General features: G+C 44.2%; 1 protein-coding gene and 1 non-coding gene across 2 annotated transcripts; one reads left to right on the top strand and one right to left on the bottom strand.

Moving 5' to 3' along the window:
- Positions 1-4,001: 4,001 nt before the first annotated feature.
- On the bottom strand, positions 4,002-4,076 carry Trnas-cga (transfer RNA serine (anticodon CGA)). The gene has a single exon. It is a non-coding gene; the product is annotated as a tRNA-Ser (tRNA).
- Positions 4,077-89,013: 84,937 nt separating this feature from the next.
- LOC126095510 (G-box-binding factor-like) lies at positions 89,014-241,295 on the top strand. Its single transcript, XM_049910296.1, has 3 exons — positions 89,014-89,140; positions 100,796-101,182; positions 239,822-241,295. The coding sequence occupies exons 1-3, from the start codon at positions 89,014-89,016 to the stop codon at positions 240,064-240,066; spliced, it is 759 nt and encodes a 252-aa protein (XP_049766253.1). The 3' UTR covers positions 240,067-241,295.
- Positions 241,296-288,358: the final 47,063 nt, after the last annotated feature.

Below are 288,358 nucleotides of genomic sequence, written 5' to 3'. Positions count from 1 at the left end.
TCGAACTTATAACAAGCATGCTGCTTTCATCGATAAACTACTTTTGCATTTGTCAATAACAACAGAAAAACTCTTGCCTTTGATCATGATGAACATTTTATTGAGTATAAAATAACATCAATGATTTTATATAAACTGCACTTGCATCAAAAGTAATTTCTTTGGTTGTATAAAAGCGAAGAAGTTACGCGATCAACTAACTTTTGTTACTTATAAAATGCAATTTATATTCTGTAAGGATGCAAAACATGCAATATACTACACTGAATTATGTACGGTTCTAACTGTGTGAAAAGAGAGAGAGAGAGAGAGAGAGAGAGAGAGAGAGAGAGGAGGCCGTGGGGGGGGGGAGGGGGAGAGAGGCCATCGGCTCTTAGTTTCTCTCGTAAACATTCATTTTTCTTTCGCTATCAATGCTAACAATACTACCGCAAATCCTACCATTTACTATGTACTCAACTCTATGCAGCTCTGTGAGAAACATTTTCATGTAGTCTGTCTGGAAGAGTTAACACAACTCACCGCAGTATATCGTTTGAAATCTCCCGAATGCACTTACGAATTCGATCTTTTAGCTCGTCGCGAGCTGGTTGGGCATTGCTCATAGGCTTTCTGTTCAAGCTGGCCTCACGAAAGATAGTCAGGTCGGGCGAACGAGCAGGCCAGTTGGATGTCTCCAAAGCGAAAGATGACTCTGCCTGGCAATGTTTTATCCAGGACTCCCATAGAAAGACGTACGTTATGGGTTCTTGCTCCATCATGCTGACTTCATGACGCAGAAATGTTTGTATCATGGCTATGTAACGCTCAGAATTTACTGTTACAGTATGGTCCTCATTTTAAAATGAAACACGAACGTATAATGCACTCGGAGGAAACGGCACACCATCTTGTCGCTTGTGCGCTGTTCACTGGACATTCTAGCATTTCACACGGAGGGTGTGCAGCCCAGAAGCGACAGTTCTGTTCGTTTATGTAACCAGAGAAGTGGAAATGCTCCTCAACTAACATCAGTAACCTGTTCAAAATGTCCTCTTCAACTTTCAGAAGCTCCAAGAACTCAGTACAAAATTGAGGTCTCATCTTCTTGGTCTTTTCATTAAGCTTATGAACGCTTTGTACGCATGGTAGTGAAGATCGTCGTGCAGGATACAGCTGATGGCGGACGCTGATGACCATGATGTTGAGCGCCCCCCACAGACCACCACCATCATCATCACCATCATCATCATCATCATCATCATCATCATCATCTGCTATTAGCCAACGCAAGTTCGACAGATTTCCACGAACCGCACCGTTGAGGTCTACGCAGGATGGCGTCCGTACACGTTTCACGGTGTGTGGTACTGAACGAGGACAGCCAGCATCTTCACTTTCCTGCTCAGTTCCATCTCGACACACACAGCAACAGATTGCTGCGACTAGGAGCATCAAGTCGATCAAATCTGCGTCGAAAATTGCGTCGTGCTGCTGTGACGGACTCTGTCTTCACAAACCACTCTTCCTCCGCGGTGTTCCACAGACCTGCGTTCCACCTCAGAGCCACACTCCAGAGAACAGTGCCTAATATGATGCTTCATATCACAGTGTCGCATGGTGGATGTCCTGCGACTGCAAGTTTAATAACCTGCAGTTGTTTTCGGAGCTGGCCGGCTCTGAGCACTATGGGACTCCACTGCTGAGGTCATTAGTCCCCTAGAACTTAGAACTAGTTAAACCTAACTAACCTAAGGACATCACAAACATCCATGCCCGAGGCAGGATTCGAACCTGCGACCGTAGCGGTCGTGCGGTTCCAGACTGCAGCGCCTTTAACCGCATTTTCGGAGCTCTCTGTAGCTTTTTAAAATCTTCTCCGATAGGTGAGTGTGTGGCGAAATAGCTCAGTAATCGTAAAGTCCCTGGTTCGAATGTCACTGGTACCATCGATTTTTTACTTGTATTTAAAACTGCATTTTTATCGACAAATATAAATGTTAATTAACAAATATTGGTGCATAATTTTTAATAAAAATGACATTCATCTAGTTGCAATAACAGATAGTATAAAAAAGGAAGTATGTCGAATAAATTAAAAATTGCAACACAAACGCGGAATATCAACTAAAAAACAGCTTTCTTTTATTTCTACCGATTGAATAGCATCATTCGTGTAATTGTTTCATTTAAAACCACAGCTTTTCCCTAGTATATATCAAATTTTAATTTCCTTTCATACGACCGCTAGTAAAAAATAAAGGTATTATTTTTATTAAAAAGTTGTATGTCAATACTTCTAAATTAACGTTTCCGTTTTTTATGGATATGGAATTAAAATAAAAGTAAAAAAGCAGGTACCACTAGCCAGATTCGAATCAGGATTTTTTTTTTCTTTTTTCAGACTTAGATATCTTTTTCTCCTGTGTACAAGCGCCTTACCTGTACGGTGCGAGCGAGTCCTTCTGTCGCCGTGAGTCACACGATAACAGCAGCGAGAACCACTGTCGAAATACTCCCAATAACCAACGACAGTACATGGCTGGCTGCCAGAGATTCACTGTAAAATCTTTAATGAAAACTACTCCCTTGTAAATAATTTAAGGACCGGCTTCATAGATTAAATCATGACGTTAAATTTGCAACGTAGACAGGACCTAACATTGTTCGGCTACGAATAAAGAAATGGTTCAAATGACTCTGAGCACTATGGGACATAACATCTGAGGTCATCAGTCCCTTAGAACATAGAACTACTTAAACCTAACTAACCTAAGGACATCACACACATCCATGCCCGAGGCAGGATTCGAACCTGCGACCGTAGCGGTCGTGCGGTTCCAGACTGAAGCGCCTAGAACCGCTCGGCCACACTGGCCGGCGGCTACGAATAAATAGGACATACAACCTATAATGGGCTGGCTAGATTGTGAGCTTCCATGTAATGGCTAACCAGCTACGTTCGGCCTACAGTCGTCTTTTTCGAATAATTTTTGACTGAGTGTTCCAGCCAATTGGTTTGGGCGGATACTTCTTGACGGTTCTCATAGTTTCAAAAAAATTTCTTAGACACGTTTGACGAATCGTGGATCCATGCTTTCTGTTTACCTGCCGAATCGCTAAATGCTCATTTCTTCGTAGACAAGGAATATACGATCCTGTCCATGTTACAAGTTTAATATCATGATTTAACAAGTAACTAATTTGCTCTACAGTGAAATGGAAAAAGTAATGGGATAGAGGTATACATATATACAAATGGCGGTAGAATCGTGTACACAAGGTATAAAGGGACAGTGCATTAGCGGAGCTGCCATGTACTCACGTGAGCCATGTGAAAAAGTTCCGGCGTGACCGCACGACGGGAATTAACAGACTTTGAACGCGGAATAGTAGGTGGAGTTAGGTGCCGCGGACATTCCATCTCAGAAATCGTTAGGGGATTCAGTATTCCGACATCAACACTGCCAAGAGTGTGCAGAGAATACCAAATTTCAGGTATTACCTCTCACCACGTACAACGCAGTGGCCGACGGCCTTCACTTAAATACCGAGAGCAGCGGCATTTCCGCTGAGTTGTCAGTGCTAACAGACAAGCAACATTGCGTGAAATAACCGTAAAAATCAATGTGGGACAAACTACAAATGCATCCATTACGACAGTGCGGCGAAATTTCTCGTTAATGGGCTAAGGCAGCAGATGACCGACGCGAGTGCCTTTGCTAATAGCACGACACAGCCTGCAGTGCGTTTCCTGGGCTTGTGGCTTTATCGATGGACCCTCGACGACTGGAAAACAGTGGCCTGGTCGGAAATTTCACGATTTCAGTTGGTAAGAGAGGATGGTAGGGTCTGAGTGCGGCGCGGACCAGACGAAGCCGTGGACCTAAGTTTTCAACATGGCACTTTGCAAGCTGGTGGTGGCTCGGTAATCGTTTGGGCTATATTTACATGGAATGGCTGTGTCGTCTGGTAGTATTCGGCTACTTGGAGACTGAAACTTCCAGGCAGATTAAAACTATGTGCCGGACCGAGACTCGAACTCGGGACCTTTGCCTTTCGCGGGCAAGTGCTCTACCAACTGAGCTATCCAAGCACGACTCACGCCCCGTCCTCACAGGTACTGCTAGAAGTCAACTTGCCCGCGAAAGGCAAAGGTCGCGAGTTCGAGTCTCGGTCCGGCACACAGTTTTAATCTGCCAGGAAGTTTCATATCAGCGCACACTCTGCTGCAGAGTGAAAATCTCATACTTGGAGACTGTTTGCAGCAATTCATGGGCTTCATGCCCCCAAACAACGATAGACTTCTTATGGATGTCAATGTGCCATGTCACCCTGCCACAGATGTTTGCGACTGGTTTGGAGAACGTTCTGGGCAATTGGAGCGAATGATTTGGCCACCCAGATTCCCCGAAATGAATACCATCGGAACATTTATGGGACATAATCGACAGGTCAGTCTGTGCACAAAATACTGCACCGGCAACAGTTTCGCAATTATGGACAGGTATAGAGGCAGCTTGGCTCAATAATTCTGCAGAGGACTTCGGACGACTTGTCGAGTCCATGCCACGTCGAGTTACTGCACTACGCTTGGTAAAAGGAGGACCGACTGGACACATGGAGGTGTCCCATGCGTTTTGAACATCAGGATATTTTTCATGATTGATTGTGTCTATTTGTAGCGAATGCTGCTTTCTAATTTAAGAAATGTAACCTAAAGATGTGGCTTCTAAGCTACGAAATAGTTCGTTAAATATACTACAGGGTTATTACAAATGATTGAAGCGATTTCACAGCTCTACAATAACTTTATTATTTGAGATATTTTCACAATGCTTTGCACACACATACAGAAACTCAAAAAAAAATTTTTAGGCATTCACAAATGTTCGATATGTGCCCCTTTACTGATTCGGCAGACATCAAGCCGATAATCAAGTTCCTCCCACACTCGGCGCAGCATGTCCCCATCAATGAGTTCGAAAGCATCGTTGATGCGAGCTCGCAGTTCTGGCACGTTTCTTGGTAGAGGAGGTTTAAACACTGAATCTTTCACATAACCCCACAGAAAGAAATCGTATGGGGTTAAGTCGGGAGAGCGTGGAGGCCATGACATGAATTGCTGATCATGGTCTCCACCACGACCGATCCATCGGTTTTCCAATCTCCTGTTTAAGAAATGCCGAACATCATGATGGAAGTGCGGTGGAGCACCATCCTGTTGAAAGATGAAGTCGGTGCTGTCGGTCTCCAGTTGTGGCATGAGCCAATTTTCCGCGGGCTACGCGTGAAACTTGCCCGCACGCGTTCAACCGTTTCTTCGCTCACTGCAGGCCGACCCGTTGATTTCCCCTTACAGAGGCATCCAGAAGCTTTAAACTGCGCATACCATCGCCGAATGGAGTTAGCAGTTGGTGGATCTTTGTTGAACTTCGTCCTGATGTGTCGTTGCACTGTTATGACTGACTGATGTGAGTGCATTTCAAGCACGACATACGCTTTCTCGGCTCCTGTCGCCATTTTGTCTCACTGCGCTCTCGAGCGCTCTGGCGGCAGAAACCTGAAGTACGGCTTCAGCCTAACAAAACTTTATGAGTTTTTCTACGTATCTGTAGTGTGTCGTGACCATATGTCAGTGAATGGAGCTACAGTGAATTTATGAAATCGCTTCAATCATTTGTAATAGCCCTGTATTTACAAGAGCAGAAAAATGGTTCAAATGGCTCTAAGCACTATGGGACTTAACATCTCAGGTCATCAGTCCCCTAGAACTTATAACTACTTAAACCTAACTAACCTAAGGACATCACACACATCCATGCCCGAGGCAGGATTCGGACCTGAGACCGCATCAGCAGCAGCAGCGCGGTTCCGGACTAAAGCGCCTAGAAACCGCTCGTCCACAGCGGCCGGCTACAAGAGCAGTCAGGCGGTTATCATTCCAGATGTCTGCTACGGGCTGCGGTTGTCCCTCACACAAGACAGTGTGTCGCCGGAAAATGTCTGATCTCGTGCTGTTGGCTGTGGCAGCAGCGCGTCGATATCAGTGTGGCGATTGCTGCAGCTCTCCCCGGCCGCCCCCGCAACCCGCCACCGCCCCCCGCTGCCGCCCCAGCGGCTCCGGCAGCTGGGCCGTGCGCTGCCCTGCCAGTGGCGGTAATCTTAATTAGTGGCAGCGCGGCATCGCTCAGATGCCGTAATTGCGAGGGAGGGATTTCCGGCACGTGGTCGACCCACCGCCCACCTGGCGCTGCCAGCTCGGCCGCCGACCGCCGCGTTCTGAACCTCACATCGCCAGCGGCAGATTTCCGTCGCTCCACAGTGTCGCATCGTATTCAAAGAGACGCATTTCAGAATACAGCCTTTCAAGTAAATATCCCTCCGCACTTCTGTTTCATTATTTATCAGTCTTCTCACTGGTTTGATATTGCCCGCCACATCTTCTGCACTGGCCTTTTCCTCTACTAGTAGGATTTACACTTATGACTATAATTATTTGTTGCATATATTCCACTGACTGTCAGTCTCCAAGTTTTTTGGCGTTTACGACTGACTATACATTCACGAAAACACTTGCTTGTTTATGTTGCCACACCCTCTAGAGGTGGCGGATTTTAATCAATAATTAGACTAATTAAAGTGTGGAAAGCATCTGAGGCCACATATTTGAATTTATAAATATACGTTGAACGTTATTATTAATTTCATATTTGATGGGAGGACTAGCGGCAGATACGAAATAACTAGTGATGGTACGTGGGTGCAGCTACGGTGTTTGTCCACATTTTTTGCGCATCGTTGTATCACTTCATTAAGAAGTTAGTAATTCACACGAACGTGGAGTTTTCCGTTAAAAATAAGCCCTTGTGGACACTTGAAAGGCGAGCCGGTCATGGATACACTAGAGAGACGGTTTGAGCCGTTATACCCAACGTATCAGAGCAACCTCCCCAAAATTAAGATGAAGACATGTTCCTACTGAAGCTGTAACTTCATGTAATATTTTTGTTTGCCCCTTGCCTTCTTTTACCTGGCCTTATCCTGCCTCTTCACGAGATCGGCACCTTTTCTGGATTTCGCAGTGTTAGTGGTAGAGTGTGGCCAGTTGCCTTCTCTTTTGTCACTCCTTCCGCCCCGGCATGGAATTTATGACGCCCATCTGTCTGCGTCGAGTGTTATCCCATGTGAAATTGGGAGAACTTCTTGATATGTTTGCGAATCGTGGGTAACTACCCCAGTAATCACTCGAATTTGTGAAACCGCCTAGAAACCACATCCAAGGTGACTGGTACACCGACCCTTGGCGTTAATCCGCCAGGCTGATTCCAACCGAGGCAGGCGCGTCTCCCTGAATCCAGGAAGCGGCGTGTTAGCGCAAGCGGTTAGTACACGTTTTAGCTACCTTAATGTGACAATGTGACCACCCCCTATTTGCAACGTCAACGGGCAATTACCACTCACAGGCAGCAGTGGAGGTTAGATAAGACGTGTGTGTGTGTGGGGAGAGGGGGGGCTTCATATCACTGCCGGTACCTTCCAAAACCTCACTGATTCTCTTCTTTCACGTGTCACAACGGCCCTTGCTGCAGCCGGCCGGTGTGGCCGAGTGGTTCTAGGCGCTTCAATCTGGAACCGGCGGACCGCTACGGTCGCAGGTTCGAATTCTGCCTCGGGCATGGTGGTGTGTGATGTCCTTAGGTTAGTTAGGTTTAAGTAGTTCTAAGTTCTAGGGGACTGATGACCTCAGATGTTAAGTCCCATAGTGCTCAGCGCCATTTGAACCATTGAACCCTTGCTGCAGGCGGTGGTTATTCATGCTTCTGACAGATGTTCTCCTTAATGTGACTGGACGGAGTGTTTTTATTTGCTATTAACCAGTTTCAACCTCACTATCAATCATCATAAGCATACTGTTCGTACATTACGCTTTACATGTAAATGCTTACTGATAAGAGTGAGATTGAAACTGGCCAGTAATAAACAAAAATACAAAAAAATCTCAGCGTCAGCGGAAACGCCTTCATTTAACCAATGTTTTAATATTTGTTGGCTGTGAATGCAGTAATGTAAAAACGACAGAACTCGGATAGGTTGGCTGTAAGAAGCAGCACCTCTCTAGGCTGTCTATTGTTTTCTTTGAGTGTCGAAGTTTTGACCAGCAACCAACACTAGCGGTCGATCTCATTTTGCTGGTTGATCTTCTACTGGCAATACGCGTTCCCGCTGTTAGTAAGCCAGCCTCCGGGACATGTGGACGTGCAGTTTAGATACCATTTGGTAGTAGTTTACCTGATTGCCTGAGTTCGAGGAAGGCTGCCGGATACATTGAACAAACCAATTTACAATCTTATTGCTCCCTAGCTACTACGTAGTGACCGAACGATGTCTGCTGCTCCCTTAACTAATAATTATTTGTAGTGACACTACTTTTTCCGCTCATTTTAGCTCTTTCTAATTTATTAACAGCTTTCCCGTAAGTATTTGTAGGTTTCTGTGGAACAACGTCTGTTAATTTGAGCATTTAAACAGATCTATGCTGTCCTCTCATGTCTTCCGTTCTAAACAACGGTCAACACAGGGACCTGTAATAGTGAATGTGCTAGTTTCAAGCCACGCCAGTGAACATACGCTCTCTTCTCATTTGTGTCTTAGCACTCGTCCTGTCGTTCGGCCCTTTTCTGCGGAGAACCTCGTTTATTACCGATCCATTTAATTTTCGGCATTCTTCTGAAACAGCAAATCTCATACACTTTGATTTCCTCTTTTTTGAATGTTGCGCAGTCCATTATTAACTTTCAAAAATGCTGTGTTCTAGACTTACATTCACAGTACTTTCTTCCTCGTATTAATTCCTTTGTTTGGCACTAGTAGTCTTCTTTTAGTGAGGAATGCTCTCTTTCTCTGCGCTGGTCTGCTTCTTATATCCTCCGTGCATCGACCGTCATGTAAAGTAGAACTTGGTGGACGATGCAAGGAGTATGTAAGAAGCACTACTTTACTTCCTTCGGCTAAGACGTGGCCCCTAATTTTGATGTTAATTGTATCAGAAATATCATTTCTGCTACTCCTTATCGTTTTTGTCTTTCCCCACTGCACTGTCTGTCCATATTCTCCCCCCCCCCCCCCTCCCCCCCGTTCGGTTGTTCATACCATTTACCAGTTCATATAATTCTTCGTTACTTTCACTGAAGAAAACAATGCACTCACGTTATTTCCAGTCTTCCATATCGTTCAGTACCGAAAATAGTACGCAAAACTAAAGACCAAAAAGATTCAAACTAGGCGGAATGAATTACTTCGCGAAAAGCCAAGAGCGTTGTTACGTGCTAGGTAGTCACCATGAAGACGAGGGCTATTTTTCAGCTTTCTAAACGGCCGAAAACTGAGTGTGAGTATGAGAAATGGAATGTGCACCGATATTGCGTGAATGTATTGATTATTTTTCATTTGTGTACATCATGGCGATCGGCACATTTGACGCAACAGTGTTACCATCTTTCTTACCTCGTTTCAGAACACGATGTTTCTGTCGAATGGGAACAATTATAAGGTATCAGAAACACAAGAAAACAGCACAGGAGGTATCAAATATAGAGAGGAATGTGACTGGTCAGGGAACGAGCGAGACATAACAGGGGATATTTTGCCGAAGGAGGAGGAGGAGATTAGTGTTTAACGTCCCGTCGACAACGAGGTCATTAGAGACGGAGCGCAAGCTCGGGTGAGGGAAGGATGGGGAAGGAAATCGGCCGTGCCCTTTCAAAGGAACCATCCCGGCATTTGCCTGAGGCGATTTAGGGAAATCACGGAAAACCTAAATCAGGATGGCCGGAGACGGGATTGAACCGTCGTCCTCCCGAATGCGAGTCCAGTGTGCTAACCACTGCGCCACCTCGCTCGGTATTTTGCCGAAGTGTTGGAAGGTACAACGGAAGTAGATAGCGATGAGGAAAACTGAGGTAGTGTAGAGCATTTCACATGTGTACTGATACGCTTTTGGAAGGAAGGAATACACCAACTGGGATGAACCGAAAGGAAGCTACGCCGCTGATGACTGGGGTACATTTAGCACTACGTCGATGATAACACCGTAAATACAGCATTATACAGGGTGCATTGCACAGGGTGTTCCAAAAACTATTCGATCAGATTAACACAGCAGGCAGAAAAAATAAAACTTCCTGGCAGATTAAGACTATGTGCCCGACCGAGACTCGAACTCGAGACCTTTGCCTTTCGCGGGCAAGTGCTCTACCATCTGAGCTACCGAAGCACGACTCACGCCCGGTCTCACAGCTTTACTTCTGCCAGTATCTCGTCTCCTACCTTCCAAACTGGCAGAAGTAAAGCTGTGAGACCGGGCGTGAGTCGTGCTTCGATAGCTCAGATGGTATAGCACTTGCCCGCGAAAGGCAAAAGTCCCGAGTTCTAGTCTCGGTCGGGCACACAGTTTTAATCCGCCAGGAAGTTTCATATCAGCGCACACTCCGCTGCAGAGTGAAAATCTCATTCTGTAGAAAAAATAAAACCAAATTTTTTCGGTAACGAGCATATGGCCTCTGAAGTCAATCTGCAATGTTAGAGAACATTTTGTTAGTGATGTTGCTAAGCTGTTTTGTCGGTGTCACTAACTGTAGATGGTTATTGACTTTCAAAACAGCTCTGGGCAGTGTAGCCAGAAGTGCTGAATGATGTACCACTGAATGTTAGACAAAGGATGTACTTTAAGCACGATGAGGCGCCAGCCCGTTTCAGAATTTCTGCGAGGAATCGTCTGAGAGCCACCTTTGGGAATCGGTGTTTCGGCCGATGTTACCCTGTGTCGTGGTCCGCCAGGTCCCCTGACCTCATACAATTGGATTTCTTCCTCCGGGAGCACATGAAGCAGCTAGTGTATGAAACAATTGTGGAAATACAAGAAGACCTCGTCGCTAGAATCGCTTTCGCTCTGGTACCATTGCGGACATGCCAGAAATCTTCGAACGGACACGACAATCAATGTACTGCGTGTATACAGTCCAATGGTCGCATATTCAAGCAGTTCCTGTGAATACCACAGCTGTTATTAGCATGCTAAACTACCTTCCGTGCTAATCGTCCCTAGCATCAGATACTGCAGTCGGGGACCATCTGTACCATTACTAAATACAGTTATTTTTATGCTCTCTACCTTCTGTATTAATTTGAAGAAGTAGTTTCGTAACGCCATGTATAGCCCGGGCTAGTGAATTATTATAAAACAAGCATCTAAAATTTCTATTACATCTGTCAGAATCACACATTGGCCTCTAAGCTTGCTAGTTCTTCCACGAGATGTGTTCGAGTCAGAGAAGACTGATGCTCACCTACCCAGACTCCGTTTCTTTTTCCAGAGAATACTTTTCACAGCTAATAATTACAAGAAATTTCAGGAAAGTGACAGTACCTAGGTAGCATGCTTCTTATCAGAAATTCACAACAAATTTCTGGTGGGACTTAATACCACAGTAAACAGGAATTAACCATTGCGTAATATATAACTCTTCGTTTTTTCACTGCACTACTCTTTAGCTGACCTGCATTAGACGATGTGATGAAATGAGAACTTTGGACCCATCTGGGCTCTTTTACAAAATTTTAAATTTGCCGCTACTTTCTGTCTGTAAAGGAAGTTAACTCTTGCTCAAAAATTGTACGCATACCTAATACAAAGAAGGAATAGGGAGGTGTTTGCACCGAAAATAGTTTCATACACATTCACACGAGGTGCCGCCTCTGGAAATAGGAAGAATGACCTACGCTTTACTCCTTTTACAGAAATAAAAGCAATTCCAGCGGGCATAAATCTGACGTCACAGCGAGCAGTGTAGCTGCCGCTCTGGTGGAGGACGCCGCTGGTGTTGGCACAACTGGAACCGCCCAGCACTGCCAACTTGGACGCGTCATTAATCTTCACGCTATCGGCTCCGATCTCGGGGCTTCATAAATTTTTGTCTTGGACCAGCGCCCGCTGTATCTCCAAGTCTTCTGTTCCTTTTCTCAGCTAAGTGGAACATTTGCCGTCGCGAGGAGATCCTTGAAATGCTGCCACACAAATATTTGGCAAGCCGTGCTCCTGTAGCCAACCGTTAGAACTACAGTTTGAAGCATTTTATGTTACAACTAAAGTCTTTTTACGTGACACCATGAGCTGCGAATAAACAAATATTTGTTTACTATGAGTTAATTATCATTGGACAACATAAAAGATGTTACTGCCGTTCTTCAGGTACACTGTTGTTTTTATTGCGTTTATTTATGTTGCATTTATTTAGGACTAGTACCGAGATCGCACCCCTTCGGTCCTCTGGAATCATGCTGGTTCAGATCAGTCAAACTGGAACCTGGCATCATCATGGATCACAAGCCATTAAGGGCCACTGTCGTTAAAGGTAAAATGCACTTTTACACTCTACCAACATTAGTACCCCGTCCATTTCCATATCCGCTGCTGTTACGTGGAATGTACTCTGGATACTGATGAGTAGCAACTAATACGAAATGAACATTTTGTAAAGATTAGTCAAGTGTATGAATTATTTTGCCCTTTTAACGATCGTTACGCACAATGGCGTATTATAAATTGATTATTAATAACGAAGTCACAGCAGTAATGATGTCATATAGACTTCAATGACCATTTCTACGTTGTCTGGTGATAATGACGAGATAGACGGAAACTGGTAGCAAATAATAGTGTGTTCAATATCACAAGTAACTATATTTAAATATCTACGATCTGTGCGGCGTCACCAACACAGTAATGCGTTTTAACAACATTTGGCGCTGTTTTAAAGATTGCTATTCATTATTTATTAATGAGTTGTGATATTCGATGGGCTGCGTCCTAACGAAAATAGAAAACAAGGGGTCTGTTTAACCTTCAGCCAACGTGAGCTACTAGTAACTGAAAGGTTATGGATTCTGCTTCTGTTACGTGCTTGGATATTGAGACGTTTATCCTCCGTTTGTTTAATGCCACATGTTCTCTTATGGAAACGACGACGACTGATACTGATTCAATTATCAAAGTGAGTTCGCCTCCACGCCATCTTATCGTTAAATTTCTATTTTAGTTTTACCGGCGATCAAATGAAAACTGAATCGTCAAGACCTTCAGATAGAAAGGGAAAAATAAAATTCTGGCCACCGCTTGTGTGATACTTGTGATATCAATATTCGCAAGTCTCATACTTCTTAAATAATGAACCATTTACATTTTGAGGGTTGCGTGGTAAATCATCCTGACACGTTCAAATCATTTACGCACAAAAGTTTTATGTGGAAAAAAATATATCGGCGCCCATGTTCCAATTCTACCGATATGAACTACCGGCCACTTTCAAACTGAGACGAATAGTGAGACATGAAAATACGGCACTTGACAATAGAATGAAAACGTCTTTAAAATACTAATTTCCCCTCCAAATAGTTTTATGTGTCTCTTTAAATTCAGTTTTGTTGAAGTGAACGTATTTAGGTAATGTGTGTAAATTAAAAAATTATAAATGATTATCGTCGTTTTATTGACCGCTTTCATTGAGGTATCTTTCCATCTTTCTCATCTAGTCAAAAGCCTAAATTTCCTCTGCACTCAGATCAGTAGCGTCTGCATGTGTATGGGGGGCGCAAGTGATGGGCTCAAGGATGATATGATTTCAAATGATAGAGTATGGAGGAAGGATGCAGTAGTTACCGAGATAAAAAAATGTTAGTATGGGATAAGAAAAGATGCAGGACAGCATGAAACCAGCAGAGAGACTAAAAACTGCAGAGAAGTGCCTCTAAACCCAGAACATTGGTGATGAAAGCTCAGAAGAAAATTTTGAGGATATTGTCGTGTGGAGATCCATAGAAATAGATGACTTATTGGGACAACTTACTGGAAAAAAACAGAGTAAGATAGAGGTGACATGGTCGTTTGGAACTGAAGAACAAAACTGAAGAGAAGTTAAAATACAGGCAAGGAGTTAGGTAAGCATTTCTTTTAATTAAAAAGTTCGAGAAGACGCGCGTGACCATAAAAGGAAAATGAAATGCGCAGATGTACGGAGTACTTGGTTAAAAAGAAGCTTTTGGCAGCATTACTGAAAACATCAATGTGAATGTCTCAAGGAAACAGTAGAATGACCTATAGTATTACAATATAAACAGAGTTCTTTGCATAAATGTAGTGTACGTTACATAATGTAAAACAAATTAGGCTGGTACTGCAGTTTTGTGTACTTAGCAAACATCTTCAGTGAAAGGCTCTTGCATTCAAAGTACGACCAATTTAAGGCGACACAAGTCGGCTTTCGATCCTTCAAACACTAAAAATCGTTCGTTTTAAAGATGCTCTATGGACCGAGAAGGATGGTTCATTCAAATGGAAAAATTTTCTGTCGTTCCAAACGCCATGTTATAGTCATTCCACCGAGATCTCGTCATCGCCTAAGTCGCAGGCAATGACTTCAATACCTGAACGACATCTTCCGCGAATAAACTGGGAACCGTTTGGCGCATAGCAGCTGTTGATGTTACCACGCTTGACTGGCGTCATTAGCATTTCATTGACGCCAGTAAACATAGATATGTATTGCAACAATTCTGATTAGCATTTACAGCACGGAGAGACGGTGTTTTGCTGCTAAGAGCCGTTCTTGCGCGCCCATCAGAATACCGGTTTCGCCCCACTACATGAGGCAGGCCTGTGATTGTTATCCAACGTAGCCAACAAATACATTTAGTCACAACTCGAAGGCTGTCCACAGAGATTTTTCCAATCCGTACGATGATTACTGTTTTTCAATAATTAATCACAGTCTACCTGCATATGGTTACTAATCTCCGATCTAAAAAGCTCTTCATCCTACAATATAGCTGGTTGCTCCAATCTGCCTCTCTACTCCTTCCCGACGCAAATCAGTGCCTATCAAACTGCTGTAACACACGCTGGGACAAACACTCAGTGTACGTTATTAGCGTTACATGACAGAGTATATGTATTCCATTCGAAGTTATTAAAATACACTGTTTCACCAGACGATTTGCTGCTTCATCAACTGCTTCAGTATAACCAGGAAGAAACTTGTCATTGCAGCTTCAAATTAAGTTCGACTGATACTAAGCCCTATCACAGTAATAAACTCTGTAGGAAAATCACTGATAAGTAATTCTTATACGTAAATCCAACATATAAACAAGAAATTTTGTAATCAACTATTACGAAATCATTTAAAGATCTATTCTTTCTAAGCATGTATGAAAACACATACGAGTACAACGTGACTCAGCTGCACCTATCTACGGGTTTCATGCAACCTGCAACTCCTTCAAAAGCTGCCTGTGACATTTCCATATTCTTTCGCTCGCTATACGCAAATTTTAGTCCTATAGAAACAACGAACAGCACCTTTGTGTAGAAAATGTAATATAGTTAAATTTGGTACTGGGATACGTTTTAGCTGGAGACTACGTTTTCAGAGTTATTCATGAAGAACGCATTTGAGGATTGCTTTTGTATGTTTTTTTTAATAAGTCTATAATGAAGGCATCTAGCAAAAACATATCCTCGCTAAAAAAAATTAACTACATTAAATTTCCTACAAAACGTTCTTGTTCATTTTGTCTGGAAGGGTTCTGGTGGGGGTGCGCTGCGTCTGCGAAGAAGACAGCATGTCAGCGTTTGGAGTCCTTATGAAGTATGCACTACAGCGGACGTCGAACGAACTTGGAGACGCATATCAAGGTCGTAACAAGTTAGGAAAGCACACATTTATACGGGGGAGCTTACGGAACTTAGACAGGAAATTACCAAGGAAGGATTTGCAGCAATCATTTACTATTGGGTACATCAAAGTTATTTTATTGCCCTTTACCGTTTCGGAGGTATTCAGGCTTCTCTATGAAAGATGGTAATACCGAACGTTGATGAATCGAATTTCTCGGGAACTTGTTGTAAATTCTGTCGAAAAAAAGTAGACACATCGAAGAAATCCGATGCATTTTTGTACAATCGATAAATGGAAACAATTGTCATTACACGTCGTCCCACAGACACTCTATAGTTGGAAGTTATCCGCTATGTAACACTGCGTCTTCAACTCTTTCGTCGATTTTCCAGACAGCTGTTTTGTCATTTAGCTCTTCGCGAAATATTTCCTGTATTAAAAATGCATAGTAACGACGGTACATAAATCAGTCCTAAAAGTGAGTTCAAAGAAGCACAAGTGTTTTATTTTTACCGCAGTAAAGTTACAAGGCCGTTCGGCGTAATTTAAAAAAAAAAGTAAATACAGCAAAATATTTGGAGATTCCATCTCCCACGCTGTCGACAATCGTGAAGCAGAAAGATAATGTCGCTGAAAACGTATCGTACGGTGGGAGGAAGCGGACCAGGCAAGGTGAGTTCCTGCTTCTTGAAGAATGTTTATTGAAACTGCTCTGCCAAGGTAGAGGACAATACGCACCTTTAGGAGGTTATATGTTTAAAAAACCAAAAAGTATCCACTCACTGTTGTCTGCGTGCTGAAGAGTTCGCTGCTAGTTACGCGTGACTCACCTTTTTTTTTGCCACCGAAATTTGTAACCATGGCAATCGTTTTTTGTAAGAAAGAAGAAAGCCTCAAGGCAAATGGTTCCTGGATTCCCGTGCTGCAACGGCCGTTAGGGGGCGAACTACACTCCTGGAAATTGAAATAAGAACACCGTGAATTCATTGTCCCAGGAAGGGGAAACTTCATTGACACATTCCTGGGGTCAGATACATCACATGATCACACTGACAGAACCACAGGCACATAGACACAGGCAACAGAGCATGCACAATGTCGGCACTAGTACAGTGTATATCCACCTTTCGCAGCAATGCAGGCTGCTATTCTCCCATGGAGACGATCGTAGAGATGCTGGACGTAGTCCTGTGTAACGGCTTGCCATGCCATTTCCACCTGGCGCCTCAGTTGGACCAGCGTTCGTGCTGGACGTGCAGACCGCGTGAGACGACGCTTCATCCAGTCCCAAACATGCTCAATGGGGGACAGATCCGGAGATCTTGCTGGCCAGGGTAGTTGACTTACACCTTCTAGAGCACGTTGGGTGGCACGGGATACATGCGGACGTGGATTGTCCTGTTGGAACAGCAAGTTCCCTTGCCGGTCTAGGAATGGTAGAACGATGGGTTCGATGACGGTTTGGATGTACCATGCACTATTCAGTGTCCCCTCGACGATCACCAGTGGTGTACGGCCAGTGTAGGAGATCGCTCCCCACACCATGATGCCGGGTGTTGGCCCTGTGTGCCTCGGTCGTATGCAGTCCTGATTGTGGCGCTCACCTGCACGGCGCCAAACACGCATACGACCATCATTGGCACCAAGGTAGAAGCGACTCTCATCGCTGAAGACGACACGTCTCCATTCGTCCCTCCATTCACGCCTGTCGCGACACCACTGGAGGCGGGCTGCACGATGTTGGGGCGTGAGCGGAAGACGGCCTAACGGTGTGCGGGACCGTAGCCCAGCTTCATGGAGACGGTTGCGAATGGTCCTCGCCGATACCCCAGGAGCAACAGTGTCCCTAATTTGCTGGGAAGTGGCGGTGCGGTCCCCTACGGCACTGCGTAGGATCCTACGGTCTTGGCGTGCATCCGTGCGTCGCTGCGGTCCGGTCCCAGGTCGACGGGCACGTGCACCTTCCGCCGACCACTGGCGACAACATCGATGTACTGTGGAGACCTCATGCCCCACGTGTTGAGCAATTCGGCGGCACGTCCACCCGGCCTCCCGCATGCCCACTATACGCCCTCGCTCAAAGTCCGTCAACTGCACATACGGTTCACGTCCACGCTGTCGCGGCATGCTACCAGTGTTAAAGACTGCGATGGAGCTCCGTATGCCACGGCAAACTGGCTGACACTGACGGCGGCGGTGCACAAATGCTGCGCAGCTAGCGCCATTCGACGGCCAACACCGCGGTTCCTGGTGTGTCCGCTGTGCCGTGCGTGTGATCATTGCTTGTACAGCCCTCTCGCAGTGTCCGGAGCAAGTATGGTGGGTCTGACACACCGGTGTCAATGTGTTCTTTTTTCCATTTCCAGGAGTGTAGAACGATGTTAACCAGGAAAGGCCCTCAGACGTTAGCGAGACTGATTTTCCGGTCGCGGGTTCGACTGCAGTCCGCCATCAGCAATGGAGGGCGAGTCTTCGACTACGCGAGCCATTTGTGTTGGTGAAACCCTAAGAAAATCATCAAACAAACCTCGGGCGAAGATCCCAAGGCCAAAGCCAACTGGGTACGCGTATTACAACATTACCGACAGATACATTCTTTGGACATGCATTTTTTTTAAATTTTATATGCACGGCGTAAACAATGGCTAATTACAATGTACCACAGCATTGTCGAGAAAGTTGAGACGAACAATTTGGTATGGGGACACTTGTCTACGAAGCCATCAAACAGCCTCAAACATTAAGCTACACAGTATGCGAAACGCGCCAGATTTTGTCTAAAATCGTCATTGAATTTCAAAAACACTTGTTCTTTCATTAACAAAATATAAAATTGTCGGTTTGTAAACTTTAACTCACATTTTTGTGAATTTTAACAGCACAAAATTAACAATTAAGTAGTTTTCCTCCTCACCCCTCCTTACCACGAGGCGACTGTGCTTGTAAGGTTTAAATTTAGATCTAATTACAAACATAATTAGTTTTTACGTAACTTGTTCAAGAGTCCCTTATTTTCATCACTCTCACAGGGAAGGTTAACTTACTAATGTTTACAAAAGCCGGAGCATCAGATATACGAGAGATGTTAAAATTCTTTTTCCCGGCTTGACGGCCCACAAGGGCCTTGCATCAAGTTCTTAGTCTCGGATTCCTCTGCATACTGTGGTAGGTTGTAAACAGCAGTCTTTCACACTCTTATTTACCCAGATGAAGACAACTTTTTAACGGCTAGTTCATAATCATTTACATGTGTACTTCTCAATAAAAAGGGTGGTTCAACGGCCTCTACCTACGGGTTTCATGCAACCCGCAACGTTTTCTAATACCACACATACACGAAGTTCATATTCTCTCCCTTGCTACGCTCTAACTATTGGTCATTCAAGTACAGCCCTCGACTTGCTGTGCACAACGGGAAACAGAGGTGTGCGGAAACCGCTGATGTTGCTGGATGCGGAGTGTTGTTTTGTCGCAGTGCGCATTTCATGGTGCAAGAAATCTAATATCTATTCCGCAGCATGGTTTTCTGCGCTGGACAGCGTAAGCGATTGCGTTTCTGGATAAAGGCCGCAGCCATCCTTTCCTCCCGCAGCTCACAAATAGTGGTACAGTCTTCTTATCTTTTCTCAAGCTAACGAATTCCATTGAAAATTGATGTAGATGCTTAGGAATGAATTCTTGTCGTCTTGTACTCCTTCACTTTACGTATCAGGGTATGTAATGATCTTGAGAACTGGGTAAGACTAACTGCGCATGTAAAGAAATGTAAGAGGCAAGGAATGGAGGAGAAGAATGGTTAATGTGTTGTTCCTATGACCCCACCATCGACTGGACGTTAAGCCGTAATCTTCCTCGCTTCTTCGACCAACAACGCCAGCCCCTTTTGGCATGGGTTGGCAGCACAGTAGAACCTTAGGTCGCGCACAGCTGCCTACAGATCAGGGGCACAGTAGCAAGAGTTCGTATAGAGCAGAGTATCTGGCGCTGTTCCCGCAGTCTGTTCATTAGTAACTCGTGGAAGGAACGCTCTTGGCTTGCATTTACTCACGGGCACCGTCATATAGGCATCATACGTGATTCATCTCTACGTTACTAGGATCTAAGGAGCTGCTACTTTTTTTTTTAAACCGGAAGTATGAATTTTTTAATAAACGTTTGAGATACGATGCACGCTTCCTTAAATTCATTCGCAACGTTCTCGTAATAAAATACAACTTTATATTCTACCTAATTTTCTATTCATTGAAGTAAATTCGATGCTGAAAAACTTATAGCGTTTACTTGTAGAGTGCTGCAAATAATCGTCAGTACCCGGCAGTGATAATGAATACCTTAAAGTAGGGTATGTTTTCCGGAAACTGTAGTTTATTTATGACACGCTACAGGCTCTCGGTAATGCATATCCCACTCGTAGGTGAAAAGAAATCGCTCTGAAAGTATAGAGTTCGGGATCCAAAGCGTTATTTAAACTGAAGCCTCCATGCCCGTTTATTAGGTCTTGTGATGTCTCTATTTCGATACTCTTTAATTATGCTGCACGATAAACTTGGTGTTTGCACCACAACACTGGTCTCATCATATTTCGTTTCATGATTATGTTCGAGGTAGTGCTCAGCAACAGATGATTTTCTGGGTTGTTTTACTCGGGTGTGTCACTGCGTTCCTTGCAATATCTCCTCGACTGTTCTGAAAGACTCCCCAAATTGAGACATGCCACATTCGCATGGAATGGGATGCACACCCGGCTTTCGGAGACCTATACCGTCTTTAACGTTACAAAGACCGGTTTTTATCTTGGATGAAGCGAGCGAAGTTCACTGAATGCCATGTTTCCCTAAGAGTTTACCGATCTTTACGGATATTGGGGCAGCACAAGGCAGATAAGCCATTTTTGTCTTCTCATTCTCGGTCAACGTGTCAACCACTTTCTTGATGTGGCTGCATCACCCGTTGAGTTTAATACTCCGAGTCCCAATCAATTTGAAACACCAGTCGTAGTTGTCGTAATTCTCTGGCGAGGCTCTCCTTGCCTGAAAGTTTTCGAGCACTCTAGTTTTAGCACCAAATGTCTTTGGGAGACAGGGAGGATTTTCGGGTCACAGTGTTTATGAAAACACACTACCTTTATTTCCACACCTCGAGAAATTGCCAACTGCCACAAAGAAATTCGGTGCTAAAGACTCTGGTCCATAGAGCGTGAATACATTCAGACAAGGAGCGAACAGTCGTTCGTTACATTGAGACGACGCTCGAAGTGATTCGTTAATTTGTCAATTTTTTGTATAGTATTAACTGTAGAACGATGCTCTAAACAATACTAAGAATGTCGGCCATGCTGTTATGGAATATCTGTATTACTAAATCGCTATCCCGGAACCAAATACCAGCTGCATGTTGCTTATCTAATGGATTCCATGAGCAACAAAATATTTTCATTATTTTCAATTTCATAATTTAAAATGCTACCGTGAGGAGACGAACTTGCTAACACTAATTCTGTCAGTCTTCCAAATGCATGTAATAAAAGGAATCCTAGAGCTCATATCCCTCAGGAGGACATCAAATAATTGTGTCAAACATATAAAGCCGAATAACTGTATGCACTAGGGCCAACCGAGCGAGGTGGCGCAGTGGTTAGCACACTGGACTCGCATTCGGGAGGACGACGGTTCAATCCCGTCTCCAGCCATCCTGATTTAGGTTTTCCGTGATTTCCCTAAATCGTTTCAGGCAAATGCCGGGATGGTTCCTTTCAAAGGGCACGGCCGATTTCCTTCCCCATCCTTCCCTAACCCGAGCTAGCGCTCCGTCTCTAATGACCTCGCTGTCGACGGGACGTTAAACAACACTGACCTGTATGCACTAGGGCCAGAGATGGACTAACGCGTTACTGACTTGCTTAATCTGTGAAGTTCTTTCTCTTGAATAAATCATCAAATTGTTTCTGAAAATGTAATCATTTGTTTGTCTGTACATCTGTATCACATCTAAAGATTTCGGCCCCGTTCATATAATTCCTCCGTGATACGTCGTGGTTTTATTTTTATTTTTTCTCCTCTTCTTAGAGGATATTTAGAAATGGTTTGAAAATTATTTAAAGACTGAATTTATTGTCGGTATTCATATAAAAGTAAACTATTGGCTTTCTACACTTTTGATTCGTGCTAAATAAGCTAAAAGAAATAAAAACATAAATAACAATTTTTGAATATGTTGAAGACAGGTTACGATCTTAAAAGAAAGCGCTGCACTCTCATCAAAAACGTTGTTGAAAGGAATATTTAAGGGATGAGAGAGGGGGAGAACAAATATATTCTCTTGGATTTTAAGGTGTGACCGTAGAACAGAATTCTTCTGGTTGTATCTACGGAAAAAGGAAAAATTTTTCCTAAATAGAGCAATAAAATTATTTGCTGTGCATACCAGAGATATTTTCTCACTTACACTTCATTCATTTTAGCAGATCATAACAATGATACTTTTTTAAGAAAAAATGTTGTAATAGTCAGAGAATTTTGCTCGGATAAAATTTAAAACAATCTTTGCGTAAAACGCATACCTTCCTTCCAAACTAAGGCTTTCCATCATTACCAGGAAAGTTTAAAATGGAAGCAAAAAACATAAGAAATCGAAGATCCATGCCTTATTGAGTACCTCTAGCAACTTAGTTTCTGCTGTGAACATGTGAGATGTTTCCACCCAGTCAAGCAATGGACTGAAGAAAACGAGAATCGTTCAGCAGGCACCGAGTAGCTTCCCTTGCACACGGTATAACCTCCACTTAGAATGTCCAAATATAACTCCAGAACAGAGCCACATCGATAGTCAATAACATTACGAAACATACCTCGGAATAGAAAATAACAGCCTTGTAGTGGGAAAGCGAGCGTGCGCAAGTTCGCACGCAACGGCCAGATTGTGTGCACTTGTTGGACACTGCGCCAAAGGCGCCAGCTTGTTGACGGAACTTCCGAGTCCCGTCCTTCAAACTCCGAAATTAAATTTTTTTAACATCCCTTTGCCTCGACGAACTTTGTCGCGGAAGGAAAGGTCATCACTATCTCATTAGTTAAATTCTGGCGGAGCGGACGAGACTTCTTCTGTGGGCCGAGCGCCAGCTGCCGCGTTTTGAAATTCAGATGAAAGGCTTAGCCCTGCCCGCAGCTATCACTGCGAGGCGCGGCGGTCGCGTGTTCTCCAGAGAGCGCTCAAGGTGGCCGCCAAAGGGCGAACCGCGCGAGACAGAAATCACAGCGTGATGCTAGCCTGCAGCAGTAGGTAATAGAGTAGCCATTGTGATGCACAATCCTGCACATAGAGGTATCTACACCTGCGTGCCTACTGTGAAGTGCATGCCAGTAAGTACTCCCCACTGTACCTCGTGTTAAGTTCCCTTTCCGTTCCAACGGCGTCTGAAGTTCGGGAGAATGATTGCTTAACGGGAGGGGGGGGGGGGGACGAAAATTCTATTTTTGGGAAAAAATGTTGTCTTTCAGCATCTTTCGGATATGTTCGAAAGAACAGACACCACTTTGATTCAGCAGCCATATATACCGGGTGATCAAAAAGTCAGTACAAATTTGAAAACTGAATAAATCACGGAATAATGTAGTTAGAGAGGTTCAATATGTCCACCATCATTCCTCAGCAATAGCTGCAGTCGAGGAATAATGTTGTGAACAGCACTGTAAAGCACGTCCGGAGCTATGGTGAGGCATTGGCGTCGGATGTTGTCTTTCAGCATCCCTATAGATGTCGGTTGATCACGATACACTTGCGACTTCAGGTAACCCCAAAGCCAATAATCGCACAGACTGAGGTCTGAGGACCCAGGAGGCCAAGCATGACGAAAGTGGCGGCTGAGCACACGATCATCACCAAACGACGCGCGCAAGAAATCTTTCACGCGTCTATAAATACTTTTTTTTGTTCTAATAAAACCCCGTGTCATTGCGAGCATGTGTGTCAATTTTTACCTCTCTATCTACATTATGCCGTGGTTTATTAAGTTTTCAAATTTATACTGACTTTTTGATCACCCGGTATATAAGGCAAGACGGCCATTGGTCTCTTCAGTGCAGATGCACACCATGCTCGAACTTTTGCGGGAATCGGTGAAATGGCGCGAGTAATGAGGATGATGAGCAAGGGGCACTACATTAGCAGTGTGTGGATAAGTTGAGAATTTGGGTGTGCCTGGAGGCGTGTTGGCTCGCTACTATAGTCCGAGCAGTTGCAATGGCCATTCTGCCCGGGTAGCTTAGTGGCCACAGCATCTGCCTACTAAGCAAGGGACCGTGTTCGAATCCCTGTTCGGCACAAATTGTCGACTTTCCCCATTGATTTTTCAATCAGTTGCCGCCCGCAGCCAATGTCTGTATTTCCTTTGTGTCGTAATATTTTTCTCTGACGTTGGCGGCGCGCAGCAGCCACCTTCGAGTAGCACGACAATAAAGATACAATTTTGATAAGAAATCTGCAGAAGTGTATCAAAAATAATCATCGGATTTTAAAAAAATCATAACTATTATACACTCCTGGAAATTGAAATAAGAACACCGTGAATTCATTGTCCCAGGAAGGGGAAATTTTATTGACACATTCCTGGGGTCAGATACATCACATGATCACACTGACAGAACCACAGGCACATAGACACAGGCAACAGAGCATGCACAATGTCGGCACTAGTACAGTGTATATCCACCTTTCGCAGCAATGCAGGCTGCTATTCTCCCATGGAGACGATCGTAGAGATGCTGGATGTAGTCCTGTGGAACGGCTTGCCATGCCATTTCCACCTGGCGCCTCAGTTGGACCAGCGTTCGTGCTGGACGTGCAGACCGCGTGAGACGACGCTTCATCCAGTCCCAAACATGCTCAATGGGGGACAGATCCGGAGATCTTGCTGGCCAGGTTAGTTGACTTACACCTTCTAGAGCACGTTGGGTGGCACGGGATACATGCGGACGTGCATTGTCCTGTTGGAACAGCAAGTTTCCTTGCCGGTCTAGGAATGGTAGAATGATGGGTTCGATGACAGTTTGGATGTACCATGCACTATTCAATGTCCCCTCGACGATCACCAGTGGTGTACGGCCAGTGTCGGAGATCGCTCCCCACACCATGATGCCGGGTGTTGGCCCTGTGTGCCTCGGTCGTATGCAGTCCTGATTGTGGCGCTCACCTGCACGGCGTCAAACACGCATACGACCATCATTGGCACCAAGGCAGAAGCGACTCTCATCGCTGAAGACGACACGTCTCCATTCGTCCCTCCATTCACGCCTGTCGCGACACCACTGGAGGCGGGCTGCACGATGTTGGGGCGTGAGCGGAAGACGGCCTAACGGTGTGCGGGACCGTAGCCCAGCTTCATGGAGACGGTTGCGAATGGTCCTCGCCGATACCCCAGGAGCAACAGTGTCCCTAATTTGCTGGGAAGTGGCGGTGCGGTCGCCTACGGCACTGCGTAGGATCCTACGGACTTGGCGTGCATCCGTGCGTCGCTGCGGTCCGGTCCCAGGTCGACGGGCACGTGCACCTTCCGCCGACCACTGGCGACAACATCGATGTACTGTGGAGACCTCACGCCCCACGTGTTGAGCAATTCGGCGGTACGTCCTCCCGGCCTCCCGCATGCCCACTATACGCCCTCGCTCAAAGTCCGTCAACTGCACATACGGTTCACGTCCACGCTGCCGCGGCATGCTACCAGTGTTAAAGACTGCGATGGACCTCCGTATGCCACGACAAACTGGCTGACACTGACGGCGGCGGTGCACAAATGCTGCGCAGCTAGCGCCATTCGACGGCCAACACCGCGGTTCCTGGTGTGTCCGCTGTGCCGTGCGTGTGATCATTGCTTGTACAGCCCTCTCGCAGTGTCCGGAGCAAGTATGGTGGGTCTGACACACCGGTGTCAATGTGTTCTTTTTTCCATTTCCAAGAGTGTATTATCTGAGATCTGTGCGTGAACAAAATTCTGTTGGAAAGAGCAAACTCTCTAGTTTTAGATGGTTCTAGTTAGGTAGGAGCAGTGTGTGCTCAATTCAGTTCTAGTAAAAATGGTGTCGGGACAACAGAAAGCGTTTTCGGTTCTACATTTTGCGTAGTGCGGACGGGTCAGCCATAACTGTTCAGCGTGACTTTGGCGCTACGTATGGTGTGGGTCCTCCTACGGCACAGAGCATTAGACGACGGCATGAACAATTCCGAGAAACAGGTTGTTTGTGTAAAGGCAAATCGCCGGGCCGTCCCCGAGTGTCGAACGCATCCGCTATAGTTTCATAAGGGCTCCGTAGAGGTCCGTTCGCCGTGCAGGTCAACAGCTCAACGTGCCTCCGATGTCCGCCTGGCGTGTGTTGCGTTGACGTTTACACATGAAACAATTAAAAATTCAGCTATTGCAAGCTCTTCGTGAAAGTTAACAACAACGTGAGGAGTTTTGTAATTTCGTTCTTGGCAAAATGGAGGATTTAAGTTTTCTTCCACGCTTAGTGTTTAGCGACGAGGCAACATTCCATTTAAATGGATAGCTGAACCGTCATAATGTGAGAATATGGGGTACGCAACAACTACATGAAGTTGTACAACATCAGAGGGACTCTCAAAAATTTAATGTGTTTTGTGCATTTTCACAGGAAAAGGTGTATGGTCCATTTTTCTTTGCCGAGAACACTGTTACATAAAACACATATCTCGATATGCTTGAGAATTTTGTTTTCCCACAGTTGGAGACTGATTCGAACGACTTAATTTACCAACAGGATGGGGCACCGCAACACTGGCGTCTGGATGTGCGGTAATTGCTAAATAAAAGGATTACTGAACGATGGATCGGTCGCACTGGACCAAATCAATCAGCCTTACATTACTGGCTCCAGGGTCGCCAAACCTGACTATATGTGATTATTTCTTGGGAGGGTTTATAAAAGACTCATTTTTTGTGCCTCTGTTACTAGCAACAGTGAATGAACTGAAACATTGCATAATACCAGCTGTGGAAGTTGTAACTCAATACATGCTCGCTGTAGTGTGGGAACAATCTGAATATGGCATTGATATATGACTGGCATCTCAGTGGGGGGGGGGGGGGGCACATTGAACACCTATGAAAAGGTATGGAAAAAAACGTTTTGAGCTTGTATCTGTTTATTAGTTCCAGAAATGTAGACATACCAAATCGGATGATTCTTTTTGATACACTCTGCATATCAGAGCCTCAGCCAGACGATGATCTAAAACCGAAAACCGGTAATCATAATTAAAAGCAATAAAAAGGTAATGCAATGAGAACTACTTTTTTATGAAAATGCAATGACGAGTACTTTTTATGAAAAGGCTGGAACCAGAAATCTGAATTTTTTTTAAAATTCCGATCTTGATTGTTTTTGAATGCAATAAGGAAATATTAATCTCCGTAACGATGTCCAAAATTGTCAAATACTTCCTGAAGGAATACGTCATCAACTTCTGCACCTTTGTCTCTGAGTCTCTGGATCCGTACACTACCGATATTACTTAGGCAGAAGGAGGATACGTCTATCAGTCTGCACCGAAACCTGCGTGAAGGAATGATTACGTTAAAAGCCGCGAAACATTAATTTAGCGAGGATAAGCGGCGGTGCGCGTCATTAAGATGGTTTCCAAGTATCAATCACAGGTCGTTGGCGGCCGCTATCGCCTCGGGCTACGGCCCAGACAAACTGCGGCGGCCTTATAACGACGATTAATGCGGGAAATTTCAGCGGGCGACCTCCGCCCTGCCGTTCTCTCCATTAATTTTCGCCAGCGGACTCCGATCGTATCTGCCCGCCAGCGCGTTCCATTAAGCGAAGAGCAGAAGAAGACCGCTGGCGACTTCTTCTCTGTTGACTAGAAGTGCAGGATTAACGGTAATCCGGAAGAGTAGACAAGTCGAAGATACGGACTAGTAGTCGACTCCTACATTTTCTAGGAAGACAACAATTCTTAGAGTGGGCTCATTGAACACGGCAACTTCACTGTAGAGTGACAAGCCGGAATATAAAAAGCTAAAATAACGAATTTTGAACGAGTCGTGAGATTGCAGATCTGCGTAGCGGGTTACCAAGATACTATCGCGGTCAGTATGTGGTAGCATTTGTGGCTCTTGGATCCATTACGTTATTCGTACAGATACACCTGAGGTGGGTGAGGCTTTAAAAGCAGACGTATGTCGTCACCACGTAGTATGAAGCAAGCACTTCAAATGTTGCAAAGATGATGCAGAACTCGCGGTAAATCGCTCCTGTAGAGACTGCTTGGGTTCAGACTGACCGCTGTGGTGGAAGCTAGAGGGGATAACCGTCTCGTCGGGGTTCAAACGGCTCTGAGCACTATGGGACTTAACATCTATGGTCATCAGTCCCCTAGAACTTAGAACTACTTAAACCTAACCAACCTAAGGACATCACACAACACCCAGCCATCACGAGGCAGAGAAAATCCCTGACCCCGCCGGGAATCGAACCCGGGAACTCGGGCATGGGAAGCGAGAACGCTACCGCACGACCACGAGCTGCGGACTCTTGTCGGGGTGTCAAGTCGCCAATGTTCATTTATCAACAGTAACTAAAAAAATCTTCAGATACCAATAAATTCCCGATTCTTTAAAGAATTGAAATACCACGTATAAAAGAGTTCCGAACATACGATTGCTTTACAAATGAGTTCACTTTAAGCACGTTTAAGAAAGTGCCGCGCGAAGTGGCCGCGCGATTAGAGGCACTGTGTCACTGACTGCGTGGCCACTCCCGTCGGTCGGAGGATCGAGTCCTCCCTCGGGCATGTTTGCGTGTGTTGTTCTTAGCATAAGTTAGTTTAATTAGTGTGTAAGTCTAGGGACCGATGACCTCAGCAGTATGGTCCATTAGAAATTCACACACATTTGAACAATTAGGAAAGTTTTGAAATTATGCTTATAGTTAGTCGGGAGTCGCTAAGTGCTCTCATTCTGAAACACTAGATGAATATAATATGGATAATTTGCACTCCAATCAATAAAAAAAAAGAAAAAGAAAAAAGAACAGAAGGGCTAGTTTGTCACGCATCTCAGTGATTCTGACGTTCTATCTCCTGAACTATATGTCGTACAAAAATTTAATTTTGAAGGCACTTTCAGTAAAATATACAGATGCTGTCTGCAAACGGCTTTGCTAATAGAGTTAGTAGTAAAGTAGTAATAAATTAAAACGTCGTGACTGATGCTGACATTTGACAGCTTGAACAGCGAAAATAAAGTAAGCGATAAACATTTATTCTTTCATTATTTTATGGGAGGTGGCAGAGAAAAATGTTTAGTAAAGGTTTCAAGCAATGTGTGAATTTGTTTGAAGTTGATAAGTGCTCTAATTCTGAAATACTGGATGGATATAATCTCTCCTTGCTGTATGAGGGTGCGAAATAACAATGAATAATAAGAAAAAGTGATGTCATAAGTTTTATGTTTTCTCTCCGTGTGTTATTGGTTGGATAGCTTGGTGACGTGTGCTCCTGCACGTCAGCTTCTTCTTCTTCTTCTTCTTCTTTCTTCCTCATCGCTTCTCCCAAATGTACCGAGGTCCGTCCTATTGGCTGGCTCTCTCCATTTCGGGTGATCCAGTGTTTGGTCGAGATGAAGACCGCTATCTTGATGTCTATCGCCTTTATAAACTTCGGCATCTCATTAGGTCGTTTACCATAGACTTCCAACGAAAACACATTTACGATCATCTTCGGAGGAAAATCTGCCTTTTTTTTTATTGTTACTAGATCTGCTCAAAGTTTGTGTCCAAGTAGCCACAACGGTTTCCCTCACTTTCTCAACGACATGTGCCACTTGTCATTGTCATGTCAGATGTCCACCGAAGCATTTTGGTTTCCATCGCAGCAGGTTGTTGCTCTCCTTCTTCTGTGGCAGACCTACATTCTGCGCCGTGCAAGACAAATGAGCGGATTCTAGAGTGGTATATGTTCAACCTGAGTCGGTAAGGTATCTTTCCATCATAAAGCATTGCCAGCCATTTAAGACATGCAATGCGAACGCGGTTAGTGATTTCGGGAGCGAGTAGCCCTCGGCTTCGATTGTCTTTGGTAGATCTGTACAACTGATCTTGGTTATGTCCGTGTTATTGACATGAGCTGACGGGCTATCAATCTTCTTGACATTGAGGCGTAATTCGGAATGTTAAAGCGTTTCTCCTGTGCTTGAACTTGTCACTGAAGGTCGTTCTCGTCTTCAGTGCCCAGTGCAACATCATCACCATAAGACAATGTCCAAGGTGCTAATTACTGAAAGACTTGTGACGCGTGTCCATTAATATGAAGAAGGGGAGTGGAGAAAGCACTGATCCCTGAGGTACACTCGCTGGAACTGGAAGTCACCTGATACCGCAGCAGCAGATAGTACTCTCTGACCTGTGCTAGACCAGCTGTACCCATTCACTTAGATCTTCAGGTGCGTCGTGTTCTCGGAGGACAAACCATATAGAATCACATGGTAGTCGATGAAAGGCCTTTTCCAGGTCCGTGAAAGAGATGTAGAGATGGTTTGATTTATCACATAATATTCAAAATTAGGCAGCAGCGCAAAATACACACTACTGGCCATTAGAATTGCTACACCAAGAAGAAATGCAGATGATAAACGGGTATTCATTGGAGAAATATATTATACTAGAACTGTCATGTGATTGCATTTTCGCGCAATTTCGGTGCATAGATCCTTAGAAATGAGTATGCAGAACAACCACCTCCGGCCGTAATAACGGCCTTGATACGCCTGGGCATTGAGTCAAACAGAGCTTGGATGGCGTGTACAGGTACAGCTGCCCACGCAGCTTCAACACGATACCACAGTTCATCAAGAGTAGTGACTGGCGTATTGTGACGAGCCAGTTGCTCGGCCACCATTGACCAGACGCTTTCAACTGGTGAGAGATCTGGAGAATGTACTGGCCAGGGCAGCAGTCGAACATTTTCTGTATCCAGAAAGGCCCGTACAGGACCTGCAACATACGGTCGTGCATTATCCTGTGAAATGTAGGGTTTCGCAGGGATCGAATGAAGGGTAGAGCCACGGGTCGTAACACATCTGAAATGTAACGTCCACTGTTCAAAATGCCGTCAATGCGAACAAGAGGTGACCAAGACGTGTAACCAATGGCACTCCATATCATCACGCCGGATGAGACGTCAGTATGGCGATGACGAATACACGCTTCCCATGTGCGTTCACCGGGATGTCGCCAAACACGGATGCGACCATCATGATGCTGTAAACAGAACCTTGATTCATCCGAAAAAATGACATTTTGGCATTCGTGCACCCAGGTTCGTCGTTGAGTACAACATCGCAGGCGCTCCTGTCCGTGATGCAGCGTCAAGGGTAACCGCAGCCGTGGTCTCCAAGCTGATAGTCCATGCTGCTGCAAACGTCGTCGAACTGTTAGTGCAGATGGTTGTTGTCTTGCAAACGTCCCCATCTGTTGACTCAGGGATCGAGACGTGGCTGCACAATCCGTTACAGCCATGCGGATAAGATGCCTATCATCTCGACTGCTAGAGATACGAGGCCGTTGGGGTCCAACACGGCGCTCCGTATTACCCTCCTGAACCCACCGATTCCATATTCTACTAACAGTCATTGGATCTCGACCGATGCGAGCAGCAATGTCGTGATACGATAAACCGCAATCGCGATAGGCTACAATCCGACCTTTATCAAAGTCGGAAACGTGATGGTATGCATTCCTCCTCCTTACATGAGGCATTACAACAACGTTTCACCAGGCAACGCCGGTCAACTGCTGTTTGTGTATGAGAAATCGGTTGGGAACTTTCCTCATTTCAGCACGTTGTAGGTGTTGCCACCGGCGCCAACCTTGTGTGAATACTCTGAAAAGCTACTCATTTGCATATCATAGCATCTTCTTCCTGTCGGTTAAGTTTCGCGTCTGTAGCACGTCATCTTCGTGGTGTAGCAATTTTAATGGCCAGTAGTATATATATATATATATATATATATATATATATATTCCTGTGGTGTTTGGGAACGGATGTAGTTCGTGATGCCACCGCTGGGAGAGCGGCACGGCGCGGTGTGGCGCTGCGCGGCGAGGCCGTCCTAATGGAGCCATAGTCGCTCGGTTGGCGGCCCGGAGGCTGCTCGCAAATTGGCGAACACGGCCTGGCCCACCGTAAACGTTTACGACGGGCGTCGCCGGCGCAGGAAGCCTTTGAGGCACTCCAGAACACCGTAACTATAACGATCGTCTTGCGGCCGGCCCGCGCAAGTTAGGCGCGCTCGGCCGCCGCTCCGGCCGGCTACGTCACGGCCGACGGGCCCTGGCGCGACTTGGGCCGCCGTCGCGTCGCCAACTTACCCGGCGGCGCCAGGCGTCTCTGCATAAAAGTGCTCGAACCTGTTCCTAGCTCCACTCAACTTGACCAGCCGAAACAAAACTCAGCCAGAAGGAGCATTCGACAATGTAAAATGACACAAGCTACTCGAGCTTCTCTGGAAGACAGGGTAAGCTATAGGGAAAGACCTGTGATATACAAACAGCACAAGAAAGGCTAATATGCCCCTGTTTTAAAAGACTGACTTAAAATTGGAGTACCAGATGCTTCATTCTTTCTTCTTCAGCGCCATTAAAATGTTCGTTCTCTATTTAACATCCAACCTCTCGCTCCAACAAGCTCCCCTACCTGTAGCTCGCTCACACCCAGTAGTTCATCGCTGCAAGTCGCTCAAACCCTTCCCCTCCCACTCGTCCATTATCACTCATTCAGTCCATCATTATCTCTTTGTGTTTGACTGTGACTGTCTTTTGTATCACAGCCACAGTCTCCTTCGTTCTGTACTTACTGCTACTGTCTCATCAGTTTCTTCCCATTGCTTCTGTCTCTTCTCGCTATCACTGTCACTCTGTCCCTCGTTGTCATTGTCATAGACTCTGTCTCTCACTACCACTGGCTCTCACCCACTTCCACATTCACCTTCTCTATATTCCTCTCCCACAGGCATTGTCTCATTCTCTCTTTTTCTAATGCAATTCTGTCACTTTAAAATATGTTCCACTGCACTGCCTCTCTCTGCCTCTCTCTCTATCTCTCTCTCTCTCTCTCTCTCTCTCTCTCTCTCTCACACACACACACACACACACACACACACACACACACACACACTGTTATTGTTTCCTTTGCTCTTTATACACCACAGCTCTGTCTACTATCTTCCAGTAGTCATTGCTTTCACGTCTCTTTCTCACTGCTACAGTATTCTTCTCTCTCATCACTAATTTTGTTATCATGCCCAAATTTTTAAAGATGCCGAGGAAGCTAGAATAAAGCAGCTAAAGGACTGACTCAAAAATGGTGTTTTAAAACAGCAGGATATTAGCTTTTATGTGCTGCGACAGGACGATTTTCCGCTGAGTCTCTCCACCTCCCTGCTGCAGCTGGCCGTGTCACTCACATGAAAAGAACTTACAGTAAAATTTTGTTAGTTTATTTTTGTGAAACTGAAATAACGCGATACTAATTTTACGCCTCAGACTGGACTTCAAGTTCACGGACTTTTTGCATGTGCTTTAGTAGAAAAACACGGGGTTGACAGTACTCTTCTAATGATAATGGAGACACTTTGCAGCGTATTTCTCCGCGTTACGTCACTGTATAATATGTTTTCGCCTCACACCGGATATTAAGTGTGTATTTTACGCCTAAAAGTAGCCTACGGTAACTTTGAACCTCTGTATTTCTGAAACGGATAAAGATAACAAGAAAATTTTTCGAGGTTGTTTGAGATCGAGGTCTTGGGGATATATCGTACAAATTTCATCATTTTTTGTACATAGCGGTCTTGGGATCCGCGGCTCCGTTTTGGTTCCCAAAAGCCATGGTTCTCGTGTTTTCTCGGGAACTGCACGAGAAGTAAACGATGCCCCCACAAACTCCACCACGTATAAAGTAAAAACAATCAATCGATTCGCTCCATTTGCCTACGCTGAGGGAAGTGTATAGTATTCAAAATTTGACCCTGTATTTTATCACAGTCACTTTGAGACGATCCTTCTGCTGGGTATCAAATGGTCCCTAGCAAAATGGCTATCCAAAAGACTTGCCCCTACCTTTCTATCAATATCGGTACCCGAGGTATGAGCCGTGGAAAAATTCAGTTTTTTATGCGCGGCGTTGTGGAACTTATAAGGCAGCACATGCAGTCGCATGGCGTACCGATATGTACAAGTATCAGAAGGGGACAATAAGAATCGAAGACTAAGAACGAACTGCTCGGATTAGAAGGGTATAAGACAGAGCTGTAGTTTTTCGACTGTGCTGTTCGAAGAATCGCTGACGGAGATATAAGTAAGTTTGTTTCAAGAGTGGAACTGAAACTCAGAGTGAAGAGATACCAATGATAACACTCGCTGATGACATTGCTAACGTCAGTGAAAGTGAGGCAAAAAGAAAAGGTCCGCGTTATGGCCCTGATGGGTCAATCGAGACCGGTTGAACGCCATGTCATCCTCAGCTGTTCTTCCGGACGTTGTCGGCTCTCTCGACCCTGGAGCCGCTACTTCTCAGTCACGTAGATCCTCTACAGGCATCACGAAGGTCAGTGCCCTCCCACCAAGGGAAAAACCATGGAAGTACCAGGAATCAAACTCAGGTCCTCCGTCATAGCAACCAAACACTCTCACCACTGAGCTATTGAGGGGGATAGTGAAAGTAAGGAAGTCCTCTTAAATAGATTAAATACTCCAATGAGCACGCTCAGTGGAATGAGATTGAACAAAAGAAAGACCAGAGTAATGAGTAGCAGAAAAACAGGGTGAACCAAAAGTATTTGCACAATTATCAATAGTTTATTTTACAAAAAACTGTAGAACTTACACATTTGTGACTTGTGATAAATTAAAGAATGGACCACTAAATTTCTGTAACGATTTCTCTAAACTTGCATATGCGCACTGTTTTTTGCTCGTAGAATGTTTAATCGATGTTCTATTTCACGCCGTATGTTTGACAAAATTTCTTGAGTAATACCCTCGAGAGCATCTGTTTTCCTCCGGAAAGTATTCGAATCAGGTACCTGTGTAGCGTAAATATTGTCATTCACGTAATCCCACAAAGAGAAATGTAAAGTCGTTATGTTCGGTGATCTTCCAGGCCAGGCAGTGGGACAACCAAGCCCAGTTCACCTGTCAGGGAATGTTTCATTAAGAAAATTTCTAATACATAATATCCTACGCGGTGGCGCAGTATCTTGTTGGGAAACCACATCAGGCTGCAACTCTCTTAGTTGCCGTTCCGTAAATTGTTCCAGCATATCCAGATACATGTTACCTGTTACTGATTTTTCAACAAAAAGAAAGGGACAATGACTCATTTGCTCATTAAACCGCACCACATATTTATTTTAAGGAAATCCCTAACGTGATATAAGCCAATGTGTGGAGTTTCCGAAGCGCGCATCCTCATACTGTGCTTGTTAACTTTACCTGATGTGTAGAAAGCAGCGTCATCTGAAAAACAAAATCACTGAAGAACATTACTGCTAGTGTCGGTTCGTGCCGATATCACAGTCGCAAATGCTGCTCGACAGGTTCCATCATTTTGTTAGAACGCGTGTCTCGTATGGACCTTCCGTGTGTACAGGTGCAGTCTATTGTCTAGAATTCTTAGCACTGTGGTCCTAGGAATCCCTAATTCACGAGCTGTGCTTCGAGTAGATTTGGAAGAGCTTCGTATGAATGCCTTTGGTACAGCTCAGTTACTCCGTTCACTGACCTAAGGTCGCCCTATACGCGGAAGATCCAACACTCTGCCTGTTAAATCTTCATGTAACACGCAACGATATCCCTTCTATCGGGTGCTTCTCTTCTTTATTGCCTTCCAAAATTTCGCTGCACGGCTGTGCAAGGTAAGTGAAGTAACTGAAGATTTTGTCTCGTGATACCACACAACACACTGTGCCTTCTCCTCTCGTGACGTCATATTACATATACATACAGCTCCAATAACTACGTTTGTCTCTTTCTCTACCAAACTTTGTTTGTTATACGTTCGTCAGAAACTTTGCAGACATTCAGATTCCCCAAAAACTTAAATAATTGACACTCTAGCAGACACATTTAGAACAGAGAAAATTCCTTTCACATTTAGTTGAAGTAGAAACTCCCGGTCCTTGTCCAACAAACACAATTAGTCCTTCCCATTTCTGACAAGAAATGACAAAAATTCGGGTAGCAGGATGACTAGTGACACCAGACTAAGTCAGATCGCACTTAGCATAGTCAAAAAAGCAACAGATCGTCGCCCATAACCAAAGAACAAATAACAGGATATATATCTAATGGCATGAATATTGTGAAACGGCCATAAGCCACCCACTATTTTTAACAGGCAACTTTCCAATGAATATTTGTCAACATTTTGGCATATGGTGTCAAGCCACACAATTACATGCACTTCCTAGCTCACAATCAACGCTCTGTGGCCTCAAAATTTAATATACATAAATACAACTCCTTAAACTAAACTAAACCAATTATAAGAAAATGACCCCACACAAGATAAGCAATACATCAAATATAGTTAGCCTTGCGTTGATTCACTTTGTTATGCCGCACGTAAATTCAGAAATCCCACAAACTCCGCAATTCCTATTCCACACCTCATTACAGCACACAGTCTCTCCTTTACTCCAGCCAGTTGTCCGTTGTAGTGACGAAAAGCACGATGAATATTGAACCACAGCAGCACTGCTGTGTACCCCGATGAACACATCCTCTCCACTCGGAGGTCAAAACTCAAGACTAAAAGACATAGCAGCCGTCACTTTTCCGTTACCGAATGAAATTTTCACTGAGCCCGTTGGCAGCATGCTGCCATCTTGACCTGCCTACTTGGGTATGCAGAAAGCTGTAATACAGACAACAAGAACGATACAAACATGTAATTATATGTCCCACACTTACGTGCACATTAGTGTGGAATCATTACCCAAAAAAAAAAAAAAAAATTCACTAAGCGCCCGAGGAATGTTCATTAAAATTTTTAAGTTTTATTTTCTTCACCCATTACCACTTCTTTATTTTCCTAGTATTCCGGTTCTCTTTCTTTTGGATTATGAAATGTTATTACTTTTTTCTGTCCTTCACAGAATCATTGAAAAAATCGCTTATGCACCGTCAGATGTGAGCAGAAGTAATATATTTACATATAGCAATAATTGTGTGTAATATCTCTCCTGCAAAAAAATCAATGGCAATGTCTGTTTACAGTTTTTCATTGCCCGTAGAAGTTTTCGTTTTATAGCACAATTAGGTTAACATGACGAGGAAAATGCATGTACGTGTAATGTTATGATAACTCGGCACTCAAATGGAATTCCTGCTTTGCTTTTGCGCCATCTCTATTATCATACTGGCAGAAATGTACGTAGATGAAGTGAGGTCTTTTTCTGTAAATGTACGTGATCCTTATTACTGAAACGTTAGTGTTTACATTTTATCGCATAACCGCTCTCTACTAATGCTATGACGAATAATACCTGATTCGATATTTTCCTCCATCTGCAATGTAGTTCTGTGGACGCTCGCGTGATGTAAAAGCTAACCCTGCAAGCCGCGCAATATTCCACATTCCGGTTTCAGAAAACGAGCACGATATTTGCCATCGCCGCTTCGATGACGATAAGCAGCGGATCGTCTACAGATAGCTGCTTTATTAAAACCGCAGATATTTAATTCCGAGCGTTGTTGACCAGATCATGCAAAACTCACTCGCTCGTCGCCGCTATCGGTACAAAAATGAAGAAAAAGTTTTCTGTATTGAATCTCGATAGTATCGAATCGCCTGGAACGTTGCACTGTAAGTATAGTACTACAGCTTAGGGGCGTTGTGGCGAACGTGCGGCTTCAACTTTACCATCGCATTTTGTTTCTAGATTTTTTTTTATTATTTCGTTTTGCCTGACAGCTCAAACAAAATTGTTGATACTGGGTGCCACTGGCCTTACTTTCGAACTACGCATTATCTTTATTTCGTACTAGTCTTTTACCCACGGCTTCGCATACGTGTAGGGCACATACGTTTTTCACATCCCCATCTGCACATCCGTCTCCTCCTCCCCTAACCCTCTATCCATCTCATCCTCCTCCCTGTCTTTCCATCTCATTCTTCCCATCTCTCTTCATCCGTCGCCTTGTCCCCCGTCTTTTTTTCTCTCTTCCCCCCTTTCTCTTTCCAACTCCTCATTCCCCTATATCTCTGTACATAACGCTCTACCTCTCTCAGTCACCATCTCCAACCCCTATCCCTCTGCTCAACCATTCTCATCTACATGTATAGGCTCTGGAAGGCATTTCAATATAACCTGCACAACAGCTATGTTGTGCAAGGCAGCCTAGATGTCAACCATTACCAACCCTTTTCACTCCAGTCCGTATTGGAGCTAGGTGGTTCTTATCTCAACATTACTAAATTCCTGGCAATAAGTAGTAAGTGTAACAAATTTGGTTGGCTCAAATGGCTCTGAACACTATGGGACTTAACATTTGAGGTCATCAGTCCCCTAGAACCCAGAACTACTTAAACCTAACTAACCTAAGGACATCACACACATCCATGCCCGAGGCAGGATTCGAATCTGTGACCGTAGCGGTCGCGCGGGCGGTTCCAGACTGTCGCGCCTAGAACCGCTCGGCCACCCAGGCCGGCCAAATTTGGTTGAAATCGATTCAGTGGTTTAGAAGAAGATTTGGAAAAAACACACATCCACTTTTTTGTGTGTGTATGGTAAAAAGTTTTACCCTCTTTTGACAATGGTTTTATTCTTCCAGAATGAATTTTAACCCTGCTGCGGACTGTGTACTGATTTAAAAATTTGTGGATGATTAAAACTGTATATCAGACCATGTCTCGAAATCAGATCCTTCACCTTCAACAGGCAGATGGTGTACCAATTTAGCTATACAAACATGAGTTTTACCCACGAAAGACAAAGGTTCCATGCTTAGGATCTAGTGTGGCAAACCTTGTATAACATGTTACACTTAATTATTTCAGGTGTCTTTAGTGATTATCGAGTTTCCATTTGGTTGCTTGTTTGTGTGTGTGTGTGTGTGTGTGTGTGTGTGTGTGTGTGTGTGTGTGTGTGTGTGCGCGCGCGTGTGTGCGTGTGTTTGTGTTTGTATTTTCAAGCGTGCTCTCAAACGATTTTCACACGCTCATTACAATAATTTCCTGAAAAATCACATAACGACGATTCGTCAAACATACAGTAAGTGTAAAAGAACATAATTATATAATATGTACGATCTATTTTAGATTGATCACAACATTCAGTACCCATCTGCAAGCAAACTGTGAATTAAGACAGCGATGACAACACTTTCTGATGTTTATTATCATTGCTGGTTAACAATGGACTCTACCGGTTCAGTGCACATTAATATTTGCATCTTCTCGATATTAAACAAATCTGTATTGATAACCACAGGAAGTTTTACGGTAAGAAAGAATTAATTTATGAATTATTCTGTAGCAGCGGTATACGCATGAAATTTATTCTTCCTGGTTCTCATTTTCATTAATGTGAATGTCTCTACAACCAGGTGGTCGATTTGTATACCAGAGTGCTTCATCAGCCATGTTCCTTGCCTTCCCCGTCCTTCGAACTCATTTGCCCCATTAAAGTCGGACATATAAACTAAATTTCTTTCACACAGGACTTGAAATCCGAACGTAACCGACCGACCGCCGTGTCATCCTCATCCCACAGGCGTCACTGGATGCTGATATGGAGGGGCATGTGGTCAGCACACCGCTCTCCCAGCCGTTGTCAGTTTTCGTGACCGGAGCCGCTTCCTACCCATCAAGTAGCTCCTTAATGGTCTCACAAGGGCTGAGTGCATCCCGCTTTCCAACCGCGTTAGACAGACTGGACGGTCACCCATCCAAGTGCTAGCCAAACCCGATAGCGCTTAACGTTTGTGATCTAACGGGAACCGTTGTTATCACTGCGCTAGGGTTGTTAGTACGGACGTATAGCTCAACGTAAACTCTAAACCATGTTGCAACTCAACACGTATTCCTCTATGGGCCACCAAAACAAGAAACAGTCTGCAATCATTTTGTAATTCGTTATTTGTCTGCATAAGTGGTTTCCAGACGGTGGTATGTCTTCTGCTCTTGGTATGCAAGGTCATTTAAGATGGTACACGTAAAAGGGAATAAACATGTACTGATATACGTTACTACTTCCAACTGAAGCATGTAGATGTTCTTTCATCAGAATCTAAATTTGAGAACTGACTAACTACTGAATTTTAATTATGATTAATCATCAAAGTTTATTTGTTTCTGATTTTTTTACTCTAATTTACTACACTCCATATTCAGTTTATTACTCTCCTCCAAAACTGTTTTATTTTATTTGTAATATAACAGTTTAATAAATATTTTAAATGTAATTCCTCTCTTCCTCACTGAAAATTTTTGTCATGACCGTCTTAATTTAATTTCAAATTATTTTTTGCAGTCAAGTACCACATGCGAGCGTCAACGGCTCTGTAAGAAAGTGCTTCCGTGAAACCTTACAGCTTGTGTATTACACATCTACCATACATAGTAACTGATCAGCACAACGAAATCCCATATGCGTGTTGTTAGCACCGAACAAGATAGCAAAAATCGTAGCACCCGCCCCCCCCCCCCCCAAAAAAAAAAAATCTTTCTTCAACCCTGCAGCAGTCGTTGCGCTATCTTCCTCGCAACCCACCTCCCCAACTCAGGGTTAGTTAAAAATAAGCAAGCTATAGCTATATGCCCAAATTTCTAAAAATGTGAAGTGATACACAATGACAAAAAGTCTGGAAACCTCTGCTCCACGGTGTTAACTCTTGCTTAGTTATTTCTTTACAATGATAAATGCTGTAAAACGTACTGGAGTATAACATGACTGCCAATTATTAATATCCTCAGAATAAGAAAGATTATATGTTGTGTGATTTGGAATTACGCTCTGTTATTAAGAAATGATGAAACATGTTTAAACTTAATATGAACACACCAAGCGAATATGTAAACATAAATATATTGAAAAACAATGTAATTTGCTAAGCAATAAATAAAAAAATCCTCTCAGGACCTATCAGCCGATTTTCCGGCAGAATTTTCACCCCTGTTCTGCGAAAGACAGTCTTGAACATCAACGGCGGTTTCTTAATTTCAGTGCGCTATAACCAGTATAGAATGAAAAGTACTGGAATTCTCTTGGTGCTACCTTTCTTACCGCTTTCTCGTCTCATATGGCACAAGTTCCCTTCTGTTCCGTTGATGGGAGATGAAACAGAAAAGAGAAAAGACCGAAAATTAAATTCGTTCCTCAACTTGAGATTCCTAAGAGTGGGTTATCGGCAATTATTAGGTTTTATTTTCTCGCGTTTGTGTTTTAATGGGCAGCGCGCCACACGACGTTGCTCCATTAATTACTATAGTCGAAGTCGTCTTCGCAGTGGAACTTCTTACGTAAATCCAATCTTGATAATAAAAGAACGCTTAGCACCAGCCCAAAGCGTTACGCTAGGATTTCACTTACAGAAGTTCTCCGCGAAGTAGGAACTAAGAAATTGCACAGAGAGGTAAATGCCGATCTGCGTCTGCCCCAGAGTTTCGTCCGAAAAGTTCCGCTAGCACGAGACAAAGTGAATTAAGTGCGGCAAAGACCTATAATTCCCCAGCAGGAACTTTACACTGCTTCGAATTCTTAAATTTTGCACGACCTATTGAACCGATGTTATTCTGTTCTGTGATTCAAACTGCTCTTGTATAACCCTTGTATGAGAATGCAGTCTGACCAAACTATTCTCGTAATTACCGTGATAGCTATGGATGAAACCTGTATACCATCACGGTCACCAGGACAAGAGGAAATACTAGAAAACTATTACTAATTTGTGTCATTTTTTCGTTTCAGTTAAAGTGCATGAATAACACGCTGTTGACGGTTACTGTTTCAGTCTCTCTCAAATGTAGTATTGGCGCCACATATGTGCAAAACAGCGTTGAAATTCATTCTGTGTAGCAGACTGCGATGCATTTATTTCCTCCCATTGCTAGACATACACATCCTCTAAACTTATTCACACGTTAGTCTTCTATTAGAGGCATCAAATGGTTCAAATGGCTCTGAGCACTATGGGACTTAACTTCTAAGGTTACAAGTCCCCTAGAACTTAGAACTACTTAAACCTAACTAACCTAAGGACATCACACACATCCATGCCCGAGGCAGGAGTCTAACCTGCGACCGTAGCGGTCGCGCGGTTCCAGACTGTAGCGCCTAGAACCGCTCGACCACCCCGATGATGCCATCTAACTAAAAATGGTCCCCAATGCTCGATGCTTTCTTAATCCAGCGCAGAACTTCCTAGATTTATCGAACATCGATCCCATAGGCTATACGCCCCTCAAATGAAAAAGCTTAAAGATTTTTTCTCTAAAGTAAAGAGAAAATACATGCAAATGAAATGGGAAGATACGATACTACGAGAAGAATTTGTCACAGCACTGAAAGACCCAAGTCGAAACATGATACCTGGAGTCGACGACGTTCGCTGGGAAATATTTACATTCTTAGGAGAACATACCGCGAAAAAATGTTCCTCATGACATGCAAGAATCCAAGAATAAAACTAACATACTGAAAATTGCGTCGCATTGCTGAAAGCTAGGCCCACCTTCTCATCCATTATGTTACGGAGATTTATATATGTGCAAATACCCATCTCCTTGGTACCTGAAAGCTGCTAATGGAATACCACCGTACGGTTCCTATAAATATAGCAAATATACAGCCTAACGTGATCTTTATCAACTGGATTTGCTGCCTTGCAGTAGCTGTGTTTGCAGTTACATTTTTGGACGTAAGCCCACGAGAAAGACAGGCCGTGGCCTGAGTGGCCGAGCTGTTCTAGGCGCTTCAGTCTGGAGCCGCGCGATCGCTACGGTGGCAGGTTCGAATCCTGCCTCGGGCATGGATGTGTGTAATGTCCTTAGGTTAGTTAGGTTTAACTAGTTCTAAGTCTAGGGGACTGATGACCTCAGATGTTAAGTCCCATAATGCTCAGAGCCAAAGACAGGCCGTCCGCCGCAGCGCTTCATACTACACGTCTTTAACAGTACCAGCAGCTGTTTCCGGCAGGGAGCGAATAACTATTTCAGGCTACTTCAATCATTTTTAACAGCGCATTTGAATACATGCAAGCTCTCGATACCACATGACAGTGTTAAGACATACTAATTTCCCGTGGGCCCTGCACACAGCCGAGCATACGCCAAGTGTGTCGTACAAGCCCACCAGTGTGACGTCATACATTCGTTGCGGGGCCCGTATTTCTCGTGATTCCCGATTTTGATCTTCTCACAAGAACACTTGTCCTGCTGAAGACGACAACAAGCATGAAGATATGTAGGTGGTCCGCAATAATGTTCAGATAGTGCATAGCTTACATGATGTCTTTGACTGCTGCCATGGGTCAACTGTATGTCCGCTGTAGCATTATGCTGCCCCACACCAGCATATGTCTGTGGCGTGGTGCATTTTTCCACCTGTACTTTCTCGATCGCCCTTGTTTCCCTTTCCAGCTCACATGTTCTGTCTTCGTTTACAGCCGCATTTCAACTACGTGTAGGAGCTGCTCGTCACATTTTCGTACATGTTCCTGCACCACGTGTGGCAACAAACATGAAATCCTTCGTCAATGATTTTACATAGTTGCTGTTCCAAGAACCAATGGTAATTTTTTTTCTGTAAAAAGTTTCCTTTGTCATCTTTATCGGTGTTTTCTACTTATCATCTCATGTAGCACCTTACGCTACACCCTGAATATATATAACTCCCATCTTATTTAAAAACTTCTCTTCTAATTTTCACAGTTCCTTCATATATCCACCGTCTATCATTGTCGTCTTTACGTTTTAACATTCATATCATGTTGTTCCCGCCGCTCTTCAATTATTCCAACCTGCTGCTGATTATCTTCTCATCTTCAGTTAATAACACTTTACCATCACAAGATCTTATGTACCTGACCATCCTTTCATTTACTGCGAGTCCACCCACATCTTGGACACAGTTCTTTACCATTTCTTCTAAATAAGTGTTGTACTAGTTTTCAATAGGACTTATTGACTAGAATGTGTATTACTAAACGACTACCCTCAGTACCAGAACCTGGCGTTGCAAGTTGCCTACCTAACTGCCTTCCTAACGGCTTCCTGGGGACAAGAAAAAAATCGATTTACTATATTTCGCGTATTTATTCTCAAAATTTAAAAATAAACGCTGTCATAATTTACTAATTAAGAGTTATAATATTATTTTAAAAGTTCGGCACAAGAACACAAATATTACAATTAGAACCCGTGTGTTTCTCTTTGGTTGTCGTAACTTATGACCCGCAAATACCCGGGCTTTATTCATCCAAAATTTAAGAACGAGAGCACTTAGAGAGTTCCAGTAAACTTTACACATAATTTCAAACCTTTACGAAACTTTTTCTCGCTGATATTCCACACAAAATGACGAAAGGAATGATGTTTATCTTTTACTACATTTTTGTTGCTTATGCAGTAAAACTTGAGCATCAGACATGACGTTTCAATTTATTAATTCTTTACTGCCTATTCTATTCGCAACAGAGTTTGCAAATGGTATCCACATATAACACTGAATGTACCGGAGAAATTATACCATTTTACGACTCGTAGTTCAGGAGATATTACGTTATAGACATTTAAATGCGTTAAGAACTACCTTCTGGTTAAAAGTGCTCGCAATGGAACGTCAACATCAAGCATGACAGTCCAATTTATTACTTCTGTACTACCAACACACTTTTCCGACAGCATCCACATACATCACGGAATGCGCCTACAAAATTACATATACCATTTTACGACTCGTAGTTCAGGAGATATTACGTTATAGACATTTAAATGCGTTAAGAACTACCTTCTGGTTAAAAGTGCACGCAATGGAACTTCAACATCAAGCATGACAGTCCAATTTATTACTTCTGTACTACCAACACACTTTTCCGACAGCATCCACATACATCACGGAATGCGCCTACAAAATTACATGATTGTACGACACACATTTCAGGAGATATGTCATAGACATTGAGATGCGTGAAAAATGAGCTTTTGCTTAAAAAGGGAGCGAAACTATCAGCTCTATATTCATCAAGTATTTCATAATTAGAGCACTCAGTGACTTCGAACAAACTTTAATCATAGTTTCAAGCTTTTTCTAAACTTTTTATTGCTTACACGCTTAATTTGTAAAGCAGTCAGACTTTTGAAGCTGTTTTATGCATGGGAGGTCAGTTCTTTAGGAATAGTGGTTTACTGGTGAAACCTAATGAACAAACACTTGGAACTGAGAGCAAAACGAAGATAGAAATGTTACTGACTAAAGACGTCAAAGAAGCCGCTAAAAACAGAAATTATCTGCCACTTCATTTTTCGTCGTTAATGTATGTTTTTGACCACAATGGAAGTGTCTGCTGTCCCCAACCAGTACGTTACAAGGGAATTAATCAATGCCGTACGCTTCCAACAGCTCAGTTCAGATGCAGATATTTCATAAGCGCAGGATAATCCGATTTATTAAGAGTGGCACAATATTGCTTTGGCTGCTCTATCGTTATGCTAAGGTAGTGTGGCGCAGGGGTTTCTGTGTCTACAAAGACTATACACATATACTACAAACAACAAAAGAAACTAACTGTGTAACTCCATTTTTGTGGTAATTAAAACTTCATGACTAGTCTTCATACTCTTATTTGGAAAGTGTTAATATTTGTTTATCAGGAGCCGACATATATTCACCCTTAAGCAATTTGTTCTGCCAAACGAAATGAAGCAATGTAATATTCCGTTGCAAGTTTACCACGCGCCTCTGCCGCCACGAGGCGAGCAGGGTTGCCGATTTGCGACATCTGCTGCAGTGGCTGCTGCCGCCTCAGATTCAGCCAATGGGAGCCGGGGACCCATAAACCGCCCCCGCGGGCGCCACACCGCGCCTCTGCGTTAATGCCCCCGCCTTGCCACCCCACACGCCCACCCCCACCCCTGCCTACCACGTTCCATACAGCGCGCGTCCCTCAGGAAGCTGTTGCATCAATTATGATAATCTGGAATGGAAGATGGAGGATGATTACGGTTAACTAACGCAACGCCAATTGCGGCGCCCGCAATAATGAATCACTCTATCTATCTGCGTGCTGAATCAACTCTGCGCGCTGCCTGCGGCGGCAACAGCAGCGGCGGCGACGGTGCTGCCACCCGCTCCACTTTCCGCAGGCAATAATTCACTTTCTTGCCGCGGCGCGGAGCCAGTGGCGCGCGCGACGTTGCCGGCAACAGCAGCAGTGGCAGGTCCCGTGGTCTGGCGAACTGCAGCTGGCGGCTGTGGTTATTACGGTTTACGGTTCGTCGATATTGGGGTCGTTGAGGCGGCGTCGCAATTCGTGAAGTTCGAGCGCTCCTCCATAACCTGCAACATGCTTTCAGAGGCGACCTACAGTTAGGTCGTAACCGTCGCCAAATAACAACATGAAACACCGACCCTTCACTCAAATCTAGCGCCGCTCCACTCCTCCCTCTTCCTGCTGCCATCTCTCTGCATCCCTACGCCTTGTTTCCATCCACACACACTCTGCAAGCCGCTGTATAGTGCTTGGCGGAGGGAACATTGCACCAATATTGTCGAGTGTCTTTCCTATGCCATCCACGCATTGGGAGAGGGAAAAACGATTGCCTGTAACACTCCGTACTTGCCACATTCTCTCATATCTTATTCTTGTGACAGAGGGAGGTGGCGTAGTGGTAAGCGCACTGATCTAACATTCGGGAGGAAGATTGTTAAAAACCCCACCTAATCATCCAGAATCAGGTTTTCCATGATTTCCCTAAATCGCTTAAGCCAAAAAGTGGGATGGTTACTTTGAAAGGACGCGACATATTTCTTTTTCGACAAGAAACGCATCCAGTCACCCTGTGTCGCTAACACTGGAAAACTCAGATTAGCATGTTGGAGGAAAATACTTTTTTAAAAGTTTTATTTCATTTCCATTGCCGGGTTCGGTCATATTATGCCCTCCCTCATGTACTTAGCGCTACGTACGTGCTGCGTAGATTGCTTACTTCTGTAATCATATGCGAATGGTGGTTTTGTAGTCGAAAGTGGTACAATTGCACTGCGTAGCCGGATCACATGCATCTCTTAAGACTTCGAGCACGTTGACCGAGATGTGGTCTTACTTCTGAGTACGAGGAAAAGCAATCTGTTTCACTGTGTACACTTACATAATTACTCTGCTACTAACACTTAAGTGTTTGGCAAAGGGTCAACTGTCACTTTTCGCACCAAGAAGATGTCTTTTTTAAAATTATTTTGCAATTTGTTCTGATGTTATGATTGTTTTACTAGACAGTAAACGACAGTTCCATCTGAAAACGTTCTAAGAGGGCTAAGCAGATTGTCTCCTAAATCTTTTTTCTATGTTATGAAGAGCAGAGGGCCTGTAACACTTCTTTGGGGAATGCTAAATCCGGTTTCACTAGGTGACTTTTGTAACGTAGTATATGTTCCAAATATTTACTACAGTTGAACTCAATGATATGAGTCTATAACGCAGCAAATTACTTTCTTCCTTGTGTAGTGGTGTGTCCTGTAAACTTTGCAGTCTTTGGTGCGGATCCCCGTTGAACGAACTGTTGAGTAAGCAATTTGCTTCATTACAGTAGGGACGTCTACTTCCAAATTATGCTGGGAGCTGTTCCCGTTCCGAATTGTGGAACATTTACTGCATCTTCTTTGTTGAAAGAATTTCGGGAAACTATATTTCGTAATTGCACTTTAGTGTGCTGTCGTCAATAGCGTTACCATTCCTGTCACGTAGTGAAAGTATAGATTGTGTCTTGCCACTGGTATCGTACTCTCTTCGGATTTTTTGTAAGATTTCGAGACAGCATCTGTACTGATCCGCGTAATCAAGTATGAAATAATTTGATAAATTAGGAAAACAGGTTTGGTCTTTAAATAAAACCTAAATTTTGTGCACACATGCTACTGTAATATTAATTTAATGACTACGAAGCAATGTTGTTTAGATTTTGTACCGTACTTACATACAGCGTCATTTCTTGAAAATAATCGGTCGGAAACAGTTGCTTTGCTGTCTTCAATCGTAATAACTATTGAACAAAACGAACAATTTTAGTCATACAGTACAAGTTTCTTTTTCCTCAAAGCGATCCGGATGAGTGGTGTTCCGGATAGTTGGAGTGTGGATAACTCGAATTCTAGTGTACTTATAATATACGCCACTATTGTTGCCAGTGAGTTTGAGAGAGGAAGGTTGTTTCATTAGTTTTTAGTAATTACTTTTCTGATTTTCAGTCGTCTGATGTAAGGAAAATCATTAACATTATTTTAGTTATCTCGTCTATACGTAGAGCAATACTTTCTTTACAATTTTAGTCTTTAAATAACATATTTTCGTTTCAAATTTTAACAGATCAGAATTACGGGGACCTTTGATCAATAGTAGATTATTATACTAAGCCTGTTTGACGGAATCTGCGATTCTAATTTTTATGAGCTGCGTTTTAAATAAAACTGTAAGTCTGGGGCAAAAAAGTGGACCGATAATTTAAATTTCGCTCTTTTCCAAGTTTGTTTATATACATTGAAACACTATTTTGACCTTTGATTTAGGAAAATCAGTTACTCTACAAATAGTTATTAGTTATTCCACAAATTTCATTTGTGTCATTTGACCATAATTCGCATATATTACGCATTTGGCAATATTTCGGTCACGAAATTTTCTTATTTTATTATGCATTAAACTGTCACAATTTTGCAAAATCGAAATGAATTTTTCATGAAAAACTTTCATGTGAAAGAAAGTACAAAATGTATATTATTTTGGCAGAATGTAACAGATTGGTAAATGAGGAAACACTGATCTCGCCCACAGTCGAGAACTGATTTTTTTGCTTTTGTAGCCCTGCCGCCACTCAGTATCCTGTCTCCTGGGTCACTGTAAATGTTACATAAAATTTCACAATTGTGTGTCATGAGACATTTTCTATCGCAACCGTTCACTCATGTACGCAGGAAAATATGTACAGAAGTAATTTTTTTCAATTACCAGCTCTGAACAATATAGAAATGCACTTTGCAATATATTGCTTATGGTACCCGCCAAAAGTTAGTCTTTGTTTCGAGTTCGAGTAGGACAGTTTTGTCTAGTGCAGCATAGTAAGTCTGTCTTTATGCTGTGGACACAGCGTGCACCACGTACATCTTTTGTATTGGAAACTGTAGCCAGTATTGAAAATGGATTCGAAATTTATAAAAATTTATTACTTGAAGGTAGTGATTAATATCACACCTCTGTATGCTCGTAAGAAGATTCTCTTTAGTAGTCTCCACAAATATGATGCAAGAGTTCCATTATTTGCCACGTGTGTATGGGAAATATCATGAAAATTTGAGCATCTTCACTTGTACTTAAAAACGTGGTCCATTACATCATGCCCTGGTCAGAAAGAATACCACAAGTTCGGGGCCACAATTTTACTGACGAAACAAGGTGGGCATTAAAAATTTTTTGTCCTTTGAAGTAACCATTTTAGAATAATTTTTCTCCACAGTCTTTCCCGTTATGTACAACTGTGAATTTACGTAGCTATTTATCTAGCTGAAGAAATGCAATTCTTTATAATCAAACTACCTAAAAAGGACTTTTAATCGTAGTCATAGAAAATGTAAGTCATTGTTGTTCCTTTCGATTTGATAGTTTTGTATGTGAACCACTGATGCCGACATGGCGTTTGATCGGGAAATGTGACCTTCGACTTGGTGGAGAAATTGTCCACCGTGGCCAGTTTATTTATAATCTCTTTACTCCAAACACATAGTTACTTTCACATATCACGCATAATACTACGGACTCACTTGTAAATCCTTATATATGCAAAGCTATCAATGCAAATTCCATCCCTTTGTGAAGATTTTCAATTAATTAATTGCATCAATTGTTCTGTAGTATTCGGCGTCGTAGGAAAAAAATGGTTCAAATGGCTCTGACCACTATGGGACTTAACATCTATGGTCATCAGTCCCCTAGAACTTAGAACTACGTAAACCTAACTAACCTAAGGACATCATACAACACCCAGTCATCACGAAGCAGAGAAAATCCCTGACCCCGCCGGGAATCGAACCCGGGAACCCGGGCGTGGGAAGCGAGAACGCTACCGCACGACCACGAGCTGCGAACAGGCGTCGTAGGAAAATCTGATTGAAAACAGTCTGCTGCAACCACTTGATACTTTCTCAGATATTAGGGCATCAATATGTCTTGAAGTTATGCCCAGAAATCAGAGCAAGAAATATGTAATTCTGTTACGATGGAAAATACGATTGAGACGGCGAAGAACGATAACTGCAGCAGCAAAACAATTTAAAGTTTCATTAATAAACTCAAAAGCAGAAATCTAGGCAAAAAACACAATTTCAGTATTGCCAAAAAGATTATGGGAAGCTTAAGGAGTGCGTGCAATGAAAAACATGAACAAGGAATCCTTAAATATATTTCTGAAATGAAAACGGGGTTTTATGGATTTACGGAGAATTTCCTATGGAGATTAGAATTTTAGTTGCTAGAGGAGAATGTAACACCACAACATTACATACTAATAATCTACGCCAAAAACTTGCAAGCACTGGCAGCATTACCTCCTCAGTTACGAAAGAGTGGCCACGAAGTAAATCTTCGGAGATGTCATTAAACCCGCCCAAAGATGTAAACAACCATGCATGAGCCGCGCCTTTTAAGACGGAGGGGGTCCGGCAGCCGATAATTCTGTCATTCCACCAAAAAGAAGGTACACGGCTCGTGTTGCCTGTAGCTCAACCATGCCTAGACGGCCAATACCGCGGTTTGATCGCGTCCGCATTCTTACTTTATGCCAGGAAGGGCTCTCAACAAGGGAATTGTCCAGGCGTCTCGGAGTGAACCAAAGCGATGTTATTTGGATATGGAGTAGACACAGAGAGACAGGAACTGTCGATGATATGCCTCGCTCAGGCCGCCCAAGGGTTACTACTGCAGTGAATGACCGCTACCTACGGATTTTGGCTCGGAGGAACCCTGACAGCAATGTTACCATGTTGGATAATGCTTTTCGTGCAGCCACAGGTCGCCGTGTTACGATTCAGATTGTGGGCCCTAGGCTGCATGATGCGCAACGTTACTCCAACAACATACCGAATTGACCGCTCAGGGTTGGCATCAAGTTCTGTTCACCGATGAGTGTCGCATATGCTTTGATCCAGACAATCGTCGGAGACGTGTTTGGAACGCCTTAGACCCAATGTACAGCGAGCGCATAAAGGTGGAGTTTCCCTGGTGTTTTGGGTTGGCATTATGTGGGGCCAACGTTGGTGATCATGGAAGGCGCCGTAACGGCTGTACGATACGTGAATGCAATCCTTCGACCGATAGTACAACCATATCAGCAGCATTTTCGCGACGACAATTCGCGCCCCCACCGTGCACATCTTGTGAATGACTTCCTTCAGGATAAGGACATCGCTCGATTAGAGTGGCCAACATGTTCCCCAACATCAGCCCTATCGAACATGCCTGAGAAAACGTCGGGCGTGGATGTGTGTGATGTCCTTAGGTTAGTTAGATTTAAGTAGTTCTATGTTCTAGGGGACTGATGACCACAGATGTTTAGTCCCATAGTGCTCAGAGCCATTTGAACCATTTTTTTAGATTGAAAACGGCTGTTTATAGACGACGTGACCCACCAACCACTATGAGGGATCTACGCCGAATCGCCGTTGAGGAGTGGGACAAACTGGGCGAATAGTGCCTTGATGAACTTGTGGGTAGTATGGCATCACGAATACAGGCACGCATCAATGCAAGAGAACGTGCTACTGGGTATCAGAGGTACCGGTGTGTACAGCAGTCTGAACCACCACCTCTGAAGGTCTCGCTGTATGGTGGTACAACATGCAATGTGTAGTTTTCATGAGCAATAAAAAGAGCGGAAAATGATGTTTATGTTGATCTCTATTCTCTCGCCGACCGGTGTGACCGAGCGGTGCTAGGCGCTTCAGTCTGGAACCGCGCGACAGCTACGGTCGCAGGTTCGAATCCTGCCTCGGGCTTGGATGTGTGTGATCTCCTTAGGTTAGTTACGTTTAAGTAGTTCTGGGTTCTAGGAGACTGATGACCTCAAATTTTAATTCCCATAGTGCTCAGAGCCATTTGAACCACTGTTCTCTCCTTAGCCACTTTACCCACTTTTGTCTACATTGGGGGATCTATTTTCCCTCTCATTAATTTATTTGTTGTGACTCTCAGTTGATGTCCACGCAATGAAACCGAATATAGGTTTGTGTTTCCAGCTTCGTTTTCCATGTAACTTTCTTATTTAACGATTTCATCCACTAAAACTTTCGATTCACTTGGTGCGATTTTCGGTTTTACTCACTTTCACTCTCAAGCCTCCCAGTCGTTTCCCTGTTGCAGCGCTTCATAAACCCTACGACGGGAGCAGGCCGAAGCACGGAGAGCGTAAGGCCGCACGCAACGTCACCCGAGCGTTCGGCGCGGCTGCGGCAATCTATCAAATTAGCCAGTAATTTGCTGCAAACATAATTATCGGGACGCGCCGTGGCACGCCCCGTTTTGCCAGGTGCATTCATAACTGGGGGAGGGGTGGGAGGGGCGTGCATGCGCGGATCCGGCCCACCGCCCCATTGATGTCGATCCATATCTCTGTATCGCCAGACCTCCCAGTTATCCCACCTGCCCTGTGTCCGACGTGGAGCTCGCCTAGCTGCCTCTGCACTCGCACCTAACTACTGCCGGATTTACATTGCAACACCTACTACGATTCCCTCAGAGCTCTATGTAATGAGAATACTAAAATGCTGTGAAACAGCGTGGATGTTCTCTTGTGAGAAAGTCTCCTACGTTACTGAATTCCTCTTTCTTTGGTCATAACGTTCCTTTTTTGCATTTTACAATCTCCTATTTTTGTGCTCGTGGCCTTTAAATGGAATTCTGTGTGTTATACAAAAGATTTTTAATGTTCTATTCAATCATATTTAGAACGTCGGATCTGAGGGATACCTGTGCACCAGATCAAAATCTATTGCAGACCCAGCCGCGAATTCGATTTGTGAGCCGTGAACTGGAACGATTGCTATAGCTGTCTCACCTGGCTACACACATCCCCCACCACCGCGCCACAATGTCAGAGCATAAGAGTGGGGAAGTGGGAGAAACTGCTAATGGACCACATTTAAACGGCAATGCAGTCGCACAGCATAGTACTTGGTTCTATATTTCACAAATTCTCAACAACACAGGTCGCAAACGAAACAAGTTTTCACTATTACGGCATGCTGAAGACATACTTTTATCTAGTACAAGCTGTTGGCATACGAACAGATGCACACTTTCATACATCGTTACATAATTCAGTTTCGTGATCGAAAAAGGTTTTTCACACATAAGTTGCTCGACGAAGTATTCTAGCACTTTTGCAACCTCATTGTGGAGACGTGGAAACTCTGCCTGAGCAAACTGATATAAACGTCCTGGACAGTTTTAACATAAAAGGATTTGTCTTTAAAATGGCAATTACGCTGCAGATCAATCAGTTATATCTACACATGCACAGGTACGCAAACAGTTCTGAAAAAAGCTCGAAAACAGATGTAAAATTATCAGTCTTCGAGAGTTATAGGAAACTATCCTTGAAGTTACTTCAGAGCCGTAATGAACTATTCAAAATTCGTGTTTTCTTTAAAATCAATGAGATTAGGGAAATGTATCGTATTTTTTCGTCAGAATTATCCCTTCAGCAATATAATTTTCGTTTTGAATTCATCCCCATCAAATCAGAAATAAGTTGTATCTCATCTTGCAATGTCTTGCTGTGGGCAGTGTGCAGTCAAATTCACTTAAAACTAAAAGCGGAAATCCATTCTGCATGTTCTTATTTTAGTTCCCGCACTCGTTTTCCCTTCACAGCTTCAATAATAGCGGATTTTAAATCGAAAAATCGTTCCAGGAATGCCTCTTGACTTAACGAACGTGCTTCGCAGTAATACGACCATGTTAAGCCTCCATACTCTTCGTTTAATTCCATCAAAGCCTTTTGCAGCTGATAGTGGAATAATGCATGCGACTTCATAAAATTTATTTTTCATACCATCAACTTAATCACGTTCTACATGCCTTCTAATTTAGCACAAAGTGCTTATGATGTACAGGACAATTAATCCAATCTGTCGAGCTCGGTATTTTTTTCCTCTCATCGTCAACTAAAATTTTTAACTCTTTCTGCGTGGTACTGTAATGTCGTTTCATTACACATTTGCAGTACCCGTCGATTATGCGACTGCATAACAGATACTGAGAATTCTCATTCGTTTCTTCTGTGATTCCCATTCAGTTTTAAAGGCTTGGGCGATAGTTCGCTAGACTTCCCCTTTTTTGTGCAAACAGCCACTGGACTTGTGAACGTACTTAATGCCATAAACAAATTGTGAAGTGTAAACAGCGCTGACAACACGGTTCTGCCGAATCGCAGAGAGTTGTGGCACCGAAAAATGCCACACCGCAGTACTAAATGCAATGTCGCGTTGTATCTAATACTTCCGATATGAACCGAACAAAGCAGAGACAGGCTGTGTCTTTGGCCACACTTGGCCGTTGCGTATAATTCGCGTGCGTTTTGGTACACCGCGGTCTCTCCTGTTATAAAATCACTGGACAATACAGGGTAGACAATGAGTCACTTATAACTAGCAATCCTTAGTCCATGTTTTGCCTAGCAAAGTGGTAGTCAGTTGTGAACATGACGAGTGTGTAGTATCCGAAATGGTTCAAATGGTTCTGAGCACTATGGGGCTTAACAGCTATGGTCATCAGTCCCCTAGAACTTAGAACTCCTTAAACCTAATTAACCTAAGGACATCACACACATCCATGCCCGAGGCAGGATTCGAACCTGCGACCGTAGCAGCAGCACGGTTCCGGACTGAAGCGCCTAGAACCGCTCGGCTACAGTGGCCGGCCGACTAAATCTCAAATCAAAGTGTCTCAGGAGTATGGAATAGTGAGAACAAGCCCACTAAGGATTCAGACAAAAGCCTGAAATTGCGAACGTACAATTTACTTCCAGGCCTAAATGGAGATGATTCCGACAAAACGGGCATAATTGTATGTACTGGAATTGTGCGATTCCAGATGTTGCGATAGAGACAGACTTAAACTCTCCTGGCGTGAGTGTATGAAGAGGAATTTTCAGTTTGGCTAATCGTGCATAACATTTTTAACAGTTTTGTCGTTTCTGTAAGTTATCTGGATATGTTTCGAGAATTATCGTTAGAACTGGGAAATAGTCCACATCTTGAACATCTGGGAGCGGTTAAGGAAAAGTTAATAGGTAATAAGATGGTCTCCTCTCGCATTATGGACTTGTTCTGAGAAGCTTTCTAAATGAAGACTTTGATGAAAGTATTCGCAAATGGCCTCCACGATGCTGGAGTACCACATCCATGGATTTTTCACTCTGGGATATACTAAAAAATGAGGTTTATTCAATTAAGATTCGTGATGTTGAGCATTTGAAGGAACGAATCCAATCTGAATTGGAAAACCTACAGAGCCAGATGATTTCCGACAGCATTTGTAAATCAGGGTTGAAAAGATGCAGTGTTGGCTTAGAAAAGCGTGGAAGCCATTTTAAGCATCTTTTGTAAGTTGACTGAACTCTACATGTATTTCTGCCTTGATAAAAAATTTACATTTTCATTTGTTCAGTATTATTGCACTAAACGCATTTTTGATAACTGACTTTTGATCCATGCTGTATGTTAGTCACACTCTTGTAAAAGAGAACACTGGCCCCTTTGGAACTCTGTAGGTCGTGCTGAAGTTCTACTGCGAGTTCGTTCACCCTCCATCACTGACATAAACCAGGGCGGTGTAGTTGTGTTTATGTGCCAGAGACGAGTGTCACGCCTTCTCATTGACAACCGGTTTCAAACCGACAGGAATTTCTGTTCTCAGTCAGTCTATATCATAACCAGTTTCCGATCGATCCATGCGAATGCAGCTCCATGGAATGGGCGTTTCAAGTTGTGTATCTCACAAAAGGCCATTGCTCCTAGTGGGACGTAATGTTGGACGTCTCCAATGAGCCAAACAACGAAGCAGCAGGACAGTAGCGGACTGAAGGCGTCTAGCGTGGTTCGACGGGCCGCGGTTTTGCCTCTTCTAAAAAAAAAAAAAAAAAAAAAAAAAAAATGCGAAGTTTCGAGTGTACTGTCGGTTAATGAGGCGTTTGCGCCGTAGTCCGTAGCGGGAGTAGTTCAGATGTGGCCTATTCCTGTCACTGTGAACATGAAGTAGAATGTGCACTTCAACATTCTCGTTGACCAGTTGTCACCTTTCTTCTAGATCTGCATGATGTGCATACTGTCGTCTTGCAAGATGACAACAACCATTCCCACAGTTCTCATGTACACGTTGGTACACTGCTCACAAAAACTCAAGGATAAGGTAGATAAAGTCTCATAACAGTTTACTACTCGGTGGAAATGAATGAAAACAAATGAGCAAGTTGCCAGAAGTCTCCCAGTATTCCACAGAAAGTTGGACGTCAAATGGCGTGCGGTCAGCGTCACAGTAGAATCAAATGGGACTGGCTGCGCAACACAAGACATTGACGAAGTGTGAAAACGTCGTGTGTGTCAGTCGTAGAGCAGCTACTGTGCACTGTGTTAGTGATCTTCATAAACTGGAGTTGGCCATTGTAGCCTAGGAGTATGATGTGGCATACGACGTTGTTTCCCACGCATCAGGAACGTTCCCAGCCACCGGCTCCCCTGCACAAACGTGTCGCCCACTGTCAACTGCAGCAGCGGATGAGCGCTACGTTGTGCAACAAGCGAGAAGGGAGTCACTCAAGCACCGGCTGGAACTGAAACATAGTTAACATGGCTGCAAGGCATGTAAAGTCACACTCCACCACGATACGGTGAGTACATCTACGTCTACGTGATTACTATGCTGTTCACAATGAAGTGCCTGGCAGAGGGTTCAGGCATGCGGGAAAAGTGAGCAATTAAATTTTCCTGTGCGAGCCCCGATTTCTCTTATTTTGTCGTGATGATAATTTCTCCCTATGTAGGGGTGTGCTAGCTGAATGTTTTCGCAATCGGAGCAGAAAACTGGTGATTGGAATTTCATGAGAAGATCCCCTCGCAACGAAAAACGCCTTTGTTTTAATAATTGCCACTCCAATTCAGTATAATTTCTGTGTCACTATCTACGCTATTTCGCGATAATACAAAACGAGCTGCCGGGGGACTCCATGTGGATGATCTCTTTGCCTGACGACCAGTACTTTGTGGTCCACTGTTACCCGCATATCGGCTGCACTGTTTGAGAATGTAATGCCGAAACTGGTAGCACACAGAAGTTCATAAAATAAAATAATTTTCTACAATACATACGACTGTTGGTAAATTATTGCATCAAGAAGTTCATGCCAGCCGTCGTCCCACGATCCATAATGGATCAACGAAGATTAGTAATAATCGTGATCCGCCCTATCTGGGGATCCGTATAAATCGCGGCGACTTCAATGTAATTGTTGAATTTGAATAAAAGAGTAATTTCTGTTCGTTTCACTGCGTATTTCTTTCAGTTACTTTCTGTTCTATGCTGTAGTCGTTCTTTCTGTGTGTGGTCTAAGTTTCATCGAGCTATGTATCTTGGCAGTGACACACCGTGCGGAAGTTACTTTCGGCCGCAAGTTTCACACAGCAGCGTAGTTTGACAAATAGAAGGGCACCACCCTATTGTACCTCGGCTGGCCGATTAAATCAGTAGACCTTACTCCTACAGAAAATATCTCGAGTCGACACAGCTAAGAAACTTAGTCATCAGTATTCCCACAATTTGGTAGCATGATATAATCGTAAATGAAGGGCTTCACTGCCATACGTGAAGAAACTTGTGGCTTCTCTTCTTCATCGAGTTGTGGCGATTCTCAAGGCCAGAGACGGTGATACGCGGAATTAGTGTGGTATGTCCAGGAGTTGAGTAATTTGCTATCAGAATATTGACGCAAACGTTGTTTCTTCCATTATGATAACATTGATCAGGGTTTACCGAAAAACAGTTATGAGCAACACACCTCCCCCCTTGTTTTCCCAGCGCGTCTAGGAATTTTAGTGATCAGAGGACAAGGGGAAAATTTAAACATCTGGTGCTCTTCTGTCAGACAACACCATACGGTGCTGCAGTTCTGGAACCTCCCTCGCAAGACGTACCTGGTTGAGACTGCACACGCTCCACAAGCGGAGCAACCTCGTTTCCGCCTAACCGTGTTTCATTTCCATTTGCGAGGAATTCCGTCCCTATTTGGTGCGACGTCGAGACTGCGCGCGACACGGCCGTAAAGCACGCTGGTCCGGGGCGGCAGCGTACAAAGAGAGATGAAACACTACCTGCGACATTACGGCGCTGCCCGAGATAAATTCTGGACGTGAAGGAACGGAAACAAATACTGGCGGGCATATTAAATTCCTGCGAGGCGCTGCAGACGCTGCTAATGTGTTCTTGATGAGGCGGGCACCACCTGGTCGGCGACGCACCCACCTCGCCGCGGCTTGCTGCTGCGTGGCGCCGCGGCGATGGCGGATGCGCTCGCACCTGTATAAGAGCCGCTGCTTCTTTCTCGTGCTGCCGTCACCAGCGGTACGTCGTCTTACGTCATTCGTACTGTGCCACGCGGACATATCTCAGACTAAAGTGCGAGTAGCAACTGCAAAAAGGATACCAAATAATGAAATTTTACTTACTTTACTCTGGCAGCAACAACGGCTCTAACCTTTGGTATGCTGCCAGGCCACTACCACTGAATTGGTCACTTGCCAGAGATTGAAGAGAAATCTGGGGGCTGTTATAAAGAATGGGAAGGTCGTTCTTTAAGGAATTGAAGGACCGTACTGCAGGGGACATGAGTGCCTCAATATAAAGGACTGGAGGGTTGTACTATTGATGAGTGGAGGACCAAATATAGAGGACTGGAGGGATGTACTATAAAGGAGGACTATTGACGAGTGAAGGGCGAAAACGCCGAGGACTGGAGGGTCATCCTATAGACGACTGGAGAGACGTATTGCAGAGAACTTGGAGGCTGTCTTATAGAGGAGTGGAGAGATATCCTGTAGATGACTCGAAAGCTATCCTATAGAGGACTGGAGGACCATGCTATAGAGGTCTGGATGGCTGTACTAGTGTGGCTGTACTATAGAGGAGTGGAGTTGTGTGCTGTAGGGGTTTGGATGGCCATGCTGTAGATACATGGAAGGGCGTACTATAAAGGACTGGAGAGCCCTGCTATAGCGGACTATAGGGATAGTGGCGTGCTATAGACGTGTGGATGGCCATACTATAACCGACTGGATGTACGAACTATAGAGGGCTGGAGGAACCTACTGCAGAGGACTGGAGGACCGTCCTATGGAGGACTGGAGGGAGATACTATAGAAGACTGGAGAGCCATCATGTAGAGGGCTGGAAGGCAGTCTTGTAGAGGATTGGAGGGCTGTCCCTTACAGGACTGGAGGGCAGTACTGTAGAGGAGTCTAGGGATGTATTATATACTGGAGGGACATACAACGGAGTATTGGAAGGCTGTCCTATGGAGGACTGGATGGACTTACTATAGAGGACTGGAGGGTCATAACATAGAGGCCAGGTGGGTCGTATTGCAGTGGACTGTAGGGCGAAACTATAGAGAAGTGGAGTAGCGTGCTATTATGGTTTGGATGGCCGTGCTGTAGTTTGAATGACCATGCTGCAGACACCTGGAAGGATGTACTACAGGACTGGAGAGCAATACGATGCACAATAGGACTGGCGTGCTATAGAGGACTGGAGAGCATTGCTATAGAAGTCTAGTGTGCCGCACTACAAACGGCAGGATTGCTGTGTTACAGGGGCTTGAGGACTGTACTGTAGAGAACTGTTGGGCACACACAGTTGTATAACACGACAGTAACTATCTTGGCAGTGAGATTATCTTTATACCATTTTTTGTCAATCCTAGTGAAAGATTTGAGATACATGATGACACAATGGGTGGGTTTTCGTGTAATTACAAGGAGAAGAATAGTTTTCACTGATACTCAGCCTACATTGTTTTGTTACGAAAAATTGTGTTTGAAACATGAGCTTTTCATACTTGTCTCACGTTAACCGTTTCAAAGCATCTGTCCGAAACACATTCCACACATTTTAATGCAAGCTGCCTAATCGCGCAGCTCTGACTGATGCACTCTCGCTAGGACCCCACGGCATCACATATCCTGTCAAACCATCAGCATGGCGATCAGGCAGATCATCCGCGCACCGGAGAGGCGTAAATCAAACGCAGGGTACGAGTGTGTTTCCACGAGGAGAAGCCCAGCGAGTTGATGTCCATTGTTATGAGCAGATTAGACGCAGCACGCCTGTCGATCACACCAGCTACGCCTCCATTGAATAATCGCATTGCCTCCGGCTGATTCGGTAATACTGGTTTAAATTACGTACTGAGTGTTGGATGACTTTCCACTGCGAACACCACTCTAATAATTTCTGTTGATTTCGGTGTGGGTATTTGTCAGACACTCTGCTACACAAAAGGGCTAATAACGTGAAACCTAAGACGCAGAAATAAATAATCGGTTAAACAAGTGGCAAAAAGTGAGCCTTTTCCATGATACTCTCTGGATTTCAGGTCATGTCTGACGGGGTACCATTTCTTATGTATGATGGAACACAACAGCTTCTATTAAGAAAGGTCCTTCGTAAAGATGTCAGTATCCAAGTTACCGATGTTCAGTGGACTATTATCACGAAACAGTAGGGTTCAGGCATTTTGCTGGTATGTACGTTTCTTCTTATTTATATGTCAGTACTGTCCTACTCTCAATCCTATCCCTTCTCAGCAATTTTCTCCTCTTCCTTTACGTAACATCCCATACATCTCATAACTGAAAAGAGCGATGTAACGCGATCGATGGTCATACTAGAGACATTGCCCAACACATCTGTCTAGAGCTTCATCGGATTCCCACAGAGGTTTCCATTCCGCGCCAAATCTGACCTTACTTTCCGAATACGCCTCATAAATGTGCGTTCCATAACCACAATAATTGATCAAAGTCTTGAAGTGTTCTATTGTACATGATACTTATATCACAACTTATACCAAAGTACCAGGATGGAGCATTTCACTATTTTGATTTAATTATTGCAGCTGTCAAATGAAGAGTTAAATATGCTTTTATGGTCTGAGGCTTGTCAGATTCTGATCGACTGACAAAATAACGATATGAAAAGCTGTGAATTGCCTGATCCAGTTCTCAACAGTCATTAAAGACATTCAACAAACTCTACTCAAAATATTTTTAGAATTTAGTTTCCTAGTATTTTATTATCCCCCTTTATAAATTATAAATCAAAGAAAATTTGTAATTAAATTGCATGATATTTTGCTATGTCTCTTTTACAATTATAAATCAAAGTAATTCTCTAATTTAGTTTCTTAGTGTTTTGCTATCATCGTTTCTCTCTATTTTTTAAGAGATCATCTTGATGAGGACTTGCATGGACGTCCTCAAGAGTTTAACGAATAGGGGACAATATTCCAAAAATGCCATTTTTAATATAACTGATTTGTGGTCTATGAGAACATGTTGTGCCAAAAAATATATTTGTTGGGAAGTACACAAAGCTGAGTGTATCTTAAAGTTTGATAATAGTCCAGCCATAGTTTTTGGAGGTAGATTATTGTTAAACCTCAAAGGTAAGCACATTTTATCAGTACATCCAATTTACATATTAATATATAATTAATAAGAATTTAGATCTAGGACACCTTCGAAAATAACAATCCAATTGCTATGTACAACCAACTCTTAACGGCGTAGAACTGAATCAGAATTGTCCTCGTCTCCCTCGTTAGGCACAATACTGTGTAGCTAAAGCAACTGGACTGCAGAAGTCATAAGTGATAACTCTAAGGTTGGTTGTTTCGCTGGGTTGTAAGCATATGTTTTAAGAAGGTTCAACCACCTCTCGACGTTGCTATTTCACCATTTTTCTTCCCAGCGCAGAAATTGGTGTTTCTTCTGTATTCGGGCCCACATAATAAAATCTACGACCATGTTCTTCATACTCTGCTGGAATCGCTCTATCGTGTAAAACTGAATGGAGTCTTGGCAAGCCCTCAGTGACCTAATGAAAATCTAGTGTTGACATCAACAGTTCCAGCAGGCAAAGGGACTGCTCTTGTAGGGACTGGAGAGGGGTGCTGGGCTGGTATACTGTAGCCGAATTTGTACTGTGCTGGGTATCGCAAGTGTTTCTTTCTGTAGCTCTTTAAAGACTGTACAAGGAAGCGACAGATAAAAATCGGGTACTCTATTTCAACAATTTTATGTAAAGGTTCACATCACTCACGAATGTAAAACAACACCAGAACCGTCGCTCTGACAAGAAACCAGTATAAGTTCTCATGAACAACCTGGCAACCAAACAACATACTGCGTACTAAAGACGCAGAGTTTCCCCCAGGAATCGGCAATGGTAAATCTGCGGTCGAGCAGAAGCAAAGGCAATCATTTCTACAAATATCTGCGAGTTTTGAACTGATAAAAAGTCTACTACAGAACCAGGTGGAGACAAGTGCCCTCCCCCACCCCCCCAAACTCTCCCTACCCCTTCTTATGGACGATCAAATTGTGACTTAAAGAGGGTGGAGCAGGGTACAAATTTTTTTAGCCTAATTTTTTTAACAGCTTAAAATGTTCCATAGAAAGTCTATTTTTAAGATAAAGTGTGCCATAAAAATTAAAAACGTTATTTACTGTATGGGGATCTTGCGCTTCCGAGCGCTCAAATGCAACTGATGTAATGCTGTAATAGTTACCGACGGAATACGGCTCCCAACAGTTTCGAGTAGTATCACAGAGGACATTATTATCAATTAAAATACTATTCTCGATAAGATTTCTCTACATATGACGAGTCGTTTACGACAATCAATCTGAAAGCACGTGCTCGTCCTGTGTCTGCTTAACCTGCCACTTAGCTTCTTTTTTATACAAAGTGAGTGCTTGAAAATGACGAACAAACGTGTTTACACGGATAAAAAATGTTCCAAAAGTAATCCAAATTGTGCAAAAAACGCTACGGTTGGTAAATGGATGCCAGTTAATCGACATAAATTCGTAAAAATGAGAGTGTTCCGACATCGGCGAAAAAGAAAGTCGACTGTACGGTGCCGATTAAAGATTTGTTCAATTTCAGTGTTACAAAACACAGATTCAAACTTTAAACGCTTGTTTTTTTTCGAAACAACATTCTTCAAGTTTGCCTGAAGTATAACTCATGAAATATAAGTGCAATTATTTTATACCTTCTTGCAACTTGTGAGTCGGCGTTTTTTCTACTGTAGTGCGTAGGACATATTTTAATATCGATTTACGGAGCACGTATTAATAACGTCTTTTTGTTTAAATATTCCTATGTTTCAAAGCAGATTTGTTAAAAAAAATTCTATGCTGAAAATTGTGGCGTTCAGCGCCCCCACCAATCACCTCGCACTCCGCGAAGTTCTTTCATCGATGTCTTATAGTGCCCTCTGTGAGCAAGCTTCCTACTTACAAATATAATAATACTATTTTAAGGGGGTACAATAAAGGTTTAAAGTACGTTTTGTATATTCTTTGTTTTTTATTGAAAAAGAAAATCATGAATATCGCTTCCAAAATCGAGCGCACCCTGGTCTGTCCCCTTAACTGTTCCGTTGCGACGAGCTTCACCTGCCAGTAACCAGAAACAGTACGACTGAAGTCAGCTTGGCAGGACATCCTGCCGATAGAAACGGATGGCGGACGGCAGGAAAACGACGATTCATACCGAACAGCGTCCGTGACTGCAACTCCATAAATATCGACTGTGTCCTCAGAGACGAACAAACGAACAGAAGTTCAGGAATAAGCAATTCCGCTGGAAACCCTCCCCCGTCACCCCCCTCCCTCGGTGCCCGCTACCCCCTACCACCCCCACCCTCTCCTCGACCTGTATTTCCATCCACGCCCGACACACCTCGCATGATTTATGCGGCTGCAGCGCGGCGAGAACAAAAGCAGTTTGCACGACCGACATTCCACCCCCGCTGACGCTCAGCATCGCTTCCGCCCCCAGTAGCGCGATTGGTGACGGAGATTCGTTCCGCGGATGTCAGCCGAGGTGCAGCTTTTTTTTTTATTTCCGTCTCTTTTTTTCCTCCCCCACTTGGGAAGAGGGAGGGCCCTAACTGCTTTATTGAGCACCCTCCAGGGGAGGTGCTCTCCCCCTGCCCAGAACTCTCGGGTTTATGGCCGGCTGCCGGTGCTGAACCACATTCTGCATCCATACCGCTGTTCGCCCTGGGTCTCTGAGTAGCTAAGACTACATCGGTTTAGCGGACTACAGTCACCTAGCTGTAAGAATCTAGAAGAAAAAATTGTGTTCAAGTTAAGAACGCTCATTCAGCAATTTTTTAAATATTACAGTACGAAATCATTTCATTAATCAGATGAGAATCGCAGTAATATAATAATAATAGTAACAATAATAGTACAAATCTTCGGAGTGGACGCCACTTCGGTGACTTGCGTGACCCTCATGTATGTCCAGTGTCGTCTGCTGTTATCGTATGGCGTCGAAACATGGTAGATATGCTAATGCATTAATGCGAAACCGATGTACGCTGGAAAAAATTATTTCCAATTTTAGCCACCAGGTGCAAATTTGGTGCTGTTCAACATCTCGTAGACGTCTCCGGTGCTCGTTTTGGACAAATTGTGTACACAGCGGTTAATAATAAATTTAAAATTATGCCTTTATCACTAGTTTGATCTTTCCTGCTCACGTCCAGTTCGGTATTCATGACACATGGAAACATTCACATACGTTTTCTTCCGGTCACAGAGCCAGATTTGTGTCTGGTGTCCATAGCTTGAACTAATTTTTTTCATCATAAATCGGATCCGCATTAACGTATTAGCGCATGTACCAAGTTTCGCTGCCATACGATAATTACAGCCCTTGGTGGACACCTGCGAGTACCTGAACTTTAATTGAAACCACGTGGTACCTCCGAGGTTCAGCAGACGACTCTGCAAAAGCTACAAGACGTGCAGAAAACAGGCAGACATCATTGGGTCCAACATCTCTCCATATACTCTGTCTGGGCACCGTCTATAACACAGCAAAAATCAATCGTGTAGAAGAGAACTCTCGAGCAGTTCATTTAAGTTGCTGCTGCTGCTACGACTGCAGGCCACTTCGGAAAACTGTTCATCGCATTGCTTCTATGAATTCACGACCTAAATCAATGAAACGATACATGCCATATGACACGCATATCTAAATGTTCTGACACCTATGCTTGCTATTGGAGCTTTCTGCAATATTCTGAATCGAAACTTAAGAGAGGTGCTATGACCACTGATTTGTCTCATTTTTCTGAATGTCTTTTAGTTTTAGATTTCACGCAAAAATTTTCTGAAATCCCGGAGGTACTTAGGAGGAAAACCAATGGATTTACAACACTCCCTCGGAGTATGTGCAAAGTTACTTGTATGTCTGAAGATTCCTTTCCATGCTATGGTGTGTTCTGTTGGCTACAGACTATGAAATTCAGTGACACAGCTGGTCTGATATTCAGCACGCTCGTATACGCTTCATTAGGCTGCACTGCGGAACTGTATCGAACGCCTTCTGGAAGTCAAGCAGCGCGGCCGGAACCAGGGCTCAGGAATCCACTGGTTTCTCGGTCTCGTGCTGGGTGGAAACAAGACAGTGTTTCGGTACGAGCTCGCGGCCGCAGTGGTCCCGGCGAGCTAATGGATCGCAGGAGCGCCCCGACCAGCTGGGTGCGCAGCGCCGGGCTAGCCAGACAAGCGCGCGATCGGCCGGCAGCGCACTTAAATCAGAGAGAGGGCCCAGTTTATAGAGGCGCGCCGGCTGCACGGCCTCTTCCAATTACGCTAATGGACTCGCTGCCGGGCTGGGGGCTCGCGGCGAACACCTCTAGGCGCTTCGCGGCTGGACGTGCAGCAGAGACCGCTCCGGAGGGTACTTCGGGTATCATTAGTCACCACTAGAGCTGTAAAACTACAGTAGGCTACCGTAGACTCTCGTAAATCTACGGTAGTTTACCTAGTAGCTTTCGTCACTTAAGGTCGTACCTATCATTAAGTGTGTTGCATACCTATCGGGGGCGATACCTCGTAACGATCGCTTTCTTTACGTATGCGATCAATGAATTATTATACTAGATTCCCCTAAAAACCGGAAACGGTGAACAGACAAGAAACTGAGTGAGGATATACACTGAAGCGCCAAAGAAACTGGTATACAGAGATATGTAAACAGGTAGAATACAGCGCTGCACTCGGAAACAAAGAAAACAAGTATCTGGCGCAGTTGTTAGATCGGTTACTGCTGCTACAACGTCAGGTTATCAAGATTTAAGTGACTTTGAGCGTGGCGTTATAGGCGGCGCACGAACGATAGGACACTGCCTCTTTCAGGTAGTGCTGAAGTGGGGATTTTCCCGTACGACTATTTCACGAGTGTACCGTATCAGGAATACGGCAAAACATCAAATCTCCGACATTGCTGCGGCCGGGAAAAGATCCTGCAAGAAAGGGACCAGTGACGACTGAAGAGAATCGTTCAACGTCACAGAAGTGAAACCCTTCCGTAAACTGCTGCAGATTTCAATGCTGGGCCATCAGAAAGTGTCCGCATGCGAACCATTCAACGAAACATATCGATATGGGCTTTCGGAGCCGAAGGTCCATTCGTGTAGCCTTGATGACTGCACGACACAAAGCCTTACGCCTCGCCGGAACCGTCAACACCGACATTGGACTGTTGATAAGTGGAATCATGTTGCCTGGTCGGGCGAGTCTCGTTTCACATTGTATCGAGTGGATGACCGTGTACGGGTATGGAGACAACCTCATAAATCCATGGACTCTGCATGTCAGCAGGAGGATGTTCAGGCCAGTGAAGGCTTTGTAATGCTTGGAGCGTATGCAGTTTGAGTGATATGGGAACCCTGATACGTCTAGATACGACTATGACAGATGACACGTACGTAAGAATCCTGTCCGATCACGTGCATCCATTCATGTCCACTTGCATTCCAAAGAACGTGGGCAGTTCCAGCAGGACAATGCGGCACTGCATACTCCAGGAACACTCTTCTGAGATTAAACACTTCCGCTGGCCACCAAACTCCCCGGACATAAACATTGTTGAGCATATCTCGGGTTACAACGTGCTGCTCAGGAGAGATCTCCACCCCCTTGTACTCTTACGGATTTATGGACAGCCCTGCAGGATTCACGGTGTCAGTTCCCTCCAGCACTACTTCAGAAATTAGTCATGTGCATGCCACGTCATTTTCCGGCACTTCTGTGTGCTCGCGGGGGCTCTTCACGATATGAGGCAAGCGTACCAGTTTCTTTTGCTCTTCAGTGTACAAAGAGCCAGGTAACCTACAGAACATTTTTGTTCTGCATAGCTCGTAAAACTAAATAGATATTTATTTTTCTAGTAATTTCGTCAGTAGATGACATTATGAGGGTTCCGTGGTTCTCTTACCAAGTCCAGGCACGTTAATGTGAGCGCGGCCTATATTCGACGTCAACATGCAGTAACCATTTACAGAGAGCGGGTGGCAACACCAGCAGGGTGCTTAACTTACTGAACGTCCCTCGTAGCTCTAGGTTCTTTGTAAACCTCTCGAATTTGTAATTAATGCTGTAATATCACAGCACCCTTCTTGGCGCTTCCCTGTTCTTTACCAGGTAGTGTAATATCTGCGCTATTTTCCATGTTTGATTCCGTGTCGTAATAGTGCCGAGATGTTATACAGTAGATATTTGATATCACTTTACGGCTGCACCTGACGGCTTTTCATTTATTGCGATTGGTTTAGCGCCAGTCCTTCCGCTCACACATCAGTGGACTGAGCTGATGCTACGTATCATTTGCATATAACTACTTATTGTCAGTATGCATACTTCATGTTTCGGTTCATTGAGGTCATTACTTGAGTACTGGAACTTAAGTAAAAATTGACGTCTGGTATAATCCGTGTCGCGATTGAAGTCTTCGGACTCTCGCTGTGAGCTGATGGGTGGCAGCACAGTGGTTGCGATGCGGCGCTAATGGGCAGAAACAGACTGACACCTGACATCATCTAGGCGGCGCCTATTAGCGGTCCGCTGACGTAGCGCCAGCTCCTGCGGTTCGCGGCCACTGCCGACGCGCGCACGCGTCCGCCCGACTGCAGCACGTATCGTGTATCCTGTTAAAGCCATACATACAGACTCCGGGAGATCGTATTCCCCGGCCGGTCCCTCGGGAGCCATCCCGCGCCCCTAATGGCCGTTCGGGGACCGCGGGCGATATATATCGCGAAAGAAGCGCCGGCAACGGAAGGCAGGGGAGGGAGATCTCGCACAGGTTCAGCACACTCGCCGAGGCTTACGGGGAGCCGCCGCCGCCGCCGCCGCCGGGTTCGAAGGGGTGGGTGCAGTCGGCTGGGGGGGGGAGGGGGAGAGACGAGTCGCGGGGGATTCCCCGAGGCGAAAGTCAGGGGCCGCCAGCCACCAGTCAAAGAGCGGGAGGGAATATGGATAAAGTCAGGCTGCAGGAGCTGCCAAGCGCTGCTCGCTTCTACCCTGGAATGCATAAAACAGAAATCCTCCTCGCGCCATCACTTCTGGCCCAAAGTGGACCCTCCGTCAGATGGGCGTACGGCGATCTTGTTGTAGTGTCGCTTGCAGCGGGCATGGACTGCCGATGAGATGTTATGTGATGCTTCATCGACAACACTACTTCTACAATTTATTGCTCTTTCTGCTCCCTAACAGTCAGGGATGGACGTGACAGGAAGATATCCGAGCCACCGTGTCAAGTACACATGAAACACGCCAGTTATTCATTCAGATTGTAAGGAAGTTGCGACTGCTGAATGAAATTAGTCTGCTATAAAATCTTCAAGTGGAGGAACGCTACAGCGCTGAGTATGTTCGGAAAACGAGTACAGTGCAAGCTACCTCTCTTTTAGTGTGTGCAAGTGTTATCTGACTCTGAATATTATTATTAAATACACTTACCTCGATTATTGGAACGGTTTCAATGCCGGCCCATTCCTGCCAATACTAACATAGCCTTCATAAGTCTCTCTCTCTCTCTCTCTCTCTCTCTCTCTCTCTACACACACACACACACACACACACACACACACACTCAAAATAATCACATACATCCAGATCCACACGATAAACAGTTTGACCAGTGAGAGGCGTGGTCGAGTGGAAATCTAAAGAAAGGATCCCACACACGCAAGCATTTATGTACAGCGTGGGCAAATTAAATGTCGCCTGGAAAATATTTCACGCACGCACGCTCCTACGTCTTCCGCTCTAGGTTGTCTGTCTTAAGATGCGTTTGGTTGTCTGTCTTAAGATGCGTGAAATATTTTCCAGGCGATCTTTTAGTTTGCCCACCCTGTACAAGATAAATTTATTCATGCTTCTCCCTCACACATGATGTTAACGACTGTTTGATGTGACACACCCCAATATTCGTATAAGGCACTAGTTAACTAAAAAAAATTATTTCTCACCATAAATACGTCTTGCTTTTCCATATCAGTAGCTCATCTACTATAACACTTTTAAATATGAAATATGAATCGTGAAGAGAGGAAGAAACCTGTCTACTGATGACTAATTTTACCTTTTACACGACTGCAGAAAAATAACTGGAAACATTTACTTCAAAAAATATCTGGGAGTATTCTTATGGAGCGATTTAAAATCGAGTTACCACATAAAATTAAAAGCATGTGAGTGAGGTGCCAGATTGAAATTCATTAGAACAATCCTTAGAAAATGCAGACCATCAAGGGAGGAGTAGTAGCAGTATGGTACTCTGCCTTACGGCAGGTTTTGTCATGAGTTAAGCCTCTTCCACTTTTGTCTGTCCACAGCCAGTCTGTTCATTTCTGAATATTTGTCTGCTCTGATATTTTCCAGCATATGATATTTTATTTTTCCTCTTCCCCCTTTTCCCTCCACCATTCCTTCTATTCCTTCCCTCAATAAACAGTCCCACCTCACACAAGATCCAATCCAGTTCCGTTTTCACTTTCTGATGACTTTCTGCATGTTTTTTTCTTCTCCAACTCTTCTTAATACTACTTCATTCCCTACTCGGTCTTCCCGTTTCACTTTTTCCATTCTTCTCCATATCCACATCTCTAGTGCCTCCAATCTTCCTTCCTCAGTGTCCAGTGCAACGCTCCTTATGCAACATCTGGCAAGTCTTTTCCTCAGATCTTTGTTTAGTGATCCGCAAAGTGATTTCTGTTTCCTCTTGAATCTTTCTTTTGCCATTGCAATTCTTTTCCTAATTCCTGTCGAGCAATACATATCATCCATTTTTACACTTCCCAAGTAATTGAAGTTATTCACTTGCTCTATACCGCACGACCGCTACGGTCGCAGGTTCGAGTCCTGCCTCGGGCATGGATGTGTTTGATGTCCGTAGTTTAGTTGGGTGTAAGTATTTCTAAGTTCTAGGGGACTGATGACCTCAGAAGTTAAGTCCCATAGCGCTCAGAGCCATTTGAACCATTTGAACTTGCTCTATTTCTTCTCCCACTATTTTCATACGGCATTTTCTCCTCTTTCCTCCAGTTACATTCTCCGACCCCTAAACAAACTCCTCTCCTTCCATCAAAACTTCCATTAATAATTTCCTCCAGATAGATATTGAACAGTGTTGGTGATAAACAACAACCCTGTTTTTACAAAAAAAACCTTGTTTTTACAAAACATTCGTTCGAGCAATACTTGAATATTGCTCGAGACCGGTATAGGATTGATAGAGGAAACAGAGAACATCCAAAGAAAAGCAGCACGTTTCGTTACAGTTTCGTTTAGTAATCGCGAAAGCGTCACGAAGATGCTCAGCCAACTCCGACGGCAGACGCTGAAAGATAGGTGTTCTGCATCAATGAGAGGCTTACTGTTCGAACTAGTAGTACGTACATTCAGCCAATATATTGCTTCCTCCTACTTACAGCTCTCGAAAGGACCATTAAGATAAAATAGGGATTGTTGGTTGGTTTGGGGGAAGAGATCAAACTACGAGGTCATCGGTCTCATCGGATTGGGGAAGGACGGGGAAGGAATTCGGACGTGCCCTTTGAAAGGAACCATCCCGGCATTTGCCTGGAGCGATTTAGGGAAATCACGGAAAACCTAAACCAGGATGGCCGGACGCGGGATTGAACCGTCGTCCTCCCGGATAAAATAGAGAGATTTAAGACCACATGGAGGGTTCCTGGCACTCGATCTTCGTGCGAACCATACTCGTCTGGAACAGGATAAGGGAGAAATGACAGTGGTACACAAATTATCGACTCCCGCACTCTGTAAGGTTGCTTGAGGAGTACAGATGTAGGTGGACCTCTTGCGTAGCTGGTACCAGGACGTCTGGGCCCTCCAAAGAGTTACATTACTGTAATTTTGCACTGCCCAAAGATCTAAATCTCAGAGCCAACATACATGCTCCAAGCAACAGACCCATGATTCTCTGCCCAGGCGACGCAAGGTGAGACAGACATTTCACAAAAGAGAAATAGCGCAAGTACGTCAACGTGGACACTCAAACGCTGATGTCACTGCACCAGTGAAATTATCTTCCAGTAAACTAGCTACACAACCCCATCAGCTACGATTTCTAAAAGTTTCACTAATTTTCCTCGAAGATCAAATCATTTCATCGATAATAAGGTGTACATTTCAGGCGAAAAGATTACTGGCCGCGCGGGATTAGCAGAGCGGTGTAGGGCGCTGGAGCCATGGACTGTGCGGCTGGTCCTGGTGGAGGTTAGAGTCCTCCCTCGGGCATGGGTGTGTGTGTGTGTGTGTGTGTGTGTGTGTGTGTGTGTGTGTGTCGTTAGGATAATTTAGGTTAAGTAGTTTGTAAGCTAGTCCACTCTCGTGGTCTCGCGGTAGCGTTCTCGCTTCCCGAGCGTGGGGTCCCGGGTTCGATTCCCGGCGGGGTCAGGGATTTTTCCTGCCTCGAGATGACTGGGTGTTGTTGTTGTGTCTTCATCATCATCATTCATCCCCATTACGGTCGGAGGAAGGCCACGGCAAACCACCTCCATTAGGACCTTGCCTTGTAAGGCGGTGCGGGTCTCCCGCATCGTTCCCCTACGCTCTGTAAAGAAGCATGGGACTTCATTTCCATTTTTTTTTCCAGTGTGTAAGCTTAGGGACTGATGACCTTAGCAGTTAAGTCCCATAAGATTTCACATACAATTGAACATTTTTGAAAGATTACTGTTTAGTGTATAGTCGACGACAAGATCTTTAGAGACCCAGCAATAGTTCACATTGGCAAAGAATGAGGTAGGAAATGGCACATGTCCGTTTCAAGGGAACCATCCCGGAAGTGCCCTCAAGCGTTTTCGAGAAACCACATAAAACCCAAACCTTTCTGGCCGGACAGAGATTTATAGTACCTTCCTGCCGGATGCGAGTCCAATGTCATACAGTTGCGCCCATTCGATCGTTCCCAGTAGAAAAGTAGGAGCACGTGAATTTTACGTATTTTATGCGGTTTGTGTGAGAACTGCATGCACAAATTTCCTGAGCCTAGTGAAGCCTAAAGTGGTAGAAGCTGATTGTATAAATTTTTTATTTATTGTCTCACTATCTACTTAGAGGTTTTCTCATTTTCAGGTGGTTGCCCTCTTAACAGTGTCGTAATAGACCTTAAAACATCACTTTGTGTTGCGGATACTAACCTGTCGCAACAAGGGAATACGTCTTGTATGTAGTTGATTAATACAGAAAACCTTGGTAAAAAATAGAATATAAACATAACACATCTTTCGGTATTTAGTCACTACTGCTTTTATAATTATATTTATAGCTCCATATTGTAGCTAAAACAGCGCGTAGTAAACACAAATAAGAAACCTTCGGCTCTTAATTAACGCAAGTTTTGTACTCTTTTTTTTTATCTCCACCATCTATTTTGCGTGTCGAATCCAACATTTCCCTTCTATAAACATCAGTCAGTGTGGTCGTTGTATCAGATTAACGACCGATAAGCCAATGCGTGGACTCCTTCAGGTGTTACTCACCTTCCTGTCTCGAGAAAAAGCACACCGAGCAGGTTTTTGATTCCACCACACGTCGAAATTATGACGTAGAAAGAAACGCCGTCGTAGGAGGAAAAACAGCGTTTGCATAGGCTTCTTCATCATGCAGTGTGCACGTCGAGCTGCCCGCAGAGTCTTTGTAATTTAGTCCAGTACCTTGTCACTGTTGAAACATTTCGCTCTATGTGTGGGAGGTAACGCAGCTGCCGTTCTCTTTGGACTTGAGCCGCTCGTAGCGTGCAGCCGTCTTATTTGTCTGTCATACGGAATTATTTTCGTGGAACGACCAAGCTGAAAAGTTATGCGTTCTATACTGCTAGGTTCTTATCACGCCAACGCCTCATTACACCACCCTTTTCCGCACAAAATTTGTATTACGTTACTCATATATGGTAGATCACGTATGAGAACTACATTTTGGGAAAGTATTCCAATCTAATTTACATAATGTCGTACGGTAATATGGCAGAGTCGCGAGATCTATGCGAATTACATATACACGGCTTTAGCACACACCTCTATAATTCTGGTAGTTGTCTCTTCAGTAAAGAATCAAATATTGCTCTCTGTTTATTTGTTGCTGCCATTAATATACATCTATCGTAAAATGCCACAACGTCCCAAAAGCAACGGAAGTCACTGCCGTTCGCGAGCGTCATAGTTACCTGCACATGCCGAACAAGCCATCGACTTTACTCCATAAAGATATCTGATCGAAAGAAACCGGACATCCCTGTGAAATCCGTAAATGACCACTAGATATCATGGCATGCTGACTGGGCAGTATAATAGGAGGCTGGGAGTGTTGTATTGTCAGTAGAGAAGCAGTAATGTAGAATGAGTAGTTCAGGGGAGCTCAGTAAGTAACAGATCCATCAGGGACATTTCAAACATTCTCAGCCTGACTACATCGACAATTTGCCGTGTGACTGTAAAGTGGAAACGTGAAGGAACAACCATAGTTGAACGAAGGCCAGGCATACCTCATGGACTAACGCACAACGACCGTCGAGCGTTACAGAAGGTGGTTGTAATAACTCACACTAAATCTGCGGAACAAATAGCTCGTGAGTTCGAAAGTGCTACCACTAGCCCAGCTAGCAAGATCTCTGTGCACAGAGAGTTAAAGAGGAAGGGGAACAATGGTCGAGCGGCTTTGCATAACCCACGCATTTCTGCAATCGGCGCTGTGAGACGCTTGAGGCTATGTAAAGAGCGGGGCCACTGGATTGTTGACGGCTAAAAACGTGCGATTTGAGGTGATGAGTCACGCTATACCTTGTGGCAAATCGATGAAGTGTTCGGGTTTACGAGTGCTTGGTGAACGTTACTTGCCATCTTGTGTAGTGCCTCTAGTGGATACAGAGGAAGTGGTGTTACAGTATCGGGGTCTTTATCGTGGCTCCTTATTGTGCCTTGAGAAAGGTTAAATCCTGAAGGATATGAACACACCATTGTGTGCTGCGTTGAGTAGAGGAACTGTTGGGTGACAGTGATTGTTTGTTTGTGTCAGCATTACAATGCACCCTGTCATAAATGAGCATCTAAAAGGCATCTGTAGACAGTTGTACTCCTGAAATGGAGTACCCTGCCGAGAGACCCAATCTGAATCCAATGGAACTTCTTTGGAATGAATAATAACACTGACTTCGCTCCAGACCCCAGAATCCGATATCAATACGTACTCAGGTTTCGGCTCTTGAGGGAGAATGGCCTGTCGTTCTTCTACAGATATTCAGACACCCCATTGAAGGTATCCCCAGCAGAGTTCAAGCAGGCGAAAGGTGAACGCACTCCAAATTTATGACCACTGATAGAGGAAGTCTGAAAGAACAAACAGTCCTCTTTGCAGAACTACGTTTCTAGCATTTGTAGACTTAGAGAAAGCTTTTGACAATGTTGACTGGAATACTCTCTTTCAAATTCTAAAGGTGGCAGGGGTAAAATACAGGGAGCGAAAGGCTATTTACAATTTGTACAGAAACCAGATGGCAGTTATAAGAGTCGAGGGACATGAAAGGGAAGCACTGGTTGGGAAGGGAGTGAGACAGGGTTTTAGCCTCTCCCCGATGTTATTCAATCTGTATATTGAGCAAGCAGTAATGGAAACAAAAGAAAAATTTGGAGTAGGTATTAAAATCCAGGGAGAAGAAATAAAAACTTCGAGGTTCGCCGATGACATTGTAATTCTGTTAGAGACAGCAAAGGACTTGGAAGAGCAGTTGAATGGAATGGACAGTGCCTTTAAAGGAGGATATAAGATGAACATCAACAAAAGCAAAACAAGGATAATGGAATGTAGTCGAATTAAGTCGGGTGATGCTGAGGGAATTAGATTAGGAAATTAGACACTTAAAGTAGTAAAGGAGTTTTGCTATTTGGGGAGGAAAATAACTGATGATGGTCGAAGTAGAGAGGATATAAAATGTAGACTGGCAATGGCAAGGAAAGCGTTTCTGAAGAAGAGAAATTTGTTAACATCGAGTTAAGATTTAAGTGTCAGGAAGTCGTTTCTGAAAGTATTTGTATGGAGTGTAGCCATGTATGGAAGTGAAACATGGACAATAAATACGAGTAGTTTGGACAAGATGAGAATAGAAGCTTTCGAAATGTGGTGCTACAGAAGAATGTTGAAGATTAGGTGGGTAGATCACTTAACTAATGAGGAGGTATTGAATAGGATTGGGGAGAAGTTTGTGGCACAACTTGACTAGAGGAAGGGATCGGTTGGTAGGACATGTCCTGAGGCATCAAGGGATCACAAATTTAGCATTGGAGGACAGCGTGGAGTGTAAAAATCGTAGAGGGAGACCAAGAGATGAATACACTAAGCAGATTCAGAAGGATATAGGTTGCAGTAGGTACTGGGAGATGAAGAAGCTTGCACAAGATAGATTAGCATGGGGAGCTGCATCAAACCAGTCTCAGGACTGAAGACCACAACAACAACAACAACAATAGTGGAACTATGAAAGAACAAACAGTCGTCTTTGCAGAACTGGGTTTTTATTTTTTACTTATCCTCAAATGAGATGTTTAGCCTTGTACAAGACTCTTTAGAGTGACTGGAAAAATATGTTGATAAGCACAAAGGTTGCCGCGTATACAGAAGTCCCAATAAGAAACAGCAGTGATCAGAATTGGAAAAAAAAAGAAACGAAAATTGTGCGGTGTCCATGAAAAAGAGCATCAGAACAAGTATGAGTAAGTATTTTATCATGCAAACCATTATATATTGAAAAACGTTCTGTTAGTAATAGGTGTCGGGACGCTTTGTCCAGATAAGGTATAAATAGACACTTACATAAACAACAATAGTTTTGTCTGGGACACCCTGTCCCTGCATTAATTGAAAATAGTACTATCCTCCCTACTCTACGCCCCCCCCCCTCCTTCGTATCCTCTGTTTTCTGTCCAAGGTTTTCGGGAGGATTCCCCTGGTGGTAGGTTAAGTGCTAGAGCTGCAAAACCGCCTCTCAAATATTCCCCATAGGGACCGCTTCTGTACCACTACCAGCTCCTCTGATATTCCTCTGGGAAAAGTGTCTCTACACAGGATCTGAACTTGAACGTACCGCTCTGTCCTTAGCGGCAATGAATGAAAAATAGAATAAAAACTTGGCAGAGCAGTCCGAAGCGGAACTATTAGCGATATTTGTTATTATGTACTGGGAGAATGAGGACCACGGATCCATCCCAACGTCACAGCCGACGGAACGGTGACAACATGAAGTGTTGTGCGGAGAAGACTACATGAATTTTTTACACACAGGATGTCCTAAATTTCTGTTGTCAAAATTAAGTAGATGATAAGAGGATCGTATTCACTCTTGCACACAGTATTTACTCTATATGCAGACAGCAGCAACACTCTGTTATTCAAGCTTCACAAAAGTTCTCCAACGTACAGTACACTCCTGGAGGAGAAACAGTGGCGGAAGTATAGCTGTGAGTGCGTGCTTGTGTAAAAATGGTTCAAATGGCTCTAAGCACTATGGGACTTAACATCTGAGGACATCAGTCCCCTAGAACTTAGAACTACTTAAACCTAACTAACCTAAGGACATCACACACATCCATGCCCGAGGCAGGATTCGAACCTTCGACCGTAGCGGTCACGCGGTTCCAGACTGAAGCGCCTAGAACCGCTCGGCCACAACGACCGGCGTGCCTGTATAGCTCAGTCGCTAGACTATTTTCACCTGAAAGGCAAAGGTCCCTGATTCGATTCCCGATTCGACATACAGTTTCAATACGCCTTTTAATATGTCGGGAAGTTTCATGTCAGCGCACATTCCGCTACACAGTGGCAATTCAGTCTGGAAATACCGATACAGTTCACAGCTTATTTACTTTGCCGTCCTCTAAAATCCTTATCATTGAAGTGACGTTAAATTCTAGTTCATCGTTAGCATCCTCACGAGTGAGTGAATGTACGCGTCGCTGCTCCTGGCTATCACCACCTGTATTGATTTTACTTCTGCTGCATTGAACCAAGACATCAATCGTGTGCATTTCAGAGACGTTCTTAGCGCGAACACAAAACATGAAACACAGTCGTGCAAAACCAATTTCTCTGCTCCGTGGTAAGTATCCTGCAGCACGCCTTTCATTAAATTCTGTAATTATTCGAGTTTTCCGCCATTCCCTGGTTTTCCTCAGCTTTGCGAAAACCAACGTACTTACCACTGGGGCCTCTAAAACAGAGATTCCCACTATCGCGAAAGCAGGTGCAGCTAAGTACCTCACTGCTCCGTAAAGACTGCTGCTGGCGTCTCTACGTCAGAGCTCGCCTGGCCCGCATGCGAGCGGCGATTAACTTTGCAGCAGGTGGGCCCGCCTCCGATTCGTTACGGGATTAAGTATTGATACTCAAACACGGGGCACGATTAAACTTGGATCTCAGCGCCGCTCTGGGCGGACTGAGGCAGGTGGACTCTTGTCACCGGACGGGGGTGGGAGGACTGCCTCAAATGTTTCCCCAGTCGCCGTGTCTGCTCTGGTTGCACCGGACACGTCACCACCCCGCGGACTTCTACCGCGTTCTCTACTGTAGCGGCCCAGTGATCAAAATTTAATACTGAGGTCTGTCTCCTGAGTACCGAAAGCTACCGCTCCTAGATGATTCTCGCATTTGTACATTCTGACCCCCCACCCGCACCCTCACCCTCATAAGAACTACTTAAAGACAACTTTCGAAAATTAGTATTGAAAGTTATTCCAAACCACTCAACAGCTGTGTTTATTGATCTGATGTAATTACATTTTTCTGTAGCCGTATTGAGTCTCAAGTTTATCTTCGATGAGGATAGAAAGTGAAGTAATGAAATAAAATTTGTGACAAGGCCGGGATTTGAACCCAGGTCTTCTACTTACTAGGCATATGACTTAGCTACTACGCTGCTGGTCATTACAATTTCTACACCACGAAGATGACGTGCTAGAGACACGAAATTTAACCGACAGGAAGAAGATGCTGTGATATGCAAATGATTATCTTTTCAGATCATTCACACAAGGTTGGCGCCGGTGGCGACACCTACAATGTGCTGACATGACGAAAGTTTCCAACCGATTTCTCATACAACAAACAGCAGTTGACCGGCGTTGCCTGGCGAAACGTTGTTGTGATGCCTTGTGTAAGGAGGAAAAATGCATACCATCACGTTTCCGACTTTGACAAAGGTCTGATTGTAGCCTATCGCGATTGCGGTTTATCGTATCGCGACATTGCTGCTCGCATTGGTCGAGATCCAATGACTGTTAGCAGAATATGGAATCGGTGGATTCAGGAGGGTAATACGGAACGCCATGCTGGATCCCAATGGCCTCGTATCACTAGCAGTCGAGATGACAGGCATCTTATCCGCATGGCTTGTAACGGAGTAGCGGATCGTGCAGGCACGTCTCGATCCGCGAATCAGCAGATGGGGACGTTTGGAGACAACAACCATCTGCACGAACAGTTCGACGACGTTTGCAGCAGCAAGGACTATCAGCTCGGAGACCATGGCTGCGGTTACCCTTGATCACAGACAGGAGCACCTGCGACGGTGTACTCAACGACGAACCTGGGTGCACGAATGGCAAAACGTCATTTTTTCGGATGAATCCAGGTTCTGTTTACAGCATCATGATGGTCGCATCCTTCTTTGGCGACATCGCGGTGAACGCAAGTTGGAATCGTGTATTCGTCATCGCCATACTGGCGTATCACGCGGCCTGATGGTATGGGGTGCCATTGTTTACGCGTCTCGGTCATCTCTTGTTCGCTTTAACGACACTTTGAACAGTGGACGTTGCATTTCAGATGTGTTACGACCCGTGGCTCTACCCTTCAAATGGTTCAAATGGCTCTGAGCACTATGGGACTTAACATCTGTGGTCATCAGTCCCCTAGAACTTAGAACTACTTAAACCTAACTAACCTAAGGACATCACACACATCCATGCCCGAGGCAGGATTCGAACCTGCGACCGTAGCAGTCGCGCGGTTCCGGATTGCGCGCCTAGATCCGCTAGACCACCGCGGCCGGCCTCTACCCTTCACTCGATCCCTGTGAAACCCTACATTTCAGTAGGATAATGCACGACCGCATGTTGCAGGTCCTGTACGGGCGTTTCTGGATACAGAAAGTGTTCCACTGCTGCCCTGGGCAGCACATTCTCCAGATCTCTCACCAATTGAAAACTTCTGGTCAATGGTGGCCGGGCAACTGGCTCGTCACAATGCGCCAGTCACTACTCTTGATGAACTTATGGTATCGTGTTGAAGCTGCATGGGCTGCTGTACCTGTACACGCCATCCAAGCTCTGTTTGACTCACTGCCCAGGCGTTATTACGGCCATAGGTGGTTGTTCTGGGTACTGATTTCTCAGTATCTATGCACTCAAATTTCGTGAAAATGTAATCACATGTCAGTTCTAGTATAATATATTTGTCCAATGAATACCCGTTTATCATCTGCATTTCTTCTTGGTGTAGCAATTTTAATGCCCAGTAGTGTACTTAGTGAGCACAGTGGTCTAGGGTATTCCGTGCAGCGGTGTTAGCCACAATTACAAAGCAATGTAGTGGATAACACATCAGTCTAGCAAACGAGAGACCTGGGTTCAAGTTCTGACATTGTCATAAATTTTAATTCATTACTTTGGCATCTATCCTTACCGAAGATAAAGTTGATACTCGTTATGCCTCCTGGAAAATTTAATTACATCAGATCAATATATCACCTACGCAAGAGGCACATGTAGGATTTCCCCAATACGAACTAAGATGGGTTGCTATTTTAATTTCGGATGGCCTCGGCAATACTGATGATTTAAGAAGGGGAAAATCAAGATGGCTGAGGTGTGAATTGAAGTTTGTGTTAGGGAGAGCACTGGAGCAGCCTTTGCAGCTGTGTTAGCCGCAATCCGACGCTGTTGTAGAGCGTAACAAATCTGTCTATTAAGGAGGAGGCCTAGATTATTTCGGCTTATATCTTTATCGAAGTTAAAACAGCGTTTATATTGGATTTAGAAAAAGTTCCTCTATGTTAAGCTTGAACTTGAAAGTGAGTGGGGCAGTTAATCATCTTCATTACTTTTTAATAAAAGTTTTGTCAACTTTGTTCGTTTGTTGACTATCATTGTAGATTCTCCTCATTCTTCCTTGGTAGTCTCAGTGTTTGATTCCTTTCTGCAATGGCTACAAATAGGTCTCCAGGTTTTCTGTCTCCATACATTCATCTATATTAGGAATAATGTTTTTTTTCTCTCTGTCTGTCCGTGTGAACATGCTAATCTCTTAAACTACTAGACGGATTGAGATGGGGTTTCACAGATGACTTTAGCGTAGCTTGGGGCAAAGTGCAGGCTTTATTTTATCAAAATCGGATTACGAAAAAATAAATATATTGTGGTTTACGGTTTTATCTGAAACAGCCGTCTATGTCTCTTTCTACGAACACGCTGATCTCCAAAACATCAAAGAATCAATAGATGGAACTGTTAGTTTTCTTTTTTTTTTTTTTACGCAGTCACGTGTATTTCTGGAAGTTTACTTGAGTGACCGAATTAAGGGCCCCAATTGCATCTTCAAGAATGATAACTAACAGCGAATTTACTTGGTAGGATATACGCGTTTACTGAGTTTGATTTCTGTACTGAAAACTTAACGAGATTGCTTCGCTTATTTTGAAGGGTTTTCTACATATTCTTTGCTAGGAAACACAAATTTGCTTCATGATTTGTGGGCCTACCCATCACATTCCGACTTAGTTTGGTTTACGAATAAAAATACCTAGAAAATCGTTAACTTTTCCTGAATACACCAGAACTGTTAAAAGACTAAAAAATAAGCTGTTTCAAGAATCCAGTGAAGCTATGAGGTGAGAGTTACTGCGGTTCGAGAACATCAGTGTTTACTTCGCCCTTTGGAAACTGCTTCCGAAAGCGAGGCATGACATCACTACGATCTAGAACGCCATACATTATCTGTCTCCCCAGAATTTCCGATATAGTTTTAAAGGTGTACAGCTCCAAGTGAGCGTATGTTATGCCATAACCATAAACAAAGCACAGGCCAGACGATGCATGGTGCAAGTCTGGACCTTAGTTTCAGATGCTTTTTGCACGGCCAACTTTACGTAGCTTTCTACCACGACAGCGAAGCAAAGAAGCTATTCAATCATCTCTCAAATCATACTGCTTCCAACGTTGTGGGCACAGAGGCTTTAAAGCCAAAAGTACATTTCACGCCAACAAATTATTGGCCATAGCAATAAATAAATACCCAGGCAACGCCAGGGTTTGCAGCTAGTTAAACAATCAGTCGCTGTAGAATTGTGTATTCTCTTCAAAGCACATTTATTAACATAATGCACATTCAATAGAGTAATCTCTCAATATTTTAGCTCATTCCTTCTAATTCGCTACTGAAACTGGGACCTGCAAGCCACGAGAGCGATTTACACCCGCCAAAAATCTTTATGCTTGAATATAAGTAAAATAATGCTTTGCTATCTAAAATTTATGAAATTTTCATAGAAATGTCGTAAATATCGTGGTATAGAAGTACAATTATACACGCATCGGCTAATAGAACACATGATGAAATAAGAGGTATACTGCCCTGTTTCATTACAATGTGTAATCGAGAACTGTTGGAAAAAGTTCCCAGTCTATAGGAATATGGCCACCACAACTCACTACGTTGTACTACCAACTCTACACATCTCCACCGTAGAAAGCTGTGTAACTATCAGTCCTTCAGCTGATAATGGCTGCGACTACTGACTTATTGCTGTAGGTGTAGTCAGAAGCACTGACAGCAGCTATACTTCCTCTTTCTCTGTTAGCTCACTATGGTCTCGTGACGTGTCTTCTATTTAGGTGCGTCCGAAAATTTATGTGATTGGTCTCAGAAAATAAAGGAAAGAAGAGTTTCAAACAAGGTACCTCCACTGTCGTACAAAATAATGAGACAAGCTGAAAAAATGAATTATAATTTCTACCACAGCTGGGACTAGAACCTAGGTCTTCCTGCTTATTAGGCACAGTAGTTCAGCGTGTTCCGTCAGAGGGCTGCGTGCTCTCTGTAATAAAAAAACGGAGTCAAGGAATTAACGATCAACTTGAACGGATGTCTTGTGACATCCCCCCCAGACCAAATGCAACGAACTACATCGAAAAAAAAAACCTAGTGCACAAGAAGACCCGGGTTCAAATCCCAGAAGAGGCACAAATTTTAAATCATTTCTTCAGCTTCTATCATTATCGTACATAAAGATGAGACTCAAATGTCTCGACGAAAATTTAATTATGTTACTTTAAAACAATCGCCATTAACTACGGCACACTTCTGAGATCGGTGGGAAAGCTATTTGAAACTGTCGGCAAATGAACCTTGCGGAATCGTTCGAAATACGGTGGTCACCCATTGTTGAATACCTGCAACATCTGCGTGCACAGCTTTTTCACTCGATGCAGTGTGACTGTTTTTCAGAAACCTCCTTATTTTTTTTTACACCTCAAGTTAACGTTGAATGCTTATGCTCTGCAGATTTTGAGCATGACCACGGTGCTTCGAGCGATTCGACAAGAAGAGTTTGCTGACAGTTTCCAACAGCTTTACAAGCAATGTCAGAAGTCTGTTGTAGCTAATGGGTGTTTTGTTTGTAGCTTTTGTTTCCTTTATTTTATGAAACGATTCTCCAAACTTCTGAGACGCACCTTAAAATGTTTATTGATAGATCAGCAAAAAAATTAGAGAGTTATTCATAAGTATCTCTGGGGTTCTAGAAGACGACTGCATGAAAACTACCAGACCAACAGAAAAATGATACGTGTCAAAGGCTAGAACATCTCTCAGAGTTTCGACTGGTAGTGCGCACTATGGTGTAGTTGCACAAGGGATCAGGCGTGTCAGAACATGCAGACCAGGGGTTCCCAAACGTATCGTCTGACGGAGCATCTTATTTATTTTTAAGGTTAATAATATTTTAGAAAATAAGAAAAATGTGATTTATTCAGTGACTAAAATCGTATTTAGGAGGGATATTTGGAAAGTAGCGTCCGCTCGGTCGCAAAATCGAAACCTCAGTGAAAATGAGATGAAGCTTTGCAGAGATGTGTTGGGCTGTATCTTCCAGCAGGAGCTTCGATCGCGTTTTCGCCCTTGTTAGTTCTGAGCGCACGGTTAACCCGTAGAGATATCTAGAAAATAGTGTCTCCCACCAACTATGAGTGCCTGCTAAGAGATGTCGCCCGATTTCGCGCAGTCCACATAACGTAACTGTCATACATTGCCCTTCTTCATGTTATTCTCGACCGCACACTATAGAGACAAAGAAGACGCTCCAGCAGAGTTTACGATAGGATGCCTGGACTTGGCTCCCCTCTGAGTTTCATCTCTACTCTCTGGCTATGAAGACAACATTTTGGTACAGACAACGAGCTGTTGACCAGCTCACAGAACAGGCGAAAAGCACAGGCGGCTGCCTTCTACGAAGAAGATGTTGGAAATTTGGCAAAACGCTACGATAAATGTCTAAGTCGTAACGGCGATTATGAAGAGAAGCAGCTGCAATATTTAGCTAAATGTTGCAAATAAAACATTTTTTATTTTCACAGAGTTTGCCATTTCATGACCGTTTGGACTTTAATGAACGAATAGGCTTCGTAATAACACAGGTACCATAACAAAATTTTAAAAAAAAGTGTCGTCAAAATGTTGAAACAAACGGCATGTCATTAATAGTTTTTCGCAGAGCACTTATTCACTTCACGTGGAACACCAGTGTTCTGCGAAACGCAGTTTGGGAAACGTTGATGTAGACAAATCATCTGTTCTGTATTGTCGCATCGAATTAGCTTGCGCCTGCAAATGGACAACCCAATGAACAGATTTACAAAGCGAGCTGCTGTCACGCCTTCCCACGCAATTTGTGTCAGCGAATTCAGTGAATGGCAAGCATGTATTGACGTTTGCCATATCACAAACGTTGCTCATATTGATCGTCTGTAATATGAGTTAAAAACTTGGAGCGACGCTGTAGCCAGGTATGTTGTCTGTTCTCCGTATTTTCGGTAGTTTTCACACATTCGGCTTCTGAAATCGCGGAGGTGCTTATCACTAATCCCGTATTTATTTGGTTGGTGGATAAGATCGTAGCTTGTTTTCCGTAAGTTTAATAAATACAACAGGTACAGATAACAGAGACTTTAGCCATCAATAATATATTCTTCTTCCATGTTTACGCAGTCTGCCAACGCTGGGATAACATTTCCATTCCGCGATTGTAGAAATCGCTTGGTTTTGAGCCGAAGAACTCGTCGAGCCATGTTCGGAGCCCAGTTTCATTCAGAAAGGAAGTACCTTGAAGATTGTTTGATAGAGGGCGGAGTAGGTGAAAAATCTGAGGGCACAAGATCAGGCGAATAAGGTGGGTCCGGAATGACTGCGGCGGGCGTTGTCCTGGAATAGTATCACTTCACGCAGTCTTGTCTGCAAGACGCCTCAGTGTCAGCAGTGATGGGTACACCTCGGCGAAGCAATCCGTAGAACACCAGACAGTCGCTGTTCCATCAGATGCAAGACATTGTCTTTTGTGATTGAGCGCAGGTCTTTGTTTGAGGAGCTGTTACTTTGTTTAGTCTCAACCGTTCCTTTCTTTTCCTTATTTCAGCATAAAAACACCATTTCTCATCGCCACTAACGGTACAGTATAGGAATCGTTGGTACTGTTTACGAACCAATTGATGACGAGCAAGCGGAGTTGGATATTTGGCCACCCGCTGATTTTTGTGGCACTGGCTTAGAGCATGTGGATCCAAATTCCAGATTTTTTTAACCTTCTCCGTTGCATGCAAATTCGCACGATGGTGGAATGATCACAGTTCATATCTTTCGCCAATCCTCGAATACGCTGACGTGGATTATTCTGGGTTAATGCGCTTAAGCGATATTAATCAGACCTCGAAGTTAGTGAACGTGGAAAGTCACTAATGTCGAAACGATCCTCCTTAAAAGAAGAAAACCATTTTCTTTCCTTTCTCCGTCTGTCCACATTATCCCCACACACGGCGCAAATGTTTCTGGCTGCCTCCGCTGCTTTCACCCCTCTGCTGAACTCAAACAGAAGAATATATCGGAGATGTTCAGATTTCTGAACTTGGCATACCATTTTCTAGCGTCCACATTTCCAATCAGTATCTCATAATGACAAAATTACCATAAGTAAACTTTGACAGCAACAGTGAACCACAAATAAGAAATGACAATCGATAAATGAAGCCATAGCTATCGGAATATCAATATGCAAAACAATAACGCTACGCATTTATGAACCATGTAGTGGCTACGTAAGTAATAATGTTCAGTAACGAAAATAACGTGTGACAGATATTTTGTACCGGGTATGTAATTTGTAGACTTAGAGAATGCTTTTGACAACATTGACTGGAATACTCTCCTTCAAATTCTGAAGGTGGCAGGGGTAACATACAGGAAGCGAATGGCTATTTACAATTTCTACAGAAACCAGATGGCAGTTATAAGAGTCGAGGGACATGAAAGGGAAGCACTGGTTGGGAAGGGAGTGAGACAGGGTTGTAGCCTATCCCTGATGTTATTCAATCTGTATATTGAGCAAGTAGTAAAGGAAACAAAAGAAAAATTCGGAGTAGGAATTAAAATTCATGGAGAAGAAATAAAAAATTTGAGGTTCGCCGACGACATTGTAATTCTGTCAGAGACAGCAAAGGACCTGGAAGAGCAGCTGAACGGAATGGACAATGTCTTTAAAGGAGGATATAAGATGAACATCAACAAAAGCAAAACGAGGATAATGGAATGTAGTCGAATTAAATCGGGTGATGCTGCGGGAATTAGATTAGAAAATGAGACACTTAAAGTAGTAAATGAGTTTTGCTATTTGGGGGGCAAAATAACTGATGATGGTCGAAGTAGAGAGAATTAAAAATGTAGACTGGCAATGGCAAGGAATGCGTTTCTGAAGAAGAGAAATTTGTTAACATCGAGTATAGATTCAAGTGTCAGGAAGTCGTTTATGAAAGTTCTAAAATGGTTCAAATGGCTCTGAGCACTATGGGACTTAACATCTTAGGTCATCAGTCCCCTAGAACTTAGAACTACTTAAACCTAACTAACCTAAGGACATCACACACATCCATGCCCGAGGCAGGATTCGAACCTGCGATCGTAGCAGTCCCGCGGTTCCGAACTGCAGCGCCTAGAACCGCACGGCCACCGCGGCCAGCGTTTATGAAAGTATTTTTATGGAGTGTACCCATGTATGGAAGTGAAACGTGGACGATAAATAGTTTAGACAAGAAGAGAATAGAAGCTTTCGAAATGTGGTGCTACAGAAAAATGCTGAAGATTTCTAACATTCTGCGTGGTTTCTGCGACTTCTAAGTCGTGTCTCCCTACCACTTTCGCGCAACGACGTTCTGAGCGTTTTTTTTTCTTTTTTTAAGGGGAATTGACTAGTTTGAACCTGGGACCTGTTGCTAGTAAGGAGACGCCAGACCACACATGACATGTAGAGTTCAGAAGAGTTCAGTGAGACTAGCGATGATATAACCAAATACGTAATGATTTCAGCGTCAGATCCACTGCACTCCCAGTAAAAGAATCTTAATACTATCTAAATTTAGTGGAAGGGGTTCAAGGCTTTCCTATTTTTAGTTAGCTGGTAAAATAACGTCTAAAAAGCAGTTAAGTTTACCATTAGAATTTTTATTCTACTTACAGAACATTGTTTATAAATTGCACTATTGATAAAAGGAATATTTTAATACAGGATGATAAAAACCAACTGCGTTCAACAAAAATGTGAACGAATATTCCCTGAGTGGGTTTTCAAGTTCTACAATGGATCAAAGGATGACCTATGCCATGTCACATCTATAATCTAGGATTAAATTAAGTTTCACAAGAGAGAAAACTATCAAAATGGTCTACAGTGACCCTCAATTATCTTTAATTACTTATCTAACTTGTCGTAAATTACAGTGGCTGATGTGGCTTCTCAATAATTGTATAACAGAAAAATCATTGCGTTTCAGATTTTAACTTACGTAGCAGATGTGAATATCATGAGCTTTAATTGACGATCGACACTAGTATTACCTAAAAAGGGGATGTAACAGATGATACTTCTGCAGTTCCGAGTGAAGCCTTATGCGCTCAAAAATGCGGCATCGCGCGCGTTCATTATCTTGTCGGTGTTCGTCAGGGGGCGGCGGGCGGCACAGCTCCACGCACCTCGCCGTCTCGGAAGCAACTCTCTCCTAACTTCTCCTTACTGCAATTTACCGAAGTTGGTTTAAAAAAAACTATCTGGCTGTGTTTTCATCGGACCAATCAGGGTGTCAATGTTAACCTTAAGCTCCGCCTACAAAAATTCTGTCTATCCAACGAGAAATGTTATACTTTTCGTGGTGGGGCAATGTTTTTAACGTTTGCAACGTAACAGAGACGCGAAACAGTCTCACGCTAAAACTTGCAGCTGGTGTGGCCCTTTTAATGTTATCGTAAGATCTATACTGTTCTTCTGGAGGGATCTATCTTTTAACGTGGGCTGGGGGGTGGTCCTGGTGGTTGGTTGCCTACGTGGGTGTCCGTCCCTTATCGTAGGGCCTTCTAGCTTAACACGGTTCTGCTCTCGGCTTCTGTTCTCGTTTCTTCCCTCGGAACTGGGTCTGTTTCACGGTGGGAAGGTATGACATGCATTTAGGCGTTCTTGTGTTAGTCTGTGGTATTCCATTTGCTCACTCGTTGATCGTATTACTTTGGTTAATTTAATGTCAGGATTTATTCGGAGCTATGTGACATACTGCCGGATTTGCTTATCATGTCAGGGTTTTCTTGGAAGTTGTTGGATTTGCCTGACACCTTACAGATTAGGTGGGTAGATCACATGAGGAGGTATTGAATAGAATTGGAGAGAAGAGAAATTTGTGGCATAACTTGACTAGAAGAAGGGATCGGTTTGTAGGGTATATTCTGAGGCATCAAGGGATCACCAATTTAGTATTGGAGGGCAGTGCGGAGGGTAAAAATCGTAGAGGGAGACCATGAGATGAATACACTAAACAGATTCAGAAGGATGTAGGCTGCAGTAGGTACTGGGAGATGAAGAAGCTTGTACAGGATAGAGTAGCATGGAGAGCTGCTTCAAACCAGTCTCTGGTCTGAAGACCACACACACACACATGTATCTCTACAGTAACGAAAACATACGATACGGAATTTAGTCGTTAATTTTACGGCGGTAATACTATGGCGGTCAGGGCTTCGTAACCAGTCGCATTTCCCCTCGCTGTGCCCGTAAACAGAATGCTCCCGAGCGGTGTCGTGGATCGAGAAGCTGCTGGTGAGGTCCCTCCGCGCCGCGGACGCCCGTGCGGGTCGCAGCAGTCCCGCAGCGTGGCGCAGCACGTGCGCCACACGTGTGCCACGGCTGGTGCGCGCTGCAGATTAATTAAACGTGCGCCGGCAGCCGCGGCCGCAGCCGCGTTACGGTAATTGCCGCAAAGTACTGCGCAGGCGGCCTCCCGCCTGCAGATTACGCTGCGGTGCGGCCGGCTCCGGTACTGCGCCGCCCCTGTGTCCACGTGAACCGCGATGCGCGTGGTCGCCGCTGTTTGCGTACGCCGGGCTGCGAGTTCGCTGCTCGTCGTCAGCTCGTTAAGGGCCGTTCCACAGCGCCCTCTTAGCTGCCGTGCCCAAACTGCGACTCTTGTTACTGCCACTGCACTTGCTGTATGTTTTCATATTCTCGTCACCGTTAAATAAACTAGCCGGACAAAATGCCAAGTGGAGAAATCGGAACATTTCCGACATACTCTTCTGTTTGAGTTCAGTAGATGTGTGACAGCAGCGGAGGCACCCAAAAACGTTTACGCCGTGTGTGGGAATAATGCGGATAGACAGCGACGATGGGGTGTACTACGGATTGCATCCCCGAGGTCTAACCATCACTGCTGACATTTATTGTCAACATCTGAGACGTCTTGCAGACAAGACTGCGTGAAGTGATGCTATTCCACGATAACGTCCACCCGCATTCTGCAAGACTGACAAGAAGCACTATACAAGAATTGAGTTGGGAAGTCATTTTCAGGACCCACCTTGGTCACCTGATCTTGTGCCCTCAGATTTTTCACCTCCTCCACTCTCTATCGAACAACCTTCAAGGAACTTCCTTTCTGGATGAAATCATCACAAGCATCATTTAGTACCGTGTAATGCCGCCCCTGGACTTGGTAAGCACTAGGATTCGATTACGAAGTGAGTCCACAAGCTTGTGCAGGAACGTCGCTGTGAGGTTAACCCATTCGCTGACGATCTGGTGGTACTGCATCAACATCTTGCGGAGATGCTCATGTTGGTGTTTCACCCGCTGTTCCAGGTTTTCTGTGGCGTTCAAATCAGGTGATTTTGCAGACCAGTTCAGTTGTAATAGGGTGGAAGAGTGTTCAGAAAACGAGTCACATATACACACATTCCTCCTGCCCGATGACCCCTGTTGTTGTAGTTTTCAAAAATAGGGGTATCAATAGCATACTCATCATCCAGATATTGAGTGAAAGGCAACGCCTGATCAATCAGGATGTGTAAATAATTGTCCTCGTTCATGTTAGTGTTCACGTATCAACATTTCCCCATTATTAAATTTATAAAAAAACTGTAGATTTAAACATTTATTTAAAAATAGGTATACAACAACCGACATGTATTCCAATTCAACGTTGTGGTCAAAATTTCAAAGCATTCGGTCAAAAAGTTACGGAAATTTTCTATTAGGAACACTTACAGTATCTATACGGGATGAACATTAATCTCTCTCTTCTCAGCGATGACAGGCCCTCTGACCACGCGCTCCATCAGCGAGCTGCTTCCACCTCCTTCTATCTCTCGCAGCCTCTCTCCACCCTGCGGAAATTCCTAATGCTGTGATGTCCTTCTCTGTGTCATCTTTCCACCTTGTACGAGGTCGGCCCAATGCTCTTGTTGCTGGACAGTTCCTTCAAATGCTTTCTCGGTGTTTCTGTTGTTTTCCATTCTAGCCCCATGTCCAGCCTACTGCAGTCTCCTACTTTTCAATTTCTGGATGATAGTGGGTTGCTTCATTAACTGGTAAATTTCATTATTCTTTCGAATTCTCTATACGCCATTCTCCAACACAGGTCCCCAGATTTTTCTCATTAATTTTCTTTCGAAAACATTCAGTTTTTCTCTTTCATTCTTTGTCACCGTCCAGCTTTCTGAACCGTACAGTACTATGGGGCAGACGATAGTGTTGTATATCTTCAACTTTGTGGCGATTGACAACGCTTTACTTTTGAGTGGGTTGCTTAGTGAGTGCAGACATCTTGACCCTGAGGCTAGTCTTTCATTTATATCCATTTTTATGATATTTGTACTGTTGAAACGTGATCCAAAGTATTTAAACTGGAGAAATTCTCTGATATAATAATGTAGAACGAAACAATCAACACCACAGATATACTCGAGCGAGTCAAAAAGCAATGCGCCAGATTCTGACTTAACAAGCTAATTCACGACGGAATCACAGAACATCTTCTATATACAACCTGATCGTACAACGTTCATGTTTCCCAAGTCCAACTACTATTTTCCTCACGGCATCACTCTAGAAGCCATATCAGACTTACCTCACAAGATGCCTGTAGATTATGAAGAAGTCAACGAGACCATCCGTAGATCAAAGCTTCCCACACGGACCAAGGATGATTTAACAACTTGATATACCAAATAACTGATCAAGCTATCGTGTACAGATAATGTCCATAGAATGAGACTAAAATATCACATGGGCGAAATTTCTAGTTCAAATGGTTCAAATGGCTCTGAGCACTATGCGACTTAACTTCTGAGGTCATCAGTCACCTATAACTTAGAACTAATTAAACCTAACTAACCTAAGGACATCACACACATCCATACCCGAGGCAGGATTCGAACCTGCGACCATAACGGTCGCTCGGCTTCAGAATGTAGCGCCTAGAATCGCACGGCCATTCCGGCCGGCAAATTTCTAGTATATCAACGATAACAAAGATAAAAAAAAACGCCAAAACATCAGGCAACTAATCTCACATGATACATGAAATGCATTCGCAGTTGCGAACATGGACAATCGTCAGCCGTATAATAGAATGACGACAATGAAAATTTGTGCCGGACCGGCAATCGAACCCGGATTTCCCGTTTCGAGCGGTCGCCTTACCATTAAGCTACCCGAGTTGTAGACACATTTTTGACGATATATGGAAATTTGGCGTGGTCCACGAGAAGGACGGCCGTGGCGCGTAAGTCGTAGCACGTGGCACTGTAGGTCTTACGAGTGCCAGCAGCCGTCTCAGGAGGGAATGAGTAACTATTTCATATACTTTTAATAATTCTTGACTGTGTGTTCAAATACTTCAAATACATACAAGCTATCGATAACACACGTCAGTATTAAGACCTTTATTGAATACGTTGTCAGTGAATCATTGATTTCCCATGATCCCTGCACGGACCCCAGCGTTCGCGCGGTGTGGCGGTTAAGCCTACTAGTGTGACGTCACAAGTTCGTTGCAGGGCCCGTATATCTCTGAAGTTTGGGTCTGACCGTGAAATGTGTTCGGGTACCATAATGGTGAGACGACAGCTCGCGATAAGTGGAAAATCCGGGTTCGCGTCCCAGTTCAGTAGAAATTTTCATTGTCGTCATTCCTTTATACAACTGATGGTGGTCCATATTCGCAGGTGCAAATACATTCCATGTACATCCTAACGGCTGCAGTGGCCACAGTGCCCAAATGAACATTCCATCATACTTATTAACGACACAGGCACCGTAAGATCGTGTATAATTGCACCCGAGGTTTTTTCGATCGGGAGGTTTTTCCCTCAGCCGTAATGAGAAACTCCAGAATTTAGAGGGACGGAGATAAAATAAGAACATGTCACTGCCACTCGTTTACAACAAAACCCATTAAAATTAAATAGGCACCGAAACTCTCCTAAATAAATTGTGACATCACAGAACAAACTACAACTACTGTCTGAAAAGGACTATGCTTTCCTGCAGCTCACCTTGTCCCTCAGAGGGCAAATAAAACATAAAGATTTAAGAAAATGAAATTAATTGTGGAAGTCCCCTTGTGTAATTTCTCTCACAATCCTATCTGGGAGTAAGAACCAGTAATTGCAACTTCAAAAAGAGAATGTTCGTTGAGAAAACGCAAACACCTCTACTATAATTAAACTATTAATCCAAAGTTAACGATTCATTCTTCCGTTTATGTTATTTTTAAATAATTCTCATCGTCTCGGATAAAGATACATTTCGGCCAAAAATTGAAACATTTAAACCGATATTTAGCACACCATGTCACGTTTGATTTCGAAGGAGCCGTATTTGAAAACTAAATTATTGGAACTCAAGCCCTCCTGTTAGGAACCCTGTTCTTATTATATGCCAAAATACGTTATGACACCTATGAGCTATAATCATTCAGTAATTTTATTAAGTACTTGTTTTTCGGAATGTTAGGTTCGGTAGGATCTTCTTTAAATTATTGTATAGCAAGCCAAAGCTAGTTTCGTCTCGACTGTGCTCATTATTATAGAGGCACAAACAGAAACACGGTACATGTTTATTATTAACCTTACTCCCATGTTACAGTTTTGAGCTTTTTCAGAATTCAAAGTTTATCTTGCTGTTGATGACAGCACAAAGTTTCTGGACTTTCGCTGGCCGGCCTGAGTGGCCGAGCGGTTCTAGGCGCTACAGTCTGGAACCGCGCGACCGCAACGATCGCAGGTTCGAATCCTGCCTCGGGCATGGGTGTGTGTGTGATGTGCTTAGGTTAGTTAGGTTTAAGTAGTTCTAAGTTCTAGGGGACTGATGACCACAGCAGTTAAGTCCCATAGTGCTCAGAGCCATTTGAACCATTTTTGAGTATCGCTGATCATTAAAACGAATACTTACTTGTATAATCTAAATTCTAAATCTAAATAATAATCTACATTATTCGTATAATCTAAATTCCCATAATTCAGAATTCATATCATGCAGTTTTTCAGCTCACGGCATTGTGATTATCTGAAATTCACTCACTGCCTGAATATCATATTCTGTTCGCTTTCTTTTATTTCGTGTTTAATTTAAGCTGGAATTCATTTCTGCATCTAACAGAGTTGTCTGCATGTTTTATTCTTAAAAACTATTTGCAATGCCTGATTTATAAAGATGCGAGCTCTTGACAACGCATCAGCGATTAGCGCAGACTGCAGAATGATACGCACTTTGTAACGAGGGAAGGCGAAAAACGTTGAGCATACTCTTACGCACAACCAAGAGACGAGTGCAGCGCTTGCGATATTGTTAGTTTTCAGGTTTCAATTAGTAGCTGATGGCGCAGGCAGCGGCCGACCGTCGCCCCACTGCTATCGTAGCCAACCATTCAATTCGCGAAATGAGTTTCCCTGTGTCAGACTGCATTCTGCAAATTGAGGTGGACCGCCACCGCAATTCTGACTATTCTGCATATAGTACGGTCTAGTTAGCATACACAGAGTGAAGCGATATGCAACACTATACCTACTGGCCTCAATAGATTTCCGTTCCGCGACCGATGAGCACAGCTACACCTGACCGTGTTTTCCGCGAGCGAACTCTATCGCGCAACCCGTCCTAGAATACACGCTCTGTGCTAATACGAAAGTGACAACAGGAGAACGACTAACAGGATCAGTTGCCAAAACATAGTAGTGCTCTGTTTTGTTCCCTTGTTGTGATTAGAATTCCGTGTTCTCGCAGCTACGGTCTACGTTAAAATGTGTTTTTATGCAAATCGACTGTAGTATTTGCCTACATCCCTGGAGAAGAAAAACACTGACTTCAGAGAAGAGCCTCAGCTTGGAGGCAACCCATCTTCGTCACCAGGTTGCCGGTCGTGTACTTCAGAGATTGCCCTTGTCAGGAGCAGATTAAACAAGCTCGCCTCTAGCGGTAGCATACAACAGAAGATGACCTGTGGACCAAGGGCGGACTTCATGGTTTGGCAGTTTGGTAACGATGTATAGTGGTACACGAGCATGTGCATTCATACATTCACGGAACAAGTATTGGTAGGATAAGACTTTCGCGTACTGAAAAAAGAAAAACAAATGCTTCAATGTCTTCTTCAATTCATCTCATAGAATATTACAGTCAAATTAAATTCCAGATTTGGTCATATAATTGTTCTGGCGCCACATAGGGGAAAAAAATATTACATGAATTATGTGCTAGTCTAACGATTTGTAGTGAGATGCAAAAATACTTAATAGGAATTCGTCCGAAGCAAAGATAGTACAAGCCGTGAACAAAGGTTACAGTTTACCTCTCTAAATGTTTTTACGCTGTTTTATTGTACAGTAAGTAACCATTTAGGGTATCAGTTTTTTGTACGTGTGCAATGAATGTAGACTTATTGAGGTCTCTCTTGCGCATATCTATTCTACAGTAATTCAGATGTTGGTTACCTACATTCATATTCATGTTGCGGTACGTCATGATGGTCAGACGACTGAAACAGCTTGTATAAACAAAGTATTTTATCAGCTGCTCAAGGCGTTAATATATGACATTTTTCAAATAGTCTCTGTCCCTTCCCCTTAAATACCTTATGATTTCCGGAAAGAGACCATTAATTCCCACAAGAACAATCGCTTCTGGTATTGCACCGTTTAGTCGCAATGATAGTTCACGATTTCCTTTTGGTAAAAGAAGAACCGTCATGGTTCGCTGAGGCCACAGTATTTTAATCGCAGAGCGGGAAAAAGAGTAAAATATCAAAGTAGAAATGATCGCCTCCTCAAGAAATAAGATTTTCTCAAATGCCATGTGGTGCAATTCAACACAAAAGGCAGTCACGGAATTACGAATTCACCATTCGAGTTGCCATGATTGCACAATAATGTACCGAACTGGGAGGAGGAGAGATAAAGACCGACCTTGACTCAATCCCAGGCCCTTAAATATCGGTAGTTTGTTTTGGGAAGTTTCCCACATTCATCTTATTGAATGCTCGCCTGCAATTTTACCGAAATAACTTTAAAAATGTTGCTTTCCAAACATTTTGCATTAATTTTCAACTATGCCAGTCAGCTTTAGAAAACAGAAGGCTTGAAAATAATGCAATAAAATCCATTCACATGATCAGATATGAAATTGTGTAGTCAAACAGGATTCTAACTAGTGTCAGTTGAACAAGTGTTTTTAAAGTTTATTTCTTGTGTCGTCACTTTGAGAAGTATTAATAGTGGCATTTTTTCTGGGTATTTTTGGGAATAATCAACAGTTGTTTCTGAAGTACTCTGATGTTAGAAACGAAATTTTAAAATTTGACCCCTTCATGCATAAATTTGTGCGGACACTCATGATAACATCGTCGACGTGCTAAAGAAAAGATGATTGAACTGGTTTGGCCACATAGTAAGAGTGGCAGAGAATAGACTGCTTAATACAGCATTCTCTGAAGTGAAAGATGTAGAAGAGGAGCAGGAATACCCAGGATTAGACAGAGACTCAAAACCGGGATGATAGCTGGAATGAACGTATATTTAGAATGGACAGGCAACGCACTCGACAGAAAGAAGAGTCTTACAGAACTGGGCTGTGGTCGATAATTCTCTTGCCACATTAAAGTAGAAGTAACTAATCCATAACAATGTTAGGGTTAACTGAAAGAAATCTAATTTAAATAAAACGTGGAAGTCTTCATTTTATAGATTTGCTGTTGTGTCTATGGTTTGCTGTGCAGTGACTCCGGCAAACCGTGCTAACTGCTACGTAAAAATTAAGGTATGTAACTTCGTAATACAGCCTCTGTTGATACATATTGCAGCGTAATATATCAATGATATACTTCAATATGTGCATTATAAATTGCTTATATAAAATTAGAACTACATCTAATTTCTAATTACACTTGTAATGCTTCCTGATACTATCAGATACAGATGCGTACTTCCAGAGTAGACGCAGATGATTTGCTCCAGTTAACCATGTCGTCCATCACTGCTTCCCTAGCGCATCTACATTACCTAATGATATCTAATACCTGATTTCTAATAACATAATAATAATCTGAATTTTTCATTTTATTAATCCCAATTACAAATGTAGCACTGCAGTGGGACATTGTTTTCATATCCTGATTGTTAACTCAGAATATTTTGATCAAGTGTCACACGTCTGAGTGTCGCATCATGGTATCACGTGCAACCCGTGAGCTACCCTGCACCGGCCCGTCGCTCTCCAAATATCCTATACCTTGCTGTGATACTACATAAAATTATTTTTCAGGCGACTAACGATTTTCAGATCGAAAGATTGATATAACAGTTTGTTTGCTGGGGCATGCGTGGAATGTCAGGCCAGAGGAGGACACACTGTTTACCCACATCCCTTAAACGCCTCAAGAGATTTCTGTTAACCATTCAAACTGTTTAGTAAATTATCGTACTTTACCTCTTTTTTGGGGTGTTCAGCTGGCTTATCGATAACTACTTTTACAGGACATGACTACACTCTTTCATCTGTTCTTTACGTCTTATACATACTCACCGAATCGTTCAGTGTTCTCGTATGAGTGATCCGTCGTCTCGTGTTGTCTCTCCACGTTTCCTTGATCTTAGACTCTACTTATATTCCTTCTTGTCTGCCCCTGTCTTATTTCCTTTCGCCTTTCTTCTTGCGACGTTCTTTGGTTTTCATCTCAAGAATTTCCAAGTCTCCCTGACACAATGTTAACTTCTGCAATGACACCATCAGACTTACTTCGTTCAACACATCACACAGTGTCCATTTCCTGATTCAGTCACGTATGCTTTAGCCTCTTAACAAGCACTTTAGAACGAAAAAAAATTTCGCTACCTGAAAGAAAAAAATTGAAGCACCTAGAAGGGAAGGACGAAACGAAATGAATATTCCCGGGCTGAGAGGGTATGTATGTTATTTCAGTGAGTATAAAATCGGGTCGAACTTACAAAGACCATGGCAGTACGAGTCCCCTTATCATTGTGACATTAGATCCCCTCTAGCCTGGACTTAGGCACTGATCCGGTTGGGAGGGTTTCGTGAAGCCGCTCTATCCTCTACTGAGGCATGCTGGCCCTCAACAACTGTAACTCGTCCCTTTCTTTTCACTTGCTGCTTACTTGTACCGACCCACCGCCTGCTTGCTTACGGTGGGTCATTTATTGCCTCTTGGCTGCTATGACTGGCGTATGGGACTCGAGTGGATCTGAATAGCAGTTCCACCCGACGCTCACATCTAATCATACACCGTTGCCGGTGTCCCGCCACGTAGCAGTGCACTTATTGTTCATTTTGTATTTTGTTGTTAGCTCGATATCCTGAATGTCGGCACTGGGACAACTTGCTGGCCATGGTAATTACTCTAAATCACGCAGACAGTTAGTAAAGTGGCACAACATGTGTGGATCAGCATTGTCCTGTTGAAAAATGACATCACCATACCGTCACATCAGGGTTAACACATGAGCACGCTAGATGTCCATGACGTACGGTACTCCGTCACATTCCCTCAATCACTACCAGCCATGAATTGAATTCATATTCGATGACTCCCCACACCATTATGCAACATCTCTGCACCTCTCCAAAATATAGGAAGAATGTGAGCTCATCCAGGTCTCCCGTGGTAGTCCAGAACCACGATTCATCACTGAACACAATGAGACGCCATTTATCAACAGTCCATACTTCCCAGTCATGGCGGCATTCTAAAAATAGCCGTTTCTGTTTCTGTTTTGATGTTAACAGCAGTATGCGCAATGGACGTTAATTCCCTGGTCTGGGTGCTTCTAACCTCCGACCAACGGTGTGATATGACACAACGTTGCAGGGAGTCCATTACTTGTTCTCAGATGGCAGACGCAGATATGAAGGAGCTACAGTGTGCTTGGTACACACTACGGCCATCTTCTCTTGTGCTGGTCGGACGTGGTCGAACAGAAGCTTCGCAGGAGGTATACCCGCCATCATATTCTCACGCATTCCAACATCGAGCCACAGTGGCATCCAGATTCCCTACAAATCGAATATACTACGATTCAACCAATCGGCACTAATGGGGACCCACAATGACGCCCATTTCAAACACTGTCATACGCTGATAACGATGTCTCACACGAGTACGTGGTATCACCGTGTCCTTCACTGTGCTCATTCTACACCTAGCGGTGTTCATGCGCTTCATGTACCGTAACAGGCTTGGTGACAACACTAATCATGAACAACGCTGATGCACTCTGGGGTCCTTTCTATCTGTCATAGAGAAATGCAACTGTTATCATTTACATACATACCGATGGTGTCCACTATACGACTCGGGTGGGCAACCGGCGGTCCACGGATCGGCTCTGGCCCGCGATTGGTTTCAACCCCGCCCGTGAAAGAAATCCATGGGACAGAGAATGAGGCTCTCGTGATGTACTCTGCTTGGAAGCATTTTGGACAGTTCCGCTGACGCGCGGCTCGTCTCTAGTTTGCTTACTGTCCACATGCACACAAGATAATTTCACCGGCGCTGGATTTGAACACAAAGAGAAACACATTTCCAGTCTGAGCGCGAAGTTATAGCCTATATGCGTATGGAGACTGCTGGAAACAGCTCACTACCTCGAAGGGCTGCGAGAAGAAGTATTTTAGCCCGAGGATCACTGGATCAGTGCTGGCGACATACACGCTATTTTCTGTACTGCTTACTGCCTACGTCTGTGCTACACATCGATAGATCGCAAACGTGGTAGCATAGATTTCTGCCGTTGGTTGACTTGTAAACTTCTGAGCAGGTTGTTTCTTAATTTCGTGCGAGTGTTCGCGTGCATCTGTATTGGGATTATTTGCAACATGTCTGACTCTAAGAAGAGAAAAGTACATTTTCTATATCGCCAATTCCAGGAGAAATGTTCTTTGCCATGTGGAAAGACAAGTACGTTTGCTGGCGGAGTAGGGGATCACTATCTGTTGTGAAGGAATATATTATGAAAAGTCACTTTCCTACACAATACGTTTTTCAAAAAACTTACAGGACAACTGAGAAACGACGAAATTAAAATATTACTCTCCAATTCCGATAATCAACTGTAGCGTAGGCCACGCAATCGTTACGAATTTATGAGGATTTTTGTTTGCAATTAAAACGTACGAGTGCGATAAGGCAGTGTTTTCATTACCGCTCGGCAGGGGCGCTGCTAGGAAGGCACTCCTATCGGTTCTTCACAAGGTTCATAGCTGTAACCATTTAAGATTAAATCCTATTTCACTTTGTTCTCAGTAGTTCTTGATTTCCGGGTCAACATAAAATGACTGTACACTCAAAAATGCGTGTTTTGAGGCATAATTTGTTGGTGTTATGTCTCGGGAAAGGAGTGCCATTCATACAGTTACGTTAACACATAAATACTGACATCAGACGTTATAATTTCGATTTTAAACGCCAGGAGCGCTGCTGCCATGCCACTTGACGAGGTAGCCGTGAGATTAAGTTATGTGCATCAGGCCTGCTGGCCACCGAAGTCCGCCAATGCCTGGTGTACGAAGTTACATTTATGTCACATCAGATCTTCTTGGTGCTTCCATTTTTTGGTAATGTAATGGCGCGTGACGAGGGCCTCACGTCGGGCAGACCGCTCACCTGGTACAAGTCTTTCGAGTTGACGCCACTTCGGCGACTTGCGCGTCGATGGGGATGAAATGATGATGATTCGGACAACACAACAGCCAGTCCCTGAGCGAAGAAAATCTCCGACCCAGCCGGGAATCGAACCCGGGGCCTTAGGACTGACAGTCTGTCGCGCTGACCACTCAGATACCGGGGGCGGACCATTTTTTGGTGAGGCGGCGAATATATAAAAAGTGTCCCTGTGGAACGTATGTTTCCAAAACTAATAAAAGAAATTGCCTCACTTGCATACATGCGGAGCAAGTTTCGAATAGCTGTCCACATTCCAAGGTTCCCTCGATCCATTCCCAACAGTTGCGCTCCGTGTAGACTCGAGACTAAAACGCTGGCCACTTTGTCCACAGGGAAGGGCCGGCTGTACCCGGCGTACAGCCTGAGCGGCTCGGAAGGCGAGCCGGGCGCGGCGTCGGTGGCGGCGCCGGACTACCGCTCGCTGCGGCACCCCGCCCACCACCACCGCGAGCGCGACCGCGACCGCGACCTCCACCACCACCAGCTGTACGGGCACTCCGTCCAGCCGCAGTACCAGCACCAGCTGCAGCACCTGCACCACCAGCAGCAGCAGCAGTACGCGCAGATACAGGCCGGCGGCGGCGCGGCGGCCGGCGGCGGCGGGGGCGGTGGGGGCGGCGGCCTCTCGGACACGCCCACCTCCGAGAATGCGTCCGACGCTACGCTGACCGACTCCGAGCTCGCCCTCGCGCGCGACTCCACGCTTCTCGTCCACAACGGTCAGTGTCGCTGCGCCGCTCGCCCCTGGCTGCTTATACTTAACTGCAGTACACGGCAGCTTGGTGGCGATTATTGTACCAGGTGATCAAACAGTCAGCACAAATTTGAAAACTGAATAAATCACGGAATAATGTAGATAGAGAGGCACAAATTGACATATATGCTTGGAATGATATGGAGCTTTATTAGAACCAAAAAAAAAGAAAAGTTCAAAAATGTCCGACAGATGGCGCTTCATGTGATCAGAATAGCAATAATTAGCATAACAAAGTAAGACAAAGCAAAGATGATGTTCTTTACAGGAAATGCTCAATATGTCCACCATCATTCCTCAACAATAGCTGTAATCGAGGAATAATGTTGTGAACAGCACTGTAAAGCATGTCGGGAGTTATGGTGAGGCATTGGCGTCGGATGTTGTCTTTCAGCATCCCTAGAGATGTCGGTCGATCGCAATACACTTGAGACTTCAGGTAACCCCAAAGCCAATAATCGCACGGACTGAGGTCTGGGGACCTGGGAGGCCAAGCATGACGAAAGTGGCGGCTGAGCACACGATCATCACCAAACGACGCGCGCAAGAGATCTTTCACGTGTCTAACAATAAGGGGTGGAGCGCCATTCTGCATAAACATCGTACGTTCCAGGAGGTGTTTATCAGCCAGGCTGGGGATGATGCGATTCTGTAACATATCGGCGTACCTCTCACCCGTCATGGTAGCAGTTACTGACGTTTTGCTGTCCAGCGCCAGCTGTCGGACAGTTTGTGAACTTTTTTTTGTTCTAATAAAACCCCATGTCATTCCAAGTATGTATATCAATTTTTACCTCTCTCTCTACATTATTCCGTGGTTTATTAAGTTTTCAAATTTATACTGACTTTTTGATCACCCTGTACATTTCTGAACTGCGTAAGTTTGTTACGATAAATCTCTCCTTCCTGATGAGCATTGCAGCCTACATAAATTCAAGAAAAGTAAAGTGACTTCATCGAAAACAAGCATGTGTACGTGCCTTTTCACTTCTTATTGTAAAGTAACCATTATCTGCAGATAAGAGCGAATCTTACTTTATTTTCAGTTTTGCTATTTCACATACGTGAACTGAATGTACCTGCTCTGCAGTAAGGAGCGAGCGGTAGGTTCCTACGCTGGCTAGCAGAGCCAGATGGCCATCTGGCGCTTGAGCAAGTGGGATGAGGTGCTGATACAGAAATCGCTCGTGACGTCAGCAAAGAGATACGTACGGAAAGCACATGTATTCCGGCACGAATCAAGTAATTGTTATTAATAATTACTTGCTAACGAGAGTTGCCTTTTGCTACTCATGCTTTAGGAGGAGTCTCCAGGTCATAAATACCATCTTTCAGTAATTTTACGACGCCAGGAAACGTTGATATTATTAAATAAATGAATAACTTCGGCAGAACCGAAGGTGTACGAGAGCTGCTCGGAAAGTAAGGTCCGATCGACAGAGAAAATAATTTTTTTTTTATTTGCAACAGTTATCACACCTTCCAGCTACTTCTCTAAATAGTTGGCTTTCCGACTTAGACATTTGTCGTGGCATTGTACAGACTTTCCAGTACCCTCGTCGCAGAAAGCAGCCGCCTGTGCTTTCCTCTAATTCTCTACGCTGGTCTGCCATCCGTTGTTTATTCCAAAATGTTGTCTCCGTAGGCAGCGGTTCCTGTGAGCAGAGATGAACAACGGAGGGAACCAATTAAGGGCTATATTGTGGGTGATCAGGCACTTCCCATCGGAAACGTATCAGGAGCATCTTCATTGCCCCTGCAGAATGCGGCTGAAAATTGTCTTGAAGAAAGAAACGCATGACATTTGTGTTATGTGGGCAAAATCTCTCATCAGACCCACATACTTGGCGGGAGACACTGTTTCTTTTTTTTCTTCTTCTTCTTCTTTTTAGGCATTTCATTTCTACATGATCACTTTGCGCTACGAACTGAAAAGAGCGACGAGAAGCGATCGACGCACAATAAAGACACCGCCAAACACATCTGTGCAAAGTTCCATCGAATTTTCACAGTGCTTTCTATTTGGCGCCTAATCGGATCTTACTTTCCGAATACGCCTCTTACCGTCTTATACGAACTATACCGATTGCACGCCCAAGTTACAGACTGTGCTCCATAATCGAAAGTCGTCGATAGGACGCCTTTCGATCTAGTCTTGCGACAGACGATACTCTTGTATAGTTATTAGTTAGCTTATAATCAGTTAGCTTATAATCAGTGCAAACAAGTTCATTTTACGGTGTTTCTTAAATAAACGCACGGCAACATTCCGTGTAAAAATCATTTGCACAGAAGAAGACAGTAGTATTGCACTTTCAGAAGGCGACGGCGCTGCTACGGCCCTGCAAGGGAACAGAAAATTACGATAGCATTTTCACATACCAGGTAGGAAGGATTTCTACTCGGCGACTCACTATGTCAGCTCAGGAACGGACTGGCTTAAAAATAGCAAAACGCGGGTGGTAAAGCGTGGCCAGTTACACTGTACACCCCCTGTGCAGCCATCTACGGACTCACCGGCTAAACTGAGACATTTCTGGAGGTTTAGTACGAGTGGGGGATTCTTGCATCATTCCGTGATTGTGTCCATTGAGGATCCTAATGATGTTACGTGTCCCCACAGGAGACAGAACTGGTCAAAACTTGAAGAGAAGCTCGTATGATTATACAGGGTGGTCAGAAACAGTCTGGAAGACATATAAGAGTGTTTCAGGGTAGACTGCGCTGAGAAATAATTGCTACGAAAAAACTCGCACGCTGCATCGTTTCCGGGTTAATTAGCGTTGAAGTTGGCCAGTCAGGCTGTTGCTCGCGCACATTCATGCGGCCTACCAGATAGAGTTAGTGTCAGCTGTGTTCATAGCGTAGATGATAGCGCGCAAGGTTGCTCTGTCCTTGGTTCGGGTTCGGTCCTTACTATTGCCCCATGTCCAGTTTTTGTACCACTGTCTTGTTCAGTTTGCCGACGTCATTCTGGCGAGCCGCTTGAGTTTGCACGCCTGGTAGGCAATCTTCAATGATAATTAACTCGAAAAAACGGTTCAACGCATCGAATTTTCTTCTTAACAGTTATTTGTTAGCACAACCTACTCTTCAGCGCCTTACAAGCTTTTCAGACGGTTACTGACCGCCCTGTATATTGGGAAACAATTACGAACTGAGATAAGAGCCGTTTCAATTGCTACGAGTGATGTGTAGCACATTGGTGTGCAAAGCTTATAGACGAAAGTAGCTTTCGCATGATCTGTCACCGTCAAGTAACACAGCTCGATGAAACTTTGACCGTACATAGAAATGCTACAGTACACTACAGAACGTGACTGGACGAAATACGTACTAAGACGAACAGAAATGACAATTTTATTCGAAAAATAATTACATCACGATTCATTATTGTCACCTGGACATTACCAACGGCGGGATATGATTCTAAACAGCGTGTATGCTCACTACTGACGGCAGTCCATGCTCTGCAACGTGCGTCCATTTTGCCCATAAGGTTGGTAGGCTATTCTTGTAGTAGGGCATTCCATTCCTTCATCAACGCGATCGACAATTACTGATGGTCGTTGGTGCAAATGGACTTGTTGCAATTTGTCTTACGAATTAATCTTACAAGTGCTCGCTGGGGTTTACGTCGGGGAGAAGGGCAGTCCAGGAGGTTCGCCTATTATCGTCTATTCACCAGAGCTCTACTACGTGCACTGTTCGGAGCGGTAGACTGGCCGATGATAGTCCTGTGTTCAAGAACCTGAAAGTCAGTACGCCCATGCAACATTGTGACTCTCCAAACCATAACACCAGAGCTCCAAAGCGATCTTGTTCGACAATGTTCCTGAGAGCAGTACCTGTTTCCACCTCTCGCCATAAGAGGATAAGTCCAGAATCGCTACTGAGACTGAATCTCGTCTCATCAAAACAGAGCACAGGACCGCAATCCTCGTTGGTCCAGTAGCTGTACTCTTGGCACTATCGCAAACGGCGCTATCGACGTGCGAGAGTGAACGGAACCTAACGTACTGGTCGTCAGGAAAAGAGAGCACTCCTATGCAGTCTACATTCCATTGCGGAGAGTGACAAGAAAGCTCCCTAATAAAAACGTGGAAAGTTTTAACAATCGAGGCTGAAAAGGACGTCGTTTGAAAAGTTTTATATCGCTTTGAAACTCAACTAAGAAAATGTAATCTTTTTAGTTCATTATTTACGGGTATACAGTGCATTAAGAGCAGTCGGTAATTTTTCATGGGAAAATTTGGATGGATGAATATTTTGATCCCATTTTTGTATTGGTATTTTAAAGCTTGTCTCTTTGTGCAAAGCTACAATCATTATATCGTCTTCGAGAAAGGACTATTATAATAAAATGGTACAGCAAGATCAAGAATGGACCCGTCATCGAGGCATATGAAAGCACAGAGCAAATTCGTGTAGCAGATGAGCACTGAGTCATAAGCTCTTTTACGTTTTGTTTTCCGCGGTTCCCTGAACCGACTAAGGCTTCGACGGGATTTGAAGCCCTTCCCTTTGCTTCCTATCGTCACATCTTTCCATGCAGATATAGCATTCTGTTTTCTGCTTTTCACCTAAGAAACAAGGAAATTATGAAGTAAGTATTCTATAAAGAACGTCTCTAAAAATATTTAAAAAATCGAAAATCTTTGATAAGTTGTAGTTGTACCCAGCTGATAACGTTTCTATAATGAGAAGTTAGTAGCGCGCTTCGGAATATATAAATAACTACATTGGTAGCAAAGCAATTGCGGGTAATGGGACTCTGTACTTATCTTAATGGCAATTGATAACTCGTGAAATATCACCTCTATAGCCAGATAATGATAGAATAACCCTGCGGAAAATGCACTTAACCCACGGTGGTGTTTTCATAAACATTTCAACATTTTTCATCTCTTTTAAAGAAACATTTCATTGAAATCTTTAAAAAGTGCTTAGTGCGGTAATATAAGTTTCAACAGATCTCAGATGCCGTTAAAATGTTGTACCATTCGTTGAAGGCAGAGAAACACACAAGAGCTGCTTTCAAGTATTATGAAAATATTACAGTAACCTGGAGCGTCTACAGAAGTCTGCAAATTAGCGCAATAAGGAACATCTCTGCAGGGATACTACTTTTTAGTCTGGATGATAAAGACTCTCTTTACAGCTGTCGCTGGGTGTAAACTTTGAAAGCAAAACTTCTGAAGTTTGTGACACGCTGTGAGATTTGAGGACACATGATAGTTCCAGACTTAAGTTCCGCCGTTGGTGGAAGAAATAGAACGCACAGAGTAGGGTGGGAGACGGTAAGATAGAGATAGTAGAACGAGCCATAATCTCGTTGTTAACCGACTTTGGATAACGTGCAGGAGATTTAAGTAGCTCATTACCGTTTTATTGGACAGTAAAAGTATTCCACCGTACCCTACCGTCATTTCATGCCTCTGTACTGGTAACAGGGCAAGCTAATACGAGCTTACCTGTGCCAGCAGACACAAATGGCATTGAATTCACCTCCTACATCAGAGATTTTATTATCAAGTAAGACGTTACGTAGTTGTATAAACGGCATAGTGGGCCTCAGTTATTTTTCAGTTTAATAATTCGGATTTCATGTCATTATTCACAAAGAGGAGAAGTCAGCGAATATCTAAGAATGTCAGTCACTATATGTGGCAAACCAGATAAATGCAAGGAAACTTACAGATAAGTCGGGTAAGAATTAGTTCTGATGATAGGTAGTAATCACGGGAGGTGGGTAGGCTTATAGTTACAGGAAAAATTAATAGCATAGTACCAGTTTACACATTTCGTGAGACAGTGTTTGTTTTGGCAGGCAAAAACAAGATTAGGAAAAGTATGTAAGATTTCAACAAAGAATATCAGTTGTTGATGGCTGACGGAGAAGGAAACAGCGTGGCTAAAAACGAAAAGTACAGTATTATGGATGACACTACAGTACCACTAAAATTTTTGTCGTTTATGGCAAACGAGGAAACAGGAATCTCACTAAAACTGGGGTTGAGAGGTTTGTAGGAACCACCAGCTATTGTAGTCGCTCAGTAAAGAGAGTAAAGAACGATGGGGGCAAACATAGTTGTAAGTGCTTCCCATTAGAAAGATGGAGAATAAGGAGAATCGATTGCTATTTTTAGACAATAGTGCCGAACAGGTTGGCAAGGGAGTGATACACAATTCTTTATTTTACATTGTCAGTATCGTAGTGTGATATAATTTTATAATCTTTTATCGTTTGTCGAATCAAAGTCGAGCGTGAATTCTGGTAACAGACTCTTTAAATCTGTACTAAATTAATATTACGTAAATTCTATTTCTTTATACATAAGACACGTTTATAACAGCAGAATAACATCGCTGATTTCTTGCTGATTCCACAGGTAGCATACAATCCTCTGGAAATTGTATTTTGAGATTCATGTAAGACGTACATATTTAGAATGTTGAAACCAGTTAAATTCATCACTCCACATGTTTCAACATTGAATTGAGTATTTATAACAGCTAATGACTGTAATACGATAATAGGTTTTATGGGAGACCTTCTCATTTGACAACTTTGAAAGCTGCAAGTACTATCAGAAGAAGTTGTGATGCAATACTGAAACATCTGTTTTCAAAAGTAATATTCATTCAACTAACACTAAAAAGCAGAAAAATCATGTTTTACACATACAACTGTTCCTCAAACGTACCAGGTGAATTAATATTAATAAAATATTAATCCTGACATCAAATTTTCTCAAATGAGAACTTTTGCACTTCATTTCACAGTCGTTTTAAATGTCGTAAACTTACATTTATTTTGTTTTGCGAAGATGGGAAAACGAGCTGTGGAGGAAATAGTGCACTCAGACATGGTTACTGCCACATTAATGGACATTATGACTGATTTAATATACTAAAGAAAAGCTGCCTGACATTAAAACTAATATAAATTAAAATAGTGCGAAACAACAGGCGCTTCATTCTAATATGAAGTGCATATTTATGTTTCGTTTTTGTGAGCTCACACCTCTTAAACTGGCGGGGAAAGGCATGTTTATATGTTATCTTTTGAGAAGTGCCAGTAGGAAGTTCAGAGAGAGTTGATGTTGAGGTAGGTTGGTGAGACAAACAGTACTTCAATTTCTGGGAATGCCTTCTAAAAGTAGGTTGGGAACAGTGCAAAAAGATGACCAATGTCTGTTTTTATCGTAAACTCTGGTTGTGGACTATGTTGACGTAATAAACGTCGTAGAATGGATACATGGGTCGGACCTGTTAATATTTACCCAGCACTGGTGAACTCTGAGACCAAACTCACGGAATGAACTACACACAGTTTAATTCATTATGTAGTTGATGAAATCCAAAAGATGAATTTGCAGCGTCAATTGAATGATGGCTCAGACTTTAGTTTGTTGTTGCCCTTACTGCAATAGTAATCAACACTGTATGCTACACTGCATTTTTAACACTTTTTGTTTTATGAGATTGCTCTCTGGTAGCATGTGATCAACGTTGTTTCCCTTTGATTGATCCTTTCTTTATGCGATCATTCCCTTTTTGATGCTCAAATGTGAACATCTGTATTTACCGAATTATTGACCATACCGACATAACCTGTAGACTCGCTAGGTGTAACTTATAAGTTACTAGCTGACAAACATGGCATTGCCCTGGTCTCATTTGACCAATTTTCCATTAGAAACGGAAACAGAAAATCAACTGTATTTGTAGTGAATTATCGAAAAAATTTCATTCCCATGTATTCGTGAAAACACCTTTGAAATTGTGAAACAGTCCTACAAAGAAATACGCGTAATGTACAAATGTATAAGTATAGCTGCTTCGTGTGTCTACAACGCGATGTTGTTTACTGGTAGACGGCAACGCCTTTCGTGGCTCTGTTGACGGCTGTTGTTTTCGCCTACATCTACATCTACATCGAAATGACTACTCTGCAATTCACATTTAAGTGCTTGGCAGAGGGTTCATCGAACCACAATCATACTATCTCTCTACCATTCCACTCCCGAACAGCGCGCGGGAAAAACGAACACCTGAACCTTTCTGTTCGAGCTCTCATTTCTCTTATTTTACTTTGATGATCATTCCTACCTATGTAGGTTGGGCTCAATAAAATATTTTCGCATTCGGAAGAGAAAGTTGGTGACTGAAATTTCGTAAATAGATCTCGCCGCGACGAAAAACGTCTTTGCTTTAATGACTTCCATCCCAATTCGCGTACCATATCTGCCACACTCTCTCCCCTATTACGTGATAATACAAAACGAGCTGCCCTTTTTTGCACCCTTTCGATGTCCTCCGTCAGTCCCACCTGGTAAGGATCCCACACCGCGCAGCAATATTCTAACAGCCGTTAACGCTTTGCAGTTGAAAGCTGTCAAAAGCGCTGTCAGGTTTCATGGGTTTCATTAAATTGACTCGACTGCAGGAATGTCTCAGCAGCAAAAAAACAAATTTAGGGAAACTTCATGCATGACGCAGCATTTTTTCACCAATCTCATTGTATATGTCAGATCGCCTGCTCTACATGTCATACAACGATATAATTTTGTAGGTACATTCAGTGGCAAATGTGGATACTGCCTAAAAAAATATGTTGCAAATAGGTTTGGAAGTAAAGAAGCAATGAATTTAAGTGTCATGCACAATGCGGCAGTTTTTCATGTGGTTCAGACTGTATGACATCAAGTCTCCTAATCTAAGTGTCATACAATGACATAACTTTGTAGCTTTGTAGAAAATTCGGTGGCATATGTGGTTACTGTCTGCAAAATACAGGGTGTTTCATAAAGGATCAACCGATGTGGCACGTCTATATTTCTAAAACTAATAAACATATACAATGAACTTTGTTTTTTGATGAACGGGAAACTGAACAAGTTTTTTTTCATACCTTTTCATAGATGTTCAGTATGCCCCCCTTGAGATGCACGGCATATGTCAGTATTCTAATTGTTCCCACTTTGCAGCGAGCATGTCTGAGTTACAGCTTCCATAGCTGCTGTTATGCAATTTCTCAGTTCATTCACTGTCATTGGTAGCAGAGGCACAGAAAAAGTCTTTTATAAACCCCCACAAGAAATAATCACATGGAGTCAGGTCCGGTGGCCTTGGAGACCAGTAATGTAAGGCTGAATCATTTGGTCCAGTGCGACCTGTACATTGTTTAGAATCCTCTGGTTTAAAAATTTTCGGGCATTTCCAGATGCCAGTGTGGCGGTACAAACTTCCTGTTGGTAAATGAAGTCGTTCGAATCAGTCTCCAACAGTGGGAAAAGAAACTTCTCAAGCATATTGAGATATGTGCTTCCTGTAACAGTTTTCTCAGCAAAGAAAAATGGACCATACACCTTCTTCCGCGAAATTGCACAAAACACATTACATTTTGGAGAGTCTCTCTCATGTTGTACAACTTTACGCGGTTGCTCTGTACCCCATATTCTCACATTATGACGGTTCATCTTTCAATTTAACGGGAATGTTGCCTCGTCACCAAACACTAAGAGTGGGAGAAAACTGTTCTTCCATCTTACCAAGAACGAAATTACAGAACTCCACACGTTATTGTTTGTCAACTTCAAAAAATGGTTCAAATGGCTCTGAGCACTATGGGACTCAACTTCTGAGGTCATTAGTCCCCTAGAACTTAGAACTAGTTAAACCTAACTAACCTAAGGACATCACACACATCCATGCCCGAGGCAGGATTCGAACCTGCGACCGTAGCAGTCGCGCGGTTCCGGACTGAGCGCCTAGAACCGCTCGGCCACCGCGGCCGGTTTGTCAACTTCAAGAAGAGCTTGCAGTAGCTGAATTTTTTATGTTTTCATGTGTAAACGTCGACGCAACACGTACCATACGAACATCGATGGCATGGCGAACAGATTTCTGCGGATACCTTGTGAGACTATGGCGGATGCGTTCGACGTCTGTGTCAGACATTCGGGGACGACCCTACGATAACTGCCTGTTTCTCGGAATTGTTCATGCCATCGTTTAATGCTCGGTGCTGTAGGAGGATCCACACCATACGTAATACCAAAGTCACGCCGAACAGTTATTAACGACCCGCACTGCGCAAAACGTAGAACATAAAACGCTTTCTATTATCCCGACACGATTTTTACTAGAACTGATATGGGCGCACACTGCTGCTACCTAGCAGGAACCATGCAAAACTCAAGAGTTTGCTCTTTCCAACAGGACGTTGTTTACACACATATCTCAATAACGTACAAGTAACGATTTTTTTTTAATCGGATGATTATTTTTGATACAACTTGTACATTGCGAATAGAGTTAGCAACACAGAAGTAATAAAATATATTGATTGTGGCATACAGGGGATACAGATGTAGGTGTAGATTAACGACAGAGACGTGTGATTACACGACGGTTCCTGACAGCTGTAGCTCGTGAACGATGCCTGCGGCAGAACTCCTAGGCTGCCAGCCACAAGTAGCGGCGGAGCGGACCCGCAGTCCGGGCGCAGCTGAGCCTCGGACGCGGGGGGCCGTCGTCTTCCCTGGGGACCGCGATCTTCCGGCGATTCCATTTAGCCGCCAGCCGACCGGCCAATCGAGAACTCGTCCTAAGAACATAAGCTCATTATGGAGCCGGCGCGACCTAAGCCGCGCGGCCGGCCGGCGTTTCGTTTTCATTTCGCGTCTCGCCGCTGCCCCTGCCGCCGCCGCCTCCGCTACCCGCGACACGTTTTACTTGGTTCGCCACGGCGCTGCGCTGACAGGCGCTTAGCCGGCCCGCCGTCTTGGCTGTCGCCGCTGGCCAACCAGCACTTTCAATTAACTGTCCGGCCTGTCTCGGACGCCGGCTCTGGGGAATGTCTGCGCTGTAGCTCGCCTCACCCCCCAAGCCTCCGTCACCCGCATCCCAATAACCAGCCTCTCACGTTTCTTTTCGGATATGTACTGACTCTATACTGTCCCCATCAACCTACCGTAACAATATACATAAAAATTATAAATGAATTTAAATTACACTGACATCAAAGTGCGCGCCTTTCACTACCAGCGATCAAACATGCAGCTAGCAAATGGTACGCAGATATAGAATCACTGTGATATTCCCTTGTCTGTCTTACCACGGATAACTCTCTCTATTTGTACTGGAATATCGGGACACATAAAGCAACTAGTTCTGTTTTTTACCGCTAGAACAAGACACTGCAGTTCTAACAGTTCTACGAACCTGGTGTCTTCATGCGATTTCGTTGTTCCAGCACGGAACAAGCACTTACATTTACAGGTACATGGCTGCTCTGGAAATCACACTTAAGTGCTTGGCAAAGGGTAGGCCTTTATTTCATTTCTTGTGGAGCTGTATGGGATATCAGGGACACAGGTCGTAGTTTATGCAGGGTGTACCGTGTATAAGTGCGGATATTTTCATATGTGGTACCTTATTATGTACAGACATTGGTGTGTTGGTTTCTTTTTTTCTCTGCGGCAAACAGTTTTCTCACATACACGTAAAAGGCTTCAAAAATGGTTCATATGGCTCTAATCACTGTGGGACTTAACATCTGAGGTCATCAGTTCCCTAGACGTGGAACTACTTAGACCTAACTAACCTGAGGACATCACACACATCAATGCCCGAGGCAGGATTCGAACCTGCGACGGTTCCGGACTGATGCGCATTGAACCGCTCAGTCACAGCGGCCGACTATCATTAAGGCAGGTTACACTCGTATTATTTCTTATTTATAGGAAACATACAGCACAAAAACATATATTTTTTTTTACTGAAGGACGTTCAGTAACGGTTATAATGTAAAGACTTAGACGTCGAAATCTACCACGTTGCTTCTAATCAAGAATTTTTATCTTCTACAGTGAAAACGTTAATCTTTGTACAGAAGCTGCCATCATGGCCGCTTGTACGTAGCAGTAGTAGCTTTATTCATCCGTGGATCTCTTTTTACAAGGATATAGGACATTTGAAAGTAGTTACAAGTTTAGACCAATTTAAAATAAGCTAATTTGTATACATGTACATTTAAAACTTCTTGTTAGAGACAGCCATTAGATTTACTCCTGGTCTACATTACTTTTTTTACAAATAACTTATTAAATAACGTACACACACACACACACACACACACACACACACACACACACATATACGCGCGCGTCTGATCTTTGGGCTATTTTCTGTACCACAACTTCCCATTTGCTATCCTGAAAAACTAAGTCAGTATCCCTCTATAATGAATGAGATGTTGAGCTCAGAAAGAGGAAGAGGTGTTAGCGTTGTGCTATGCATAGCTTGGGGGTAAGTATTTATAGAAGAGGAAGAAAGAAGGGAAAAAACGTAGTGTGAAGGTGTTATGTGGAACGTTGGATGTTTTATAATCATTATTATTATTGTTTGTGTAACATTTTTTTATCAAACCCCTACTCTGTTTTTAAATAAGTGTATTTTTGCAATTTGTTCGATCTCTTTTGGTAATTTATTGCGCAGTTTTATTCCTTGGTACAAAATGGCGTTTTGAGTTTTACGTTTATTTTATTTTATTTTATTTATTTATTTATTTTTTCGTCAATGTAAGTTGAGTCTAGCTCTTGTCCCATGGTCATGGAGCTATTTGTGCAGTAATTACCAATGTTATTTTTGATGTGTACAACTGACTGGTAAATGTATTCACATAGTCCACTTAAAATCCCCAGTGTTTTGAACAGATCAAAACCAATTGCAGAACGATTTAGATAAAGTATCTGTATAGTTTGAAAATTGATAATTGACCCCAAATAATGAAAAGTGTGAGTTCATCCACATGAGTGCTAACAGAAATCCATTAAAGTTCAGTTACACGATAAATCAATCAAATCTAAAGCCGATAAATTCGACTAAATTCCTATATATTACAGTGACGAACAACTTAAATTGGAAAGAACAGATAGCAAATGCTGTGGGCAAGGCGAAATAAAGTCTGCGTTTTATTGGCGGATCGCTTAGAAGATGCAACAGATTTGTCCGTCCTGTTTGGGAGTAAGCTGCGCGGTGTGGGATCCTTGCCAGATAGCGTTAACGGAGTAAATCTAAAAGTACAAAGAAGGGCAGCACGTTTTGTATTGTCGTGAAATAGGGGAAAAAGTGTCACGGAAATGACACATGCTTTGGGATGGACATAATTGAAACAAACGCGTTTCTCGTTGCGGGGGGGATCACCTTCTTCCTCCTGTGAATGCCTAAATATTGTGTTGAAGCCAACCTACATAGTGACAAACGATCATAATAACAAAGTAAGTGAAATTAGAGCTCGCCCGAAAGATATAGGTGTGGTTTTTTCCATGCGCTGTTCTAGAGTGGAACGACAAACAATTGTTGCGACGAACCCTCCGCCAGGCACTTACGTGCGATCTGCATACTAGCCACGTAGATGTAGATGCAGAAGATGACCGTATCGCGTATTTATGTTCGTATATTGCAAGTTTTAAAGGCGCTGTACTTACCGTGAACCTCAGCAGTTTTGGACTGTGGCCAGTGACCCCGCGGCAGCGGTGGGGCGGCAGTGGTCCGCGCGCGAACAGCACGGCGACCGGCCTCAAGTTTCGTTTAGGCCCGGAATTGGCTGGCGCCTCCCCTGAGCGATGATGGGTCGCAAATTGAGCGCGGGATGGCGCGCCGGCCGCGTATTGATTCCTCTCCTCCGCCCTGCTCCGCTACGGCACAGCCACGGGCACGCACTCCGGGACCTGCTCGGCGCGCATCTCTTTCCGGTGCAGCGCGGCGCAGCGACGAGCAAGTAGACAGCTCAGCGCGCTTGTGCCGCTACCACTTACAGTGATAAGCCAAATCATTATGACCACCTGCTTAATAACTTGTTTGTCCGCCTTTGGAACGAAACACACCACACTGATACTTCGTATCAGGGATCTGACAGTTAGTTGGTAGGTTTGTGACGGTATGTGGCACTAAATGTCTACGTACAGGTCATGTAATTCGCGCAAATAATGGACTGGATTTGGATTGTTTGGGGGAGGAGACCAGACAGCGAGGTCATCGGTCTCATCGGATTAGGGAAGGACGGGGAAGGAAGCCGGCCGTGCTCTTTCAAAGGAATAATCCCGGCATTTGCCTGGATCGATTTAGGGAAATCACGGAAGACCTAAATCAGGATGGCCGGACGCGGGATTGAACCGTCGTCCTCCCGAATGCGAGTCCAGTGTGCTAGCCACTGCGCCACCTCGCTCGGTCGCAAATAATGGGCCGCTGATTCGCGCACGCGCTGATGGCACCGCATAGCGACCGAGATGGGTTCTATAGAATTTACATCAGGTGGCTGTGGTCGCCGAGACATCAAAGGGAGTCACAATAACGCCCCTCTAACCACTGTATCACAGTTCCGCCTCCGAGAGACGGATACTTGTACTGCTGAAAAATGACTTCGCCATCAGGGAAGCCATCAACCACGAAGGGATGCAGGTGGTTCGCAGCTGTCAGCGTGTTTTCGATTTCCACCATTCAAGCGCAGGGGAATCTCTCCCGCAGCATAATACTGCATCCACCAGCCTGCGTCCTTGGCGAAGCCGCCATTAACCTCGATGACGGCGTTTATTGAGACGCCTGTCGACCTAATGCAGCAGAAATGTGATTCACACGAAGATTCGGCGCGTTTCCATTGATCAAATGTCGAATCCCAGTGGTCATGTACTGAGACGTCGTTGGTTCAAATGGCTCTGAGCACTATGGGACTTAACAGCTGAGGTTATCAGTCCGCTAGAACTTAGAACTACTTAAACTTAACTAATCTAAGGACATCACACACATCCATGCCCGAGGCAGGATTCGAACCTGCGAACGCAGCGGTCGCGCGGTTCCAGACTGAAGCGTCTAGAACCGCTCGGCCACACCGGCCGGCGAGACGTCGTCGGGTCAACATGTGAACAAGTAGGGCTGCTCTGCTGCGTAGCTCAATGTTCAACACTGTACGATCAACGGTGTGCTCAGAAACAATTGTCCGTGCACCAGCACCGTGCTCGTTCGGCAGAGATGCCACAGATCACCATCTATCTTACTTTACAGAGCAGACAAGCCTCCGAACCCCACGTTCTGTAAACAGTCGTGAACGTCCAACAACGTAGCCCATAATGGTAGTTTTACTGTCCTTCTACTATTTTCCATAGATGCTCACGACGGTAGCACGTGAACATCCGACCAGCTTCGCGGTTTTCGAGACATTCGTTCGAAGGCTCTGCGTAAAACAATCTGCCCTTCGCCAAAGTCGCTTATCTCAGTGTATTTCCTCATTTGCAGCCAATATCTTAGCTAGGGTAATTGACCATCCGTGTCTGCTCCGCTACTTCGTTACCGCTTCACATGCCCGCAACGCCAACAGGAGGCATCCAATGCGGTACAGTAAGTGGCGTCTGCTAGACATTAAACAACATTACATCAATGATAATGCGTGCACTTCTAAATCAGCCAGTTATTTTGTTCCACATTTGTCTCATTTCACCATTATTATTTTTATTAGACTCCTGATTTCAATATTAACCCATTCGCTTATACACCCGTCTCACAGACGGCCGTTGCAAGTCGTTTACTGCCTTTCCGGCTGTCAGACGGGCGAAGCAGCTGTAGCTACACCATCTGAAAGCTGAGAAATCGATCTATTTAGTTGTGTATAAAAATACTCGAGTTATTTAGATATTTTGCGAGTTATAACCAATTGTTTTCAGGTTTAGTTACGTTCATCCTCCAAATTCCATCACGAAAACATCCTCGGGAAATTGTTTAGTGTGTAAAGGAAGGAAGAAGAAAAGTTATACGCGGTATGCGTGTAAGAAATGTGTGGTCGCACCGCAAAAGGCTGTATTTTTGCAGGTATACGACACCAACAAAAAATTCCAAAACAGTATTATCGTTGACATCTTGGATATTCGGGAATCCAGCCGGATGTTCGCGTCGTTCTCGCACGATATTTCAACAGCGTGCCTCGCTGTCTTCTTCAGGTGCTACCTGAGACTGGTCCTTGGGTCTATCGATTCCAGTGTTTATGCCTGGGCGTTCCCTAATCGGTCCGCGCCGGGTCGAGTGTTCCATCTGTAGTCCGCGCCCGAAAGACTCGGCTTCAACGGACCCCTCCAGTCGCAGATGTTCCGACTGCCGTCGGCGCCCGTTCTGGCCGTCCTCAACGGATGTGGTTATCATCTGAGGTGTGTCAGACCCGGTATGAGATGTTGGGTACTCTATCTCCTGACTGTTACTATGATTTCCACTTCTGTTTCGTGCTGGGCGCTCCCTAATCGGTCCGCTGTTTCTGACTCAAGTAGCTCTTCAATATTGGCCTCCCAATGGCCGAGTGCACCCCGCTTGCTAGCAGAGCTCTACAGCCCGGACTGTGATCCATCCAAATGCTAGTCCGACAGTGTTCAAATTCCGTGATCTGACGGGAACGGTGTTACTACTGCGGCAAGGTCGTCGGTCGTAGTTTATAAGAGGGTACAGATAATGTACCCACCGCTAAAAATTAGGAAACCAGATTCCTAATTTGTACCACCTGCAAATGTTCAGAAAATTAAGCTTAGTGTATATATATTTTTCTTTAAATCAGATACCGAGGACAACAGCCTTCATTTGAGGATGGCATTGTTTGAATAATTTTGTGACTTACATTTACGTTATGATAAATAAAATTTCAAAAATGGTGTAGTTTAGGCAAATCTTTCCCACGTCGCGTAAATTGCCTCATATGACGCTCACCGCCAACAGTGGACAGAGTCTGGCCCCAGGCGACTGTGACATCGTGCGACGCCACGGTAACTCTGAGGCACAGTCGAAACTAATGTTTCAGTGCACACTATCACATTCTGGACTAAAACAGCACGGAAGAAAGAGGAGATAACTGTTTAACGTCCCGTCGACGACGAGGTCTTTGGGGACGGAATACAACAGTAATGCACGATCACGTGGCCACTAGGAGGAAACGAGGCTGATTAAAGTTCCCTGAATATAGACTGGAACAATTATTTCGAGGGTGCTATGACCTGACAAACTACAATCGTCCGGTCATGAATGTGAGCCCTTTGACTGCTCCGGGAGAAGGCTGCTCTGAAGTGCGTTTAGATCACTTTATTACAAGACTGATAAAAGATTTACTTAACGTCATACACTGAAGCGCCAAAGAAACTGGTGTTTAAATAAAGAGATAGCCGGCCGCGGTGGTCTAGCGGTTCTGGCGCTGCAGTCCGGAACCGCGGGACTGCTACGGTCGCAGGTTCGAATCCTTCCTCGGGCATGGGTGTGTGTGATGTCCTTAGGTTAGTTAGGTTTAAGTAGTTCTAAGTTCTAGGGGACTTATGACCTAAGATGTTGAGTCCCATAGTGCTCAGAGCCATTTGAACCATTTGAAATAAAGAGATATGTAAACAGGCAGAATACGGCGTTGCGATCGGCAACGCCTATACAAGACAACAAGTGTCTGGCGCAGTTGTTAGACCGGTTACTGCTGCGACAGTGGCAGGTTATCAAGATTGAAGTGAGTTTGAACGTGGTTTTATAGTCGGCGCACGAGCGATGGGACACGGCATCTCCGAGGCAGCGATGAAGTGGGGATCATTTCACGAGTGCACCGTGAATATCAGGAATCCGGTAAAACGTCAAATCTCCGACATCGCTGCGACCAGAAGAAGATCCTGCAAGAACGGGACCAACGGCGATTGAAGAGAATCGTTCAACGGGACAGAAGTACAATCCTTCCGCAAATTTCTGCAGGTTTCAATGCTGGGCCATCAAGAAGTGTCAGTGTGCGAACCATTACACGAAACATCATCGATATGGACTTTCGGAGCCGAAAGCCCCCTCTTGTACCCTTGATGACTGCACTACACAAAGCTTTACGCCTCGCCTAGGCCCAGCAACACCGGCATCTGACTGTTGATGACTGGAAAGATGTTGCCTGGTCGGACGAGTCTCGTTTCAAACTGTATCGAGCGGATGGACGTGTATAGGTATGGAGACAACCTCATGAATCTATTGACCCTGCATATCAGCAGGGGACTGTTCAAGCTGGTGGAGACTGTGTATTGGTGTAGGGCGTGTGCAGTTCGAGTGACACGTCTAGACACGACTCTGACAGGTGACACGTACGTAAGCATCCTGTCTGATCACCTGCATCCATTCACGTCCATTGTGCATTCCGACAGACGTACGCAGTTCCAGCAGGACCATGCGACACTCCACCCGTCCATAATTGCCACAGAGTGGCTCTAGGAATACTCTTCCGAGTTTAAACACTTCCGCTGGCCAGTAAACTCCGCAAACATGAACATTATTGAACATATCTGAGATGCCTTGCAATGTGCTGCTCAGAAGAGATCTCCATCCTCTCGTACTCTTACGGATTTATCGACAACCCTGCAGGATTGCAGGATCCATGCTGCCAATTCCTTCCAGCACTAATTCAGACATTATTCGAGTCGATTCTACGCCATGCTGCGGCACTTCTGCGTGCTTGCAGAGGGCCTACACGATATTAGGCAGGTGTACCAGTTTCTTTGGCTCTTCAGTGTACAATCGATGGCCACAGGAGTTTGTCTAATTTTTACAGTTGTCTTTGAACAGTAAAGCGTCACTTGATGCCAGTATTACAAACTCTTCTCTTGAAGTAGAAGTTCAACATTTACAAAAGTACAGTTCCGTCTGAGACTTGAGTCCTAAGTAGACGGTGTTGACTGCTTCATCAGAGGTCACGAACTGGGACAGCGCGAGTCCACACTCGGCTCTATATCGACATCCGTACGATGGTGCTGCAGTACTGACAAGGAAACCTCCCCATCGCACCCCCCTCAGATTTAGTTATAAGTTGGCACAGTGGATAGGCCTTGAAAAACTGAACACAGATCAGTCGAGAAAACAGGAAGAAGTTGTGTAGAAGTATGAAAAAATTAAGCAAAATATACAAACTTAGTGGTCCATGCGCAAGATAGGCAACATCAAGGATAATGTGAGCTGAGGAGCACCGTGGTCATGTTGTTAGCGTGAGCAGCTGCGGAACGAGAGGTCCTTGGTTCAAGTCTTCCCTCGAGTAAAATGTTTAATTTTTTATTTTCAGACAACTATTATCTGTCCGTTCGTTCTGTAATACGTTTAGTGTCTGTGTCTTGCGACCGCACCGCAAAACCGTGCGATTAGTAGACGAAGGGACTTGCCGCTCCAATGGGAACCGAAAACATTTGATCGCATGGTCATAGGTCAACCGATTCCTCCACAGGAAAACACATCTGATATATTCTATACGACACTGGTGACGGCATGTGCGTCACATGACAGGAATATGTTGTCGACCCACCTAACTTGTACACCTGACGAATGGGTAAAAAGATTCTTCTACCTTGCCCGATTTAGGTTTTCTTGTGGATGTGATAATCACTCCCAAAAAAGTGATCACATCGCACGGACAGATAATAATTGTCTGAAAATAAAAATTTAAACTTTTCACTCGAGGGAAGACTTGAACCAAGGACCTCTCGTTCCGCAGCTGTTCACGCTAACCACGGGACCACGGCGCTCCTGAGCTCACACTATCCATGATGCTGCCTGTCTTACACATGGACTACTCAGTTTGTATATTTTGCTTAAATTTTTCATACTTCTACACAACTTCTTCCCGTTTTCTCGACTGATCTGTGTTCAGTTTTTCAAGGCCTATCCACTGTGCCAACTTATAACTAAATCTGAGGGGGGTGCGATGGGGAGGTTCCATTGTGAGAGAAACGGCGTGCCTGCAGGACCGCCACCGAGTCGTCGTTGTGAATTGCAGCGAGACATCATTAACGTCAGTGGTCTCGACACTAGAGATGGGCAAAACTGTTCTTTTCAGAGATTGGATCAGAACTGTTCACTCCCTGAAATGAATTAGCTCTTTTTCATGACTCACCACTCATTTACAATAGAAAATAAATGGAAGGCACATTGCCCTTTAAACTTGGTTTATTCCAGTACTATACCTGTATTTTGATCTTATTTGATCCTATTTTGAAGTAACACAGATAATGAGTAAGAATTTTGTATTGTTTATTGAAATTTCCACGATATGACAAAGTTTTGGATTACTGATTTATTTTGCACTATCGTGGTTTTTTGGGTGATCAGAAAATGTTGTAACTTGAGATTTACATTAACAATATATTTGGCTATAATGTATTAAAATTTCATTAACCTCATACAAATACATCGCAAGCCATATATTTTTAAAGTGAACGTTTCCTTCCGAAGACGCCTAAAATCGCAAAATCCGTACCAGAATAAGAAAAAAATATATAAATTTGACTGTAAAACGAAAGTGCTGCATATAGCCTTACGCAGAATAAAACAAGGAAAATATTGGTGTATCACATTTTGCGATACGTTTATCGGTTCGCTCGTAATTAAAGCGTAAATTCGAGTGTCCATAATAAAAATCCTATAGTAAGAGGAGTCGTCAGGAACCTAATCTAATCAGTTTAAACAAAGAAAAATAAAATAAAAACAATTGATGTATACATAACATAATAATGTAATATACATAGCGGTATTACTACGAAGAACAATATCCAGTAGAGACGAACTCCGATGCAGAGGCGCTGAGTCGAGCAGGTCGAGCCGCGAGCTGTATTACTGCGTGAGCTGAGACCGCAGAGACCAGAGTGACACCTGAGTCGCTTTTCTCAACGCTCTGGCTACAGTCGAGACGGTGGGGCGATCGTTGAGCGGGCGAGTTCCGAGGGTGGAGGGGAGCGGTGAACTCACCCGCTCCGAGACAAATCGTCCGTTCCCTTGCGAGCAGGTTGTTGCAAGTAGTTCCTATGTTATCTGCTAGGTGGCTCTCTGTCCTGTTGCTCGCATCAACTGCCCAGAGGGCAGGACGTGCGACTGAAACGATCGCCGACAGAGTGCGATGCGAAGTTACGCTGCGCCAGACACTGCAGGCGGCAGACGACGCACAGAGACGGCATGGCATATGTGAAACACAAAATCCAATGGGGCACTGCACAATGCAGACAGCCAAGGTAGAAGCAGGGCAGAGGCCGGCGCTGGCTGTGTTGTGTGGCGTGCACTGTGCTCTGACCAGCAGAGGCGCTGCTGATATGCTCCGTCTCTCTCTCTCTCTCTCTCTCTGTCTCTCTCTCTCTGCCGTGGGAAACGTTTGGAGCTACCGTTCTTTTTTTCTGAATCACTGATTGTTCACTCCTTTGAAAGATGCAACTCTATGCATTAGTTCAAGAGCGGATCCCCCATCTCTACTCGACACCCATTGCCGACTTGGGTGCAGCACTGCAATCTTCGGTCGATACCACAAAGGGAACCAGTTGTTTGTCTATCACCACAATGTCTGCAAAGGTTTCAGAAGCAGCAGTGAAAAATTTATCCGAACAGTAGTGTCTCAGAGCGCTGGACAGACAGTGAAGGGAAGGGGAGCGATATTCCCAGTGTTAATTACCGCGTAGCCGGCAGAGGCGCGGCCTTGTAGCGCGGCGCCGCGGACACGGCTACGGCTACCGGTATGGTACGGTGGTTAATTTAAACCTGCGCACAAAACGCGCTCTGATAAGCCCGCGGCAAAGGGAGCGCCGCTTTGCTGTTTGCTGTGTTTCGCCTGGGAGATAAGCCCGCAGCCAGGAGAGCACCTCGCGCTAATCAGAGGGCCCGCACGGCCGGCTGCCGCATAAAAACCAGATAAGGCGGTTAGTTAAAACGGGCCGGAATAAACGGGCAGATGTCGCCAGAGGAGGCGAGCGGGCCGTTCCGTTTCCACGAGCCAGCTGCGCCCCCTGTCCGCCTCGCAACCCCAGCCCTCGGCGCTCTCAACAGGCAGCAAAAAGAAAAAATGAAAAACGCATACTGTGTTATTGACAACAACCCAGCGAGAAACTTTCCTGGGCCTTGTTAAGGCGACAACTGCGAAGTATGCCGACCTACGGCGGAAGTACAGATTACACTAGTGAACTTGCGCAATGGTAGTGCCTATTAAAACGTTCCTTTTAGCACAAAAGAGTACGCGCCGTTGCGCAGACCTCTTAAACTCGCAACCCTCACCTTGCTGCTGTATGTTGCTTGGAACTGAAGGCAAGTTTACACTCAGTCGCAAAAGTATTCGGACAGCACGTAACGGCGCATAATTTTGCAATTTGCCGCATGAACAAATACAGAAATTGCACTTTCTAATGTATTTGGGACTCTGGGTAATGTGTCGGAAAGTGAAACACGCGTCAAATACGAAGAATTGTTGTTGGACATGTGTCTGTTACGTAATATTTCCTGAAAACGGCATGGGAAGGTGCAACAAAAGTATTCGGACAAAGGCGGACAACGTGAGAGAATAGTTCATTCCGAGACGCACAGAGGATGAAGCGACTGCAGTGTGTCCGACATTTCCGCTAGACGATAGCGATGATTAGTAAACACGTATCGCGAGCCTGTGCCGGTCACAGTTTGTACTTATTCACGGAATGTTATCGAGTAAAGCAGAAATGCTATCTGGCAGGGAACTAATGTAAGCCACCTGGTGTTCTTAATCTATGTAACCGATTTAGGAGACAATCTGAGCAGCTCTCATAGATTGTTTGCAGAGTAACTACCTTTTACCGTCAAGTGAAGTTAAAATCGATTGTAAACTGATTTAAACATCTGTATAGTGCGAAAAGTGGCATTTGACTCCAAATAATGAAAAGTGTGAGGTCATCAGCGTGAGTACTTAAACGAATCCGTTAAACTTCAGTTAGATGATAATTCACACAAATGCAAAACCCACAGTCAACTAAATACAGCTGCGAACAACCTAGGTTGGAACGACCAAAATGTTCAAATGTGTGTGAAATCTTTTGGGACTTATCTGCTATGGTCATCAGTCCCTAAGCTTACACACTACTTAACCTAAATTATCCTAAGGACAAACACACACTCCCATGCCCGAGGGAGAACTCGAACCTCCGCCGGGACCAGCCTCACAGACCATTACTGCAGCGACTCAGACCGCTCGGTTAATCCAGCGCGGCTGGAACGATCAGACAGAAAAAAATGTGGGATAGGCGAACCAAAAACTGAGTTTTATTGGCAGAACACTTCGAAGGTGCAACAGGCCTATTAAATAGAGTGCCTACACTGCGCTTTGTCCTTCTAGTGGAGTATTGTTGCGCCGTATGAGATCCTTATTTGCACCTGTGAGGCAATAGTTTGTGGACAGCGGATTCCTGAAAGGGACTGACCTGTCCACACTGTCGATCTGAATCCAATGGAACACGTTTGGGATCAGCCAGAACGTCGACTTTTCTCTATACTCCATCATCAAACATCTCTACCATCTCTCTTTTCGAACCTTAAAGAAGAATGAGCTGCCATTCCTCCACAGACACTCATACATTTCACTGAAAGTGTCCTCAGCAGAGTTCGAGCCACAGAGCTTAGAAGTAAGTAACGCGGCCTTTCCCGTGGCGAAGGACCGGAGGGTGTGTGACCAGAACCCCTGTCCCTCCCCCCCCCCCCTCCGGCCCCCTGGGTATCAACGCCGCGCAGCGCAGCACCAATCCATCTGCTGTTTACTCTGCGTCTGATTGTTTAACGGTTTCACCTTTAGATTTGTTAGTTTTCAAATTAATTACTTGAATTACCGAGTAAATTCAATTATATTGGTAACGTTGAGAAGAAAACAATATAGGTAAGGTTGTTCCTGGAACTGGGTAGCATGACCTGAAAGAAATTCAGGTAAGTGCGCGTAGTACTTGCACATGGAGGGTTCTGTGAAAACTTAATTATGCATATGGACAGTTCATCCATCCCAAGAATCGAGAATTTCGACGATTTTTGCCTGTTATCGATAACGATATTAAAATATGGTAAGATGTCAAAATACGTGACAAGCTCGTTCGCCGTTCTTTTCGATGAGGTCGTACATTGTCATCCATAAAAATGAACTCGTCTCCGAATGCACCCCTGGAAAGACGTACATAGGGACGGAGTAAAGGGTCACAGTAACACTGACCGGTGAGTATACTCTGTTGAAAGACTTGGAAGTCAGCACGCCCAGACACATCACAACACCTGGACTGTCAAAACGATAACGTTCGATTGCCCCATTTCACACCATGCAAGTATCTATTCTAAAACATTTTGCAATTCGTTTTAATCTTTTGATGACTTTAGTAGACGGTAAAGGACAGCATTCTCTGCAAACCGGCTACGAGGGCTGTCCCGATTGTTTCCTTAATCATTTTGCCGGCCGCTGTGGCCGAGCAGCTCTAGGCGCTTCAGTCCGGAACCGCGCTGCTGCTACGGTCGCAGGTTCGAATCCTGCCTCGGGCATGTATGTGTATGATGTCCTTAGGTTAGTTAGCTTTAAGTAGTTTTAAGTGTAGGGGACATCATGACCTCAGATGTTAAGCCCCATAGTGCTTAGAGCCATTTTTTTAACCTCAATCGTTCAAACAATATTTGATAAACACTTATTAGTGAACGTTACTATGTTACAGAACTTTTGTTTGTGTAAGTATATTTATATTTGCTTGTTTGCTATCTGACAAAAAGTATCCTGACATCTAGTAGCCACAATTCCGGCTTGCGTCCACCCTTCGCATTTATGACGGCTAGAACTAAGGAGCATAAAAGTTAATAGAGTGGCTTCCAGGACGTGCGACTTATGTCAAGCTTCCCCTTCCCTCTGGTTGCCCACAATCACAGATGCGCTGGCTGAGCCACACAACTCGAATCGTACAATACATGGGGTTGGGGGGGGGGGGCAAATATCAAATCGTCCGCCTGAAAAAATCTTTCATGTTGATGACGCGAAACTAGATCTGTGTCTGACGTCAGTTTCCCAATAAAACTTTGGTTTTTCACGTAAAAAATAAAAAGCACTGTGTTTTGATTCGCGCTTGGTCTCCGCTATGCAGTCTTTCTCATTCGATTCAACACGTCGCAGTTCGGTAACGAACTTGTTTTCTTGTCGTTATTGTCCACAGTTACTGTGATACCTGAAAGTAAAGTAAAACATCGCACATGTTTTGAGAATTTTGCAATGTAAAATATAGTCCTTGGCCAGTTTACGTTTGGTGCGTTTTATGCCATACGTTACTGCGTATGAAATATAGCTAACATATCGAAATTCTTTTTAACAGTCGAAGGAGAACCATACCGATTTTCATTCTCAAGAAAATACATAAGATCTCTTGGAGATTGTCCGCTATGAGGTGCGTACATAAGCACCACACGCGAGGCTGCTGCAGCCTGCCATGTAGAGCGCGGAGATGCCTCGTGTTTCTCTTCTCTGTATACTGCCAGTAAGAACCGAAGCTGAAAATGAAAGGATACTGGGAATCATCAGCTCATGTCGCTGATTATATGGCTTTCTTCTTTTTATTTTCGTACCTCTGTCGGTAAAAACTGAGCCCTTTTAGGGTCATTTTGTTGTCCATCCGCCTTTCTGTCCGAGTATTGAGACCTCTTCTTTCTGAGCATCGGACAGACTCATCAGGTTGAAAGCTGTGTCACATACTAAGGACTATGGTCCCTTGGTGACGTAAAAAAAATTCGAGCTTGTACGTCAACATCATAAAATCCCATCCCATGGAGCACGTGTTGTTTGCGTTAAGGAGACGTAATGTAGCACTTCCACATCACCGAGCTAGGTGGCGCAGTGGTTAGCACACTGGACTCACATTCGTGAGGACGATGGTTCAAATCCGCGTCCGGTCATTCTGATTTAGGTTTCCCGTCATTTCTGTAAATCGCTTCAGGCAAATGCCAGGATGGTCCCTTTGAAAGAGCACGGCCGGCTTCTTTCCCCTTCCTTCCCTAATCCTAAGGGACCGATGACCTCGCTGTTTGGTTCCCTCCAAGAAACCAACCAACCAACCAACGTTCACATGCACCAGAGACCATACAGCGACTGTCAACCGAGCTGGTGGAGGGATAAAACTTCTACCACAAGAGCCCCTTACCGTCCTATGGCCAGCATTGAGAGCATGTTGCAGAGCATGCATTGCTGTCCTTGATGATCACACACCATTTAAGAACCATGCCCCACCTTTTGTAATGTCCAGAAGACGATCACAAATCGCAGTGAATTCAGTATCTTTGAATAAAAGTATCATTTCTGTTCGTCTCATTGCGTATTTCTTTATTACCTTCCGACCTATACTGTAGCAGTTCTTTCTATGTATGATCCAAGTTTCATACAGCTACGTTATTTGGCAGTAACGCATTATGCGAAAGTTACACTACTGGCCATTAAAATTGTTACACCACGAAGATGACGTGCTACAGACGCGAAATTTAATCGACAGGAAGAGGATGCTGTGGTATGCAAATGATTAGCATTCAAGAGCATTCTCACAAGGTTGGCGCCGGTGGCGACACCACCAACGTGCTGACATGAGGAAAGTTTCCAACCGATTTCTCATACACAAACAGCAGTTGACCAGCATTGCCTGGTAAAACGTTGTTGTGACGCCTCGTGTAAGGAGGAGAAATGCGTACCACCACGTTTCAGACATTACGCTATCGCGACATTGCTGCTCGCGTTGGTCGAGATCCAATGCCTGTTAGCAGAATATGGAATCGTTGGGTTCAGGAGGGTTGGATCCCAACGGCCTCGTATCACTAGCAGTCGAGATGATACCCATCTTGTCCTCATGGCTGTAACGGATCGTGCAACACGTCTCGATCTCTGAGTCAACAAATGGGGACGTTTACAAGACAACAACTATCTTGACGCTGCATCACAGACAGGAGCGCCTGCGATGGTGTACTCAACGACGAACCTGGGTGCACGAAGGGTAAAAATTCATTTTTTCGGATGAATCCAGCTTTTGTTTACAGCATCATGATGGTCGCATCCGTGTTTGGCGACATCGCGGTGAACGCACATTGGAAGCGTGTATTCGTCATCGTCATACTGGAGTATCACTCGGTGTGATGGTACGGGGTGCTACTGGTTACACGTCTCGGTCACCTCTTGTTCTCATTGACGGCACTTTGAATAGTGGACGTTACATTTGAGATGTGTTACGACCCGTAGCTCTACCCATCATTCGATCCCTGCGAAACCCTACATGTCAGCAGGATAATGCACGACCGCATGTTGCAGGTCCTGTACGGGCCTTTCTGGATACAGAAAATGTTCGACTGCTACACTGGCCACCACATTCTCCACATCTCTCACCAACTGAAAAAGTCTGGCGAATGGTGGCCGAGCAACTGGCTCGTCACAATACGCCAGTCACTACTCTAGGTGAACTGTGGTATCGTGTTGAAGCTTCATGTACCTGTACACGCCATCCAAGCTCTGTTTGACTCTGTGCCCAGGCGTATCAAGACCGTTATTGCGGCCAGAGGTGGTTGTTCTGGGTACTGATTTCTCAGGATCTATGCACCCAAATTGCGTGAAAATGAAATCACATGTCAGTTCTAGCATAATATATTTGTCCAATGAATACCCGTTTATCATCTGCATTTCTTCTCGGTGTAGCAATTTTAATGGCCAGTAGTGTACTTTCGTTCTTAGGTGTTGCACATCAGTGTATTTTGCTTCTCCGCAGAAGGTAAGACACGTCACGAGCAGTGAGTACTGTGTCGCAGCTCGTCAGGGGACAGCCGGTGGTCCGGATCGAGGTGCGGCAATGCAGGCCCCGTGCGACGGCCGGGAATGCGCGATGCAGTATTCATCCGCCATTTGCATACAGCTGCGGCGGCCTCGCCGGCCTCCCATTAACCGGGCGGCCTGATCGATTTCACAAATCTTGCGGTATCTCGCACATCGCTAATGAACACAATTTGTATCTGGCGCGTCAGCGGAAGGGGCCCGCCGACGTCGTCGTGTTTACGTTGCTGGCGTTATCGGGAACCGTCGCGATGCAATTAGGCGCTTTGCGCCGTCTCTCTTAATAATTCACCGCCGGTGAAATATTAAGCGGCGAGCCGAGGAGCAGCTGCTCACGATTTCTCTGTGGGAACCGCCTGATAGCTGACAGCCGCGTTGCAGTCGCGCCTGCAGTACCTGTTCCGGTACTCTCCTCCGTCTACAAAAAAGGAAGGCACCCGTTTGTTTCCGGGTGAAACTTTTATACAACTCACACGGCTGTGACGGTAGAATTTAAAGTGAAGGTCAATTCAGTCTTCTGAATTCCGAATTTCCTAATTACTTCTATGATACACAGTTTGAGACCATGAAGGGTCTGTCTTGAGTTCTCTGGTATTCAGTCTGGTAATGAACTACGGCAAACATGTCCATAAACAAACATCACAGACACTTTTATATGGTCACGACGTGGTTCTAATATCGCAGTCTCTAAACTGAAGCGCCAAAGAAACTGTTACACCTGAGTAATATAATGTAGGGCCCCCGCTAGCACGCAGAAGTGCCGCAACACCACGTGGCATGGTCTCGACTAATGTCTGAAGTAATGCTGGAAGGAGTTGACACCATGAGTCTTGCAGGGCTGTCCATAAAAACATATGAGTACGAGGGGGTGGAGCTCTCTTCTGGGCAGCACGTTGCAAGTCATTCCAGATAATGCCAATAATGTTCATGTCTGGAGAGTTTGGTTGCCAATGGAAGTGCTTAAACTCATAAGAGTGCTCCTAGAGCCACTCTGCAGTAACTCTGGAGGTGTAGGGTGTCGCAGTGTCCTGCTGGAATTGCCCAAGTCTCTCGTAATGCACAATGGACGTGAATGGATGCAGGTGATCTGACAGGATGCTTACGTACGTGTCACCTGTCAGAGTCGTATCTAGACGTATCAGAGGTCCCACATCACTCCAACTGCACACACCCCACACCATTACAGAGCCTCCACCAACTTGAACAATCCCCTGCTGACAGGCAGGATCTATGCATCCGTGAGGCTTTTTCCATACCCGTACACATCCATCCGCTCGATACAATTTGAAACGAGACTCATCCGACGAGGCAACATGTTTCCAGTCATCAACAGTCCAACGCTGGTGTTGTAGGGCCCAGGCGAGGCGAGGCGTAAAGCTTTGTGTCTTGCAGTCATCAAGGGTACACGAGTGGGCCTTCTGCTCGGAAAGCCCATATCGATGATGTTTCGTTGAATGGTTCGCACGCTGAGACGTGTTGATGGCCCAGCATTGAAATCTACAGCAATTTGAGGAAGGGTTGCACTTCTGTCACGGTGAACGATTCTCCTCAATCGTCGTTGGTCCTGGTCTTGCAGGATCTTTTCCCGGTCTCAGCGATACCTCTGTATTTAAATACGCTTGCCTATACCAGTTTCTTTGGGGCTTCAGTGTATATATATATTTTTTTAAAAAAGCACCTAGTATACGTATTTCAACTTCTCAAGAATGGCCACCTGTTAGGAACTGCATCTATCTACATCTACATGACAACTCTATAAATTATGCTTAAGTGCCTGGCTGTGGCTTCACCGAATTAGTTCCACACTATTTCCATACTGTTCCACTCTCGAACAGCGCACAGGGAAAACGATCACTTAAATATTTCCGTGCGTGCTCTGTTTTCTCTTATTTTATTACAATGATCATTTCTCCCTATGTAAGTGGGCTTCAACAAAATATTTTTGCATTCCGAGGCGAAAGTTGGAGACTGAAATGTCGTGAGGTCTGGCCGCAACGAGTTAACTGATTGCCGCTCAAACTTGCGTAAGTGTTCTCCAATAGAACGCAGTTTTTGGTTTGCCTTTCCCGTAACATTACCTGCCTGAGGAATTTAGTTCAACTGAGAGCCTTTAGATATGTGTAGTTCATAGTGTAACCCAGATTAACGGAGTTCTTTCGTACTCGTGTGGAGGGCTTAAACAGTTTTCATTATTTAGAGTCCATTGCCTCTTTCTTGTATAAATAATTTTGGAACTAGTCGTGATCTTCAGATGCCTCTGCTAAACGGTAAATTACAGCGTTATTTAGAAAACAGTGTAATAGGGCTGCTCAGATTGTCTCATAAATCATTTATATAAATTAGGAAACCATAGGCCCTTCCTTGGGGAACGCCAGGTATCACTTCTGTTTTACTCGATGGCGTTCCCTTAGTTACTACGAGCTGTGGACTTTCCTGAGAGGAAATCACGAATACAGCCGCACAGCTGAGACGGTTGTTCACAGGCACTCAGTTTGAGTAGAAGGCGCTTGTGAGGATCAGTACCAAAAGTCTTCTGGAAATATAAAAACATGGAATCAATTTGAGATCATTTGTCGATAGCCCTCATTACTTCATGGGAATGAAGAGCTAATTGTATTGCATAAAAACAATATTTTACGGATCAGTGTCGATTATGTGTTAATAGATCGTTCCTTTAGACATTTAGACAGTGACCTCATAACACCAACCGGTCAGTTCAGATATATCGGATCGGTAATAACATCCTCAGCTTCCACGGAAGCAGACATTGAAAACCGTAAATAAATAACTAAACAACTAGGAAGCTGTGAAACGGAGGGCACTAAGAGGAGTCATGTACGATACGAAAGCACCTGTCGATGTCCGAAGAACTATATAAAAACGAGCGACATGAGCAGCCGTAACGCACGGCTGAAGGAATGAACCTAAAAGAGAGGGTAAAAGAAGGACCATATCCGTGACTCGCTTAAGATAGCAAACATACGGAAAATTTCCAACTATCGCCTACGCTGGTACGGCTATGTTATTCTTTGGGACCTAACCATGTGATAAGAACAATACTTGAAATAAAAGAACAGCAAAACGACCTTTGACACCAACTGATAACGTGTTTTGGAACCCTCAGGAACAACCCACCCTGAAGTTCAGAGAGGCGTAGCAAGACTAGGAGAACCGACTCCAAGACGCATGGGAAATATGGAATGGTAGGGGAAGAAAAAGAAAATTTCTGATACCTTGTTAGTGTTACTGTTCTGTACAAAGCTTGACCACGGTACGCGGTGGGGCGGTAGACCGACATGCTCCAGGGTACCGCCGAACCGTCTTTTCTTTGGAAGCGCAGGATTGATTAGCGCTTGTTCCCAATAGGATACGTCCGAAATTTCTTTGGTGGGCGCAGCCGAAGCCAGTGCCCAATTAAAGCCTGTGGGCAGTGGAGTGGGCATTCTAGCAAAACCAGAAGTGGAGTCGAGTCGAACTGAACTTCGATGGCAGATACGAGTACGTCCTCCCACGCTGATTCAGCTCAGTGCTATAGTTTATCATTGTAGCTACCCTCGTCAACCCACGGCCATATGCTTTCAGTGTGTGAGAAATCTGGAGAACTTACTGGCTGCAGCAATACTCATACACCTCTAAAACGAGGAAGATATTGGCAGCGTGTGGTCTCGCGTTGTCGGCTGAAAGATAATATGAAGATGGGCTTTTCCACCGGTCTTAACATGTCTGTAATGTAAAACCTGCTGTCCAAATTACCGGTTATACGAACCAGAAGTGATTGTGTTGTTAGCCAATGGCATTCCACATCATCACTCGTGTTATTGGGCCGATGTGTAGAGAATGCAGTTTACCAACATTCATACTCCTGGGAACCTCCACAAACTGATGCATTCATGGTGATGCTGTACGCAGAACAGGGATTCGTTTGAAAAGACGACACAGAGTTGCCACTGCGTACAACGCCGTCTTTGAGAGCATCATTGTCAGTGCACCTCAATCTGATGCCCCCTTAAAGGAGGCCACATAACAGTGGTCCCTACGCTGATAGTCCTTGATGCTCCATACTTTATGGCAGTTCCCTTGTGGTCACTTATTCTGCTGCAGATAAGCGTATTTCGTGACTAAGATACGTTGGCTTGGATGTACGATCCTGCACGCTCGAGCGAACAACATATCTGTCCTCTCGGGCGCTAGTCGCGTAGGGCCGTTGAGCTCCTGCAAGGCGTTTAGTATGGCCCTCCTGAACCAATAGATTCCTTACTCGCATAGTAAACGTGGTAAACTGACCAACTCCACCAACAATTTCACGAAACATAATACTGCAATCTCAACTTTAACGACCTGCAAGGTAGCTGAAGATATTGAGTTCTGTGAAGGTCACAAGAGAGTATCACAGACGCCACAACGCGAAAGCTTCGCCGTGCTGTACGCCGACCTCGTTGCGGCAGCGACGCAGCTGCACAGTACATCCGCCCGAGCGCCGATCGCGGCGTCGGACATTCGCCAGCGATTTCGGGGCACGTAGTGTGGATGCCGTCCATAAATCGCACAGCTCAGTGGGCAGTATCCCGCTACACGCTGCCGGAGATTTATAATATCGTTTATGTTTTACTGCGGCCGAGACCGCGCTTGCGTTAAATTTAGTGCTGCGGCCGAAATACAGATGGCGTTCAGAGGCGTGACGGATACCAGCTGACGCTCTAACTAGTTCTGCTGAAAATGTCAACCCTGGTCACTGCTGACACACACACACACACACACACACACACACACACACATCCATCTTGGCTTCGTTTTCTACAACGCGTCTGAGGAAGTGCTACGTATATCTGCTCTTTACGAGGGAGACATGGGCAACGGTAGGTAACTTTCTCTCTCTCTCTCTCTCTCTCTCTCTCTCTTTCTCTCTTTTCAGCAGAGCGTGTGCTGAAATAATAGAGTAAAACTGAGTACCGTTCCTTATATCAACCAATTTCCTTCACTGCTCTACATCTGACGGTTCTAATTTCGGTCCACTGCGCCACTCTAATCTGTCTCCGAGAGTCATCCGAAAGCACATCGCACTGCGGTGGGAGATGTGGCGAACTGTAATGGAACGCCTGTGGTGGAGCGGCGTTTGTCCGCCACATATTTTCGCCCGCTTTTATCAGAACAGCATAGATCATCTCGGTATGTTATGTTGATTGAGAAATGTTAGAAATACATTGTGGCAACTTGAAACGCTGAGTCTCTTGCTGGGTCGTTCTCGAGTGGTTCAAATAGTAGAGTACCGCCGTTCAGAGGAGGAAAACTAGAGACAACATTCGTGTCGCTATATCGCAAAGATTTATTCCCAGTAAGGGTTCGACCAAACTCAGTTTAAAGCTAACATAGCGTAGCTTTTGTGTAAAAGTATCAGCGAACATTTTGCTTGTAACAAAAACTATCCCCCATGACGTCATGTATCAACCCCCCAGATCTTTGACGGGAAGATTTTCAAACACAATGTGTGTATTAGGATATCATAAAACCAGCCAACATTCATTCACAGGTAACTAATTTCGCCGAAGTGGCCATTTTCAATTTAGAAATTAATACTTAGGCTTCTTGCTGTCAAATACATAATTGATTACCTGCAGCATATGTCGCATACATGTGCGTTATTACATAATACATTTTTTATTAGTCACTAAAGATGCAGTTTAAGATAATACACGCATGTGTATGTGACAGATGCTGCAAATGAGAACACGAAAGAAGCTACCAAAGCCTTGATGTAGTGTTAATCCGTTACTTGAACACACACACACACACACACACACACACACACACACACAAAAACGTAGGTTCTTAGTCCTCAAATACATAACTGATTACCTGCAGCATCTGTCGCATAAACGTGCGTTATTATCCATTCTTCATCAGTCACCAAAGATGCAGTATATATGTGACGCAAGCTGCAACTGAAATTCGCAAAGGAAGCTTCCTTAGATCCGATATAGTGTTAATGTGTGACTACAAGATAATCACTTGACTGCAACAAAATTCTGTGTGTAAATGTTATTACAACAGCTTTCGGTTGTTCCATAAAATCGTTCTTTAAATACAGCACTAACTACAAGGGTCGGCCGCTGTGGCCGAGCGGATCTATGCGCTTCAGTCCGGAACAGCGATGCTGCTACGGTCGCAGGTTCAAATCCTGTCTCGGGCATGGACGTGTGTGATGTCCTTAGGTTAGTTAGGTTTAAGAAGTTCTAAGTTCTAGGGGACTTATGACCTCAGATGTTAAGTCCCATAGTACTTAGAGCCATTTGAACTACAAGGAAATATTTTGAAGATAATATAATTAGCCACTTCTCTCGGACACCACTTGTTCTCTCAAAATATGTGTTCTGGTTACCCCACATTACCTATTTTTATCCGCAGCCTCCGTCACTGGGTGCCTAACAAGAACAGATATATTGTTTGAGAAGGATGAACAAGTAGAGACCAGATATAATTCAGCTGTCTCACAACACGGGGTCTCAATAAAATGCTTTAACCGATAGTTGCTGCGGCGTTACTTCTCTCGCGGACCTGAAGTGCCACGTGTTCAGCTACACAACGAGAGCTAGGGCAGGCGCTCCCCGCTGTTTCGTGAACGTAATTTACAGTCGGGATTCCTCAGAAGGGCGTTGCTACGTCTGAGACACTCGGTAAAAGAGAAAAAGTACGCTTATCATGCAGGGTGAGCTTCCTTTTGCTTCATTTCGTTGCGCAGCCTGTGAAATGCAGAGCAGGCACAAAGCAGATGAACGGACCAGTTCGTTTGGCGCGGCTGGGTGCGGCGCCGCCGGAGCCGGTGGGGTTTTACGGCGTGGCCCGACCTCCGGGCTGGTTTACGATTGCGGGGCCCGGAATATTATGACAATTTCCCGGGCAGCGGGGCCCGCCGTTTCGTTTCGTTTCGTTTCGTTATCTGGCGGCGGGCAGCTCGCCGCGGGGGACGTGCTGCCGGGGGCCGTCCGACCACCACCTCCACAACCCCTACCACCCCCCTCCCGCCCCCCACCGCCCCCCACGCCCACGGTATTTACGGCAGCCCGTGCCGTGTTTACAGCGGGCGGCATCCGGCTCTGCTCTGCTGTCCGGAAGATTCCAACCGCTGCTGAGTACCTAACAGAAGAGCTGGTAAACATTTGGCCACAGTCGAATCGAGCATGACGTCCATATACTGAAACCAACGTCTTAGTCAGCTGACTGGCGACATCATCCATTCACAATCATGTTTCGGAATACCGTTAATTTTTTTATCTTGCGTGCAGTGTTTCCAGTAAAGGTTTATTAAAATTGTGAAGTCTTCGGCATAGTTTGGTTGCAACGAAAGCTGCGCTGAGGTGATAAGTAATGAGATACCTCCCAATACCGTATCTGACCTCCTCTTGCCCGGCGTAGTGCAGCAACCTGACGTGGCTTGGACTCAGCAAGCCTTTGGACGTCCCCTGTAGAAATATTGAGCCATGCTGCCTCTATAACAGTCCATAATTATGTAATTGTTGGCGATGCAGGATTTTGTGCACGATCTCTAGACCATGTTCCATAAATGTTCGATGGGATTCATGTCGAGCGATCTGGATTGTCAAACCATTCGCTCGAATTGTCCAGACTGTTCTTCAGACCAATCGGAAACAACTGTGGCCAGGTGACATGGCGCATTGGTATCCATACAAATTCCATAGTTTTTTGGAACATGAGGTCCAAGAATAACTGCGTATGGTCTCAGAGTAGCCGATCATAACCATTTCCGTTCAGTTGGACTAGAGGACCCAGTCCATTCCATTTGAACACAGTACACACCATTATGCAGCCACCGTCAGTTTGCACAGTGCCTTGTTGACAACTTGGATCCATGGCTTCGCGGCGTTGCTCCACACTCGAACCCTACCGTCAACTACAGAAATCGCGACTCATCTGACTAGGCGACGGGTTTGCAGTTGTCTAGAATCCAAACGATATCGTCAGGAGCTCAGGAGAGGTGCTGCCGGCTGTTAGCAAAGGTACTCTCATCTGTCATCTGCGGTCGATTAACGTCACATTTCGCCACCCAGACCTGACGGTACGTTCGTCGTACGTCCCAAATTGATATCTGCGATTATTTCACGCAGTGTTGCTGGTCTGTTAGCACTGACAACTCTACAGGTATGCCTCTGCTCTCGGTCGTTAAGCGAAGACGGTCGGCTACTGCGTTCTCCGTGGTGAGAGGTAATTCCGCATTCAAAGTTTGGTAAATCCCGTCGTGCGGCAATAATCACGTCGGAAACCGTTTCACGTGAATCACTTGAGTACAAGTAACAGCTCTGACACTGTAGTGCTCTTTTAGACTTTATGTACGAAATACTACCGCCATCTGGACATGTGCCGGCCGCGGTGGCCGTGCGGTTCTAGGCGCTGCAGTCCGGAACAGCGGGACCGCTACGGTCGGGAGAAGTAAAAATTGACAAACATGCTTGGAATGACATGGGGTTTTATTAGAACCAAAAAAAAAAAAAAAAAAAACCCTATATTGCTAGACGCGTGAAAGATCTCTTGCGCGCGTCGTTTGGTGATGATCGTGTGCTCAGCCGCCACTTTCGTCATGCTTGGTCTCCCCAGACCTCAGTCCGTGCGATTATTGGATTTGGGGTTACCTGAAGTCGCAAGTGTATCGTGATCGACCGACATCTCTAGGGATGCTGAAAGACAACATCCGACGCCAATGCCTGACCATAACTCCGGACATGCTTTACAGTGCTGTTCAATTATTCCTCGACTACAGCTATGGTTGAGGAATGTTGGTGGACATATTGAGCATTTCCTGTCAAGAACATCATCTTTGCTTTGTCTTACTTTGTTATGCTAATTATTGCTATTCTGATCAGATGAAGCGCCATCTGTCGGACATTTTTTGAACGTTTGTATTTTTTTGGTTGTAATAAAACCCCATGTCATTCCAAGCATGAGTGTCAATTTGTACCTCTCTATATACATTATTCCGTGATTTATTCAGTTTTCAAATTTGTACTGATTTTTTGATCACCCGGTATATTTCTATTAGTGACTGAGGTCGCGGCGCTTAACAATATTCATTAGTATTTACGTCATTTGAAAACTAATTATTATAGCTATCCCTTTTCATATGTTCCTAGGTTGATTAGTACCTCCAAACACATGTGGCACGAGCAAATCTTATTTTCCTCAGGGCAGAAGGTCAGGTGCTGAAGTGTGGACGCATGAGTGCAGAACGGGTAGTCTATACTGAGAGGCGTAGTCCACTTAGTGGTGAAGTTACAACCTTGCAGCAAACACCAGGTCCTAGTTTGTGACGTGTTTGTGGGAAGACTGCTTCTCTGCAGAAAAAAAGAATACCCAATAGCTGATGACTGTATATATTAAGGTACCACACATACCCTGTGTGTGAGAGTCTATTCCGTATGATCGGACCTTCTTTAACAGTTTGCAGTTTGTGTCATTCGCTTTACGGAAATCTAGGAATATGGACCCTGCCTCTTGCCCATGTATCATTCGAAAAATATCGAGCGATAAAAAGAAATGGCTCTGAGCACTATGGGACTTAACTTCTGAGGTCATCAGTCCCTAGAACTTAGAACTACTTAAACCTAACTAACCTAAGGTTGGTTGGTTGGTTGGTTGGTTTGGGGAAGGAGACCAGACAGCGTGGTCATCGGTCTCATCGGATTAGGGAAGGATTGGGAAGGAAGTCGGCCGTGCCCTTTCAGAGGAACCATCCCGGCATTTGCCTGGAGTGATTTAGGGAAATCACGGAAAACCTAAATCAGGATGGCCGGACGCGGGATTGAACCGTCGTCCTCCCGAATGCGAGTCCAGTGTCTAACCACTGCGCCACCCCGCTCGGTGCTAACTAACCTAAGGACATCACATACATCCATGTCCAAGGCAGGATTCGAACCTGCGACCGTAGCAGTCGCGTGGTTCCGGACTGAAGTGCCTAGAACCGCTTGGCCACCGCGGCCGACCGAGCGATAAAAAGACTAGCTGTGTTCCACGCGAGGGATGCTTTCTAAACCTGTCCTAATTTTTGGACGGAAGATTTTTCCCTCTCCTGGAAATGTATTAAATTCGAACCCAGAATGCGCTCCAGAATGCTCCAGCCGGCAAATCATGACACGCTTCTTTGTGAGCCGTGAACCGGCCGGAAACAGGTCACATCATCCGAGCTGGAACGAATAAACAGGCATGGCAGGCAGCGCCCCGATGAAGAGGATCTCGGAAAATTTGAGTCTCGCCAGGGACAGTAGGTTTTTAGAGGAAGCCGATCAGACGACTCCAGCTAGAGGTGTGTTCTCCAGGCCGGGGATGAGCCAGCTGGATGTGCCTCACACCGTTTGCACCGCCCCTGGGGTCGGCGTCGGTCCGGAATCTAATAACAAAATGCAGCGCGCTGGGCGGTAACGTGGTTTGTATCGAGCGCCGAGTCTTGCCGACGATGCTAAAGCGATTAGCGATCCGGGCCAGTTCGCCCCCGCCACCTCACCAATTCCCGCCGACTCTCCCCGGTCGCCGCGCCGCTGCCCCGCCGCCTTTCCAAAGGACGCTTTCGCAGTACCTGCTGACGCGGCTTTAAATAAATTCCAAATTTTCGCGGAAAATGCGCTCCTGCGCTAATCAGCCTGTGTACCAGACTGCACAGGCAACAGTGATTGCCAGTCGTCAAAGCTGGAGACAGCCGACTGTGTTAATGAACACAGCGGTACACTTTTCTCTTGTCGCTACGTACGCTCTTTAGCCCCGTAAACATAAGCTCCTGCTGTTGCAGCACGGATGAAAGTAACCCAGTTACGTTTCTTATATTGGTTGGTGAGTCGACGGACGTAGAAGGAAATGAACAAACAGAGGCAACGGGTAGCGCTGTGTCTGACATCTGATGCGGAATTAACTGTAATGAACTCAAGAGAAGGGTCGCGGCTGCATTCCAGCCCTTCAAGAAGGAGTTGACGTGATGAACAAAAATACCTACAGAGGGTTAGATCAAGAAATCTAAAGGTATAATTTTGTATCCCGCCTGGAAGGCGGCGCGTGAGTCTGCTCCTGAAAACTGAAAGGTTGGCCGAATGAAGGAAGTGATACGGCCGCAGGTTCGAAACCTGCCTCAGGTATGGATGTGTGTGATGTCCTTAGGTTAGTTAGGTTTAAGTAGTTCTAAGTTCTAGGGGACTGATAACCTCAGAAGTTAAGCCCCATAGTGCTCAGAGCTTTTTTTTTTTTTTTTTTTTTTTTTTTTTTTTTTTTTTTTTTTTTTTTTTTTTTTTTTTGAAGGAATTGAGTAGGAGCAGGAATAGGTAGTACACGTCGGTACTGCAAGAGAGTATAAGTGCTTTACTGGTGCATGAATATATACAGGGCATACATAACGTTGTAATGATGAGCAAGCCTTAATCCCGTCGTAAGTGGAACAAAGTATATGAAGCGAAGCTGAAGCGAAGTATCCCGGCCGTCTGCTTTTGATCAAATGGGGTGAATCTGGAGCGGAGCTCGTAGAGCTCCACAGCACCGGCTAGGGGGCGCTGTCGTCGGTGTCTCGTAGGAGTGCCAACCTAGCAGAGCGCACCTACGTTGTGGCATCGTAGCTATCGATACCACTGTGCTGTCCGCCTGTCAGGACTGCCATTTTCATGCAAATAAAAATATGGTAGGAGAGGCATACAGCAGTCGGTTGCAATCCCATTAGTTTTCATTGCAGTTGCAAATCTAGATTTCGGCTATAAATAGCCATCCTCAGTGCGTTTTCGTTACAATTGAGGAAACTCGTGGCAGTTCATGTCACCATATGTTCTTACAGGTTCATAGGCATCTGCTGCACGAAAGTTTTCCTCTGACAACTTCCAAAAAGTTTCGAAAGGGAAAAGCTTATCGCTTACTTCATTTTCGCTGTTCGCGCAGTAAAACTGCAGCATGAAGCATGATGTTACTTTGTTACTACTGATTCTGTTCTCAACGTATTTCGCACACAGTTGCCACTCATACTACTGGATATACGTCCAAATTTGTATCATTGTACAGCCCATAGTTCAGGAGATATGACGTAATAAACTTCGAGCTGCGTGAAAATGAAACTGCAGGGCAAAACAGTCTAGAGATAAGAATCAAATATGCGTACAGTTAAGTGTGAAATTTGTGAAATAAATTTTACTCGTGCGTATGCGGGCAAAGCTATGGGTAAAAGGCTCATCTCAAACCCCTGGAACGATTTCAACCAAATTCGGCACATATATTAGTTACGATCTGGAAAGAAGTACAGTGGGGGTAATAACAACCACCCTCCTATTGGGATGAGTGTGATAATGCTCAGAAAGAAGGTAGGAGGAGGAGGAGGAGGAGATGAACGGATAGTGAGGGGAGGGGGGGGGGAAGGATTTGGACGCAGACATGGGGGAGGAGCAGATAGACTAATAGAAGGTTGGAATAATCTTATGTATGTGTATACTCGGGCAACGTCAGGTATTGAGCTAGTAAACAAATAAAGAAATCTACAGCACTAGAGGTACCTGAATAGATTCCTCTCTTGCATCACAATCTGGCTGAGTAACATCCTAGGCCCGCTCCGCAGCTCACCACTCGGAGCCGGCGTTTCGGCGCGGGGTCGGCGCGCCATCTTCGGGAGTTTTTGGGCCGCGGCCCGCCGCAGCTTTTCCAGCCAGTGAGCCGGCCCGTCCGGCGGCTCAGGCCCCTCCTTTCCTCCTGGCCGCCGCCCCTTTTGTTATGTTTGCTCGCCAGCCATCCCGACAGCGGTAGAATTCTGCAATATCTGCTGCCGCTTGTGTTTTTGCTGGCCGTCACCGCTTTGGAGGGCTTCCAGGGAGAGCAGAAGCCTGCCAGTGCTGCAGGCATCCGTAAGGGGCTCTTTTTATTCCGATTATTACTTTTCCCCTTCCTCTGCCCCCTTCAGCCCTCCCCCTGCCCCACCATATCTAGCTTCCTTCTCGCGAGCCACAAGACCCGGACGAGCTGCCAAGGGAACACAATCGGCAACCTCGTTGTCTTCCACACTTCGCCTCCCCACATTGCTGCTCTCAGCAGTGCCAGACCGTGGATAATGGCAACGAGGGCGACAGTTATAAATCTGACGAATCCGGGGAGTCCCCGGAAAGCTCCATAGTCCGCCGGTCCCTTTCTGTCCCACAGAGCAACACCATTCGAGAGCCACTTCCCAGCGGAGAACGCGAGCGTCTTCGACAGAATGTGAGGAGAGCTCAAGAAACAATGCCCTGCACACAACAAAGACCTATCGTCAATTCTGTGTTTCGCAGACATCTCGTGGGAAATAACAGTGGGCGAAACTGGCGTAAATCTTTCCGTTACAGCTTCAGTAGCATCTTCGTTCTCATTACACTTCACCTTGACACATTAATCTCCTTCCTACTGTGGACTACTGAATAAAATTTACACGTAATAAAATCAAATGACACTCTACGCAATACCTTAGTAACACTTCGCTTATAGAAACTTCTAGGTAAAAAAATTGACCAAGTGCTAGTAGGATTCGCGTACTGAGGGTTCAGTACAAACTTAATTATATGTAAAGACAGTTCATCCATCCTGGAAATAGATAATCTCAACGATTTTTGCTTGTTATCGATACTGATACAGGCAAGATATCGGTGCCGGTAATTCCAAGACCGTGTCAGAATCTCTACAGTAGTTCCTGAGGCTAGCCCGGCAGTATAAAAAGAAGTGAACAGGTGAGCTCATGAAAAGAGATAAGATTTAATAACATTTTTTTTATTTACTTACTAAAACAATACTACAACTTACATCTTGTGTTTCGATGCGGTAATATTTTTCTGTTTTGTTTTATGACGGATGGTGAAGGAAATGTAAGTGCTAATGGAAAAAAGATTTTTCTTACGTGATATAATTAAAGCTTAGTAATTTTCGGATTTTTTTTCCTTTACTTGTACGCTGAAGTCTTGCTTGTTACCAAATTTCATGATTCTAGGATAACCGGAAATATTTAAAGGTTTTGATGAGTCACTTTGCGGGTATCAAAATATGTGACAACTGGCAAAATCTTTTGATTGCATCGATTTAGAAGCTTAATGTTGTACTTTGCTAAGGGGCCGTACATCTTAGTATATGACATAACTTTTAACACGATATGCCCACTCGTTCCTGAGAACAGACAGACAGAGGGATAAAAACATTTTTGATGTGATATAATTACAAATTAACGATTTCCGGATTTTTTTTACTTTAGTTGCTTCTTGTCAAAACTCATAAATCTAGGTGAACGGGCAACGCTACAGATTTTAATGAGTGAGTTGCGAGTACCAAAATACGTTACACAAATGGTCGTATATTTTGATTGCATTTCCTTGGCAGCTTAAACTTTTTGCACCGCTAAGAGACCATAAACCTTAGTATGTGACATAAATTTCAACTTATACATCTACCCGCTCCAGAGAAAAAGTTTTTTGCTGGCTGAGGTACGGAACCCAAAAACGGTATGAACACTCAGTTAACAGCATGATGGTCCTCATTTGAAAATATGCAGGAGAGGATTCTGCTTGGCATGGATTCAACAAGTCCTCAGTAGTTTTCCATGTGAATTTGGCAGCTGATATCTACGCAAAGGTCACACAAGTTCCCGCAAATTGCAGGTGGTTAGTTTTCGGGTGCGGAACTGGCACCCGATAGCGTCCCAAATGTGGTCCATCTTGATCAGATCAAGCGAATTTTGTTACCAAGACTGCAACTTGAAATCATTATCGTATTCCTCAAATCCTCTGTAACACGATGCTAGATATTTGACACGCATAAATGTTCCGATGGAAGATGGCATTGCCGTCGTTTAAGACATAGCATACGAAAGGAAGGTGGTACGCAACAATTTTCTTGTGTCTACAGCTGTAGTGTACCAACATCAGGTCCCACGAAAGCGTAAGTGAGTGTTCCTCCACGTCCGAGGCGCGGTGCACGTTTCTAACAGCCATTCGCCTGGATAATGTCATATCCGGGCATCATCATCAAAAAATGGTTCAAATGGCTCTGAGCACTATGGGACTTAACATCTGAGGTCATCAGTCCCCTAGAACTTAGAACTACTTAAACCTAACTAACCTAAGGACATCCCACACATCCATGCCCGAGGCACGATGCGAACCTGCGACCGTAGCGGTCGCGCGGTTCCGGAATGTAGCGCCTAGAACCGCTCGGCCACACCGGTCGGCTTCCCATCTGCCTCGGAGAATGCGGGCCCGTTTCCCTTATTCCACCTCAGTTACACTATGTCGGAGATTGCTGTGAAAACACTGTCTCCATGCAAACGCACACGATAATTACTCTACTAATTACGCTAACACGCAAATATTTGGTGTTTGATTCGTCTGGTATGAGACTTTTCCGGCGTGTGTGTTTGGGGGGGGGGGGGTATCCGTATCCGTGACCGGTATCCGTAGTTTTCTGACACAACGATCCCTTCGATTATCAGCAAGAGTTGATCGAAGGGATCGCTGTGTCAAAAATCTATAGATACCAGTCACTGAATATTGGCCCCTTTTTCTATCTGGACCAGTGGTAGAAATCTTCCTATCACGTCGGTGAGGGGGCCTGTAGATGGCATAATATATCGCCGAAACTTGTTGGTCAATTAAATAACAACTGGAAATTTAGGCGGCTGAAAGGTATTTTGATTCGACATCGTGTGCTGAACAGCCGAGATCCCGCAACTACCTGTATAAAGATGGACGTACTGAGACGTGGTTGTTTTGATCATATACGTTGTGCCATCGAAAAATTTGCGTTATAAACTAAACTATTTGAAATACTAATAATAATAGAGTACTTAACGCTGCATGGATACCACGCAAGCTAGAAACTATGAGCGCGAATAGGCGCCTAAATTTTCTTGTAATTTGGAAGGTTAATTTATTCCTGATAAGGTGCTTCAAATAAATGATGGGATTCGACTGGTTGCTTGATTTGGGGGAGTGGACCACACAGCGAGGTCATCGGCACCATTGGGTTACGGAAGGATGGGGAAGGAAGTCGGCCGTGCCCGTTTCAAAGGAACCATCCGGGCATTTTCCTGAAGCGATTTAGGGAAAACACGGAAAACCCAAATCAGGCTGGCCGGATGCGGGTTTGAGCAGTCGTCCTCCGAATGCAAGTCCCGTGTGCTAACCAGTGCACCATCTCTCTCGGTGATCGGATTCGAGTTTTAATATATTTACCGTTCGTGGTAATGAAGTATTTTTGAGCTTCTGTGTAACATCACATCTTGAGAGATGAAGTAGATACACAATGAAATTGATATAATATGATATTGCTGTCTTTTGCAGCGAGTTGAATCTATACAAACTTCTCGAATTTTCACCGCTGTGAGTTCGTCGAAATGGCATAAAGATTCGATGAACTCACCCGGCTGTAATCCCTATTGAGTTCTTATATTACATAATAATAATAATAATTTAATCCTTCGTTGAAACCACACACAACAGTGTTTTAATCTGTTCATAACCACGTACAGGTACCACATAACAGCAGGCAGCCGAGAGAAAGTTCATTTTGTATCGATGCCTGACAATCTACGTGGCCCACTGCCGACTGATGGTATTTTTTTATTATTTTTAATTTTCCTCCGATGCTGGCATTTGCGATGAGTCAGTCAGAACGTTAATAACATTGCGAGAGACGGCGAGCGCAGATCATCACTTTTTCGATTGTAGGGTCGGTTTAATGAGAGATAATTTCCAAACTGGCAGTCGTCCACAGTGTAAAATTTTCACAGCAGCAGCAGTAGTAGCAGCAGCAGCGACGGCCGCGGCGGCACCAGTACGTTAACACAGGTTTAATTCCATTAGCAAACATTTATTGTTGTACGGCGCGCGTGCGCGCAGCTCCGCAAACACAGCTGATGGCATTATCTTCATTAGGTAGTAATTGTACCTTTTTTCTCGAAACTGAAATATTATATTCGCATTCTGCAGAGTACAGTAAACATCGACGGCGGAACGCTCTCCGATAAAACATAAATCCTGTAATTGCGTGCGAGTACAAATTTCGTTTCAGTTTTTTCCCCAGCTGCATATAAATGAAAAGAAAAAAAAGTGCCAACTGACAGGGATCAGTACAGACCGCTGGTGCGAACGTGTATCACGGGTAACGTGCATGGTAAAATGCGCAGCAGTTGGGTTGGAAGTTTCATTTTCGTAACCACGCATTCTAACCTACGATGTTAGTTAGAAAGCCAGTGAAATGTAAAACTGACAGCTGTCTGAGTAATAATAGCAGAAGTTTGACACCTTCTTTTTCGTCCCTGGTGTAGAGGTCAATGTCAGTGCTATGCTTAGCTTTAACGCCTTCTATTTTTCCTATATTCAACTTTTTTGTATTTTATTAGTTTCCAAAATTTCGAGGATTTTGCTGCTTCGTTATCTGAGGATCATGAACAGCGTCAGATGTTGAGTGAACGCTGTGGTTGACGCTGACATACTGTGTATTCGTGTGGGACAGCGTTATCAGCACCTGACAGAGTTTCAAAGAGGTCTCACTGTGGATCCCCATTTGGCCGGACATGGTAATGGCCAGATTTCTGCATGGGACCGTGAGCATAGGTTTTGGTCTACCACATCCGACCACAACAATGGAGGATGGCAGTACTGTGCATCAACCACATCGTAAGCACTTCACATCTGCGCCTGCCACCAAGAACAAGTAATGGACTCCCTCCAATATTCTGTCATTCTTCACGATTGGTCGGGACGAGGTAATTACCGTTCCATGTGAACGCTCCCTTTAACATCGCAACACAAACTGCTGCGTTTGGAGTGGCGACGTGATCGGAAAGCAGGAACTGCTAAAGAATGGTGTCGCAATGTGCTCAGTGGATGAATCGTGGTTCTGCACTCAATGTTTTGGAGAAGAATAGCAGTGTTGCTCCTGGGGGCTTGGTGTGGAGAGCCGTCAGTTATGATTTCAGTCACATCTGGTAACTATTCCGTTAACTCTAATGGCACAATGGTACACCACTGACATTATGCGTCCTCACGTATTACTTGTCATGCGGCAGTATCGCGGTGCCATTTATCAGCAGGACAATCCCCGTCCACATAAGGCACCTGTCTCTATGGAATGTGAGCGTGATGTTGAGGTATTCCCACTGCCAACAAGATCTCCAGGTCTGTCCCCAATAGAACTTGTGTGGGAGCAGTTGAGGTGTAATCTCAACTGCCAGTATCTGGAAATTTTTGGAAGAATTACTTTAATACTCCACGTTAAGGAGTTAACTTGGAATGAAGGACAAAGCAGTACCAACAGCGAGATTTGATCCATCTACCTCGTGTTTACAAAACTAAGTGCTTCCTCACTCGGCTGTGGGCTCTTTCAATACTAGCGACCATACAAACTAGACAGATTGTTAGTGTTGTTGGTACAAATATTCTGATGATTCATACCTTAACATGTACTCACTTCCCTGTATCAGTTGTTTTTTTTTCTGCGTCTAACATTCTTCCTGTAAAAACAACACATAATTTACTATCCGATGTTTTCTGAACGGTCGTAACAGCTTACAACACCCTCATTGGCATTGTAGCGAGAAGGAAGTGCTTCTCTGGGCGGTATCACTAACCTGAGGTCCTGCTGCTTCGGTAAGTCTCTCGTAGCACAGAAGTAACGCTCAGTCGCCAGGTTCCATGTAGGTGGTGATCCTGCTGAATTGGAGTGTTTAGGGATGCCAGTTGTTAATTGTCAACAACGTTTGTACTATACTTCATTCAATACAGAGATTGCTTTTTCACACACGTCACAGAATCAGCATTTGCAATATGGCGGCTCCGGACTACGCCATTATATTCAACCCTTTACACCCATTAATCCCGTTTTCTAACTTTACATAATGATAGACCCTGCCCACGACACGTGGAGTTCATATAACTAATAACTTCACGTTATATCTACATCTACATCTACATTTATACTCCGCAAGCCACCCAACGGTGTGTGGCGGAGGGCACTTTACGTGCCATTGTCATTATCTCCCTTTCCTGTTCCAGTCGCGTATGGTTCGCGGGAAGAACAACTGTCTGAAAGCCTCCGTGCGCGCTCTAATCTCTCTAATTTTACATTCGTGATCTCCTCGGGAGGTATAAATAGGGGGAAGCAATATATTCGATACCTCATCCAGAAACGCACCCTCTCGAAACCTGGCGAGCAAGCTACACCGCGATGCACAGCGCCTCTCTTGCAGAGTCTGCCACTTGAGTTTGTTAAACATCTCCGTAACGCTATCACGGTTACCAAATAACCCTGTGACGAAACGCGCCTTTCTTCTTTGGATCTTCTCTATCTCCTCCGTCAACCCGATCTAGTACGGATCCCACACTGATGCGCAATACTCAAGTATAGGTCGAACGAGTGTTTTGTAAGCCACCTCCTTTGTTGATGGACTACATTTTCTAAGGACTCTCCCAATGAATCTCAACTTGGTACCCGCCTTAGCAACAATTAATTTTATATGATCATTCCACTTCAAATCGTTCCGCACGCATACTCCCAGATATTTTACAGAAGTAACTGCTACCAGTGTTTGTTCTGCTATCATATAATCATACAATAAAGGATCCTTCTTTCTATGTATTCGCAATACATTACATTTGTCTATGTTAAGGGTCAGTTGCCACTCCCTGCACCAAGTGCCTATCCGCTGCAAATCTTCCTGCATTTCGCTACAATTTTCTAATGCTGCAACTTCTCTGTATATTACAGCATCATCCGCGAAAAGCTGCGTGGAACTTCCGACACTATCTACTAGGTCATTTATATATATTGTGAAAAGCAATGGTCCCATAACACTCCCCTGTGACACGCCAGAGGTTACTGTAACGTCTGTAGACGTCTCTCCATTGATAACAACATGCTGTGTTCTGTTTGCTAAAAACTCTTCAATCCAGCCACACAGCTGGTCTGATATTCCGTAGGCTCTTACATTGTTTATCAGGCGACTGTATCGAACGCCTTCCGGAAGTCAAGGAAAATAGCATCTATCGGGGAGCCTGTATCTAATATTTTCTGGGTCTCATGAACAAATAAAGCGAGTTGGGTCTCACAGGATCGCTGTTTCCGGAATCCATGTTGATTCCTACATAGTAGATTCTGGGTTTCCAAAAACGACATGATACTCGAGCAAAAAACATGTTCTAAAATTCTACAACAGATCGACGTCAGAGATATAGGTCTATAGTTTAGCGCATCTGCTCGACGACCCTTCTTGAAGACTGGGACTACCTGTGCTCTTTTCCAATCATTTGGAACCTTCCGTTCCTCTAGAGACTTGCGGTACACGGCTGTTAGAAGGGGGGCAAGTTCTTTCGCGTACTCTGTGTAGAATCGAATTGGTATCCCGTCATGATGTTGTTTAACATCTGAAATATGCACTCGCGACCGTTGTTTTAGAGCCGCCCCGGGTACTCGAGCGTGCGTTTTGGGTGGCTCCTCGCGACTTACCCGCCCTGTCTTCCCGACGGACAAGAGAGATCACCCCACCTTTCTCTCTCAGCCAATAAGGACACTTCTCTCGTTCCCTACATATACATACGTATATATATCTCCAGACCTTCAGCCAATGGGCGTTCAGATCGCTGTTGCTAGGCGGATCTGACGTCACGTTTCCGGACATTGTGACGGAAGTTTGTGTCAGAACACTGTTTCAGATTGTAATATCCTACTCCCAAATAGTCGGATCTTGTCCCTACTAAGATTGCACAACATTGCCTCCTATGATTCTATCACTAATACCATTTCTGACGCTTAACTGTTAAATGTACATGTAGCCTGGCTGCTACTGAGCATTCCCGATCGCATAAATGTGCGTAATACTTGGCTAAAACACGTGAAGGGAATGCATATATGCATTACAAGCTCCACAAAGTGGTCTACACCCGCCAGTATAGGCTACCAACCTCACGTTCACGAGTCCTTACTTCAATACCTGACCTGCCGCCCAGTGGAAAATAAACATTAACGGCTTGCTTGTGCCACAAGTACTTGAGGAGGTACTAACCAATCTAATCTAAAAACATGCAACTCGTAATAGCTATAATTATTAGTCTGCAGATGAAGTTAACACCGAAGTAATGTTGTTCATTCCACTGTCCTCAGTCGTCAACAGAAGTATCTGCACTTATTGCCCTAAAACTCTATATAAGCACGCCAAAAATTTTCGAATTCACTTTTCTCGGAAACAGTTGAGAGTTGCGTCTTGCTGTTTACATGATATGTTGAAGCTCTACTGGGGCCCTGCATATCCTGTCAATATGAAACAAACGGGCGAGGGGAAGTTCGTACGGTACCGTTGTAAACGCTAGATAGCGGGGCGGAACGTTGTCAGCTCCGCACCCTGCTCGGCGCGCCTGTTTTGCGAGCTCGTAACTTTTACAGTCGCACCGTCCTCGCCGCCGCCTCATGAAGTTGTTGCGTTGTTCTGCAAACAATTACTCGTATCTCTCGCGGCAGCCGGCTGGTTAACAAGAGCTCGCCGGAAGCCAGCCGCGCGCTGCGCTGCGCTGCTACGCGCGGAAGCGCCGCCAATTTACCTTCCTCTTCCTCCTCCACGGTGCAGCGCTGGCCCGCTTCTGCTGTGCTGTGCTGTGTGTTGAGCCAGTCTTGCCAAACAAATCCCCTCCAGACACCGGCGCCGTTTCCACTGTGCTCGCCTTCCCTGAGTAACCTGACTGCTCAATAAAGGCAGTGTCATCAATAGTCGTTCTCGCCGTCGCTACTGGGGCTGTTATCAGAGTGAAGTAAACGCAGTGCTAGGAGCATACACACACACACACACACACACACACACACACACACACACACACACAGAGAGAGAGAGAGAGAGAGAGAGAGAGAGAGAGAGAGAGAGAGAGGGAGGGAGGGAGGGAGGGGGAGAGATTTTTGTCAACATACCTTTCAGCAGGTATAATGGTCTCAAAAATTTTCTCACTATTGTAATTCGTGCTATGATAGATTACTCTAGAGAATTTCGAGACGGCGGGATGGTGATAAAATACGCGCTGTCTTACAAGTTTTGAAACTGGAATCAGTGCATCATTGTTCGGTATGCAACACATCCTTCAGTCTACCAGAAACTCGGGCAGGCAACTCATTGTTACTTTCTCTCTCTCTCTCTCTCTCTCTCTCTCTCTCTCTCTCTCTCCCTCTCCCCTCTTCATCTACCATACTGCAAGTATAGACAAGAATCTTCTCTTCCTCCTGTCTTCTTACACAGCGTGGACCAAATGAAAGTGGCCCAAAGATGAGAGCTCCAGGGTACACAGAAACAGAGCAGAGGAAAGGGAACACAGTACTAACCTGACGACAGCAAATGTTGAAAGTGGTCACCATTCGTCTCTTTTGACTTCTTGTCCCTGGTCAGCAAGTTCTTGAAGACAGATCGAAGCTGGACTGCTGGAATTGCTGCAGTTTGATCCGAAATGTTCTACTGCAGTTCTTGAAGACTACGAGGGTTGTTGCAATACACCTTAGACTTGAGGGCTCCCCACAGAAAGAAATCGCTCACTGACAGATCAGATGACCTGGGTGGCCAGCTAGGGCTGTGACCAGACTGACCTCTGTTAAGAACTCTGTCAGGTTGTGTAAATGTGCTCCAAGGTTGGGCTGGAAGTATGGGCAGTTACTCCATTCTCTTGGAAGTAACGAATGTGGTTACATGCATACATTCACGTCCAATCGTGTCCTGGCCACTTTTAGTCCCCCTCCCCCGTACGAAAAGGGAAACTGATCTTATGTTCATAATTTTTTAGATTATTTCCTTCTGTGTGTAGTTGAATAATACAAATTTTACAAGGTTCATAAAACACATGTAGTGCAGGATCTAAAACCTTATAAGAACAAACCTGCAGTGTTACTATGTTATTCGAAGTCAGAAACTGCCAGAACTGATTCTAACTGGAAAGTACAGTGTCGGATTACGGGCTATAAATTTAAAAGTTGGACTCCGATTCATTTCGTTAATCACGTTTTCAGTCGAGGTATCGGATCAAGAATCACACAATCACGAACACATTATCATTCACTGTATCGTTGATGGTGAACCTACGTAACTCCAGCCATGCCGAGGTTGTTCGGAGATACACTCCTGGAAATTGAAATAAGAACACCGTGAATTCATTGTCCCAGGAAGGGGAAACTTTATTGACACATTCCTGGGGTCAGATACATCACATGATCACACTGACAGAACCACAGGCACATAGACACAGGCAACAGAGCATGCACAATGTCGGCACTAGTACAGTGTATATCCACCTTTCGCAGCAATGCAGGCTGCTATTCTCCCATGGAGACGATCGTAGAGATGCTGGCTGTAGTCCTGTGGAACGGCTTGCCATGCCATTTCCACCTGGCGCCTCAGTTGGACCAGCGTTCGTGCTGGACGTGCAGACCGCGTGAGACGACGCTTCATCCAGTCCCAAACATGCTCAATGGGGGACAGATCCGGAGATCTTGCTGGCCAGGGTAGTTGACTTACACCTTCTAGAGCACGTTGGGTGGCACGGGATACATGCGGACGTGCATTGTCCTGTTGGAACAGCAAGTTCCCTTGCCGGTCTAGGAATGGTAGAACGATGGGTTCGATGACGGTTTGGATGGACCGTGCACTATTCAGTGTCCCCTCGACGATCACCAGTGGTGTACGGCCAGTGTAGGAGATCGCTCCCCACACCATGATGCCGGGTGTTGGCCCTGTGTGCCTCGGTCGTATGCAGTCCTGATTGTGGCGCTCACCTGCACGGCGCCAAACACGCATACGACCATCATTGGCACCAAGGCAGAAGCGACTCTCATCGCTGAAGACGACACGTCTCCATTCGTCCCTCCATTCATGCCTGTCGCGACACCACTGGAGGCGGACTGCACGATGTTGGGGCGTGAGCGGAAGACGGCCGAACGGTGTGCGGGACCGTAGCCCAGCTTCATGGAGACGGTTGCGAATGGTCCTCGCCGATACCCCAAGAGCAACAGTGTCCCTAATTTGCTGTGAAGTGGCGGTGCGGTCCCCTACGGCACTGCGAAGGATCCTACGGTCTTGGCGTGCATCCGTGCGTCGCTGCGGTCCGGTCCCAGGTCGACGGGCACGTGCACCTTCCGCCGACCACTGGCGACAACATCGATGTACTGTGGAGACCTCACGCCACACGTGTTGAGCAATTCGGCGGTACGTCCACCCGGCCTCCCGCATGCCCACTATACGCCCTCGCTCAAAGTCCGTCAACTGCACATACGGTTCACGTCGACGCTTTCGCGGCATGCTACCAGTGTTAAAGACTGCGATGGAGCTCCGTATGCCACGGCAAACTGGCTGACACTGACGGCGGCGGTGCACAAATGCTGCGCAGCTAGCGCCATTCGACGGCCAACACCGCGGTTCCTGGTGTGTCCGCTGTGACGTGCGTGTGATCATTGCTTGTACAGCCCTCTCGCAGTGTCCGGAGCGAGTATGGTGGGTCTGACACACCGGTGTCAATGTGTTTTTTTTCCATTTCCAGGAGTGTATTTTCTGCGTATTTTGGTATAAGGAATCCAGTCTCCGTTGTCTTGTTACGTAGTAATAATTTAATTTAATTATTCGGTCTCTTAACCCAGTTAAGTTTATTTATGTGAAAATATAATCACAACAATGAAAAAGCCTATGTACAGTTGCAAAAGCACTTCGCTGTGGTGCCGTCGCTGCGCCAACAGACGACAAGGGGAAGGTATGACATGGGGGTCATCGATTTCAATCAGGTTTTGCAAGGTTGATCTATACTAAAAATAGACACTGCTGTTTACTAGATTCTACTTAGTTTTTCAAAAATCAAGGTCAAAGTTTATGACGGAAAATCGTATTTTCATTGCTGTACATTGAAAGAGTGTGTAAAAATAAACATTTTTTGTTAATATATTATTGGGTCGGAAGTTGAGTTATTAATGTTGACGAGTTTTCATGCTGTAGCTGGGGTACCCGTCGGTTCTATGCGTCTAGCAGAGCGAGGTCGGCGTTCGAGTGGTCAAAGTATTCACCTACCAAACTGCTAGTTCGTTTTCGACTCTTGGTCATGGATTTCTTCATTCGATTTTCTTTAGTATCTGATAATATTCTGATAACGGAAATACGTCTCTTTGCGTGAGCGATGTGATTAATAATAAAATGTGTAATGTATTAATAGTTATTTTCATCGTGATACATAATACAAAAATACCCCTAAAGTACATTATTGCGTATTCCTAAGTGATCGCCTATTCGTTAGCGTTCTCGCAATCAGTGGAGTGAAACTTGTTATAGAAACAGGTAAAAGAAAACTATTTCTCACTGCGTGCGCAACATACGAACAAAATCTCGCTGTATTGACATGTTTTCCGGTACAATGTTAGTGGAAAATACATCTGATTCACTTTGCTAATAATAGACGTGTCAGATATCAGTTTGGGTGCTTACCGAGGGTAGAAAGGCATATCTTGAAAGAAGGACGCGGAGAACAGGTTAAAGACCAACACATGATTTTTGATAGTACCCTCCCTATCTTGTAATTCCCTGCACTGCCGTAACGTCGCATGATTTTGAAGTTGTGCGATGACATTCTTAACCTATCGGAAAAAGTAAACGTCCCACGGTTGACAAAGAGAGGTTCCTTACGGTGGCATCACTTCCAAGGTGTAGCTCGGTTGAGCGTCAGCATCTACAAAATTCCTAACACGTCATGTACCACGACGAATATAGCTGTCAATACATGACATACACTTATTTGATTATTAATCACACATCTCTGTGTTTGACTTCAATAAAAGGCAAAGAAAGGTATTCTAGTTATCAGAATATTAGTAGATGCACCAAAATGAAAAAATTAAATGAGCATGTGGCATTGCTGGTCGGAAGGCCCCATCCGGTGAAGTTGGGCCGCCGAGTGCGAGTCTTATTTCAGTCAACGCCACATTGGGCGACTCACTTGCCGGTGATGAGGATGAAATCTCTAACCCAGCCGGGAAGCGAACCCGAGCCCACTGCGTGGAAGGCAAGCACGTAAACACTCAGCTAACCAGAGGGACAGATTCACCGAAAAACGTACCAAATGGAAAAAAAAGCCAAGACTAAGAACCGAACACGGCCAGCAGTTTGTTAGTGTAAATTCTCTACTGCTCGACCACCGAACTGGATCTGCTAGACGCCTAGAATGACACAGATACGCTAGCTGCAGCATGAAAACACGAAAAGGTTAATAACTCAAACACCAAAACCTTTGGACTCCATATTATATTAATAAAAATATTTGTTGGTAGACGATATTTCGATACATATCACTGAAAATACGATTTCCCGTCATTAACTTTTACCCCGATTTTTTTCAAAAATTAGGAAGTGTCTAGCAAAAAGCCAAAAGACTTCTCTCTTTATTTTCAATATAGAGTTGCCTTGCAAAAATTGATCAAAATCGGTGACCCACGTATCAGACCCTTCTCTCGTCAGCATGCGGTGAGTATATCACTCCTCCAATATTGTTAGCGAATACAGGAGCCACATTGGGCCAATATCAGTAATGGTGTTCACACTGCTGTGCAACACCTCTAACGTAAAGCTGACACTATCAATAAAACAAACCCGAGATAGAATCGGGCAGTACTGAAAGCAGGCCTGAGGGTGAAGAGGGAAGTGGATGTTCCTGTTGCGAGCGACAAGTATTGTTAGTGAATGGAACAGAGCATGTTTGCAAATAAGACACACAGCGGATACAGTCGACACTTGGGTTGTTGTGCAGATACTTTCAGTGCAATACAGGTACAAAGATACAAGGGGTTAGCCTAGCGTCGTACGTCCGTCTGTACGTATCGGGTGGATACAGGTAGCTACAGCGTCGTGCTGAGCGCGTCTGCGCCTCGCTGCAAGATGGCCAAAGTTGCCCGCCAACTGTTTCCGGTCTTCCCCCGCACCTGGAGACCTCTCCAACCCTCGCCCTGGTTCGTGTCTCTCCAGAGGCCGCACTCCCACTACTCTTCATCCGGCCAAACGAAAAACAGAAACAAGACAAAGCGCAGAACAATGGGCAGTGTAATCACTCCGACAAAGGGGCCCCTTCTTTCCGAGTCCCCGCCGCCCTCCAAGAATTTAACAATGGTTTCCGGAGCCGGGAAGGAAGTTAGCCGAGCGAGCTGCAGAAACAAGGAGCAGTTTTCGCTCCGTCTTGGAGAAAGGGTAGTTGGAGAGGGCGGCGCTGGGGTGGCCTGTGCGTAGCCATCTTTTCAGGTGTGCCGTCACCCTGCTGCGTCTTGCAGCCGACAGGAGCCCCCTGAGTGTCGAATGCTGCCAGATGGGTTGTTGTTGACAAGTTCGAACGTTGTATTGTTTTAAGTAAAGCGTGTCTAACGCAAACTGAGCATGAGTAATGTAATAATCCGCTCTTGTCGTCCGCCAATGAAAACGTTCACCCCGGTCTAAAGATTCTACGGGAGCCTTGTGGCTCTTTGTCGAACTTATGGGATTAATAATTACCAGGCGCAAGAAGCAGCAGTACTCTACTGAAGTACCCCTGGCACAGCTTATCATACACGTGACCCAGAGCATTAACAAGCATCCTACTGGTTATTATAAGAATGGGCCCAAGACATATGTTATTTTTAAATCCAACGCACTCTTTCTTCTACAGAAGCTAAGCAAAAGCGACGCATCCCTACAGCCGTCGATGGATGAATCATAGGATCTTTCGTGACTTCTCCACAGCAGAATTGTTACAAATTCGGGGACAGTGTGAATAACATTCACAGGGATAAAACCTACGTCAAGGTAAATTCATTTTTATTGGGTTGGAAGATGGCTCGTAATAACGTAAGTAAAGTGTGAAATACATCTGTGCAGTATTTTGTTTGCATAATATTTGAAAGTAATCGCGTTTTATGGATTTAATTCAAACTGACAAGTTGGAACACTGTGTGACGTAAAACGCTTTGATTGTCGCCAAGGTGAACGGAACATCCAATGCAGTAGGCATTACTGTTACATATCACACAGTAATTACCTATGAAATAACTTCTACATTTGTTGAATGCTGACGAGAACTGAATGTGAAAATTAAATTTTCAGATACTCCTTGACAATTTTAAAAAGAATAAAAATCAATTTTACACTTCTTTGATAATGAGAATGAAATCTAGAATATAAATCATTGTAAAAGTCTGTCCTTTCCTGGATCAGACTGTGCAAATCAAGTGCTTGAGAGATCACCAAAATTTTAATTTTATCATGTAAGTTTTCTACCACAGGTATTTTTATTTGGACCTGTGTAAATGTTTCTCTCGTTTTCATTCCGATACTGTGGTTTAATGTTTCTTGGCTAAGACGACTGTTCAAATAAGCCTTTAGTCCAAATCATCTGCACTGTGTCAAATAAAAGTTTGCTGCGCACCAAAAGTTGTCTAACGTCGGTGTTATTCAAACAATTTCTATTGGCTGCAAGTATGGATTTCATAAAACAGAATATAACCTACAAATTTAACAGAATATTTTGGCGCATCCACATACAAAAATCTGATCATGTCAACAGTGACGCATTTCGGAGGAGCAAATTTCTATCTCCAGATACACACTATTGCTACAATCAAAATACATCGCAGAGTGTTGTCCAGTTTACCGTGACCAATGTGTAAACGGCACACATCTATCGACAGTTTTACTTACCCCTCGCATGGTAACATTGAACTGTGTGGGAGCTACACACGAAAGACGCACTTACTAAACAAGTCAAAAATTATTCATAAGTAGTCATACCGATGTCTGTAATTTTCTTAAACTATCGACCAAGAATATGAAAGAATATCTTACTTAATGGCCTTGCACAGTGCGTTGGTGACCCTCTTGTTTCACACTGTAGTCAGTGTCACTGTTCAAGGCATCACCAAAAAACTCCTGAGGAACAGACTGAGATGATGGTCGACAAGAAGATGCTGAGGGGAGCAAACGAAGACAAGTTAAGAACATCAGTCCTTTTTCTTTCCTTTTTTTTTATTTTTATTTTTTTAATCTAAACCGTTTTGTAGATTTTATTCGATGTGGTATTTTGAGGAAAACCTGAAAATGTCGAAATGATCCGTCTGATTTGAGCCATTCCATTGTGAAAATGGCAGGCAAACGCCGTGTATCGAAATCCAGTATGCATAAAATACGCACCTTGATAACGCCTAAGGTTACTGTCTCGGAATCTTTCGCCGAATGACAATGAAGCTGTTACCCTTCAAGAATTGCATGTTTGTCATCACCTGCACAAATTTATTTTCTAAATCTACCACAAGTCAGAGCGAATGGTACTTCTAGCGCCACTAACTGATCCCCCCTACCCAGTTCCATTCGGGAATGGCGCGTGGGAAGAATGCTTGTCGGCAAGCCTCTATGTTAGCTCTAACTTCTCGAATTTTTTCATCGTGATAAATTCGCGAGATGTTTATGGGAGGAAGTAATATCTTGACCGACTCTTCCGGGAAAGTACTCTCTCGAAATTTCAATAGTAAAAGTCTCTGTGAAGCACAACGCCTCTATTCTTGCGTCTGCGACTAGCGTTTGTTGAGCTTACCTCTATAACGCACTCGTGCTGACTAAAACGAACCCGTGAATAAACGCGCCGTTTTTCGCGCTATCTTTTCCATAGCCGTACCTGGTGTGAGTCTGATTCATGAACAGTACTCAAACGTGGCCGCACAAGCGCCTTGTAGGCCATTTATTTCGTGTATGAGTCACATTTGGTTAATATTCTTCGTGTGACTCTCAGTCTGGCATCTATTTGTTTCATGCGGTCACTCCACTTAAGGTCGCTCTGGATGGTTAATCGTAGATATTGTTCAGTATATACTGTTCCCAGCAGTTTGTCTTCAGTAGTGTAACTATACAGTAGTGGATTTCTTTTTCTTTGTATGCATGATACGTAACATTTATTTACGTTCGGGGTCAACTGTCAGAGACTGCATTATTTATCAATCTTCTGTAGGTCATTTTGCAGATCGATTTTCTATTGGTATAGGTTGTAGCTACTATCTTTAAAGGTGTCCTTAAGGCGGATATGCAATTCAACTTTCCGGTGGATACATTGAGAAACGCCAGAAATAAAATGTTTACAGATCCTCGTTTAAAAGTGCATGATTTGGATACCAGCACAAAGCTGATTTCACTATGAGTAAACATAACGATCCAAATGATGGTAAACGTATGCATGCTGTAAGTGTACATAAAAAGGTCAAGTTTTCGGTATAATCCCGTGACCGAGTTGTCGGCCTGATTGTAGCTGGAGCATGGCGTTTCTTCGAAGCGGCACTAGGAGGGTAGCGGGCTCATCACTCCAGCTACCTTTCACCCCCGGGAAAGTTCTCCGATACTCATTTGATAGCAGGCTGACTGGATCTGAAGCCGTCCTGGAGGGACTGGAACGAAGAGAAATCACTGACCCCCAACAGTATTGAACCGGGGTCCTCCAGGGCAGCGCCTAATGCTCTATCCACTAGATCTCCTCGGCCACTGATCAGTATGAAGGCAAGAAAAATGAGATCAGGAAAGAGAACCCACTCAAATGGTACATTTATGAGTACGATTATATCCGCAACTTGCAAGGTAAGCAAAAAAAGTAAGTAAAGGTCATTCCACTCTGTGCTAGGCTGATTGGTACAGCAATCGTTTCCCGTGATTGTGTAAAGAAGCAGTCACAGTGAAAAGTTATTTTTATTTAAAAAAAACGCCTTTCATCTGGTTAAGGCTTTATCAGATTTTATCTAAAAGGAAAAAAAGCAAGGGATAGTTATACAAAAGTATCATCCTGGGAAATGGCTGTAAGCTGCACTATAAATCATTTAAAAAGTTTTGCAAAAACGAGGGAACAAATAAACACTCACAAAATGCTATCAAGAGCATTTCAAATCAACGACTGGAAAGGCAGTTGGACAGAACTGACGGCGCATAAACCATCTAAAAGATTTCTGTAGGAGCAGAACCATTAAAACAATGCCACACGTGAGACGATAATAGGAATAAACCGAGGGACATATCTAGAACAGTAAATAAAAGTCTTTAAAGACTGACTGAGGTAACAGAGAACTACTGTGGAAGCCGCACTGAGTGGCCGCGATGTTAGAGCCTCCATGTCACTAATCGTGCTGCCCCTCCCGCCGAATGTTCGAGTCCTCCCTCGGGCATGGGTGTGGGTGTTGTCCTTAGCGTTAAGTAGGATTAAGTAGTGTGTAAGTGTAGGGACCGATGACCTCAGCAGTTTGGTCTCATAGGAATTCACACACATTTGAACATTTGATTTTTGAACTACGGTGGAAATGGTGAACAGCTCCGGCAGAAGCGGAGCGTAAAGACAAACGTACAGCACATAAACTTGAAAAATCAGGTAAATAAACCGTTTACAAGGAGGCCACATTGGAACATGAGTGCGAAATAAACACTTGTGGCCGCGATAGTTGAGCAGAACGATCACAGAGGCTCAAGTGTCGGAAAATTTTCAACTAAGCTAGGCAGCAACTAGATAAGTCGCTAAACGTAAGAAGTAAAATTAATTTATTTATCATAAAATGAGACATCAACAAAAAGCGCAAAAGACAATTGAAATGTATAACAGGTAGTACCGTTTCAAAAGCTAAATAATAACGCCTAAGATAAAAACAGAGAAATAGTGAGTATTAAAGAACCGCTGGAAAAAATACGATCAAAGCAAATGTCGGTTTAAAAAAAAAACAGTAAATGCCATAAAGGTTAAAAACTGCGTAAACATGGATAAATATAATCCAAAAGGGTTATTGAATAAAGCGGCAAAACAGTAGATTATTAGAATAAGGTTGCGGTGCCAGCTAGTAACTTGTAGAGACCATAAAAAGGGCAATTGTTACTGACCCATTATTCATTTAGAAGCCTACAATTATCACCAGCAAAAAATAATAATTTCCATCTCTTCTACTAAGTTCAATTTTCTCCTTTTTTTTTCAAATGAATTATTTTGAAATTATTTAAGGATGGTGGCGGCTAACTTCCAAATGGTCATAAAATGCTGAGTGGTGTATGACCTGACCTCTTTTGTTCAATAAATGTTTTCGGGGTCTCGTCTTAAACACCCTACCTGCTTATCCAACGTATGCTGCGTAACATTCCCTTTTATAGATTTATTCCAGGTTTATTCGTATCATCGCCTTATATATAGTCTTGTTTTAGTGGATCTAGTCTGACAGAGATGTCCTTTAGATGATCATTTCTTTCCAGCCGGTGATATGAAATGCTCTTGATAGCGTTTCGTGAGTGTTCACTTGCTCCCTGGTTTTCAGAAAACTGTTTAAATAAATTTTAACGCAGCATAGAACCATATCTAATTACGGTACTTTCGTAGGACAATGCACTTGCTTTTCTTCCCTTTGTAGATAAAATATGATGAAGCCTCAAGCAGGCGAAACGCGTTATTTGTTTCTTTGTTTCTGTGCTGTTTCTTTGTATAAGTACTTAAGCTGTTTCTGTGCTGTTTCTTTGTATAAGTACTTAAGCGTAACAGCTACATCAGTAATGATGGTCAGTAACGAACATAGCGAGTAAAGAGTAGTTTGTAAAAGATACGTGCCTCGAAAATACTGAGTATGTACGGTACATAATTTAGGCTCTACCTTTACAGTGCTACGCGCTAGATGTACAGGTTTTGGCAGTATAGCTGGCGTTCATTCTACAAGACAAGCTTGCAGAATGCGATGTGGCAGTGGAGTTGCGCTCTACCAAAATTAATGTTCGGTAGTTTTGGTACAGCACTTAAAAGACGTATAAATGGTAGGATTACAGTGATATTGCTAGAATTGGCAGGGAAAGAAACATAAATGCGTGTGTGAGACAGTAACTGGAAGCTGACAACTTTTCTCTTTGTTTGTTTGTTTGTTTCAGTTACACATAATTAGAACTGCTGGTCGTTAAGTGGTAGCCAGCTGTCTGTCTTATATCCTTACCAAGTACGAATTCCACTTTATAAGTATTAAAAATTAGTTGATAACGCTTTTATGTAATCAGAGTAATTGCTTTTATGCAAGTACAGTTTACATGCACAAACACTCGTTATTTTGTAATTAAAAGTATATACCTCATGAGGAAAAAAGGCAAGAGTTTCCTATTATTACAGATAGGTGTTCAAAATGGCTCTGAGCACTATGGGACTTAACATCTATGGTCATCAGTCCCCTAGAACTTAGAACTACTTAAACCTAACTAACCTATGGACCGCACACAACACCCAGCCATCACGAGGCAGAGAATATCCCTGACCCCGCCGGGAATCGAACCCGGGAACCCGGGCGTGGGAAGCGAGAACGCTACCGCACGACCACGAGATGCGGGCGCAGATAGGTGTGAAAGTTGTTTATGAATGATAATTTTTAGACGCTCGACGAAATATTGAAGCAATGTTTGATACGCTTTTGTTTCGCGTTTTCCTTAATATTACCTTTTTTAAAGTTGTTTTTCAATCTGTATATTGAGCAAGCAGTAAAGGAAACAAAAGAAAAATTCGGAGTAGGTATTAAAATCCATGGAGAATAAATAAAAACTTTGAGGTTCGCCGATGACATTGTAATTCTGTCAGAGACAGCAAAGGTCTTGGAAGAGCAGTTGAACGGAATGGATGGTGTCTTGAAGGGAGGATATAAGATGAACATCAACAAAAGCAAAACGAGGATAATGGAATGTAGTCGAATTAAGTCGGGTGATGTTGAGGGTATTAGATTAGGAAATGAGACACTTAAAGTAGTAAAGGAGTTTTGCTATTTGGGGAGCAAAATAACTGATGATGGTCGAAGTAGAGAGGATATAAAATGTAGACTGGCAATGGCAACGAAAGCGTTTCTGAAGAGAAATTTGTTAACATCGAGTATAGATTTAAGTGTCAGGAAGTCATCTCTGAAAGTATTTGTATGGAGTGTAGCCATGTATGGAAGTGAAACATGGACGGTAAATAGTTTGGACAAGAAGAGAATAGAAGCTTTCGAAATGTGGTGCTACAGAAGAATGCTGAAGATTAGATGGGTAGATCACATAACTAATGAGGAAGTATTGAATAGGATTGGGGAGAACAGAAGTTTGTGGCACAACTTGACCAGAAGACACGTTCTGAGGCATCAAGAGATCATCAATTTAGTATTGAAGGGCAGCGTGGAGGGTAAAAATCGTAGACGGAGACCAAGAGATGAATACACTAAGCAGATTCAGCAGGATGTAGGTTGCAGTAGGTACTGGGAGATGAAGAAGCTTGCACAGGATTGAGTAGCATGGAGAGCTGCATCAAACCAGTCTCGGGACTGTAGACCACAACAACAACAACAACAATATGTTTTATAGCGCTATGTGATGAATCTGTATTATTTTTATTGCAATACTACTCTGTTTCACGTTACATATCAACAATTTCCGAATGAAACCTGAAATAAACATAGACAATTTCAGTTTTGTTATAAGTACTATTTATTATTAAGTAACAAACAGGAGAATACATAGAACAAAAATGGCTGTAGATTACAAGGCACTATATACGTCCTCTTTCACTTTATAGACGGATCACCACTTCCGGTTTTGCATACGCAAACAAAGCGATCGAAATGTTGTAACGCCTGATAGGTATGCAACACACCAAAAGCATTTGTAACACGTTTACCATCGTAAGTCTACGGTTACTTGTGATATTCGACGGTAGCCTACGGTAGCCTCACAACTCTATGTGGCAGCTTGCCTCGTCTTTGCTCCCCCCGCCATGTCCCCTTGGCAGCACTGAGCGCTGTGCAGCCGCGACCTGTCAGCCGGAGGATACCGCAGCAGCAGCTGGCGGCGCGGCGGCTGAGACGCGAGAGCCGGGCTCGGGTTGCTGGGCGGGGGCAAGTAGGCACTCCGCAGCGATCCCCTTAACGCGATTAGCCGCGCAGCCTTTCACGGCCGGCTGATCCGTCGGCGTCGGCGGCTCGACAGCGCACTAGGCGCCGCTCTCGCCCTCTGCCGGAAACCGGGCGGAATGCAAACCGCTACGGCGCTACCGCCGGGACTCGTCCCAAGCTATACAGCAGTGTCAGTGCCGAAAATACGTAACTTGCGTAACGCAAGGTCGCGCAAGCCTCAAAAAGCCACTGTAGAATTGTCATGGGAACGCCTACGTAAGTCGTCGTCAAACTTTTTTGCTCAGGAAACAATCCTGATATTGCGTGCAGCACCTCTGGCGACATATGTACCGATCTTACTATTAATCGGCATGTATGACGAAGTGAGACACGACGCGAATGCTTACAAGCTGCTTTGAATGTCATTTTTCCTCCACTCATTTCGCTGCATTACAACAGTCTTACTTTAGTTTCATATTCCGTGTAACAAATATATATCTCATGTACAGAATATCTTCCCAATAATGCGCAATCACGAATCCATGTTACTTCCGTTTGAAATTTATACCGCAGCAGATGATAGGTAAGAGGCACACACATCCGTTAGTTGTCTGTACTGGAAGACAAACAGTAAAAACATTTGCCCTCTTACATTTTGTACCCCCCTCCCCTCCGGTACCCGCGCTATTTACACCTCTGCCCCTAACGTGAATGGCCAGCTTTACTTAGCCCACGGCCGAATTCACCAACGTCAATTAAAAATTAAGCACGACTTAAAATATTATTGTCTCCGCAACTCTTTTTATTTTTTTCTGAGTAGGAAAACTACACTCTCAAGAAGCTCTCAACGTTAGGTGAGGTTTTTGGACTCGGCTGTTAGTTTTTAAAATACGGCTGAGAACCGCGGGCCGCAGTTTGACGACCACTGGTCTACACTGTCTAGTCACATCCATGCAAACATCTGTCAAAAGCCTGAATAGCCACCGTTTGCAGCTCGGACGTGCAGGAAGATACTCAGTGAGGTTCTGGAAGGTACCGACGGGATTGTAGAGGCACGCCGACTCCAGTGCAATGGCAAGCTGCGCTAGGTTTGTCGGTTGGGAATCCGTAGCACAAACAGGTGGTCCCACAGATGCTCGATTGGGTTTGAATCCGGGTAGTTTTCTGGCCACGAGAGTGTGGTAAACTCATCCCCGGTTCTCTGCGAACCATGCACGTGCACTACAAGCTGTGTGGCACGTCGTATTGTCCTTCTGGGAGATCCCATCGTGTTGAGGAAAAACTGCGTGTAGCGGTGGGCATGGTTCCCAGGGATAGATGCACACTTGTGCTGATCTAGTGCGCCATTCAGAATGACGAGGTCACACACGGAATACCACGAAAACATTTCCCAAACCATAACGCATGCAGGGTGTTTTTGCTTTCATTCGTTTCACGCCGTACACGCCAACAGCCATATATTCGATGGAGCATAAAAAGTGGTTCATCTGAAAAGGCGACCTGTCGCCACTCAGTGGATGTCCAGTTGCGGTACTGGAGTGCAAATTCCAGCCTTCGTCGCCGATGAACAGCAGCCTGCGTGGGTGCATGAAAAGCCACCTGCTGCGGAGGCCCATACGCATCAATGTACACTGAACGGACGCTTAGGGGACACTCACTGTGGGTATTCCCTTGGTTCAGTTGCTCAACAGTTGCATTTCTATTCTCCCTTACATATTCCTGCAACTGTCTTTCATCCCTCCAGGGGTATACAGGGTGTTATAAAAAGGTACGGCCAAACTTTCAGGAAACATTCCTCACACACAAATAAATAAAAGATGTTATGTGGACACGTGTCCGGAAACGCTTAATTTCCGTGTTAGAGCTCATTTTAGTTTCGTCAGTATGTACTGTACTTCCTCGATTCACCGCCAGTTGGCCCAATTGAAGGAAGATAATGTTGACTTCGGTGCTTGTGTTGACATGCGACTCATTGCTCTACAGTACTAGCATCAAGCACATCAGTACGTAGCATCAACAGGTTAGTGTTAATCACGAACGTGGTTTTGCAGTCCGTACAATGTTTACAAATGCGGAGTTGGCAGAGGCCCATTTGATGTACGGATTAGCACGGGGCAATAGCCGTGGCGCGGTACGTTTGTATCGAGACAGATTTCCAGAACCAAGGTGTCCCGACAGGAAGACGTTCGAAGCAATTGATCGGCGTCTTAGGGAGCACGGAACATTCCAGCCTATGACTCGCGACTGGGGAACACCTAGAATGACGAGGACACCTGCAATGGACGAGGCATTCTTCGCGCAGTTGACGATTACCCTAATGTCAGCGTCAGAGAAGTTGCTGCTGTACAAGGTAACGTTCACCACGTCACTGTATGGAGAGTGCTACGGGAGAACCAGTTGTTTCCGTACCATGTACAGCGTGTGCAGGCATTATCAGCAGCTGATTGGCCTCCACGGGTACACTTCTGCGAATGGTTCATCCAACAATGTGTCAATCCTCATTTCAGTGCAAATGTTCTCTTTACGGATGAGGCTTCATTCCAACGTGATCAAATTGTAAATTTTCACAATCAACATGTGTGGGCTGACGAGAATCCGGACGCAATTGTGCAATCACGTCATCAACACAGATTTTCTGTGAACGTTTGGGCAGGCATTGTTGGTGATGTCTTGATTGGGCTCCATATTCTTCCACCTACGCTCAATGGAGCACGTTATCATGATTTCATACGGGATGCTCTACCTGTGCTGCTAGAACATGTGCCTTTACAAGTACGACACAACATGTGGTTCATGCACGATGGAGCTCTTGCACATTTCAGTCGAAGTGTTCGTACGCTTCTCAACAACAGACTCGGTGACCGATGGATTGGTAGAGGCGGACCAATTCCATGGCCTCCACGCTCTCCTGTCCTCAACCCTCTTGACTTTCATTTATGGGGGGATTTGAAAGCTCTTGTCTACGCAACCCCGGTACCAAATGTAGAGACTCTTCGTGCTCGTATTGTGGATGGCTGTGATACAATACGCCATTCTCCAGGGCTGCATCAGCGCATCCATGCCACGGAGGGTGGATGCATGTATCCTCGCTAACGGAGGACATTTTGAACATTTCCTGTAACAAAGTGTTTGAAGTCACGCTGGTACGTTCTGTTACTGTGTGTTTCCATTCCATGATTAATGTGATTTGAAGAGAAGTAATAAAATGAGCTCTAACATGGAAAGTAAGCGTTTCCGGACACATGTCCACATAACATATTTTCTTTCTTTGTGTGTGAGGAATGTTTTCCGAAAGTTTGGCCGTACCTTTTTGTAACACCCTGTATACGCTGAACGATCGTTTAGGGGACACTCGTTGTTGGTATTCCCTTGGTTCAGTTGCTCAACAGTTGCATTTCTATTCGCCCTTACATATCCCTGCAGCTGTGGTTCACCCCTGCAAGGGTATATATACCCTCCACTGCTAGTGCTGACATCTGTCGTCTTCGTGTTGGTACTACACGTTGACATCGAACATACGCGATGGTCACGTTACGGTGAGTAGCTCGTGTAATTTACCGTGGAGCCGGTAAAGGACCGGTGCCTCCTTTCGTGGATGTCTTGATTCACAGTAAAACCGGCAGCAGCGTGGGACATGGCACCCTTCATGAGCTGACACTTGCGGATCTGTACCTGCGAGCAGATAACTATCATCATCCAGCAAAGCCTAATGGTGTGCTGAATACACTTGTATACGGGTCACATACGCTGTAAGTCAAATAATTTCCAAGCTAAAAAAATTAACTCCGCCCAAACAGGCCATGAAGGCCCAACGGTACCTGGACCGAGTGAGGTGGTGCAGTGGTTAGCACACTGGATTCGCATTCGGGAGGACGACTGTTCAATCCCACGTCCGGCCATCCCGATTTAGGTTTTCCAAGATTTTCCTAAATGACGCCAGGTAAATGCCGGGATGGTTCCTTTGAAAGGGCACGGCCGACTTCCTCCTCCAATCCTTCCCTACTCCGATGAGACCAATGACCTCACTGTCTGGTCTCCTCCCCAAACAATCCAACCCCCCCCCCCCAACCGTACCGACGGCCGCCGTGTCATCCTTAGCGCGAAGGCGTCACTGTATGCGAATATGAAGAGGCATGATATTCAGCACTCCGCTCTCCCGGCCGATGGTGCTTTTAAGGCTTCAGATATTATACGTAGTCCCACTCCATTTGAATAGAACACACAGAACGTTCATAAATCTACATAAACCTGCCAGAAAAGTCATTGCCAGCGATGTTCTTCAACTCGCGCATCATGTTCGCTGCTTCTTCGGTCTTGGCGAACTATCAGACTCATTCTGTTCCTTGTCGTTTTCTGGCAGTTTCGTATCGATAACACCAAGTCTTGACAGTCGTGATGACTTTTTCTACAAAACAATTGCCCGCGCTTTTCATTTCAGTCAAGTTGCGGCATCTACATCTACATCTACATTTATACTCCGCAAGCCACTCAACGGTGTGTGGCGGAGGGCACCCCACGTGCCACTGTCATTACCTCCCTTTCCTGTTCCAGTCGCGTATGGTTCGCGGGAAGAATGACTGTCTGAAGGCCTCTGTGCGCGCTCTAATCTCTCTAATTTTACATTCGTGATCTCCTCGGGAGGTATAAGTAGGGGGAAGCAATATATTCGATACCTCATCCAGAAACGCACCCTCTCGAAACCTGGCGAGCAAGCTACACCGCGATGCAGAGCGCCTCTCTTGCAGAGTCTGCCACTTGAGTTTGTTAAACATCTCCGTAACGCTATCACGGTTACCAAATAACCCTGTGACGAAACGCGCCGCTCTTCTTTGAATCTTCTCTATCTCCTCCGTCAACCCGATCTAGTACGGATCCCACACTGATGAGCAATACTCAAGTATAGGTCGAACGAGTGTTTTGTAAGCCACCTCCTTTGTTGATGGACTACATTTTCTAAGGACTCTCCCAATGAATCTCAACCTGGTACCCGCCTTACCAACAATTAATTTTATATGATCATTCCACTTCAAATCGTTCCGCACGCATACTCCCAGATATTTTACAGAAGTAACTGCTACCAGTGTTTGTTCCGCTATCATATAATCATACAATAAAGGGCAGGCGTCAACGCGTCGGTGTTTTTGTTCGGGAGTCAATGTGTGCGCGACAAAGTTTGCACACAGCTATCTGTTCTTCAAAACATGCTGGAGAATGTCTTTAACAATTGATTTAGAGATGTTCACTGCCTTACTACATTGTGATTTGTGTCAGCAATAATGTTGACACACGACGGCCGCAGGTCTACCTCTGACAGCTGACTGGTCGAATGCACGTCAGTGGTTTATAGTTGTTAGTTCAAGATGCCACGGCAGTTCCAACGCTGACGTGCTGTAGACCTATAGGCCAGCAGTAAACCAGTCTCGCAACTTTCTGGGCGGGCGGTGTACTATTGCTGACAAATGGTTCAAATGGCTCTAAGCACTATGGAACTTAACATCTGAGGTCATCAGTCCCCTAGACTTAGAACTACTTAAACCTAAGTAACCTAAGGACATCACAAACATCCATTCCCTAGGCACGATTCGAACCTGCGACCGTAGCAGCAGCGCGGTTCCGGATTGAAACAACTAGAACCGCTCGGTCACAGCGGCCGGCTAATATTGCTGACAAGGACAAAACAGAGGAAGAGCTCGAACACCTCAAGAAGTTTTTGAAGCCAATGTCTATCCACTAAAGGTGTAACACCACATGTTTATACATTTTTTATTCCAGTTACGGACTGCAATAATATCTGTTAACCAGGTAATCAACATGCTCAGACTGCCATATAGCGTCGGCATATGTAAAATTGGTTTAATCACAGTTATTAGCCAAATAAGCTTCGTCGCATTCTTATAAAATTTATGTACCACGAGCATAGTTTTTACATGCTACCTCACTCTGACTTTCTTCAGAGAGTTATCATGTCTCTTAAAACAATACAACTGTTACTTACATTTTGTAAAAATGCAACGAAGCTTGTTCGCCTAATAATTGTGACTGTACCATTTTTGCATATGCTGACTCTGTGTGGGTAGCTTTTCTGTCTTCTCAAGTCTGAAGACGATCATTATCGACTGAAATTAATAACCTGATTTATAAACGTTATTGTGCCCGTAATTGGAATAAAAATATATAAATATATTCTTGGATTACTGAAAAATTTTTCTGTGGCTATTTCGATACTCTCGAAATTCCGTATGTTGAGTTCTCAATCACGACAGAAGACAGTGGTTTCCGCAAGGTAGCTAAGCACACGCTTCACTTGGCCATGCTGTGCCGTCGTCAGCTGTCGCGCCATCTCCATGTGAACCGACAACACGGCGCCAGCCCGTCGGCACTGAGGATCCGTCAGAGCAGTCAGCTACGTAAGAGTTTACCTTTAGTTAGCGCGACGTGACACGTGTGCAAACTCTGACATTCTGTTTGTGCGACAGCGGGCTATGTGGAATTGCCGCTACGTTCGGGCAGCACGTGTGCAGCCTTTTGATCAGACGACGGAATGCGCCTGTCTCGATACCAAACACATCGAGAGGACATAGTCTTGTGTGGGACAAAGCGAGCGTCACGGGACTGTGACCGCGCACACGTCACACTAGGGAGCACGACTGATTTGTCGCGAGACATTTTCGCCTTTGTGCGTTAGCGGCAGCACCTGCCCTAGATGGTAATAGGTGAATGAAGTCAAGCAGATGTCGCGCGCTAGAGGCGGTGAATAAAAACGTTAGTTATCTGGTTGTTTATCCATCCACAGATCATTCACAAATTGACGTCCGACATGTCATCTTAAATAAAGAAGGTATTTTTAATTCACTGATACATGCATTCAGTAATATTATCTTTTACATTATTCAAACACACACACACACACACACACACACACACACACACACACACACACACACAGATCATAGGCATAGAATCATTAAACAATGGCATTACTTAGAACGCCAGTCATTTAATATTAAATAATATTAATTTTTTGCAATTACATACTCTGTGCTATCTAAATAACCCTTGACATTGTAGTATGAATTATTTTAATATGCTTTTAATGACTTTTTAAATATTTGAATTTTACTGCTCTCTTTCAACTCATCGGGAATTTATTTGCGATTTTATACCATTGTAGAACATGGTAAATATAAGATTAGTCTGACTCTTTTTCCATACCAATGGATGCTGCTGTTTGTCAGATAATTGCTATTTTCCTTGATGAGCATAACAGATTAGCAGATGTACCCACGTGATGCAATTACTCGTAGAATCCCCATCTACTGACACAGATCTTTACAGGATGCTCGATTACTATTTTCAGTTATTATTTTAATGACCCCTTTCCTGTAGTGTGAAGACTCTGTCCCTGTTTTGTGTGGGGTTCCCCAAAAAATGATTCTAGAGCTAAAGATGAAGTGCATGTAGGAACAGAATGTAATAATAAGGCATTGCCTGTTACACATTGTTGACAGGATTGTACAGTCATGAATACCCGAATTTGAAGGAATTCCGCAATGAAGAAAATTACAAAACCAGGAAGTCATCCAAAAAATTTAAATGAATAGTATCACTACGTCCTTTTAGTAACGTTATTGATGTAAAACCGATTTCATTCCATCCTTCTAGCACTGGAACTCTGTAATAACACCTAAATAGAGTTACTGCGCAGCTTCTAACTATCTCTTCATTAGTAAGACGTTAAACTCTGATCTTCTTTCGTTTCTGGGTAGTAGCCAGTTTCTGATGCGAAAGTAAATACAAAAAACCAACATACGTAGCCTTGGAGTCACAATTTATCACCAAACATCTGCTAAATGCGTGGACATCTTGCAGAACCTAAGCGTCGTAGTGGACACTTCAACAGCGAAGAAGTGGAACACTGAACACCTCATGAAGAACAGAGAGCTATTCCTAGCTATAGAACAATGCAGACGGCCGACACAAAAATAAAGCAACTCACACGTGAAATCCTTTATATGTTTTACAGCATTCACAAAGAGAAACCAAAATATGAGAAGGATGTTATTGTACATATTTTTCCCTATTTGCTTTAAATTTTTTGACATTCTTCTTTGTTCTAAAAAAACAACAGAGTGCGTGGCGTCTCTTTGTTATAGCCAGCATTTTGCTAACTGAATAACAATATCCACACCTTATTCTGTAATTGCATAGTTTAGTTCTGCTTGAATTATGCAAAACTTATCACGAACAAAAATGATCGTTTGGCATTGATGGCCGGGAGGCTCCAACGAGGAAATTAGGTCGCCGAGTTGCAAGTGTTATTTCGGGTGACGGCACATTGGCCGATTTGCGCGTCGGTGATGATGAGGACAGCACAACACCCAGTCCACGAGCGGGGAAAATCTCCAACCCGGCAGGGAATCTAACCCGGGCCCGCTACATGGTAGGCAAACACGTTACCACTCAGCTAAGCAGGTGAACATGACGAACGCATTGATGGTCTTTGCTGCTAGAAAAAGATTGAATTCTGTTAGTAATCTCAGAGCAATGGTTAAGCAATTCTATCTGCAGCTTAGAATGGAAGGAAAGAGTTGGTGGTATGAGCAATGTATCAGTCATAATACATGTATCATACGAACTGTATTAGTACGCAAAGCCAATTTGTTTAATCAGATTGGTCTGAAAAAAAAAAAAAAGAGTATGTATTCTTGGCCACCTCGCGTCTTTTTCTCTCTCCCTTTATTCGGCTATTCCGCACCATATGAATTGTTCAAGCAGTTTTCAAGACTTGTTTTTGTGCGTAAAGCACGACTTGCTTCGTTTAAGCTACTTAATTTTGTATGTATGGGTAAATAGTGGGTGATATACACATCTTCGCGAAACGACATAGAAGTAGGAAAATTATATTTCCGTAAATAAGCAAACAAACCAGTGGCCTCGAGTAGGGTGAATATGAGGTTACTGTCGTGTGGGACACAAAAACAGTAGTATTCCTTTAGAAAGGTCATAGGGTCGCAGTTTCGAATCCTGCCTCGGGTATGGATGTGTGTGATGTCCTTAGGTTAGTTAGGCTTAAGTAGTTCTAAGTTCTAGGGGAACCTCAGAAGTTAAGTCCCATAGTGCTCAGAGCCATTTGAACCTTTTTTTTTTTTAGAAAGGTCACACAATGAACTCTCATTTCCGTGCAATAGAGAATGTAGTAACATTTGCATTCGCCATCAGGTCGACTACCTGAAATGATGTGGTTGAAGGGAGAAAAGCTGAAACTACGCAGAGTAACGTCATAGAACATCGTTTCTACTGGCTGTTGTACCAAAAGACAGTGAACAATGACAAGACATAAATTCAGGGAAGTGGAAAGTACTGGGGGTTTACTGAATGTCAGGAGAAACTTTTAAAAATCTTTATTTGACATCGGTAGCCCAAACAAGAATCAAATATTGCTGCACAATTGCACTATGTTCTGCCGGACTATTCAATTCTCACGAAAAAGAATAATTCTCGACAATATTGTCTACACAAGTGAATTCTCTTTTCAATTCTATGTAGAATACCAAGAAATAAAAATTACAATTTCGTAAAATAAAACTTTATATGCTGTTAGCTGTCTTACTAGGCTTTTACAAATCACATTGAGCTTTGAGGAACTACGCTCTAAACTCTACAGTTTTACAATAAGGCAGAAAATTTATAAAGTTTTTCTTGTCTTCAGCAATCGTATATACCCATCTGAAAAACAGTATAAGATATACACTCAACATTTAACTTAAACTTGATAATTAAAAGCAATTTACTTGTTTAGCAATGCCCATGCGTTTGTGTTTCTCAAAACTTGAGACACCATTAGTCTTTCTCTCTGACTTTACATGAAAAAGGCAGCAAAATTTAAAGTAGTTTATCAAATTATCAGTCGCCAGCTATAGTAGAGCAAGAATCCTATTTCTTTAACAGTCAGTCTCTACCTGTATTGAATAGAAGTATCCACTTTAATTACGTTCACGAGCACAATCACGTGGCAGAAACGTCGCTTCAGGTGGTTATTAAATATACCAGTTTCCCAGATTTGCGTACCGTTTGTCTTAGCATGCAGTCGAACATCAGCCATACGTTGCTCTGTCCTAGCTGATGCCTTGCCAATTCATTCACGGTGATATAGGTTAGTCGAGCGGCAACTAACGGATACAGCTTCTGCCCCCGCGCTGTACGTTCCGCCACCGCAGGTCTTGCTCTGTGTGTGTGTGTGTCAGTAGCGCCCGTCGGTACCTTACTGCTCGGCTCGGCGCTCCCGCTCTTTGTGACCACAGTTACTTGCACAGAGCCACGTCACGCTCGTACTCGTCGCTCTGTCCGCAACTCCGCTTCTTCTGCTCCTTTTCTGCAACAGTCATCAATTACTTTATATTTTATTTTTTATTTTACACGTCTAGTTCCGTAGGACCAAATTGAAGAGCAAATCTCGAAGGTCTTGGAACGCGTCAGTACATAAAATTACAACATAAAAGTAATAACAGATAATAATAAAATTTTTATGAACCCAAACAAGACAAGCTCATGTAAACGCAGTCAACAATATAACACAGGAATCAGCTTAATTTTTCAAGGAACTCCTCGACAGAATAGAAGGAGTGACCCATGAGGAAAATCTTCAGATTTAATTTGAAAGCGTGTGGGTAACTACTAGGATTTTTGAAGTGTTGTGGTAGCTTATTGAAAATGGATTCAGCAGTATACTGCAAACCTTTCTGCACAAGAGTCAAGGACGAGCGATCCAAATGCAGATTGGATTTTTGCCTAGTATTAACTGGCTGAAAGTTGCTAATTCTTGGGAATAAGCTGATATTAATAAGAAAAGGGAGGAAAATATATATATATATATATTCAGAGGTCAATGTCAGAATACGCAGACTAGTAAACAGGGGACGATAAAAGATTTGCTAATTTACGCCACCTATTGCGCAAACCGCCCTTTTTTGAGCAAAAAATTTACTTTGAGAATGGTAAGAGTAATCTCAAAGTATACCAAACGTCAGAATCGAATGAAAATAGACAAATCAGAGTACTTTTCGTGTCGAACTTTCACTTACATCAGATACCGTTCGAATAGTAAAAATGGCAGCAGAACAAGGTCCTGAACGTGGGCTTTCCATGAAAGTTTATTATCCATCTGAAACCCAGAAATTTGAACTGTTCAGTTTCACTAATCATATGGCCATTTTGTGAAATTAAAACGTCGAGTTTTGTTGAACTGCGCCGGCCTGTGTGGCCGTGCGGTTCTAGGCGCTACAGTCTGGAACCGCGTGACCGCTACGGTCGCAGGTTCGAATCCTGCCTCGGGCATGGATGTGTGTGATGTCCTTAGGTTCGTTAGGTTTAAGTAGTTCTAAGATCTAGGGGACTGATGACCACAGATGTTAAGTCCCACAGTGCTCAGAGCCATTTTCTTTATTGAATTTTGTGTTAGAAAACTTAAAAACAGAGTCTATATAGACCAGCTCCTTCGCTTGTGTCTCTGAAAAAACTTCGAAAGGCTACGGCTCGAGCCCTATCTAGCAATGTCGGTACTGCGACACGTCTCAGATTTTTTTCAATCCTTCGAATATTGAAGAAAAAAATTCGTGAAAATTTTTTCTTGTCATAAAAAGCGCAAAGAATTTATTACGGCCTCTGCTAAGTCGTCCTCATCGCAAACGATAAGGAATATTTTAACCCGTGAGTGAAAGTGTGAAAACTTTGCGGAGACGACTCAGTTTCTGCGCCAACAAAAACAGCCACCCTCGCTAATACAAAATAGAGAGGGTTCTTCCTTCAGACCCATTTTCTGTACTTTTAGCCTCTGTAGAAAGGGGAGCACTGCTAGTTAATTTGCGTATCATGTATATGTATGGAGGCAGATTTTTTCTTTTTTTAAATAAAACTATTGCGAGCAGAAGTAGACAGCGTCTCGCTGGAGACAGAGCGCGGGCTCCGATTTGCCGCTTTTCTCTCCTGTTCCCCTCTAGCAGGGTCCTCCGACAGCCCTCCCTATAGCCTGGGCCACAAGTTTCCTCCGGTCCGTCCGACGGCGCCCCTCGCAAACTTCACAACAAAGTCCTTGGAGGAGCAGCGCTGTCCGCTTCTGCTGGCCGCGCCCATCCGTTTCGCTGACCCCATGCGACCGCCTGCGCTTCTCGAGTCCCTCCCGCCTCCCTGGTGCCGTCTGAGAACCATCTTCCCAAATCTCACTGCCTTCATCTTTCGCCTATCTTGTACTTTCCGAATGTTACGCATAAATAATCAACTAACAAGCTTGATCGTCAATTTCCTCTGTCATGAACGTTATAGTCGCCTCAAATTAGATGATGTCTGACATTTGAGGTCCAAAGTAGAGATGATCTCGTCTCAACCACTGTCTTCAAGAAGCCACCACAGTGCTCAGCTCTCTAAGGCGATAGAAAAAAGCCTTCAAGTCTCTATCTCCTACAAAAAATCGCTCAGAATATAAGATATCCATGTGTGTTATAGCTCCACGATGTGTCTGGAAACACATCAAAAAAATTTTCTTAATTTAAGTAGGAGCAAAGATTCTTTTACCGCATACAATTTTCCCGTCATAGAGACAGGTCCAAACTAGGCCCACGAGAAAGGCAGGCTGTGGCGCGATCGTCACAGCACGTGACACTGCATGTCATACTCGCTCCCGGGGGAGTTAATAACTATTAGGTTTCTACATAAGTTCATGGGCGTTTTCCATAAATTTACTAAATACAACAGATACACATAACAGAGACTTTCACTACTTAAAATACACTCACGCTCATAAATTAAGGATAATTGCAGAATGTGGTGCCACACAACGTGGCACTACACAAAACTGGCGCTAATAGCATAGGCACACAGGGAAAACACACGACACAGATCTGTAAGTCCATGGTATTGGTGATAAGTTGAGAAAACCGTAACGAAACACATGTGCTACAAAACGCCACTGTTTCCTGCACGTGTACCCCGACGTCAATACGGGATGTGATCAACATGCACACATACAAAGGCCGTACAACGGGTTGGCATACTCTGGATCGGGTGGTCGAGCAACTGCTGGGGTATAGCCTCCCGTTCTTGCAGCAGTGCCTGTCGGAGCTCCTGAAGTGTCGTAGGGGTTTGAAGACGTGCAGCGATATGTCGACCGAGAGCATCCCAGACGTGCTCGGTGGGGTTTAGGTCTGGAGAACAGGCAGGCTACTCAATTCGCCTGATAAATTGTTTCTAGGTACCCTCCACGATGGCAGCTCGGTGGGGCCGTGCGTTATCATCCATCAGGAGGAAGGTAGGACCCACTGGGCCCCTGAAAAGGCGGACATGCTGGTGCAAAATGACATCCCGATACACCTGACCTGTTACATTTCCTCTGTCAAAGACCTGCAGGAGTGTACGTGCACCATTCATAACTCCACCCCACACCATCAAACCACAACCTCCATACAGGTCCCTTTCAAGGACATTAAGGGGTTGATATCTGGTTCTTGTTTCACGCCAGATGAAAACCCGGCGAGAATCACTGTTCAGACTATACCTGGACTCGTCCGTGAACATAACCTGGGACCACTGTTCCAATGACTATGTACTGTGTTCTTGACACCAGGCTTTACGGGCTCTCCTGTGACCAGGGGTCAATGGAATGCACCTTGCAGGTCTCCGGGCAAATAAACCGTGTCGCTTCAGTCGTCTGTAGATTGTGTGTATGGAGACAACTGTTCCAGTGGCTGCGCTAAGGTCCCGAGCAAGGCTACCTGCAGTACTCCGTGACCGTCTGCGGGCACTGATGGTGAAAATGGCTCTGAGCACTATGGGACTCAACTGCTGTGGTCATAAGTCCCCTAGAACTTAGAACTACTTAAACCTAACTAACCTAAGGACAGCACACAACACCCAGCCATCACGAGGCGGAGAAAATCCCTGACCCCGCCGGGAATCGAACCCGGGAACCCGGGAGTGGGAAGCGAGAGCGCTACCGCACGACCACGAGATGCGGGCACTGATGGTGAGATATCGGTCTTCTTGCGGTGTAGTACACTGTGGACGTCCCCTACTGTAGCGCCTGGACACGTTTCCTGTCTGCTGGTATCGTTGCCATAATCTTGAAATCACACTTTGTGGCACACAGAGGGCCCGTGCTACTTCGTGCTGTGTTTCACCAACCTCCAGTCACTCTAGTGTTCTACCGCTCATAACGTCATCAATATGTGTTCTTTGAGCCATTTTCAACACACAGTCACCATTAGCATGTCTGAAAACGTCTGCACACTTACTCGTTGCACCGTACTCTGACATGCACCAACACACCTCTGTGTATGTGGACTGCTGCCAGCGCCACCGTGCGACGACCGCAGTCATATGCACCGCATGGTCATAGCCCGAGGTGATTTAAACCCACAAACCGCCCACCAGAGCGTTGTTTCACCATGTACCAGCATTATTCTTATTTTATGAGCATGAGTGTAGTCTGCCAAGGCTAGGATAACTTTTCGATTCCGCGACTGTAGAAATCGTTTTAAAGTGAAGTACTCGTCGATCCTTGTTCGGAGCGCATTTCCATCCGGAAACGAAGTTCCTTGGCGGTTGTTCGACAGAAAGCGAAAAAAGTAAAAACCTGGATGCGCAAGATCAGGTGAATAAGATGGTTGCTGAAGGACTTCGCAGCCCAACTCCTGTATGGTGTTTTTTGTCAGTCCAGCTGAATGGGGGCAGACGTCATCATGGAATAGCATCACTTCACGCACTCCTCCTGGTCGTTATTCTTGGATTGTGTCTGCAAGACGTCTCAGTTGCTGACAATAAATTTCAGTAGTGATGGTTACACCTCGGGGAAGCAATTCGTAGTGCACCACGGCGTCGCTCTTCCATCCCATGCATGGCATTATCTTTTGTGGATGCTGCTTTTTTTGGTCTCAGCCATTCCTTTCTTTTCCTTACGATACCATAAAGACACCATTTCTCGTCACCAGTAACAATAAAGCACGGGAATGGTCGGTGTTGTTCACGGGCCAGTTGATGACGTGCCTGCAGAGATACACATATGGCCACCTGCTGATTTTTGTGATTAAGACTTACAGCATGCGGTATCCGCCCACCCGATTTTTGAACCTTCACCCTTAACAAGCAAATGTTGGACCTGCAAGTGGGATGGTCACAGTGCATAAAATTTGCCAGTTCTCGAGTACGCTGATGTGAATCATTGTGGATCAACGCGTTTAAACGATCATCATCAAACCCCGAAGGTCTTCCTGAACATGTAGTGTCACTGATATCAAAACGGTTTTCCTTAAAGCGAAAAAACGATTTTCTTGTCATCCTCTGTCCAATGACATTATCCCCATCAGGGTGCAAATTTTTCTTTCTGCCTCCACTGCTGTCAGACAACGGAGGAATTCGTGCCGGGAAGCATCAAACTAATCAGAATTAGGACTCAAAAAAATCTCTACCATTTCACTGAAGAAATAGGCAAAATTTTAACGTCCACAAAGATTTTCTACTTGACAAGTCGCAGACAGAATGTTTTGCGCAGCAGAAGCAGGAACATAGGGGGAATCGACAATACCCGTGCAGCTCCCATTGCCGTATTGGTATCGGAAGTAGTACAGTCTGGTACCTGTAAAACGCCAACTATTTTAAATCGGGATGTAGTTGGATTTCACATTCCTAACCTGCCTACCAGTTCCTGTAAGAGGTGGAATTCAAAGAAATAAATTACGTTCCGTATAGTCTCTGAAGCATCCTACTCGGTCGTACATACTGCCGTGAACCAAGCAGTCGGGCTAATGCACTTCCTAATCAAAGTTACATCAGGGTTATCTATGTGAACAGGAAGGGACGTTCCACAATCGTAGGACCAGGGAGGCAGCGCAGTGCCTCGATAAATGACACGTATTGTGCACCACAGGAATATTTTTCACGGAAAAATGAAATAAAAGAGTACACCAGTATTAGTCATCATGTTTCTCTAATCTTAAAAAGAAAAGGTGGTTCCATATTGAACATCTCCCGATAGAAAAGCATTATTGAGACTAGCCAGGGAGAGAATGAAGCGAGAAGTGTCAGTGGAAGATTATGGCTTGGACCGAGGAAGTAGCGCAGTGGTTAGCACACTGCACTCGCATTCGAGAGGTCAACGGTTCAAATCCGCGTCCAGTCATCCAGATTTAGGTTTCCCGTAATTTCCCTAAAATGCTTAAGGCAAATACGGGGCGGTTCCTTTGAAAGGGCATCGCCTTCTTCGTCCTTCTTAATCCGAATTGTTCTCCTTCTCTAATGACCTCCTTGTCGACGGGACGTTAAATAACGATTTCCTCCTCTTCCTGCATCTCCTCCTCCTCCTCCTCCTCCTCCACGGTGGCTTAGTACGTTGCGTGTGAACAGCAGCACAGTTAACGTGTGGCTCCAGACTGCCAGCTGGTGGTTCATTGTCCTACCGTGTAAATCTCGAAGGTAATTTACGCCTCGTGAACGGTGAACGTTACGATCCGTGTTAGAGGCTCTTACTACAGGTCCGAGCATGCAGGCACTCTGTGCAAGATATTTGACGATGTGGCGCCTAGAATCAGATCGATTGTGGTGAAAACTGACTGCGCGACGCGGATATTTCGTTCTGGCTACAATAGAATACCGAAAAAACTCAAAAGTGAGACTAAGTGATCCCGCAGGGTTCCATTCAGAAAGTTGGTCCCAATGAGGAATCAGATTACTCTTATTGTGAATACTATTTTTTATTGCCACCTTACATGTGTGCTATTAAAAATAAACAAGGAAAAATAAAAAAAACTAAGACATTTTTACAAGTGAATCCAGAGAGAATTCTACAGATACATTAGGCTGCCATTACCTGACTGGTCCAAGGCGGCAACTATCGTCCAATAGACCTCTTGGCGTTCTCCTTCATTCTCAAACAGTCACTGCCATCTTGGTGAAAATTAATAATGACAAACTGAGAGGAGATAAATCAAAATTAAAGTGACCTAGCAACACTTCTGTCTCTCTCTCTCTCTCTCTCTCTCTCTCTCTCTCTCTCTCTCTCTCGTCATGGGAACACATGCAAATTATTATTCAGATATTTATACTGATTAATAACGTATTCACCTCAGCATATTACACTTCACTTGAATCACGTGATCACACCCCTTTAGATCGCAGCTCGACAGCAAAGGGTCCCTAAAAGACCCGCTAGTTCGATAAAAGCCTTATTGTCGCCTACTGAACTTAACTGAGCACTTTACAAATGTACCTGTCAGAAATTTCTACACCAATTCGGCCTGGCAGTTGCTCTAGCGCCTGAAGGTACGCAAACGTCACCCAAGTGTGTCGAAGGGGCTGCGTCGCAATGGGAGACGATTAAGGGGTTTCGAAAAAGTGAGTCTTTATATCTGACTCTGATTGAAAGTGGTGTAACACCTTTTTCTGATACCGGTGAGCCGGCCGGTGTGGCCGAGCGGTTTTAGGTGCTTCAGTCTGGAACCTCGCGACCGCTACGGTCGCAGGTTCGAATCCTGCCTCGGGCTAGGATGTGTGTGATGTCCTTAGGTTAGTTAGGTTTAAGTAGTTCTAAGTTCTAGGGGACTGATGACCTCAGATGTTAAGTCCCATAGTGCTCAGAGCCATTTGAACCATTTGATAGCGGTTGGGTTGAAAACTGTGTTCCGTTTCAGCTGCCTGCTATTTTTTAAAGATTTATCTCGAGCATCAGTCGATGACTAATTTACGGACCTGAAACTGGAGTACTTTACTCTTCTACGAAGTATCGGAATTGTCAATACCTTATATAACCTACTACTGTGCTACGGATTTGAAATTGGATAAATCAGTCTCAGGGCCAGAGAGCTAACAGTCATAATAGTCCAGCTTCAACTTGGCACGGGATCCTCCCCATAACCTCCCAAATTCACCAAAGCCGTTCACATGGTGCTGAGTTGCTAACCCTTCCCGAAAAGTAGATACAGCTGGGAGAGACAGACTTCTCAAAGTGTCAGAGTTAAGGTCGTTCATTGTTAGTGATGTTACGTACTATGTTATAATATTAGACAGCAAGAAATACAAAATTTGATTTCAAAAGAGGAACGTCCGTCATAAAATGAAAATGTTGAAAGAGCAGTTGATTGCAAAATAAAAACGCGCGCTCCAAGAGGAGGACAATATGACTGAAACATTTCTACAGGCATTGAAGCGTGTGTCTAGTACCAGGAGCAAATTTTGTGCTGCTGCTCAGAGTTGGTCTGTGTCCAGTGTGAGCGTGTAACCACCTCGCGCTGCGTGCTATAGTGGAGCCGTCTAATTCACTTTTGTGCTTAGGAGCTAAGTAAACAGCGGCATACGCCACACTGACGAAGCCCTGCACGCAGACACTGCTGTTTGTTTTCGGCGGCGCGGGAAGACTAGCTTTACCGAGCAGTGCATCGGCGCGAACGAACGAACGCTCTGGCGTGTCCCTAAAATCAATCCGGTCTGGCGTGAAACTGGAATACTCGGCTGCTCAGCAGCGCGTTTCGTCTGCAATGCAACGCCTGGTTTCCATTCCCGGAAGTAGCGCCTCTCCCCTCCCCTTCGCTGCCATCCCTAGGGTCAAGAGTTTCGCTGCTACGCCCCCAGCAGACAGAGGGCAGCTGCCTGGCGAAAAGTTTGTTTGCTCGCTTCCAAATTTTGTTTCCGTCGCAAATTGCGTGGCCGCCATCGCCGCTGTTTGCTGTTCTTCCATCCGAAGAGACGAACAACTGCGCCATCAGTCTGACCACTGATTTCGAAATTCTAGATTTGAGCAGACTTCCCTTCCCTTCCTCTGAAGTGTAAACCTTGGAACTTTTTTCCTGATTTCCCATGATTGCAACGTTACGACCGAACCAGATCTCCCCTATTTGCTTTACTGATCTCTAGCCCCAACAACAGCACCCCTGTCCATAATGCAGCTACTCCCCTATTGTGCCCACGAATAACTTGCTCAGGTTCTCTTAACGACGTTTTAAGCCTGAAGTACTTTTCTGAAGACTCTTCTAACAAAGAGTACAGGGCCTTCCATCTGTTTAACTAGAGAGGATGTGTTCATAAGGCAACACGAATAATGCTACATATTTTCTTCAACGTGTGCTTGCTTCTTCATAAAAGAAATTCTAATAACATCAAAGCGAATTTCGCCTTGAAATGACTGCCTCTCCGAAAGTTTGTAATTCCAAAACTTTTAGTGCAGCACAAATACGGAAAGTGCTATGTGGGAGATTAACATCGATTCAAGATAGGGTCCACTGGAGATTTTGAAATACCAAACACGGAGGGAGCTATCGACGCTACGCCCAGAAATATATTTTATAAATAAAAATTGGCCGGCTGTCTTATTTCAGATTTATTAGCTATGAGAAAGCTCCACTGTCAATGTTTCCAAATTTCACTCAAGGCTTTTAGTCATGGCCTGATGCAGCATTTCTTTCCAGATGAAACTTTTCTGTTGCATAAACTGATACACACTTATCAGGTCATTTTAGTTTTTACCAAAATACCTCGATCGGCTACGGATTTTTCCAGAGTTGTGTATCGCACTCCTTTTGCTGTGTATAAGCTTTATAAAACGGCTTTTCTCGCATTTTTTTCAATATTTAACTAGTAACTAGTACGTAGTTTAAAGCCTCTACTTCCTATTAAAGAAATAACATTTTCTAGAACTCTCTGACATATCTAAGCACGTCGAAAATGTGTTTTAATTTTAATCTGAGCCAGACCGACGTTTTCTTGGTTGAGATACAGTGACAGAAAAAAAAAATCGCAACACCAAGGAAGAGTTGCGCGATATAATTGAAAGTTGGTAGCCGTGCATCTACATCTGAAAGATGATGTGTATTCAGATCTCACACCAATCATATAACACTGGCGATAGTAGCACCGCTAAGAGAATGCAAATCAGGTTTGCTTTAAATACACGCTGTAACGGTCATAAGAGTTAGTTTACCTTTGAGATTGGACACGGTGAATTGATGTTAGTCAACGCGATACAGCCGCCATTATCAACATCTCTCTCTGAGTTTGAACGAGGTCGTGTAATAGGGCCAGGAGAAGCTGGATGTTCTGTGATACTGCAGAAAGACTTGCTGGAAATGTATCCACTGTACGTGATCGTTTGCAGCGGTGGTCACGAGAATGTACGGTCGCAAGAAGACCAGGCTCTAACGGCCATGTGCTACTACCAAAAGGGCAGATCATCGTGTTCGGCGTATGGCTCTGGGGCATCGAACTGGATCTGAAGCAGCAATATGATCAGCAGTTGGCACCACAGTGACATAATGAACTACTTAAACCTAACTAACCTAAGGACATCACACACATCCATGCCCGAGGCAGAATTCGAACCTGCGACCGTAGCGGTCGTGCGGTTCCAGACTGTAGCGCCTAGAACCGCTCGGCCCGCACGGCCGGCGTATGACAGCAGGAGCACTCTAGTGGTTGTCCAACGCACCATGACTGCAAGTCTGTACGTTAGTCTAATGATCCGACCTGTTGTGTTGCCATTAATGAACAGCATTCCAGGGGTGTTTTCCAACAGGATAATTCTCGCCCACATACCGCTGTTGTACCCCAGCATGCTCTGCAGCGTGTCGCCATGTTGCCTTGCCCTGCTCGATTGCCGGATCTCTCTACACTGATGCACGTATGGGATATCGCACACAACTCCACCGTCAATCACAAACAGCGTTAGCCGCCCCTATATCATCCGAGGAAGTGGAACAGGCATGGAGCTACATCCCACGAACTTACACTCAGCACATATACCACACAGTGTATGAACGCGTGCATGCTTACATTCAACATTCTGGCGGTTACATCGGTTACTTAAGTTTCAGCAGTTCACATTCGCAATAGCTTATATCGCGCTTACATCAACTATGATCTATCATCCCTAAATTTCATTGTTGTTGTTGTGATCTTCAGTCGAGAGACTGTTTTGATGCAGCTCTCCATGCTACTGTATCCTGTGCAAGCTTCAGCATCTCCCAATACCTACTGCAACCTACATCCTTCTGAAACTGTTTAGTGTATTCATCTCTTGGTCTCCCTCTATGACTTTTACCCTCCACGCTACCCTCCAATGCTAAATTGGTGATCCCTTGATGCCTCAGGATATATCCTACCAACCGATTCGTTCTTCTGGTCAAGTTGTGCCACAAATTTCTCTTCTCTCCAATTCTATTCAATACCTCCTCATTAGTTATGTGATGTTCCCATCGAATCTACAGCATTGTTTTGTAGCACCACATTTCGAAAGCTTCTATTCTCTTCTTGTCCAAACTATTTATCGTCCATGTGTCACTTCCATACATGGCTACACTCCATACAAATACTTTCAGAGACGACTTCCTGACACTTAAATCTATACTCGATGTTAACAAATTTCTCTTCTTCAGAAACGCTTTACTTGCCATTGCCAGTCTACATTTTATATCCTCTCTACTTCGACCATCATCAGTTATTTTGCTCCCCGAATAGCGAAACTCCTTTACTACTTTAAGTGTCTCATTTCCTAATGTAATTCCCTCAGCATCACCTGACTTAATTCGACTAAATTCCATTATCCTCGTTTTGCTTTTGTTGATGTTCATCTTATACCCTCCTTTCAAGACACTGTCCATTCCGTTCAATTGCTCTTCCAAGTCCTTTGCTGTCTCTGACAGAATTACAATGTCATCGGCGAACCTTAAAGTTTTTGTTTCTTCTCCATGGATTTTAATACCTGCTCCGAATTTTTCTTTTGATTCCTTTAATGCGTGCTCAATATACAGATTGAATAACATCGGGGAGAGGCTACAACCCTGTCTCACTCCCTTCCCAACCACTGCTTCCCTTTCATGCCCCTCGACTCTTATAATTGTCATCTGGTTTCTGTTCAAATTGTAAATAGCCTTCGCTCCCTGTATTTTACCCCTGCCAACTTCAGAATTTGAAAGAGAGTATCCCAGTCAACATTGTCAAAAGCTTTCACTAAGTCTACAAATGCTAGAAACGTAGGTTTGCCTTTTCTTAATGTAGCTTCTAAGATAAGTCGTAGGGTCAGTATTGCCTCACGTGTTCCGATCTCAGGTGATGCTGTCAGTATCTCCAGGCTTCTTCCATGTATACAACCTCCTTTTATGATTCTCGAACCAAGTGTTAGCTACGTTTAAGTTGTGCTCTGTGCAAAATTCTACCAGTCCGCTTCCTCTTTCCAAATCCATATTCACATACTACGTTTCCTTTTCCTACTATTGAATTCCAGTCACCCATGACTATTAAATTTTCGTCTCCCTTCACTATCTGAATAATTTCTTTTATCTCATCATACCTTTCTTCAATTTCTTCGTCATCTGCAGAGCTAGTTGGCATATAGACTTGTACTACTGTCGTAGGCGTGGGCTTCGTGTCTATCTTGCCCACAATAATGCGTTCACTATGTTGTTTGTAGTAGTTTACCCGAACTCCTATTTTTTTATTCAGTATTAAACCTTCTCCTGCATTACCCCTATTTGATTTTGTATTTATAACCCTGTATTCTCCTGACCAAAAGTCTTGTTCCTCCTGCCACCGAACGTCGCTAATTACCACTATGTCTAACTTTAACCTATCCATTTCCCTTTTTAAATTTTCTAATCTACCTGCCCGATTAAGGGATCTGACATTCCACGCTCCGATCCGTAGAACGCCAGTTTTCTTTCTCCCTAAATTTCATTACTATACATTAATTAATTTTTGTGCTGTGATTTTTTTTGCAGAAGCGTAGATATAATTTTCGTGTCCAGAAAAGTTTCCTACTTCACTGGAACGGTGGAAGTAGCAAAACAGTAAGAGTCGACAGTGCCACGCTCCCATTGGTGGATTGGTGGCAGGTGCAGCCAAGCCTGATAGCTGTCGAAAGTCAAACACTATGAACATGACTACAAGAATAGGAGATGCTGAGTAAAGCGATGGACCTTCCGTATAAGCTAGAAGACAGTATGCATACGATGGAGACTACGTCTGTTGTTGCTTTCAATAATTGGTGGCTAAATTACATATTAACCACTCTTGTGTAACACCATACAAAACGTTATTTGTCCATTTTCACACCCCTTTTTCTCCCTAAACATGGCACTTGATATGTTCGTAATTTTTAGGACTGCCCTAGGGTCGTAGTCAATGTTCAGTGGTGGTCCACAGAATTGAATTGAGCGGTGGAGCCAATAGCCATGCCCTGCGCTACGGGCGGCCTGTTGTGTTTCGCAGCAGAACACGTGCACCGCCTCCTCCTCTCCGCTATTCATTTTTCATACCTGGATCTGAACTCAATCAGTCGCGGACGGAGGGCCCGCCCCGGAATATAAATGGTGCCATTAATGTCCAGGCGGTGCAGCTAGGGGATGCTGTACACCACTGTACCACGGCGGGCGAGCTGGCTGGTTTCTGGTCACGCCAACACCATGTGATCCTACAACAACTGCACGCTGTCAGCCCATAATAAACTGATCCAGGACTAGAAGTGTCATACGGGGCTGTTTCGTTCCACTTGACAATAAAGTAAATAATTTGTTCTGACTCTGTCTCTCACATTTATAAAAGTCGTACAATGTACAGGAAGTATTAATAATGTCTTGAGAAATTGTAGATATCAAAGAACAGAGTGTATTTAGAACAAGCAGTTCGTGTCTCGATAATATTTTCTCCCTAAGCCAGTTAATAGAGACATGAGAAATTTGGGAAGACATTTAGTGCTCATCAATCTCATAAAAGCTTATGACAACGTCCCACGAACAAGCTGTTTGCAGCGCTATAACTGTATATATGGCACTGACCTATTGTATATAAGAAGTATATATAAAATACAAAAAGATGTGCACAGAAAAATAAATATGGTTCCATAATCTCTAAACAGTTTAAAATAAATAAAGGATTGATATAACGCTGTTGTTTCTCTCGAACAATGTTCAAAACGTATCAACAGATCGCCTTGCAGAGCTGGAAAAATAAATGCAGTGGAATGGAAATTCAATTAGAAGACCACTGCGTGTACACCCTGTTGTTCACAGATGACCAGACGATGGTTGCGATCGATAAAGAGAATAGCTCCTACGTGGCGGGATAATAAAAAGAATACGGCAAATGAGGATCGAAGTTAAACATCAAGAAGACAGAATACTTAATCACAGGAACGCAATCGGTAGATTTTGAAATGTCAGACATTGTTACGGCCGCTAATTGTGAAAGATATAAATACCTACGAAGAATCATTAAGATGGAACCTTAATATCTACACACACACACACACACACACACACACACACACACGCCATCCGCGAAAAAAACACCGACAAGTTTTAGGAACAGATTCCTTATATCAAAACAAGAATAAAGGCTCTAAAACTGTATATCTTAAGAGCAGTGAGCACTTGTTCAGTAGAGGAGATGTATTTCACACTATCAAAGATGAGCAAATGCTTATACACTATGTGATCAAAAATATCCGGACACCAGGCTGAAAATAACTTAAACGTTCGTGGCACCCTCCATCGGCAGTGTAGTAATTCAATATGGTGTTGACCCACCCGTAGCCTTGATGAGCTATCCCAGTGTTCACCCCACTAGCAGTTTTAGTCGGTTCTGTTGACGATTCTCTCTCCGACCGAACGGGCCTGGGAAGGCCCAACGGTGCCAACCGGCCGCCGTGTCAACCTTAGCCCACAGGCGTCACTGGATGCGGATATGGAGGGGCATGTGGTCAGAACACCGCTCTCCCGGCCGTATGTCAGTTTATGAAACCGGAGCCGCTACTGCTCAGTCAAGTATCTCCTCAGTTTGCCTCACAAGGGCTGAGTGAACCCCGCTAGCCAACAGCACTCGACAGACCGGATGGTGACCCATCCAAGTGATAGCCCAATCCGACAGCCTTTAACTTTTATGATCTGACGGGAAGCGATGTTACCACTGTGTCGAGGCCGTTGTCGATACAAGATTACAACCGTTTAATTTAGTAATATTCCTACAGTTTCAAACTCCTGTATTTGAATTCTCTGTGTGTTTCTGTTTGCATTGTATTTTATTTCGAGTAATACTGCAGGTTCCGTGTGGACTGTGCGTTCTTTTTTATCCACTGTCTCAGTGTTTTTAACTGTCTGGAACGGGTCGTATTCCTTGTGCAAACCCGCAACAGTCTCTTCTAGATTTACAGTAGCACGTTGTTGTACAGGAGTAGGGGAATGATAACTTAGCATCAGTGTGAGGCATTTTACTCTGTTTGTTATACGATAGCTACAGATGCTAAAGTAGAAGCCAGGACGGCGGTAGGGAATACTGTTGATATTCTCAACTGGCTCTGAGCACTATGGGAGTTAACATCTGTGGTCATCAGTCCCCTAGAACTTAGAACTACTTAAACCTAACTAACCTAAGGACATCACACACACCCATGCCCGAGGCAGGATTCGAACCTGCGACCGTAGCGGTCCCGCGGTTCCAGACTGAAGCGCCTAGAACCGCACGGCTACACCGACCGGCGATATTCTCAACTATCGTCGCAGATTTAGATAGGTTTTAAATTGAGGAGCGCTTTAATACATCAAGAGATGACACATGGGGCCGTGACTGATGTACCAAATAGAAAATCAAAGCTGTAAATGCCTCGTGCCGGTTGCAGTAAAGCATCACTAAGCCACGAGCCCTGGGGCAGTCGCTTGTGACATGTCGAAGGCAGCATTTGGCGAGCCCGCCTCGCGGCTCTGTGCTGGAGCCACTCAATTAGTCGTCAGCTAAAACATTTGTCACGGTTAGCGGCGCACGTTGCTGGCCAAATCCGCCCCTCTCTCCACCCCTGCCGCACTCCCCCACCATCCGAAACCAGTTCGCACGTCGGCTCCCAGAGGCCGCTAATGTGCGACCCAATTCCCGCGAGAGACCGGCGCACCCCGCTTTTTTTTTTTTTTTCTTTTCCGTCTCTTTCTTTTATTTTTTCCTCTCTGTCCATTCCTGGTGCGCTGTCACTGTTTCTGTTGTTGTTCCGTCCGACTGGGGTGATTTGCACTGGAAACTGAATACCCGTGGGAACTAATGATGCATCAAAATGTAAAGCGCTTTCGTCTGGGGTGCGGCGAGCCGACACAAGTGCGCTTCCACCGGCTCGTACCTTTAGAGGCCCGCATCGCACGGTTATTTTTTCCGTAGCCGATTCGCTGAAACCATTTCAGCAAAAATTTCGCCAGCTCTGTCTCGTCGTCTGCCACTAATCTCCCTCCCTGGTAAAGGCGGTTCCGTCTGTATATGCAGGCTGGGGAAAATAAAAATGACCAGGGAAATATTCCCTGCATCTTGAGACGCAGCGCAGCATACTCGCGGCGTATGATGTAAGTTGGGTTGCCTACCTTAAAGTGTATGATGTAATCTCTTGACCAGTTTTATAAAGGGCAATTAAAAAGTTTCCATTCGAAGGACGTACTATCCAGAATCGCTATGCCAATCAGGCAAAATCGCTGTGAGCACTGCGGCAGTTATCCAACCGACACGTTAGACTGAAGACACTCGTTTGATAAAACACCTTGTCCTGCTGCGTGAAGAAGTCCGTGACTGCCTGATGCACATCCTCGTCCGACAAGAATCCTCGACCCTTCAAGACCTTTTTTAAAGGTCAAAGGCGTAATAATCGCATGAGGAGAGATTAGGACTGTAGGGTGGATGCTGAAGTGTCTGCCACTAATCCATAAAGGGGCCTCCCAGATCGACCGGCGTATTGCGTCATACCACAACCAACACGGAACTTGGCGCACCGTTCCACAATGTGCTTTCCGACAGACTTGCTACCCCACATACTTCATTCTTCTACGGATGTCTACCAATGTTTGTCCTTCGGCAGCCAGTGAAAGAATAACACCACTTTGGTCTTCTTTGGACTCATTTCGCAATAACGTCGCCATCGATCGCGTTTCCCCATTTACCACACGCGCGTCGGAAAGACGTGAATACCACGCTAATACCGTCCTATGTCGGTGCTGATATACCCGCACTGGTGTTGCCCTATGTACCATATACGCTGCAGCAACGGAAACTTTTTAATCGCCCTTTATAGGGCGAGGCGCCCACCATTGTCACCACTGACACCTTAACGGCGTTTGTAATTTGTTTTCGCATAAGTGAACAGTGATCACGGTCTCATCAAACAAACAGCAATGCGTTTTCGCAACTCCAGAAACTAACAAGATAAAAGCATCATTGTTTCTTAAGTGCAACTGTGCTATTTGTTTCTGCGAGAGGTGCAGGTCTCGATGAGACAAATTTAGGGAATAACGCTTTTGTAGATCAAACAAGAAATCATGCAACAAAAATATATAGAACTTAGACATTTTTGTGCTGTTATTGCGCCCACGACCCAGAAATATACGCCAGTCACCAAAATGGGCACTTATGCTGACGTGTTAAGATGCATGTCGCTTGTGCGTTGGGCTTTACAAAGGCTTAAATGTGTTTCGTACCAAGAAAAATGTTAAATGCTTGACAAGTCTTTCCGTTGACATCAAGACGAGGTACTTACCTTTTTTTATCTCACACAAGACTCTCGAAACAGCCAGATACCCATAACAACATCTTAAGCTCGTAAAATAATGTTTGTAGTGAAAAAATTATTAGACTCTGCGAGATAAAATTTATTGTTTTAAACGAAAATTAATATTTCTTTTCGTTTAGTTTCTATATATACTGTGTCGTCTGTACACCAGTAAAAACGACACGTTAAAATAATACTTGAATTAAATAAAACCAACGATTGCCAACAGAAAACAACGACGACATTATCATGTGCCGTCACATTTCTGTATGTGAATTTTTTATAGAGCGTGGGAGAACCATCGGCATCACAATACTTCCGATGCATGCTCCATCATTCTAAACTTGTTGTTGTCAACATATCTGGATCAATCGCTTTACTCGCGGAAGTAATTAGTTCTCTCAAATCCCCCAAATGTCGCTGGAACCTCCTTGTAGATCACATCCTTTAATGACTCTGAGGAAGAAGTTTAACAGCACCAGGTCGCACGATCGTGCTGGATATTTTCTAAACTGGACATCCATCATGCTGGAGGCACATCATTTGACGATTTCTCACAGACATTTTGTAATAACATGGGTAAAGCATTTATCAAAAAATCATTTATCTTCATATATATTTGCATAGGGAAAAACTTAGTCTTGCAAAATGTTTCTACGGTATTAACGGCGGTGGGACTACGGGCGCAGCGTATACTTCAAATCCGTTCTGCATACCATTCTGCTGCCCTTTTTACATTTTGGTGACATTCAATGTAAATTAGGAGTGCGACGGCCAATTCTTCATTAGTTAATGAGACCATACTTCTGAAAATGGTTTATGTATTTCCAGCGATTGGCCTACGTGGATATTTTACGAGCTTCACACTGTAAATTAATTTCAGCACTCCTCATAACAAACCTGATGTAGCTACTCATCGACCACGATATCACTGGACTTGGCTGTTATTTGGAACTTGCGATGACGTTACGATTAGTATCGCGGCAATCAAGGAAAACACATCGCAGTGTTAATGCTTTCAGGCCAGTTGTGCATATCGTTCGGCGTGTCCTCTTGAAATATCGTCAATGGTGCGGTGATGTGTTCTCCATAATCTGAATATCCCTGAGAGTGGGAAACGGGGGAAGGTATCGCGAAAGTGGACACATTCAGGTGAAAAAGAACTTTTATTCAAAGTTGTACAATTTTATCACTAACAAAAAAAGGAGATCAGGTAACGATGTCTGTACATAAAGCAATCTTTCCGGCGGCAGAAATGGTAGATAAGCCAGAAAAAACAGTAAAATGTATTTTGAAAGACAGAGTGGAAGAAACCCGAGAAGAAGTTAGAACTCTTAGAATAAAAGCTGTCTTAGAATAGCAGTTTCTTTATATGACTGCTGTAAAACACTTATTTGAAAAAAAATTTTTGAAGTAATATTGCAAGATGCCTTCAGAAGTAGTAGTAGTGGATTTATTGCTATCTGACTCTTGCTCTGTTTTTCGCGACAACACTGAGGTATTCTTGGCATGAAAAATTGATTTAGTTGATCCGTCCCTATATAGCTATTCCTTATGTAATGTATTCTGAATGAGTGCAGGGACTAATCCTAGTTAAATGAGAAAACGAGGATTCAATTAATAAATGGCTGATTATAAAATAAAAAGAAAAGTACAAAAAACGAAACAAGGAATCCAGACAAATATAAAATTATAAGCCTACTACTTACCCTATCCAAGACTAATTAATGGAACTTCATATTTAACTTTACTCTTCCCTATGTTAGCTCGATGCAAATATCATCCAAGTCATCAGCAAATTGTGGGTCTTCCGCATCGTAGAAGACTGGCGGCGCTTGGAGACGCAGCGTCGCGTCCAGAAAATAAATACGGGTACACAGTGGAGTATTACTGCGCCCGAAAACTGCTATCGTTGAAGACACTCAGTTTCTGCAATTGCTTGCGAGACCCTGCAGTCTGCTTGCCTACAATGGACAGGAGCAGAAGTGTGTCTCCAGGGCACGAGCGTAAATGAGCATTTCTCAATACCAACAGCGCCACAATGAAGTACCAAACTGTTGATCTCTCTACTAAGAAACAAATTCTTCGTACTTCAAATAGGGCAGTCAGCATTGTACTAAATAAGAGAGAGACTAGTCAAGGGAACGTTGTCAGCTATGCCTCAGAACAGCCTCGCTCTGTGACTGTCCTGTTCGCTGACTACCAAGCCTTCGTTATTCCAGTGTCCGTTTCGCACACAGACAATCACGACTCTCCGTTCGAAACGATTTCCTCCCTGCCTTGTAGGACGTGAAACCGCTCGCCAGCCTACACAGCACTTCCAGAACCTTCGAGATGTTTCTCGAAAGTATTCAAGCCAACGCATGTTAATAATAATAATAATAGCAGCACTACGAAATGTATATAGATGTATAAAATGTTATTTACGGACTTGAGTTCTGATATATAGATACATTGCACCAGCTAAGGTCTTTGGGAAATGGGGTAAAAGCTGGTTCGGTAGTGTGTACTTGGTTGGAGGGGGTAAGGACTGTGTTCAAAACAGGGACAGACATTACTGTTGCTTTAGTAGACATGTCACTAACTGTCTTTTGAGCTGCAGCATCTGTTGTGCATTACCCCTTACAGTTGCGGTGAAAACTTTAGTATTTTATCCGGTCTTACGCCCTACTTCCCTTGTAAATTTTCACCAAAATTGCAATAAGTGATCGATCACCTTCTCATCAGGTACAATGCGGTCATCGCATAGTGCCTACCATAATCTGTTATCCTCATTTTTTACTCTGAGCTTCCTGTGTGTGTGTGTGTGTGTGTGTGTGTGTGTGTGTGTGTGTGTGTGTGTTTGTTTGTTTGTTTGTTTTCGTGAACCGCTTGATCCTTCTGTTATTATAGTGTATTTGTGCTGTTGTGTCACCAGTATTTCATTTCATAGTCATATCTATTGCTTTACAATCTCAAATTTGGACAAAAGTAACATTTGGCAAAACATCGAAACCTGGACAAACGCAATGGGGTGAAAAAGCACTCCATTTTATGGACTTCTCACAGAATTATGCAAATTACAATAAAAGGAAGTATAGGCTTCCAGGACTTTCATCTACATTTTATATTTACAAACCATGACCTAGAGCAGCTTGTTGTATGGCAGAAACCTACTGTGTGAAGAGTATTTTGCTACTGAAGTAATTCTTTAATGTTTAATCTAGGTTATAGCGTTTTAAGTAATGGCAATGTTTTATTCCAGGCAGATATTATCGACGTTTCTGTACGATTGTAACTTGCCTTTCAAAGAAACATATGTCTTTATCAGTAATGACAACTGCAGGGTCATCTCGACAATGTTTTCTCATTCCTATAAGATTACTGTTTAAACGCACTGCAGAAGAGTAGCTGCAAATGCAAATTTAAAGGCGGAAACTAATATTGTAAAAGAGCAGAGGGATAGGTGTAATTTATTTGGTGAAAGAATGCAATGTTTCCCCACATCTCTCGGTTGCGTATAGGCCACTGCAGGCCGATCGCTCTTTTAAATTACACCCCGACAAAACAACAAAGCTACGTTAAATGAGTAGTCTGATGTTTACAGACAAAATAATAATAAAATACAGAACACGCGCAAGCTTAATCAAAAAATTTGAGTGTTTGATAAGGGTCATCCATTAATGCATGGCATTTCTGTTTTTTTGTTTTTATTTTGTTACGTTCCCGGCCTAAACGTGATTATTTCGAGTGTATTTTCGACTGAGTTCCAATTACACGATTGTTCGCATTGGGTGTCGGTTATATGCCGACACGGCTCTCCTCATCAACGAGTTAATAAACCCGGGCGCGATTAGAATTTTTGTTCCAGTACCCGGGTTCGTACCTTGTGAGGAATTAGCATTTATGGAGTGTTCTTACTCAAGACGAAAGCTAAAATGAATTGCAGATAAGTGCCATCTCTTTCCACGGAGACTGCCTCCTATTTCATTTTGAAGCAGAATGAAAGTAGCACATATTTCAAAACAATAACCATTCGTCAAGTCACAGTTACAAGTAGGAAAGAATCAGTTATAACAAGTAAGAATGCATTGTTTCATGGCGATGTAAACCAATAAAATTTCCTCGAAGTTCCATCCACATCGAATGGTTAACTATTCGAGTACTCCTCGACGGTTATCAAATGGTGGTTGTCACATTATTGCTGCTGCTATCCTTAACTCTAGATTACAAAACCCTTGAAAAATTTACGGAAAAATGGTACTAATGGCTCTAAGCACTAAGGGACTTAACATCTGAGGTCATCAGTCTCCTAGACTTAGAACTACTTAAACTTAACTAACCTAAGGACAGCACACACATCCATGCCGAGGCAGGATTCTAAACTGCGACTGTAGCAGCAGAGCGGTTCCGGACTGAAGCGCCTAGAACCGCTCGGTCACAGCGGCCGGTTAAAATTTACGACTTCAGTTGGTACCAGTTCGCGATTCCCGCCAGTCACGTAAACCAGGACATTTTGTATGTGCCACTGGAGGCCTTATAACTGTAATTAATTAGTGCATGAACTATAATTTATGACTTTCTTTGGATGAAATATACAATAGTAAAATTTACGATGTAACATTTTCCGCCCTTTAGTGTTCTAGGGGTATAGTCGTCACTAGTGTCCAGTCCTCCGCGCTGTAAGGCAATGTTTTTGTTGCACGCTCACGAAAGACTGAAGCAGCAACAACGTGAGTTAAAACGGTTGTGTCACTGCTTCCCTAGTACTTCTCTTATGACTAAAATCCTGTGGTTTCACTATGAAGGTATGACTGAACGACTAACCGTCACTGTTCCTAACTGCGGTATCGTAAATCGTCGATTGTAATTCTTTAACCAAGACTCCAGTAACCATCTCCGCACTCCCTACTGTTTGTAGAAATAAATCAGAACTGAAGAGCTGTCTACACCGGGCCTATAGGCGGTCAGGTTTCACTTCTAAACTTTCACATGAAAGTAAACTTCAGTTGTCACACTCTCATTCACCCACCTACACACAAGCAGATACATGTGTACCCTACAAAAGTATTTGCAAATACATTTGCAAAAGTACATAGGGTTGGGGCCCAATTAACTGTTCACTTATGTCGTTAACGCAGGTTTTCATACATTCGTTTCCTAAAGGCTATAAGGTAATTGACTGTGAGTGATCTCGTAACTTTCTATGCAGATTAAAATGTATTTAGTTTCATCATTATTTTGCTAAATTACTGTCACTACTACTTTCATGTCCTTTGCCGTTATCTGTACCTAAATACTGCCCATGACGTATTGCTCAATTCCTGTAGAAACACTCGTCAGTTTGTTATGACGATGACTGCATCTCAAAGACATACAAGCTGAGTTTCTCATAAACATCTGTGTCTGCAGCTATGGCACTTTTTGAGGAAGAAGATCTCTGACCCAAGCTCAGCAGAAGTTTGTTGTAGTGAGAAGCTATTAAGATGCTGATAAGACGTTAGGGGAAAATACATAAAATATTTTATGCATAGCGTCAGTTTTTTAGGTTTTTACTTTCAATGTTAATCTATGCTAGCCGCTCAGAATAAATAACTTTGACAATATTTACACCATTTCAAGTCTGTTTTCAGTAGCGCAACATTCGTTTAACAACCACTCGTGGCTCTATTTCACTGACTCTCTCTCCACTGGGAAAGAGCACTTTCTGCTTACAGATGATACTATGTTCACTTTTACATTTGATCGTACATACAAAATAATATACCTTAATTTTCCCATAGCATATGTAAATAAAAAAAGTTAAAACACTCATTGCATTTGGGCTTGTACTGTAATCCTGAATGACGAATACAAGTTACTTCCCTAATCGCAGTGGATAAAATGTCGATCACTTGACAATGACCAAGGAGCACTCATGTGAAAGGTTGTTAATATTAGCCGCGGAAATTTCGTGGAAATTTTATAACTTATTGAAAGCACAGAAATTTTGGAGCGGGGGGTGATGTCGTCAGCATTTGCGGCATTGATGAAAATTTGTCTGTCGCTGATTATTTTGAACAAAAGCTCCTTTCCGTACTAGCCCGAAGCCTAAAAATATATCACGTCAGTCTCGTTCCAACGGCCATATTATAAAACTATCAAGGGTGGAAACTGATCCTATTAATACGGACGCACAATTTTTAGCGGGTTGTGCCTCTGTGTTCTCTGGAAGGTGCGAGACCCATGGTTTTCAGTAGGTCTGCTTATATGTTTCTCGTCAACATTCTTCTCTTCCTGCTAGTCTGTTATCGGGGAAGCACTTTTATGGCGTAATCCACACAGTCAGAATTTATGAGACACTCGCAGTCGTCTTATTCCACGTAATTCCACCAATGTCGGTGAACGAACTGCTGATCTGCGATCATAGATCAACTACATTACTGAAATAATGTATTATAAGAATCGCTAGCCAAACGTTACCCCGAAAGACAAGATTTTAAAAAGTTACATGTCTGACAGTATTATCCTCTGGCCTGTAGCAGAATCGAATGGATTCAGATAAATGCCAAGATAGGACATTTGGACTGTAACCATTCAAAGCCAATACTCTCAATTTTACCCCCAACTGACACTTTGCAATATAAGCAATGAAAAAGCCTCGAGACTACACTTGTCCGCGTTTCTTATCATGAAGGTACAATTGCAATTTGCCGAAATAGGATTCCCGTTAGACACCGAGATTCCATTGTTAATCGACGAAAATTAATGTCACAACATCTAAGTTGGTGGAAGAGTCGTAGTATATCGTGATGAACTGTGAAGATTCCTTACCAAAAAAATTACTTTTTGTCAGCAGTTCATGTCTAATTGAGTAGTTAAGTTTTTGGGAGATAGGAATGGGAAGCCAGGACAAATGGTTCGTGCATTTTATTTATTCTCTTTCTTGGAGGAACCAACAGAGTAATTATATGTCTGTATTCAGGAACTGTATGTAAGGCATGCTTCCGGATAAATTAATTTTAGTATGAATCCGGCCTCACCCGAAGACAAAGATTTCATACAAAAAAGGGGTTGGGTGGCAAACGAGTTTAAGAGGCCAAGTTTCCCCGAATAGTGAGAATCGGGATGCAAAATTACGTCCACTGTCCAGATATAGATTTTTCATGGTTTCTCTAAATTTCTTGTGGAGAATGCTGAAACAGTGTCTTGATAAGACAGTCGATTTCCTCCCCCAGTCTTGCTTTGCCCTGGCTGCAATGAAATGTTGTCACTAATGACTCGTCTTCGACGTGATTTTAAAATCACAATTACCTTTCTTTCCTCATCTGCCTTTAGTGCCTCGATGTCGGTGGGAACCTAGCCATAATGATCCTTTCTTCCTCTTCTTGTCCCCTTCAATCCTTCGTAATCCATCAAAGGTCTAAGGCGCCTTGTCACGGTTCGCACGGCTTCCCCCGTCGGAGGTTCTAGTCCTCCCTCGGGAATGGGTATGTGTGTTATCCTTAGCGTAAGTTAGTTTAAATTAGATTAAGTAGTGTTTAAGCCTAGGGACCGATGACCGCAGCAGTTTGGTCCCATAGGAGCTTACCACAAGTCCATCCTACAGAAAAATTTGTAAAGTGCGTGTTTTAACAATCTACTTCCGTACGGGCACGAGAAGTAGTGTTCCAAAATCACAGTGTGCCTCCAACACGCGTACCGAATTACCTCTGACATCCGCTATAAACCTGAGCCAATGGTTTAGGTAAAATAAATGAATGCAAAATATTTAAACTAAATGAACAGAAGTGTGTCATTTGAACGTCCCCTGTGGCGACGGGACTTTACTTTTGACTCGGATTTCAATGGGGTTTCCGGCGTTGCGCGTGTCAGTCAGCTCGAACGCTGACGTGTAGAAGCCACACAATTGATCGAAATTAATTGGATATAAATTCTAAGCTCCTGTCTGTAGGTCACGAATGAGAGCGTGTGGGAGTGTCTATAGCGACAGCTATGCGCGTGCAGACCAGACAGCAGAGAGAGAGAGAGAGAGAGAGAGAGAGAGAGAGAGATCGTTAAGAAAGAAATAAAGACAATTAAAGAAAGAGAGTAGAGTAGCGTATTATTTTTCTTTGAATACATTAACGTTAGATAGTCCCCGTTTGTATTGCCTCTATTTGTCACGTCCTAACCTCTTATTTCACGGATAGGACAATAAATTTAAATATTTCTCAGTGACAGTTACGTGCAAACATTTATAGAATCAAAAAGTATGTTTATTTGCATTAGATAGCTCATCAGTGTCCCAGTAATGGCGGTAATTATCGTAACATGATAATATTTTACATGATAGCTTCATGGTGTCTGATTTGTTTATTGAATAAAAATAGTACTTAACCGTAGCCTTCCAGAATTCTATGGTTTACTGTTAGCATATGCTTACCGTTAATATTATGTTTCGCACGTCATTTCACGTCGCTTCTAGTTGTGTTGTTGTCCAAAAGTCAGTTTAGCCTCTTAGAAGTTGTACTTAAGACGGTGAAACGTTTAGTTTATGATCGATAGAACTGTGGCCGAGCAAACATTTAATAGAATCCAAAAGGACATTTATTTGCATTAGATAGCTCATTCGTGACTCAGTAATCGAAGTAATTATTGCAATATAATAATGTTTTATTTGTAAACTTCATTATACCTTATTTGTCAATTGAAGCCGGCCACTGTGTCCGAGCGGTTCTAGGCGCTTCAGTCTGGAACCGCTCGACCGCTACGGTCGCATGTTTGAATCCTGCCTCGGGGATGGCTGTGTGTGATTTCCTTAGGTTAGTTAGGTCTAAGTAGTTCTAAGTTCTAGGGGACTGATAACCTCAGTAGTCAAGTCCTATAGTGCTCAGATCCATTTGAAGCATTTGTCAATTGAATAAGAATAGTACTAAACACTAGATTTCCAGAATTCTAGGGATTAGGACTTATGTTTCTTACAGTTAAAATTGTATTTAATAACTCACTTCACGTCGCTTCTATTTGTGTTATTGTCCAAAAGTCAGGTTAGGCTCTCAGAAATTGTACTTACAACGGTGAAACGGTTTAGTTTATATTCGATAGAACCGTATCCTCCTCCCCCGCCCCTGCCCCGCAACTTTGAACTATAGGACTTTATCTAGGCGCAGATGACAGCTCCTATGTCGTTAAGATACCGACAAAACTAAAGATGGTCTTAGCACAATGTCCTAACGCCCACTCTGATTAATCTCTGTTTTACTGACGACAATACAGTATTTTGTGTTGTCCCACAAGAAAATCGTTCCATATGATCGGTTTGGACTTTTGCAAGTGCAGTTACACGTTTCATAGTTTTGGCCTGCTGATTTCAGCTTTTGGCCTCTCACACAGCGTCTTTTTTTTTTTTTTTTTGGTTCATTTGGACTCCACACCGTCTCACCGGCACCTTCAGGGTAAGGCTGACTTACATCAGTTACAGCTGGAAGGTGTTTTTTTTTTGCGCGGGAACATTTGAATGTTCTGTCTGACGATCAACGTAAAGCAGATGTGTTGCCTTGAAAGTTAGCTTGGGTTTGGACGCTGAGTCCTACTATTTATAGTTAATGTTTTGAGTTTATTTGCCGGCCGCGGTGGTCTAGCGGTTCTGGCGCTGCAATCCGGAACCGCGGGACTGCTACGGTCGCAGGTTCGAATCCTGCCTCGGGCATGGGTGTGTATGATGTCCTTAGGTTAGTTAGGTTTAAGTAGTTCTAAGTTCTAGGGGACTTCTGACCTAAGATGTTGAGTCCCATAGTGCTCAGAACCATTTGGACCATTTTTGAGTTTATTTACGTGTTCCCAATTATCTCTTTTCTCTAATTCTGTTACCCGGTTTTGGTCTTCCGGTTTAGAGTTACTGTTTTATTTTAACTTACAGATACACCTGAAGATGGGACTTTGTCCCTGAAACCTGGTAGTGTAAGGACTTCAGTGGATTAATAACTGTACAACCGTAACGGATGTTTTTCTCACGAACACAAATACCTAAATCACTGTCCTGTGGCACGGAGTTTAGTTTCCCGCCATGTCTAAGCCGTCAACGCATGACGAGCAAGGCGAGAGAGAGCTTGCTCGTGGCGCACAACTATCGACTGGCCTGGCCACATTGTCGCAGCGGGCGGTGCGTTCGTCGCCTGGCAACAGACCTAGTCTCAGCGTTCAGCAGATACGCCAGCTAAGAACATTTCGCTAAGAACATTCCCGTATAGAATCAAGATACACATACGGGGCTATGGACTGCACGTCATCTGAAATGTACGACCTCATCAGAGAACTTGGCTGTTTCTTCCTTTATTAGGCGAGTCTAAACTAGTTTCGACCTGGACAAATAAAAAAGGAAACTGCTAAACTAGCAGCATGCTTTGACAGTAACAAAAGATAATAGACTACATCCCAACTATAGCCGGCCGCGGTGGTCTCGCGGTTCTAGGCGCTCAGTCCGGAACCGCGCGACTGCTACGGTCGCAGGTTCGAATCCTGCCTCGGGCATGGATGTGTGTGATGTCCTTAGGTTAGTTAGGTTTAAGTAGTTCTAACTTCTAGGGGATTGATGACCTAAGATGTTAAGTCCCATAGTGTTCAGAGCCATTTGAACCATCCCAACTATAACGTAATATCATTGGCGATAATTTGAAAAATAATACTTATTTCGTGCGGCTCAATTACTGGTGCAAGTCTCTCATTTGGACGGCACTTCAGCGTCTTGTGCGTCCCTCATCCGCTCCAGTTATCCAACTGGATAAATGGGACCTACAGTTTTACTTGGAGTACGAACCGCGGCTTCGGCTGAAGAATTGGATACAGCCCGTCGGCTTTGACGAATGACGTCACAGATTACTCATAGATATTAATGTCTTTATTATCGAGCCATAGATAATAAATCGGTTATCTTCTGTGGCGAGGCGTCATCAGTGGAAATTGATATAAATGAATCAGTTTCTAAAAGAAAGGGTTAGATATCATGTACGATTTTTGTCGCTTGTATTGATTTAAATCATGGTTCGTTCAAATTCATTGCGTACTTATTTTCATTCTTAGTGAGTTTGATATATTTTGGAAGAGTTGTTTCCCATTCTGGACAATTTTTACAGTTGACACTTTTTTTCGCCTTTGCTAGCACTAGTACTACTACGATATTTCTCAGTCGACACTACGAAAAACGTAGACCTATATAGGTCAACTGAAGTACGGGATATAAATTTTACGTACGTCTTTTTTTTCGCCTTCGCGGGCTATATGTGAATCGGTACTGCAGTTAACTTACACAGGTCAACTGAGGTATTCCATGCTAACGTTATATCTGCCCCTATTTTTTCCTTTCTTTCTTTTTTGCGGTAGTATGCCATTCCTCAGTTGAGGTATATAGATCAACAAAAGAATAGGATACTGGATACAAAGAAGCGATACTCTCATCATTATGTTCGAAATATGAATGTTTGTGTTAAATGTCTATCATCTGTTTTCTCTGTCTTGCATTCCTTTGTTTCTCAGTATTCGTCATTTGGAAATTTGTGGTAGGTAAGGTGTTATGGGACCAAACTGCTGGGGTCATCAGTCCCTAAGCTTACACACTACTTAATCTAACTTAAACTAACTTACGCTAAAGACGACACACACACCCACGCCCGAGGGAGGACTCGAACCTCCGACGGGGCAGCCGCGCGGACCGTGACAAGGCGCCGTAGAACGCGCGGCGTCATTGGTCGAAGCCGACAGGTTGTATTCCATTCTTCAGTGATCCCGAACCTCGTGTATCTCTTCCCGACTCCGTATATCATTGAGAGATGAAGACGTAGATTAAAGGCAGACTGGAAGTTTCCATTGATCGAGTGTTATTCGATCCCGCGTCCTCTCGGTTTCCAGGTACGTGCTTCACTGCCAGACCGCCATGCCCGAGAGTCCGTAACGTGCATAACACAGATAATTTGGGTGTGCCTGTCCGGGACTTGACGTCAGACTAGGCCTTAAAATGGTAACAACTTTGAACAGACTGCATTAACATCACCAAACAAAATGAAACAAAATGTATGGAATTGGTGGTAGTGTCATATATTACACCATCATGCACTTCCGTCCATTTGGAAACTAACAATTCTTCGTTGGCTGGGTATAAGGCCACAATCCTATCTCTTATGCTAGTCAAGTTGTGCTCTTTTCACCCCAGTCCAAGTTCATTGCCTTCTCTTCAGTTATATGATCCATCCATCTTTATATTCAGCATTCTTCTGTAGCACCGCGTTTCAGAACCATAAATTCTCTTCTTTGTTTATTCTGCTATTCTATTCTGTCCAAACCTCACTTTCATGTAACACTACGCTCCAAGCAAACTCTTTCCGAAAGTACTTCGTAACACTTCAATTTATATTTGTTAGTAAAAATATATTTTTTTAAGAAACGCTTTTCTTGCAGTTGCTGTTGCCAGCTGTAACTTCGTCTAACAATTATGACCAAGAGACGTGGTAGCCTGTATTACGCCGGCCGATGTGGCCGAGTGGATTTAGGCGCTTCAGTCTGGAACCGCGCGACTGCTACGGTCGCAGGTTCGAATCCTGCCTTGGGCATGCATGTGCGTGATGTCCTTAGGTTAGTTAGGTTTAAGTAGTTCTAAGTTCTAGGGGACTGGTGACCTCAGATGTTAAGTCCCATAGTGATCAGAGCCATTTGAACCTGTATTACGTGAGATACACTGGTCTTTCCGAAGACTCACAGTGAGGGGATCCTCGAGTATATGCAAGATAACATAAAAATGTAAATAAATTAAGGAAATGTATCCCATAATTTAATTAATCTGATATCAACTAACCTAATCACAACGCAACTCAGCTTAATGTAATATAGCAGAGACGAAATACTGTTACTGTTGTCATAGTATAATTATGAGCTGACCATTCTCGACAAATTAAAAACGTGCGCTGGACCATTCATAGCACTCTACTTACTGAAGAAATATAGACTCTGGTGACAAGGTGCGTTGTGGTGCCTCAGGTGGAAAAGCAGCCTGTTCGTCTTTATTTTTCTCGCCCTGTATCCTTTGCTATCGGTCAGGCTCTTACTTGACCAATTTTGACTCTTCTGGTGCCTCATTTTCAGCTGTGTTGATGCAAATGGAAATTGGGAAAGGCATACCTAATTTTTCTTCTCGTGGCGGATGTTGCAGTCGCAGAGACATGCGCTCACTTTCTTGTAACAGTTGTGAGTGTGAAGTTACCCTGATGTGGACTACATTAACAACGAATCTTTGAAGAATATCATATTACCACCCTGAGCTGCTGGTAAAACATGTTCTTTACACAACCAATTATAGTCGTCTAACCACCATCAGGTCCATAAAAGTATTCACAGAATCATGTCAGGCGAAGTATAAAATCATTACCGTTATCGCCGATTACCGTGTTAACATAAATGAGTACACTACCTATAACAGTTTTTATAGATTGACGATGTAATTTATATTCCGATATGATAACAGTGTAAAAATGTGTGGTTTTATCACTAGATTTTACGATTTTACGTATCACGTAACGTGATGCTTTGAATACTTTTATGAGTCTGATGATGGTCAGACGACTGACGCTGGTTGTGTAAGTGAACGTTTTGCCAGCAGCTCAGAGTGGTAATGTGACATTTTTCTAGTATTTAAGAGCTGTGAATCGCCACCTCCTAAAAATATAATTATGAACATGATCAGTTACCCAACTACGCAACGAAAGCGTTTCTTCTTTACATGAGAAGGGTTGGGGGGGGGGGGGGGGAGGGAGGGCGTGGAGAGTTTCATCAAACGAATCTCCGGAATGAAAAATATGTGTGAATATCAGTACTGTCACAGTCAGTAATATCCTTCTGGGTCTGTGACCGCGCTGTCAGTGCGTAAAACTTCCGACGTTTCGGCCGCTATTACATTACAAGAGGCCTTCCCCAGAGTGGTTACTTTTATTAATGTTTTTAAAATCTTTCGCTAACTGTTGAATAAAGGACGTATAACAGAATATAAGGAACAAGCTGAAGACGCAAATGTAGAAACACCTTGAGGAAGGCCACTTGCAATAGTGGCCGAAACGTCGGGAGTTTCACACATCGACAGTGCGCTCACAAACTCAGAAGAATTTGGTGTCAATGTCTCCAATATGTTGAAATTTTTCCAAGTTCTGAGATACGGATCGGGAGATGGCTATCGAACCAGCTATAGCGGTTATCTAAATAACAAATCATGCGATCTAGGCAATAAAGTGTTCTAAAAGGATACTAGACCCTCAAATATGCAGAGTGTTTCACAATTCATGCTGCACACTTCTAGAGGTTGCAGATGAGATTTAGTAGATCAAGTGTTGCACAGGAACCCATGTTCGGAAACGACATCGCACAACGCTACAGAGCGTCAGAGTTACAGGCCCCGGCGCCTGTAAACGTATGTACACTACTGGCCATTGAAATTGTTACACCAAGAAGAAATGCAGATGATAAACGGGTATTCATTGGACAAATATATTATACTTGAACTGACATGTGATTATATTTTCACGCAATTTGGGTGTATAGATCCTGGGAAATCAGTACCCAGAACAACCACCTCCGGCCTTAATAACGGCCTTGATACGCCTGGGCATTGAGTCAAACAGAGCTTGGATGGAGTGTACAGGTACAGCTGCCCGTGCAGCTTCAACACGATACCACAGTTCATCAAGAGTAGTGATTGGCGTATTGTGACGAGCCAGTTGCTCGGCCACCATGGACCAGACGTTTTCAATTGGTGAGAGATCTGGAGAATGTGCTGGCCTGGGCAGCAGTCGAATATTTTCTGTATCCAGAAAGGTCCGTAGAGGACCTGCAACATGCGGCCGTGCATTATACTGCTGAAATGTACGGTTTCGCAGGAATCGAATGAAGGGTAGAGCCACGGGTAGTAACACATCTCAAATGTAACGTTCACTGTTCAAAGTGCCGTCCATACGAACAAGACGTGACCGAGACGTGTAAGCAATGGCACCCCATACCACCACGCCGGATGATACGCCAGTATGGCGATGACGAATACACGCTTCCAATGTGCGTTCAGCGCTACGTCGCCAAATACGGATGCGACCATCATAATGCTGTAAACAGAACCTGGATTCATCCGAAAACATGACGTTTTGCCATTCGTGCACCCAGGTTCGTTGTTAAGCACACCATCGCAGGCGCTCCTGTCTGTGATGCGGCGTCAAGGGTAAGCGCAGCCATGGTCCCCGAGCTGATAGTCCACGCTGCTGCAAACGTCGTCGAACTGTTCGTGCAGATGGTTTTTGTCTTGCTAACCTCTTGATCTGTTGACTCAGGGATCGAGACGTGGCTGCAGGTGCGTTACAGCCATTCGGATAAGAAGCCTGTCATCTCGACTGCTAGTGATACTAGGCCGTTGGGATCCAGCACGGCGTTCCATATTACCCTCCTGAACCCACCGATTTCATATTCTGCTAACAGTCATTGGATCTCGACCAACGCGAGCAGCAATGTCGCGATACGATGAACCGCAATCGCGATAGGCTACACTCCGACCTTCATCAAAGTCGGAAACATAATGGTACGCATTTCTCCTCCTTACACGAGGCATCACAACAGCGTTTCACAAACGCCGGTCAACTGCTGTTTGTGTATGAGAAATCGGTTGGAAACTTTCCTCATGTCAGCACGTTGTAGGTGTCGCCACCGGCGCCAACCTTGTGTGAATGCTCTGAAAAGCTAATAATTTGCATATCACAGCATCTTCTTCCTGTCGGTTAAATTTCGTGTCTGGAGCACGGCATTTTCGTGGTGTAGCAATTTTAATGGTCAGTAGTGTAGTTTACGCGCAATCGTCTGCTGAATTCCAGAATTGGTTATGAATAACGGTGTAAGGTCGTGTTGCTTGGAGCTTTGTCTTGGAACTGTGGCAGTGACCGCGTAGCTGAGAGAACGTCGACTACTATCGAGGACAGAGGGCGGTCGTGAAGTGCGTGGCTGACGGCCAACAGCTCGGCATACTCGAGCGTGCCCCCTGGCTCGGCGACGGAGAGGGTGACGGACGTCGTGTGGTGGGGGCGGGGAGAGGCGGGTGGGGGGTTCGGCTGTGGACGCCCGACCGCCGGGGGCACGCCGCGGCGCGGGGGCGGAGAGCGTGGCTGCCAGCGCCGGGGTCTGAATAGCTGAGGCCCCGCCACGGCGGCTGATCCGACCTCGCTGGCGGCAGCTGTGGTGCGGCCTGGCCTCGCGTAGCGACGGTATCCTCGGCGTCGGCGTCGGCGGCTTGTGGTGGGCGGCCGGGAGCCGGGGAAATCAATAGCAGAGCCCGCAAGCCCAGGAAACGAAGTGTGCGGGGGTGCCTGCCCGCCGCCCGGCTAGGGGGACGCGCAAACACGTGCCGGCGACGCGCCGCCCCTACCCGCCCCACCACGGCGCAGCGCGGCGCGGCCCCTGCTGCTGTGGAGCGCGCCGACATTCAAGGACGCGCCGCGCTCGGCCGCCGCCACGAGCCTCGGCCGCCGTTGCAAAATGCTTCCGAGTGTTCCAGCTCTGCTACTCTACCAAATATTTAGCCATACTATCACGTAGTTTGTGGGCGAATACGTAATACCAGACAACGAAAAATGTTGAAGGTATGCATTTTAGAGCCCATGTTTACTAGATAGTTTTTCTGGTTTTGGTCCTTACTACCACATCTGAAAGTTGCCTACGCTACAGTCTTAGCAACAACAGTACCGGTACATGTATTCCGCTATCACAGGTTTCAGCATGATTTTCGCTTATAACTTTCTACTCGTTCATTTCCTGTGTATGGAACCTTACCTCAGATTGATACATTGATCATTCTCCATCATCCTAGAAAGTTTCTAACATCATCATGGCTGCGGCTACCCTTGACGCTGCATCACAGGCAGGAGCGCCTGCGACGAACCTGGGTGCACGAATGGCAAAACGTCATTTTTTTCGGATGAATACAGGTTCTGTTTACAGCATCATGATGATCGCATCCGTGTTTGGCGACATCGCGGTGAACGCACATTGGAAGCGTGTATTCGTCATCGCCATACTGGCGTATCGTCCGGCGTGATGGTATGGGGTGCCATTGGTTACACGTCTTGGTCACCTCTTGTTCGCATTGACGGCACTTTGAACAGTGGACGTTACATTTCAGATGTGTTACGACCCGTGGCTCTACCCTTCATTCGATTCCTGCGAAACCCTACATTTCAGCAGTATAATGCACGACCGCATGTTGCAGGTTCTGTACGGGCCTTTCTGGATACAGAAAATGCTCGACTGCTGCCCTGGCCAGCACATTTTCCAGATCTCTCACCAACTGAAAACGTCTGGCCCATGGTGGCTGAGCAACTGGCTCGTCACAATACGCCAGTCACTACTCTTGATGAACTGTGATATCGTGTTGAAGCTGCATGGGCAGCTGTACCTGTACACGCCATCCAAGCTCTGTTTGACTCAATGCCCAGGCGTATCAAGGCCGCTATTACGGCCGGAGGTGGTTGTTCTGGGTACTGATTTCTCAGGATCTATGCACCCCGATTGCGTGAAAATGTAATCACATGTCAGTTCTAGTATAATATATTTGTACAATGATTATCCGTTTATCATCTGCACTTCTTCTTGGTGTAGCAATTGTAATGACCAGTAGTGTACAAGAAGTACAGAAAAAAGTCACATCAGTAGGTACAGCATTTGTCTAGTTTGTAAATCGCATAAGAACTGCTCATTCTGGACACAGTTAGTGAAGCGGTACATGTCTGTACGTGCATGCATTGCATTGAGGTCGCCGCTATTGCTGCTGCTGCTGCCGGGGGTAGCTCAACGACAGCCGCCTCCTTTTAGACACGTGTTCACTGGGTTGCCTATCTGCAGGTGCGACGTATAATAATCTATTATAAACGAAGAGTGATTCAGCTGCCCTCTACCTCTGGGTTTCATGCAGCGCACAGCGCCTTCAAATTCCACTCGCAAGATTTTCATGCTCTCTCGCTTACCACATGCAGACTAATAGTCGTACAGAAAAAAATGAATGGGCCATTTTTGTAGTAAATTTAATGTAGTTAATTTTTCTACTACTGGGATACCTTTTTTCTGGAGGCCACAGTTTTCTTGCTATTTTAGAGAAGCGCATTGGAAAATCAGTTTTGTTTTCAATCACTCGAAAACTGTAGCCTGTTGTGAAAAAGCATCCTACTACTAAATTTATCTTCATTAAATTTCCTCCAGAAAGGTCCTTGTTCAGTTGTTCTATAGGACTAACAGCATGCAGGTAGCGAGGGAGAGAATATGAAAATCTTGCGAGCGCTATTTGAAGCTGTTGTGGGCTGCATAAAACCCAGCTGAATCACCCTATATAAGGCTGAGTGTATGTGTGTATTACTGGGATCTCCTCTCAAACTCCTGGATCTATTGCAATCAAAGTTTACTTGGGAAATGCAGACCACACGAATATCAGCGCTGTAGAGTTTATATCCTCCAAGCTCCAATAGCAGTGGAGACAAAGGCAAAAACTTGTTTTCTTCAGCCCCTGGCATACAGGCATGTTAAGTGGGAACAGTTTCAGCCAGTTCTACCAACCTGCATTGCAGGGCAGGCTACACATCAGATGATAAAAATGATTTTCTGGGTCCAACCAATGGTAGATGCATGGAGTGAATGTATGCGTGTAGGTGGGGAAAGTCAGGAACTCAGCTGTCTTTTATTTTGCATAGTCCTACTATTTCTGGTCGTAGACCATTTTCTATCTCAGCAGGAATAAATAGAAGGAATGCTATTTTACCATGGCATAAACAATTACAAGTTGTGTTGCAGGCCCACGAAAATCAATCAGTGATTGGCTATGGCTGGCCTGCAACAGAAAATTGTAATCATTTGCATCATGGTATAACGTTCCTGCCATTTATGCTTACTAAGCTGGAAAATTATCTATGATGGAAACTAGTAGCAATGTGCAAAATAAAAGTCTATTGAAGGTTTTCACTACGAATTTCAGTGATGCAAGGAGTGATACCATTGTTTATATTAGAGGTCTGTAGAGATCAGTTGCCTTATGGTGGCTCCTACAATTAATATATGTTGTTGGATTTTATCGAGTCTACTTCTGTCAAGTGGGCTGATGGCGAAGTAACGTAACATCGAGGCTGTTAGCGTAATAAAGAGTTCAAAATTTACTGTTGAAAGTGTATTTCTGTTTACTTCATCTGCAGTGTGGTCATCAGATCTTACAAAAACCTCTTTAAGTTGACTGTGGTGTCTCTTAACTATTCTCTATCAGCATGTCATTAATTTATCAGCTGTTAATTCTTATTTTCTTGGTACAGCTTTGTGCTTCTTCTAATGGTGTAATAAAGTACGAGGGCAGTACAATAAGTAATGCAACACATTTTTTTTCTGAAACAGGGGTTGTTTTATTCAGCATTGAAATACACCAGGTTATTCCCCAATCTTTTAGCTACACAACACTATTTTTCAACGTAATCTCCATTCAATGCTACGCCCGTACGCCACCTTGAAATGAGGGCCTGTATGCCTGCACGGTACCATTCCACTGGTCGATGTCGGAGCCAACGTATACTGCATCAATAACTTCTTCATCATCCGCGTAGTGCCTCCCACGGATTGCGTCCTTCATTGGGCCAAACATATGGAAATCCGACGGTGCGAGATCGGGGCTGTAGGGTGCATGAGGAAGAACAGTCCACTGAAGTTTTGTGAGCTCCTCTCGGGTGCGAAGACTTGTGTGAGGTCTTGCGTTGTTATGAAGAAGGAGAAGTTCGTTCAGATTTTTGTGCCTACGAACACGCTGAAGTCGTTTCTTCAATTTCTGAAGAGTAGCACAATACACTTCAGAGTTGATCGTTTGACCATGGGGAAGGACATCGAACAGAATAACCCCTTCAGCGTCCCAGAAGACTGTAACCATGACTTTACCGGCTGAGGGTATGGCTTTAAACTTTTTCTTGGTAGAGGAGTGGGTGTGGCGCCACTCCATTGATTGCCGTTTTGTTTCAGGTTCGAAGTGATGAACCCATGTTTCATCGCCTGTAACAATCTTTGACAAGAAATTGTCACCCTCAGCCACATGACGAGCAAGCAATTCCGCACAGATGGTTCTCCTTTGCTCTTTATGGTGTTCGGTTAGACAACGAGGGACCCAGCGGGAACAAACCTTTGAATATCCCAACTGGTGAACAATTGTGACAGCACTACCAACAGAGATGTCAAGTTGAGCACTGAGTTGTTTGATGGTGATCCGTCGATCATCTCGAACGAGTGTGTTCGCACGCTCCGCCATTGCAGGAGTCACAGCTGTGCACGGCCGGCCCGCACGCGGGAGATCAGACAGTCTTGCTTGACCTTGCGGCGATGATGACACGCTTTGTCCAACGACTCACCGTGCTTTTGTCCACTGCCAGATCACTGTAGACATTCTGCAAGCGCCTATGAATATCTGAGATGCCCTGGTTTTCCGCCAAAAGAAACTCGATCACTGCCCGCTGTTTGCAACGCACATCCGTTACAGACGCCATTTTAACAGCTCCGTACAGCGCTGTCACCTGTCGGAAGTCAATGAAACTATACGAGACGAAGCGGGAATGTTTGAAAATATTCCACAAGAAATTTCCGGTTTTTTCAACCAAAATTGGCCGAGAAAAAATATGTGTTGCATTACTTATTGAACTGCCCTCGTATGTCAAAGATCTGTTTAGTATTTCACTGAAAGTCTTCCTTTACTCATATTGTCAGTGACACGCAGTGTAAGTCTTAACTCATTTCCGGTCTTCTCTGTCTATGCTATCGTCTATGTCTCCCAGACTTGTTTGAATGCTTTTCTTTCCTTTCTTCTGTGTTCTCTGTTCGCATACGAATGCCATTTTCGGATGCTCTGCCCTGATGACACACTTTCCATTTGGTAGCTGATTTTGTTGCTGTGTTTCACTTGAAAGCCACTTATCAACACCATATCTCATGCACATTCCTGATCCACACACTTTTGACCACCTATTTAGTGGCTGTCCACTAATTTGCTACTTTCCAATATCAGCCACCACCTCAGTTCACGTTCGACCCTGGCCACATCACGACCAGCATTTCTTAATCGACTGTGCTAACGCCTTCTACTCTGTCCAACATTTGTGAATCTTAAATGCTCGAACTGGTCAAAAATGAGGCATATTTCCAGTGGAGAAAGGACTCTATCAAGGGATAGCCTAAGCCCCTTACTCTTTTACGTCTTCTTTGATGAAGTAACGGAAACATGCAAGAGGCGAACCCACATTAAAAGGCTTGGAAAGTGGAGGAAGAATAGAACAGTAGGTGCTAAATATAAGTATGAAAGCAGTCTCAGAGTGCCATCAGATGAATAACTCATTAATAGGGAAGGAAGAAATAAGTAGGAAAACTAAAATGTAAATTTAAAATGCAATTTTGGCACCAGTTATAGCATATGGCATGGAGACTTTGTCACTACAAGAGAAACACCGAATTAGGATTTCTGACACAGAAATGGAGTTCATGAGGAGAGCAATCGGAAAAACCAGAAGAGATAGAGTTAGAAATGAAAGAATACGATAAAAGACTAAGCAGAAGAAAGCAATGAGTGTGGTTGCTGAGGTGCGTCAGCTGGGCATGTTAAGAGAGTGGGAGAGGAATGAAAATCCAAAGGAGTATTTAAAATGCATGTGCAGTGAAGAGCTGGACGAGGAAGACCTCACATCACGTAGGAGGACAGGGTCGACAAACTGGAGCAAGGTCGTGGGAAAACACCTGTGGAAATGAGAGACTGAGCATGGTACCGCTGTCCTGCTTTCCCTACCCGGAACTGCGCTTAACATTTTTCGGCGACACATCCTGCAAAATTCTCTCTTTAGACCCATTAAAGATCTGCACGAAACAGACAATCGCAATTTTGTCTTGCAACAGTCTGAAATGGATTCACTGTAAAGAACATTGTTTATTTTTTCGGTACTAAGCGCCACCCACCAAATATTGCCCTTCTTAAAAATCGGTGTACTGAACCGTTGCCTAAACTTGTCTTCTGTTTTTCCGTAGAATCCAGGATAGAACCGCCCCACTTTCGGCACACCTTTAGCTCCTTACATGAGCTGTGACAGATATCGTCACGCACTATATTGCTTTTAGGAATAGCAGCAGACGGGCCTGCTGTGACGCGTAGTTGCCGGTGAACAGAGAGCTGTTGTACGCTTGTGCTTTGTCCAATGAAGCGTAGCGCGTCGGGCGCTACGGCCGCCAGTTAAATAAACGTTTCATGCGCTAATTACGTGCTACAAATTTCCATTTCGACCCGTTTGCTATCCTTTACGAAAGTAGGTATCGACAAATACTGTGAACCGCATTTAATCATGCCGATGTTACTCGCGAAACGAGTGTAAATTTTGCCTGTAAAACAATGAAAGCGCTCGTTAAAAATAAATCTCGCTCTGTCTGTTTGCCGACGCTCTTGTTTCCGCCAACAAAATATTTTATAAGCATTTCACTCGCATGGCCGCATGCTCGATCTGCTTTCGTAGCACAATAATCAAATGAACAAGAATAGATGGAATAAGATATTCGAAATTCTGAGGATAATGGAGAACAGCGCAGTGGCATTTAGTGGAAACAAGTGCGTCTGTAAAATGATCAATGCACTAAGCATACTATTACCACTGTCATATCTCAGCAAATGATCTAGCCGAGAACCCAAGAAAATTTTGGTCATACGTAAAATCGCTTAGGGGGTCGAAGGTTGCTACACAGACCAGTGGCTTCCGGAGCATGTATGTTGGTGTGGATGTAGAAGTAGATGTAGACGGAAAAAAGTAGAGTTGTAAGACTACCGTAGGATACTGTACACTATCATAAGTAACAGCAGACTACGGTAATATTCGTAGTAGTCTTGGTGAGCTAAGATAGTAACCACATTATCTCTACGTTAGGAGTGTTGCATACCTACTGCGCGTTACCACGTTTCGATCACTTTGTCTGCAAACGCTATCAGTGTCTAACTAGATTCCCCTAGACCCGGAAGTGGTCAACCACCTAGTAAATGAGTGAGGATATATACAGGACCACGTAAACCCTGGAACATTTTTGTTCTACATAGTTATCTTCTAGTTTGTTGCTTAAAAATAAACAGTATTTATAGCAACATTTAAAGTGTTAATATTTAATTCATGTTTTATTCGAAAATTGTTGATTTGTAACGTGAAACAGAGAGCTGGTTTAGTAAAAATAAAGAAAATAACACAATGTAGCGCTAGAAAATGCAATTTTCTCAATAATAATGTAAAACTTTAAAAAAAACGCAAAATCATATCAAACATCTCTTAATTAGAATGTGTATCTTATTCATAAACAACTTCCACACTTACCAATAACTCTAGGAATCTTTCGCCTTTGGTCTAGATAAAAAACGTTCTTTTGAGTAAAAAGTAACATCAATAATTATCTAGATTTTTTCAAATGGCTCTGAGCACTATGGGACTCAACTGCTGTGGTCATAAGTCCCCTAGAACTTAGAACTACTTAAACCTAACTAACCTAAGGACAGCACACAACACCCAGCCATCACGAGGCAGAGAAAATCTCTGACCCCGCCGGGAATCGAACCCGGGAACCCGGGCGTGGGAAGCGAGAACGCTACCGCACGACCACGAGATGCGGGGTAGATTTTTTTTTAATTTGTGCATGTACACTGCACTTGCATCAAAAGTAATTGCTTTGTTTACATAAAAGCGCAAAATTTTACGTTATCAACTAATTTTTATTACTAAAAATATGAAATACACAAGAGATTATCACTGAACGACGCGCGCTTCTAATTATATTCAAAACAAAGAAACAAAGAAAGAAAGAAATCCCAGTTTCCCTCTCACACATCAATTTCTGTTTCTTCCCTAATAATGCTATTGATAGTACCGGTAATCCTACAGTTTGTTACGTCATTTTTGTAGCGTACTAAAACTATCGAACCGTAGTCTTGGTAGAGCACAACTAGGGAAGACACTCGAGTGTTTTTTTTGTTGTTTTTTCTTAGTCTTGGAAGAAATGTGACACTAAGTGTCGGAAAGGAGTGTATTTATTTCATTTGGCAACATTAGGCGCTTAAGGCTTTCTTTTAGACTTAACAGTATATCTTTAGCGAGCCAATGTTACAACTTGTATAGTTCATGAGCAATATATAATGATGATAATAACAATAATTAAATATTGACAGTTTAAATTTTGCTATAAAAATGTAAAGCTGAATATCAGAACTGGCAGATGACTAAATTGGGAAAGTACCACGAGGCGTTATCAGACTTGACACTGCACCTCAGTGGCCAGCCAGTCTTTTGTATGGCACAAGGCATCGGTTCCTGTGGGCGCCAGGGACCGCCTGGGGCAATTAACAGGGCTGGTCCGTCTGGCGTTTTAATCTGTGTAAACAGAGCGGCCGCCAAGGAATAAACACGCAGTCGGTAATTACTGTGTGATCGATAGGGGTGGCCCTGCCCTGGTGGCCTTCCTCCACTAGATGGCGTTCTTCGCTGCAGCTGTACTGCATGCCCCGCGTCGCAACGTGGCACCGCGTTGCAAGCCGTCACTTCGTTGCTGAATCGGCTTACTAGTCAAGTGAAGAAACAGCCCTGCCACGGTGCTGCATTGTTCACAGAACATTCTGAAGGCCGGAGTTCAACATGTCGTCCACATCGAAGTTATTAAGGATGGAAGGAAAGTCGATTAGGGTCTAGCCATCCAACGACCAATAAATTCATTAGGCATGGGTCACATCTTCATGTTCCGACTAAGTGAGTATCAGGAAGAAAATAAGCCGTGTCCTTTTCAGTCAATCATTCGAGCAACTGCCATTAGCGTTTCAGGTAAACCACGGAATATCTAAACCAGGATGCCTCGACCAATATTTCAACCCTCCTTCCTCTCCCCTCCTCCTATATGCCACTCCATTATTTTAAGCACTCCCCACTTCGCTCGATTCCTTTGTTGCAGATGGTATGCCCTTATCTGCTAAGCGACCTTTGAACCGACTCATATTTCCACTTATGAAAGATAAACTGTTCAACGTGGAATACAAACGATGGCGAAGCTTGCTATGCACATGACAGTGAGGAATCGAGGCTTCAGTACTAGAAAAGAAAACTCTGTGATTATTGCAAACGGAAGCGAAATATTTTGATGTTGCTACGTGACACACACACCGAACCACACAGAGATAATTACGTAGCCTGACATGTAGTTAAGCGTAACATCTTAGTGAGGACTGCTATATCCGTAAGGTTATGAATGTAGCATTCGTTCAACACTGAAAGCAACGTAGTATTATAGGCATGGCACACCTGGTGTTAAATAAACGGAGAAATCATGACTCTCTAGTTTGGCACATGTTCTGAAGACTTAATTTTTTTTAAATATACTCGACCTGGATCAGACTGTCTTTACGTTCGCTTTTGTGACTGATTTCTCATGAGCTGACTGATCTGCTGTCCGTGTACTTTCGAGAATGTCTTCTTTTCTGTTACTTGTGTGTTCCCTCTATCAGCCATTTCTCAGTGTTATTTCTGTATGTGGTCCTGTTCCGTATATTATCCTGTTTATTGCAAGACTGGGTTAGGTCTTATCTGATTTTGTCAACGTATCTCGTATGTGAATGGTTCGGACGGAGTCTTTTTTCAGGCACTGGATAACGGGTATTATGATGATTCTGGTGAAATGCTAATAGTTGAGTGTATAGGGTAGTATGAAGTCACCACACGCCGAGGAATCTACCCCCATCCCTACACCCCGTACCCCCACCCCTTCACACTACAGAAAAGAGCCATTACACTTTTAAACAGAATGCTCGGTTCCTCGCCTCGCACGTGTGACCAAACCGGCAGACGCCGTCACCCCTGCGCCGCCGAAGACACTTGGAAAGGAGAAGTTTTTTCGGGAATAATGTTAGGATTAGCATAATCGAATACCGCGCCCGCTAGGTAAATAGTAATTGCAGCTCGTGTTGACTGAACCGGATCCACCACGCGAGCGCCTCAGCTGCACCCCGTGCGCCAGCCCCGGTTGCCGGCTTCCTCGGCACAAGTACCTCCATTGTTTTCCTAGGCTCACTTTAATGTCATCCCGCTGTTGTCTCAAGAAATGTGTTCTCTGCTGGAGACGCGACGCTCCAAACTTTCTGGAGTAGCGACGGTAGGGGCGTGGCGTTGCGTCGTGGAGGCGCAGCCGCCGACTTGACTCGACGCAGGTGGCCCAAATATCGCTCCCCATTTGGGGCTGGATTTGCGTCACACAGTGGCAGTAACGTAGCGTGACAACCTCAGATAAGCCTGTGTTATGGGCTGTGTTATGGGCACGGTAGACTTGGTAACCAATAAGTAGTCTTACGCCCCGATTGTTCAGTCTATACATCAAAGAAGCAATAACCGAAATAGAAGAAACGTTCAAGATCAGTATTAAAATTCAAGTTGAAAGGATGTCACGATAAGAGTCGCTGATGAAATTTCTATCCTCAGCGAAAGTGAGGTAGGATTGCAGAATTTGTTGAATGGAACTAACAGTCTAATGAGTACAGAATATGTACTGAGAGTAAATAATAGAAACACGAAAGTTATGAGTAGCAGAATGAGAATAGGAAGAAGCTTACCGTCTGAATTTGTGATCACGAAGTACACGAAGTTGAGGAATACTGTTACCTATGCGGCAAAATAACCAATGACGGACGGAGCAAGGAGGACATAAAAAACAGACTAGCGCTGGCGAAAAAGGCATTCTTGGCCAAGAAAAGGCTACTAGTATCAAACGTAGGCCTTAATTTGAGGAAGAAATTTCTGCGAATGTACGTCTGTAGTACAAAACTGTGTGGTAATAAAATATAGATTGTGGGGAAACTGGAACAGAAGAGAATCGATGCATCTGAGATTTGGTGCTACGAACGAATGTTGAAAATTAGGTGGATAGATTGGAATACTAATGAGGCTATAAGATCAGATGATATTCGAGAACAGTCTATGGAGAACTGAAATACTGGCTCTGTTGTTTTCTGGTAGTTATGTAATAAAAATGGGAAAACGTTGTTTCTTGGAAGTTGTAACTGTTTTGTTATTTATTATAGTTGTTTGTTGGTGTACATGTAAACTAGTTTCTTGTTCCTTAACTTCCGTGATTGTCTGTGTTGTAATGTCGTTTGCTTATGTAAACGCTATCTGGTGAAACGAATCGCCGATTCCATCTGAAATTAAGTAACTGTAACTTTTACTAAAAAATAATTAGAAAACGTAAAACGGTATACTAAATAACCTGTTCTGTGAAAATCTGTATTGTGCAATGCAGTGAACAGTGATACAATGTATGACGTCACAGTGCATGTCCTGCAGTTCCAACATACAAAACTAACAGAATAAAAATTCTTCATAAAATTACAAATCGAACTTTGAAAGAATAAACTTCCAAAATGGTTTCATTAAAATTTCCTGTAATTTTACGTACGCAAATTGACTAAATAAAATTCCAAGCATTAAATGATGCACACGCGCTATCTGAAAAGGAAATGAAATCTGAACTAAACTTTACCTAAACTGACCCTGACGATAATTTTGAAATTCAATGCTTAGCTGAAAATGACCTTATTGAGTCTCGACTGTTCTGTTAAACCAGCCGTAACAAATTTATTGTAAGAAGTAGTCACCTTAAAGTAAAAACTAGTACACTGAAGCACCAAAGAAACTAGTGTAGGCATGCGATTTCAACTACAGAGAAATGTAAACAGGCAGAATATGGCGCTGTGGTCGCCAACGCCAGTATAAGACAACAACTGCCTGGCGCAATTGTTCGATCGTTTACTCCATTTACAATGGCAGGTTAGCAAGATTTAAGTGAGTTTGAACGTGGTGTTACAGTTGGCGCACGAGGGATGGGCCACAGCACCGCCGAAGTAGCGGTGAAGTCGTGTTGTTGCACTTCTACGTGCTCGCGGGGGTCCTACCACGATATTAGGCAGATGTACCAGTTTCTTTGGCTCTTCAGTGCATAAATGACGTAGCTATTGGTGTATTAATGTTGTGACTTTTCTTTTTAACCTTACATTTGGATTTAAGAGTTACAACGCGAACCCTTCTCATTGCATGTTCAGCTGTACTTCTACGGAAATGCTGTAAGCATGCTTTTCATGAGTTGCTATGTAACGTATTCGAGTGAGTGTTAGCTGCAGTAGGGTATTGGTAAGTTCTTCCAGAATTTCATTTGACGACTGCCAGAAAACTAAAAGACATTAAGAACATAGCACATATCAGTGGATACAGCATCTCTCCAGGTTTTACAACACACATTACATGTGCTCAATATGGGCACAGTTTGTGGTGAGGCAAACTTAACATTAGAATAAAAAAATTCTATAATATGGTAGTTTCTTTTTCAAAACAAAGTAAGATAAGTAATACTGATATTTAAGAAAATTGTAAATTATTGTTCTGTCTCAACTGCACACTCCTTTAATTCGTTTACGCTCTAGATCATTTTCGGATCTGAAAGAAAGTAAGACTAAATATGTACCATCTATTACATGACGATAGTACTATAGTAAAATATTAGATGGTACATATTTAGTTTTACTTTTTTTAAATATGAAGATGATGCAGAGTGATCGAAACATGTAATCGAATTAAAAAAGAGTGCAACTGAGACGGAACAATAAATAAGAATTATCTTAAATATCTACTGGTATACAGTTCCTGAATTCTCTCAAGACGGTTATGTCAGTCGTAGTGAAATAATATTGAGATTCTGTACGTATTTTATGGTTAATGAGTCATTTGGCATGACTTATTTTAACAACCCTTTTTACATTTGGTTTGTTCTGTCAGTGCACATCATAAGTAATGCTCCAGGTACATGCTCACCATTTTTTATTGCTGTCATAATCAAAATTCTAATTCCATATATTTAAATACGTATTGGAGCGTTTCTTTTTCATGTGCTATGCTTCTGTAGTTTGTGTGCTAGCATGAATGATGAAGCAACTTCTGGAGCATCGTGAGTGCTGCCTACAAATACTTGTCAGAATATAAAGCTGCACCACTCATCTTCCTAGCGTCACTTGCTGATCCACACTCAGTTCCTCCATTTAAAATCAACCCATTTCAATTGTGTTCAGATGGTTCAAATGGCTCTGAGCACTATGGGACTTAACTTCTGAGGTCATCAGTCTCCTAGAACTTAGAACTACTTAAACCTAACTGACCTAAGGACATCACACACATCCATGCCCGAGGCAGGATTCGAACCTGCGACCGTAGCGGTCGCGCTGTTCCAGACTGTAGCGCCTAGAACCACTCACCACCCCGGCCGGCTTCTATTGTGTGCTCTTACTGTTGTAAATCGCTGTTTGCTGGACTCCTTATTTCTAAACAGGTTGAAATTAGAAGACGTCAGACACCGAAAGCTTTTTGTCTGACGACTGCCACCAATAATAGTAATAATAAAACTGTTTTCAGCATTATAGCCACCACTGCGTAATTATTGTTGTGTTACACTGTCATCTAGTTCGTTTATTTGTCTCAATGGGAGTAATGAAGCTCTCTTCGGTCCACTGCAGGCATTACATACTATTCGAAGAAGAATTTTTCATGAAATATTAAGCATTACTATACAGGGTGTTACAAAAAGGTACGGCCAAACTTTCAGGAAACATTCCTCACACACAAATAAAGAAAAGATGTTATGTGGACATGTGTCCGGAAACGCTTAATTTCCATGTTAGAGCTCATTTTATTACATCTCTTCAAATCACATTAATCATGGAATGGAAACACACAGCAACAGAACGTACCAGCGTGACTTCAAACACTTTGTTACAGGAAATGTCGAAAATGTCCTCCGTTAGCGAGGATACATGCATCCACCCTCCGTCGCATGGAATCCCTGATGCGCTGATGCAGCCCTGGAGAATGGCGTATTGTATCACAGCTGTCCACAATACGAGCACGAAGAGTCTCTACATTTGGTACCGGGGTTGCGTAGACAAGAGCTTTCAAATGATTAGTGTGATTTGAAGAGAAGTAATAAAATGAGCTCTAACATGGAAAGTAAGCGTTTCTGGACACATGTCCACATAACATATTTTCTTTCTTTGTGTGTGAGGAATGTTTCCTGAAAGTTTGGCCGTGCCTTTTTTTAGCACCTTGTATGTGTGTGTTTCGATTTCACTGTCATAGATGCATAGTACAAATCAAAGTAAGTGTGTAGTAGATGTTTCACAACTATAACTTTCACCACATTGTGCTTTGATAATAGTGTTTGAGGAAAGTAATTATAGGTAAATTATGCAATAAAATTTATGATAATAATTATAATACTAATTATGATGATTTTTAAATATAATTTTAGTTTCGTGACAGACACAGTAAAACAGCTTCGGTTTTTATCCCTCAGAAAATTTCATTCTACCTCTCACTGCGTAACTACCCTAGGCTAGGAACCACTGGTCGACATGTTCTAACACGCCTGCCGCTAGTGGCACGCTCTGAAACAGCATCTCGCCTTATATTACGAATCGAAACTTAAGACATTCTCTGTCTACAAATGCGTGTTATTTTTCTGTACGTCTTGTGGTTTTGATGCAGTCCCATTACAAAATTTCAGAGCTACTTATGGATTACTCTTTGTGATGAAGTTGTTATGAGTTTAGAGGTTTATCATTTTACCTGATGAAGGCGAAACTGCTAATATCGTTTGTATGACTAGAAGCTGTCTGACAAAATACATTAAAAGAATTTGCAGTGTGTCTACTCTTTCTACAGTAAAGTAGTTTCGAAACATTCTCTGTTGTTTTACACTCTTCACTGTTACCTTTCACTGACTGACCTTAACTCAGTTACTACTTCCCTGTTGATGCACGCTTCTCTACCAATCTGTTTATCTTTACCATACGCATTTTTTATCCTTCGTTGTTGTTGTGGTCTTCAGTCCAGAGAATGGTTTGATGCAGCTCTCCATGCTACTCTATTCTGTGCAAGCTTCTTCATCTCCCAGTACCTACTGCAACTTACATCGTTCTGAATCTGTTTAGTGTATTCATCTCTTGATCTCCCTCTACGATTTTCACCCTCCACGTTTCCCTCCAATACTAAATTGGTGATCCCTTGATGTCTCAGAATATGCCGTACCAACCGATCCCTTCTTCTAGTTAAGTTGTGCCACAAACTGCTCTTCTCTCCAATTCTGTTCAATAGCTCTTCATTAGTTACGTGATCTACCCATCTAATCTTCAGCATTCTTCTGTAACACCACATTTTGAAAGCTTCTACTCTCTTCTTGTCTAAACTATTTATCGTCCACGTTTCACTTCCATACAAGGCTACATTCCATACAAATACTTTCAGAAACGACTTCCTGACACTTAAATCTATGCTCGATGTTAACAGATTTCTCTTCTTCAGAAACGATTTCCTTGCCGATGCCAGTCTACATTTTATATCCTCTCTACTTCGACCATCATCAGTTATTTTGCTCCCCAAATAGCAAAACTCATTTACTACTTTAAGCGTCTCATTTCCTAATCTAATTCCTGCAGCATCATCCGATTTAATTCGACTACATTGTCCGCCGCTCGTGGTCTCGCGGTAGCGTTCTCGCTTCCCGAGCACGGGGTCCCGGGTTCGATTCCGGGCGGGGTCAGGGATTTTCACCTGCCTCGAGATAACTGGGTGTTTGTGTTGTCCTCATCATTTCATAATCATCCAGGAAAGTCGCGAAATTGGACTGAGCAAAGATTGGGTGATTGTACGGGCGCTGATAACCACGCAGTTGAGCGCCCCACAAACCAAACATCATCATCATCATCATCGACTACATTCCATTATCCTCGTTTTGCTTTTGTTGATGTTCATCTTATATCCTCCTTTCAAGACACTGTCCATTCCGTGTGCTATCCTTTATTATATTGTAATTGTAAATACCTTCCAAAGGAATTTGTTGCGTTAATTTGGGCACCGAGGCTGATTAAAACTGTGAAAGTGATCAGAGTGAAACTGTGAAACTGATCAGAGTTTCTGGCTTCTCTAAAGCTCTAGAGCTTCCCATACCATCCCACCTGCCCTGGTGGAAGGCGCAGCGAGGAGCAAGGGATGGAGGATGGCGACGCTCCGGAGCGGGTTGTGGGTAGCGGGAGGAGGGGAGGAGTAGAAATGGATGGGGAGGGGAAGGAGGGGAGGGGAAGCGGGACGGACCGTCGAATCCTGTATGAGGCTTCCACGATGAAAGTTGAGCAAACAACATGCATAAGGAAGGTGGAAGCAAAAACGAAAAGACACAAAGGGAAACTCATCGCCATTAAAGGCGTAGGGGATGATAGCATTGACGTCACAGGAGTCTCTTCGCCGTCGGAGATGGCGGGGTACGTGGCAGCAACCCGCTTCTTTGTCAACTTGTCCGAAAATAAATGGCGGGATAAATGGAGCGTAGTCGGCCTTCCTTCTGTGCTCCTAGAAAGCGGAGCGCTCCAGCGGGGAGCATCTCATCAATAGAAATCAGCCGTTAATAGCAGACTCGTAACCGAGTGCTTTCGAATAAAGCTGCTTCAACTCCGCATCAGTGAACTTTTGAACAGCGACACAACCGTCTATTGAAAAAGAAGACTTTTTGCCCTTCTCGGATAATGAAGAGGATAAAGTAATGTAAGTCTGGTAATAGAATTCATACCAACTGAGGTGTGGACTTCCGTCTTTCACCTTCCTGGTACAAGCAGCTCATCGTTTCCATTTCTCGAACGTTTCTGGATCGAGGCTTAAAAATCGATTTTTTAGCCATTTCTAATAGTTCACAACCTATGAAGAGTTGGGAATCATAATAATTTTTTTTAATGGGGGATAAACATTCTCAATTATTTATCTTTCTTCAGTAGTAACAACAATAACAAATGATAAACAGTAATTTATACAGTTTAGCTTATTAATATTGTGTGACCTGTTTAGAGGCACGATACATCGTCTTCAGGTGCATGTGACCAATACAGTACATCGACTGGTTTCCGTTTGAGCAATGCAGCTGCGGTTGTTTGACAGGGCGCACTGTTTTCCATTGCTGAACGAGAACAGACACGCAGTAACATGACCTTAGGCATTTACTCTCACAACGCTTCTGTTAACGCGGATGTTAAAGAAGACGATGTCTTAAGCCTCGAAACTCGTCATGTAATACTAACAAAGCGAATCGTGACAGGATTCGAAGTGCAACCTCCAATTCTTACTAACATCTCAAATTTTCATGGTGTTTGCAATCTCAAACGTCTTGCTTTAGTTCCCTTTGTTTTTAATATTTCAGGTCAAATCTAGCTCTTACACTTTTGTTAATAGCTTTCCATGAAGATTTCTTATTTCTACTTGTTAATGTGATTCCCGATTGTTCATGATTTTCAAAATGCTTTTCAAGCATCCCATCAAGCAAATACGCTGATAGTTCAGGATGGGATGGATTCAAATCACTGTGTATTTTAAAAATCATAGCCAGTTACATCCTCTTGTCTATCCAGTGCGCTGTAACTTAAGTAATGGCATTTTCGACATCTTACAATCATAGGGACAGTACTGCGTTCTATTGCAGCTTGAGATAGATGTTGTGTGTCCCAGGTGCCCTGAGACACACTGATAAGAAGACTATATAGTGGAACTAAGATGAAAATCGGAATAAAAACCGTGGATCTTCAGAGGAAGTTACTTACAACAGAGACCTGCGATAGGAATGCAACATCTCTCAAAGCTTGTAGCACATGTATACAGGTTGTTCCAAACGCCGTGGTCAAAATTTTTCAGATGATACAGGATAGTAACTAATTTCTGAAATGTAAGGAATCGAAGGCTGGGAATTAAAATTCTTCAAAACGTGCATGCCATTGTGCTGTCTATAACAATTAATTGCGAACTATTTCGGTTTTAAAACATCTTCACTGCAGCTATGTTGTGTATCTCTCCCATGGGTAGTCAGGCGCATTTTCTCTGGTGTTACGGCAGATATTCGCAGTTTCGTTTTTCGGGAAGCTGGTGTCATCCAACTATCCTTCACTATCTGTAGTGACTCACTGGGCGGTTTGCACGCTATCGGCCAGTGCTTGCGACTGCCCCAACTTTGCCACCCTGCGACGGACTTTCAGCTTTCCATGTCACTCCCAAGTAGCATAGCTCGATGAAACTTGGACCATACAGAGAAAACTATTACAGCGTAATACAGAACGTAACTGAAATAAATATGCGATGAGATGAACAGAAATGACACTTCCACTCAAAAACAATAATTATACATGTTCATCTGGAGGGCAGTACAAAAGGCAGGACATGGTTCTTAATAGGGTGTATGATCACCACGGACAGCAATGCATGCGCTGCAACGTGTTGCAAGGTTGATGAGGAATTTCTTCATCACGATGGTGACAATTTCTGGATGATCATTGGCGCACGTGGACATACTGCAACACATTTTCCGACACGTGCTCGATGGGGTTTAAGTCGGGGGAACTGTCAGGCCAGTCAATTCGCCGAATATCCTCTCGTTTCTAGAGCTCCGAGCATTATCATGCATAAAAATGAAGTCAGGGCCAGATATACCCCGAACAGACGCAACTGGGAAAGGACTATAGTCTCGTAATAGTGCTCACCGGTGAGTTTACCTTGTTCAAAAATTTGCTGGTCAATACTCCCATGTAACATTATACCTCGGCACATGATAGCACACCGACCACCCAAACGCTCATGTTTGAGGATATTTCCGGGTGCATTACGTGTAACCTCGTCTCACCTTATCAGCAAGCAACCCAATTTCTCGTTGGTGCAATTCCAATTCTCTTGGCAGCATTGTAACCAGCGCAACCGAGTGCAGGTGTCAACTGAACACAGCGCAGTGGCCGTCGAGTAAAGAACCATTTCCGTGCACTCACCGTCCCACATTAGACCGTGAGATTGCGTGCCTGGTAGGCCCGTAAAATAGGGTTTCAATCGCATCTGCCGTTTGACGTGGATCCCTTCTTGCTTGTTGCACAATGTGGCGGTTATCTGCTGCTGTAGGTTACCGTGGTCGACGACCTACTTTCCTTCGGGCACAGTGCCTGTAGTTCGGAACGCTCCCTACGCACGTCGAATAATCCGTTGAGCAATACAAAACTTCTGGGCTAAACTTGTCACACTTCGTATTTTTTCGAGTTTCCCGATAATTCTGCCTCGTCTGAACTCACCAGAATGTTGTCTCCAGATCGTGTCGTAACCAAAAACATCATCATTTGCATCGTAACTGCACGCTGATTGAAACTCACCGCCCTTTCCTGTCCCTTCAATTGCCTCGTGTGCGGTACCGCCGGCCTGAGTGGCCGAGCGGTTCTAGGCGCTACAGTCTGGGGCCGTGCGAACACTACGGTCGCAGGTCCGAATCCTGCCTCGGGCATGGATGTGTGTGATGTCCTTAGGTTAGTTAGGTTTAAGTAGTTCTAAGTTCTAGGGGACTGGTGACCTCAGCAGTTAAGTCCCATAGTGCTCAGAGCCATTTGAACTTTTTTTTGCGGTACTAGGCTCATTTGACGCTATAGTGACGCTGACGTCACGCCTTGGGAGCATCCAGCATCTGTGCTCGACCGGGAGACATCAAGCAACCTACTCCCGTCTCTTCATTAATTTCCAAAGAGTAGTTAACATGTATTGGTACTCTACCTTTCTCAAATGGTTCAAATGGCTCTGAGCACTATGGGACTCAACGTCTGAGGTCATCAGTCTCCTAGAACTTAAAACTACTTAAACCTAACTAACCTAAGGACGTCACAGACATCCATGCCCGAGGCAGGATTCGAACCTACGACCGTAGCGGTGGCGCTGTTCGAGGCTGAAGCGCCCAGAACCGCTCTGCCACTCTACCTTTCTCGTTCATAAGTCTACCAATTAAAGCTTGTGCGTATCACGTTTGTTACCACTTGGTGTGTAGAAATTAGGCTACACTAATGCGGTGACACGCTCGTACGCTATATACGAAACAGCTGGTGCAGCTCCAGGAAACCAGGTAGCGACCTGAGATACAGTGTGTGATGGGCAGAGCGCTCTGGAGCCTATAGGAAGGCAGACAGGTGAGGCATGTAAGGGGTGCGGCCAAAAGTGGGTGTGAAATATTCAGCAAAGACTCTATAGTCGTAATACACACCGCCGGCGTCCGTGCCGCGACTGAGCTGGATTCAGTGTGCCGCGTTATTTATTCATAGAGCGGGTGGCGTCGGTTGGCCACGGGGTGGGGGGACCATATGTCAGGCGTGTTATCGACTGAGTGACGGGCGAGCACGCTGGATCGGCAGCAGCCAGCCCACTCGCTCTGTTACTGCGTGCTGCTGCCTGCTTGCGGCTCTGCTCGGCATTTTCTTCTTTGTTTTCTTCTTATTTTTCTTCTTATTTTTCTTCTACTATTAGTAGTACTACTAGTGTGCTCATGACCTAGTTTCATCTGACTAGCACAGGATTGAACTACTCTGAATGAGCACTTTACGAAGTCGAGACACAAATCATCGTGGAAAATTCAGACGAATCGATCTGGCTATCAGTGTTTTCGTAACTTAGTCACTGATATTCTCAGTACCTCTCCTCACATATCGAGTAACTATTATCATTCCATAACTGCAATACCAGATCGGACGCCTCTAGCACCTGGGCCTCATCTTTGCACCATACTAGATCTTGTCAGTCTCCTCTGTTTCAACTATACGACTGTGGGACAAACAACCCTCTAACCTGCAACTCATCCAAAACCACTCCGCATTTACAATAAAATTAAAGCTTTAGTTTTTACGACTGGTGTTCCTTCGTCCTCGACATTTCCCGACTACTGCCTTTATTTTCAACGGGGAAACAGTATCTATATCACACTGTAAATTATTTATGCTTTTCTCATCCCCCTCTATTTACGTTTTTTCCGCTTCCTTGTCATTTGTTGTACTTACCCTCTTGTTTCTCGCTCTTTCTTTGAATGCATAGCCGCAACTCATTTATATTTGTCGTATGATTTTTTTCCTTTTAGTACACAGTAATCATGTGTGCCACACACTAAATGCATATTATTACTCGTTTTTGTCCGTTTACGTTACATAATCTCAGGAGCGACGTAACACTAAGATCAGTGATTTTGTGCAGCAAGGAACATCAGATGATGATGATTATAATAATAATAACAACAATAATAATAATAATAATATACAGACCTCCACAACCAATGCTTTATTTTAGACACTTTTTTTATTTTCTGTTATCTTCATTTAATTCATCAGTAAGTACGTCTTGTAACAGGCCATAACGCAGACGCTTAGGCCAGATTATTGTAATTTACATTACACTAGCTTTTCGTCCAGTTTTATTTCGATTAACTGTAACAGATACCCTAAATTAAATTTACATTTGTTTGTGGCCCATGGTTTCTGGGAGTTAGCTGTGGCCCTCCGTTTAATTTCTTGGAAATACAGCATAGAACCTAATATCTGCTTTTCAGCAGCTTGGTGATCTAGCGGTATATAGCGTGCGTGGAAACCAAACCCCTCCGGCATCGAATCATGGTTGAATTACGAATTTTTCAGGCTGCCTATCAAACATTCACCTCTCAGTGATTTAGAGCTTCGCCAGAACTGACACGTGGTTCGGATTCCACGTTACGTTGTATGGATCCGTCCTCTGTAGATAGTAACGCCTTACCGGTACGTTAGGTGTGTTGCATACATAGCGGGCGTTAAGCATTTCGGGCGTTTTGATTGCGCATGCGATAAGTGTCTTAGTTAAGTTAAATAGAAACCGGAACGGTGAACCATCTAAGTTTCTATTCAAAAATTATTGATTTGTAACGTGAAACAGTAGGATGCTGTAGTAGAAATAAAAAAGTACGAATTTATCATGTAGGGCCATAAAACGCAATTTCCTCATAAAAACAGTAAAATTTTAAAACCGCAAAACAAAAACATATCAAACATGACTTCAATAATTCGTCGATCTTCTGTAAAACATGTTTCTGTTATTCGTAAACAACTTTCACACTTGTCTGTAGTAAAAGAAAACTTTTGCCTTTGATTATAATGTAGAACAAAGTAACACAAATTGTGTAGATATTTTATGATTGTGCGTGTAAACTGTACTTATATTGAAGTAATTGCTTTGATTAGATAAAAGCGCAGAAGTTAGGAGATCAATTAATTTTTGGCTCTGAGCACTATGGGACTTAACATCTATGGTCATCAGTCCCCTAGAAATACTTAAACGTTACTAACCCAAGGACATCACACAACACCCAGTCATTACGAGGCAGAGAAAATCCCTGACCCCGGCGGGAATCGAACCCGGGCGTGGGAAGCGAGAACGCTACGGCACGAATTTAATTTTCATTACTAATAAAATGCAATTTATATTTTGTACTGTGCGGCTGGTCCCGACGGAGGTTCGAGTCCTCCCTCGGGCATCGGTGTGTGTGTTTGTCCTTAGGATAATTTAGGTTAAGTAGTGTATAAGCTTAGGGACTAATGACCTTAGCAGTTAAGTCCTATAAGATTTCACACACATTTGAACATATATTTTGTAAGTATATAAAACAAACAAGGGACTAACACTGAACGGCTTGCACTTTTAATCATGTACAAATCAAACAAAACACAAAGATAAGTCGTCTGCTTGCTGTTTCTCTCTCACGTATTCATTTATGGTTCTTTCTCTACCAATGCTACAGGTAATCCTACCATTTACTACGTCGTTTATGTACTGTTCTAAAACTATTGGACCATAATTTCGGTAGAGTGAAACTCTAGTCATAACGTTTTGGCCTATCAATCTATGCTGGTAAGGACTAGCCACAGAACTATATGAAGGCTGTTATAGGACTCTCCATCCATTGAAGTCTCTGCTTCGTGATCTGACTGCTCGTTGTTGTCACATTCGGCATAAGTAGTGGCTACTTCGTTGGCCATGGCGGCAGGAGGGTTGTGTCCCCAGAACAGCAGCTACATATAATTCCGTAACAAACGGGTGTGTTCCTGCCTGAAGCAGAGAGCCGGTGATGAAACTAGATAACAGTGATACGGATATGCACAACGGTGGCGTAATTTCCTGCCTGGTGAACTTTCGCGTCGATAGGCATCTACAGAAGAACGTAGCAGAAATAGCCGGACAACTCTGTTTTAAAGTGACTCGGAGCGTACAGATGAGTTCCGAAGAACGGGCGTAACCTTTCGTTAGCTGGTTATAGCGGCTGGCGCAGCGTCCGGAAGCTTGTACCACGGTGGCGTCCGTGACCCTTCACACTCTGCGCCGGCAGTGTTCCCCCTAGCGTGATGACCTAGAGCTGGGCAAACGCCCCTCTCGCGGAGCTGGCGTGCCGGCCTCCGTTAAAAATACACACACGCGCACGAACACGCAAATACGGGTGCCGGCGGACGCGTGTTAAATACCGCGACGTGAGCGGATGCCCGTAAAAATAACGCCCTGGGCGCCGCGCTCTCTCTCTCTCTCTCTCTCTCTCTCTCTCTCTCTCTCTCTCTCTCTCACACACACACACACACACACACACACACACATACACACACACAACGCCTCGCACGCGCGGTCAGTCCGCAGCGCCGCGTAACATTTAACGGTCGCGCTGTGTGTTATCTCACGCGATGGCCAGGCCATGATTCATTCGCGCGCCTTCACGCACAATCCTCCAATTCCAGCGCACGCAGCGCCTCTCTGCTTTCGGTCGCCCTCACACAGTTGATTTCTGATTCATCATCGCGTCGCGGGCACGAACCCCTGTAGCGACACAAAGTCAGTGGTGGCCGACCAGTGGATAAATACGCCACACGGCGCAGTGGAGAACGGCCCCATAGCGCCTAGGTACCGTGCGCACTGTGTGTGCTCTCGGACGTCGGGTTCTGGGTATTAATACCCGTCTCATCCGTGTCAACATCCCGGCGAAAAAGCAGCAGAAGCAGTTTCCAGCTACTTCTCCCCGTATTTGTCCGCGGCAAACAGAAGCTTGTGCCTGCGCTACGTGGCCACATTGTCACAGCGTCCGTCCGTCGGCGAAATTACATCCTTTTTGTCTCCATTTTGATTCTATCAGGTATCGCACACGATACGAACTTTCTAGAGCGCTAATCTTATTTTAGTCATTTGCATCATTTTTGAAAGCTGTATTACCCATGTTTAATTACACCGTACTCTCGTATATGAATGGAAAAACAGTAACAATTCCGATGACGCTTAACTTTTACTCTCATACACAAGTGACTTTAGATATCCCCATAGAAAATAATCAAGAAGATTCAGTCAGGTGACCTCGCAAGCGATGAAATAGGACCTCACTTTCCAATCTAGCGACCAGGAAGCACAGCATTGAGATGGGTGCGGACACCCACACTGAAGTGAGTCGGTGCACCGTCATGTTGCATCCATATCCTCTCACGAACAGCCAAGGGTACTTTCTTGAACAACTCAGGTAGAACTCCTTGCACGGACCTCAAACACAGGTGGCCATTCAGACGGCCGGGTGGAAAATATGGCTCAATGAGATTGTCTCCTACAATGACGATCCAGATATCCACAGCAGAACGTATTTGATGGTCTGACTCTACTACAGAGTGGTGGTTTTCCTCATCCCACAAATGGCTATTCGCCATTCAAAATACCATCACGATCAAATGAGACTTCGACAGTAAACAGCACGATTTGGAGGAAATCTGGCCGATCGGTCCATTGTTGGAGCGATCAAACCATTGTTGGAGCAACCACTCGCATAATGAGACCCTTGGTGAAAAGTGAGTCCTAAGCATTGCGTGGACTCGTTGCGGGTGATATGGGTGTAATTGTTGTTCGTGGTGTACTCGCTACACGCTATTATGTGCAGCGGCCGTTTCACGTGCAATACGAGTACTTGTAGTGGGATACGATGCAACACATTCCAGCAGCTCCTCTTCAAAACCGGGTGTACGAGTGGCCGTGATGTTGCCAGGTCCCTCGTTTCTTCTTTCCAATGAACGAGTCTCCGCCATTCGTCGATCGAGAGAAATAAACACTCGTCATGACGGATGATGCCCTGTACAGCCTTTCACCAGCGAGAGCTTTGCAGCGTACTTCCCCATACACAAGGTGCATGTCAGTGAGTTCTACGAAACACTACTGGTACTGCTCCATCGTATTGTACTGTACGTCTCTAAATAGCACTGAGTATTTAATGGGTCTATCGTTGATTCATAGCACGATCTGCCGTGGGACAATGTAAATACAACAGAGCTCCCTTATGGACAAGTGAAGTAAACAAGACCTGCATCTTGATTTCCTAATAATCAGGCTCGTCCTCATTGTTTCCTTGCGGGAAGTAAAGAATGTACGTGTAAATAAACAGCAAAGTACGTGTAAACTTGTACCCATGTTAGTTGTAAATAAGCTAGAAAACAGTAATGCTACACAAAGCGGTCGCGAAGTTTACTTCCATATTTCCTCAAGCTGACTTCTCCAGCCGCAGGTTCTCTACCTCAAATTGTTCAGTGAAGCATTCTCTATGTCCTGTCACGTTTCTGCTCGCTCTTACGGAAATATCCTGTATACAGACATACACTGTCTTACAACAAATGAGGTAGGATGTCAATATAACTTCGTATTTGTTCACACTATCAGACATAAGTGAATAAACAGAACAGCTATTCTCTACGACAGGCAGCACGGTCACCAGAGAGCGGTAGTGTTGTTGGTGTTTAGTATGGTAGCCAGGCACGATACGAAATATAAGGGACGTGGACAGCTTCTTACGTTGAGTGACGCCGTGTATTCCTGTGAGACGGAGTTGTCGGCACCCGTAAGGTCTGAAAGTGGCCTCGTTGTAGGTCAAAAATGGTCAAATGTGTGTGAAATCTTATGGGACTTAACTGGTAAGGTCATCAGTCCCTAAGCTTACACACTACTTAACATAAATTATCCTAAGGACAAACACACACGCCCATGCCCGAGGGAGGACTCGAACCTCCGCCGGGATCAGGCCTCGTTGTAGGTCTCCATCTGACCAGCTGATCGAATAGTGCAGTTTCCAGATTTCTGGGGCATTGGAATGTGACAGTGGCCCGATTTTGTGAGCCAGGACAGGCGTAGTCGTCGTCAAGGTTCTTCTTGACAACATTTGACGATGACAATGGAGGATCACCATATTGTACACCAAGTACATCGTAACCTCTTCAAATACGCTCCTGCCGTCCAAAAACAAGCAATGGTCTCCCTGCAACCTTTTGTGTCATTCCGCATTATTGTCCGGTGACTAGCAACAGTCGAACTAGGGAATTATCGTTCTACGTGCAGACTGCCGACGACACCACAACACAAACGGCTGCGTTTGGAGTAGTGCCGCTACTGGGAAACACGAATTGCTGATGAAGGGCGTCGATTTTTCTCAGCAGAAAAACATAGTTCTGCCCCACCCCACATTAAATATCGACAGGAAGAATGGTGGCGACCTGGGGAGAGGTCTTCCAATTTTTTCAATTTTTTGAGAGGCTCAGCGGTGTTACTAGTGGTGTTGTTGTGTGCAGCGCCGTTGGATACTGAAACACCTCCGAGCACAACCGTACATTACGGACATCCTGTTTTCTCATCTGTTACCTCTCATGCAGCAGTATCCTGGTGTCATTTATCAACATGACATTGCTTGTACACACATGGCATGTGTCTCTACCAACTGTTTGCGTGATATTTAGGTGCAGCCGTGGCCATTAAGATCCTGAGGTGTGTCCTCGACAGAACATGTATGAGACCAGTTCGGAAAGCCGGCCGCTGTGGCCTAGCGGTTCTAGGCGCTTCAGTCCGGAACAGCGCTGCTGCTACGGACGCAGATTCGAACCCTGCCTCGGGCATGGATGTGTGTGATGTCCTTAGGTTAGTTAGGTTTGGGTAGTTCTAAGTCTAGGGGACTGATGACTTCAGATGTTAAGTCCCATAGTGCTTAGAGCCATTTGAACCATTTGAACCAGTTCGGAAACAACTCTGTCACAGTGCCAATATCCTGGATGATTCGTGGGAGGAGATCAAAAAGCGAGCTCATTAGTCCCATTAGATTAAGAAAGGACGGGGAAGTAAGTTGCCCATACCCTTTCAAAGGAGCCACCTTGGAATTTGTCTGAGGCGATTTAGAGAAATAACGAAAAACCTAAATCAGGATGACAAGACGCGAGTCTGAGCCGTTCTCCTCCCGAATAGGAGTCCATTGTGCTAACCACTGCCCCACCTCGCTCGTCCCAGTATCCAGAATATCAAGGTCCAGTTACAATAGTGGCGGATCAGCTCGGCTCGTGAGAGGATACGATGGCTTCGGAACACCCTTCGCAACCGAATCATTGCACGCATCCAGGGCAGAGGGGGTGCAACGCCGCACTGATAACTGGACCCACGCTACCAAGTTTTTGTGAATTTCATTCGATTCTGTAATCACTGCAATAACGTCACATAACTTCTCAACCTATAAAGTTTCCATTCGATTCCTCCTCCTCTTTTGGGTGCTACAATTACTTGCCAGGCAATGTACATGTCATTTAATGATAAAATGTGTTAATGTAGCTTAATTAACACAGAAATGCTACATCTATAATTTTTTGGGCTGTTCTGCTGATGGACTGTCTGTTGAGGGAAACGAAAATAAAGGACTCCGTACCTTCTGCTCTTATCTTTCAGGAATAGCTATTCGGAGGGTACTCTTTTTGATTGCTTCCGTGTGATGTGTGTGGTGCTAGATGGAACATTTGCCTCCCTAAACGTGTGGGAGTTGATTAACGACAGGATTGTAGCCTTCCCGTGTTTGTAATACTCGTAATACAGACTAGAACGTCTGTAGCGGATTTAATTTTGTTTAGTTTGCGGCGTGGGAGGACAGCATGCGTAGCATAGTAATTGGCGTCGACCTCATTAGCGTCTGCAACACAGTTACACGTACTCCTAGGCTGCTGCATTCACCGACGACGCTGTAATGGAATATTTGCGTTTCCATTAACAGATGAATTATTAGGTTCTGCCCGGTGCTAGCGTGTGTATCTATACGTTAATTACTTATCCGGTAAGCTCTCCGCTGTGTGCAGAATCTCTCTGTCTGTGAAATGCATATTATGGCTATACATTCTGCACTTTGCTTATCGTTTTCAACAGCTGGAAGAAGACAAAATTGAACTGGAATGGTTTTTTTGGACGTGTAAGGAAGTAGATTTGTGTACTGGTACTTTCACAATAATCCGTACAGGTTAAACACCCACAACATTTAGTAAGTACAACCATTGCCACAGAATAATGCACAAATAACGCTAAAAATTATGGACACTATGATACTGAACTTTATTTGCTCGAGGTTTTAAGTCCAACTGGAATTTGATGGTCAACGCTGCACTCTGTTCTGACCCATTTTTACTCGCTACCGATATGTTGTCACTTGTATATCGTGTTGAAAATATTCCTTGCATAATGATGGCTGGTAGGGTAAGGACGGCATGGACAGCGTTAACTCATCCCACATAATTTCGACAAAAAAGAATCGTTCAAACGATCTATGAACGTGAGCACAATATGATCAGAATTACAATACTTTTGTTGCGAACGGGCTTTTTATTTATTTTACGGCCTTGAACCAGACTATTCCCAAACGCAGAGAGCAGCATGAAGTTTTACAACAGGCCTTTGACAAAGAAGGGAGTGCCAATCTGATGCCCCATTTCTGCCGAAGAATCACAGCATCTCAAGTGTTACAACACAAACGTAATAATTTACGTGATTTGCAGATGGATAACGTAGGCTAATTTCTCATTTTAAGTGCCGGTGTGAAATCAGGAAAGATATAAGGTCAGATAAATGAAATAACGCAAAATCTATGATAAGCAATGCACAGCCGTGAAACATCGTAACTTTAGATAAATAAGAGAGAGAACAAGGAGAGTGTCAGTGATGAAGTTTCAACCATCATCCAGAATAAATAAAATTACGTGTTCAACTTTGTTTGTTTATTTGTTTGTCTGTGAGTGCATGACTGCTGGCCTGGAACATTGTGAAATCTCCGCACATTAGTACAGAGTCTAAAACAAAATGGCCGACCGTGGTGGCCGTGCGGTTCTAGACGCTACAGTCCGGAACCGCACGACCGCTACGGTCGCAGGTTCGAATCCTGCTTCGGGCATGGATGTGTGTGATGTCCTTAGGTTAGTTAGGTTTAAGTAGTTCTAAGTTCTAGGGGACTGATGACCTAAGATGTTAAGTCCCATAGTGTTCAGAGCCATAAAACAAAATGTCTAGGACACTGCGGTGCAGGGATTTCAATGTGTACTAGGTTTCTGTCATGTAGCTACAAACAAACAATATCATATATGTTCGTAGGTTTCTACGGTCGGTGTCATTTTCCATAAAATAATTTTGGGTATTCGCCCGCGTCATTGTAAACTACTGAAACAACTAAACTGTCGACGTTTCGACTTACTTAGTGCGGTTCTCTTCAGGATGGTTCACTGCACGCCCGGAATACAATTTCCAATGGACGACAAAGAAAGGTGGCGGCCGGCGCTCCAGCTGGCACTTTCGACCACGTCGCCCGCTAGTCGCCGAGGCCTGCAGCCTGCATGAATTCCAGAACCTTCTATCTTCAGGCACCTAAAGTCGCCAGAACGTGCCGGTAGCACCCTCCGTTCTGTTCTGATCGGCCGCCACTGGCGCCCCTGCTTTCGCATCAGCCTCCACATTCGCCGTTGGCGTTTCACAACATATGCGGATGTGACGTTGTCGTCTAAATACTAGACGGTGCATAGTAGTATACAAAGTGGTTCAGATGCCCCTGCTGATCCGTTTTATTCAACTACGTCTGTATCAGGATCGGTGTCCAGACAGCCAACAGCAACATAACTGACATAAATTCCTTCTCAGAGTTTTGGGCGACTGTTAGCAAACGGAATCGTGCTGTAAACAATACAAGTGAGGACTGTCCATGAGTTAGACGGTATTTTTCGAACAAGATATACCATACTTCTGTCATAGTTATTCAGATGGTTCAAAATGGTTCAGATGGCTCTAAGCACTATGCGACTTAACTTCTGAGGTCATCAGTCGCCTAGAACTTAGAGCTAATTAAACCTAACTAACCTAAGGACATCACACACATCCTTGCCCGAGGCTGGATTCGAACCTGCGACCGTAGCGGTCGCTCGGCTCCAGACTGTAGCGCCTAGAACCGCACGGCCACTCCGGCCATCAGTTATCCAGATGTCTCTAATCTTCTCCTTTTAATTAGCGGTGCAATCAAACAGGTTTAGGATGTCTCTGTGAGTTTATTTAGTTTTTAGCATTTAATCTTTAGTAAATGGTTCAAAATCGTTGCCTTATAAAGTGTTTCTCACCATCGGAGCCGGCCGGTGTGGCCGTGCGGTTCTAGGCGCTTCAGTCTGGAACCGCGTGACCGCTACGGCCGCAGGTTCGAATCCTGCCTCGGGCATGGATGCGTGTGATGTTCTCAGGTTAGTTAGGTTTAAGTAGTTCTAAGCTCTAGGGGACTGATCACCATAGATGTTAAGTCCCATAGTGCTCAGAGCCGTTTGAACCTTTTTCACCATCGGAAACAACGAAACTAACAGAAGATATCAAAATGGGGAATGTGGTGGTAACAACTTTACGGTATATAAACCGTCGAAATAATTAATGTATGACTCGCCCCTTTTAAGATGCTAAAGTAGTTTCATAAACAAAATTTGTACAATCAGTCTAAGATGTCATTATATAAAGCACATACCAGTTATTCTGCGACACTTTGACAGTGTGCTCCACATTTGTGGAGCAAACCGACCAACAACGTTGTTCTATAACTTGGAGTTACATAAAACGACATCGGTAGGGACAGCTGAATCGTCATGTGTATTTATCTTTTCATTGTGTTATATACCGGAATTTGTTACTTCCATGCATTTTGATATCTCCTGTTAATTTTGTTGTTTCCGATGATGAAACACACCTCATAGGGCAACGTTTCTGAACGATTTACGAAAGTACTATAAACGGAATAAATGTACAGAGACATCCAAAATCTGTATGACTACACCGGTAACTACACGAAGAAAGATGAGAGACACTTGGATACGTGTGGCATAAGTAAGGTATATTCTGGTCGAAAAATACTGTATAACTCATGCCCAATCCTCAGTTGTATTTTTTACAGTTTGGTTCCGTTTGCTAACAGTCGCGGAAGCTCGATTATGTGGCTGTAGTCAGTCTCGATACCTTTCCTGATACAGACGAAGTGCCATAACGGATCGGTACAGACAGCTTAATCAGCAAGTATAGTTGGCACAGCGATATTTTTATAGAGGCAGTGGTTTCGCACCTCCGACCAGGCGAGGATCCAATGGGGAGGGCGGGAGGAGGGGAGGTCGCAATCATGTCGGTCATGACCTCCCACCACCAAAACATATTATACTAAAGGGGCTTATATCTTTAAGTAAATTAACTTCCGACGTCAGGTGTAGAAGACAGTACAAACGTTCCAGCAGGGCATCTATTACCTATTTAAAGGGAGAGAATTCGGGATGAATCGGACAGAGATTCACTTTTACACGGAAATCTGCAGATACTATAGCGCAGCTGAGGTTCAAACACTACCACTTTCTCAGCACCTACAGCGCGTAAGAAAAACAAGAAAGCGTTATTTCCACTTCGTGAATGCGGCGAACTGGAAGATACAAATCACTTTCTTTTATTCAAAGTTGCTAAAGAATGTTGTGGGTGCGTAACATCAGATGCCACCTGCATTATTAGCACACTTTCACATGTATAAAGAAATTAAACCTTTCTAAAGGGAGCAAAACGGGAGATACGAACTAACAGTAGTAAACAGAATAATTTACCCAAATTTTACGAGAGCTCCTGTTCGCACCTCCCCCCCCCCCCACCTTACCCGATAAAATGAGTCTCAAGGCACGGGAGGATCCTACAGCGCCATGAAACGGAAAAACAGAGAGAACTATTTGGGAGCGCTATGAGACATATGAGAAAAACTCTTCGCTTTAATGTGAACCTTCCTCCTTCGTCACTGGGTAGTTCTGTAGCACCAAGCGAGAGGAGTGCGACGAAGACGAAAAACTACAAACGGATGTCCGCAATCTGATCCCAACATATAACAATGCACAGAAACCTCGATGATACAGCTATTAATTTCCCTACACCTATTCAGAGGGTGGAAGCTGATGGTAGAAAACGTGCTTTTCAAAGAAAACGTCCCGTTAATTATCCAGTCCGCGACGTTGGGGTACAGATCTCCATATATTACGTTGAGAGTTTTTTTCTGCTCAAAATGTTTTGACAAATATAGGGCTCTAGTTCAGAAACGAAATGGGGTCCTTGTCATTCTTCCCACAACTAGCGGCGGACCATTGTTGGCTCAGTTTTTAAGTGCTTCGTGCGGAGATTAAAATGCCAAAGTAAACGAATAATTTACTGTTACCAAGAGAACGCGGCGTGTTTGACTGCCTCATTTTGTCAGTTTATTCTCCGTTTGCTTTTCGCGTCTTTCACTTTTCCATTTGAACAGACTTGTTTGCTTGTGTTCTCGCTGCGTAGCGCTAATTAGGCATTTCCTTTGTTTTCTTCCAGGTGAGTCAAAGACACGGCCGCTGTCATCGGGGCCCCGGAAAAACCTCTCCGGCAAGGTACAAGAGCGCGCGCCTGCTTCTAAACCAGACGCTGCTTGCTTTGAGCCTCCCCGTCGGCGAGTTTATTTGCGGATTTGTCGGGAGGCTGAAAGGACCGCAGCATTCCGGTGGCTTTGTGTTAACGTTGCGTCTTTGTGCGTGCGTTTGTACTCGAATGTGTGTGACTGCACCCACACTCATCAGTAAGTTTTCAGACGTAATGTTTCTACCTGACATCATCAGAAAACTTAAAAAATGGAATATCGAAGTTTCGGGCTAGCGCTCATGATCAAAATTACACCTCATTCCCCAGTGCCAATATAAAATCTTCTAACTACTGTGGTAGGCACCTGTAACCACCTTATATTCGGCAAAACACCCAAAGTTGCACCATCCACCCCGCCCCACTTTCCCCAATCCTCGCCTTCGTTAAATCACGAAAAGGCCGCAGGAGGTAAGATAAAGAGCATCTATGAAACCATCCCTTCCCTAGCGGCGTTCATTTTCAGCATTTTGGGCTCGAAAATGACAGTTTGCAATGCGATGTACAACTGGACGACCATCTTGACAAAATTTGCCACTGCTGACACCCACCGGCCAAGTTGACACTTTTCTAAGGACGTCGCCGGGCTGTAACCGCATTGAACATGACTTGGCCCCTTTGCAGTGTAGCGTGACCACAGGTTTTGTTTTGATACGTAGGGTGGAACCGCCAGGAACTGTTCAGATCCATTTGACGATATTTGAAAGAGATCTGAAGCAGAGAAGGGTGTTTATGCTTTCTCATGCCTACATTTTTGTCCTGTACAATGGCGTCTGTTTGGGGTGGATGTGTCATTGAAATGCGCATAGATAAAACGGCAAAGCGTCCCTCTAACAGCACTCAGTTTGACAACACAATCGGTGTCATTGCACTCCTTTGTTGGCCACTTTAAAAATATCTCTGTACACAGACATCCATCTACCGATCTCTGCCCGCCATCCAGGTGGGTAACCCAATCGACACCCCTACGATTTCGCATGCTGCTAGCACGCGCCAGTCCGGAGCGGGTTCACGACAGTCAGCCTATGGGTCTGGATCGTTGAATGAGTGTCTCTGTACGGGACAGTTATAAAGTGCCCAGCAGAGGTGCTTGTGTGGCATCAAGGGTTTACCAAATCGGGGGAGGGATCTTAAGGCAGCCTTTGTCATTTCATTTACATGTGTTTCAATGTCGCACCCTTCCATACACACACATGCAAGGTACAGATGAAAAAGCATAAACAAACTTTTCTGCTTCGGATCACCTTCAAATTTCGCCGAATGCTTTTGAACAGTCCCTACTAGTTTCAAACTGCATACCAGAGCAAAACTTGCTGTCTGTCCTCCATCACAGAGGCGTCAAACGAAGGGGTGAAATATGGGTAGAAAGTGGTGTCGTCGTGTAACATGACCACAGTGGTAGTTATTTACACACCTTAGAGCTCGCATGAACTTCTGAGCTCTGTCCTTTTATCCGCATAGTTCCGTACCTTGCTATTTGAAGTGATGGCGTCGCAAGACGTCACGCTTTCCATCATTACAGAGGAAGATTATAGCCACCTTTGAGCCACATCTCAAACTTTTGCGCGGCTGTGGGAGAGAATTACAGTGTTTCAAAAAAGTGACCATTAAATTGAGTTGTGCAGTGGTTATTGACATAAAATACTAAACGCAACAACTTGATTGTACGACTTACTAAATAAATTAAAAGTTTTTAAACTTTCAAAAACTGAAGGTTAAGCAACTCTGTGCATGTTGATGTTCGTTGCATTACGGTAGCTGCTGCACATTGGTATTAGTATGCTGTATAAAAATGAACAGATTTTGTCAGTCTATTTTCACTTGTATTCAACCTTTATCTTCTTTCATTTTCTGAAACTGCGTTCACAGACTGCTACGTCAGTATCTTTGACATAAAAATCCTCAAAGCTATTTCTGTGTTGATAAAAGCATCTCTCAACCCATACTTCGTAAAAAAAAAACATCGAAACTGGAAGCTGGGTTAATTCTCTTCATCAGCTCTTCCACCTGGAACCTGAAAGCCGCTGTTTCGTTAACGAGCGCCGCTGTACCAATATCTCTGCTATATTTTGTACCAAAGAAAGCTGCACATTTTTCAAGATACGATACAGAGCTTTCATTTAAGGCGATACAGACAGGTACTTAAAGTCAGATGACTGGCGTGACGTATGTGAGATCTGGTTTTCGTCTCACTCATTATTCCGTTAAATACTTTGAAGCATTCGGCTCAAACAATATCGCTCCAATTATCAGTCGGCAGAAGTCGGCTGTATTCGCAAGCTTTGGGTGAGGTAGCATGTTTGATTCAGCAGCCGCTTGTCGATCTTTCAGAACCTACAATGCGTAGTGAAGTATCAGCGAGAAAACCACTGGTGAACTTCAGTGAACTGTGTAGGCGACAGCTGTATGAACGAAGCGCACTGTTGCTACATAAGCTGTGACAGCGATGACGTCTGTTTCTATCTGAAAAAAAAATGGTTCGAAAGGCTCTGAGCACTATGGGACTTAACAACTGTGGTCATCAGTCCTCTAGAACTTAGAACTACTTAAACCTAACTAACCTAAGGACATCACATACATCCATGCCCGAGGTAGGATTCGAACCTGCGACCGTAGTGGTCGCGCGGTTCCGGACTGAAGCGCCTAGAATCGCTTGGCCACCGCGGCCGGCTTCTAACTGAAGCTACTTGGATGAAATGTTACTGTGACAACAGAGGGCTTTTGCAGTGACTGGCTCAAGAAATGCAGCTTTTTGTAGACAGAAGATAAAAAGACAAGAAGCAGAAGAACTCACATTCTTTTCCCGATTAATTTTTCAATCGTTTTTCTGTCTTCGGACTTTATTGGACATTGTTTGCACTCGCCCTATGCATGCATCCTTGGTGGGAGCCTATCTTGTCACCCTGTCGGTAGAGACCTGCAATAATTAGGAAAGTACAACTGCGTATACTGTAGGAAGTGGGTGAAATGAGCAATTTTACTGCTTGATGATTGGGAGTCACCTTCAATCGTATTTCAAGATAAAAGAAACGCTAAGATCCAACAGAATGTTCCAACCGGAAATATCACCTACATCTACATCTACATGGATACTCTGCAAATCACACTTAAGTGCCTGGCAGAGGGTTCATCGAACCACCTTCACAATAATTTGTTATAGTTCCATTCTCGAACAGGTCGCGGAACAAGCGAAAAGCTATATCTTTCCGTCCGAGCTCTGATTTCCCCTATTTTATTATGATGAGCGCTTCTTCTTATGTACGTAAGTGTCAAGAAAATATTTTTGTATTCAGAGGAGAAAGTTGGTGATAGAAATTTCGTGAGAAGGTTCCGCGACAGCAGGAAATGGCTTTCTTGAAACGACGTCCACTCCAAATCCTGTATCATGGCAGTGACACTCTCTCCCCTATTTCGCGATAGCAAAAAACGTGCTGCTCTTCTTTGAACTTTCTCGGTGTACTCCGTAAACCCTATCTGGTAAGGATCCCGGACCGCGCAGCGGTACCCCGAAACAGGACGGACAAGCGTAGTGTAGGCACTCTCTTTAGTTGATGTGTTACATTTTCTAAGTGTTCTGCCAATAAAACGGAGTCTTTCGTTTGCCTTCCCCACAACATTTTCTATGTGTTCTTTTCAATTTCAGTTGTTCGTAATTGTAATCCCTAAGTATTTAGTTGAATTTAGGGCCTCTAGATTGGATTGATTCATCATGTAACCGAATTTTAACGGATCCCTTTTAGCACTCATGTGGATGACCACAGAGTTCTCATTATTTAGGGTCAATTGCCAATTGATCTGTTCAGTTGGACTAGAGGATCCATTCCATGTAAACACAGGTCAAACCATAAAGGAGCCACCACCAGCTTACACAGTGCCTCGTTGACATCCCAGGTCCCTGGCTTCGTGCAGTCTGCGCCACACTCGAACCATACCATCAGCTTTTGTGAAATGAAATCTGGATTTGTCTTACCAGGTGACGGGTTTCCAGTCGCCTAGGATCCAGTCAATATGATCACGAACCCAGGAGATATGCGATGTCGTGCTGTTAGCAAAGGCACTCGTGTCTGTCATCTGCTGCCACAGCCCATAAACGCCAGATTTCGTCGTACGGCCCACATTGATTTCTGTGGTTGTTTTAAGCTGGATCTGTTAGCACTGACAACTCTACGCAAACGCCGCCACTCTCGGTCGTTAAAAAAAATGGCCCTATGGGACTTAATATCTGAGGTTATCAGTCCCCTGGGCTTAGAACTACTTTAACGTAACCAAGCTAAGGTCATCACACACATCCACGGACGAGGCAGGATTCGAACCTGCGACCGTAGCAGCAGCGAGATTCCGGACTGAAGCTCCTATAACCGCTCGGTCGTAGCGGCCGGCTCGGTCGTTAAGTGAAGGTCGTCGGACACTGCGTAGTCCACGGTGAGAGGTAATGCCTGAAATTTGGTATTCTCGGCACAGTCTTGACACTGTGGATCTCGGAATATTGAATTCCTTAACGGCTCCCGAAATGGACTGTCCCATGCGTATAGCTCCAACTACCTTTCAAAGTTAAAAGTCGATTAATTCCCTTCGTGCGGCCATAATAACGTCGGAAACTTTTTCACATGAATCACCTGAGTACAAATGACAGGTCCGCCAATGCACTAGCCTTTTATACCTTTTGTACGCCATACAACCGCCGTCTGTATACAGGGTGGTCCATTGGTAGTGACCGGGCCAAATACCTCACGAAATAAGCATCAAACGAAAAAACTACAAAGAACGAAACTCGTCTAGCTTGAAGAGAGAAACCATATGGCGCTATGGTTGACGCGCTAGATGGCGCTGCCATAGGTCAAACGGATATCAACTGCGTTTTTGTAAATAGGAACCCCCATTTTTATTTCATATTCGTGTAGTACGTAAAGAAATATGAATGTCTTAGTCGGACCACTTTTTTCGCTTTGTGATAGATGGCGCTGTAGTAGTCGCAAACGTATAAGTACGTTGTATCACGCAACATTCCGCCAGTGCGGACGATATTTGCTTCGTGATACATTACCCGTGTTAAAATAGACCGTTTACCAATTGCGTAAAAGGTCGATATCGTGTTGATGTATGGCTATTGTGATCAAAATGCCCAACGGGCGTGTGCTATGTATGCTGCTCGGTATCCTGGACGACATCGTCCAAGTCTCCGGACCGTTCGCCGGATAGTTGCGTTATTTAAGGAAACAGGAAGTGTTCAGCCACGTGTGAAACGTCAACCACGACCTGCAACAAATGATGATGCCCAAGTAGGTCTCTTAGCTGCTGTCGCGGCTAATCCGCACATCAGTAGCAACCAAGTTGCGCGAGAATCGTGAATCTCAAAAACATCAGTGTTGAGAATGCTACATCCAACTCGATTGCACCCGTACCACATTTCTATGCACCAGGAATTGCATGGCGACGACTTTGAACGTCTTGTACAGTTCTTCCACTGGGCACAAGAGAAATTACGGGACGATGACAGATTTTTTGCACGCGTTCTATTTAGCGACGATGCGTCATTCACCAACAGCGGTAACGTAAACCGGCATAATGTGCACTATTGGGCAACGGAAAATCCACGATGGCTGCGACACCTGGAACATCAGCGACCTTGGCGGGTTAATGTATGGTGCGGGATTATGGGAGGAAGGACAAATGGCCCCAATTTTATCGATGGAAGTCTAAATGGTGCAATGTATGCTGATTTCCTACGTAATGTTCTACCGATGTTACTACAAGATGTTTCACTGCATGACAGAATGGCGATGTACTTCCAACATGAAGGATGTCCCGCACATAGCTCGCCTGCGTTTGAAGCGGTATTGAATAGCATATTTCATGGCAGGTGGATTGGCCGTCGAAGCACCATACCATGGCCCGCACGTTCACCGGATCCGACGTCCCCGGATTTCTTTCTGTGGGGAAAGTTGGATATTTGCTATCGTGATCCACCGACAACGCCTGACAACATGCGTCAGCGCATTGTCAATGCATATGCGAACATTATGGAAGGCGAACTACTCGCTGCTGATAGGAATGTCGTTACACGTATTGCCAAATGCTTTGAGGTTGACGGACATCATTTTGAGCATTTATTGCATTAATGTGGTATCACGCTGTAACAGTATGCGTTCTGAGAAATGATAAGTTCACAAAGGTATATGTATTGCATTTGAACAACCGAAATAAAATGTTGAAACGTACCTATGTTCTGTATTTTAATTTAAAAAACCTACCTGTTACCAATTGTTCGTCTAAAATTGTGAGCCATATGTTCGTGACTATTACAGCGCGATCTATCACAAAGCGAAAGAAGTGGTCCAACTAAAACATTCATATTTCTTTACGTACTACACGAATGTGTAATAAAAAATGGGAGTTCCTATTTTAAAAAACGCAGTTGATATTCGTTTGACCTATGGCAGCGCCATCTAGCAGGGCAACCATAGTGCCATCTGGTTTCCCCCTTCAAGGTAGACAAGTTTCGTTCTTTGTAGTTTTTTCGTTTGACGCATATTTAGTGAGATTTTGGCCCGGTCACGATCAATGAACCACCCTGTATATGCAAATCGCTGCTACAATAGTTTCGTCGCCTCACTGCAGTATTTGTGCAATGCCTTCCGTAACTCTGGAGGTGCTTGTGAATAACCCTGTACTGTCCTATTCCACACTCAGCAGACGGGTGACGTAAGGGGAGAAACGATAAGAGCTTTCACTGTGTAAGACTGCATGTTGGGGTATGTTCATCAGTGAGACCTCTTGCCGTACCCCAGTTCTCTCTCTCTCTCTCTCTCTCTGTGTGTGTGTGTGTGTGTGTGTGTGTGCGTGTGTGCGTGTGCGTGTGCGTGTGCGTGTGCGTGTGCGTGTGCGTGTGCGTGTGCGTGTATTAACTGCCCATGGAGCGTGTGGTGAGGGGTGATGCGGCTTTTGTGCTAGGCAGAGCGGCCAGTGTCCACCCTTGGGGAGTGTGAATGGTACCGCCTCCACTCGGCCCGCGGTGTTTCTAATGAGAGGACTGCAAATATCGGAGCGCGCCGGCAATATCCTGGCGCCTCCTTCCCGCGGCGGAGCGTTAGGGCGGCATCAAGAACTCGTGCGTCGCGTCGCGCCGCGCCGCGCAGCCCTCCGCTAACCAGAACGACCGCCGATAAAACGTTAGTGGCCCTGACGGCGAGCAGCGGGCTGTAGGCCTTCCCCCGGCCTCTTTACGAGCCCAGTAGTCTCGGCGAGGCACCCTCACCCACTCTGCCCCGGCCATCTCCTTGCAGCTCGTCGCAACAACGTCTGCGCAGAGGTGAGCTGCCGGCCGCGTCATTCGCGTTATCGTCCCGCCGTGTCGCCAGACGCTGACTCCAAGAATTACGCAGACCAATTACTCGACCCGCACTTGGCCGAGCACTTCATTTCTCAGAGGTCAGTGGTCACAACGGTTAGTGTCACAGAAAACTGTATCTCTCGTATGATGTAGCCCACAACGAATTTCTGGTGTATACACTACTGGCCATTAAAATTGCTACACCACGAAGATGACGTGCTACAGACGCGGAATTTAACTGACAGCAAGAAGACGCTGTGATATGCAGATGATTAGCTTTTCAGAGCATTCACACAAGGTTGGCGACGGTGGCGACACCTGACTTGTCGAAAGTTTCCAACCGATTTCTTATACTCAAACAGCAGTTGACCGGCGTTGCCTGGTGAAACGTTGTTGTGATGCCTCGTGTAAGGAGGAGAAATACGTACCATCATGTTTCCGACTCTGATAAAGGTCGGATTGTAGCCTATCGCGATTGCGGTTTATCGTATCGCCACATTGCTGCTCGCGTTGGTCGAGATCCAATGACTGTAACAGAATATGCAATCGGTGGGTTCAGGAGGGTAATACGGAACGCCGTGCTGGATCCCAACGGCCTCGTATCACTAGCAGTCGACATGACAGGCATTTTATTCGCATGGCTGTAACGGATCGTGCAGCCACGTATCGATCCCTGAGTCAACAGATGGGGACGTTTGCAAGACAACAACCATCTGCACGAACAGTTTGACGACGTTTGCAGCAACATGGACTATCAGTTCGGAGACCATGGCTGCGGTTACCCTTGACACTGCATCACAGACAGGAGCGTCTGCTTTGGTGTACTCAACGACGAACCTGGGTACACGAATGGCAAAACGTCATTTTTTCGGATGAATCCAGGTTCTGTTTACAGCATCATGATGGTCGCATCCGTGTTTGGCGACATTAAGGTGAACGCACATTGGAAGCGAGTATTCCTCATTGCCATACTGGTGTATCACCAAGCGTGATGGTATGGGGTGCCATTGGTTACACGTCTCGGTCACCTCTTGTTCGCATTGACGGCACTTTAAATAGTGGACGCTACATTTCAGATGTGTTACGACCCGTGGCTCTACCCTTCATTCGATCCCTGCTAAACCGTACATTTCAGCAGTATAATGCACGACCGCATGTTGCAGGTCCTGTACGGCCCTTTCTGGATACAGAAAATGTTCTACTGCTGCACTAGCCAGCACATTCTCCAGATCTCTCACCAATTGAAAACATCTGGTCAGTGGTGGCCGAGCAACTGGCTCGTCACAATACCCCAGTCACTACTCTTGATGAACTGTGGTATCGTGTCAAAGCTGCATGGGCAGCTGTACCTGTACACGCCATCCAAGCTCCGTTTGACTCAATGCCCAGGCGTATCAAGGCCGTTATTACGGCCAGAGGTGGTTGTTCTGGGTAGTGATTTCTGAGGATCTATGCATCCAAATTGCGTGAAAATGTAATCACATGTCAGTTCTAGTATAATATATTTGTCCAATGAATACCCGTTTATCATCTGCATTTCTTCTTGGTATAGCAATTTTAATGGCCAGTAGTGTAGATTGCGTTCGCTTTATTTCTTGGACATTCAACATTTCGAAACGAGGTATTCTATAAATTATAGTAGGGAGAGGTGCACGTAATTTTGTTGCCTCGATACTCGTAACTCTTGTATCAGCCGAGGTATTGAAAGGAGGATGGTTTTTTAGAATTCAACAATTTATTCTTTCGTACAGATTAGCCAGCAAGTTTCTCCGGTGGCTCGCTCTAGAGCAATGATTCCCAACGCTTCTGAGAGCATTACCTCTGAGTACCTCAGCGCAGTCATAAGGCTGTTCGGAAATTCTCGTTTCAGACTTTTAGCACTTGTGGAAGAAATTGAGTATATAATACGTACCGTTTCCTTTCGACGACGGTTTCAGTTCAAATGTGTAACTCGTCCACTTCTACTTCCACTCAAGCTAACTGGTCCTGCGTACTTGATGTTCTTACAAAACATATGGAAAACCAGAGCTAGGCCGAGGAGGTCCAGATGCTTGGCCACCGCGATGACTGCACGACACAAAGCTTTACGCCTCGCCTGGGCCAATCAACACTGACATTGGACTGTTGATGACTGGAAACATGTTGCGTGGTCGGACGAGTCTCGTTTCAAATTTTATCGAGCGCATGTCAGCAGGGGACTGTTCAAGCTGGTGGATACTCTGTAATGGTGTGGAACGTGTGCAGTTGGAGTGATATGGGACCCCTGATACGTCCACATACGGAAGTATCCTGTCTGATCACCTACATCCATTCATGTTCATTGTGCATTCCGACGGACTTGGGCAATTCCAGCAGCACATTGCGATTTCCCACACGTTGCTATAGAGTGGCTCCAGGAACACTCTTCTGAGTAAAACACTTCTGTTGACCACCAACCCCCCCCCCCCCCCCCCAGATATGGCCATTATTGAGCATATCTGGGATGCTCGTTCAGAAGCGATTTCCACGGATTTATGAACAGCCTGCAGGATTTATGGTGTCATTTCCCTCCAGCGCTGCTTCAGACATTAGTCGAGTCCACGCCAAGTCGTGTTGCGGCACTTCTGCGTGCTCTCGATGGCATTACACGATACTGGGCAGGTGTACCACTTTCTTTGTCTCTTCAGTGTAGATACATACGCGTCAATGCCTGTATTTTAAAATGTCAAGTGTCTTTTGCTACGGTCTGGAGCCGAGCGACCACTACGGTCGCAGGTTCGAATCCTGCCTCGGGCATGGATGTGTCCTTAGGTTAGTTAGGTTTAATTAGTTCTAAGTTCTAGGCGACAGATGACCTCAGAAGTTAAGTCGCATAGTGCTCAGAGCCATTTGTCTTTTGCTAGGTAAGAATATTCCGAGGCCCATAATCTTAATAAGGTGAACAACCGAATAGACAAGTAGCGTGAGTATAATATTTGTGGTCGCTTCATTTTTCCTGTGTGTTTAATTTTTCATAAACAGCTACTGATATTGTAACAGGTGGCTCAGTGCACATTGTTACGGCACGGAAACCGAAAATCGAACGTTTGACCCCAGAATCCCATCGCAAACAGCAGAATCTGACCGATGGTTCGGAGACAGTTTTGCGAGCGGCAGACAGCCACGACGGCGGGTACTGCCCGCTCGTTCTTTGCGGTGTGCGCGCGCCGTGCGACCGGCTCGGCGCTTTTCTCCCCGTCGGCCGCAGCAGGAGAGACCCCCTGCCCGACAAACCTAATCACGCGTGACGTGGATATATCGGACCTCCTACGGCCGCCAAATTGAAAAAAAGCGGGATATATATCACGCGCGGACGCATTATTCATTTGCACAATAGCTGTTAATTGCCAACATCCTTCACGACGCGCCGGCCCCCGTCCTCGGGGCAAACTGTTGGGACTTTCCATTTCTGTAATTGATTACTGCAGCGCGGCCCACCACAGGCACTCGTGTCCGTATGCACCTCCTTGCCGCTTTCCCACGCACCACCGAGTCCGTTACCTCTTCGTGCATTATCCACTACGGGGGCCGCTCTTCAGTTAAACCACATGTAATTTTCCTTTGTGGTGGGTTATGACAAGATCACCTTGAAAACTGCATCGCGCTTAGAGGCGAGTGTTGTTTGCCGGATTTATCTGGTGGGAGAGAACTAGCGTTGCCTGATCCAATTTGCAAAAAAAATCGGGACTTATGGACTCTTGGCTTATAAAATCTGCGGGAGAAAGACGTACAAAAATGTACGGTACAAGCACATAAAAAGGAGTATGTCAATTTCCGGTCATCAGGTAAATATTTCGTAATAATATATATGTAAAAAGTTGGTACGCTGGGACAAGTATACTCAAAAGCACTGTTCTATTCGTTTGAAGTACCAAGGTTAGACTAGTGCTAAAATATTTGACGCGTTTCAGTATGTACACGGTGGTTATGATTAAACTTTCGCTAGTTGGGAGGCCAACATGAAAAACGAGTAATCGGAGGACAATGAAACTTTGTGAAAACATGTGTAAGGACATGCGGAAGAGAAATAACGAATAAGCCATTAAAATAAACACATTTTAATTTCCACATGAGAGAGCAACATTCGTTAACTGCGTAGGAGCAAAGTTTACTCGAATGTCTGCGTCACGTGGCAAAAGTTGTTGAGTAATGTAGAGTTTGTACGGATACCATTTCAGTTTTTCGCAGCACTTTTAGAGCGGTGGACCGTGGAATGTTCAGCTGTTGTCACACAGCTCGTGCCCTGCTCGAAGACCGCACATTGCGTCCAGCGTTGTCAGCCATGACAACAGTAACTTCTTCAACGATTTTTGGCGCAATTTCCCAGGAGCAATTTCCAAATATCCAGTTAATTTTAACTTCCGAATCATGTTCATCCCCGGTGCGGAAAGATGGCCTACCTGTATTTCTTTAATGCGTGGATACTCCCGATAAACAGCAGCACTAGTGCTACTTTTATATATATATATAAAACAGCTTTACGAGTAAAGTACTGCTCACATTGTCCAGACCCATGCTGACTGTCTGCCGCTGCATGCACATTAACGCTTCTGTTTCAACCTTACGTCGCCGCATCAGTACCCGCAAGTCATGGCGCTAATACTAACAAACAACTTAAATCCTGCAACGTAAGTCTGAAGAACATTTCTGTAACGTTGGGTACCTATACGGTTAATGGTTTTCCATCTTCACAGGTTCAAGTAGCCGAATTTTAATTACAACCATCCGGTATTTCTAGTATGTGTAACAGAATAAGGAAATTAGTTGTTATGTGGATCTTTGCACATATGCTGTACAATATACAGTTTACACTGAACAAACAAAGAGTGCATTATTTTGAAAAAAATTAAGATAGCATTTTTCATTAGTATTCCTGAAAAATATGACATATAGGAACGTCTACAAAAAATCTGTAGTGGAAGAATAAGTGATTTAAGGAGTTAGATGTGAAGAAACACAAGCACAATAAATAATGGTATCCTTTGCATTTCTTATGAACACTAATGGAACGTTAAAGCGTAACACAAACCAATGCTTAGGCTGCTTGATATAGTTACTTAATATCGCTGACTAATATGCGGCTTCGTTCATATTGCTTGTATTTACTGCGTTTCTAAATAGATACATATTCTGTAAATTACCACTCTTCTTTCCATTAACTGAATGACTTAAGAACATTGGCGGGAGTTGTGCGCGCACCTAAAAACCACCTGACAACCGCATTTTGTTCCTCACGTCAAACGAAACTGCAAAACGTGGGCAAGCGTGAGAGGGTGGAATTACTAACAGTCGCAGCCAATCAGTGGGCGATAGGAAAGGTGAAACAGTCTTTAGAAAACCGTGTCTTGGTGGAAGACGCATCATACTCTAACATTCCTGTGTATCGGCAATGATGCACCCACAAAGTCATCTCGGACCATTTACGAAGTCATATTATAATTCGTATTGCTAGTAATGTCCAAAAGTTGTCCCTCGTAAGCCTTACGCGGTACGGGTCATGACAACATAATAATCGGGATATCGTGCAAAAGTGAGACTTCTGACAACAATGGTGCCAACTAAGCGCTAACACAGCCGACCGTGGGAAATATCTCCTTCTGTTATGTTGAAATCAGAAGCTCCTGAAATGAGAGCAAGTGGTCTCTTTCAACTCCTAACATGTCCAGGTGGACATTAATAAACGATATTTAGGACGTTGTGTGCTTGCCGTGAAATTATATATGCAGGGCTGTGGCGTCAAAGTTTCTTCAAACTGAACCTGACATCGCAATTATTTAAGCTACCCATTAACAAAGAGTGTGAAGTGGACGCACGGACTGCCTCTAACATGCAGCATTCCTGCTTATTTCTGGGCATTTTTAAATTTTTGCTGCTGTTTGCAAATGACCTGTCACCTAGTGACTAAGACAGGTCGTGTTTTCACAATACTAAATTGAACATAAGCGTACTATGAAGCTTACTTAATTTCTTAGTATGTTAACAGAGTTGCGGCTTTAATTACTTGGAAACTTTAAAGTATAAAGGAAACGGAAGTGCTTAAAATTAAACATTTATATGCTAAGAAAAAAGAAAATAGGAACACAAAGAAGAGCTTATGAAGATCCAGGAAGGAATACAGCAAGGGGGTGGCATTTGACAGATGTCTTGAAAATGTTCGTTTTACCGTCTTACTCAAAGTACCAAGTGTTCCCCAGGTGCAGTGCGAACGTTCACTTTATGCCGCTGGGTAATAAAATTCATAACTAATTGCAAATACCAAATACAATCGGCACAATTTCTGGCACGAAGTTTCTAAAACTACGACGCCCTACAGTGCTGGAAGTAACCAATTCCTGACAATGGATCCCCCTTGAAAAATAACCACTTCCCCGTCCTGCTCAACATACAGACATTCAGTTTTCCGTCGCTCTATACGCGAATCGAGTAAGAAAGAAAATCGATAATGTTGGTACAATGCAGCCTCCAACACAAGTTGTAAAGTGGCTTGCGCAGTATTTATGTAGTATACCTTTAGTGATTTAGGGAAACCATAGGACTGTTACATATGGATGACCGCAATCTCGAATGCCGATGCAGAATTTTACAACGGCTCCATTTAGCTCGGCACGCGGTCTCGATTAGTGGCTAGGTGACAAGGTAGTTGTAATGTAACCCGACAAAAAATTTAACTATTAAAAACTATGGAAGTGTAACTGAATACAAAAATTATAATGCTAGCGATACACAAATTAAATAGTGCCATCATATTTATTGAAACCAACTATCTTCAGTCACAAGAATTTATTTTAAAAATATTGTATTTTAGCTTTTCTTGCAGTACAAGACACACAGTTAAATAACATTTACACTTCCAGAAATAAAATTTAATTTAATGTAAAATCGTTACAAATTTGAAGTACAATTTAGTCGACCCTAAGGTTCTCGGGTGTGCCGTCCCGTTCTGCCATCATCAGATGGTGCTGATGAAATGAAGTGTCTACAGCGTGCTTGTGATATTTATACCTGCTGGTCCAGAGTTCGGGCCTCGCTATCTCCACGACGTGGTCTGTGGTGAGGGAAGGAGGGGAGTGGGGGGGGGGGGGGTGCGGCTGCGATGGGGAGGGCAGGCGTCTCAGTTGCCTTGTTGCCTTTCGCCCTTCGTCTCTATAGCATCTCGCCACCGAGTGTCACGTTCTGCTTTGGTGGAGCGAAGAATTTGCTCTTATGCTTTTCCCAGTTGGCGTCCAGTGTTCTTGTTGATTAAATTATCAGTCACACGGATTTTAATTGCTTCTTTGAAAGTGCAGTTCTAAAATATATCTGTGGTAGCCGGGACTTTCGTTTCCTGGTAATCATTGTAATCATTTTATGTCCATTTTCAGTGCAGTGTTCCGCGTTGGACTGCAGTACGCAGGTGTGGGGCTCTTGCTCCGTCCAGCAATCTTCAGTTGTGTGGATGGTTTGTCCAATATATCTTTCTTCCGGATGGAAGGCAACTGAGACTTTTCCAACCCACCGCTACCACCAATATCGTAATCCGCATCCCCCCCCCTCCCCCTCTCCATCCACCAACACCGAAGACAGCGCGGCGCCGGCGAGGCCCGCCCGAACTCTCCACCAGCAGGAATGAATACCACCAACAGGCAGCAAACGGTTTATCGCATCAGCACCACCTGATGATGGCAAAATAGTTGTTCGCCAAAATATCGTGGACGACTGGATCCAGCAGTACAGCCGAGAACCTTGGAAGCAGCATATACGTAGGAAAAATCTTCAGACAGTTTTGGAAGCATGCAGAAATTTATCTCTTTATTTTGACAAAACAGGTCCGTAGATGGAGAAGATTCTCTCAATCAGTGCAGTGCTGGCAAGGTAAGAAATAAGGCTTTCCACAAAAGTAATAAATCCTTTAACTAAGTTTCTTTCTTTTTTTCAGCTCAGTTATCTTCACCATTTGCTTAGACGGAACTGCGTTACAATTGCATCAGGAAACATCGTAGCCGGAAAATAAGCAGAATCAGCAATCCTGAAAGACATACTTGAAATGCACTGTGGATGCATCTCTATGAGCCAGTTTCCTGGTTCAAAACTGGTTCAAATGGCTCTGAGCACTATGGGACTTAACTGCTGTGGTCATCAGTCCCCTAGAACTTAGAACTACTTAAACCTAACTAACCTAAGGAAATCACACACATCCATGCCCGAGGCAGGATTAGAACCTTCGACCGTAGCGGTCACGTGGTTCCAGACTGCAGCGCCTAGAACCGCACGGTCACTCCGGCCGGCCCAGTTTCCTGCATTTTCTTCCTGACCAGCAGTTAATTTTCTCCCTCTGAATCTTTGATGAAACATATTAACAAAAGAGTCAAAGGATAGTGATTCTTGACCCCTTCGCTTTTCTGTTCGTTTATATAGGGTTTCATATCAGGATTTTGTTAAGATCGATCGAAAGTTCGACAGGTAGTGCAATATTTGTGCTGTCTGCTAGGAGAAAGTCCAGGACTTTACAAACCTCCGACAGCTGTCGGAGGATATGGGTGGCATCTTTATAAATTATAACATTATTCACCAAGTAGCTAACCTCCATGTTTCAAAACTCGGCGCCCTATACGCTATATAATATATGAGCAGATCATTCCACGAACTGTGCACTGTTCGGAAAATCCATTTTGCACTCTTACGATTTTGTTTTACGACTAACACACTTCCGCGCCAATCTCACTCGAGACCCTCGCGGCGATAAAGTTCTGAAGACCTGTCGACCACTCGGTGTGAGGTGTGGCATATGCGATGAGGGCGAAGCGCGGAGAAAGCAGACACCTCGAATGGGTAACAGCGGCGCTACCTGCAGGGGGCGTGGCGCCTGAATAATGAAGAAACACAGAGGAGCAGCAGCAGCAGCCCGCGCGCAGAGTGGCGGAGGTTCGGGGAACCCCCTGGGCGCTCGCGGGGGAACCCCCTTGCCGCCCGCGGGGGAGCCCCCCCAGTCATAATTCAGCAACTTTGCGCCGCGCGGGGCCCCGCGCGCCGCGATAATGCCAACTTTATAGCCGCCGATTCCCCGCGACCGCGAGTCGCGGCGGCGGTGGCGTCCTCGGGGCGGCGCCATTTTCACTTCCCAATAATAAGGATTAGGCCACTAAATAACAGTCTACTGCAGAGCGCTAGAGCAGCAGGAGGCGATGGGAGAAAGGGCCGCCTCTCTTCCTCGGAGGTGCCGTTAGGACAATATCTCCGCCGGCGACGCCCACTAGCGCTCGCCGAGCAGATAATAAATTCCGTCGCCAGATAACCGGGCCATGCATCTCCGTATTATGCCGTCGCATTCTTAATTCAGAGTAATAAAATGCGGGGTAGCGCCGAGGAAACGGCGGCGGCGGCGGTGGAGGTGGACGAGAAAGTGCAAGAGAGACCACTGCGCAGAAGGATGTTCTAGTATGGACTGCAGAAGGCAGAAGTGTACGAGAGAGCACACAGAGGCCATTCGCGACGTGCCTGAGCTTCTCAGTTATCTGGTTCTCAGGCCGGAAACCTTCGCGAATGATTGGCTTTAGACATTTTAACGTACGGTAATGCGTGAAGAACATGACACGAAGAACACAGTAAATGCAAGTGAGAGTTCACTTTGTTGACACCAATGAAGGTAGCGACTACGACTATTATGCGGCCACTTTAACGTGGCAGTTTTAAGCGGGGGAGGGGAGAGTGTTTCCAACTACGATTGCATGACATACTGATGGAGATCGGGCCTTAATAACCACGTCTACGACACTGCCGACTCAAGCAAGCGTTCTCGCTTCCCGAGCACGGGGCCCCGGGTTCGATTCCCGGTGGAGTCAGGGATTTTCCCCGTCTCGATATGACTGGGTGTTGTTGTGTCATCTTCATCATCATCATTCATCCCAATTACGGCCGGAGGAAGGCAATGGCAAACCACTAGAACCTCGCCTAGTACGGCGGTGCGGGTCTAGTGCTTCGTTCCCCTACGCTCTGTCACGGAGTACGGGACTTCATCGTCATTATCTGTGTAGTGCGTTTTCCATTGTCTTCTTTTCTAATTTTGAAATGTGTTAAGAGATTAATCCTTGTTCATTTTCGCTACTGTGAAACACACCTCTTATACTGAGCAAGTAGTCATAGCTCGTAAGGTATGCACTCTAGAGCCCATGCTTGTTCGACACTTTTTCTTCTTTTGGTCCTCCCGCAATATGGAAAGCAGAGTGCTCGCAGTTTGTTTCACTGTATGCAAGATGAAAAAGTATTCATACCTCTTGAGGTATGCGTTTTAAAGCCAATGTTTACTGAGAATTTTTTTGTTTCTAGCATTGTGTACTTTCAACTGTATGCATTTACACCATTAATTATGACAGACCTTGAATTACTAAACGCCCAAAGCGGTGACCCGATCGCAGTTACACGATGCCTATCTAACGATTTTCAGGGGCAACAAAAATTTTAGTTTCAGTTTAATTACTGTCAGAATTTAAAAATTTAAAATACTATAATAATCTACACATTACGAAGTACACTCTTACGTTAAATGTTAAACGAAACATGTCAAGTGTTAAAGTTAGAAACAGTAAACATGTCTTGAGGCAGTGTAACACATGGGCGCAAATTACCCAAACTATATTCATCCGGTATTTGAGAATGAGAACACTAAGTTACTTGCAACAAATTTTACACCTAACTTCAAACTGTTTGGAATCATTTTTCGTTGACAATCGGCACAAAGTAATTAACGGAAAATGGTCAAAGTTTATAATATTTTCGCTTGCATGCGTGTGTAACGTCAAACGTTTAACTAATTAAATCATTTGTAAGGTAATCAACGTTTGTAGCTGTTTTACACACGGGAGTTAGATTCTGTACACAATCGGGATGGGGGAGAGGGGGGGGTGGGGGTGGGGGCAGATTGCCTTAAGGACTATAATAGGAGCAAAGTCTCACATCTCTGATACCGTAATAATTTACTCAATGTAAAATCGCATAGTGCACTCACAGTTATAAGCATTTCACGAAACATTATGGCTCTGAACAGCAGAGTGCAGACTTTAGTGTAGGGTCTTTGCATTCCTGTCTTCCTTTAATTAGCTTCGTGTGCTAAGGCGGTTCTACCTGCGGATTCACGAACTGTTCAGATATATTGACAGTAGGTACTGTCAGTGTGTGAGTCACTTTTCCTTCTTCTTCAGCGTTCGACTGACGTGATGCGTCCCGCCACGAATTTCTCTCCTGAGCTAACCTATTCATGTCAGAGTAGCGGCCACACCCTACGTCCTCGATTATCTGTTGGCTGTATTTAAATCTCTTTCTTACCCTATAATTTTTACCCTCTAAAGCTCCCTCTAGTACCATGGAGTTTATTCCCTAAAGCCATAACACAGGTCTTATTATCCTGTCTTCTTCTTGTCAGCTTGTCAGTGTTTTTCATTTGTTCCTTCGCTCGTTGGAGATCCTCCTCATTCTTACCTTACCACACTTAACTCAAGCAGTTGAAAAGTATGCTTACTGCGTTTGTTCATAGCTTAAAAGTTCTAGAATTCTTTGCCTGTTTCGAGACACTTCATACAGGTTGCACATGTTGCTTGAGGTGATCTGATATTTGGTGATAGATAGAAATTTTTGCAGCCAAGATCGCGACCGGTTTCGACAGAGTCTAGCTGTCATCTTTGAATCTTCTGGAAATAATATTATTGTATATGAATCGCACAACCATAACGAGAGCACCATTGATAAAGCAAAGGCGCCATGCTATGGACTTTCTACTTGCTCTGTCTTGTGTATTTGATAAGCCAATGTGGCACCCTTCTTTTGTAAAAGGAGTGTGCTCTCGTTATGGTTGTGCGATTCATGAACGGTAATGTTATTTACAGAAGATCAGAAGACGACGGCTAGACTCTGTCTAAACCGCTCAATGAGGAAATAATAATATTTCTGCACGCGATCTTGGCTGGATTTTTTTTTTTATTTATCTGAGCTTTGACGCTATTTTATTCTCAGAAAGCTACCTGCAAAATTCGGAAATTAGTGTGTGATAAAATACGAGGGTCGTTTAGCTTTACAGAGTTACAGTACCTTAACTCTATTTTTCAGTTTACTCGCCACACCCGTAAGGCCCACTTGTCGTAACGAAGGACCAGGTTTTCAATTCACATGTTGTACTCCTCTACCGCCAGAGTCATTGCTTGTTCGAAGGTCTCCATTGTTTACAATCTGCTTTTCGCCCACAAATTCCTTTAGTTGCGGGAAGAAGTGGAAATAATTTGGTGCCACAAAGGTCGCTGAAATTCTTGCTGTATTCGCACTGATGCCACAGCGACTGATAGGCTCCCACTCCGATCTTCTTCGCCCAGAGTGGTTCTTCCTTGATTAAACATAATGCACAATTTACTCACTTAAGACCTGTTCATTGAAGTATCACCGTCAACATTGTTTATTTGCCTATACATTTGGATAAGTCGAACATTTTGCGCTTTCAGGAAACGGGTGACATCACGCACTCCACATATCGCGGAATATTCGACAAATTGCAGAACAGAGAAGCTTGATGGCTCGGCAAGAAATCGTGACTCACACTGAGACGTACGAATGGGCAAACAATACTCGCGTTCGAACAGACTCGAGATTTTGTGACACGCCGCACCGTTCGATATAGCATCGAATAATCGCGTGATCACTGACTCGCACGTTGTGAGTGCAAGGAATACGCAAGAAACTACGAACAAGCCACAACAATAAGCCAAGTCTAGACTTAAAATTTGAGAATTGGTGACACACTGGAGAAAATAGCATTAAATCCTACCAATGCACATACTCTTGTTGTTTTTGACCAAATTTACGATACGAGACCTCATACAGTACTCGTATGTACAAATATATAAACATTTCTGCTGAATTTCTAGTAACGACGACAGACAAAGACGAAAATAATGCCCTCCAAAACTGTTCTTGGCTGAATCGAGTATAATATTTTATTTATATATCACGGTAATGATTAACCAAATAGGTCGCAGATGAGCAATTCAGTGCCTGCCCACATGGCAGAATAAGAGATAAAAATGTTACTGTATTGTAATCAGTTTGAAAATTAGACGGCAACAATCAGATAAAACAATCAAGAGAAATATTTACAAATTAAATGCCGAACTAACGAAATACATCGTAATGAAGTGACTAATTTTTACCGCGAGAATGAATTACAGAGGTCGCGCGGAATTAGGCGAGCGGTCTAGGCGCTGCAGTCATAGACTGTGCAGCTGATCCCGGCGGAGGTTCGAGTCCTCCCTCGGGCATGGGTGTGTGTGTTTGTCCTTAGGATAAATTAGGTTAAGTAGTGTGTAAGCTTAGGGACTTATGACCTTAGCAGTTAAGTCCCATAAGATTTCAGACACATTTGAACATTTGAATTACAGGGCAAGACCCATCTGGGAGATAGTACCATTAGACGTCACTAGATTGCGGGACGAACGAAAGCCCCAGAATTCAACAGAATCGTGACTGCAGTCTTTTGTTTATTTATTAGTTCACATTGTTACATATGATCTGCACTCTAGGAAATATGATATGTTTCATAATCATTTTTATTATTTAATCCATAGTACGGTAAAAAAAAAAACGCTACGACAGTTCGTTGTAATAGTACCAACAAAAGTCACTAGCTCGCAGGCTTGCCGAACTGTGATGTAAACTGTTCGAACAGATGGAGTCGTATTCAAACCTTCGACCTTAGATACTAGTAGACTGGCCTTGCTGTGCAGAAGCTATAGGGCTGGTGTGGCTCCAACATAAACCACGTGACTGTTGGCAAAACGTGGCGGGATTTCAAATCAGCGGTCTGCCATCCTATGTTTGTATCGTATTTTGCCCACATTCCTCAGTTGACTGCCAAACGCTTCCAACAAAAATTAACTTTTTTATTTGTGAAAAATTATGCCAGAACTACATTTAACATGGATTTGTTTACAGTACCATTTATAAAATCTAACAAATACATCGAACGCCGGCCGGCCGGTGTGGCCAAGCGGTTCTAGGCGCTTCAGTGTGGAACCGCGAGACCGCTACGGTCGCAGGTTCGAATCCTGCCTCGGGCATGGATGTGTGTGATGTCCTTAGGTTAGTTAGCTTTAAGTAGTTCTAAGTTCTAGGGGACTGATAACCTCAGATGTTAAGTCCCATAGTGCTCAGAGCCATTTCTGAACATCGAACGCCACTGTGGTGGGCAGCGGGACGAAATTACTATAAACTATCAATTAAAGTAAAATGTCGTTAAAGTTCTTTTAAACAGGAAGAGTGGGCTCGTGTCAACATTTTAAACATTGGATTCGCCGCGTTTTCAGTTGTAGTCACTTATAAAAGAAAATGGGATATAGGAATTATGTCAACTATAGGTGCCAAAATTGTTGAATTTAGGGGCAGGTCCATTTTAGAGTATCAATTTTAGAGTATCAATTTTAGGTGCTCTTCAAAGGTTCAGTTCCCACTATTTTTACAAAAGTTTAAACTATCAGTTTAAAAAGAAATGATATTTTAGATGAAAGGTGAGACTCTGAAGTATCAGAAAATAATTTTGGAGCCTTTGTTTAAAAATGACAGACACTGTAAATATAAATTATAAATATACATTGTAAATAATAACTAACCTATCAAAACTTTTCTCCGCGAAGTGCTTCGAGCAAAGGCGCGTATGTGCAGATGGCTTAAAGTTTTTCCATTTCAGGGCCTGTATCCAAAGCTGCCTTCGGTTTTCGTCCTTAGGGAATCTATGAGTAGGAACGAGAAAGAATTATACTTGCTTCTGTAACCGAATTATCACAGATACTTTCCAAAATGTAATACGAGTCTGACTTTACAGGCATCATTTTCAACACTTTAATTTACGTGATACTCTACTTCAAGTGTAAGAAGCATAAAAAGTCACTTCAGCAGATTTCAATAAAAGCATCTGCACTATCATAGAAACACTTACACGTGAAATGTAATACCATTTCCCCCGACAAAACGCTGAGTACAGCCATAAGCGCAACACGAAACGACCATGTTTTGCCAATATTCACGTGACTTCAGCCCAGAGATGTTGGAGCCACGAAAATGACGTCAGGGCCAGTCTATTATATTTATGGTCGAAGATTCAAACAGAGGCTTACTGTGACGGCGGAAGGAGGTAACTGGCACGCTTGCGATGGTGGTGGGGCGGGATCAGCACCGGGGGGGGGCAATCGTTCTTTACTTTCTGGACGGCCCTCTTGTAAATACCGCTGCCAGGTTTTTGTCTGCGTGTAGGGAGGGGGCGCGAAGGGTGGTAGGAGTAATCCATCGAACTACAGACCTATACCATTGACGTCGGTTTGCAGTAGGGTTTTGGAGCATATACTGTATTCAAACATTATGAACCACCTCGAAGGGAACGATCTATTGATACGTAATCAGCACGCTTTCAGAAAACATCGTTCTTGTGCAACGCAGCTAGCTCTTTATTCGCACGAAGTAATGGCCGCTATCGCGACAGGGGATCTCAAGTTGATTCCGTATTTCTAGATTTCCGGAAAGCTTTTGACACCGTTCCTCACAAGCGACTTCTAATCAAGCTGCGGGCCTATGGGGTATCGTCTCAGTTGTGCGTCTGGATTCGTGATTTCCTGTCAGGAAGGTCGCAGTTCGTAGTAATAGACGGCAAATCATCGAGTAAAACTGAAATGATATCAGGTGTCCCCCAGGGAAGCGTCCTGGGACCTCTGCTGTTCCTGATCTATATAAATGACCTGGGTGACAATCTGAGCAGTTCTCTTAGGTTGTTCGCAGATGATGCTGTAATTTACCGTCTAGTAAGGTCATCCGAAGACCAGAATCAGTTGCAAAGCGATTTAGAAAAGATTTCTGTATGGTGTGGCAGGTGGCAGTTGACGCTAAATAACGAAAAGTGTGAGGTGATCGACATGAGTTACAAAAGAAATCCGTTGAAATTCGATTACTCGATAAATAGTATAATTCTCAAGGCTGTCAATTCAGCTAAGTACCTGGGAGTAAACATTACGAACAACTTCAGTTGGAAAGACCACATAGATAATATTGTGGGGAAGGCGAGCCGAAGGTTGCGTTTCATTGGCAGGACACTTAAAAGATGCAACAAGTCCACTAAAGAGACAGCTTACACTGCAGTCGTTCGTCCTCTGTTAGAATCTTGCTGCGCGGTGTGGGATCCTTACCAGGTGGGATTGACGGAGGACATCGAAAGGGTGCAAAAAAGGACAGCTCGTTTTGTATTATCACGTAATTGGGGAGAGAGTGTGGCAGATATGATACGTGAGTTGGGATGGAAGTCATTAAAGCAAAGACGTTTTTCGTCGCGGCGTGATCTATTTACGAAATTTTAGTCACCAACTTTCTCTTCCGAATGCGAAAATATTTTGTTGAGCCCATCCTACATAGGTAGGAACGATCATCAAAATAAAATAAGAGAAATTAGAGCTCGAACAGAAAGGTTTAGGTGTTCGTTTTTCCCGCGCGCTGTTCGGGAGTGGAATGGTAGGGAGATAGTATGATTGTGGTTCGACGAACCCTCTGCCAAGCACTTATATGTGAATTGCAGAGTAATCATGTAGATGTAGATGTACCATGACCTCCCTCACCCTCACTCTTGCACCCCGCTGGATCCGTCCCTGTCGACAGCAGACAGTCGCCGTAGAGGTGGACCGTACGCAGCACCTTGCAGCAGTGAAGTTTGCTTAGCGCTGTGTGCCCGCCAGTCCTGCACTGCCGCGCCGGTGTAGATACAGGGCGAATGGAGGGAGCTCTAACCCAGAGCTGGCAGCGCTCGAGAGCGGCTGCTGGCGCTGGCAGCTTGTCCCGTTCCCTTGCCTTGCCTCGCCTTTCCCTTTCCCGCCGCCCCTCTGCTTTCTTAAGGCGGAACAAGGAGCGCCGAGCGGCCGGGAGGCGGCCGATAAGTCTGCCTCACCCACCCACCTCTCCCCTCCGCCGGCACCATACCCCAGTCTCGCTGCGCGGCCAATTTTAAAAAACACACCGAGAGGCGCCGGCGAGGCGTCAGGAAGGTGAAGCGCCGAAAAAAAGTTGCTTGGGGAAGGGGAGGGGCAGGGAGGACGGGAGGAGGGGTGGGGAGGATAGGGGGGAGGGGAAAGGGGCGGCGCGGCGCCGGCTATGGAAATGCGCGCGAATTTGTCGAGTGGTCGCTGTCAATGGCGTTTTTCATTTGTATTACAAATTAGAATAATTTATAGCAGCAATAAATATTCAGCAGCGTGAAGCTGGCTGCAGCCCTAGCCGGAGCCCTTGCAGACGGGTTTTGCTCGCGTCCCGTGCGCGAAATAATTACCGCGATGGCACTGCCGTGTAGGCCGCACCTGTTAAAATCGCTGCTGCAGAAATTCGGTCGTGGCATTCGTAGTGGTCGTAATATAATTCCCCTTACCACACACGATAACGAAAACTATCTAGATTAGCCCACAGATTACGTCCTCAGGGAAATTTTAGAGTTGGAACTGTAGAGGGAGACCACGACTTCACAACAGTAAACAGGATCAAGCGAATGTTGTTGTTGTTGTTGTTGTTGTTGTTGTTGTTGTGGTCTTCAGTCCTGAGACTGCTTTGATGCAGCTCTCCATGCTACTCTATCCTGTGCAAGCTTCTTCATAGCCCAGTATGTACTGCAACCTACATCGTTCTGTATCTTAGTGTATTCATCTCTTGGTCTCCCTCTACGATTTTTACCCTCCACGCTGCCCTCCAATACCAAATTGGTGATCCCTTGATGCCTCAGAATGTGTCCTACCAACCGATCCCTTCTTCTAGTCAAGTTGTGCCACAAACTCCTCTGCTCCCCAATTCTATTCAATACCTCCTCATTAATTACGTGATCTACCCATTTAATCTTCAGCATTCTTCTGTAGCACCACATTTCGAAAGCTTTTACTCTCTTCTTGTCCAAACTGTTTATCGTCCATGTTTCACTTCCATACATGGCTAACTCCATACGAATACTTTCAGAAACGACTTCCTGACACTTAAATCTATACTCGATGTTAACAAATTTCTCTTCTTCAGAAACGCTTTCCTTGCCATTGCCAGTCTTCACGCTTTCCTTGCCATTGCCAGTCTTCATTTTATATCTCCTCTACATCGACCATCATCAGTTATTTTGCTCCCCAAATAGCAAATCTCCTTTACTACTTTAAGTGTCTCATTTCCTAACCTAATTCCCTCAGCATCACCCGACTTAATTTGACTACATTCCATTATCCTCGTTTTGCTTTTGTTGATTTTCATCTTATATCCTCCCTTCAAGACACCATCCATTCCGTTCAACTGCTCTTCCAAGTCCTTTGCTGTCTCTGACAGAATTACAATGTCATCGGCGAACCTTAAAGTTTTTATTTCTTCTCCATGGATTTTAACACCTACTCCGAATTTTTCTTTTGTTTCCTTTACTGTTTGCTCAATATACAGATTGAATAACATCAGGGATCGGCTACAACCCTGTCTCACTCCCTTCCCAACCACTGCTTCCCTCTCATGCCCCTCGACTCTTATAACTGCCATCTGGTTTCTGTACAAATTGTAAATAGCCATGCGCTCCATGTATTTTACCCTTGCCACGTTCAGATTTTGAAAGAGAGTATTCCAGTCAACACTGTCAAAAGCTTTCTCCAAGTCTACAAATGCCAGAAACGTAGGTTTGCCTTTTCTTAGTCTAGCTTCTAAGATAAGTCGTAGGGTCAGTATTGCCTCACGTGTTTCCATATTTCTACGGAATCCAAACTGATCTTCCCCGAGGTCGGCTCCTACCAGTTTTTCCATTCGTCTGTAACGAATTCGCGTTAGTATTTTGCAGCCGTGACTTATTAAACTGATAGTTCGGTAATTTTCACATCTGTCAACGCCTGCTTTCTTTGGGATTGGAATTATTATATTCTTCTTGAAGTCTGAGGGTATTTCGCCTGTCTCATACATTTTGCCAGATGGTAGAGTTTTGTTAGGACTGGCTCTCTCAAGGCCGTCAGTAGTTGTAATGGAATGTTGTCTACTCCTGGGGCCTTGTTTCGGGGGGGGGGGGGGGGGCAAGCGAATGTAGGTCCGGTATTCGGACTGAAGGCCATCTCACCAACAAACAGCAGCAACAATAATAGCCGTAATTCTCTACAACGACTCACCTAACAAACTACTATTCCTTCAGTCTAATATGAAATTTAGTACATATTTCCGGACCTTGCCGTTGACTAACTTAAGATTTTGAATTCCAGTAACATAAAAAACCTCGTGAGTGGAGGGGCTCCACCGAAGCACCTTATTCTCCATGCGCTGCAGAGTCCGCATCCGGAAGGCACTAATCGCAGAACACGCAGATGAGCCATAGGTGAGGGAAGGGTGGATGGTCGTCCGGTACGGAGCTTGGTGTCTAAAGTCAGTTCCCTGATGTTGAAGAGCAGAAACAATGTTTTCATCAGCTTCTGCCACTTTTGGGTGACATATTCCGCATGTCGGTGGAAGATCGGTGTTTTGTCCATCCGCACACCTAGATATTTGGTACCTGGTGACCACGGGACCTGGACGTCTGTTACAGTGATACTGTGGCGGAGGGTAGGGCGCCGTTTGGTGAAGCAGACAGCCATAGTTTTGGCGGCATTGACGGTAATCTTGTTTGAACGACACCAGGTCACTGTGGCACCCACATGCCTCTGGAGACGAGCAATGAGCTGGTCCGTGTTGAGGTCGGTCGTATAGAGCGCTTAAAGTCGGCGTACTACGCCAGGTGGCGGTGAGGGACGACTGGCATATCAAAATGGTTCAAACGGCTCTGAGCACTATGGGACTTAACATCTCAGGTCATCAGTCCTCTAGACTTAGAACTACTTAAACCTAACAAACCTAAGGACATCACACAGATTCATGCCCAAGGCAGGATTCGAACCTTCGACATAGTAGCAGCGCGGATCCGCACTGAAGTGCCTAGAACCGCTCGGCCACAGCGGCCGGCGCGGTGGCATATCATTAACATAAATGTTAAGTACCCAGTAGGTACTGGGAGATGAAGAACCTTGCACAGGATAGAGTAGCATGGAGACCTGCATCAAACCAGTCTCTGGACTGAAGACCACAACAACAACAAATATTAAAGAGTATGGGAGACAACACAGAACCTTGAGGGATACCCATAGACACATGATGCATGCTGTAGCGCTTTCTTTGCTGAGTAACGAAGAAGGTTCTATCACGGGGGAAATCATCCACGATCTTGATATAGATGTCTGGGATGGTCGTCTGTGTCAGCATTTTGTACACAAGATTGTCCTGCCAAATCCTGTCGTAAGCGTCTTGCAGGTCCAGGAAAACCGCTGGCGTCGATATGGTGGAGTTAAAGCCCTTCCGTTATCCTAAGAACTTGTAGTTCGGCCAACAGGGCGTCAGTGAAGCGGGAATGTCGAATGAATAATATGCACTACCTCTGCCGATTTTGAGAGCAAAATAAAAAGTTCGGAGGCATTACTTTTCAGCAAGCCCTCGTATTTTTACGTCTTCGGAAACAGGTGCAAATCACTGCGTTAAAACTCAGGTCTCTACAAAGAATGATTAAATAATTGCGAGTTTCAAGTGTTAAATAACGTTTGTGTGCTTGCGGCGGTATGTTACTTAGTGTTATCGTGCACAAAAACGGTGCCAGAGCTTATTGTTTCAGAGTAAATTCTAGAATTGATTATAGTGCCTCTTTCCACAAAATCGAGGATGACTACTCCCTTTCTGTTCCAAAGAAAAATAAAATTGTCGCATCAGTTTATGTGAATAAAATGTTTACCGTCACATTAAATGGTTCAAATGGCTCTGAGCACTATGGGACTTAACATCTCAGGTCATCAGTCCCCTAGAACTTAGAACTACTTAAACCTAACTAATCTAAGGACATCACACACACTGATGCCCGGGGCAGGATTCGAACCTGCGACCGTAGCAGTCGCGCTGTTCCGGACTGAAGCTCCTAGAACCGCTCGGCCACCACGGCCGGCCGTCACAGTAATGCTTTACGTAGTGAGCTAGCGTTGCCCTACTCCATTCATTGGCTTTTTTGCCTCTACGTCGACATTTTCAACCCATCTTTCATCCCGTGTCACAATGCGATTGAGGACATCGTCCCGTCCTGTGTCGTGCCACATCAGAAACGTTGATGTCGCGACCTCTTCATTTTTGGTACATGAGTCACAAGCTTCGGGATCCACTGGGCACAAAATGTGTGACAACGAAGCTTATTTGAACCATGTTTGTTTAACAGCGCCCGAGAAATCTGAGGGAAACTGACACACACTTCTGTGATCACGAACCGACGTTTTGCTCTGATTCTGTAATTGACATTCGCAACAAGTTATCAAAACAGATGGTCTTCCACTTCTTTCTTTATCACAGGAATTCGTCCGACCTTAACGAAACAAAGGCACTATTTTCGTATAGCATAATCACTCGTTAAGTTCTCTCCGTATACTGCACAAATTTGAATATGTACAGCTTTCACGCTTTTCGCTCACGGAAAACGGACTATAGTACACGGCATCACTGTTCAGTAATTTCTTCGTGGCAGTGCAAAGCTTGCACTGGGCCCGGCGACGCAGGTATTCTGAAATCACTCAACTACACCATCATTTTTCCACACATCAGACAACAGCTCTCGTATGAAAGCAGTGACGTTTGAAGGTACGGGGTCGGAAGTGTTTCTCCGCTCGCCCCCAGCCTTCCGTACGCAAATGCGACAGGAACGCGATAAAATTATACGGCCATGGCTCAGACAGTCCGTGGCATCTCGCAGCAGCTCTCCCACAGTAGCTTCAGAAATGCCGTAGAGCACAGTGCTACGGCGGGTCACACTCTCGTGCAGCCTGGCTAGGTGACACCGCGAAGCGAAAGCTGAGTGCGGGGATGCGCACCGGCGGCTGCTCCGTGTAAACAAGCGGTGGGAGGGCGATGCCCTGGCGCTCACGGCGAAACGCGGCCGACCCTAGAACTGCGAGGCCACTTTGATGTCGCGTCAACTGGGTCGCACGTGACCTCTGTTGCATATTCAGCGCCACGGCCCGCCCAGTCGTTTCCGCAGCTGCCGCTGACCGCAGCCAGTCCGCTCTGTGTGAAGCGCGCACCACTCTACTCCGTAAACTCTTCGCGCTGTTTATACTGTCCTCGATAGTTTGTTCTTGCTCCGATGTGCGAAAACTAAGCACAGGGTTTCATGAGAAATCCATACATACTATAAAAATGTATTTGTGTTCCACGCCTCCTCCTAGACCACAGGACCGCTTTCAACCAAACTTGGTACATGTAGTGGACTGACAAGACAGCCAGTCCACAGTGACGGGTAACCGAAAGGCACGCGTTTACACACGCCGGCTGGCGTTAGGTCTGAACCAGGATACGTAATGAATGCTATAAAGAAAAGTACGTAGCTGCTGGAATACTTAACTTTAATCCATCATTTGTATACAGCATTCGTGATGATACAAGTGAGACTCTCTCTAGAAATGGTTAATGGCGCCTTCCTAGGTCGTAGCCATGGACTTAGCTGATGGCTATTCTAACTATCTCTCGGCAAATGAGAGAAAGGCGTCGTCAGTGTAGTCGCTAGCAAAGTCGTCCGTACAACTGGGGCGAGTCCTAGTACGTCTCTCAAGACCTGCCGTGTGGTGGCGCTCGGTCTGCAATTACTGACAGTGGCGACACGCGGGTCCGACATGTACTAATGGACCGCGGCCGATTTAAAGCTACCACCTAGCAAGTGTGGTGTCTGGCGGTGACACCACAGTACATATGTCATTTATTGTCTAGAATGAATCGCTGCGGGGTAACGACGTACGAATACCAAAACTTAATTCATCCTGTATTTGAAAATGAGAGTACTTACTGACTTGCAACAAACTTAATACATGACTTCAAACCCTTAAAAATCTTTATCCCGCTAGCAACACCCGCAAAACGAAAAAAATAGTGGCCAAGTACGAGTGGAACTAGAGCACTGAGTGTTCCGAACAAACTTAATTATGAACTATGTATAGTTCATCCGTTCTGGAATCGAGAATCTCAACGATTTTTGAATGTTATCGATATCGGTACTGGCAAGAAATTGGTCCCGGGAGTTCCAAGACTGTATCAAAATCTCTACAGTAGCTCGTCAGACTAGCCCGAACGTACAAAAAGAAGAGATAAGGGGACTTCAGTGGTATACATGAAGAGAGGGAAGATTTAACAAAACATTTTTATTTACTTACTACAGCACGGTACAAGTTACATTTTATGCTTTCGATCAGTAATGTTCGTCTGTTACGCTTTTCATTGATGACAAATGCAATGAATGTTCAAATCGCAAAAGATATGTTTAAAAAAATGGAAAATCCAGGATGGAATGTAACAACATTATGAAAAGGATAGTTGTTACTCACCATGAAGCGGAGACATTGAGTCGCAGATAGGCACAAAAGAAAAAGATTGTCGGGAAGTGAGCTTTCGCTCAACGCACACAGACACAGACACACACACACACACACACACACACACACAAACGCAATTCATTCGCACAAGACCACAGTCTCTGGCAGCTGAAGCCAGTCTGGCTTGAGTCTGCTCGAGCGTTTGCGATCTACAACAGGCTGGATTAAAGGAAGCTATCGAAGCAGATGCGGGCTGCTAGATTTGTTACTGGTAGGTTCGAACAACACGCAAGTATTACAGAGATGCTTACGGAACTCAAATGGGAATCCATGGAGGAAAGGCGGCGTTCTTTTCGAGTAACACAACCGACATAGAAACTTCCTGGCAGATTAAAACTTTGTGCCGTACCGAGACTCGAACTCTGGACCTTTCACTTTCTCGGGTCGGTGGAGCACCTGCCCGCGAAAGGCAAAGGTCCCCAGTTCGTACTCGGTGCGTCACACAGTTTTAATGTGCCAGGAAGTTTCATATCAGCGCACACTCCGCTTCAGAGTGAAAATTTCATTCTGGAAACAACCCCCCAGGCGGTGGCTAAGCCATGTCTCCGCTATATCCTTTCTTCCAGGAGTACTAGTTGTGCAAGTTTCGCAGGAGAGCTGTGAAGTTTGGAAGGTAGGAGAAGCTACTGGCGGAATTAAAGCTGTGAGGACGGGTCGTGAGTTGTGCTTGGGTAGCTCAGTCGGTAGAGCACTTGCCCGCGAAAGGCAAGCGTCCCGAGTTCGAGTCTCGGTCTGGCACACAGTTTTAATCTACCTGGAAGTTCCATATCAGGGCACAATCCGCTGCAGAGCGAAAATGTCATACTATTGACAAAGTTTAGCAAGCCGACATTTGAAGCTGACTTCAGAGCTACTGTACTGCTACCAACATACATTTCGCGTAAGGACCTCGAAGATAAGTGAAATTAGGGCTTGTACGGAGGGATATAGACAGTAGTTTTCCCATCGCTCTATTTGCGAGTGGAACAGGAAATGAAATGACTACTAGTACAGGGTACCCTCCGCCAATCCACGGTGACCTGCAGAGTATATATGTAGATGGAGATATGGAGGGGCATTGGGGTCAGCAGATCACTCTCCCGCTGTTGTCGAATTTCTAGACTTTGAGGACGCGATTTTCCATTCAGTTAGCTTTTTAAGTGATGTCACGATGCTCAGTAGTCTTCGTTTCAATCCTCTCAGCAAGGGAAAGCCCCTGGCGGTACCGGGAATTGAACCAGGGTCCTCCACATGGCAGTCACACTCACTGACCAGTTAGCTATGGAGGCCGACATATCACATGGAAAAATCCTTTTACTATAGCAAAAATTGTCATTCTCTGAGATACTAACGTTACCAGAAGCTGAATTATGCGTGCTGCTGTTCGTCACAGTACCCTCTAAATGGTCATTTGGCTTGCTCGATTGGGAACAGGTCCTACTGCTGTGCACCTAATATCATTTATTCTTTTTTTTTACTGTGTATTCGGGTGGAAGGCTGCCGATGGCGTTCGTGCACTTAACAATGCTTTACAGCGCCACGTTTACAGCCCTGTAAATATTCATGGCTGTGATTAGGCTTACGTCGCGTGTGCCGCTTGCGTTCGGCTCCTCTAGGCTCCGGACACGCGGCTCTCGCCAGCGGAAGCACCTGGGCGCTAAGAGAGCTTTCCACAATGGCCGAGGCGAGATGGGCGGCCGGCAACCGGTATATGATTTTATCTGATTGCATAGTGCTCCGGTAACTTTAGGTCTGTGTTTCGCGTTCTTCTTCTGATATGTTGTGGGCAGCTCATCCGTGGCTTCGAATTTCACCTCGCAACGTCTCTCAGTCCTTTGTAGCATTAATTCTCGCTGTTATTCTGAGAAATTCAGTATCTCTCCTCCCGCGTCGTCAAAATTCTACGCGTGCCTGTTGAAGCTGACGTCAGCTATTCTGCTTCGTATTAAACTTCAGACAAAATACAGGGTTCCCGGGAAGTCTCAAACCATTTCTGGGACAACGCCAATTTTTTTGTTTTGTTTTTGTTTTTTATTGCATGTAATCTGAAATACGAGTATGTTGACCACAGAACAGCGTTGTTGATTGAGGACTCAATGGACTGCTCTTTGCTGAGGCTCAAGTACGGTTTCGTTGACATTACCGCACAGAAGCCCCAAAGCGAACAACCATTGCAGGATTTAAAATGAAAGTTCCGCCATTTCACTGTATAGACCGTTTTCCTATTGGACAATCATAATTTCGGCCTTAAACCGTTTTCAAGTACCACAGTGAAAAGATACACATTTATACAGAATTCATAAAAACGGAATGCAACAGAACATGTGTACCATTATGTCAGTAAAATGCAGGATCAAAACAATTGTTTTAATTCTTTTGTTAGTAAAATTTTTTTAAAAATTCTTGAGATTATTTTACTCATATGTTACTCGCGTTCACACTTCTATAAACGAATATATTTCGACAATTACTTCGTTTATAAAAGTCTGATCGTGCCCAGCAAGTAACAAATTTTTTGATCCTTCGTCGTATTGGTGTACGCGTAATATTACACATTTCCGGTCCACTGTATTTGCATGTATTCTGTGTATATGTGCATATATTTTCAATGTGTTACTTGAAAATGGCCAAATGCCGAGATCATGATCGTACTGTAGAACAAACAATCTACACAGTCAAATGGGGGAAGTTTCATTTAAAAAGTATTACTTGACTGTGGCCCAAAACCGTGATAAAATTATCATTAGAGGTTTGATCAAAAAGTTCCAGCGAACTGAGAAACATTCTTGGTGGCTGTCGACGTCCTAGGAAAATGTGAAGACCATACGACAGGCTATCGAGCAGGTTCCAAAACTCTCGACACGCTGTCTCAGCCAGGAACACGGTATCCGTAAGCACACAGGACAAACGTTGCGTTTCGTACTAAAGAAAAAGGCTTATCACATCCAGGGCCTCCGTCGTCTTGAATGTAAGGACTATGCGACGCGCATGGCCATGCACCACTTAGGCGGTAAACTATAAACTTCTGTTGGCGCACGTCCTGTTCAGTGACGAAGTTATGTGTCATACCTGTGGGCTCGTCAGTCGTCACAGCAGCAGGATATGGAGTAATGAGCAACCACACGTGCGAACGTTTGTTTTTACATGAAACTGGAAGTTCCACATCTACGTGCAGCAATCGCTCCTAGATATCTGATGATTGATAAATTCCGAAACACGCCATATGAACAGTAAAGCCATTCGTCGCCTGATGATTGACTTTTACCACTGAGACCCCGTCAGCCTGAATGCAGAACTGTTGATTATTATAATAGTGGTCACCTGCCTCGAGCATGACTTCATGTCACATCACGGCAAACTCACTAAGCTGTCTTCACTGACCCATTCTGCGCGTGCTTCTTATATCCTGACAACACAATCCTCCCCGCTTCCTTTTAAGCGGTCAAGTCCGGATCTACACCTACATCAATATCTAAAACTGAAAATTATAAGTCTGGTTCGTCGAACCACCTTCAAGCTATTTTTCTACCTATCTACTCTCGAATAGCGTGCGAGAAGAACGAATGCTTAAATCTTTCCGTGCGTGATCTGATTTCTCTTTTCTTATTATGATGATCATTGCTCCCTATGTAGGTGGACACAAACAAAATATTTTCGCGCTCTTGAGGACAAAGTTGGTGATTGAAATTTCATAAGAATATCCTGCCGCAACGAAAATCAGATCGCCTTTGCGTTAATGATTGCCGCCGGCTACTGTGGCCGAGCGGTTCTAGGCGCTTCAGTCCGGAACCTCGCTGCTGCTACGGTCGCAGGTTCGAATCCTGCCTCGAGCATGGATGTGTGTGATGTCCTTATGTTAGTTAGGTTTAATTAGTTCTGTGTCTAGTGGACTGACGACCTCAGATGTTAGGTCCCATAGTGCTCAGAGCCATTTGAACCATTTTTTAATGATTGCCACCCCAATTCGCGCATCACATTCGTCGCAGCCTGATTCTGTTTCGTGACAATACAAATCGAGCTGTCCTCCTTTGAACTTTGTCTATGTCCTCCGTCAATCGTTATCTTACGTGGGTCCCACACCGCACAGCGACACCCTAGAAGAGGGCGGACAAGCGTAGTGTAAGCAGTCTCTTTAGTAGTTCTGTTGCATTTTCTAAATGGTTTTTCCAATACATCGCAGTATTTGTTTTACTTTCTGCACAACATTATCTATTGGTCGTTCCAATTTAAGTTACTCGTAATTTTAAGCCATTAGTATTTAGTTAGATCTGCAACCGTTAGATTTGTGTGTTTGTAACTTGTAACCGAAAGTTAACGTTTTCCATTTGCGCCTCATGTGGATGACTTCACATTTTTCATGATTTAGAGTCATTTGCCAACTTTAGTACCATTGAGACTTCTTGTCTGAGTCACTTTGCAATTTTTTTTGATCGTCTGATGACATTATAACACGGGAAATGAAAGTAACATCTGCAGAAAATCTAAGTGAGTTCCTATTGACAAAAAATTCCGCATTTTTCAACCAGAATTTGCCTGCAAGAGACATTTGCCACGTCTCGTTGGAGCGAAATAGATCTTATCAATAAAATACCGGGTGATCAAAAAGTCAGTACAAATTTGAAAACTGAATAAATTACGGAATAATGTAGATAGAGAGGTAAAAATTTACACTCATGCTTGGAATGACAGGGGTTTCATTGGAACCAAAAAAAAAATACAAAAGTTCAAAAAATGTCCGACGGATGGCGCATCATCTGATCAGAATAGCAGTAATTAGCATAGCAAAGTAAGACAAAGCAAAGATGATGCTCTTTACAGGAAATGCTCAATATGTCCACCATCATTCCTCAACAATAGCTGTAGTCGAGGAATAATTGAACAGCACTGTAAAGCATGTCCGGAGTTATGGTGAGGCATTGGCGTCGGATGTTGTCTTTAAGCATCCCTAGAGATGTCGGTCGATCGCGATACACTTGCGACTTCACGTAACCCCAAAGCCAATAATCGCACGGACTGAGGTCTGGGGACATGGGAGGCCAAGCATGACGCGACGCGTGCAAGACATCTTTCACTTTTTTTTTTGTTCTAATAAAACCCCATGTCATTCCAAGCATGTGTGTCAATTTTTACCTCTCTATCTACATTATTCCGTGGTTATTAAGTTTTCAAATTTATACTGACTTTTTGATCACCTGGTGCATGATGGAGAGGTATTTTGTTTAGAATTCCACTGAGATCTCTCGTAGACCAATTATCTCGTCATGTTGCTATTTTTTCCGTTTGTGGGTTTCTTTAAGACTAAATCCGCTCCGGTTTCATCTCTCGTCGCAGCGAGACAACGGTTACCTCAGTCTCTGTCACCCAGAATCCCGGCCGCCCTCCTGCATTGCACAGTGGGAGACTGGGTCCGCGACAGCCCCGCGGTGAGGGGGCGGCGGGGGCGGAGCGGGGGCGGCGCTGGCAGCGTGCCGCGGGCGGCAGCTGAGCGAACTTTTGCATTAGGGGCGCCTCTTATCCCCCCGGCCGGCGGAGGAGCGCCGCGTTTGCTCCCAGGAATATTTCCAATATCCTCCGGTACAACTTCCGCTCCCTATTCATTCCGGAGCGGCGCCACCGGTTCCACGTCGAAATAAAATCATTCTAGTTGGAGCGCGCGCGCGTCCGCGAGCACCAGTGCGCGGCAAGGGAATGCATTTTTCTCAGCGTCAGCGGCAGCTGTGTTAATGAGGCAGCGGGACTCTACATCACACTTCTGTGTCATTTTCTCAATCTCTGCATCTTTGGACAGAAAAGACTCGGTGCACTTTCTGTAGGACTCTGGCGCAGTACTTTCCAACCAGCGGAGTATGTGCCATTAAAGTCGAGTGACTGCCTTTAACGGCAGAAATGCCTGTAATAACTCAAATCGCAGAGCTGATAAATTAAATAAGAAAGGAAACGCTCCCTCTCCAGGATGAAAACTCCATACAGATGGGCAAAAATAAAAATGAAAATATGCTGAACGGCAAAAAAAAAAAAAAGATATTACAGAAGGACAATATTCCCAGTGATCATAGCACACCATGAAAGGATTAAAAATACTAATTTAGTAAAATATATTTGTATTAATAAAATAAACCCATGAAAAGATATTAATAAATAAAAAGAATCTTAAAACACATGTAAGAGATCCATGATTAAGGAATTTGTTGCTAACGCACTCGAGCAGATGTAATTTCGATGGATTGCTCACGCGCCGCCTGCGATATGTAAGCTATAAGAGAATCTTAGACCAAAGAGCAGTGTTGAATGCAGTAGGAACTGTGTAGCAGAAGGAGTAAGTAGTAGCGAGCAGTCTGGTGTATCGTGTTGGCTGGGCCGGTCGTGGGGAGAGATGGCGGAGCCTGAGCGATATAATATAAGGTAAAAGCAGCCTCGCGCATATGTAGCATTGTTATATCAAGTCCCATGTAAATGTTTAAAAAATCTCTTAATAATAATCCTTTTATAAAAACTAACTTTTGACAATCATTCATCTCAATTTAAATAATTTACTAATTTCTCCACTGCATGGTCATCCCGATTATTGTAAAGGAAAATCAGTTGTTTCCTTTTATACATGACATATCTATCGGCCAGCATTGCACTGGGCTGTGCCAGAAAAATTTATTATAAGAGCAGATATATATGCGTTATCCGGCGACTTCATTGAGGTAAGAATTTTCATTTTTTTATTCAGAATGATCTTTCACGACCAAGACGCAGCGCTGCTGACGTCCAAAGTTTACCAGTTTAAATTCACAGTCAGTTATTGAAAGGTTATAAGTGAGCCACAATTTTTTATTGAGAGATCAATCACATTTTGTTATTTACAGGTTACGCAATTTATTTATTGGGAGGTTACGCTGAATGTGAATGAAATAAATAATTATATTGTTTTTACTGTTGGGAGGTTACGGAATTTTTTTGTGGGGAGGTTACACACAGGCATACAACGTGCCCCTAGCATCTAATCACTTTCCGTCCTCCCCCTCCTTCCATCACCACGCTAACACCCCATTATATTCTCATCCTCTACAACTGCCTCGATCCTCCTGTCAGCCCTACAAGTGAAAAAGGCACAGTGAAGTTTGCAACATGAATGATTATGTTTACTGAAGTGTATGTCTGGCCTTGTTGCCAGATGGAAACCTGAGTGCATCTAGTACCTTCACAAGAACCTATGGACACATGGAAACAATTGAAAAATGAAACTAAATAATAAATCACGGCCATATGTTTGTAAATAGTTAGATAATTTTTATGCGCTGGCAGGATAAACTGACGATATTCTAACAAAATATTTGTTCAAAAAAATTTTCAAATGTGTGTGAAATCCTATGGGACTCAACTGCTAAGGTCATCAGTCCCTAAGCTTACACACTACTTAACCTAAATTATCCTAAGGACAAACACATATACCCATGCCCGAGAGAGGACTAGAACCTCCGCCGGGACCAGTTGCACAGTCCATGACTGCAGCGCCTTAGACCACTCGGCTAATATCGCGCGGCAAAATATTTGTCATTAAATAATTTATTTCATATTGTAGGCCACTGGTGATGCCTTGCGGTCGGAGTGGCCGAGCGGTTCTAGGCGCTACAGTCTGGAACCCCACGACCGCTACGGTCGCAGGTTCGAATCCTGCCTCGGGCATGTATGTGTGTGATGTCCTTAGGTTAGTTAGGTTTAAGTAGTTCTAGGTTCTGGGGGACTGATGACCTCAGAAGTTAAGTCCCATAGCGCTCTGAGCCATTTGTACCAATTTGCTGATGCCTAGTATGAGTAGCAGAAAAACTGTTTCGGAACAAAATAAAAAAATTCTCGTATGGCATGAGCAACAACACAGGGATTGGACGGAAATATGGAAGTATCAAAAACACAACACGTTACCACGGTTAATACAATGTAGGAAACCTGCTGGCATTCAAACCAGCTTCCAGTCGTATCGGAATGGATAAAAACAGGCCCTGTACGGTTCCGCGTAGTTTCCAAGGGAATGTTATACCATTCTTCCTGGACAATATTGGCAAGTTCAGCTAATGATGATGAAGGTGGATGGCGATCACACACTCTACATTTGAAAGTAGACCACAAATGTGCAATAATATTGACATCTGGTGATTGTGGTGGCCAGGGCAGATGCCACAATTCCTCCTCGTGCTCACAAAACCAGTGGACGATGTGATTTTTATGAACAGGCACCTGTCGTCTTGGATCATAGCATCATCATTGGGGAACAAACATCGTGCCATGGGATCGACCTGATCAGGCAAAACGGTCACATAACTCTTGGAAGTAATGCAACGTTGCACAGTAACCCCGGGGCTCGTGGAGTATCACGATATGGCTGCCCAAATAATCACCGAAGCCCCGCCATGTTTCACCCTTTGGACGTAAACTCGGCTACAAGTTAGAAACGTAGTAAAACAAGACACATCCGACCAAACGATTTTCTTCCATTGCTCCATAGCACAAGTTTTGTGGCTTCGGCATCACGTTTTCCTGTTAGAGGCATCTGAATCAGTGATGTTCGGTTTTTTAATTCCAGGTCGCCATAAAATTCCCAGTTTATGGAGCTCACTTCGCGTTTTTAGTGCTGCCAGGTTTCCCGAGTACGATATTCAGTTCTGCAGTGACTTGTAGATGACGTCCCCTTACTTTCCGTCACAATCCTCTTCAGCGGCCACTCAACATAAACCTTCGTCCGCGTTGTGATTAGCGGATGATGTTTTTCGGCTTCCCCTATATGCGGTGTAAATCTTCGATACGGTGCCTCTTGACACACCAAACACTTCGGCTCCCTTGGTTACGGAAGCACGTATCACACGAGCACCAACAATTTTACCACGTTCGAATTCACTTCACTCTGACATAATGGACTCACAATTATACAGAATACTTTTCTGACCACAACTGACACTTGCAATTCCGCCGGCCGGTGTGGCCGAGCGGTTCTAGGCGCTACAGTCTGGAACCGCGCGACCGCTACGGTCGCAGGTTCGAATCCTGCCTCGGGTATGGATGTGTGTGATGTCAGGCTAGTTAGGTTTAAGTAGTTCTAAGTTCTAGCGGACTGATGACCTCAGAAGGTAAGTCCCATAGTGCTCCGAGCCGTTTTGAACTTTCAACTCCCTGGGGACATTCCACAGGTACCGTTCGTGGTCAAATGCAAGAGCACAGCCTGCAGGCTTGACTAGCATTTGCATTTATGTTCATGCGTGCGTTTCTGGGTGGTGTTACCATATTTCTGTTTAACAAGATAAAATAAAATTAATTATACCCATGGCTCCCTTAGGTTGGTAGGCGGAGATCTCCTCAGCTGCTACGAAGTTAACTGGTGGTTATGAGTGCTGAGCACGAGCTTAAATATGCAGAGGCTCCGCTTACTTCCTGTCACACTATTTCACAACTGCCAATCAGCGTTCATAATATGACGCCATCGTCAAAGTATAAAAGTAGGAAATACACTAATAACATAAAATTGATTCATTTAAAATGTCTGATTAACAGATAGTTAGTATGTGTACAGGTTATTTATATTTTAGATAAAAACAGTAAACTACGATGTGTAATAGTTGTGCCCTCTATGGGCGACCTTAATACTATTACAGTGTCAGTTACATCAAAGATGTGAAAGTCCTTGGAGTTGTGGTATATATCGATTATACCGAGTCGCCTACATCACAATTGCATCTTTGTTGGATGCTGCAGAATCGTCTTACTTTATATGTTGTACAGCATATTTTACATACATAGCTTTTGCCACGGGTATAACTAGTCTTATATTTTAAAACAAAAGAGTAGGTGCTTTTATTATAAAATTTCGTCAAAAACGTCGTAAAAATATTTTTCGCGAAAATCTAATTGTTCATTGAGCAGCATTGATGATTTGGTTTTCAAATGAGCATATATCTCGATTTCTTCTAAGATATTCATAAGTAAGCCTTTATTTGCATAATGAAGAACTTGTAAATTCTGCTCTACTGTCCCCTCAGCATGATTATTAATGCTATATGATGGCCGAATACAGACTTTGTTCGTGAGGTGCCCGACGTATGTTCTTTGTACCTTACTGCAAACTTTCGACCTGTTTGGCCGATGTATATTTTCTCACAGTCTCTACATTGGATCTTGTACACTCCTGATCTGGTAAATTTTCCATTATCTATACTTACGGTATGTCTTATTTTTGTTGTAAAGTATTGTCAGTTGTAAATGATATTGTTATTCCAGAATTTTTGAATAAATTAGTAATTCTATCTGATATGTTTCCCATATATGTCATCTTCATATATTTTGGATTACCTATTAGTGGGGTACTTTGTGACTGTCGTGTGTCGAAAGAGTTGGTTTTTGCAATTTGTTTTAAGATGGTCATTTCCTTTTTGATCTCATTAGCTTCTAGCGGTAATTTTAGTATTCGGTGTACCATAGACTTAAAAAATGCTTTTTTGTACTTGTGAGGATGACATGATGTGGCATTAATAATAACATCAGTGGTTGTAGGTTTCCTGTATATGGTGAAGAAATGTTTCCCATTGTTATTAGTTATAGTGAGATCTAGGTAGTTAAGATTTCGATTTTCATGCTCAACCGTAAATTGTAACTTCGGATGCATAGAGTTTAATTTTATAGCAAGCTTCTCAGTTTCATCTTTTGAACCATTATAAAGCAATAATGTATCATCTACATATCGCTTGTAATATATGATTTTATTTGCGATATCAGGGTTATTTTTCAGGAATTGCGTCTCAATGTGGTTCACGAAAATGTCTGCAACTGTCCCAGCCAAAGAATTGCCCATTGCTAAGCCATCTTTCTGACAATAGATTTTAGTATTAAAAGAGAAATAATTGCAATCTAAAGTGCATTCAAGCAGTTCTATGAATTCGGTTATTTCGTCTTTAGACATATTTTTGTATTGTACTAAGTTATCCCTAATTATATTAACCGTCTCATTAATGGGTATATTCGTATACAAATTTTTAATATCTAATGAGGCGAAACTTGCACTAGTTGGGATGTCTATATTGTGGATTTGTTGTGTTAGTTCATAACTGTTTTTGATACTACAGTTAAAGTAAGACGATTCTGCAGCATCCAACAAAGTTGCAATTGTGATGTAGGCTACTCCGTATAATCGATATATACCACAACTCCAAGGACTTTCACATCTTTGATGTAACTGACACTGTAATAGTATTAAGGTTGCCCATAGAGGGCAACTATTACACATCGTAGTTTACCGTTTTTATCTAAAATATAAATAAGCTATACACATACTAACTATCTGTTAATCAGACATTTTAAATGAATCAATTTTATGTTATTAGTGTATTTCCTACTTTTATACTTTGACGATGGCGTCATATTATGAACGCTGATTGGCAGTTGTGAAGTAGTGTGACAGAAAGTAGGCGGAGCCTCTGCATATTTAAGCTCGTGCTCAGCACTCATAACCATCGGTTAACTTCGTAGCAGCTGAGGAGAGCTCCGCCTACCATCCTAAAGGAGCCATGGGTATAATTAATTTTATTTTATCTTGTTAAATTTTGACGTCATTAGACATTTTCATTTTATTTAAAGATTGGTTTCTAGTATTTCCTAAAATTAATCCACAGGTCTGATGATGGTTATGTAAAAATAACCGAAACCGATTACCTATATCATTGAAACATAAATGGTGTGATCAAGACTGAACTTTAGTCAAAATATAATAATCTATTGATCACTGTATTCCAAAAATGTTTACCAATTTGTAAGACCTAACTTCCTCGGCGAATTTCACGGATGAAATTTTTCTCTTATTGTTAAACTAGTATTATCAGGGACTCGAAGCAACATTTTGAACTATTTCTTGTTCACCTTGAGGTGAAGATATTCTCCTAAAGATAACGTGTGATTTTGACCTGAAGGTAGAGAGTAGGAAATTAGCCGAAACGATACTTGACTACGACACAGTTACTCCACAAATCGTCTGCGAAGATTTCGTCACACAAATAAAACTGCAGTCGGAAATAATCACTGCAAAAGCTTTATCTCACCATTACATATAATTGATACAGTCATGGAGTTCGAGAAACTGAATGATGCACTGCAAATACACTCCTGGAAATTGAAATAAGAACACCGTGAATTCATTGTCCCAGGAAGGGGAAACTTTATTGACACATTCCTGGGGTCAGATACATCACATGATCACACTGACAGAACCACAGGCACATAGACACAGGCAACAGAGCATGCACAATGTCGGCACTAGTACAGTGTATATCCACCTTTCGCAGCAATGCAGGCTGCTATTCTCCCATGGAGACGATCGTAGAGATGCTGGATGTAGTCCTGTGGAACGGCTTGCCATGCCATTTCCACCTGGCGCCTCAATTGGACCAGCGTTCGTGCTGGACGTGCAGACCGCGTGAGACGACGCTTCATCCAGTCCCAAACATGCTCAATGGGGGACAGATCCGGAGATCTTGCTGGCCAGGGTAGTTGACTTACACCTTCTAGAGCACGTTGGGTGGCACGGGATACATGCGGACGTGCATTGTCCTGTTGGAACAGCAAGTTCCCTTGCCGGTCGCGGAATGGTAGAACAATGGGTTCGATGACGGTTTGGATGTACCGTGCACTATTCAGTGTCCCCTCGACGATCACCAGTGGTGTACGGCCAGTGTAGGAGATCGCTCCCCACACCATGATGCCGGGTGTTGGCCCTGTGTGCCTCGGTCGTATGCAGTCCTGATTGTGGCGCTCACCTGCACGGCGCCAAACACACATACGACCATCATTAGCACCAAGGCAGAAGCGACTCTCATCGCTGAAGACGACACGTCTCCATTCGTCCCTCCATTCACGCCTGTCGCGACACCACTGGAGGCGGGCTGCACGATGTTGGGGCGTGAGCGGAAGACGGCCTAACGGTGTGCGGGACCGTAGCCCAGCTTCATGGAGACGGTTGCGAAAGGTCCTCGCCGATACCCCAGGAGCAACAGTGTCCCTAATTTGCTGGGAAGTGGCGGTGCGGTCCCCTACGGCACTGCGTAGGATCCTACGGTCTTGGCGTGCATCCGTGCGTCGCTGCGGTCCGGTCCCAGGTCGACGGGCACGTGCACCTTCCGCCGACCACTGGCGACAACATCGATGTACTGTGGAGACCTCACGCCCCACGTGTTGAGCAATTCGGCGGTACGTCCACCCGGCCTCCCGCATGCCCACTATACGCCCTCGCTCAAAATCCGTCAACTGCACATACGGTTCACGTCCACGCTGTCGCGGCATGCTACCAGTGTTAAAGACTGCGATGGAGCTCCGTATGCCACGGCAAACTGGCTGACACTGACGGCGGCGGTGCACAAATGCTTCGCAGCTAGCGCCATTCGACGGCCAACACCGCGGTTCCTGGTGTGTCCGCTGTGCCGTGCGTGTGATCATTGCTTGTACAGCCCTCTCGCAGTGTCCGGAGCAAGTATGGTGGGTCTGACACACCGGTGTCAATATGTTCTTTTTTCCATTTCCAGGAGTGTATTTTCAACTTTCGCAGATGGCAGTGCAGAAACCTTGTGAATCAAAGAATTTTCATATATTCGTCCCCTTGCCACGACTGTTGTTGTTTCCAGCCATCTGCAGCTTTGTGGCTAAATTTCGCTGTTGGAGGCTCAGATGGATCTGAGCACCATGGGACTTAACAGCTGAGGTCATCAGTACCCTAGAACTTAGAACTACTTAAACCTAACTAACCTAAGGACATCACACAAGACTGTAGCGCATAGAACCGCTCGGCCATGTTGGAGGCTCAAATAAGTCGCACTGCTGTGTCCGAGTGCTGTTCATTGCGAGTGAAACCACACCGCTCTAGGTTCTCTGTGGCTGACATCGGCTACAGATCTGCAATGTGGCTACAACCGCATACTCTGCGCTTTTATCGAGTTCCTGTACGTGCGAATTTATATTTTTATCTCTGCATATTCATGCCTGTCCTGGCGACCTACCCTGTTCACTTTAAACAGGCTCACATGCAAAGTATTTGCAGAAGAATTAATTAAACGTTACAGTACTGTGAAATGCAATACAATAGAACGGTTGCATAATACGGTATGCAGCGTCCAAATAAAAAAAAGAATATTGCCGCTGTTTCGCTTTCATCGCATTGATTTAATTGCGTTCGCAGGACTGCAAGCCTGGTCATCTGTTACATTAATATTTATACATTTGAAAGAAAAATATTAATGGCATTTTCAAAGAGATTGTTGGTAGTGCAACATCAGAGAATAAATCAGAAAAGTACGAAGTATAATTTCAAACCAATTCAAGTTTCCTAATTGCGCGCTAGTTATGAAAACTTCTCTCCTATCCAATTTAAGTCTTAAGTAATGAAACTTTTACTTGAAGCAGTATTAATGCTCGGTCTTGCAGAAGTTCATTCCCTTGAAACAGGAACTAGATATTCTGTCCTGTGTAGTGACTTCTCAACCCCTCATTCCTAGTTTTCTCTCTGATTGGTATTGTGTTTCAACTGAACTCGAATCTCTGCTTGTGTAATAGTGGATCGCCTGAGTTTATATAGATGTTGTTACAATGTATCCTACCTTATCGGTAGAGAAACTATATGCACGTTTCGCTAAGGAACTATTTGCCATAGTGTCTCTTTTTGGACCACGTGCAGCATTTTTACCCGGTAAGTATCGAATTGGCATATCGACTTAGAAGCAACGCTTTCGAAGCATTTTTCATCGACAGATACTTCTGTCTGTTCATTTCTTTTCCTTACTATCTCTACTTAATATCGTACACTGAATTGCGCATGAGAGAAACAACATTCTGACTTTCTGCCCAACGTGCAGGTTCTTAAGTAGATTTCTTTCCTTTCGAAGAAGGCCACCAATGGCTCATCTGCGGATTCCTGTCTGATGCTGATACATCAGTTGAAGTATTGCTATGTAGCCCTCACACAATTTGCTTTTTCGGAGTGATATAGCAAATACACTGACGGAATAAAATCGTAACACCAAAAGTTAATTGACGCGGAGTAATGAAATTTCGGGAATACATTTGTCTAGATAACAATTTAAGTAATTAACACTGCAAGGTCACACTTTAACGTTAGGACGAGGTAAACCATAGCAAATGCGAAATGATGGTACATTAACAAGTGTAACCGCCAGACTGTTGAGAGCATCACTTTTTGGGATGGAGTTCCATGCCTGTTGCACTTGGTCGGTCAATAAAGGGACGGTTAATGTTAGCTGCGTAGTTGTCGTCCCATGATTTCCCATATGTGCTCGACGGATCTAGTGATGCAACGGGTCAAGCCAACGTGTCGATACTCTGTAGAGCACGTTGAATTACAACAGCGGTGTGCGAGCGACCGTTCTTCTTTTGGAAAACACCCATTGGGATGCTATTCATGAATGGTAGCGCAACAGGCCTGAATAACCAGTTTAACGTATAAATTTGCATTCGAGAGGCGTGGGGTGGACACGAGAGTCCTCCCACTGTCGTACCTGATCGTACTCCAGATCATAGAGCCAGGTGTGTGTCCAATTCGTCTAGCACGGAGACAGGCTGGTTGCAGGCCCTCAACTTTTCTCCTTCTAACCAACACACGGCCTTCACTGGCACCGAGACAGAACCAGCTCTCAGCAGAAAACACAACAGACATCCACCATGATCTCTACTGAACTCTCGCTCGAAACCACTGAAATCGCAAATGGAGGTGGTTTGGGGTCAATGGAATGGGCGCTGAGTGGCGCCTGGCATGGAGCTGTCCTTGAAATACCCGATTTGTAACAGGTGTCGTGTCACTCAGGATCCAACTGCTGGTCAAATTGCTGCTTCAGATACTGCACGGTGCGCCAGAACCATACGACGAACACGATACTTACCCTCTTGGCAGTGCTACGTGGCCGTCCACAGCCCGGTCGTTTTGACACTGTAAATTCCCATTACCACCGCTGCCAGAAGTCACGTACAGTAGCCACAATCTTGTCCAGCCTTTATTCAATATCGTAGAAGGAACATCCAGCTTCTCGTAGCACTATTACACAAAGTTGACCAAACTCAGAGAGGTGTTGATAATTGCATATTTGTCACCTTAGAGGCATTACTGACTAACAGCAGCTCGTCTCGTTCAGTCTCAAACGTAACTAACTCTCAAGTCCATTACAGCATGTAATTAAAGCAAACCTACTATCGCCACTCATATGTTACCGGCGCGAAATCTAAATAGACCTCATCACTTTCGTTTATGTGGAACAACTCGTTCTCGCTGCTGCAACTTTTTTCCGTCATTGTATTTCCAGTTGTCCAACTAAGGTGAGAATTCCATCTTCTTGGAAAACATTCGAACTATAACGCTGCTGCCCGACTGTACTCGACAGAAATAGGCCTCCCACGCAGCTGATATCGACTGTCTGCGTTTGTAAAGGCGTGCACCAGTAAGCTGTGGGCAGTGAGCACCCAGTGGCCTTTTGCGAGGAACCCGACTCCAGATGTCTATGGCTGCAGCTTCGGTTGCCATATTCATAAAGAAATTCGTTGAGATGGAACTGAGTTCATTGACGGCAGCAATTCCTGTTGGGATTGAAACAGATCGTCACTGACAAGCCGTGACATCCATCTCTGGTCCCAGTCGCTTAAAATCTTTTTATGATCTCTGTTCCTTTTTATGATCTCTGTTCCTATACTGATCAGCCAGAATTATGACCACCTACCTACTGTTGATATAAACCCGTACAGGCGACAGCAGCGTCACCTTGCAGCGAATGTCTGTTAGGCAGACACACGCGCGGTGCATGTAGCATCGGTGAGCGTGCTGTCCGTGTGAAGAATGCGGAAGACGCGCCGTCAATCTGAGTTTGACCGAGGGCAGACTGCAGTGGCCCGAAGGCTAGGCACGAGCATTTCGGATACTGCACATCTTGTCGGGTGTTCGAGGAGTGCTGTGGTGGGTGTTTTCAACTGGTCAAACAGGGCAGGCGGCCAACTGTGGCGGAACTAAGATCAGACTTTAAAGCTGGACAGAGTAGAAGAGGGTCTGAACTTGCGAAACTTGTGGAATTGCGCGATAAAATCCTCAGCGAGGGGCTTAACTTGGTTTCGACATACCTGCACAACCTTGTAGCTCACTTCGTAACCGAATCCACGTGGTTATCAAGTTCATAGGTGGAATTATACGGTATTAAATAATGCTGGTAATAATTTGTACTGGCCGGCCGGAGTGGCCGTGCGGTTCTAGGCGCTACAGTCTGGATCCGAGCGACCGCTACGGTCGCAGATTCGAATCCTGCCTCGGGCATGGATGTGTGTGATGTCCTTAGGTTGGTTAGGCTTAATTTGTTCTAAGTTCTAGGCGACTGATGACCTAGGAAGTTAAGTCGCATAGTGCTCAGAGCCATTTGAACCATTTAATTTGTACTGGTGTGACTAACTTTTTGATCGGTGAGCTTAGTTCATCTACAGTGCTCGAAAGTGACAAGAATGACTAACACACTGACGGAAAGAAATCACAACACCAAGAGGGAGTTGTGCGACATAAACGAAAGTTGATAGGCGTGTTTCTACAGCTGAAAGACGATGTCTGTTCCAATGTCGCGCCAGTCGCATAAGAGTGGCGCTAGTAACGCCTCTACGAGGATGCAAATCAGATTTGCTTCA

The sequence above is a fragment of the Schistocerca cancellata genome, chromosome 8 (genome assembly GCF_023864275.1).
Source record: "Schistocerca cancellata isolate TAMUIC-IGC-003103 chromosome 8, iqSchCanc2.1, whole genome shotgun sequence".
Taxonomy (NCBI): Eukaryota; Metazoa; Arthropoda; class Insecta; order Orthoptera; family Acrididae; genus Schistocerca; species Schistocerca cancellata.
This window is presented reverse-complemented; position numbering and strand designations above follow the sequence as displayed.

Bases quoted from the DNA above. Each gene is read 5' to 3' on its own strand.
- LOC126095510 (XM_049910296.1), top strand. From the start codon at position 89,014: ATGCTCCCGAGCGGTGTCGTGGATCGAGAAGCTGCTGGTGAGGTCCCT. The intron at 89,141-100,795 runs GTGCGCGCTGCA...CTTTGTCCACAG, and splicing joins CCACACGTGTGCCACGGCTG to GGAAGGGCCGGCTGTACCCG. The intron at 101,183-239,821 runs GTCAGTGTCGCT...GTTTTCTTCCAG, and splicing joins CACGCTTCTCGTCCACAACG to GTGAGTCAAAGACACGGCCG.